The sequence below is a fragment of the Chelmon rostratus genome, chromosome 12, assembly GCF_017976325.1.
Source record: "Chelmon rostratus isolate fCheRos1 chromosome 12, fCheRos1.pri, whole genome shotgun sequence".
Lineage (NCBI taxonomy): Eukaryota > Metazoa > Chordata > Actinopteri > Chaetodontiformes > Chaetodontidae > Chelmon > Chelmon rostratus.
The window spans coordinates 6548480-6812819 of NC_055669.1; the positions used below are offsets into that span (position 1 = coordinate 6548480).

Genomic DNA, 264340 nt, shown 5'->3' on the forward strand with positions numbered 1-264340 from the left:
ACCTCACAAATGACAAAACGACACATTTTCTCGCATCATTAGTGGTGTACGTATGCACATAGTTTTGGCTTTATCTGCAGAGGTATTTTGAGATGTCTGTCTCTGAGGTTTTCGGCCTCCACTACAGTGCAACAGAGATCGAAGTTCCCATTTAAAACACTTCAACTGCAACATCTCATTTTTCAGAATCACTATGAAAACCAGGTCTGTCAACAGTTGCAATAAAGACTAAATGAGACACTGCAAACGCATGTTGCTGTTTGATTTTCCAAATTGACATTTTTAAATGCTGAGATCAACACAAACTAAATATCATTCAGCCCCAGTGCACTGCAGTGGAGGCAGGAATCACAAACCTGAGTAAAAAAAAAAAAAAGTTAGGTAGAAAATCTGTTTTCTGTAGTGATTTGTGTGAAACAACCCTTTAAAACATGTTGTAGTTTTTGTTACGGTAAATTTACATCTTGGACAGCTCGGCTGTTTTGATTGATGCAATTTTCTTCAAAAACCCTACAAGAAACGCGCGCTTTACTGTAAACATCGGAGGAAGCTCACATTTCAAGCCAAGCCAAGCAAACGCTGACTCATGGCATACAAACATTGTGTTTTACGATTGACACAACTCTTTTACTTTTGAATCATTAACTCTGTGTAAATAGATGTGTTTGTCAAGTTCAACTTGTCTCTTGCAGAAGTTATCATCAGACTCGTCACCTAAAATATTAAGTAGAACAAACTTTTCACTAAGATTTAATTGAAATGATACTGAAGTTTTACATTTACAAACGACACTGAGTGTAAGTTCAGCCCTGCCAGTGTGGCTGTACCCGATCTCTAAATGTTGGCCTACTGGCATCGACTTCTCTCTGAGTGTTTCCACAATGTTGAAGTTTATGTTCAGCAAACACAATGTCTGCAACACCGTAACTAATTAACTTGTCCTGCTCTTATTTTTAATGTCTTACACATTTTGTAATCAGCTTCAGTGTATGAAATGTGTACAGCTGGAAAGATGTCCCATGCAAGGTGTTAGCTTTTCGTGAGGGTAGTCATTGCTTGCTCCTCCTCTTTTGGGAAGCCAATGCCGCCCCCAGACATCCATCATTTAGAGGTATAAAAAAGCATTAGGACTGCTGCTAATAGACAGGTGAAGTTTTATGAGACAAAGCAGACAGCGCAATGGCTGGAGGTTCTGATTTCGTCTGGATCCCCCTCCTTCTCTCCTGTGTCTTTCAAGCTTCTGACAACAGACACGGTAAGGAGCAGTAATCCATCCGCACTGCACTCAGGAAGCTGCATATAAAATGTAAATATCTCAAACTCTGACAGTTACATTCGGTTGATTTGAATTTTCTCTGTTTTCTCAGTCCACCAGGATGTGTACACTCTATCTGGCCAAACAGGACATTCAGAGGTGGACCACATTATTTCAAAGATACCAGTGAGCCCCCCAAACTGTGACTTACAGAGTGAGATATACACATTTTTAAAGCCATCTGGGCCATCCTCGTAATGCTCTGTCTTCTGCCCTGTTGACTTCAGATAACCCTCCCCGAAGGAATTGATCCCAAGAATGTAAATGTAACGGTATGTAACAGATGTTTTTTATGCTTACGCATATCTGCTGCGGTTTGTTGTTACCGTGACGTCACCAACGTCACACAGAAATATCCAAGAGTCTTTTTTCTGCCTACGTTTTGTATTTGTTTCAACCAAACTAACATGTTTTGTTCCCACACAGACAATTGTTCTGAAAACCTGTACTGGTGAGTGGTTCTTTATATGTAGGTGCATGTCAGACACATTATAATAGGTGGCAGGCTCACAGGGCAGCTTTTGTATGTTATTGGTTATAACATCAGCGCTGTTGACAGTGTTGGTAATAGTAAAAATTACCACTGCAAATGCACACAATTGTTTAGGCTGAGACTATAAGACTGTAAAAACACATTGTGACATCCTCTGTCTATTATCGTGCTGAGCTAACATTTGACATCCCCAACATGCCCTGTCAGGTATGAAGGAAGAGCTGGCGCTGCTGAACAGGCAGCTCCAGCAGACAACTCTCCTCAACAGCCGGCTGGGTGAGTGCGTAGAGTCTGAGGTGCGTCGCTCGTTAGGACTGCTGGCCGCACTGTTGCTCTGACATGACCCGTACTCTCTCTGGCAGATAACGAAGCCTTTGGCTTGAGGAGGGACGTCAGACTGCTGAAACTGGAGCTCGCCACATGCAGTTCGACAGCCTCAGCTATTACCACCTGTAAGCTTTTGATTGTAAATCATACTCTAATTTATATGGCACATGCCCAGAGGATGCACATGGAACATATAAACCAGTGCTTAACTGCATCTTTAATTCCCTGACAGCTTATCGAACCCAGTTGCACAACAAAGTGACACAGCTTCTCCAGACATTTGATAGTGACGCGTTCCTGAGTAAGTTCACCTGACATGAAGTTAAAATTCTCATATTTGTTTAATGTTTCGTAACACAGTTTCTGTAGATTTATTATCATCAAAGTGTCAGTTTGATCTAATACAAATGTTTTCTTCTAGTTCTGAAAATCATTGCTCTCACCAGGGAGGTGAGGGCATTGCAGAAGAAGGTCAAACATGCTGCTAATTCTACAGAAACCACCGCTGAAAGCAGAGGTGAGTGTTGCTTTATGCTGCACATCTGCTGGCAAAGTCTTTACAGATCAGCACTTAACTCTTGTGTTACTGTCGATACATGCCTTTGAATGAAAGTGTTTCACATCTGAACGTGTGTCTCACAGTGCTGCAGAGGGAGCTGGAAGAGAAAAACGCTGAATTGAATAAAAAGATGCAGCAGATTGAGAGAAGCCACTCAAACTCATCGCTGAGTAAGAGCTCTTTTTTTTTTTTTTTTTAATTTACAAGACATTTGTAGAACAGACATAAGCAGCGGTGACATCTCAAGGATTTAACGTCTTTGGTGTGTGTCCAGTATTTCAGATCATCTCACTGCAAAATCAGATCTGGGATTTGGAACAGGCGAGACGAGGAGAAACTAGTCTTCAACCCGACAATAGAATTCTGGGTAAATTGCTGCCACTTCACTGATATACTTGCATGTTAAGCTATGAAAACTGCCTGTCCATAATTCAGACAGCACATTTGAAGCAAGATTATATAACTTTTGATGCAAGAAATAAAACATTCTTCCTTTTACAAGTAGAATATTTAATTCATAAATAAAGTGCATTATTGCTCATTTCAGTAAGGTTTGAGGTCTGGTGTGTGCACTAGCTTATGTGGCTAATGTTAGCAAACTTTAGCATGACCTCATAATTGTCACTTGTTTCTTGTGGCCGCTGTTCACAAGCGCCACATATTCTCGCATTTGCATCATCTCACTTTATATCCTCTGTCTGTTCAGCAGTTTTGTTTGGCAGGAATCCATCTTTTAGCATTTTGTGTTTGCATTTATGGTTTGTTCTCTGCATAATCACTTTCACCTCATCAGCTCTGCAACAGCAACTGGACAGGAAGATCAGTCAGCTGCGACACAAAGGAGATGCAGAATCAGCAAGTCAGTGCATCTCTCTACATCTGTCAGTCTTTTCATCATGATTAACAATCCTAAATGTTCGGGATTTAACACAGTCTCTGCTGGTCCTGCAGTGCTGGAGCTGATTTCTGTGCACAGTAAGATCGCAGTGATGCAGAGGCTCATCAGTGTCCACATTGAAAAATCCAGAACTAATTTTGCTGGTGAGGCCCTTTACTTTGTGTCTTGAGATCTCAAAGTATCATAGTTCCTGTCTTACCTTGTATGTGACTTTCTATATGCTACCAAACATTTTGGTTTCTTTTTCAGATTACCAGAGGCAATGGAGGCAAAAAATTGAGCTCCTGAAAAAGAAAATTTTACAGTTAAATCGTGAGGAGAGAAACTCAGAACTTAGTAAGGGTGAAACTCAACAAAATACACTTTTTTGTTGCTATTGTTGTGTTCACTACAGCATTGATTTGACATCCTTTGTCCTATTTCCTGCAGCTAAGGAGATTTTGAAGCTGCAGACAGAAGTGGACCATTTTAGACAGTTAATGTCAGACGCCAAAACGACAACTGATTTGCAGCTTAAAGGTGAATGATCCTACAGCTCTCTGAAACTTGATTTGCTTAAACGTATTACGTGTAAATTACACTTGTGCTTGTACAGTTGGGATTATGACATGATGAAATTATGAACAAATCCTATAGACACTTATAGAAAGTCATAAGTAGTTGTTGTTTTTTCATCCCAGAGCTGAGAGCTAATTTGGAGGAGGAGAGGAAACATCAAGAAAAGTTACAGAAAGAACTGGAGGAAGCAGAGTATGCCCAGGCACAACTGAGTACGTCTGAGTATCTGCCTTTACCGAGTACATTTATGCATTAAAATTAAGTTTCATTCAAATTAACAAATCTTTAAAAATACAAACGATTCTACCTTAATTCTACTTTTTTTTTCTAAAATCTTGGATAACGCCTCTCTGTTTTAAAAGTTGGGAAAATATCCAGTCAAGTCTTTGCTTTCACTTTGACCAGTCATGAAAATCATCAGCACAATGAAAGAGGTGAGAGAGCTGCAGGTTGATGAGCAGGACCAGGCGACATCGACGAGTCAAGCGACCAGTGAGTTCCTCTACTATTATTGTTAAAGGCGGCCTGAAAAAAAGGCTGCAATCAACGGGTGTATTTGGTGCCTTACACAAATCTCATACATTTTATTGTGTTAAATCAGCCCTTCAGACTCTGCTTCAGGCCAAAGAAAAGGAATATGCCAACGCTCAGGCTGAAATACATGGTGAGTCTGTTTTATCTTTGTAGATAAACTTGAAACCTGAACATTTCAAAGCACAATTTCAGGAGAGTGTTTTCATGACCTCCTTTTCACACAACAGAGCTGCAGAAGAAACTGCAGCTAAAGAGTGAAGAATGCTCAGGATCTGAGGCGAGATATGACCGTAAGTTGTAAATATGACTTCAGCTAGAGGCTCTGATGATTCAGGTTCTTGTGTTAGGTCTGATTTGGATTCTGTGTGTGTTTCTAATAGAAGTAAAGACTGAATTTGAACAGAAGATTGCAGAATTGAAAAGAGCCGGAGACTCGAAAGCAGCACTCAGTGAGTGACACTACAATGCAATACTGCCGATGTTGCCTCAGTGTGGTGCACTGTTCACATTATAGATGAAATCTCTCCCGCTCAGTGTCTCATCTGACAGGGTGTTTCAGAAGTATAAGCTGTGTAGTGATGTTTGTTTTTCTGGGTTAGCGCTGACCGTGATAAACCTGCACAATGAGCTGAGGACTCTGAGGGAGCTGATCTCCACCACAGACGACCCAGAGAGGATCTCAGGTGAGTTACCGTGGTCACAGTGAACATTTCCCAATGCAAATGTGTAAATGTCTTAATAAAGCCTTTAGTCCGGCGCTGAGAAAATTCTGTTCTTTCTTTTTCTGTCTTTCCTCCTCACAGAGCTGCAGAGGCAGCTGGAGGAAAAGCAAGAAGAACTGAACTCCAAGACTGCAGACATAGAGGGACTGCTTGCTAATCCAAGAACAAGTGAGTGCATTGATCTGATACACTGTGTCAGCCTGAGTCACTGCTTACATACCGAACAGCTGAGTTAAACGTTTTTAAGTGAGTTTTTAAAAGTGAGCCGCAGCCGAACGTTTCTTTAGAGGCATTTCAGCGCTTACAGTAAAACAAACTCACAGTGAGTGAGTGCCTCTTAGTTTTCCATATAGGTTGAGGTTATCAACCACTAATCTTAATAAGTTGTGGAATGTAACTAAGTACATTTACTGAAGTACTGTACTTTACATTTATGCTTCTTTCCACTTCTATCTACCAAGTTTTGGGAACAAATATTGTCCTTTTTACTCCACTACATTCATTTGATAGTAGTCAGTAGTTAGTTTCCAGATTGACAGAACCAGTGTGTAGGATTTAGTGGCATCAAGTGGTGAGGTTGCAGATTGCAACCAGCTGAATCTCACCCCTCCTGTTCATACAAAATATAAATCAACCGGTCAATTATGATGCATTGTTATGGATTAAAATACCCAGCAGTATATACAGTAGTTTGAATAAAGCCACCTTTGCTAGCTGTAAAATTAAAGTGAAGAACACAATATTGCCTCAATAATTACAATCCAATCATGCAATATATATCACTCTGAAATTGACTATTTACAAAAGTACTTTTACTTTTGGTACTTAAAATGTATACATTTGTACTTTGACTTAAGTAAGATTTTGACTACAGGGATTTTTTTCTTGCAACACAGTAATTTTACACTGTTGTTGCTACTTTCAAGTAAAGTCTGTGAATACTTCTTCCTCCACTGTTGCTAAGAGTCAGGAAAAAAATACTGACCAGTGAGACGTTGCTGTGAACAGACTCAGTCAGTCTCACTACATGTGTTTGCTTCAGTTTTGAAAATCATTGAGCTGCAGAATGAGATATGGGACCTTCAGAAAAAGGCTGCCAATGAGACCAATGATGACCGTCTAAAAGGTTAGTCCTGAGAAAAATGCCAGTTTAACAATTCAGAGTGACATTATTTGACTGTCAAGTCAAAAAATGTCTGAATGTGATCTACATGTAAGACTTTTGACTTTTCCTAGAGCTGCAAAACAGAGTGGATGGCCTTATCGCTGAAATAGACGACAAAGGCAACGGAGACACAAAACTGAGTGAGTTTGTATAAATTTGAGAAATTGTGTACACTCTTACAACAGCATATTTTCCAGAATACTCTTTTTGACCTCTCTGTTGTGATGTGCTTCAGTGCTGAAAATCATAACCCTGCAGAATCAGCTGGGGCAGCTGCAGAGGCAGCTGTCAGACCTCCAGATGCTCCAAACCAGTCAGGCGGCCCGTGAGTATCTGTAGTGGTTCTTTACAAACCCCCTGACCTCCACAACATGAGCACCATCAAATCAAAGGGTTTACAGTTTGTTCCACTGAACTATAGAATAAAACAGCAGAGAATGAAAGTTAAGACAAGGAAGCAAGCAAGTCTTCACACATTATACAAAGGTTGACAGTGATATTAATGTGTTTTCATTTGTCTCAGAGTTCAGAGATGATCTTAGGACCAAGAAGGACAAGCTGCAGAAATATGTCAACGAGCTGAAAGAGAAGAATCAGACAAATGCCAGGTTGAGTAAGTAAAAAAGGAATGAGTGTCTTCATCCTCTGTTGAGAAATAGTCTGAAATCTATTTCTTTACTTATTTATATGTTTCTCAGTTCTTACAGCCACTGATCTGCAGAACCAGCTCAGAAACCTCGAAAACGAGCGACACAATGATAACGCAACATCGTCTTTAACCATTACCCGTAAGTGTCTCATTTTCTTCTGACATCGCTGAATTTACCAAATATATGATGTTTGATGAAGCAAATCGGACTTTTCCAGAGCTGAGGCAGCAACTGCAGGCAAAAACAGAGGAGCACTCTCGTGATCAAGCTCGAATCGAGGGTAAGCTGTGAACTCCGGCCGTGGCCGTCCTACACTATTTTGGTTACTGCAAACAAAAACTGACTTTACATGGTATCAATTTAAATCAGCTCTTCAGACTGTGCTTCAAGCCAAAGAAAAGGAACTTGCAGCTGCTCAGGCTGAGGCCAAAGGTGAGTTGGGTTTTTCTTAATTGGATTGTCATCAGTAAGGCCTGTCTGAAGGGTGAGCTTTGATGACCCGGCTTCCTTGTTTTCAACAGAGCTGCAGAGGAAACTGCGGGTAAAGACTGAAGAATGCTCCGGATTTGAGGAAAGATATGAGGGTAAGTTGTAAATATGACTTTAGCTAAAGGCTCTGGTGATTCAGGTTCTTGTGTTAGATCTGATTTGGATTCTGTGTGTGTTTCTAATAGAGGTAAAGACTGAATTTGAACAGAAGATTGCAGAATTGAACAGAACCGGAGTCTCGAAAGCAGCACTCAGTGAGTAAATTTACAAAGCAGCATTGCTATTATAGCCTCAGTACAGTGTCATTTCCACTTAAAGGTGGGATCCCTCCTTGCTGCTCAGTTTATTTCACAAGTACAGACCTTGTTGTGATGCCTGCTCTGTTTTCTGGACTCAGCTCTGAACGTGATGAACCTGCACAATGAGCTGAGGACTCTGAGGGAGCTGATCTCCGCCACAGACGACCCAGAGAGGATCTCAGGTGAGTGACAGTGCTCACAGTGGGTGTTTCTTTCTGCCTCTCCCAGCTATCATTGATCAGTTTGTCTCCTTGCAGAGCTGCAGAGGCAACTAGAGAAGAAGCAAGAAGATCTGAACTCCAAGACTGCAGACTTAGAGAGACTAATTGCAAACCCCAAAATAGGTGAGTTTGCATTGGTTTGATACACTGTGATCGTCTGGGTCACTGTTAACAACGCAGCCTCATCGAAAATATGAACTCAATTTTTTTTTCAAGCGTAATCAAAATAAATTATTATTGTTTGTGGTGTCGATATTTGAGTGTTTAATAAACTGGTAGAGGTAATACTTGACAGAAAGTGTTCTTTAATGTAAAAGTCACATGTATCTAATTTTTGTGGAGGTGGTTTGGAAAACCAGATATTGACATGATATTAAATTATGTTGATTTATCCTGAAAATGGAGGCAGGGGTGCTTTTGTACTATGACATACAGAATATAAAATCACAACTGCTTAAGAAAAAATGTCCTGAGCAAGGATTATCTTCTTTTTTTATAAAATGCTCTTCAATGAAAACCGAACCGAACTCTGCAGAATCACCATCATGTTGCAGAAAGAAAGAAAGTGTTTCAGTGATTTATGTGATTTGGCTTGAGATTGTTTCTTGCAACGATTTAGATCTCTCATCTATTTGTGACGTTTAGTGTTAGATGTTTCGAGTATCAGCCAGGGGCTTATAGCCAAGCAGACACTCCAGTTTTAAACTGCACCAATACTTGTTGATTCCCAGTGACCAGAGCTCAGAGATAATAGATAAAGTAAATGGACATTTAGTCTGTCGAGGACTGGTGAGACAGATTTCTGAGACAACAAAGCCAGTCAAACTCACCGTATGTGTGTTTCGTTTCAGTTTTGACAATCATTGAGCTGCAGAATGAGATATGGGACCTTCAGAAAAAGGCTGGCAATGAGACCGATGGTGACAGTCTAAAAGGTTAGTCTGTTTTAGATGCCAATGTACCAATTCAGACTGAAAGTATTTGAACAATTAAATAGCAATGACTAAATGTAATCTGCATTGAAGACGATTTACTTTTTCCCAGAGTTGCAAAGCAGACTGAACGGCCTTATCACTGAAATAGACGACAAAGCCGACGGACACACAAAACTGAGTGAGTCTGAAAAAACTGTGAGCAGACAGATTCACAGACAAATTAGGTTTCCTGTCTTTCATCCCCCTGCACACTTTGTTTGGCATCCTGTTACAGTATCTCTTGAATTAAACTGCATGCTTGTCCTTTCTGTTGTGATGTGCTTCAGTGCTGAAAATCATAAGCCTGCAGAGTCAGGTGGAGCAGCTGCAGAGACAGCTGTCAGACCTCCAGGTGTCACAAACTGCTCAGGCGACCCGTAAGTATCTCCAGCAAACCTTTACAAATCCCCAAACAAGCTGATCACTCCCTGCTGCTAAGGTTTTCTGTTATACTGCTTTTATTGTATCCTGATTTGCTGCATATAACTAAGAAATGTGTTGAAATTTGTCCCAGAGCTCACAAATGATCTTGCAACGAAGAAGAAAGAGCTGCAGAAATATGTCAGTGAGCTGACTGAGAAGAATCAGACGAATGCCAGGTTGAGTAAGTGAAAAGCAAACGTGTCTGCGTTAATGTTTTCAATATGATCTGTAATGTGTTTCTGTAGTATAGATTATTTCTGTGTGTCTCAGTTCTGACAGTCACAGATCTGCACAACCAACTCAGAAACCTAGAAAGAGAGAAGCACAAGGAGGGCCAAACAGCTTCTGCTACAATTACCAGTGAGCGCCTCATTTTCCCTTTCGCACTATGGAGTTCATGTGTTAGCAGCACTGTCGCTCCTTCTTAAACTGAAGCATACCTTACTCTTTCCAGAGCTGAGGGAACAGCTGAAGGAAAAAGTGGAGGAGCACACTCGTGATCGGGCTGAGATCGAGGGTAAGTTCAGTAGTAGAATGTGCATGCGTCTGCGAGAGGAAAGGAAAAAGAAAATGAAGTTACAAATGAATGTGATTTCTCTTCTAGCTCTGCAGAATCAACTGAGCCAGACGGAGGCACAGTGTTCCAGGTTTGAGCAGAAACTTCAGGGTGAGTGTAACCTCTGCTGACTAGCCAACAGTGTCACACCCATGGGACTCCATTGTGGGAAATGAATGAGTTTGTTTTCTATTTCAAAGGAATTGTGAAATATGCCAGTCATCGCATCTTTTTATGTTTAGCAGATGACTGGATTTTGCACCATGCAGAGAGGGTCTGATGTATTACTGCTATTGGTGTTTTCCCTCAATTCAAAACTGAATGCACTTAAAGCACATATGTCAAAGTCAAGGCCCGCGGGCCAGATGCGGCCCACAAATGATTTATATGTGGCCCCCCGGATGATATTTGATTAGTATTAGAACTGGCCGCAGCCGCCCGCTGGTGTTTTGCACGCACCAATACTACATTCCCCACAATGCAACGGTAGCCTGCGAACTCACTGCAGCGCGGCAAACGGGTATCGGCCTAATTATTCATCAGCAGCCAGAACAGATGTTAACTATCAGTTACCCACTCCCCAAAAAGGAAAGTATTGTTTTGTCTGTGTCCTATAGATTTTTGTATTTTAATTTATTTAGATTTATTTTTCAGTTGAACTCAACTTGCCTGTTGAAAATGTTTTCCCTTAATTACTGACAGAGCCATATGAAAATATTGCTTTATTCATTTAATGCACAGGACTTTTTTTCTTTGAAGGAAGTTTGTGTTAGATCTTAGTTTAATAGGCTATGTGCAATCATTAAAATAAAATAATTCATGAAAGAAATGTTTCATGTTAAACAATTAACATGTTCAATCATGGGCAATAGTGCTTCTTTGACCTGTCAGATAGTTGACAAACAGGTTATCAGTTTGGAGCGTGTTCTTACACGTATGACAGTATCATCTGCATAAATTCATATGAAAAGGGGCATGTTATGGACAGTGATTGGCTCATGATCTTGTGATTGCCAGATTGCAAGTAGCTAGAGCGATGAAGCGAATGACAAGCAGGAGAGAGGGCGACCCTGGCGAGACCCTAAGATAGAAAATCTTGCTGAGCAGACGATGCCTGTCAAAAGCATGACTCACAATAGCATAAAGAATTGAATAAGAGAAAAACTGTTCACACTCCTCAAATCGCCCTATTTTTAAGCAGTTTAAATGCGAGATCTCGTTCTGTCTGTGGGATCAAGAGTTTTTACAGATGTGCCTTTGCAGATCTGCAGAATGACCTGGACGCTAAAATGAAGGAACTGCAGTCCAAATCTGACACCGTTACTTCACTTGGTGAGTGATGGACCTGAGTTACCAAACACTGCATCGATTCATTGATAATATGAATGATTCATCGATAATGGATGGTGGAAATCTATCAGAATGTAGGCAGTTCATTTTTTCTTGAACTACGATGACAGTTGTGTCAAGAGAAAGTTTTATGGATAAGGCAGAACGCAGTTACTGACTTAACTGCTTTTAATTGTGCTTCTTTCAGCCCTTCAAGTTTCTACCTTAACTCTGCAGCTGGAGGAGCTAAAGAGACAACTACAGAACACTGAATCTGAAACCAAGATAAAAGGTCAGTGTGTGTGTGTGTGTGTGTATGTGTGTGTTTCATTATCACTATACCTTTTAATATTGGCCATATGTTGATAAATTCCATCCTTGTACTTTATGAAGCATGCACCATTTCTTTACAGTTACAATATTGTCTTTGGCTCTGCAGAACTTCAGAAAATTATAGATGAGAAAACGGCTGAGCTGGCTAAAAGAACAGAGGAGCTAAAAGCAAGAAGTGCTCAACCACAAAGATGTGAGTAGAACGAGATGAACAACCCGCTGACAGAATCACAATCACTGAATTATCTGTGTAGTCAAGATGGGAAGTGCTACATGCTCAAATGTGATTGTGATCAATGTTAAATCTTTCTTCCAGTTCTACAGATTATTGCCATTCAAACAGAGATTGAGAAACTGGTGAATGTGGCAGCAAATGACACAGATTTCAATAAGCTTAGCGGTGAGTGACAGAAATGTTTTTTGACTACATATACAAAGAACACTAGAGCAATAAGAAATTATGGTATAATATTGAGTAAACCATAAAGAACAATACATGTGATCACATGAAATAAAGGTGTTCTGTGTCTCTTGTCTGCAGGACTCCAAGACCACTTGAATAATCTGATTGATGGAATTCAAGATGAAAACGATGAAAATACTAAACTGAGTGAGTCGTCATCATCAGAATGACAGTGAAACGTAATTGCTCCCTCGCTGAACTGATCTAATCACACCTTTCTCCTGTTAGTGTTTACAATCTTGGCTCAGCGAGATGAAATAGCAAGACTGAAGAAGCAAGAGAACATTCAGATACAAGCAGAACTGGACAAAATTAAAGGTGGGAAGCAGCAAATGCACGTCACATGTGTCCTGATGCTCTTTTTCCATACGTTTCGAGGAAATAACACACTTGTTTTGTTCCTCTGGAAGAACTGGAGAATGAACTGGAGGATGTCAGAAATCAGATAAAAGAAAAGACACTGGTCCTGGACTCAAGTGACACGAGGATCGCTAATCTATGTGAGTGTTCTCCTCAGTTTTGATCAGGAAAGACAAAGACAAAAGTATCAGCCCGCGTCAGAATACTAACAGTAGCTTGTTTTGTCTTTTTTTAGCCGCTCAGATTATGAAGCTTCACATGAAAATCAAACCCCTGGAAGAAGAGATAGCATTCCTCAAAGAAACTAACACTGAGAACCAAGAAGGTAAAGAGGAAAATGGGACAGTTACATTGTGCCGTGAGATGACACATACACACATTTTGTATTTCATTGATCTCTAAATTGTTTTCAGAGCTTCAAAAGAAACTGGATTTGTCCAAGAGGCAACTGCAAGACAGTGAACTTCGACTCAAGGAAGCAGATACAAAGAATTTCAACTTGAGTATGAAAACGTTTTATTTGCTTTTTTTTTTTTTTTTTTGCGTCTCATGTTGTTTGTTTCGTATAAGCACAAAGTAACACTGCTGCTGTGTACTGTGTCTCTGCCAGTCATGGAGATTGCTGATCTGAGGACAAAACTGAAAAAGGCTCAGAGGCAGGCATCCAGGGCTGCTAAGCAAGATATCAACGGTGTGTCAGTCGTGTCTGTGCTGTCATCCAACACAATATTTCCTACTATGAGTGCTAGAATAGATCTTATTAACATTCCTAAGACTAACGTGTAATGACTAAATCATCTGTCTGTGTGGTTAAAGATTGTATTCATCTGGAAGGTTGTTGAAAGAAACCAATTTGTTTGTTCATGCAGTTGTGGTTGTGTCTCGTCTTCTCTCTCAGAATTGGAACAACAAGCACAAACACTGCAAAAAGAGAACAAAAAACTTGAAAATACAAATAGAGGTATGTACTGTACATTGTACTGGTTTAAAGAGATAGTTTGACATTTTGGGAAATATGCTTATTCGCTTTCCTCTGAGAATTAGATGAGAAGATTGATACCACTTCCTGTCTACATACAGAAGACGATTAGCGTATCTTAGCGCAAAGGCTTAGCTGGCTCTCTCCAGAGTTAACAAAGTGCATTGTGTTTTTATGGGGTGGTATGTGCCAGACTATTTCTTGGCCAGGATCAGAAACTTCCTGAAGTCTCCACTGGTTGCCTGGCAACTTGACATGACTCCAGGAAGTGAGTGTGCCTGGTCAGGAAATAATCCGGCACATAACCCCCCTGCAAAAGCAGAACTTGTCATTTTTACACATCTGTTTTTGTATGTGTTAATTAGTGATTTTCAGGTGCTGGAAGGGGATTTTGTTACCTTTGGGCAGAGCCAGGCTACCCGTTTCACCCTTTTTCTATTTGTGCTAAGTTAAGATTTCCCAAAATACTGACGTATTTGTTTAAAACTTGTTCTTCACACTTTGTGTTTGATACATGTCAATGTTTTACAATCCTTCCTCTGTCAGACTTAAAGCAAGAGGTCAAGGAACTGACAATGTGCTGCGAAGATGCCAATACCCAGTGTGACGGTGAGTTCCTCATTATGACCTTATTATCACTCTCGACACATAGCTGTCCTTGAAACAGTATCCAGCGAGTCATCCGATGTAGTTCTTGAACTTTGTATTTCATCGAACAGATTTGCAAAGGCAGCTGCAACAGAGCCAGGAGGATGCAGATCGCCTGCAGCAGCAGCTACACGACAGGGATGCCAACCTGAAACAGCTGCAGCAGGAGCTAGAAGAACAGACGAGGAAGAATACCAGGCTGCTGGATGAATACAACAGTAAGTTCACCCCTCTGTCCATAGACAAAATAAGTCCATTCAGTCAGTAAATAAGAGAGGAGAGCTAATAGGTAATGCAATGCATGCAATGCAATGGTGGGATTTGGTATCCTTGAAGTCCAGCGTGTTATTTGATGTTGTTTTTGAACTATATATTTCATCAAACAGACTTAGAGAGACAAAGGAATCAGACCCAGGACAACACTGATCACCTGCTGCAGCAGCTGCATGAGAAGGACGCTGCGCTCAACCAGCTGCAGCACAAGTTAAAAGAACAGACCAGGAAGAATAACAGACTGCAGGACGACTACAACAGTATGTTCAGCCCTCTGAAAGTGCTGCTCATACACACAATAAGTAGATTCATTCAGCATAATAGAGGGGAGGCTGCTCTCGTCATTCTTCTTGATGAAATGGATAAATGTTGCTGTCTTTTCTGTTCCGATTCCAGGCCTGCAAAATGAGAAGAACAAACTTGAGGATGATATACAAGGTAATTCTTCTATTCAGCAAGGTGCAGAATTGAATGCGCCACCACCCCCCTAACACACGCAAACACGTAAAATTATACTGTGCTGTTCTGTCTCTCCTCAGATCTCCAAAACAAAGTGACTGAAGTGGAAGATAAAACCATCTATCCCAGTGAGTCACACACACACAAGAGTTTGGTATTTCTATTTCATGTTGACATTCAAATCCTACATGGTGAATGTTCAAACTGCATTAATGTCATGATACAAATATACAGCCCTACACATACACACACACACACTGTACACACACTGGTGAAATACTGTATTAATCCAACTGTATGGATGACTTTGAAAGGGCAGGTTTTACCCGTCATACCGACTGCTACTCAGCCTGTCAACAAAATAGTTGTATCATGTCTTCTGTGGCTCTTAAAAAGCTTTGTCAAGTCTGTTTATGGGACATGGAGGGTTTATTGAAATATGCTAACCAGTTGCATTATGGGAAACATAGGATGCAGTGTTTTGTAGCTTGACCTGTGCCAAGACCCAGAAGTCATGATATCTCAGCCTCTGCGGGTTTCATTTTGACCATTCTTTTTTCATCTGTCTCTTGTGAGTTTTCCAGCTTTATAGAAGCAACATGCTAAATCACTAGAGAACTGCTTTGAACATCTTAATGTCAGTTTCCTCTAAAATTATATGTAAATAAATGCATCTGCTACATTTCTCGATTTACAGGCAAGATAACCATGGATCCAAACACGGCAAACCCAAGAATAATGCTGTCTGCAGATAACACTGAGATATCCACTACTACGGAAATGCAAAATGTCCCAGACAATCCAGGCCGCTTTGATGTGTCTCTCGCTGTCCTGGGTCAGAATGGCTTCTCATCTGGCAGACATTACTGGGAGGTGTCTGTAGCTGGAAAGCTTTGTTTCCATCTCGGGATGGCCAGTGAATCTGCTTCAAGAAGGGGAACGATAATATTCACGCCAGCAAATGGTTTCTGGACTGTAGTCCTGAACAAACAGGGTCAGTACAGAGCTATTGATAGAAGACCTGTTATTATTCCACTTCAGACGCAACCTCTGACACTGGGCATTCTGCTGGACATCAAGCAGGGACGGATCTCTTTTTACGACGCTGGTGCAAGAACTCATATGTACTCATTTGTAGGTCAAAGGTTTACAGACAATATTTATCCATTTATTAATTTTTGTGTTGAGGATGTTGAAAATCAGACTCCAATTGTGTTACTTCCTCAAGGATCAGTTGACTGGATAAAATAGAGAACACTGAAAGTTATGTTTTGTCCTGTGTCAAATCTTCACCATTTATGGACATCTCAGTAGGTAATAAAACAATCCCTGTGACTGCAGAGTAATTCTCACACACCCTTATTATCACTGCTGCTGAATGTTTAAGACAATAAAACAACAACAAACATACGAGAATGCATTTTGTTTATTCTTTGAAAAAGGCTTTGTCGTCTTGTCCATGTCATTCCAGGTGTTTTTAGATGAAGTCCTGTAAGTTGAATTGTCCTACAGCCAGATGTCAAACCTGTTTATTTAAATTTCATGCCATTGGGTCCCTAAATGGCAGAGTTTAGCCCATGATGAAAGCATTGTGCACAAAGTTCTGACCTTTATATAAAATTGGTATAATGTGTGATGCAGCCCTGGAGAAACCGGTGTAGGAAGCGGGATAGAAACAGCTTATACTGAATTAACATTTCTGTTCTTAGAATGAGATGGTTTACCTTCCACAATAAGTCCCATCACTGTTGCACAAACATTTCTCTCAAGAGAACTATCTCAGATCTAACACACATTTCCCACTACACATCACCTCTCAACACATTTTATTATAATCACTTGCTTTTCCATCACACTGGGGACATTGCTCAGTCTCTTCCTGCTGTACCGGCTACGCTCCTGTAAAAGTGGGCGACAAACACTGGGTCACACTCTTCCAGCATATGCAGGAAATGATTCCTCTCCTCTTCTCCCCAAGACTCAAACCACTGGGTCCACAGGCGCAGCTGGCATTCAAAGATGTTGGGCAGTCTGTCTTTAACCTGGTCAGGGCACAAATAAAGAAAGCAGCTGTTAATGTTTGAAATGACATGACATCACTCTCTGGGTTATCTGTCGAGAAGTGACAGTGCAGAAAGTACCTGAAGAGTACTCAGTGAGTCGAGGAGGGTGCACACTTTTCCAGGCACAGCTTTACCCAGAAGGTCCTGCAAGAACCGTTCCCTCTGTGTGGCGGTCCAGCCCTGGAACCAGCTCAGGACGCACCGCTGCTCCTGGAGGCTTACATAGGAGATGGGCTCCGGGTCTCTCATCTGACCTGCACTCGGGGAAGAGCAGGACAGCTTCTCGAGGCTGGGAGGGCTGGCTACACCCTGTGGAGCTGATGGAAAGTCCTCCGGGCTGGGAGAGGAGTAGCCGGTCCAGTGTGGTGTTGCCATGGTCGTTGATCCATCTGTCGGACCTCTGAGCTTGGAGTTGAGAGTGCTACACAGGGTGTCTGTGGCTGTGGGTCTGTGGCTGTCAGGGGGCTGTTGTTGCTGCTGATTTGAGCCTTGACTGACATGATTGAACCACGACATCTTTGGAAATACAGGTTTGTTTCAGCCCGAGAAAAGCCAGCTATTCCTCTGCTGTTAATTAATCCGCAAAGCCAGCTGCCGGGAGAGACGCTGGTCTGGGTAACGTTAACATGTAGCTTAGCTTATAAACAACACTATCGGAGTCTGAATTTAAAACTGGCGTAAAGTGCTTTTAACACAAATATTTCTGAGTACCCATGTTTCCTTACATAAATTACCTTCTTGTCGGCATATCTGAAGTGCGGCGACGTTGGAACGAGAGTGGCGCTAAGCTTTCTAACAATATTAGACAGGAAGTGAGTGCAGCCTAGTTGTGTAGGAAATCAAGCTTGCGCAGATTTTGCGCAAAGTTTGATACTGACCAAATAAAAGCGCTACAACGGTAAATTGTTTATAATATGTAAAATACATACATTTAATTGGGTTCAACGTTAATTTCGTGTGTTTTGGATTTTAAATATCACGAAACGTTTTATTTATTTGATATTTGATTAGGGGGAAGTCGTTGACGATGACGCTGGGTGGAGGAAGGCGTTGCTCGTCGCTCTCGATGGGAACTAGAGGAACGGAAAATGGCGGATCTCGAAGACGTTACCCTAGACGGGAGACCGCTCCAGTCCCTTCGAGTAGCGGATTTAAAAGCTGCCCTTGAGGAGAGAGGACTCTCGAAAAGCGGGCAGAAGAATGCTCTCATTAAAAGACTCAAAGGGGTGAGTTCTGCTGCGAAATACCGGAGCACGGTTGCTGCGAGCTAGCGTTAACGAAGAGACGGGCTGATGCTCTCTCGAGGGCCGACAACTGAGTATCGTTACTGCCTAGCAGCGTAGTAGAGTTGTCGAGGTTAACGACCACTACTCAACTGAAAAATGCATATATGTGCACTATAATGTAATTCAACAGTGTCTTCGGCGTGCAGGAATACACCAACCGGGAGCAAGACAGGGAGTTCAATAAACTTAGTGGCTAATCTCAAAGTGTGTATCGGGTGATGTTGTCCTGTTAGCGCGTTAGCTCCCCTGGCTAACGCTGAGACTTGAGCGGTGGCCTGGCTTGTTGCTGTGTTCCTTAAACGATGTTTGTCCCAAGCGCTGTTGCTGTGCGTGAGTTGAGACGGGAGGTTAACGTTAAACCGGTTATTTAGTAATCCGACAACTTTTACCATATAATTTTAAATGCCATTGAAGCTAACGTTAACGCAACGTATGTGAATGGACACATTTCGTGGTATCTCGCTAAATATAGGAGTACTTTGGCTCTCAAATGTACTCTAGGCCCACGAGCTGCCATATGTCCTGCATGAGCCAGTTTGTTTACATTGCGACAGCTATTTGACCGTATCTACTTTGCCATGAAAGTTGGGGTATTCTTTTCTCGTTTTTAAACTGGGTAACTATGTCCGCTAGATTATCATTTGTCCGCTGAAATGCGCCATGAAAGCAGCAAGCGGTGTTTACATTTGCATTTCCATGTTAAACGTTAATTGTCCCAAAGTGGCAATATCATCCTGATTCCACATGTGAAATGTGAACACTATGTTATTTAGTTATAACGTACGATATAACAAAACATGTTGGTACACCGTCTGTTACCATCATAGGCACATGAAAAATCCCCTTGAAATATAGAAGTTACAACACAATTGTATACAGTGTGGACCCTCTGGCACCAAAAGCAAGCCACTGATCTGAAATGGTCACTTTTGCAGTATTAGGTATCACGTGTTATTTGCTTTACTGCTCATCACTGTCCAAGGAGACTATCATTCTTACACCTAAAGAAGTGTTTTTGTTTCTATCTTTTTGTGTGCATGCTGGGTGAAAGAAAAGAAGCAGTGGAGTAGGAGGGATCCTGCATGGCTGACATTGAGTGTCAGAAAAGAGATAAATTAAAACAAAAAAAGTGTTTGTTCAAAAAATGTAAACCAAATTTGATCTGGCAGCTCTTGCTTGCGACTCTGCCCACGTTATTGTCTGTGTGGTCTGCTTTCCACCACAGCCTGTGAGTTGTCTTGTCATTAGGATTTGATTGACCCTTAGGACTTGTTGCTTCTGACCAGATAACTCTGTTGTATTCCATTGTCCTCTCTTACTTCATAAGCTTGTGGTTGCTCTCTACTTTAAAATGTATCAAAGGCAGAACCCTCCATACCGAAAATTAACAAGAAAGAGAGGGTGTAATGCTAACTGTCCCATCTATGCTGACGTGTACAGGGATTCATATTTTTGCAAAGGATGGAAATATTGGCAGTCATAATGAAAATTGTTTCTGAGAACAGTGCACAAGGTTCTTAAAATTGGGCAAGATGTTTACCCCCAGTACCAAGTCTAACAACTCTGAAAAAATACCTGACCGTTATTTACGTCAAATGAATAAAGTATTTTCTTAATACCAGGCTCTCATGCTGGAGAATCTGCAGAGAACCTCCACCGCTCACATTGGACTGCAGCCGAACTCACAGGCAAGTGTCTCACAGATGCATGAATTTCAATGACTTAAGCCTCTTCACATGTGATGACAAAGTATGCATGATAAAATTTACATTAGCACCATTCTAATAAATGTCTGCAAAAAGTATGCACAACTGGCCTTGAAGGCTCAAAACTTATTTTTAATGGTGTCTCTGTATTTAGATTGGTGAGGAAATGAGCCAGAACAGCTTTATCAAGCAGTATCTGGCTAAACAACAGGAGCTCCTTAGGCAGCGTCTGGAGAGAGAGGCTCGTGAAGCATATGAAACAAATGGTAAGTGTTATTAGAATCCTGCACTGCAGCTAAGTAAGTTACCGTACACACCTCAGGTCATTATGTAATACATCTGTGTGATTTTATTTATTTGTCTTTTGTCAACAGAGCAAGAGGACCACACAGAAGTTAATAACAGTACCTCATGCCCTCCTCAAGCCCAGGTCAGACATCACTTCTTTTTCTTACCTGTTGCAATTGGTCCTGTTTTCTAATCTTTTTGTCTCGAGTTTCTCCAAAAGAACTCGCTGGTAAGAATGGTGCCACATTGTTTACACGGAAGAAAATTGGCATATTGCTTGGAAAAATAAGTCTCACCTCCCTTTCTGTCCTCATCAGGATGTCACACCAGCACTGGCTGAGCAGCACAAGCCACCTGGCCCCTCTGGTGGAGAGGGATTGTTTGGTGCAGTGAATGAGGGAGAAACTAACAGGAACCTGGAGGCTGACATGCCTGGTCCTCCTGCCTCTGGCTCAGTGGCCATGCGCGTTCCTGGTGGTGAGCAGCGACCAGAAAGGGGTTCTGCATCCAACGAAGTTGCCGCTGACAGTGACGATGAGGACAGTGAGGATGGCGAGGAAGATGGTGACGATGATGACTGGGACAGCGTTGCTCGAAGGAGAAGCCTCCGAGAACCAGCCAGAGTGCCCACGACAAGAGAGAGGTCTGGAGCATCCTGTCAACCACAGCAGCAACACATGCCTTCCCTTTTGTCCCCTCAACTCCGCCAACCAACGCCTCCTCCCTCCCCACCTCCAGAGTTATCCTTCCCCTTGCCTGACACCCCTAAACAGAGCCCCCCTAGTCCAGATGTAGCCCCAGCTAGGCGCTCACCTAGTACCTCCAGCTCTGGTTCCTCCAGCAGCGGCAGCCGCAGTAGCAGCCCAGAGCCACAGAGGAGTGGACATGCTGAGCGCAAGCCCGGCCCGCTGACCCTTCTGGCACGCAAGATGGCATCAGAAGGCGCTTTCTCTGGAGCAGGTTGGCACAGTGGTGATGGTGAAGGCGATAGGCAGGACAACAGCACTCCTTCGACTACATCATTACCCGGCAGAGGACCACCAGAGGGTCTGGTATCTGCTATCACTCACACAGCCAACATGGCAGGCCATGCACCATTTCCCATGATTCCAGGCACTAACCAGGGTGTCACAGGAACACATTCGGCCCATATTCAAGTACCTGTGAGTGTGCTCAAGGCCACTGCAACAGAAGAAAGGGACAGACAGAGGGACATTGGGGTAGAAAGAGAAAAGGCCCTAGAGCTGGAAAGGCAAGAGAAGCAGAGAAAACTTGAGCAAGAACGAGCAATGGAGGAAGAGCAGGAAAGAGCTCTTGCACTGGAGAGAGAAGAAAGAGAGAGAGCTCTGGAGAAAGAGAGAATCGAACGACAGCAGGCCTTAGAAAGAGAAGAACGAGAAAAGGCTTTGCAGCAGGAGAGGGAACTTGCTCTAGAAAGAGAGAGGCAGGAAAGGGAACTAGCTTTGGCTAAAGAGAGGGAAGAGCGAGAGCAAGCCTTAGCACGAGAGAGGGCCCTGGAGCTTGAGAGGCAGAAGGAACTAGAGAGGCAGAGGGCCCTGGAGCAAGAACGTCTGCAGAGAGAAAAAGAGGAGAGGGAGAAGCGAGAGAGAGAAGAAATGGAGAGGGCAATGGAGCTAGAAAGGAAGAGAGAAAGGCTTCTTGAGCAAGAGAGGTTAGAGAGAGAAAGAGCTCTGGAGGCTGAGAGACAGGAGAAGGAGAGGATTGAGAGGGAAAGGGCATTGGAGCAGGAAAGGTTGGAACGAGAGAAAGCCTTAGAGAAAGAAAGAATAGAGAGAGAAAAAGCCTTGGAGCAAGAGAGGCTAGAAAGGGAGAGAATCTTGGAGCAAGAGAGACTGGAAAGAGAGAGAGCCCTGGAGCAAGAGAGACTAGAAAGGGAGAGAGCCCTAGAGCAAGAACGATTAGAGAGAGAGAAAGCCATAGAGCAAGAGAGAATCGAGAGAGAGAAAGCTCTGGAGCAAGAAAGGTTGGAGAGGGAGAGAGCCATGGAACAACAGAGGTTGGAGCTTGAGAGGAAGGAGAAGGAAAGAATCGAGAGAGAGAAAGCATTGGAGCAAGAGAGGATAGAGAGGGAAAAGGCCTTGGAACGAGAGAGGGAGGAAAAAGAGAGGATGGAGAGAGAGGCAGCTCTTGAACAGGAGAGGGTGGAGAAGGAAAGAGCAGAGAAGGAGAGGAAAGAAAGGCTGGAGAGGGAGAAAGCTCTAGAACAGGAGAAACTTGAAAGGGAGCGAGCGGAAGAAAGGAAGGAGAAAGAGAGGGCTCTCGAACAGGAAAGGGTAGAGAAGGAGAAAGCCATGCAAAAAGAGAAGGAGGAGCAGGAGAGGGCCCTGGAGCAGGAGAAAGAGAGGGCTAGGATGGCTGAAAAGGAGAGGGAGAGTCACCTCCCTCCATCCAAACGTGGCCGTGAGATTGGTCTCACCCCCCTGCCCACTCCTCCCCCCCTCTCTACAGGACCAGGTAGAAAGTCATCAACTGATGCAGGAGAGCAGGAAGATGTCCATGTTCCAATGTCCCGGATTGGAGCAGCAGAATCCAGTGCACCCATGTCACCAACGCCCCTGTCGCCTCAGTCTTCATTCAAGAAGTTCCGGTTCTTAAGGGACTCCCAAATTCAGCCTCAATATTCCTCCACATCCATGGTTATCAAGCAGCCCCGTAGCTTCTCAGATACGCCCCAGCCTCGGGTCTCACCTGTCTTCTCCCCCACCAGTGTCGGGGAGCGACAGCAAGAAGGACACCAGCCCTCCACTGAACAGGAAGGTCCACAGATGCAGACAAAACCAGAGGTAGTTGCTGGGCCACCAGGAGCTGTTGGGACCCAGCATGAGAAGGAAACTGTTGGCACCACACTGATCCAGAGTCCCAAAAAAGCCACAGGCCTCGTGTTGGAGGACAGTGAAAAAGCGGATTCAGTGAAGATGGAACAGGCTGCCAAGGAATCCTCCAAAAGAGCAAAAGACGTGCATGAAAGCAAGGGTCTCTCAAGTCCAAATGCTGCACAACGGAGGGGAAGAGATGGAAAGAAGGAAGAAAAACAAGCAAGAAAAAGATCATCCTCTAACGATTCCTCTTCCTCAGAATCAGACTCTGGGTCCTCATCATCTCGCACTTCTGGCTCATCCACATCGTCTCAAGAGAAAACCTGCTCTGCTTCAAGAGGTAGAAGGGTAAGTGGTCTAAAGGAACCTGTCTCTCTGTCCCAGACATACAGTGTGTGTGATCTCGTGTTTTAACAGCCTCTTTGAAGGTATTGCAGCCTTACAACAACATTGATTCACTCATGATGGGCCCGTCTCTGAAGTTTTAAACACCATGGCATTCAGCTATATATAATAGTGCCTTACTTATCAATATTTGTTTAAAATCACTCTGTCAATCAGATGGCATCATCACAGCAGGTGCCTCACTGTAGTCTGCTACTTTCATTTGCTGCAACAAACTAATTGACACAAGAACCAGTGCCTGCCATATAAGTTGTTGTAAAACGTAGTGTGCTGCTCTGTTGTCTGTCTCTTTTAGGAAGGGAAACCTGAAAAAGATTCCTCACCACAGTACCGGGTTCCATTAGAGGCTCAGGCTGAGGGTTTAAAGGAAACTCCAAAAGGATCCCCTTGCAAAAGAGAGCTATCTGTTCAGAACAGCGACACAACTGTTGATGGAGACATTCACCCCAAGGTCAGCTGCACACAAGTTAACACGACACCGGATTTTTATAACATCTGTGACAACCACATATATCCATTTCTTAACTAGAAATTGCAATTCTGAAGGAAGTAGATATAGCTAAAATCAAGATACCCATCTCAAGATAGCTTTATATCTGGCATTTATTTTGTCTTTGGTGGTGTTACCATAACTACTTCAACAACTTTGACACACATTATATTCTTTCATTTTGTTCAATTTCCTCCCCTTTTAAATCCCCAGAAACTGTTTATTGAAGCACCAACCAGAGACGAGACACAGAGGAAGAGAAAGGGCAGCGGGGGACAGGAGGAAAAGGACAAACAAAGGTCTGCTTTTAAGTCTTGGTCTAATGAAACATGTCCTGTGTGTGTGTCACATTTACTGACACAGGTGAATGAATCTGTGCCCTTACAACACTTAAGTCTGCATGCTGTGAACAGGGTGTCTACTGATTGTCAAGCTTAATTGGGTGTCTACTATATAGTCAGCAGGACATTCTTTAAACCTGCAATGCGGAACATTTGTCGCCCCCCTTCTGGCAGTGGGAGTCATTACATGAACACTGTCAAAGTGCTTATGATGCCATTGGCGCCGCAATACTCCTAGTTTCTGTAGCCTACTCCGTTACTATTGATGCTCCCCATGTCAACTCTCACTGCTGATTTAAAATCTCTGGTATGCTGGAAAATACAGAGAGATATATCTGGCATTAAAGGGCTTAATCAGCATTGTGAACTCGTTTGGCAAGGGCTTGAAAGTAACAGACCTCCATTCATATATAAAAGTCCCAAACTGCAGGTTTCATTCAGGAGTTCAACAGCTAGTCATGACACATTACCTGCTTTCAAAAGTTGATTTCACCTGCTTTCAAGAGTTGAAAGCAGGTGAAATGTCAAAACTCGCACTGGAAATGTCAACAAAAGGCAAGATTAAAAAGGGCTGAAAAGGAACCCTCAAAAAATGTTGCTGATCAACAGTGACATTGCAGGACTTACTTCTGCTTCTACTTTTCAAGATGAAGCATAAGGGTACTTGTGCCCCTCACTGTTACATATTTCCACTCCACCAGAAATACCGGAAAATGAAAAGTCATACTGTGTAAGTGTGCAGAGGAAACAAATGAATTCAATGAAATAACCTAAATGTTATATACAGTGAAGAGCTGCAATGAAATTGATGAGTTGAAGAACAGTTAAGGGTACTCTAAACATGAAATGTTGTGGCACTCTCTTCACAATATTCCTTGAAATTTGCTTAAATTGTGCAGAATTTTAGTAAATACATAATCATGTGTGTATGAGAGGTTAGTGCAGCCTTACATAAATACATACAATACAATTACATATATGTTTTTTACAGTAACTTAGAGTGGACATACCAGTTTGTATTATTAGCAGCCACCTTAGGAGAGAAATTCCTACACAGTGGACCTTTAATACATCATTGTGAGTACATGTTGATTGCATAATGTAGTGGCTATAGACTAATTGCACTATTGGCATTTAGATTTGTTCCCTATAAGCCTCGCCTTCACCATGAAATTTTGTCCTCTCCTGGGAAAATTAAGGCTGGCTGGATTTCATGTCTCCCATTATAGATTAAGTGAGTGAATGAACTCGTGCTTTTCCTCTTAATGTTTCCCCCCTTCCATCTTGACACCAACACTGTGCTGTAGTCACTTGTTTACTAAATATAACATTATGGCGATTGCACCTATTCTTCAACGAATATGCTTCTTTCTTCTGTCTTATTTCCAAAGTTGTGTTGATCGTTTCTTCATGGTATTTGGAAATGAATGCATTATATCCTGTGTTTTTGTTAGTTGCTGGGGTCTGTGGAAAACGCAAAGTGATCTCCTTGTGGTGGTGCCAATAATAGTACCACTTGGAAATGCTAGGGAGGATTGAAAGTTGTCTGTTTCCACTTTAAGAAATGTTATGGTCCACTTTAAGGGTGTCTGAAATCATATCACCACATTCTTCCAGGCATGAATGAGGGATTTGTATTGTAATATTTACAATTACCGGTAAGAAGGATATATAAATCTTTTGACCCTTCCGATCTATCATTTCTGCCTCTTTTGGGGGTGGTCCAAGTCTTAACTGGGGGTTAGACAACATTGGCTTTAACGTTGATGGGAGGCATAAACATCTATTTGATGTGTTTGCTACATTCGCCTCCAGCACAGCAGGTGACAGTATGTAGAACATTAGCTGTCACATCCATTAATGAAAAGTCATTCACTGAAACGACATGTGCCATTAAAACAAAAAGACGAACAAGAAGGAGGGATGGAGTACCTGCCAAAAAGGTGAAAAGATTGAACAAGCATCTCATCAAATGGGAGGAGGCTCATCCTTGATCAAGAGCAACTTCGGTCAAAGTTATGTTTTTGTAAAATATGCCACAGGGAGAAAAGTGACAAAGCATAAGCGCCCAACAGGTGCAGAAACACGCTCTGCCTTTTCTACTCTGTCTCCCATCCATTTTCATTTTCACCCTCTCCCATCAATGTCTCACTTGCCAGTAGCCTCTCTCAAAATCACAAGTGAAAAATAATGTGTAAGTGATGTTTACATTTCCTTCAAGTAATACATAAAGTGCTGAATTGAAATGCCCTTTAGTGTTCTCATTTACATAATGGAGGGACTTTCAATCAGGTATCTGAATCTGACCAACTAATTGCAGTCACTTAGTGTAGAAAGTAGTAAACACAATCTTTGTTGCTCTGGTACTTTAATAGCAAGTGCTTGTGTTGTGGTGATTTTAGGATTCACTGTGTGTGTCCTTGTCTACATGTAAGGATGTTGACAGTGGTGGGGGTAGTTGGACGGCCCAGGGCGGGGCGTCGGAAATTTTCTCCTATTTTCAAATGCAAATGTTGACAGGTATGTGTATTGAATTTCCCATCAGGCGATTGATGAGACTACCTTCAGGCCGGTGTGGCTGAGAAGATGCGGGTCCTTTTTATACACGATCTTTTTTCCTTTTTTTCCGTTCGTAGCAACATGGCTGTATTCCGTCGGTTGCTTTAGCTGCCGATGCCGGCCTATGGTTTTCCTTACAGCGGCTCAGCTAAACAGCAGGCGAGGGTTTTTCCGTCGCTGGTTTTGTTTGATAGCCGGTACGGACATGAACGCGGTCAGACAGGAGTAGTCCCTGGTGAGGGGAAGGCGGGGGGAGGGGAGAGAGTGGTCTCGTTGCGACGCAGTCATTTTCGCAGCAGTCGCAACCTGTATGCTGCGTTTTCACCGAGCACAGTTTGTCTCTGGGCTGTGAAGTTCCCCCAAGTTAATGTAAGTCACAATGAGTAGACGTGTTCACGTGTGCGCGCGTGAGGATGCCATGAGAACGTGAGGCGCGCGCTCATTTGTCAGGTATTGTGTAGCCGTAGTTGAGCGTCTGCTTCGGTCTGGACGGACTCGGCACGTCTGAAGGAGGACTGCGGTGGCTCTGCGTTCTTTCACTCCTCCTCGGCTCAGCTCGCTGACCCCCCGTTGAAAAATTAAGAGCCGCGTATTTATGGAATGACTAAGTGACTGGTCAGCAGCGTGAGATGCGTTTAAGGCGCAGTTGTTTTAGCATCACCTGGCTGCTGTTTGTCTCAACGGAATAGTTTCAACAGCTGAGATTTGTTATGCTGCTTTCTGGTTCTTAAAAAGGAAATTTATATCAGTATTAAAGAATCCATGACAGATTAAGTAACTATTAAATGTAGTTAGGAAGTTAGAATAGTGCTTTTGCATGTTCATGTTCAGTTACGTGTGCATTAGAAATAATATAGGGTTAATAGCTTACTAATGATTTTTGTTACATACCCATATTTTTTAGAGGGCTTATGCATTGCCATTCTCAATCAATCATTTAATTGTTCATAAATCTGACTTTGGTATACACATATTAAACTATGAATGTATGATGTTGCATTTGTTAAGGTTTGATTTTTTTATAACCTAATTTCACTTAAAAACTTTTTTTTTTGCTCATCTGTTCCCTCTTTTCCTGCTCATGTGTTTTTCACACTACACAGGCAGGTGAAGGAGACTGTCATGGAAGAGCCAGAGAAGCTTCCAGAGACCAGCGAGGAGGTAAGGCACCTGAAGAACCATGAATCATCTTGGTCCTCAAACCTGTTGGTATCTGAGGACTTAGATGGACAGATCCATTTGAGCCCGTATAGTTGAATCACTATGATTTACACATAGTTTTTTATTAACCTAGATACATGTAACTATTTGTCTTTTTTCTTTGTTGGAAGTCTTTTATTTACATTTTAAAGATTCGTCCATTCAATGACCTAATGTGTCCTTTATACAAGTGGTATAATGTGTGTAGGAAATTACATTTTTTAAATTTGGCTGTTTGTAAAATCTTTGTTGGCACTGTCATAGCCAAAACAGCAAGGGTAATTTCTCACTGTGGCTGATGTTTAAACCCCAAATGATTGCTTTGTTATGAAGGTGCTCATGCCTCTTCCATTGCCCCTTTTGGTACCTGCATACTACCTCTGCCACTACTACTACTACTTCTACTGCTGCACCTGTTCCACTCTCCCCAAGAATCCAGAGTTGACCACAGATAAGCCCCCAAGGCTGCACTGCAGAGGGACACCCCTGGCAACAAAGGCTGCCTCATTGTCATGGATATGGCTTGCAGGAGCTATTGATGGGACCAGAAGACTCAAAGAAGGGGTTGGCTAGTCAATGTGACCCACTACTCTTGGCCTTTTAGCTACCAATCTGGCCATGGCCCTTAAAATCAACATGGAGAAGAGACAAGCTAGGGTGTGTGCTCACATCAAAACAAGGCTGCTGTGAAGCCCTCTCAACAACTGAGTAGCTTTAAGATTGTTTCCCTCTGAGACATTTGTAACCCACTTGCAAAGAAATGTTGGATATTATGGACACGTCATTTGATGCGGTTCGTGAACTGTAACATGCTTGACGAAGGACAATTTGGAGTTTGTTCATCTCTTGGAATGGGATTCAGACTTCTTCAGCAGGTACCCTCATTGGATACTAAATGAGTTTTCAAAAGAGACCAAAGCTTTTATCTGGACACAATGGGCTTAACAGTTTTTATTTGAACTGAAGAAGGACTTACCATTGTCCCTGTCGACTCCAGCCATCGCCAGATTTTTGCTGCTTTGTGACTGAGTTTGAATTTCCTGTGCCCTAAAGACAACTGAACATTAGAATCAAACTTCTGGCTTTGTGTGCACAGTGACTGTTGACAACACTCAGCATCTGATCTCCAACTCTTTGGACTCATTGTTCCTTTCTGTTGTTATAAGAGCCTGCCACATGTTTGTAAGGACTAATGCCAGCACACCTGAGGATGAAGGATTTGGCTAAAAACATTTCAAAGCCCCTACCCCAATGAACTATTGAACCCATCCTGCCAGCCAACCAACTTTCAGATTTCCATCCAAACATCTCAGCCACCTTTGATTGGACCCTTGTTGCCTAGATACAGTACATGCAGTCGTGATTGGGCCATATCCAAACCAGTAAGGATCAGGTGTCAGTGGTACCAGGGAATAAGTAGACATTCACTCAATGTAATATTTTATACAGTTTTTTGAACATGCTTAGTTTCAATCATACTCTCTGTAGTGTTTGCTGGGAGAAGCAGCATTTTTAAGGTTTACTGTATTTGTGGCTACTGTTTAAACAAATGGTTCTAAACATTTGTTTATAACCTTTATTCTTTCTTTGTTGACTTCCACTTCTGTGAAGCTGATTGGAGATAATGTGTCTATTCAGACACAGAGTTTTGAAATAACAATTTAAACTGCAGTATTTCCACCAGATCCTTCTTTGCATGATAGAGACTGCAATTACAGTGTAGTCTGCAAAACCAAGTAATATTAAACAATCTATAGGTGTCGATATCAAATAATTGTTTATGGTATGCAGTTAATTACGAGTGCAGTACAAAAACACAGCTTGGTGCCATTCAGTAGACTTGACATTGAAAAACACTTTGAACAGCAGTTTCTTTCATTCACTCTCTCAGTCCCTACTTGTCTCCCTTCCTGTTATTGTTCCACCTTTCCTTCAACCTATCCTTAACAATCTGTCTGCACCCATGGTGTCTGCCTCTCACCTCTCCCATGTCTATTGGGTTGTTTTTATCTTGTGTTTCAGACACCGAAGGCCTTCTCAGCTCGAAAGATCTCTCTTAGCAGTGAGTACACCCTCCTGACTTTGGCTCTCTGCTTTACCAGCATTTATAGCTGATGATTAGTGTTGATTTTGTACCTTTTCACTATTTATAATGTATGGATTAATTGCATTATTAATTTACAGTTTGGGAACTCAGCATAAGTGAGTCTTAAATAATGTTAATTGCATGATCACACACACACATTGGTTCAAACCTTTTGAATAGCTGTTTTTGTCCATTATGTCCATAAGGGACAAAACCAATACCAGACACAAGACTTGTTTGTTATCTAAACACGTCTTTTAGATCAACATACATACACATTACAAAATAATGAAATAAAATGTCTTATGCGCACATTTCCGCGTGACCTATGTTTCATTTTCAATCAGTGAAAGTGTTGTGTGCAGAGTTTCCAATCAGTGCTGGTCCACATGTCTTGCAAGATTTGAATGTTCCGGATGAAAGGGAGGAATTTCGGTCACTTACCTTATTATGGACCCTATTTTCCCAGGGTTTTTGTAACCAAGTGACTAATGGAGACAACAATTGTTAATTTTTTTTTTTTTGAAGTTATAATCATCCGTGTGAAACACTGCGTATGGGTGTATGGATTAAACGAACGAAGATTTCATTTTACTAACCAAGTTACTTGAATGTCTTGAGTCATTTCAACCCTAACCAGAACATAGTGTTGGGTGAATTTGTAATGTCATGTATGATTGTACTGTATATGCTACGTGCCTAAGGACTCAACAAAGTTTTTTGTTTCTTGTCTTACCAGGCACTAAATCATCCCCAGGCACTGGCAGTGCAGAGGGCGAGCAGGATTCTGGGGCCGCTGCAGGTCGCAAGAGGAGGTGGGGCTCCAGCACAGCTGTCACTGCCAAGAAACCTTCCATTAGCATCACCACAGATTCACTCAAGGTATTTGCAGCATAGTAAAACTGATTACAATATGTTGTGGTTGCTAGTAATCCTCATGTGGATGCATAGATGCACTAGACTGCCTCTGTCATGTATGCTGAATATGGCAGACCTGTTCACCCTGCATGGTCTTGTTCTTTGCCCTCAGTCTCTGATTCCAGACATTAGGCAGTGTCTGGGCCAGGAGGCCGTAGTAGACCTGCACCCAGAGGAAGCTGTCCTTTCTGGGGCTGAGGATGAAGAGAGGGAGCGCTCTGACCAGGACCTTCAGATCCGACGCACTGTCACACAGGTTGGTCTACAGCTCTTGACTGTTTTACCTGAATGACAGGTTAGAGACTTTCTTTACTGTGAAAAATAAAGTGCTTCTCATAAAAGTGAGAAGTCCATAAATCTCATAATCAAGACTTGCTTGCCTTCTATCGCAGGTGGTGCACTCAGAGAGTCAGGAGAATGGACAGAAAGAGGCAAAGAGGAGCAGACATGAGGAGTTGGAGGAGGATGACGCGCATGCAGACCGAGAGAGAACAAGGGAGCATGAAGACAAGATAGACGCCTCATTTCCTGAAGCCATGGAAACCCAGTCTCCATCAGATGCCAGCCATGATGTAGAAATCAACACTGGTAATAGATCCGTCACACTCTACTCAGAAATGTCCATGCAGATTGTTATCATCATTTTTATAGTAGGACTAACCTGTTTCATTTCTGTCAGTCTTAACATGTTGCTGACTAAAGAATCTTTCCAAATGTCTGACCAATTTGACTGATTATACATAATCATACATAACCAAATGTGCCAGCTGCCTACCTATCACACACTATGCAGCAGATTGTTCAATGGAACGAAAAACGTTTCTCATTAATGCTGTAATGCCAGATGTTAAGTCAAGTAACCAACTTTAACCTGAAGAAATTTAACTCTAGGGCTTAAACATCAACATGCATCAATTTAAGACAGAACTATGTGTGGTAACCTACATTTGTTACAGGTTTAGTCATGAATGTCAAACCCTCAACCAAACCTGAATCGAAGAAGTGCTAATTTTTAAGTAGGAGACAGCAAAAGATGTAGCCTCTTACCTTTGCACTGTTACAATAACGCTACAGAAGTTCAGTGCCAATTAACATTTTGCTGCCACTGTTAAACAAAACATAAAAAAGACTAGGGCCTACTAGCATGAGCTAGCTAACACTCTACCAACTTCAACACAATTGCTGAAAAAGTTAGGGACAAGCTTTCAGTATAGTATAAAAACGATACGAGAGACGATGTGCTGATACAACTTTTAGCTGTTTCGAATACAACAAGGCAAAAATTGTAACATTATTCACCAAGTAACTAAGCCTTGAATTATATTCCATGTGCACTCTGCTTCTCCCCCTTTCAGCTTCTTAAAATAAGTTATCATTGAACTAAAACACAAAAACATGTCGCAAGCTTATTTTTTTGTGAATAAAAAGTTAATAAAAAAAATATAGAAGTTAAGAGTTCAGATGTGTTCAGGTTATAGGATTGATAAAGAAGGTGTGATGCCATGTAACTGTTGTTTTTAATCCTAGTGACCCCCAGCGACACCCTCATTCGTCGCTCCATCAGCCAGCAGAAAACAGGAGTTTCCATCACAATCGACGACCCTGTTCGCACATCCCGGCAGCCCTCGCCACCTCGCGGCAAAGTCTCCAGCATTGTTCACATCAGCAACCTTGTAAGGGAACACTCTACTTCTACTTTATTTTTTAACGTTAATTGATAACCGTATGTAGTGACTCTGTAGTGCTGTAGTGCTTACTGTATAATTCAGAACAGATGGAAAAAGAAACCAAACAACTGGTGTAACTGATGAAAATACTGGATATTTGTGAACTTCTTGCCTCTGATTGCAGGCAACTTACCCAGCCTCTTGTGCCTCAATACACTGGTTTTATCTTGTCCAAAATACATGCTCCTTGTACTGAAGAAACTAACTGGCTTCCTTACAAGAAGAAACAAGCACATTTTATTCATTTTTAAGGCTTAGATTGGTATTTTGTGTTTTATCATAACAAGCAAATCCCATGGAAAGATGAAAATCAACCATGAATCCCCACATGCAGAAAATAGTTATACAGGTTTAATTAGTGGACACACTCTGTCAGTATGATTAATATGACGAGTGTGGCTTATTGCTCCCAGTGGTATAAACGCACAGCCTCTTACCCCAGCATACGTAGTGATTTCTGCCCAACACAGAGCTGCTCTCAGAAATTGAGAATGCAGTTCTGCATTTAATCAGAATAACAACACAGCCTGTGTTCATTTTAATGAAGGTGCAACAGTGTGGCCCTTATCTGTCTTCTTAATAGTTCTTGCGTGACAGTGGAGTTTTCTGGCACAGAGGCATATGCTTTGTATATCAGCCTTTGGCTATACAGACAGGGGTTTTCTAGACATTTGTTCTCAACAAAAATCTAAAATGTTGCCTGGATTATCTTTCAAGTGCAATACATGCATGTAGGACTTTATTATTTTTTTGTATTTTAGTTACACATATACTGTATTTGAATACATATTGTGTTTCTTAATGTATGCTTGCTTGCTATTTTTTCTCTTACTAGTATTAATTGTGTAAAGCAGTCCTTTGATAAGTCCTCTGTAAAATTTTGTGTAGGTGAGGCCGTTTACTCTGGGGCAGCTTAAGGAACTGCTCAGCAGAACCGGCACCCTGGTGGAGGAGGGCTTCTGGATCGACAAAATCAAATCTCACTGCTATGTCACTGTGAGTTACCACAAGCATGTGTTTTATCTGAAAGAGGACTCTAGCTCTGAATCAAATTGCTTTTAGCCTGTGGAAGGTTCATCTGTGTCTTATCGTCCTCTCTCTGTTTAGTACTGTAGCTCAGATGAGGCAGTCGCTACACGTGCAGCTCTTCACGGAGTGAAATGGCCTCAGAGCAACCCAAAAGTTCTTAGCGTAGACTTCTGCCAACAGGATGAGGTAAGATCATATTGTTATCAGTCAATTTTTCCTCTGGCACCCACAGTGTTGAGTGGTCTGCAGTCTATTTGTCTGCTTTATAGCTGGACTTCCACAAAGGCCTGGGTGCAGCCGACAGACAGGGTGGAGAGGAACAGGGCCCTGGCTTCGGCCGTGGTCGAACATCGGGCCTGCCCTCTCTCCTCCCAGAGCGAGACCAGTGGGCCGAGCGTGAGCGTGAAATGGAGCGTCGAGAGAGGGCCCGAGCAGAGCGCGAGTGGGATCGTGACAAGGTCAGAGAGTTTGGGAAACCTGGAGAAGAAAAGGACGGAGGTCCCCGGAGGTCGCGCTCCAGAGAGAGACGACGCAAAGAGAGGGGAAAGAGCAAGGAGAAGAAGACTGAGAAGAAAGGTAAGAGATTCAGGCGTGGTATTTATACCGTATGCATTTATCCATCCATCTTCCACTTATCCGGGGCCGGGTCGCGGGGGCATCAGTCTAAGCAGGGATGCCCAGACTTCCCTCTCCCCAGACACTTCCTCCAGCTCTTCCGGGGGGACCCTGAGGCAGTCCCAGGCCAGGCGTGTGACATAGTCCCTCCAGCGTGTCCTGGGTCTTCCCCGGGGCCTCTTCCCGGTGGGGCATGCCAGGAACACCCTCCCAGGAAGGCGTCCAGGAGGCATCCGGTATAGATGCCCGAGCAACCACAGCTGGCTCCTGTTGACGTGGAGGAGCAGCAGCTCTACTCTGAGCTCCTCCTGAGTGACAGAGCTCCTCACCCTAAGGGAGGAAACTCATTTCAGCCGCTTGTATCCGAGATCTCGTTCTTTCGGTCATGACCCAAAGTTCATGACCATAGGTGAGGGTAGGAACGTAGATTGACTGGTAAATCGAGAGCTTTGCCTTTCGGCTCAGCTCCTTCTTTACCCATTACTGCTGCCGCCGCACCGATCCGCCTGTCAATCTCACGCTCCATCGTTCCCTCACTCGTAAACAAGACCCCAAGATACTTGAACTCCTCCACTTGAGGCAGGAGCTCTCCTCCAACCCAGAGGGGGCAAGCCTTTTCCTCTGCAACAAGGAGAGAGGCTTTGTTTGAGAAAAGGCTGAAGGTAGCAAGACAAAAGACTGCTGGAAAAACAGGAGAGCACATACAACAAGACGAATGGTTGCTCCAATTCTTGATTCAATTCAGTGGTCTGCAGTGTTAGAGCTCCACCTTTTAGTATCGGCTCAGCTCGCTTGGAACCTTAACAGAGGACTAATTCTCTTGGTACAATTGTAATTAGATTACAAGATAAACGTAATTTGTAACGAACTGAACTGGACTGCTTGGTGGAAATGCGGCTTTTGTCTACCGACGGAACAGTTAATTTGAAAATATATTTTTTATTTTATCAATTATTCATTAGATAATTGATTCATTCAACTCATTCATGTTTTTTTCAAGCACAAATACTAAAGCATTCATTTGTTCCACCTTTTTAATTGTAAGGCTTTTTTTGCTTTTTTTTTGTCTTATGTGATTGTTGGTCAGACATGACAAGACAGTTCAATATGTCACTGTGGGCTTTTGGAAAGTGTGATAGGCCTTTTCTTGACTTTGGCTGATTGATACTAACTAGAATTGTTAATTGTTGCAGCCCTAATAGTTTGTATTTTTTGGCAGAGAAAACGGCTGAGGACCCCCCTGCAAAACTGCTTGATGATCTGTTTCGCAAAACTAAAGCACCTCCTTGCATATACTGGCTTCCACTTACAGAAGAACAGGTGAGACACAAACTAGTTTATACTCTTCGCTTGATGATTTTAATGCATAACTTTGAAGTACATGGCCTAGATATCCTATTTAAGTCTTGGTCTGTGCATTTTCTCCATTTTAGTGTGCTCAGCGGGAAGCTGCCAAAGCAGAACGCATGAAGGAGCGTGAGAAAAAGAGGAAGGAGCAAGAAGAGGAGGAGAAAAAAAAGGAAGAGGAGCGCAGGGAGAGGATGAAAGCTGGAGGCGGCGCGGCAGGAGAGCGGAGTGAGGGTGAGAAGGACAAGGACAGAGACAGAGAGAGGGAAAGAGACAGAGACCGAGGTAGAGACAGAGACAGGGACAGAGACAGAGACAGAGAGAGGGAGAGGGAGAGGGAGAGGGAGAACGACAAACGCAGGGATGGCTACCGTAGGCCAGGGGGCAGCGGGGCAGGTGGGGGGCGACGCTCACGCAGCCGCAGCGATCCACGAGAAAGGCGGCGTTAATGGCCAATCAACTGATTGAACTGTCCTAGAGACCACCCTCTTCCATTTGCCTTTCACTACATGTACTTTGTTACAACTAAGACCCAACAGAGGACCAACTGATGTCGTCACCATCTCTCAAATTGTCACCTTTTTTAAAGCACATCTACACCTACACACAGTCATGCTTAAAGGGGACCATGATTTTTTGCAGTGTTGTTTCCCAGAGTGCTGTATGTCTTGCTCCTGTCAAGGTTTGATATATTTTCTTTACATGTTTGCCTCTCCTTTATTCTTTGTTTTTTGTCTTGACGGCATAGCGGTATGGCACGCTGGGTAATTTTAATAATTTCCCCCAATGTTCCCATTTGCCCCAAAGTGTAGGTGCCAATCATGATTTGCTATCAATTGTCGTCACCTCAGTGTTTTAACAGCTCTGCAATTTGGATGAGGAATCCTTTTGTTGCTGCATGTAGTCCAAGGCTCTCCTTGCCGGTCCTGCCTAAAGACAAAACTTAGCCCTCTGTGCAGAAGCTTGCATAAATCAAAGAAATATTGGAGTAGCTGTATTTGGCATTTTGTACAGACATAGAAGATTACTCAAAATCAAGTCTTTAAATGAGGCAGCTCTTGGGGTATTTTGGACAGGTGTGGAATAACTACCAAGGCAATGCAGTGTTCCTCTCTCCCTCGATTTAGTTAAGAGATGAGATGATTCTGTGGGGGGAGAATCTATGTCTGTCACACCTGACACAAGTTATGATTTTGTCCTTATCATTGATTCTCTTCCTCCTCCCTCCTCTCCCTCAAGTTCTCTTATCCTGTAGTGTCAATACAGGCCTAAGAGGGGAGGTTGCATTATGAGTTTTCTCACCAATGGTTTTAATATTGTTTTTTAATCATTATTTTATCATTTTAGTACCAAGCTTTGTTTTTGTTTTTTAATTTCTTCTTTGAGTACGCCTATCAGTGGTGAATGTACAAATAATAAAAGTTGAAATTTGAAATTATTGTGACATTTCTTTTCCATTCTCCCTGCTGATTGGTTTGAAGTGTACCATCGTCAGTCCTCCTGGGGACAACAAATCAAAACGTCTCACTAGTTAGTGGGAATACCTCGAGTCAAACTAACTACACTTTCTACGAAGTAAATCTGCGGTTACACTTGGAGTCCACAAGGTGTCAGTCACACCACATTGTGCCCTGGCCCTTTGGTCAGTCATGGCATATAAGCGAATGAGATATGGCAGTCAAGTTAAAACTAAGAATACAAAACAAAATGTCATAAGAATACGCTGATCTGACAGTATTTTTTACTATCTGTATATCGGAATATTCCCCTTTCCCTCGGTGCCCTCAAGGTGACAGTGGCATTTTCATTTATTTAAAATGATTTTAATCTTGGTTTCCTCCAAGTTGGGAATGTTTACCCTCTGTATCATCTACCTACGTTACCCACCCTTCTCTCAATCTGCTGTAAATCACGTATTTGCCCTCTTCTTTTCCCTTGTACCATCTCTCCAGTCTTGACGTTCATCCTGCAGAGCTCAGCAGTGCTCCTATGTAATTACAGCCCTATGGTCGCTGAGCATAACATTTTTCTGCCCTGATGCAACTCAGTGTGTCTGGACTCTGTGAGGACCAGTGAATCCTTCACCCTGGCATCTCTGGCAGCCCGAGAGCAGATTTCTAACTGAGGGAGCCTAGTTGGAATGAGAGTGCTGGAGAAAGACCCTGTCTGTCATCACGCAGAAGATAATTTTTTTGAGGAGAAAACTGTCTGTGAGATCGTCTGTGTTGGTTTGGTTTTGAAGATAAGCTGAACATTGGGGTTAAGAGATGATGTGTTGGGCAAATGGAAAGTTAGAAGAGATAGTTTCAGTCCAGAGTGTTAAAATATGAAGCAGGCCTGGGGTAAAGGAGCAAAGGCGCATTAATGACACTGTCAATAAGCCTACAATATTGAGGCAATGAGTTTTCTCACAGAAAATGTCATTCGAGACTAAAGGCAGAAAGACATCACGGCACCCGACCCCACCTGAAGTATGGATGTAATGCAATGTATCTGTTAGATTATGTGGTCCCTTATAAAGAGTTGACCTAAAGCCTAAGGGTGGCATTAAAGGAGAAACTCATGGAATGAACTGGAAAGACATCCTCTGGACAGCTGAATGTATCTGGAAAATTGTAGCAATATTCCAATTAGATTTTGATGCGTGTAAAAGTGGAGGGTTTGACCGAAACCTGCATTGATTGGGTTTTTGTCTCTTTGACCTCTTGCCTGTAGTGAAACAAGTAGAAAACGACACATGAACCTTGTTTCTGCCAATGCAGGTTCTTTTGTCTCTGACAGTCAGGAAGAAGCATAAACCTCCAATCTGATCAAATACACCAGACAACACAATGAATGACTGGTCGGTAACGGCTGGAGTTCTGGAGGTAGACGACCCTGCAGATCCCGTGAGAAGGCCGACTGTCACTTGTTCTTGGAAGGCAAACAGCACCTCGCACTGTTCATATGCTGTGACATTTGTGCTGAAAAAGCCAAAAAGCACAGTTTCAGGTTGTCCTCTCATACTAGAAACCTTTTGCTCGCCATCCTTCATTTGTTATTTACCAGTACATCTCCCTCAGGAACACTCAAGTAATACCATCAGCTGTCGAAGTCTATTGCAAGCATCAAATCTCTTCTGAAATCGACTGGCAGTGACAGGATTTGAAGTCTCAAGACGAGACTCTTTACATACCGCACACTATGGCTTTATCTGCCGCAACAACAGTCATAATGTGTGTGTCCGCCTTTACAGGAAGTGACAAAATCAAATAAAGTCTCCTCAAATCAGCATCACCCGAGCAGTCTCTCCATGGAGAACTGACCCCATCAAAGAGATCCCCTTCACCTCGTCCAACTCCAGGCACTAGAAGAATTTTAGATTTTTTTTTTTTTTTTGTCTGTGGAAGGCCACAGATCCTTCCCTGCGAAGCTAAAGTGGAACAGATGGACAGCACTGTGTTCACAGATGAAAAGATGACTCAAAACAATGTTTCTGCAGTTGTGGGTCTTTTCCAGAACCTGTCGTGGCAGCTGGAGGAGCACAGCAGACTACCTGTGTCTGGTGTAGAGCTCAGGTCAATAGTAAGGGCCTCCGTGACCAGCCAGTCGGCTCAGCAAGGCCACTCTTATGTTGATGAGTGGGCAGGAAAAACAATATGTTTTCGCTCTGTAAGCAGTCCCACCCACCTCCTCCTCTCCTCCACTCCCCTCCCCCCAGCCCTCCCCTCCTAAGTGTAACCACATAGGTCTTTGTGTCCAGCACTGTTAGGAACTCAGCATAGAGGCCCACTAAGCTCCACTTTCAAAGACAACCTCTGATGTGGCCTTTCTGATCTCTGCATGTCTCACTGACTTTCCTCTTACACTCCTCTGACTTGGAGTTTTTCCTTCTCTGTCTGCATCCTATTTACTCATGGTCTCCCTCACTACTGCATGCTTGCTCTTATAGATTTCCCTTTAATCTCAGACTGAAAGGAAGCTGGCCCATGTCAAGAAAACATGTGAGAGGAGTTTGGAGAGCTGATGAAGGACAGCGATATCTTGACAGTCTTACCACTCCTCGAAGTTCAAACCTCCCTTGATATACACACACCCTTCCCCCTCCTCCTTCAGTCCTCCCTTCGTTTCTCCCCCCTCCCCGTCTTTGTGATGACATGTATGTGCTTATGGAAACCAGATGTGTGCTGTTGCGATGGAAGAGGCGGTGAGAGAAAGAGAAAAACCAAGCATGAGGTTGTATGATACTTCATTAAGAGACTGCAGGGCATGTGGGGAGGGGGAGGAGGAGGAATAATTGGGGGTCTCAGGAGTTCAGACAGGGACTCTATATATATTTTGTTGTCAGATGAAATGTGCCCACTATCCTGACCAGGCCCTTAGCAAAGCAGGGGGGTTTCCTTGCGGATATGGTTGGGTCAGGGCAAGGGTAGCTGGGCCTGGAGAGCCTGAATCAGCATCTCATGTGATGGAGGCGTTTTTCTGCAGGGCTTGGGAAACCACGCCATGTGAGACAGGTTTGAAAAAACAGCAACCTAAAGAAGTTGAAATGTTGATTGTTCAACTTCCTTGCACCTGTATTTTTTTTCACCCACACAATGCCTCCCTCCGACATTTAAAAGAGACTGCTCCCACTGCACCACACCCAATTCAAAGTGCAGACATTGTGTTAAGCGTAACAAAAGCAGGCATGTAGCTTTAAACTTATAGCTTTAAGCAGATTCAGCACTGAGGGGGGAGATACCGACAAAGCCATGTGGCTAACAAAGATCACAAAGCAAACAGTTGGTAAAATACACGACGGAGCAGAGAAAATTGAGATCGGGACATCTGGGGCACACAAAAAAGTTATGTTTAACTAATGTGGAAAGTTATTTTCCATGCATACCTCCATGCGTAGCTAAATGGAATAACAAGATGCAGACAGAACGGAAAAAAGTATTAGGTATTGATCCCTCTCGTTCACTGCCGCTGTACACCACAAGTAAACCCTGTGTGTGTGTGTAGGTGTGTTTTTATATCTCAGGGGGGACTCTGACTGCACACTGACCCATGGGGACAGAATTGAGGTCCCCACGAGTCCAGACTGCTTTTTAAGGATTTAGACTTGGTTTTAGGCTTAGGGTTAGGCATTCAGTTGTGGTGGCTGTGGTTGGGGTATGGGGCTAAGGAATGCATTATGTCAATGGATTGCCCACAGGGGATCGTGATAAAAAGCGTCTGTGTGTGTGTGTGTGTGTTTGTGTGTGTGATTACAGCAGCTAAGAACCCTTGCACCCTCCGAGAGAGCACAGCACCTTGTAAAACTATTTTTCCATTTTAAAAAAGAGCAAACCTCCGCTGAGGCACGACCTTTTCACAGCATTTTGACATTTCATAGGGAATGCACAGGTATAATTGCTAACCCTAACAATGGCTGCATTCCATTTACGTTCACCAATTTCACAGCCATGGTATTGTGAAGGCCGGCTCAGTGGCATGCCTTACTGGCGCACTTCAATGCAATGGAGCGACCGTCTGTGTCAAACACAAAGTACAGCTGAGGCTGACGGGAATGTCTTCAGTTTTGAAAGATTTAAAGATGATGATGGCGCTAGATGAGGTTAAGATTGAAGTTGACAGTTGATCCTGAGGGGGGAAATGAACATCGGTTAAAGTCAAAAATGTCAGTGTCATGGTGGAGCTAGAGGGAAAGTCAGGGGATCACCAAAGTCATTAGGTTACATCGTCTGGAAACAATGAATGTCCATACAAAGTTTAATAGCAGTCTGTATGATAGCGGTTGGGGTTTTTCTTTTTGGACCTACAGACCAGTGTAGAATCCTCGGGTGCATCAATTGTAACCATCTTTTTTTAAGTCTGTCTCTCACAAGTTTCCCACCATAACACAGACAGAGCAAAACTCAATCACTGTATTGTCTCCTAATAGACTGGCTTATTTGTAAATTGAAAATATGGCCTGATGGCTGCACTCACAGGATGACCAGAGGGTCGCTAAATGAATGTGATTTTTTTTCTGAAATGAGACACGCCACACACACAAAGCAAATTTCATGTCAGACATTCCCATTTGCTCACGATCAAACAAGATACGACCACCTGACCTCCGCTCTTTGATGGAGGAAGTGAACACTGCAGCGCTGAGGCCCTTTACATCCCATCTGTGCATGTTTGGTTGGTTGTGTGCGAGTGTAAGACACTCCAGAGAGAAACCCTCTGTTCCTGTTTGTCGTACTTGTGCTCGCTGCAGGATGTGGCAGAGCTTTAGCTGATGCAAATGAAAACCATGTGTAATCTATATAGCTGCTCACCAGTTCTCTTAAGAAATGCCCCTTTCCGTCATGCCACATCCTTGTTACCAGGCAGAGTGCAACACTAACCGTACTGTTTATTATTCATTCTCATTTAATGGGAAGGTTACAGTATGATGTTCGCGTTGGCTATTGTGAGACACAATGGCCAAAAGCAGGACTTCCCCTGCTTGAAAGTTTCCATTCATCAGCCTGCAGGCTACACACATGCCAACTGAAACAGGCAGAGGAAGTGTCCAGCGCAGAGGAAGACAGGGACATAAAAGGAGCCCGTTAATGACGTTTGTTGAGTCGAGTGGATGCGGTGTGAGGTACTTGGTATGGAGGAGTTCATGTTTGTAGATCAGCTTTTGTGGAAAGTGGAAAGCAGCACTGGAACGAGGCCTCGAAATTACCTTTTCATTTATCTGGGTGAAATGTGAGAGCCAGAGGAGTGGAGATGGCTGGAAGAGGCTGGGGCATTGTGGTGTGGTCTTTTGTTGGGCTTTGTGAAAAAGAAGTGAGTCATTTCGCAGACAGTGAAGAAAAGCTCTCCAGTTACACAGAGAGAGGAGAAAAGAGAGGACTGCGGGGAAGAATTATGCTGAGGCGATTCTTTTCTCCACTCTGCAGAATCAGCTGGGGAAGACAGAAAACATCGAGTAGTGACCCGCAGCTGAAAGCCGGACTTGTGCGCGGGCCAAGGAGATGGTTTGAGCGAGGAAAACATCATGCACAAATAAAGAGACGCGCTGAAACCTGCAGAGGAGAATGAAAACTCCATAAACACACGCTTTTTTTCTTACATATCCTTTATTGTGATCTCGATGTAGTCAAAAAAAACCCAATTAAACAGATCCAAACCAACTCCCATCCCCCACCCCCTCATTGCTGTGTCCCGCTGTGTGTCTGGCCTACATGATGCAGTTGGAATTCCAGATGTTGCTCATGGAATTCTGCTCCATCTCTGGCCTCCAAATGTGACTTAACCCTCCTCACTCCTCCTCCTCCTCCCTCCTCTTGCCCCCCCAAAAAGCCTCGTGACTTCTCTCCCCGGCCCCAGCTCTTCAAAACACTGCAGCAAAGTGGAGACAAATGGGCGCCCTAAATCTTTTCGGCACAATAGGAAAATACCTCATCATTTTAATTGCATAAAGCTCTGTTGCTGTAATCATAACATATCATAGGGGCGCTGACCCCCACCCACTCTCTTTCTCTCGCAATCAGTCATCTTTACAGTGAGTCTGATGGCTGTATGTCAGTTGTTCATTAGTGGGATCATTAACGAGTGGGGAGACGCCTAAGTTTGCTGTTTGAACTTTTATTGGCTCACGGTGGATGGGAGTGTGCACATACAGAGTGCATAATCCAAAAAAACAAAAAAAAGGCACTTATTGCTGTGCGAAACATGAGAGTGTATTTGTGTTGCTGCACATCTAAGGTCACCCACTGAGCCTATCATAAAAAAAATTACACCTTTCCACCGCTTATCCAAGCCTTAACCCAAACCCGACGAGCATTTCCTCCCACTTGCATGATGTTCCTCATCGTCCTACTCTTGTTAAGGATTTTTGGTCCTTATAGGTCTTTAAGTCTCTCTGTCTCTCTAACTGTATAGCTGAGATATGTTTTCCTGCTGTGCAGCAACGGCTTCACACAGTCGTCTTCATCCCTGTTTCTACTTAAGCTTTGGATCCAGTCCGCGTTTTCCGACCCAGTTTCTGGCCTGCCAGTTTCCGAGCCCCAGTAACGCAGAGTGGTGCAGTCGGGGAGCAAGAAACCTGGAGGTCCAGGAAGACTGGGGAGGACCAGGCGGAGAAGCAATGTGATCGACACGAGAGGTAAAGAGCTCAAGTAGATAAGATGGATAATAGGAAAGCAGTTAGGCCTAAATTGAAATATTACTACATTAAAGGGAGTGAGCGGCTCCAGTTCAGCTAAAGGCAGTTAACAGAAAGATGGCACAAAGGGAGAAAGGCTGGGTAAATGATTTGCTAAGTGAAAGTCAAAGCACAGAACGCCTTTTGAAATTACTTTATTTAGTGAGAAAAGTTTAAAAATATAAGTGATTAAGAACACACACACACAATCTCATTGAGGAAACTAGATCATTATCAATCTTATCATTATCACTAGTATCATTATCATTGTCATTAAACTGCGCATAACCCCTGACTAGTAATGTAGCACCATGATTTGTAAACAAGTACAATGACAAAAAGGAGTCATTTTCAGATCTTCAATTTATTTTCATTTGAGATGGATTCAAGGTAGGTAAAAAAAACAATCAAGTTTCAAGAATACATAACCCCCTTCCCCATTCACTGTCCCCACATATATAAAATTAAGGCCACTTTCAAAACTGTATGTCACTGTCCAGCAGGACTTTTTAATGACAATGTACAAAAACACATTCTTTAAACAGAGGACAACAACAATAATAGTAATAGTCATAATAATAGTGACAACATCATTTATAATAATAATCAGCATTAAAGACATTGATATAAAAAAGGAAAAGACACAGTCGCATTTATTGCTTTACTCTGATATGAGTGTATCTCATGCTTCATAAGGACTTAAGCTAATGTTTTCTTCCCCTTTTATGGTCCTTAACTGGCTCTGACGTGTTACTTTACTGGAAGATTGAGAACACAATGACTGCGCCACTGTGGTTTCCAAATGTGTGTACTAATGTGAGTGTGTGTAAGTTAACAAGGGGGAGAAACGAGCGGTCGAACGCGCTCTTTGCTTACTCAAAGGAACATGCTAGGATGGGCATCGTGAAGATGCAGGTTCAAAGCGGAAATTCACGAGGACACAAACACTGACCACTGACAAAAACTAAAAATAAGACATTGAAAAAGGCTAAAACAAACAGCAATGAGCTGGCGTCAGTAACCACGAGGCAGGCAGAGACAGAGGGAAGAGAAAAAAGAAAAAAAATGGAAGGACGGAGTGGTTGAGAGATAGAGCAGAAGGAATCTGACAGTGGTAAGAATATTTTAAAATGCAAGTCTGGTGCTTTTCCTTCTGCTCTTTCCCCAGTTTTATCTCTTTCTTTCCTGCTCTTATGATCTGTGTTCAACATTTTCTTCCACTTTTTTTCTCTTTCTCTCCCTGTTTTTCCCTCCTCTTTCCTTCTTCTCTCCCTCCTCCTCCTCCTCCTCCTGCGTCTACACCTTGTCCAGTAAAGATCGTTGGCAGTAGAGGAGTCGGCGTGGGGTACCGTACCGACGGAAAAACACCAAGGCTGCCAGCGTTGCAATCACACACACTAACAGGAACAGCGGCACCACCACCGCCGCTGCTCCGCTGCCTCCACCAACCCCTTCCTCCTCATCCACTTCAATAATGATCACCTCCGTATCCTTCTCCGTTTCCTTTTCCTCCCTATCCCTCTCTCTATCTGTGGTTTTGTCTTTATCCTCGCGTTCCTTCTCCTTCTCCCTCTCCTTGTCCTTGTCGTGTCCACCGCCACCTCTTCCTCCGTCCGTCTTGGGGTCTTCGTTGGGGCAACCCATCCAGTCACGAAGGGCTGATTTGGGGTATCCCGGCTCCACACGCATCACCTGGTTGTTGAACTTCCAGTACTTGTTGGCTTTGTAGAAGTAGGTGTATGCTGAGGGGTGAGAGAAGGAAATGTGAGAAATAGTCCTGAACTGCAATCAGAAGCAGCGTATTTAAGTTTAAGTTAAGGTAATATTGGACACACAACCCTTACCTTGGTCTTTGCTCATGAAGGCTGCCTTGATGTTGTCAGGTACTCCCTGCCACACACTAACTGACTTTGGATAACCATCATCAACACTTCGTGAGTCTTCGCTGAAACGGTAATACCTGGACAAAGCATAAGACAGGAAGACAGGAAAGGTAAAGAGAGACAGACAGACTGAGTTAATGGACACACTTTGATTATGAAGACCTTGTGACCTGACTTGCCGTAAAGGACTTCAGACTTGTTCCAACAGACTTGACTTGGATTAGTCTCTAATGCCTTGAGATTTGCCTTGGATTTGCCCTAAAAGACCTAAACTGAGATTTGACTTGGACCTTTCATGAATTAATTGACATTTGATACAGACTTGTCCTGAAGGACTCGAGGCTTGTGCTGACAGACTGAAGACCTGACTTGGTTTTGCAGACTTGAGACTTGACATGAACTTGCCTTGAATGCCTTGAGACTAGACTTGAACTTGTCTTGAATGCCTTGAGACTAGACTTTGACTAGCCCTACAATATTAAATGGGACTTGAGACTTGGTCTGACAGACTTGACATGCACATGTCACAAATGACTTGAGACTTGACTTTTCCTTGGCTTAAAGGATTTGGTACTTGACTTTAGACTTGTTTTGACTGAAGTGAGACTTGACTTGATCCTGGCCCACAGGACTTGTGACATGTGACAGACTTGAGACTTGGAGTTGTCTTGAATGAATTGAGGCTTGACTCAGACTTCCCTAGAGGAGACTTAAGACTTGATTTAACTCACAAAGACTCAACTCGAAACTTGTTTTGACAGACTTGAGACTTGACTTTTCTTGTCCTGACAGAGGTGAGACTTGACTTGGACCTGGCCTACATGAGCTAAGGCCTGACTTAGACTTGCTCTAAAGCAGCAGTTCTCAAACCTTTTCTTGCCCCCCCCCCTTCAGAAGCAGTTAATAAAAACATCCACGTCATGGACTTCTGTCGGAGGCTGTTTGCACTGTAATTACTGACTGCCACACTTCACCCAGCTTGTTTATAACAATGACAGGTTGAAATATGGCGAGGCTCAGTCGGCTTTAAAGTTCCTCGAAATCTGTTTTAACGTTGAAATGACAAGCAGCTTTGTAATTCAGGACAAGCGACCGACTTCAAGCATTTGGACCTTATATGGTCAACATTCAAACACATGTTTTGGTGGTGGTGACGCAAATAAGAGTAAGATGACTAACTTGTTTGCTCGGAAGAAAAATGTCTGTCCAGTTGGGGTGTAGTAGAGAGCAGCGTCTATCCGATCTTTGGGAAGCCCGCTGCCCATTTCCTTTATACTCTTAGGGTAACCATGATCCAGAATGGATTCAGTGAACACCCAATACCTGTCCCCTGGAGAGAGAGAGGCAGAGTCAGGACAGACAGGGACACAGAAGCAGAGGAAGAACACTTGTGAGATAAGTGCACAATGTTTCCTGTTTGATGATGCTTTTAAAAGGAACTCTCGTAAATGTTTTGTCACGATGCTAAAGACTTACCTTTAAAGAAAACAAATTTCCCATCCTCCCTTTCAAAAGCAGCATTGATGTGAGTGGGCAACCCCCTCCAAAAGTGACCAATTGGCATGGGATATCCGTCCAGAACATGGTTGTTGCGTACCCTCCAGAACCATTTATCCTGAGAGGGAACAGAGATTAATTAACAGCCTGCCTGACGAACTGTCGCATCAGAAGTCCAACGAGTTTGTGTGGGCTCACCTTGAACACAAACATTTCTCCTCTGAGGATAGCGATGCTGTCAAAGTGTCCGTCACAGATGTTGGGGCCAAAGCGAGGCTTGTCCGGTGAATATGTGGGCTGGGGGCTGTGGTAGGGTGTGCGGGGTGTAACAGGAGGGGGCTGAGGACCTGATCCAGACCCTGTGTGACATATGAAAATGATTTTCAGGGACCCAACCTGAACCTGTACACATCATCTAATTCTGGTGCTGTGAGATCAAACAAAACTTAACGGCACCCCTTGTAGATTACAGGCTAAGACACAGAGGACAACAGAGAGAAAACAGATAACCAACAATTGCTCAAACAATAACAAAAATCAACAAATCCTACTTATCACATCTGGCCACCACATATATATGTGCTGGGGCTGTTGCTCCATAACTAAATACATCATCAGTAGGTGGCATGGCTCTCTGATATTGAGACATTCTTCTCTGGAACCTTCTCCCTATCCAAATTTGAGAGGCTGGTTCATTCAACTCATTTAAAAGCAAACTCCAAACACATCTAGTCTGTCCAATATACTAAACTACTACTACTACTACTACTTTGTAGTACATATAACACATATATGTGTTTTTAAAATTTGTACCCAGGTATGAATGAAAAACATGAGAAAAAAATGAGGTATGAATACTTCAATATTCTGTTTATAGTGTTTTTTATGTAATTTATCTCACTTTTACATTCATATTTATTTTGACTCACTTAACTCATCACTTGTTTTACTGTTTGCACAGCCCTTTGAGACATACTTTGTGATATCAACCTACAATAAACTTTGACTTGACTACATCTGCCTTTCAGCTCCTTTCTCTCAGTGTATCATTTCAGTTCTTTATGCTTTATACACTTGGTTGTTAGCGCTCTTTTCTGACTGTGATTCAGAGGGGGAGCTGTCCATTACGCACCATAAAGTTGCTGTATGCCTCTGCGATCATCGTCAGGAAGCTGGAAGTTCTCTGTGTCCATCCACTGGTAGAAAGGAGCCATGATCGCTGAAGGGTCGTTGGAGTGCTCCAGACCCAGAGCGTGGCCCAGTTCATGCACCGCAACCAGGAACACATCATTACCTGAAACAGCGTCAACACCAAAACATCATTTAAGATGACCCTTTTTTTTTTCAAATGAGTGAAAGTTAAGTGCGATACATGAAATAGCAGGAGTTTGATTTTATGCTAATGAGACAGTGAGTATTAAAGAGAAGAAGCAAATGTTTCCTCGTGTTTGAGTGACTCAAACACAAGCAAATACTTCTCACATCAGTGAATCAAAAATAAAATGACCTGCAGGTCATGTGAAGATGTGTCAGACTCAAACAGCTGACGTTGCAGGTCTGTGTGTCTCCTGTACTTGAAATAAACACTTCTGCATTTCTGTGGTATTAACGTAGCCCAGAGCACTCACTCCCTCCAGTGTACTGACACAAGACTGGACCTGCTCGTGTTTTTTGCTCACAACCGCAAAATGAAGAACTCCCAGCATTTGTCATCAGGTTTCAACTGGAGAAAAAAACTCCCCCCGTTTATCAAAATGTCAGGCTAAAGTTCGATTCAGCAGAGCCTCACCTAACAGATCCTTGTTTCCAGTAGTCCACGGCTCGGCAGCGTCAAAGTGGGTGTCCCCGCCGATGCCATTGCCGGGGAAATAGGCATGTGCCAGGAAGCCCCCCTCGCCATCGAACGGGCTGCTGTCACCATGGAAACCCTCGGCGAAGAAGATCATAATGTCTGCAAACTCCTCCACCTTGTCTCGTATGTAGCTGTATGGGATTTCCCGGAAACGGAGCGGCGTGACGCTCTCCCACACCTTGAAGGCGTTCCTGATGGCTTCGTGGGTCTCGTACTCGCCCACCTTGGGGCTGTAGTTCTGTATGCTGAGGAGGGTGTAATTGTGTGGGTGTGTGAGGGGGGAGGGTGCAAAAGGTAAGCCAAAGTTAGGTGTTGTGCTTGGGTTTTGGGTGTAAAAATAAATAAATCATTGAGTAAAATAGCTATAGGGACTGTTCCATCACATTCACTTTGAGCTTTGCTGACTTACGAGAACGTGATGTCGTTCTTGTTCCACTTCAGGCCCTGGATGGCGTATCGCTTTTTCCTCAGGTTGCTCTTCAACTCGGCACCAAACTTATCCGGCACGCCACATCGTGGTCGGCCCATGGCCCTGCCGAAGACAAGACAAAATCCACTCAATTAAGGTGAGGAATGCTGCTTTTGATTTGAGAATGACCGCGCTTCTACTCTGTGAGGAATACAGCTGCTCAAGAAGATGCTCACTCAATGGTTTTGGCGTCAAAGGTGCCCGTGATGGTGAGGCCGTAGAACCGCTGCATGGCTGCAATGGCCGAGGAGACGGAGTGAGGGGAGCGGAGGGAATGGGTCCTCATGTCCCCCGGGGGCAGGTAGCCGTACTGCTGCAGCCATGACTTTAAAGCAAAGCAACAAGCAGACAACAGTGTGACTCATGAGAACTATTGCAACATGAAACCAAGGAAACTCCAGTCTCTGCACAGAGAAAGAAAACCAAAACGGTTAAATTAGAAACACAGACGCAAACATGTGATATCTCACCTGATTCTTGTTGTTTACTGAAACCAGAACCAGACTTAAGGAGCAATGATGTGGATTATGACTTACAGGCACTACAAGTTCAGGATGTTTTTATGCGACTGCAGCAAAAACACATTCCTGACTGACATTGAAAATAATCTCTCCAATAACATCTCTGTGTTTTGGTATCTAGATATTTGGACAGTCAGAGTAGCATAATTTAGCGCCTGGCGCATCTCCATTTAATGACTGAACACAAAAGCTATCCAACCATCAACACTGAGCTCTCTGGTGAGGGCCAAAGTGGATTGAATCTAAGGTCAACATGCAGGATTAATGCCAACGTTAAGCCCAAAAAAAACGGTTTGAACAAAGACGGTTCAGGTTTCAACAAAAGCACAGCGAGACAGAAACTGGAAAAGGAAATCCCCCTCAAGGAGTTAAAGATTAACTTCAGTCTCTGCATTAAAGTTATTCTGTAGCTACTTGTTAGTGTTTCAGTGCAGATTGCGACAGTTCTAACTGAACTCATCTGGGTTTGTATATGAAGAAAGCATTATTTTGGAGCCCTTTGAGGACATATTAAGATGGTCACTGAGTTCTTCATGCCTCCAGATCCCTCGGTCTTAGCTTGACCTTACTTTCCCCTGGAAAACCATTTGACTGCGGTGCTGGTTTGACATCTGGACCCGTGCCAGCGGCTTCGCTCCGCACCTCTCCCACACAGCTTCTCCTCTCGAACTAGAGCCGAAAAATAACACTGAGGCTATTGTGAGTGCAGTAAAAACCGAGACCACTTTGATAGTCTGCTGTGCACGGCCACTTTGTGAGCTTGTAATGCACTTTTTAGGATGTGCTTTACTGTTTGGATGTCGATTGGGCTGATAACCGTAACCTGTCAGAAACAACCAGCTGGTTTGGAAGAGGGGGAGGCGTGTGACGTAACTTCATGTGATCTGTTATTTGTTTTGGATGGTTCTGATTAAAAACCATAAGCGGAGTGGGTGTTTGTGCAGAGAGAGAGAGAGAGAGATCGAGAGAGAGGGAAGAGAGAAAGATAGGGAGTGTCCCAGGGTGAGACTCAGGCCTTGGGCAACCTCAGCCGATGTCTCCAGTCGAGCAGCAGCGTCAGTCAGTAATTTAACTGGGAATTTCTTCCTACTCGCATCCAAAACCTCAAAGTCAAACTCTTCCCCCCACGTCCATGTCTCTGTCCTCGCCTCATCACTCCACCCCTTCTCCTCTCTTCTCCCTCATCCCTCTCTTATGGAAAACCCTGAGGCTCGAGTGTAAATACTTATGAACAACCACACCCAGAGCCACTCAATTATTGCTGTAAAGCCTATCTGCCGCTGAAGGTTGCTAAACACGATGAAGGCAGAACGTGGTTAACGGCCTTGTTTCTGCATTTTTCCACAGAAAATTAGTGCAGAGCTAATGTGTGCAAGCAGTGCTGACATAGACTGTGAATACTGTATGCGCTCAGGTCTGTGGGTTTAAATATGCATGACTATGCTTCTGTGAGTTTGGGCAGGAGTGAATGGCAGAATGGCATTTTGGAGGCCCTTGAAGGTCTAATCTCTCCGTCTCTGTCTGTCCTAGAGAGACATGGAGGTCTCAGTGTTTAGACTTCACCCCTGAATGAGCCCTTTCTGGTCCTGACTCACCCGTGGAGCTCCAGTGGACACATAAAGACTCACTGTTCGCCACTGTTACAGCACATCCACATGAGCGGGAAAGTCAAACACAAACCAACATCTCAGAATTGGATGGATTTCACTGTGAACATAAGAAAAATTGGCATTTAAGGGGTGATTTGACTGTGCTTGAAACCTTATTCTTCTCTTTTACACATTTGCTGTTTGCTTTTCGGCAAAATCCTAACTTTGCCCTAAGCTCAGTCAAAAGGCCGCTGTTGAGTGACACTGAGCATTTGTTTTAACTTTAAGGCTCCCACACCTCTTTCATGGGTCCCTCCGGTGACTTGACAAAGTCTTATTCACTGTCGCACTCTACTATTTTTGACCACACTAATGGGCTGAGTAACTGAAGCAGTAGCAGGAAGAGGAAATGGTCACTATTTACGGTGGCAAAGGAGACGACAGCCCAGGCTAATAAAGCATTTTGATGTAGAGCAGTGGTTACCAAACGCTTTGGTCAGTTCTACCCGCACAACCCTGTCCAATGGACTCAAATATCCCTTTATTGACAACCCCCCAATTTCTTTAGCTAACTATTTCAATTGTATGCATTGCTTTATGCTAATTATTTAGCTGATTATCCATCACTTTTAGCTAACTATTTCAACTGTTTATCCTTTACTTTATTATTTTAGCTGTTATCCATTATGTTATGCTAATTATGTTTGTGGTTTATCTATTACTGTATGCTAGCAATTTTAACTGTTTATCCATTACTTTATCCTAATCATTTTAACTGTTTATCCATTACTTTATGCTAATCATTTTAACTGTTTATCCATTACGTTTTGCTAATTATCTTAAATGTTTATCCGTTAAGTTATGCTAATTATGTTTGCTCTTTATCTATTACTTTATGCTAACAATTTTAACTATTTATCCATCACTTTTGGCTAACTTTCAACTGTTTATTCATTACTTCATGCTAATCATTTTCGCTATTTAGCCATTGCTTTATAACTGACCGTCTCTTTTTGCTAATTCTTTAAAATTCTCTGCTTGCTTGCAAACTAGTTTTCCAGCACTCTAACCTGGTGTTAATGTACTACAGTTGACTCAGTATTATAATATGTTTTTTCATTCAAATCATATTTCTTTTCTTTTAAATTAGTTAGCTACTTTCTTTCCACTCCTTGCAGCTGCTGAAGCACCCCTGGTTGTAGAATACTTAAAACTGCTGCATGGTAGTATTTTAGTGTTAAAGTCATGCTTGATCTCTTGGTTTTTAACAATGCATAGACAGAGAGAAAAGAGAAGCACAGTGTAAAGGTGCTTTTAGGAAGCCAAATCCAGGCTTTTGAGGTCAAGGGCGCAGCTCGCTTATATGCAGTGATGTGAGTTTATTGTTTAATGGAAGAGCTACAAAAATCAAACAGCGGTTGCTATGGATGTCAGGAGGAAGAGTGTTCGTTTTGCATAGGATGAGCGAGGGAGAGGGAGGGATTGCATTTCAGAGAAGAAAGAGAGTCAGTTGTTCCGTTTGGTGAGGGCCAATGGAAAGAAACTCTGGTCAACAGCGATGGGAGTCCAACTGAAGCATGCTGGGTATACAGCACACACACACAGCTCCTCATTACACATCCACTCACTCTGCCCAGAGAGCTGCAGTATTATGTCAGATGTCATAAACGTATGAAATTATTGCTCCCACTTCACTTGCAGCAGCTCGTTACTGGCCGTTAGCGTGTGACTGTGTGTGTGAGGGAGTTTCTGTGTGGGTATTTTCAGCACAACATGTCGAAATGAAACGGTTTAAATTCTTTCTTGCTGCATTTGCCCGAGGCAATGCTGTTCCTGTAGGAAGACATTTACGACCTTGCCAGCTGGCCAGGACCTCTTCCACACACATGCAAAAAGGTCTATAAATGTGTGTGTGTGTGTGTGTGTGTGTGTGTGTGTGTGTGTGTGTAATCCCCCAGCTGCTGTCTGTTAAAACAGCCATTCTCCAGCCAACAACAATAAGACCCGGTGACAAAAGAGTGGAAAAACACAAATCTCTGCCAGTGTCGTTTCACCAATAGGTCAATACCGAGCAAATCTCGGTGGCAGGATTTTGTGTCAGAAAAACAAAAAAAAACCTTCCTCGAAATTTGGCTCATTGCTTGCTTCCTCTATGAAGTCCTTAATGAACAGGAAATGAGGTAATGACTTCGCGCATTACCTTATTTCCTGTAACACCTCCTATCTTTCCTCAGGGGGGCTGCCCTCGGGCCACCCACTGGTGATCTTTAGGATGTGACTTGGCTCTCTTCCTTCCTCTCTTCCTCTAAATGACTAGTGAGACATCAAGACAGGAGTGGTGAAGTAACCAGCTTAACCATTCTCGTGCATCAATGCTTATTCTTGTTAGGAGCACAAGGAGCGAGACATATACTCATACAGGATGTGTGCATGACAGCTATGGTTTACATCCTGTCCTATTCAATTGGATAATTGCTTTATTTTCCAACTGTCCTTTTCCCACATTGCATCACTCCCATCACCACAATGCCTTTCTTTCTAGTCTGCAACAGCCTCCTCACTGTCTTCCCTGTTTTGCTTTCATCATCTCATCTCGTGTCCATCTATCTTCCTCTGCAGTGAATGACTTCAGCCCCTAGCCATTTCTATGAGTATAAGAGAAGATGCTTGCACGTTTGAGAGAGGATGTGTGTGTGTGTGTTTGTATGTGTGTGTCACAGTCAGGTGGTTTCTGACTCATCAAGGTGTTTTTGCGTGGCTAAACACAAACCCACTGCCCTCTTCCTGTCTCTGCCACAGACCACAGGACATGACTCCTGCATCTGCATCCTTACAACCCTTACTGCTCACCTCACCAGCACACCCCCGCTGACCATCAGACTCACTAAATTAGACTTAATGTTAATTAAAACACAAAAATCCTCCCCCATAGCGGAACTGTGCGCTGATACTGGTGACTTGTGGGTTTGTGGAGGCATTATATGAGATCAAACATCCCCAATTTGAATATAGTTAAATAGAAGACACAGGAAGTGGTGTTTTTTATAAACATCGTAAAACAGAGGAGGTGAATCAGTGAATGAAAATAAATTTACTGGACCAACACACTTTCCAGGCCAGGCCAGGCTTGTCCCTGCACTTTGGTGCAAATTTCCACAGAAACTTAATGGTGTGTTTACTTAAAGGTCAACCAGTACTTTCTTGACCATTAAAGCTGTTTATGTTGAAGCCTTAGGTTCCACTTCCTTTTCTGTCAGTATGAGACATGTTCAACACACTCTGTTTGTTGGGTTGCTCGTTGGTGAATGCTGATGATACATAAAGATCAGCTCAAAACGAAAGGACTCTTCATGTGACTCAACCTATTTCCATAGTAACAAGTGTCTTAAAACTCATCTCCATGTCTCAGTTTCCACATTTAATTCATGACTGATAACTATTCCAGTCTTGCTGTCATCCACCCAGATCAATTACCGGCCTAACTTGTGTGACTGCCTTCTTTCTTCAAGATATGATGAGATATGATCTTCAAGCAAGCTTTTTTTTGCTGATACAAGAAAAAAGTGGCTTAGATGATGTTTTGAGTGTTAGCTCTACCCAGCACGCTCAGGCACGTCTTAGCTCTGGTCTTCATGGAGGCCTCGAAGTTGTTTAGCAAACTTGCTCCAATTAAAACTTTGGACCATTAGTGGAATAGCGTCAAAAGGAGTCAGAGCACTGTCAATTTAAGCGGAAACATTATTTTGTTGATAGAATCTTATTGTTTATTAAATTTATTGCTCAAATACCCCATTTAATTGGATTTTGCCATGATAGCTTTAGAAACACTGATGATGGAATTTAAAACTGGCAGCAGGTTCCGGTCCTGGGTTTTGAATTGTGGTTGTGAGCAAGCTCTCCGGTTTACATTTGAATCACCGAATGTGTGTTTACATTGACAATCTTATGTAGGTCAGTGGAGGTAATGCCATTTTCTTCCACTAGCACAGCTGGAATTATCATTCCATAGGCCACAGTCAGGATCCAGAGATTAGAGAGATGTTTGGCGCCACTGTATGACTTATATATACATATCAAAGTCATTTAGGCCTCTCCGCTATTATGAGTGCTCTCAAGCTCTCTCTCTGTCTCTCACAAATACACAAATACACACACACACACACAAACCCACACACAGTGTTTACTAATGATATTGAAGGAAGCAGGTGTGTAGGAGTATCATAACAATGTCACTTCCTGCAGCATTCACAGAGAGGCTGGCTGATGCTGCAGACTGAACAGAGCAGACCAGAGTCTTCCCTGGTCAACAACGCTGCACAGACCCGGTACCTCAGCTCAGCGGGTTATTGGAAATCTTAAATGGGGAGAATCGGAGATTGTAAACCCCACCTCTCCACGGCCCGCTGAGGCGTAGCTCAGGACAGATGTCAACAATTACATCCCCGTCCCTCTGAATATAACTGTACCCACAACTATCAAGCTCCCTCCCCCTCCATCCCCACAAAAATTGCCTCTGTCTCTGCCCCGACCACAATACAAGCTCATGCATTTCTCCTCATTTGCTTTTTCTCTTGCTCTCCTGTTTTTGCCCCCTCAGCATTTCTCAGTGTTTTCACGAGCGCTATCCTCATTATGGGCTGCTTCCTCTAACCCAGGGTCAAAGCCCTTCCCATATTCCTGAAGAACTGTTGAAATTATCATCCATCATGATGCATGAGTTTCATGAGTTTTACAATCTGGGGTTTGTTTGTTTGTTTGTTTGTTTTCTTTGGTCAAGTCAGAACATTAGTGACGAGTAGCAGGAAAGATCCTTCTAATTTAAATCTTTTTTTAATTCCTTCACTCTAAATGTATTTCCTAATCCTCGAATTTCCCCCAAATGGAAATGAGTCTCTTCTCACTTGTTTGGCTTAATTCTTCAACTCCAGATTTATTTATCAGGTTTTAATGATCAATATATTTATCTGGCTTATCCTCTATTCTAAATTTGAATTAACTTATCTGTCTTTATTTCTCAATCCTAGGTTTATTTGTTGAACCTTATTCCTCATCGCTGGTTTCATTTATTTGCCTTTCTTCCTTCATTCTATTGTGGCTACCCTCCTCGCCTCGCCTTTGTGTTTATTTCTCACCTCTGGGTTGATTTGGCGCACCGTCTCCCCCTGTGCGCTCAGCTCCCACACCACAGCCAGCAGCAGCAGACGGACGAGCGATTTGAGCTCCGGTGCCATCACTCGACTCTCCAAAGAAAAAAAAAACAGTACAAAAATGGACAGATCTTGTAACGGCTCGCGCAAACTTCACTTTGCTCTTTGTCAGAACATCATCTGTGAAAAACGTATCCCATGAACGACTTTCCAGGCGCAACCGAGATCGATCTGGCGCAAAAGAGTTCCCAGAAGATAGCAGCGGTGCGCTTCTGCAACTTGTTGATCGATTACTTAAACCACGTGAGGGATTTGTCCAGTCTGTGCATTCTTCTCGCGTTTTGGTGAATTTGAACAAAACTATGGGACGTTAGTGGAAGCAGGAAGTCTGAAGGGGGCTCTGCAGCTGCGGGCTGTGCGTGTTTTATGTCCAAATTCAGCTTGCGCTTCGCTCCAGATGTTGCAGCCGAATTTGTTTCCTTGAAGCAGTCTTAACTCATCGCTGTCCTCTCTTCACTATCTTACAGTCGGCTTATTTTGATACCCTCTCCTCTTCCCTTCTCTCCCAGCTGCAGACGTGGTAGTTTGATACTCCCAGGAGACCTTGGGCTGGAAAGAAGAGGGTTGTAAACCTTCCCCTCCTGAATCAGCCCGCCCCTCCGAAGGCTGGAATCAACTTGGTGACCTTCGCATTAGACTTGGCACGGTTTGCTCTCACCCTCAGGCGGTGATTAAATGCCTTAATACTGTGTGAAATGCTTGAATCTGGCATTATTCACAGAGAAGACAGAAAACAATGAACTCACATTTGGAAATGTAGGATATTGGCAATAAGAATATTTTTAGGATGGGCCATTTATCAATCTGCTTCCATGAAGAGAGATATGATTTGACCTTATTATACAATTCAGCCATTTATTAAGACATTTCCGGCAGATTAAAAAAACAAATGTTCTATAATAAGATCTTATTGCCACATTGTTAAACTGTTTACGGCTTAAACATGAACTCATGATCTGTTTGTTATTAGCTGTCCTTACTGTAATGCACCCAACACTTAACAGATTAGTCCTCTTGTCTCACAATGATTCTTAATGAGTGCTGCGCAAATATGGCCAAACGTACTGTACACAACATTCAGCATCAAACTGCTTTAAAGGGGGGATTGCGCCCTCTAATGCACATATGGCACATACATTTAAACAGTAACGTGTCAGATGAGGCGGATAAACTCCCTCTGTACACCCACGCTTTGCGCTCTCCTTGCATTATTCTGTCTTGCATGATGCTTTCTGTTTTCTTAAGAGACAAATCTTTGTCTTCATTTGTAAAGACAGTCGGTTTGCAGATTCTAAGGACAGGTTGCTACATGCCAGTGGTGGAGGTAGTATTCAGACCTTCCAGTAAATATACTAGCACCACACTGCAAAAATACTCCATTATTTAAGTTATTTGGTGTTAGATTATTATTACTCATGCATTAATGGAAAGCAGGATTTTTGTAGTTGATTGAGGTGGAGCTGACTTTTAATGTAAGCCCATAGGACTGCAACTAATGATTATTTTCATTATGGATTAATCTGCTGATTATTTTCACCATTAATCAACTGGTTTGTAGAAATGTTCCCCTTTGTCCTCCTGGTTGATGTGGCACAAGAGATGGGAGCTTTGATTGCCTTGGCAGAGCAGAGATCAGTGACATGTGACTGTGAGGGACATTTTAACTGGACACATGAATTCATTCATACATTCATACTTGTATTCATACATGCTGTGTTGATGAAAAATAAAAACAGCATAGCAGTTACAACATATTTTGTTTTGTATAAATCTCCTAAACATGACCATCTGGGCAGCTTTTTGTTTTTCCAAACGCAGTTTTTAATATGGAGATACTGAAAGTACAGCTTACAACAAACAGACATAGACTTCTGATATATATATAGTAGAGTTTTAGTAACTGAAAAAGTTTTACAGATATTACTTTTGGACCAAACAACAATCATAATCACAAAGCTGAAGTTCAAAGGTCACACACAAGATAACGTCCTCACTGGGTTTACAAACACTGCAGCTGTGCTTCTGGTTGGACAGGACAATAGAGTGAAAAGTAAACCACAATGACATGAGTGAGAAGTTTATCTGAACCACAAGATAGGGGACGAAAGACTTAATATTCCCCACAGAAACACATTCAGTTGCTTGGCCTTGTTTGCTCTTGCAAAACAAAGTTTTGCTTTGCAAAACAAAGTAAGGTAAGTTAGGTAAGCAAAACAAGTATTTTTCTCGTTTATGTCATTTTCCTCTGTAACTGAAGGAAAGAATCTTTACATATGAAACAGACCTAGGTCAGGCAGCATTTGCAAAGCCATTTTATTTTGGTTAGCATGGTCCTCCTTTGGTGCCAGTTGGATCAGATTTGGTAAATGGCACAACACGATGAGTCCCAAAATGTTTACACACTGACAAAATTATTTGAAACTATTAATTTGGTGTAATTCTCTGTGACTTATTATCTAATATCAAATTTGTCTGATTATCTGGTAATATCAAAAAAATCTGCAAATACTGGAAAAAAGTGAGAACTATTTGACCCAGGTCTGATACGAAACATTGATACAACAGAGATACTCTTTTTTTTATTAGAATGTGCATCAAACTATTAACAACTTCAGCCAGACAAAGGTAGTGTCACTTTTTATCAAATCCAGTAAAAACTGGACTCAATTTGTTACTTCTTGATTATTTTTAGCTTTATTTGTACATTAGCTTTCTTTTTTTTCAGACAAGACCAAGCTGGTTGACTCACAACTTTCACATACAAACATATTACTCTGACTATCAAACTGACTTGAAATGTGTTAAGGAAGCAGAACTACGGAAATGCCCATACAGTTTCACCAAAAGGTAAACATTGATTGAAAACACAAGAACATTATCCAACCAGTCATGTTCACTCGAGTTATGAACCTTCACTAGACTCTTCCCCTGCTTCATCAGGGGCTCTTGGATCCATCTGAGACCGAACAGGTGATTTTGCAGACCGTGCTGACTCATTCTCTCCTGGGCTGCCAGCGGTTGGATCATCATTTGGCTCGTTACTGGTGCTGAGGAAGGCTTGGTACTGATTCCAGAAGCCTACTGAGCTCCTGGTGGCAGGAATGTTCAAGGAAGTCATAGATGTAGAAGAGGAAAGTTGGTCAGTGGAGGAACGACTACTCCGGGCTGGTGGACGTGTTGTTTTAGTTACCACACCATGGTGCTTCATGTGCCCCTGGGAACACAAAGGCTTAGGGTTAGGCTAGGTTTGACTATCAAACATACTCAATATAATTCAGTGTAGACTAAAATTTATGGGTAATTTAGTCCAATCTATGACAGGTGCATGCAGATTTTCATTTTATGATGCATGTGGACAAATAATTCAACATAGTGTGGGTCTTGTTCAGATCCCAGGATGAAGGCGCTCATTATATGGAAATATTAGTCTGTTGCAGGATATAGTTCTACACTAAAGCTATAAAAGATTGTTTAAAAGCTTTGTACTGCAGCAATTACTTTCCCAACATATCCAACACAGAAGCTATTTTTATATCAAATATTTTTTTTCCTCACCTTCAGTCCACTGCGACTAGCATACTCTTTTCCACACTCAGCACAGCAATAAGTCTTTTTCTCAGGACGAGACATTGGAGATGGGAGGGTTGGGGCGAGGCTGAGGGGGACAGAAGCATCCAGTTCTTCACTTGGAGCCAATCCACTAATTTTAACACCTTCCACCCGGTCTTCCCTCCCATATGAACCAAAATGAAAGCTCTGACGCGTCTCCCTTACAAAAGTGGCAGCTCTCTGGGATGCACCCTTTACTTCAGCACCAGTAGTATCAACAGTCTCCAAAGTAGACGTCATTTTGGGGTCCTCATCAGGCACAGTTGCTTGGTCTTGCTTTGGTGTTGCTGGTGGAGGAGACTGGTCTTTGTCTTCTTCCATGGGTTCTGGTGATGGGAGCCTTGGGGAGACTGAATCTGATTCCAAGGTTGCAACTGCATTAACATTCAGAACATCTTGACTCAGGATGGGGTTAGAGGAGGTACTGGGACCAGTCAAAGCAAAGGGGGTACCTAGGGCAGGTGTGCTTTGTAAGTCCTCCAGGTTTGATCTGGATCCAAGGAAGGCATCAGAGGAGGTGGATGCTTCATCTTCTCCACAGTCCACTGCCATAGCATTAGATGACACTGTCGTTTTGGTAACAGTGGAGGAAATTGGTGGGGGGGTGGCTTTAGGAACAGGAACATCAACAGTGGCCTGCTGTTCAACTTGGTTGTTTTTTTCAACTGGGGATGCTTGGTCTGTCTGCTGAGAAGCTGTCAAGGGGGCACTGACACAAAGGACAGGGGGGTCTACACTGCCTGGTGGTGGAGTTTGTGTGGTAGGATTCATGAAGGGGTCAGGACTAAGGTCAGAGGGGGGGATGAGGTCTGGGCTGGAGGACCCAGACTTGCTGGGATTTTTGTCGAGCTCAACTGATTTCATACTGCCAGAAACAGGGACTGAGCCAACTGCTGAAGTTTGAAATTTTGAACTTGGTGCTGGGCTCTTAGAGTGGCCTGCAAGAGGAGGTGTTTTACTAGGGGCAGCGTTTGGCTCAGTGGACTGGGATTGAGTTTGTGACAAGGATTTGGCATTAGATTCTGCTGGCATCTCTTGTGGAGAATCCTCTGTGCCATCTGTGGGCAACTGTCCACCAAGGTGCATACGGATGTGGTGCTGGAGCACAAGGGCATTAGTGAACTTACGCTGGCACAGTGGGCAAGAGTTCTGGACACGTGCATTCGGTGGTCGGGCATGATGGGTGGCCAGATGTGACCGCAGGCTGCCTTTGGTAGAGAAGGATCTGCCACATATCTTACACGGGAAAGGCCGTTCTCCAAGATGTGTAGCCTGGTGTAGACGCAGTGCTCTGGGACAACTCAGCACCCGTAGACACACACCACACTGATTGTTTGTCAGGTTGCCAGCTGGACCTGTGATGCTTAGTGATGGTAGCAAGCCCCCCGCCATGGCCCTTGCTCCATTGGCATTCATGCCTAGGGCAGCAACCATGTCATGGGTGAAGTTTGAAACAGAAGTGGAGACAAGAGTCGAAGATGGTGGGGACGCCATGACATAGGTGGTAGAAGTGCTGGCATTTGTGAAACGGCTGTTGGCTGGACTTGCTGAAGAGGTAGTGGTCCTGCTAGATAACATCTCCAGCATGGAGGAGGAAGTAGAGGAAGAAGTCCAGGGAGAAGAGGAGCGGGGAGGAGCTTTCTCTAGCTTCTCCACCAGCCTCTGCAGCTTGGAGGTTTCAGATGTAGGAGTGGAGGTAGCAATTGAGGAAGGCAGGGAGGATGGAGTGGTGGTGGGTGGACCTTTAGGAAAGGAAGAGAAAGGGAAAGAAAGCTGAGAATGGCTGGAAGAAGCAAGTTGGTGGGAGCCTGGAGTAGAGAGTAGTGGGGTATGTAGCAAGCCCAAGGCTGGATGATTGTAGATGGATGAGTGTGCAACAGTGGTAGAGGAAGAAGTGGAGACAGATGGAAAAAGGAGCTTCGGCAGGTGGGCTAGCTGGGAGTAGGCTGCAGGAGAAAGCATTGGGGCATGAGGTGGTGTGTTCTCATCAAAGTGCTGCTGCTTGGCACCTTTGAATAACTCTGTGATGGTGGAAGACGAAGACAAGGATGGGTTGGAGAGGAAGGAGGTAGCCAGAGAAGAGGTGGAGGCTGAAGAGGCGGATGAGTGGGACGAGCCGGAGGTGATAGAGGCCGCAGCGGCAACAGCTGCAGCCCTATTGAGCTGCAGGAGAGAGTGGGAAATCAAAGCCAGATCCACACTAGGGGCCAGGGGTAGGGTAGAAGGTGTAGATCCTCCAGAGCCCCCCAAAGAAAAGCCTGCACTTGTACCACTAACATCCAGATGATCTCCACATGTTTCATCCTCAGACCTGCTTTTTGGCTTCTTCTGTATCATATTCATGCCACTAGTACTGCTACCACTGGTCATGGTCTGTCCCATATCTGACCCCGCTGTGGACCCTAATGCTACCCCAAACAAAGAAGGTGGCAGAAGTGAAAGTGAGAGCTCTGGGTTTTGCTCACGGTGGCGTAGGAAGTGCACCTTGAGGTTGCCCCGTGTGGTGAAGCGGCTGAGGCACACTGGACACTGGTAGGGCCGTTCCCCTGTGTGTGAGCGTAGATGTATCTGTAGGGAAGAGTCACTACTGAACATTTTTCCACAAAAGCGACAGGCATGTTGGAGGCGGCCAGTAGTAGTGGAACTGGATGCAGAGGAAGAGTCTGCTCCTCCAGAGACAGACTGCAAAGCATGTTGGGAGTTTGGGACCATAGATACTGGTGTGGAGAGGGATGAGTTTAGGAAGGACAGGCCACTGTGCCCACTCACTGAAGTGGTGTTTGGAGATTTCTCATGAAGATAGCGGTTGGGCAAAGCTAAAGACAGGGCAAGCGGATAGGTGGAGGAAGCCATGGAGATGGCAGTGGAGGAAGAGGTGGAGGGAGCTGAGGATCTAGAACTCACTCTCAGATAACCATGGGCCCCTGCAGTTCCTCCTGTTCCTTCAATCTGGGACTTGTGGGGCTGCAGTATTTGAGACAAGGAACTACTTGGCTTTGTGGGTTTGTTGGCTGCCTGAGAAGGGAGCAGGGAGGAGAAACATGCCAGGAGAGGAGCCACAGAGGTGGAAGGCTGAGGTGCAGTTGGCTTAGTAGTTGGGCTGGCTGCCCTTTTCCTGCCCTCCAGGCAGAGCTGAGGCAGAGGAGGGAGGAGATGCTGGGAAGGTGTCTCTATGGCATAGGAGGCTCCACCGAGGCGTAGCACCTGTCTACAGATCTCTTCTGTTATCTGCATCTGGTGGATCTGCCTTTGCTGCAGCACCCGGAGCTCCTCCAGGATCAGGGCAATACTCAGTTGGGCCCTAGAGGGCGCAGCTGAGGCAGATGTCACTCCTGGACTAGGAGTGGGAGTAACAGGACTTGGGGGACCCTCAGGCACACGACTGGGGCTTCCAGGGTGTGGTGGAGGACATAGTGAGGCAGAAGATGAGGAGGAGGAAGAAGAGGTGGTGGTTGTGGCTGACAGCCCCAACTTGGGAGAGGCCATGTGTGCGCTTCGGGAAGGGTGGGTTGTAGAAGATGTAGGATTGCAACCCGACAGTTGGCGGGCAGGTGGATTTTGAGTTTGGGAGGAGAGAGAAGAGTAAGGAGAGTCAGGACAGGGAGAGGGCTGTGGGTCTTTGAGGGGCTGGTGGGAGGGCTGGCTCGGTGAGGATAGCTGTGGACTCTCAGTGGGCAGCAAGGTGGTCTGAGAGCCCTTGGGAGATGAACGGAGTGCGAGGGGCAGCTGGAAGCTTTGACGAGAGGAGGATGGAGAGTACAAGGGAGAATCCAGGATAGATGGAAAGGATTGTGACTTCACTGCCGAGTTGTCATCTAGGGAAATTGAAAGAAAATCAAAATGTAAATTTTTCATCGTTAAAGTAATCACAGTTTACATGTTGGTCTACAATCTTTTATAAGGTAGTCCTTTAAAAAACAAAATAAAAATGTAAGAATTCCATATCTCAGAGCACTTTGAAACAACTTACAAAAGGCAGGTGACTAAGAGGTGACTTTTAACCTCTGGCTTCAACTTCCACCACCTTATTATCCACGACATTCGTTTCCTCTTTGTCCTGTCTATCCTCATCAACTGCAGCCTCCCTACCACTGTCACCACACACACACACACCCCATGCATGCTAACACACACACGTACACACACACGAACACAGATTCCACTGATCTGCAAGAATACACTGCTCACCCGTAGAGGAGCCTACCTTGTTTCCAGGGCAACACGCACAAGACAATGGACTTTAACACCCCCCTACCCGCCACCCCCCATAAAAAGAAGCCACATCCACACACTAAGACACTCTTCCATCCCTGCCCCTTTCTCTTTCTTTCTTCCTCCATTCAATCTGTCTTTCTTTCATCTCCTTGAGAGCCCTTCCCCCAGTAGCCCAATGGGGTGCTGAGGGTTAGGTCCTGGTTGGGTACTGGACACTGTAAAAGGTGTCTGATTGGCTGGTAGGCTTGACCTTAAACACTCTGAGGTCGAATTTCTGATACGATTTTGGACCAGGCAGAAGAAGAGAGGTGGCGTGTAAAGAAAACAAACAGCCCTGCAGACAGACAGGATGACTCACAGACCATCAACAAGCTAACTTAACCCCCGAAAAGCATGGAGGGACAGAGGTGAAAGCACAAAGACACAGCATACCTGTCAACGCACAACACAAAGACACAAAAGAGTGAACACTTTGCATGCGCAGGGTTGCTCATGCACTTGCAAACACATACAGAACTTACTGCTGTTTGCTCAAAAGCTACAGTTTTATGACACAATGTGGGCCCTATTCCTGTAACTGGAGTGGACAGACAGACAAATACACACACTTGCATGCACAAGCACACACACATACACACTTCTTCATGGGTATGTTCATGCTTCAGTGCCCAGCAACAAAGCTGAAAGGGGACAATGGGGTCTAATGCTATTTCAGTTAGAACACCTTATACAGTGCCTCACAAAGTTTCCTTTTGCTTGACCTTCTCATGCTCATCTCTTTACGTCTACCAAACCTGTTTCTTGCTTTTCATTCACATTTTCTAATTCACTATACCTTCTTTTTCGCCAATATTTATCTGGGGATTTACTCTATATCCCCCTATTCTGGGTGGTCTCTGTCTTTGAACCTGGCAGTGATGAGGAGTGAAGACATTTGGGTTTAACAAGGCAAAGAAAGCAGTTAATGGCTGCAACCACAGAGAATGGATTAAAGACTCTGCAGGCCAATAATTCCAACAAGCCTTCTTTTTCTCAGTGAGCAAGTATAACATGCACCTAAATATAGCCGATTTTTCATTGTAAATTAGCCAGATTGAACAGTTCTGGTAGGAAAGCATTTAGAAATGATGGTTGACATTAAATGATTACCTCTTAATCAACAAAATATTAAGTCTTAACAGCCCCTGACGTATATAATAACATTTCTGCTCAAATTTAAAAACTCAGAGTCATCTTATGTCAAAAGTTACAATACAGTGTGAAAGGTTTAAGCATTAACTTAAGTCTTGCTAGAATGATACAATAAATATACCAGAAAACACTATGAACCATTAACTGGCCCAATCTCTGCATAGTGAGGAAAAGTGGCTTCTTTGAGGTCTAACCTTCCCATTCAGTGTGACTCCAATCCTACTGAACAAGCAGTATTCTTTTGACATATACACTCTATTTCTCACCATGCTCAAGTATCCGACAGGCACCGAGGGTCAGGCTCATAAGCTGCTGGGGTCGTTTCTGTTTCCGACGGGACATGCTTCTGCAGGATGGGACCGACGCAGGGGCGCATTGGCCAACACACAACTTTTATTCTGTCTCCCTGCGCACTGAAAAAGGTAGGTGTCTAAATTACTCAAACAAAAAAAAAAATGAAGGAAAACTAAAATCATCTCCAAAAATGTGACAGTGGATGCTCCGGGTTAATTAGTCTCTACAAAGCTTGTCCACGTTGGTGGCATTGTGGTGCAGAGACAGAAAAACAGGACTAAAGTGCCATGTGACAGTTTCTCTCCACAAGTCTTCCTTTTCTCAAAACTCACCGTTGGCCCTCCTTCTCTCTCTCTCTTTCACTCCACACACACACACACACACACACACAGCTCACTTGTTCATCCACTACTTTGCATTCAAATGGCGAGTGAACACCCCTTCTTTTGAGCCAAGAGTCCACTGCCTCTCTTTAGTAAACCCTCATACATCGACGCTCAAGTTCATCACATAATAACCCTTGCCTGGGCTTCCGATGACTGATATGAGCCTGCAAAGTCTGAAGCTCACCATGTGCGTCTCTGTGCGTAACAGAAGGAAACTGTGCGCACAGGTGGGCGCAAACGTCTACGCCAGCTCGGTTCAAATTATTATTATTATTATTATTGTTATTAAAATTAAACAAGAGGTACAGTGTCACAGGCCACCTCGTTGCACACGCGCTCACGCCTATTCAAGTCTATTCGGAGTGTGTGTGGGAGAGATTTCACGACGCTCCCCGCTGCCCCTGAAACAGGCTCCTGTGTGAGCTCAGTCAACAGAGTGGCTGAAATGAGGTGGAATTTGCAACAATGGCGTTGAGGGAGCACAGCTGAGTGAACATCACCCTCTCAGAGCCTCTCCAGCACATAAGGCCACTGACTGGAGGCACAATGCTCCCTTTTCACCCTCATCCCGACTGCTTACCACGTGGAAAGAGGTAATGAAAGAAAGACACAGCCAGAGCGAGGAGGAAAATCATTTTTCACCCGGGCCCTGTGACACCCCAGCACCCTCCACCCCACCCCACACCACACCCGCCCCTCCTCTGTCTCTCCGAGGCTTGAATGGAATAATAAAACGCATCCGAGGTTTGATAGAAAGTCTGAATGTTATAGGTCGTCTCAAGGTGGTTGGAAATCAGGTGATGATTTGTGTCTGAATTATTCAGAATAGGCTTTCCTTTGCTGGACAGTGAAAGTCCGATTCTTTCACTATGATAGACAGTTTAACATCCGGCTTATGTAATTTCTGAAGTGTGCCAACGGACACTTTTCTATGCAAACCAAGCAGTGATTTCCGAACAACAGAAAATGATTAAAAATAAAACCGTTCGGAACGTACGCGTCATTGCGCAATCGATCATATTTCGTCAAAGAGAAGTGATCACAAAACAGTTATCAAACAGTCAAAACAGCGAATATTATTGCTTGTTTCCCCAGAACTCCATTGTGTTGACAATCCATTCGCATTTTTTCGTGCCATCTTGCCAATATGTTCGCGTGTCCGACGGCCGGTTTTCTCACCGATGTTTGGAAACAAGCGCAAAAACCGGCGCTGAGATGCGCGTCCCCGCTACTGTACGGCGACCTGTTGCACGCCACGCGCGCTCCCACATCATAACAAGTTATGATTCATAATATATTATGACTTCTACCAAAAAAAAAAAAAATACAGTCCCGGATGTGCATTTCCCCCACAGGCCGCTCGTCGCCAACCCACCCCCTTTAAAGATAACACAAAAACAACTTACCATGTTGGAAACGATGATTTTTGGCAGCGATATTGTGTAATGACAATGGGGTAAAAGGCTCAGGAGCTTATGTTGTGTAAGGTCGGCTCCGTCTCTCAGCCGGGACACTGGCGCAGCATTTCCCTATTCACTCCCAGGGATGCGCAGTCGGACAGCCGCATTTTTTTCAATTATTTATCTCCGTCGCAAATCGCGTTTCTTTCCCTTATGACAAAGGGTTATTATGCCTGAATGTATTTACTCATAGTCCGGCGGCAGGAGGAGAAGCGGGGCGCTGCAGATAGCTGTGCTCGGCACAGGGGGAGGATTATTTTTCTTGGCCGTGCGTGCTGCTCTTCCTCCTCTCTTTGTATTTGTCGGGGCCTGCCCCTGACAGGCCTGTCTGCGCTCTCTGCGGTACTGTCTGTCTGTCTGTCTGCTTAGCTGGCTAGCTGTCTGTCTCCCTGTCTCTTATAATTAATGGCCCTCGCCGCCAGACGGTCCTCTGGGAAACGGTGACCACGGTTACCTCCACATTGGCTCTCAGTGTGCATCTCGCACAGGAGCGCAGGCCCGGGCGCACACACACACACACAACTCTGATGCAGGGCTGAATCAATCAGACGGTGATTTAAGTTTTGCACAGGTGTGTAATCCCCCCGCCCCCCATCATCAAAATCATAATTCATATATGTTTCATATTTCAGTTTAAAAATGAATATTTAGTCTCAGTGATAACAGTTTGTTTTCAATTTTGGATATTAGCACTGATCTTTCTAACCTTACACATACAAAGTGTCCTCATTGTAGTCTTTAATGGGCTATTTTGGGTTTTGGGTGACAATATACCGAAAATACATAGAAATGACTACAGCTAATGATAATTGTGTTTCCATTCCCATAATATCTAATTTGTCTGCTTGGTGTGATGCTAAATAAGTAAATTCTTCCATAATATCTAAATGCTTATAGATATTAAATCAAGTCTGACTCTTTCAGACTTGAGAGTATGCACTGGATTATCCACTTTGCAAGCTGTCTGATTTACTTCAAATGTCACCTGTCTTGTCTCAAGATAGCAGTTTTATCTTATGTTCAACTAGTATCCAGCTAAGGGATATATCCGTTATGAGATCTGCAGGGTGCTCTGACACTTAGTTTAAGCTCTGAAGTTTCAAGCAACATTTCATTTCAAATGTCAGTTTTATGGCTTGCTGATTGTATATTTTAAAGTTTAGCCTTTTGTTCACATGAGTTCATTTGTTGGATTGCGTTGATAACAATCGTGCTTCAGATGATTTGGCATGGTTTATGTTAATTAATAAAATATTTTTGCAGGTATAAATCAAGGTCATAAACCAAAGTATTGGACAAACTATTTTTGACACAATGATGGCTTTAAATAAAAAGTAAGTCTTTCTGTAAGACGTATGAAAATCACTCACTGCACTGTGCAAAATCGCTTCTTTCAAGTAAAATAAAACTCATATCAAGATCACTTTCTCTTAAATTTGACAGGGCGTCTTTTTTTTTTTCATTCACTCATTCACTTGATGTACTGTATCTGTTGCTGGAAGGACACTGCTGATGACTATTTAACCATGATAACTCACCTACCCTCCACTCTGCTGTACATGTGTATACTGTGTACACACCATATGCATATGCTGTGTTCAGGCATCACAGTATCCTGTGCAGGGCAGGAGTCAGTAGCTTGCAGCATAGCAGGAGCAGCACATTGAATTTGTCAGCTAATGATGGTGCTGTGGCAGGACAGGCAGTCTAGTTGTGGAACATATGGTTGCTTAGGCCATTTTCCAACCTGACAGTGTTTTTTATTACCACTATTTGACTGGATGTGTCATCTTACCGGCTCACAGTTATGTCTCCTGGCACACTGTGGCTGGCAGATGTCGTGGTTCAGGTCTTACATCAGTAAAGCCACTAGGTGTCTCTCAAAGACAAACATTAGAGACATGAAGCAACAAGCTCCACCTGGCTATTTTAATAACAGCGATCACAATAAAGCACATGTTTTTTTTTAAAATAATCAATGTACTTCAGAAAAAATACAGTAAAAACAGGTTAGAAACAAAGTTATTGTGATTTAGAAATAAAGCCACCCTCCAAAAGACATTTTCCAGCTGACGTCATTTGCCCTACTTTATGAGATGGGTAAGATAATATAAGATAAGAAAAAACTATACTGATCCCAGGCCAGGGAAATAAAGTTGTTACAGACAGCAAGAATAAAAAGGAGACATAGAAAAAGAACAAAAAAAAAAACATTAAGATCTCTGAATCTGATTTTTGAGGTTATTCAGAGCATTGAAATCATTCAAAGCAGTTCAGCATAACATGCAAGAAACAAATGATCCAGTCTAAACCACAATACTACAAGGGGTGTGATGAAAAACTCCTTCATGGATACAGTTCCCCTTTTAAACCACTTATCTAATGAATTATAACCTCTACCTGGAAGTGTCTGTTAGCCTCTCTTGAAACACTTTCAGCTTCGTCAGACGCATTTTGCAGCAGGTAAATGCTTCCCCTGTGTCCCTTCTAATGAAAATGTAGATTAAGGAGTCAATCAAAGGGCTAAGATAGACCAGGGCAGTGGTCAAAACATTGCATAAATCCCTGACTGAGGTTTCTGCTTCTGATGCGTTGTCGCCTTTGATAGAATAGTAGAGGGTCCTGAAACTGAAGGGCAAAAACAAAACTGTGTATGTCCCAAACACCAGACTCAGAACCCCCAAAACTCTCCTCCTGTTCCTTATTTCATGTCTCATGGCCATGCTCTTGCTGATGGCTCTCCACGTGGCTATGAGGAGACCCAGGAGAAATGGGCCAGGGAGGAGGCAGATGATGGAGAACATCAACGAGGAGAATCTGGTGTGGATCATGAAGACATAATCCAAAGTGGAGTAGACCACTGAAAGGATCCACATGCAAATTGAAATCAGGATGGCTAATTTTGTCCTGTTCTTTGTGTGGTACCACACTGGACGGCCCACCATTACATACCTCTCGGCAGAAATCAGCAGCATGAAGCCCAAACTGGAGATCATACCCAAGTGGACAAACAGTCGTGCGACGCAGCGGGCCCTGACGAAGGGGTAGAAGGTGGCGTCAAAAAACCTGCTCACGATAAAGACAACCGTGATCAGGATTTGAATGAGGTCTGACAAGAGCAGGTTTATGGTGAAGATCGGAGCTACTCTGTCCTTCTTGAGGAGACACAGGAGAGCGTAGCAGGCCAGGCTGACTTCAGGTAGTCCTACAAGGAATATCACCCAGTCCACCACAATACCGATGGTGTTTGTGTAATAGGCTGGGTCTTTCCCGCAGAGAAGTGAAGTATTGTCACGGATCCCTGCCACCGAGCTGTTGTTCGCCATCTGCAGTGACCTTGCTTTCAGCTCTGCGTTTTTTCCACAGTGAAGCTGTATTTTTGCTGTTTCCCATTTATCGGCGTCCACTCGCAGTGGAAGAGCTCGACCGGCGTCAGCAGAGAGCCTGTTGAAGTTGAGCTCATCAGATATTATACTGCGTGTCACTTCCTGCTAACATCCCAGCACAAAAACAAACACATAAACTAATGACCCATAGAGTCGAAATCCACACGTCATGCACACAAAAGGGCTAAATGAAAACATTTAGAGTCATTATAAATTGAATTCCTTACCTTTGCATCAGTGTTTTATTGCATTATTCCCACCTGTGTTTCCTCTTAAAGCAGTGAAGCTACTCGCTGTCCGTCGAGTAGCCAGAGGTTCTTAGTTACCTCTGTTGCAGCCATTTCATGGCACACTTATTATGCAAACCAGGAGTATCTCTCTTGGGTTTACAATATGAATACAGTTGGGAAGGCAAATCTATTTTGTTGTTACACAAGCAGTGGAGATATGGTACCTATCACACTCTGACGATATACAAAACAAGGCAAAACAGGCGAGCAGGTGCTGCAGGAAGACAGAGCAGCAGTTTGAGTAGCAAGCACATGTATTCACAGTTTCGCCAGTTACACAAAAGAAAACATGCTTTTTTAAATTTCATTTTGCTTAAATAGTCATTTGAATATAAACATATGATATATATAGTAGAAGCACAAACATTAATGTAACCACACACACACACACATACACACACACACACTACGGGTCATGTCAGACCCAGTAAGGCTATAGCAACACAACCCCTGAGAGCACTGAATTAAACAAGGTTTATATATATATATATACTTTAACTTTTAATTTGGGAGAGGAATACTGTTCTTATTTCAAAAGTTGCATCGTCATGCTTGTAAATGTATGATGTGGCACATCATTACACTGTAATGATGAGCACTGTTATAATACTGTGCAGTATAATGACATTCAACTTGACCTTATGTGTGAAACTCCACTTGTCATCTACCGCTTCACCATCTCTGGAGTGGGAGCGTCTACCAGCCGGACATACCTGTGACTGACGGCTTATCAGAGGCTAAAACAAGCACACAGCTGCGTCGGCCGGATGGCCTCATTGAAATGAATGAGGGGAGTGTCTTTTTCGTAACACCAGACAAAGTGTTTTCCTGTCAACAGCTCACTCTGCTGTCTACAACCGTTGATCACTTTCAGGTCATAATTTGTTTAAGACTTGTACTGAAGGATCTATCTTGTCTTTGAATCTAAGAGCCTTTAATTTTTTTAATTAGTGTTGTTTACAACTCTTATGCCCCTTATTTAAATTGAAAATGTATAAAAAGTGACCAGTATAAGTTATATGATTAAGCTGGATTCAAGAAGTCCTTTATTTCACACAGTGTTGCTGTAGAACCACATTATTAATGAATGAATGAATTAATGTGAGTTTTCCAACTGATTTTTAAAAAAATCCTAGCCAAACTATGATTAATCATGGATCGAACAGGCTGAAATGTGTCCCAAACTGTCGTGTTAAACAGTTTAAACACCCAGTTGCCAGTTTATTAGACACACCTTGCCACAGCTATTGCAGCCTAATAGAGGTATAATGAATCTTACCTTCAAGGGTTATAATGTGCAGTGTTTTAATTTTTTTTAGAGAGGTGTTGATACAATTTTACAGCTATTTTGGTCCATCCTCACTGGTATAAATGGACAACACACAGCATGACACAGTACAACAGCACCACCAATTACAGCCAACAAAAAGATCATGCTGTTGAATCAACACCTCAACAAAAGCACAACATCTTAATCCTCATAAAGGTAGGATTTATTGCAGGACTGTTGTAGCAGACTGCACTGCGTGTACATAAAAACTGGGATCTGACTGTTTGTCTGTTCGTCAACAGCTAAAAACAAGCAGTTTATCACATCCCTGAAATGATCAAACGCTGTGCATTTAAGATAAATCACGACTTTCTCCCTCGGTGCTCTCACTTTTCTGTTGGGAGTTGCCCAGAAACAACGGCAGAAATGTTGCCTTGACAAAACTTAGAGTACGTGATTCAACCTTGCTTGTTTGGAGAAGAGAAATGCCAGCTCTGGCATAACTGTGAGGCTGATTAACGTGGCTGCTTCATGCAGCACTGAAGATCTTCAGCACTGAAGATTCTTGAGCTTGTGTTTTTCAATTGTGAAAAAAAAAAGTGTGAGGAACAAGAGTCAAAGGAAAAATACAAGCTCCTCCCTCTCAGGTCGGCACATGGCAAATTGAAATAAGCAGTTTTAAAATAGGCACTTATGAAACTGTACACCTATGTGTAAGTGCAAACTGTTTTCTTTTCAGTCTCTCTACATGCACATATTCTGAGCATCCTTGTTTACTGTGTACCTTGTTGCTTTCTACACCTGCAGCATTTGGAATCATCCTGAGGTCAGCTTTGAGAGAATATTGATCCCTCAGGTATGTGAAGGACACCTGTTTTGAGCTTGGAAGTTCAATGGCTTAAAAATGTACAATCAGTTAAATCATCCAACAAGTGAAATGCCAAAAAACATGTGCATGTCCAGCTGCATCTGCACACATGGAAATCATGTGTGGAACAGACAGGGAAAACATTTTTGTTCATATATCACAATGTCATGTCAAGTAGGACCACTGATATTCAGTTCCACAAGTTGAAATTAAAAGAGGAGGAGGTTACACATGACAATAACAAATCAAATGAGCTTAAAGGGTTTAAAGGGCGTACAAACAGTATTCACTAGAAATAAGTCAGGCAAGTCTTCTGAGAGCAAAGGCTAAATATTCCACTGTGACCTTACTGGAAAACAGTTTACTTCAAAGTTACCTAATACTTTTCCCCACGCCCCCATCTCAGGGTCATGTGACCTCTCTGAATGCAGTGCCATGGTTGAAGCAGGCTGTCAGTGGGGGGGCGGTGAATCTGTTGGGATTAGCCTCCACAGTCAACTCAGCTGACAGCACTCACGCTCACCGATGGCCAGAGCCTGCAAACGCCAGGACACAAACAGGTATGAAATCCAGCTTTTGTTCAAGATATTCATTAGAAATTCTCATTAGTTTCAGTTGAGGTTAACATACACGAGCTGGTGGTCAACATTGAAAAGCAGAGCACATGAAGAGTAAATCGGGCCAGCAAGCTGTCAAGGATGATCTCCTGATCCCCTGTGCTTGGGTCTGAGTCGAGTTAGCGCTCAGATAGGGTCAGTGTTACAGCCCTTTATTCTTACTGTGACAACCAGCAAGTCACATTCTTCTCTATAAATTGATCTACTGTAAACAATGTTTACTCAGTAAATTAAATGTTTAAATTCCATCAAGCTGTCTCACCAAACAAGTCAAGGTCAGTTTATGTGTTAAAGAGGCCTTCATTCAGCTTTATGGTAACTGTTTTGGCCATTTTTGTTAGTGATGGTGTATTACTTTACGCTGGTTTGTGAGGTGCTTCTGTTATTTTTGTCAGCCCAGTGTACTTTTTCCCAGTAATAGTGGTTAAGTATTCTATTCATAGGGCACAGTAGGCAAAAGCCCAGTAGACAGGATTACTGATCTGAGTGCATAGTTGGAGTGAAACAAGGACTTCCCACTTGCCATCAGCTCTATACTAGCTGTGTCTACATACTCGTCAGCGTTAGTACTTCTTACACCTGACAGCAGCGTGTAAGTTGTGCAAATATTGTCTTTCATTTGGTGGCACATGGGCCCACAACATGATATCTGATCATATTTTCTCTGCATGTACAATCGCTGGATGCGTTCTCCATGAAATCTGTAGGTTTTGTTATAGGGTTTTGTATGTGTAAGTAATTTAGTGTTTTTTTTAATTTCTCTTTAGTGTGTGAGTCCACTGTTTGCTTAGTAGCCTTGTGTGACGCACACACACATCAGGGATCGTCCACTCACGATGGCCTCCCTGGAGGAAGAGCTAACCTGCTCTATATGCCGAGACACCTTCAGCCAAGCCCAACCCCTGCCCTGTGGTCACAGCTTCTGCCCTGCCTGCATCCGCGAGGCCTGGAGGGACCAGGGCGACGGCAGAACTCGCTTTACCTGCACCCAGTGTCAGGAGGAGCATGGTGAAGTGCTGTGTGACAGCTGCCCTCCACAGCCAGCGGATGAACAGCCATCGCTGGCAGTCAAGACCTGCCTGAGGTGCGAAGTGTCGCTGTGTGCTGAGCACCTCCAGCCTCACCTGGAGAGGCCGGCGTTTAGCACCCACCTGTTGGTGGATCCTCTGGGGGACCTCTCCCAGCGAAGGTGCCCAACACACACAGAGATGTTGCGCTACTACTGTGCCGATGAGAGGGTGTACGTGTGCGGTGACTGTCTGCTGGAGGGAGGCCATGTTCAGCACAAAGTGAAGGCACTGAGGCAGGTGGAGGAGGATCTGAAGGTCAGCTGAAAGACTACACAATATGTGTGTGTTTTTATGTTTGTTTGTACATCGCTCATATATGTGTGATTCCACAGATCATTCTCCAGACCCTGCTCAGTAAAGCAGAGGAGAAGCTGAAAGATGGAGAGCGACTCCTCAAAGAGCACGGCAATATTGATGCCACCATGGCTGTGAGTAAAACTGTTTGAACTGCAGGGGAAATGTTGCATAATGAAGCTCTGGGTAGATGATCTGTGCACCCTGTACTGCTCAATTTACAACCCAAAAGGGACCCCTAATTTAAATCCTTCCCATGTATGATAACCCTCACACTGGCCTTGTTCTCCTTATATTTCAAATGGACCAGATGGTTTGTCTCAATCACTGGTCTGGCACCAACCACCACTTTCATGACCGGTTGCAGGACTCTCTGAAGCAGGATGACACCCAGGTGGAGCGGCTGGGCTCAGACCTGCAGGTGCAGGTGAAGAACCTGGTGGTGGCTCTGAGGGAGATCACCAAGAGGGAGAGACAGCAGGTCATAGAGCGTGTGCATGAAGACTGCTCCAAGGTGAGAGAGGACATGAGCCAGACACTGAGCATCCAGCACTATCTGGCCTCGCTGCTGGCAGAGACGGACCCCTTCCTGCTCATCTGGGTGAGACATACAATTCTGATTGTGACTGCAATTGTGTTATTGTATAAGTGGGGTAGCCACTGCCACTGAGACATAATGATACAGTGCTCTCAGTTGTGGAACGAGCTGTTGGTCCCATTTAGCTTCTGAAGTGCTAAACAGAATATCTCAATCCAGTTGAATCAGTCCTCTTTCTGCTGACTCAAAGGATGGCAACTTTGGTCCTGAATATGTCAAAACCCATTCAAAGGACTGCCATGAAATCTTATACAGACATTCATGGTCTTCAGAGCATGAATTCTGCCAACTTTGGTGATTCCCTGACTTTTCCCCTTCTGTCACCATGAGATTGGGTTTGAGTGAAATGTGTCAACAACAATTGAATGGACTGCCATGAAAATTGGTACAGATATTCATGTTTCCTTCAGCATGCATCATAGTTACTTGCCAACTTTTTCTGTAGCACCATTGTCAGAAAACTTTGGTTTATGAGCAAATACCTGCAAAAGTGGCATTCCCATCAGCCTCAGGTTGTACTTCATGTTCAGAGATTATTAAAGGGATAGTTCAGGAGAAGCAGACAGTGGTATCAGCATAGAAGCTAAGCAATGCACTCTGCAAGACCAACCTAAAATAATCAATATTAGTTTAAGTGTTTGCTATATGTTATATATCTTCTGTGCTTTACCTTGCTGTTAGACAGCCTTTTCCTTTGGCAATATATTTTCTCAGATGAAAACAACAACTGATCCACACCACTGCTAAATAAGACAGATAAGTTCTTACTGAAGTGCACTGCTGCACTGAAACATCAGGTAATATAGGTCTAAATACCTAGAGTTATTCACTTTTCCTCATTCCTCACATAAGTCATGATTAGTGCACTATGTGATGTCACCAGTTTCTTAGTCTAAACCAGTGAGAACAGACAAAACAACATACAACAACAGAAATGACCAAAATCGCGAGTGGTGAAACACCGACAGAGGAAAAAGGGTCTTTAAACTGTTAAACATTGTAATAACAAAAATCAATTTATTTTCTCAAAAAGAGGCAGATAGTTTCAGAAGAGGGTGCAGCCTATGTTCAGCACTTGTATTATTATTGATGGTAAATATCTACCTAAGTGTGCAGGTCCACAGATGGTTAGTCATATGTCTGAATGGCGGTTTAACCTTGCGTTTCTTTATATTCATATCCAGCTGGGCAGATTCACAAGGACATTTGTAACTCTTTCTTTAAATCAATCTTTCTTTTACATGTTTTTATTCAGCTGTCCTTCACTCTTCTTTCTTCAGGCATTTCAATCAGATGACACAAAGTAAGTCCAGAATAGGTCAATGTCACTTTTTTAGTACTATAGGCTATGTCCTTAGGGGTGTGTGTGTGTGTGTGTGTGTGTCTGTGTGTGTGTGTAGGAAGGCAGTCTTTGTATGAACGTAGGGGATAGCAAAGACAATGAGACACGAGGAGACGATATAATAAACAGATAAATGTAGTTATTTCATTACAGAAGCCTTTAATCGATATGTGTTCATGACTTCAAATGAGATTCCTCCTACAATATATGTTGTGCTCTTGTATTGTAGGTTACTAGCCGACCTGAACAGATCAATTTTCATCCCCGATAACGTCAGTCTAGACAGGAAACACATCCTGGAGGACGTTGAGAACAAGTATCGGGAGTTCATCACTGCCACCCTTCGCTGCCTCAGTGAACTCAAGAGGGAGCTCTGTGAGTGGCAGATGGGTGACACATGCTCGCCCCTTTAACTTTCTTAAAGGAATGGTTTCACTTTTTTGGAAAAAGCTCTTATTCGCTTTCTTGGCCAATCTCATATTTGTCTGTTACATATGAAGCTACAGCCAGCAGCCGGTTAGCTTAGGAAATGGGAGAACTGCTAGCGTGACTCTGTCACACATAATCCTCCATTAAACCACAACTTGTCACCCTAACACTTTGGTTTTTGTATCAACTATAAAAACAACATATATTGTCTTAAATTGTGAGCTTTATAGTTGCCTTTATGCTAAGATAAGCTAACTGTCTACGAATATTCAAATCTCATTATGGCAAAGGAATGATCTGCCATACTCTGCCTCTGATTGCCTCATCCTGATTTTCTTACCCTAACCCTAACCAATCATCACTCCTCGTGGCAAAGCAACAAGTAGCCAATCAGAGGCAGAGTAGGTAAATTAGCTACTAGTAGCTAAATTATGAATTCCATAGTTGGATTCATAATTTAGCCTCCTCGTTTAGCTTTATATTTATATTATTGACATAAGAGTGGTATTGATCTGCTCATCAACCTCTTGGCAAGAAAGCCTTTTCTGAAAAAGTCAAATGTCAAAGATGAAGTCATCTTTTGATTTTTGATTTAGAATTTCATGTATTATTTAAGATTAATTTAACAGATATAGAGGTCCTTTAAGTCATTGATCCCCAACCCGTAGGCCGCGGCCTAGTGGGCCGTGGGTCATTTGGTACTGGGCCGCACAGAAAGAAAAAATAATTTCCATTATTTTGTTTTTTCACATAATTTGAAAACCAGGTGGTGCCTGACAGTGCCAGTCTGCAGCCAGGTCCTCTTGACATGATTAAAAAGTGGATTTACGTTCATTATTATTGTTATTATTATTATTAAAGAGAAAATACCACAGTTTTTAATGCCGATCTTATCATTTTATTTTGTTTTTATCTGCTACACCTTTAGACTGGGCCGTGAAAATATTGTCAGACATTAAACTGGGCCATGGTACAGAAAAGGTTGGCTTTAAGTGGTCTCCTTTGTGTGGTAATAAGACTGTACACGGATGGTTGCAGTTCAATAATATGTGGGTGTCTGGAACTGGAAATTTTTCTCAGTTCATAAAAAGGAAAAAAAACTTTGTTTCCACGAGCAGCAACAAACTGTAGATCCTGTTTTATATATATTATATTGATTTTATTGTTTTATTTCCCTCTAATACAGTAACCAGCCCTTTAACTCTGGACACGAACACGGCTCATCCTCTGTTGAGCATCTCTGATGACCTCCGCTCAGCGACACGGGTTAAAAACCGCCTTCCCTGCGCCGCTCACCCCGAACGTTTTGACCACTGGCCGCAGGTCCTCACCGTCCAGACCCTCTCCTCTGGGACTCACTACTGGGAGCTGGAGGCTGAGGGATTCTGGGATATCGGCGTCTGCTATAGAAGTATTGGACGGAAGGGGAAAGACGGCAATGCCTTCGGGAACAACAAGGTATATAAGACACCTACTGTAGTAGATTTAGTTGGTAGCACTCAACCATTTATGTCACATTTTGTTGTTCATGTAGACAAATAAAATGAGTGGGAGCTTCTGCTTGATGCCAGTGGTATTTGTTGTGCTGTTTCTGAGCACCTTTCCCATAAACCCTTCCCTGGCAATACTCTGAGTTTGTTTTGTCTGTGTTTGTGTTCAGAGAAAATGAAAAGAGCCATTCCCATACCCATTCAGTTATCTGTCATAGAAGAAACTATTCATTTGTGCTCAACAGCAGAACCCTCTTCCTGTGTTACGCTGTACAAAATCTGTGCTCCAAAGCAATGCAACCTTTTTACAGCACTATCAAGGTTTCCATCCAAATGTAGCACAAATTTTAACCAAGTTTTGAGGAAATATTAGGAGTTGGTTCATTCAGATAAACAGCTGGTGGTGCTAATTCTCTTTACCACTGTAGAAGAAGAGATGCAATGAGATGATGCAATTAAGAGAGCGCCGGTCAAACCTCAAACAGTGAAATGTTATGTTTGTTTCATGTATTAAAGGTGGATTGAGTCATTCTGAGAACTTCAACTTCAGTGAATATCTCCTCACAGTCTGCTGGATTTCTGTTCCGTGTGCACTGAAATAAAAATCCAGCCTTTGTGTATAGCCCTGGCTCTGTGAATAGGACACAAAGTGGCCTGGGCCGAGCCACACAGCACTATTCCAGCCAAGTTCCAGTTGACTAATCAGTTAATTGTTTCAACTCTAGTTGCAACCAAAAAGAAAACACGGTCCTTGATTAAAATGCGTTTGTTAAATTCCCAGGTATCATGGAGCCTGACACAGCAGCACGACAGGAAGCTGGCTGCCTGGCACAACCGCAGGAAGACCCGCCTCGTGTACCAAATGACTGGCGACCGAGTCGCCATCGCTGTGGACTACGGCGCAGGCACCATCACCTTCTCCGAGGTGGGACCGTCTAGCAGCCTGACCCACATCCACACTTTCTCGACCACGTTCACTCAGCCCGTGTGCTTGGGCTTTGGACTCTACAAAGCTGAGCTCAACAGCCGCATCTCTCTGGTCAAAGTCTGAGGCGGACAAAAGGGAAAGGTGGAGAAAGTAACACTGACGGACCCTCGGCTGGTTTAACTATGGCAAAGCCGTGCTGAGACAAAGTGGTGTTGATTTATTTCCTCACTTCTGGAAAGACAGATCTCAGGCTGAAGGCTGAGCTCTTCTACTACTCAATATAGCGACAAAACCACATCTGCAAAAACTCTGATCAGGTGATATTGTGATAATGTGAGTGGATCCTTAGCAAATGAAGACGCTCCTTTGAAAAATACCACAAATAGGTTCCCTAACAAAACTGCTAAATTGTTACTTGCTTTTCATTCCTCTTTGATTACATATGCAGATGACTGGTGATTTAAAATATGTTACAATTGTGTAAAAGAAAGCTTCAAATTTTGGTAACTCTGGATGCCAGAAATAATTTTGTCAGGTGTATCAGAAAGAGGACGCTAACTCTGACTGTCTACCTCAGTTTGACTGGAAGCTAAATTTTGTGAATTCCAAATTATGTCCATGTCTGTAGGCATTAAATGCGTCTTCCTGAGCCTGGTTCATGTGTTTGCGTACTCAAAAAACAAGAAGAAAACAAAAAAGAAAAACAACACTTAAGCATGGTCCTTTGAAATTGATGCACATGTCCTGTTAATCCAGTCTGATATCTGCTATAGTGTCTGATAGGAGAAGCTACCTAACTACATCAAGCACTGGAGGAGGAAATTGAAGGTGCGCCAGCATTTGATCCTTTTTAACTCAACTTGAAGACACACAAGAGGGAATCACTGATTTGATTGGATATTAAAGAAATAAGGAAAACAGCTGCCACTCGCTCGCTAGCTTTGCTCTTTGAAGCAGCTCAGATGCCCAATTATCCTCCCATTTTCTTTATTTCTCTGTAAAGGTGAGTGGGCGGATGTAACATAGAGGGTGAGAAAGAAGCAGACGGAAAAGGGGGTGGCTGAGAGAGGGAGAGAGGGAGAGAGGGAGAGAGAAAGAGAGATCAGAGCATACTCCGGCTTGGTTACGATCGCACTGGCTGCCGTGCTGGGAAATAATGTGATAGGAGAGCAAGAGGACGGGGATTTTTGATCGTCTCACGGTGCTCCAGCTGCGAGGAAACAACTGTGCTCACCTGGTATGGAAGTCAAGACTGTTCAGACGGAAACAGGTGATCATCTGTTTTTATTTGTCCACTTCCAATACTGGTATGTTGCTGCACAGCATAAATAGCCGGGTCATTTTAGAACACTTGTTGTGAGGTGAATAACAGATCATTTTGCAGTAATGTGGCTCCTTCTCCAACCAAAAAGCAGCTGTTTTTGTGTGTAAGGAAGTAAGTTTAATCAGTGCTAAGAAAAAGGTGTTTTCACAAGAGAATGGCATTTAAAAATGTACTGTTTGAAACTTAATGGCATCACCTGAGGTCAACTCTGATTTAATGTTTCATGTGTCTGAGTTAAACAACAGAATGGCTGTTGAACTTTGAGAGAAAATAAAAGCAGGATGCAAAAAGTGGCATTTTTTCGTATTTATAGCTACTCTATCTGCGTCCATAGGTGTGAAACAAAAGCACAAGTGAGAGCGAGTGCGTGTGCGTGTCGTGTGAGGGAATGCGTGTTGAGCAGCGTTGGGAGGGAGGGGGTATGTGTAAAAGACAGATGGTCACTCAGTGGAGTTGTTCCCCCACTCCCTCTCTCTTTGTCACTCCCTTCTGGGTCCTACATCTTTTCCCTGTCACCTCTCCAGAATCTTACCTCATCTGTTTTTATTTCCTCACCTCTCCTCGGCGTCATTTATCGTCCCGTCCTTCTCCCCGTCAGTTAAGAGTCTCAGCTCGGATCTTCACTCGCTGCGCTGCACTCAGTCTTTTTCTAACCCTTTCTTCCCTTTCGCAGCTACGTCTCGTCTCCCTTCTCGTCAGGTTTTTTGCTGAAGAAACCAACTTGAAAGCATCGAGAGATTTTCAGTGATTGTCATTCTGGCCCCTGCTGACTCAGCACGTACGACGCTTTGGGATTTGTGGGGGCAAAGAGGAAAAACAATAAAGAAAGACAGAAAAGGAGTGAGTGACAGCTATGGCCATTGAACAATTCTGAGTATTTTCTGAATATCATTTGGCTCTCAGACCCATCTGCTGCTTCTATTGCTGCCTGGGTGCATATCAGTGTACTTTAGTTGGTCCCAGCCAAAACTAGAAAGACAGTTTGTTTCACCGTAGCATGTTTGTTTTCATGTCAACTTGTCCAAAGTGACACTTCTCTACAGTAGCATCGATCAGGCATATTTGGCTTAACCACCCAGGTTCAGTCATGCACCCCACGTTAGTCGCCTTCGACCTCCCCCTACTGCTGGCTGTGCTCCTGCTGTGGGGCCCTATGGAGTCGAGGGCCCAGAATGACACAGAGCCCATCATCCTTGAGGGGAAATGCTTGGTCGTATGTGATTCCACTCCCTCATCCGAGCCCGCCGGTAACGCCCTGGGCATGTCGGTCCGCTCCGGCTCCGGCCGGGTGGCCTTCTCCGCCAGCCGCCAAACCAACCACGAGCCCACAGACATGAGCAACCGCACCATGATCATCTACTTTGATAATGTGAGTATATCACCGCTTCTGGCTTTAAGTTACAGGATGTCATTTTGCAGTTCAAATAAAGCTCATTGTTGACATGAGAGGGCAGATTACTTCAAACCTTTCAGGTAGTTTGAACAAAGTTCTCCACTGTAGCCTCCTCTTAGACAGCTCCTTATTTCATAGGACACGATCTTTTCACAGAGCCATGGTAAAAATTGATCAGTTTACCCATACAGCTTATGTGAGCTGTATTCCAAGTGTTTCGTAGTCGGAGTTCTTCTGCCAATAAGATGCACATATTAGAGTTCAGACGGTGAGGAAAAATGCTAATGAAGTAAGCAGTGAACTTTCAGACTCACGGTGCAGCCGTGCTGCATGGGCTGCATTTTCATGGGCATTTGGGGCTTTTTTTGGGGGGAAATGTGGAAAAAATAGGACTCAGTATTTTGGGAGTCTGAAATCTGACTGCATGGATAGAAAGAATGACCCAAAAGACCCTGCAGTGATGCACTCAGGGGGAAATCTTGCGACAACAGCCCCACTGTTTATCACTGGGCTTCCAGAGCTTTTTTCTCTGCCATACTTCTATATTTCCATGTGTAACTTATATATATCACTTTGCCTTCCTCCCTTTTCTCCCTTCCATGCTGTTGTATCAGATTTTGGTGAACGTGGGCACTCATTTTGACCAAGAGAGCAGTGTCTTCCTGGCACCAAGAAGAGGCGTGTACAGCTTCAACTTCCATGTTGTAAAGGCCTACAATCGACAAACTATTCAGGTATGACACCTAAACTATAACTCTTATAGTCTGACCTGCAGAGGATCAACACGCGCTCTCTAATCCCTTTATTTGCTCTCTCTTAGGTCAGCCTGATGCTGAATGGCTGGCCGATGATTTCAGCTTTCGCCGGGGACCAGGACGTGACCAGAGAAGCTGCCACTAACGCCGGCCTGGTGATTATGGAGAAGGGGGACAAGGCCTACCTCAGACTGGAGAGAGGCAACCTGATGGGAGGCTGGAAGTACTCGACCTTCTCTGGGTTCCTGGTCTTCCCCTTGTGAGGAATGTGGAGGGAGAGCAGGTTCAAATGTTGGAAGGGTGAGAATCAGATAAAGAATGAGGATAAAATGCAGGCTTCAGTCTGTAACTCTTAATACAGTGCATGACAGGATGTGTTTTATGCAAAAAATGAGATGAAGATTGTTCAAAATTAAGATAATCCTCACCGGAGACCAAAAGACACAAACATTCAGTAAACGAGATTTATCTGTGGATTTACTTTGCTCTGTTTCTGTGTATAAATATCTGTTGGCTTTGTATAAGAGATATTTCAATTGTGACAAAATTATAAAGTAGCCATGTGCAATGTGGGCTTTTGTGCTATGTTTTGGGTTTTTTTCATTCAAAATGTTTGCAACACTGCTGTGCTCCACATGGCATCCTGAATAGCTAACAAACTTGCCAAACTTGCCCTGTACTCTGCTGTGTCGTATGACTGATGCTCCTCTATATGCCCGTGAGTCTCCTGCAACAAATGTTCGTTTACACAGAAATTTCTATTGAGGGGAAAATATTAAAATAAAATCATATAATGTTGGTTCAGCATATCGCTTTTGCATGCGTGGTCAAATATTCCTTTCCACAAGCATTTGAAGACAGACAATATTTTATGAAACATTGCCAGATCAACTGTTCGGTGTTGGGGGTGTGACAGTTGAATCTGCATATGCAAAGCAGTATTTCTCCCTCCTCTCATGGTACCCTACCCATTGCCGCGGCAGCTGTTTGTAAATATAGCTCTCACCAGCAGAGCTGGTGTTGGCGTGGACCAAGCAGACCAGCATGGGGCAGAGTGCAAGTGTGGTGAATAGCGGATACTCCTCGCAGGGCCGCAGACAGATGGAGGCTTTGGCGAGCAGGCAGGCTCTTCTCTACAGGGCTGCCGTGGATAAAGTGTGGTGTGTTGTCACATGCAGTCACTTACGCTTCCCTGGTTCATGACCACAATCTCTCTCTCTTTCTCTGTCTCTCCGACCGTCTGTCTGATATCATAATCACACTTTCGTGATTTTAGGCCAGGTCAGTAAGTATTTCTGGAAAAGGAGAACCAAGACATTAATTCATGATGTCACATTAATGCACTGACTGACAACGCTTTAATGGTAATGGATGGGAAACTCTGTGGACATGTTAAATGTTTTTTTTCTGATTATAGTGACCTCAGTTCCACTGCAGAGACTCTCCTCATCTTTTTAACTATGATGTGATATCATAGCTAATAAATCTTTGTGACATTTAACTTAAGGAGAATAGAAATGTTAAATATGATATGAAAGGCTCAATATCAACTATGCAAAATTAGCAACTTGTTCTAGAGCCCCAGAACCTGAGGGACTTGCAAAAGAGGGAGCAATCTGTTTGTGGCAATATCATTAATTGCAGCTTTGTTTGCTGTTGTTTGTTGTTACTAAAATACAACATCATCTGACATGATAGGGGCCTTCACAAGGGCTTTATTACCTGATCTTGAGGCCTTATCCTTAAGAGAGGCCCTATATTATAATTTAGTTGTAAGACTTTCATTATTTCATCTTGTTTTGTGCTTACATGGGGCATAATCCTAAATTAATTTGATTATTCTGATTACCACGCAACAAACCTGCTGAAACCATACACAAATGCACAGAAAGGAGATGAAATAGGTAAATAGGGACCCTTTTCTGTCCAGGGCCCCCACAGGGGGATAATCTCGCCACACTTATAATAAAAACTGAAATTTATGCTGTAATAAAGTCAGCCAATAATCGTATTTCTGTCGTAGGGCACTAGAGGGCGCCAAAACCCACATCACATAGAACTGAATCACCCATGGAAGCGCACAGGTCATCACGTTGGCGCATGAAAAAAAACTATTTTTGTTTTCTCAAAAATGTAATAATAGACAAAATGACGGGCAAAAATCCCACATTGTACCCACGGGGTCTGGGTATATATTTTTAGAAAATGATCGAGCAATATCACAAGATGAAGATGGTTCCTCAGCTGTAGCCAATGTAATAAAACCCTGAAAAAACAGACAGTGTCTTCCATTCACAGGCCTGCTGGGTTGTGCTCTCCACTACCGCTTTCAGAAGATTAGAACGCCGCCTATTTTTCTCCAGTCAGCTCTAAAGGGCCTGCGCTTTCCAATGTGAGCATCTATGGCAGTAAAACGGCAATGTTGAGGATCACCCAGTCAAATGGTCCCAGCTAGGCCGCATTTATTGTTTTCTCAACCCAACTATGATTCTCATCCCGCCCAGAAGCAGCCGTATATATGATGGATGGCTCATATAGCCAATGAAATGGCCGTATGCTGCCGGCTTGGGGGAAAACGGACCAATCACCGTTTGATAGCATACGAGGGGCACGCGTTCTACGCTTTCTCTGGCAAGAAAGTTAGTTCCTGCTCTTCCCTGGCCGTTTCCTGTAATCGTACAGTGTTGTGAGACGGAGAAAGCCATGTGTGTCGATGCAAAGGTAAATTTAGCACCCCGAAATTATTACTGTGAGAGTTAGGGCAGTGGATATGATGGTTATTTTCAGGTATTTTTGCCGAAAATTAGACGCAGATCAACCGAAACAGTATTGCGGCCTAACCCGTGTCTGAACGTTGACGGGCAATGGTTATTGTGGCACGTTGCTTTGGTTTGGTCCGGTTTGTTGATGAGATTGAAGGAGTCCGGTAGACTGAATGGTTGGTAGTAAATGACAGAGAAGCGAGGTAACGATTCCAAACATACAATACACCGTGTTTTTAAGCGTTTTCGGTCCCTCACACGCTTTTGTAATAGGCACATCTTGGTCGCGGTACAAGCTAATGCTAGCCGACGGGTTTGTGAGAAAGACTGCAATACGAGCAGAGAGGAAAGCATCCTGCCTCTCCAGCATCAGTACCCTCCTCGTCTGACTTCACTACCAACTATTTTCATTCACTGAATCTCTCCTTGGTAGTCTAGCTTTTTATATTACCATCGAAACTGCCTCATATTTGTAATTTCCCTCCCTAAATCTTTAATGTCACATTGAGACCGTTTGCTGGATAAGGCGGCCAAGAGTTCGATGTTATATCCCAACCAAGTATTTTTCTATAACCCAGTGGTCGTCTATCATGTCATTCAAACTTTATTACTTTTACTTCATGGTCATTAAATGTGTGCGTGGTATGATGCACTTCATTAACAATACAGTTAACCTGAAAATTTCAGTGACAGCTCACTGAAGATAAATGTGTGTTCATGTGAAAGTTGTCCGTGCTCTTCCTTTCCGTGCTACAGGAACCAAACTTTAATGAATGTTGTGATATTGATATGCTTCAAATGAACATATGGACAACAATAAATTGAGCTGAGAAGGAAACAACGACCTGAAGTTACACGATTGCCTTTTGCCACATAGGGCCACATTTGCCAGGCTTCTGTCTGCTCCTTGTTATTGTTATACGTTTAAACACATTTACTAACCATCAAATGAGGCACACCGAATTGCGGTTAATGTATTCAGGTTTAAAGCAGGTGTGATGAGAGTACATTAGCATACAGTAGCGTGTTTAAATAATGTCCAAGTCATTAATTGGTGCTTCATTGACGTCAGTGTTTCTCCTCTTTTCACAGCTGTCTACTTAAAAGTTGAGAAGAACTGGACTGCGACTATTTAGCTTCCATCTCTGAGTCTTTTTAACGTTGTGCCCGTCTCCCTGAGTGGAGTGGGCAAGATGGCAGACCCCATCATGGACCTCTTTGAGGACACACCCCTGTTTAACCTGGATGCCCTACCGGATGATTCCTTGTCTCAGGGATCCTCAGACCCGGTGGAGGAGGCTCTTAAGCTGGCACTGGGCCAAGTGGACCCACCAGCTGAGCCAGAGCTCACGGTCAGCGCAGACCTTAATGTTCCTGTAGCAGCTCCCGTCATCCCAGACCCTGCCCCCGTTCAAGCCTCCTCACAGCAGCCAGTGCCAGTGGTGACTGCTCAGACTGTCTCCATAGCTGCAGCTCCCACTGTAGCCCCGGCCTCTGTTGATACTGTACCTCAGATCCAGGCCCAGACAACCATACCTATTGTCAGCAACACCAGCGTGGCCACCAGTAGCACTGTCCTGCTAAGCCCACCTCTGACTGTTTCCAGCTCCCCGGCCACCACCACTGCCACCACACAGCTCACACACATAACTCACCAGCTTACTCCACAGCAGTTAGCTGCTATCACACAGCAGGCTGGTGGTAAAATTGTAATTCTCAAAGGTCCCCAGGGGCAAGCCCAGGTGCTGCAGACTGTATCAGGAGCTACAGGCCAGACCAGTGGAAAAGTCATCCGTGTGTTGTCTGGTACTCCTCTTAAACCTGGTATGTCCATACTGCAGGGGGGGACCGTTTTGAATCAGGCAAGCCCTGGTCAAGCTCAAGTCAAGGTGGGTGCTGCAGGGGTACAGAGGCTGCTGCAGTCTCCCAACGGGCCAGTGAAACAGATGCTGCTGACCTCCATGCCCCAGCAGACGCAAGGCCAGACGGTTCAGGTGCAGATCCCAGCCCAAGCACAGATGGCTCAAGGCCAGACCCAAGTCCAAGTCCAGTCCCAGGCTGCCCAGATCCAGGTACAGCCCCAAGGCCAGGCAGCTCAGATCCAGGTCCAGGCTCAGGGCCAGGTGCAGCTCCAGCCAGCCATGCAGGCCCAAACGCAGGTAAGCACCGTCTCCTCTGCCACAACAGGCTGACTGTTAGGTGTCACTTTGACAGCTGCTCCACAGCAGGTCACGCTTGGGGTAGTTTAATGGTCTGTATTCTTAGGTCAGTCTCTTTCCTGAGTGCCATAATAAGTCTCATTCTATGTTTCTGATGCTAGGGTGGTGAAGCAAAGCGGATCACCCTAGTTCTCCAGCAGCCCTCGCAGGCTGGCTCTGCTGCACCAGCGGGTCAGGCTGTTACAGCCCAGCAGCAGGTCACACAAATCCAGCAGGTTCAGACAGCCCAAGGGGGTCAACAGCAGCAGCCCCAGGCTCCAGCTAGACTAGTGCTGGGCCAGCTTCCTGGAGGCAAACTGGTGCTCCAGGGAAGCCAGCTAGCTGCCCTGACCCAGGCTCGTGCTGCAGGACAGGCTGGAGGGCAGCCCAAAGTCCTCACAATTCAGCTGCAGGTGCAGCAACAGCCCAACCAACAAGGAGGTGTTAAGGTGAGAGAGAAGTCTTTTAGAGTTTGGAAGCACCTGTTAAATCATATAGCTTTTGTCCTTCAGAATGCGTTTTCTTTTCAGTCTTGTTTTTCCTCCTCTCTTGTTTTTGACAAATTACTCATCTCTGATGTTCTTTTTTGTGATAAAGTGCTGTGTTCTCTTAAGAAATCATGCAAACTGCCAATTATTCTCTATTGTTGCGAGAATTACCAATATTGATATATGCAAAAGTTTCACTCAATATTGACATTGTCTTCTTACACTCACGTTTTCCAACCTTTCCAACGTTACCTGTTACATTAACACTAGCTCCCTTTTATTGGCCATGACTGACATTAGTTTTGAATCACATTTTGCTCACTGTAGCTGGTGGATAACTGATGCACTGGAGTGGGCAAGTTCTAGAAACACTTTGAGATAAAGAAAACAGAAGGTATTTTATATCAGACTTCCCTGTGTCCTCCTTACATAAGGCTGAATGGTTTCAGTTTAAAAATCAGCAAAGTTGCTCTTTCCATATATAGCAGTTGAGTCAAATTGATTGTTGGCTCTTAAAAGTTACATATCCCCAAAATAATGTTTCACATAACTCTGCATGACCCTGAATCATACACCACCATGAAAGATAAACATGTACATCTTGGGCATGTTTCTCTTTAGTTTATTGTCGTTTTGTACAGTCATGGCTGAGATGAAAAGATTAGAGATGAAACTGATATCTCTGCATTCAGAACAGAGTTTGGTCCAGGCTAGCCTAGCTTAGCACAATGTTGGGAAGCAGAGGGAAACATAGCCCTTGCAAAGGTGTCTTTTACAACTCAAAAGCTGTCTAAACCACCCTGGAGAGATGTATGTATTAGAGTACGAAGATTAAATTGATAACTGCTCTGCTCTTGACTGTCGAAGAGACACCAAACAAACGCATTTCACAAAATTTCTATGTGGAGTGTTCTTTAAAATCCTGTCAAATTCTCAGATGATATGCTTTAACTGCTCTACTGTGTTCCATCTAACTTGTTTTTGTAATCTCCCTCTTTGGTTCTTGTGGACTGTGACTTGACATGTTTCTTCTTCCACCCTCACAGTACCAGTTAGTCTCAGGAGCTGGCAATACTGGCAGCCCACAGGTGTTGCAGATCTCTCAGGGCCAAGGAGGACAGAGAGTTGCAGTACCACTTAAAATGCTTCTGCAGCCACAGGTAGGCCTCCAGATGTGCACAGATATTTTCTTGTTTCATAAACTGTTCAATAGAGGGGGTTTATTGGTTTCCTATAAAATGTAGCAGAAAATGCAAAGAGTTTCTTCACTCTGAAACATTCTCCTTCACACAGACAAGCTCAGCATCCTCGGCTGGCAGCACAGTCTCCGTGGTGAAAGTCATCAACACGTCGGCTGCAGGACCCTCCACTACGACCACCACTCCGTCCCAGGCCATCCGCATCACCAAGGCCCCTGACGACCCTGCCTCTGTGCGACGAATGGAGATCCTGTACAAGCAGGAGAAAGCAAACCGTATTGTGGCTGAAGCCATAGCCCGGGCCAAAGCACGTGGTGAGAAGAACCTGCCCAGAGTCCTGAACCAGGATGAGCTTCCAACCACACAGACCTCCCCAGAAACGGGAGGCACTCTGACCGTGGTGTCTGCTGCTAAGAAAAAGACCAGCGGAGGAGGAAGCAAGAAGAAGAGTCCCGTAGCTGGGGGAACGGCGCCCAAAACCACAGGAGGGGCTGACAAAAAGAGCAAAGCGAAGATGCCAGGGGGAACACCTGGGGTGGCTGGATGCACAGTAATACCTGGGGTTGGGAACAAGAGCAAAAGCAAGACCAAGACAAAGTAAGTGATATATATGAATATGTATATGTTTGTGAGGAGGGAATCATGTCAATGCACCTTATATCTGTATGCTTGGAAATGTTGTCTTCTTGATGGCTCTTTAATGGTGTTCTGCCCCTGCTTCATTCAGTCTTTGTTGTTACTCACTTTTGCCTCCTTTCACACAGCACCATTACTCTCGTGGGAGCAAAGAAAAGAAAGAGAAACGTGTCCTCAGACCACTCTGACGGGGAGCTGAGTCCTGCCTCACCTGCTGCGCTGGAGGATGACTTGATTACGGTACAAACACATACGTGGTCATATTAATAAGATCGGCACACAAATCTTATAAATAGTCAACACAACCAAAAACAGAGCATACAGGTCTGTTACTGCTTCAGTGTGTCATTTAAGCTCATCCTTTGCTAAAGATTGGATGAGCTTCAATCTTTTTGAATCGGCGTACTTTATTTCTGGTTGTACCAAACTGGACGTATAATCTGACATTTTGGGATATTAAAACATTTTTAGGTCAACAGAAACAGTGTTTTTGCAGTGGCAGGGTCAATTTGGAGCCTTGTTGCCTCCAGCCTTTGAGAGGGCTGGTACATGCCTATTTCATTTTTGGCACAGGCTAATTGTTAGAAATCATATTTGATAATGCACTGATTTTTTTCCCCTTTTCTTTCAATTTCTTTTTTTTTGTTGTCTGAATTGAAGTGGAAAGAATTGCTACAGACAGAGGTGGACATTTGATAGTGTCTGTTCTCATTACACATACATTTTACATAGTGCATGTGCATTTCTGTTTTCATCTGCTTGACCTTTTTAAAGACACACTCAATTTACACCTTTCTCTTCTGGCCAGAAGAGGCGCTCCAATCGGGTGGTGAAGAGGAAGAAGTACACTGAAGACCTGGATATCAAAATAACGGATGATGAAGATGAGCAGGAAGATGTAGACGTTACTACAGCCGCGGAAGCTCTGGCCTCCATTAGTTGCGGGGCAGCAGCACAGCTTAAACAGGAAATGGAGATGGATGGTGACGGACACGCTAGCATGCAGTTCTTTGTGGTGAGTGTAGAACTATAGTTTGTGTAAGTTATTTTGTCTCTGTGCGATTGAAAGGATCGACGGACTCAGTCTGAAGCGGGATGGCTTTGTTAATCTTTACACAATTTGTATTTTCACTGTTGTTTTTGAATATTAAGAGAATTGAAGGTCAGCAGTTTAGTGTTTTACTTTATTTTTTTTTTTTACAGGAAAACCCAAGTGAGGAAGATGCTGCCATTGTAGACAAAGTTCTTTCTATGAGGTTAACCAAGAAGGAGGTATGTTTAATCCATATTTTAGTTATTCCAGTATAATTCTCTAATTTGATCTAATCTAATTTTGAGAATTTTGGAAACCCAAAAACCTGTTCTCCTCTTCCAGGTGTCCCAGGGCCAGTATGCCAATGTTGAGGAATTCTTTGTGAAATACAAGAACTAGTAAGTTTTAATATCTCAGTGTTTGGCCTTATCACATGACAGTTATTTTATTTTTATTTTTTGAAGAGACATCCAGATGAATAAAACTTGACCCTCTTGTTCTTAGTTCATACTTACACTGTGAGTGGGCCAGTTTGGAGCAGCTGGAGAAAGATAAGAGGATCCATCAAAAAATCAAGAGGTTCAAGACCAAACATGCACAGATGAGGCATCTCTTCCAGGAGGTGAGGAGGGGGGCACATGCTGAAACCTCTTATTTTAGGATGTGGTTAAGCTCCATGAACAACAGCTTTCTACATATTTCAACTCTCTCTGACTACCATCTCTTGTGGTTCTCTGCAGGATGAGGAGCCTTTTAACCCAGACTATGTAGAGGTGGACAGAATCTTGGATGTTTCCCACAGTGTGGACAAGGACAACGGCGAGGTGAGAGACCAGGCCTGGTCAAGAAATCACTTTCACAGCTGGATAAAAGAGAAAAGCTGCTCCTCTCCTGACTATGTGGCTGAAATATGACCCTTTCTCTTTTTTTTTTTATCAAGTAACATGCAGTAGTTTGCAGTAGTTAAATGCTCGATTTAACTCTCTTCCCTCTAGCCTGTAATCTACTACTTGGTGAAGTGGTGCTCTCTGCCTTATGAAGACGCCACTTGGGAACTGAAGGAGGACGTGGACGAGGGCAAGGTTGAAGAGTTCAGTAAAATCCAAAACCGACAACCTCGCCTGAAGAGAACGGTGAGCAGTCAAGTGGAAGACAGCCAGGAGCAGTGTTTAACTGAAGTTTATTTCTAATTGCCTGATTTTTATGAACATTCAGAATTTGCTCATAAAAAACTTGTGTCAGAAAAAGGCAAAGATTTTTCCACCCTGTTCAAGTGGAAAACATGATGCATCAGCAAAGAGAAGATGCAATGGAAATAATGTTGCTGTACCTGCGTGTGTTTCTGTTGAAGCTAGGGCATTAGTATCCCAGACCAAAAAGTAAAGGGTTCAGGTGATCTCTTCTTTTCATCCATGTTCCCTTGTCTCTCCTCAGACACGGCCGTCTGCCAGTTCATGGAAGAAGTTGGAGGAGTCCAGAGAGTACAAGAACGGCAACACGCTCAGAGAGTACCAGCTAGAAGGAGTCAACTGGCTGCTCTTCAACTGGTACAACAGGTATTTATCACACACACACACACACACACACCCACACTACACTCCATGATCACCTGTAGCCAAGTGCACACAGTCAAACTGGATTCATTTTCCAGAGTAAGTTGCTGTAATAAGGGTTTCTGTGGGTCCATAAAAAGCCTTTAAAAGTCTAAAATCATCTGAATTGTAGGCCTTTAAAATAACTTATATACTATTTTGAATGAATGAATGACCTGTGGTACCCTTATTCTTGCCAGTATAGATGTGAAATAGGTGTTCATGTGCAGTCATAATGGTCTGGAAATGTCTTGGATATAACTTGTTAAATTGTGCAGAAACCCTGTGTAGCAATAGCATAAGCAACTGTAGAATTGGGTTTGGATGGGATTGTAGTAGAGCACAACATGAGGGAACAAAATGAAGTAAGCACTGTGTCAGCTATGTTTTAGAAAAAGTTAGTTGTTTTGGAGTGATGATTAATAATTGCTTCTCCCAAGGCTTCACTAATTACTCTCCGTTTCTTGTTTCTCAGGCAGAACTGTATCCTGGCAGATGAGATGGGTCTGGGGAAGACCATCCAGTCAATCACGCTGCTGTCTGAGGTCTACGCTGCTGGCATCCAAGGCCCCTTCCTGGTCATTGCCCCCCTCTCAACCATCACCAACTGGGAAAGAGAGTTCTCCACATGGACCAACATGAACGCCATCGTCTACCACGGCAGCCTGGCCAGCCGACAGATGATCCAGCAGTATGAGATGTACTGCAAGGATGATAAGGTGAAGTTATTGATTATGATTGTTGTTGATTGACCTTGCTGATGTTAAAACGTGTCTAATGAAAATTGCCTTTCTGTCTGCAGGAGCACTTGATCCCAGGTGCGTACAAGTTTGACGCCCTCATCACAACCTTTGAGATGGTGTTATCAGACTGCCCAGAGCTGAGGGAGATCTCCTGGCGTTGTGTGATCATTGATGAGGCTCACCGCCTTAAGAATCGTAACTGCAAGCTGTTGGACAGCTTGAAGATGCTGGATCTGGTGAGTGGACTGCAAACGGATTTCAGGGCAAAATGAGTGGTCAAGCATGCAGAGAATAACAGGATGTCCCAAAGTTTTATTGTTAAATGTTGCACTTAAGAAATGCATGCAGTTTAAAATTAAATTACGAATGTTGCTTTTCCTTTCGGCACTCACTTTGTATTGAGAAACCATAATCAGTTTGATGTTGCCATTCACTTTGAATGGCTTTTAAAGGGTGTTAAGACTTTTCCGTATCTGTTCTGTTCTTTCCTTTCCCGTCTTCCTGCCTGTTAAATGTCTTCCTCCACTTCCTCTCCTTATATTCTATTTGTGTTCTGTGGTCTCTCCCAGGAACACAAAGTGTTGTTGACCGGCACTCCTCTCCAGAACACTGTGGAGGAACTCTTCAGTCTGCTTCATTTCCTTGAGCCTGCTCAGTTCCCCTCTGAGACCGAATTCCTCAGAGACTTTGGAGACCTCAAAACAGAAGAGCAGGTATGAAACATACACACACACATTCGCAGACACCTATCTGTGTACTTTGTGTAGCGCATGTGCACATCTTACTGGTGTCATACAGTTGTCACTGAGCACATCTTTCTTTTTCGGGTCCACAGGTTCAGAAGCTGCAGGCCATCTTGAAACCCATGATGTTGCGAAGACTCAAAGAGGATGTTGAGAAGAACTTGGCACCCAAACAAGAGACCATCATTGAGGTTAGTGTAAATAGTGCACATTCAATATAAAGTCTGTGTTGTGTTAGTTAGATTAGATTTAGTGACACAAATAGGCCAACCATTTGATTCTTGGACTGTGCTACCTCTCAGGTTGAGCTGACGGATGTCCAGAAGAAGTACTACCGGGCCATCCTGGAGAGGAACTTCAGCTTCCTCAGTTTGGGGGCAAATAGTAACAGCAATGTACCTAACCTGCTCAACACTATGATGGAGCTACGCAAGTGCTGCAACCACCCCTACCTCATCAATGGTATTGTATCACAATATATACAGTTCTCTGCACTTCACTGTTGATAACTTTTAATGTGTTCTCATTACGGATGTTGGATTTGATTAACAACAGCATGCCATGGTTGTTAAGCTCTTTGTTCTGGCTGGCTGGCTGGCTGGCTTTGTGTGTGTGCGTGTGCGTGTGATATCCAGGCTTGAAAATGTACAGCTGTACATACATTTTCTGTCCTGCATTGTGTATTTTCCATATAATGATTTGAAGGGCCATTCCAAGTATTAACGTTTCACTTGGCTGTGTTTCGGGAGGTACTACTAGTCATTGTAGCTAGTTTTTATTCGGCGCCATTTTGCAGAGTGAGCTTATGTTAAATCAGAGGTGGCAAGTTACTCGAAAGCTGCCTGCACATGATAAGCAGCCTGAGCTGTGCTTGCTGCAAGTTTGGACAGTGCAGAGAGATCAGCTTCACAGGTTATTGCATAATATGTGCTGTGTGAACAAGAGCTGCAAATTTAAACTGATGAGAAATACAGTTAGCACAGTTTTTTTTTTTAAACTCATTTATTTATCTTTAGAAACTTAAAAGGCCTTCTTTGTTATTAGCAGTCACTCACTATCAGCTGTAATATGATTACACTTTGACAGGGCAGTATAACTTTGTGGAGCGACTATCAGTCATTCCTCAGGAAAACAAAAGCTAAAGTTGTTGCAAGGTGGCTCCTCCTGTGATCTAATTCAGATGTCATGCGTGTATGAGGGTTGACTGGTAGCTAGATTTGAAGGACTAAAGGCACAATATATTTTTAAAGACATCTTGTAGCTGTTTGTCATTTAGAAGCATTAAGGTGAACGGTTGATGTTACTCTTTGATATTTTGGCCGAGTTGATGACGATGAATTTGATAAACAAATATGCATCACAATAACTTCATTACTGCGCAGTAGATCAATGTCATTCCACAAGCTAGCACCACTGGATAGCATCATAAATCTGATCTCTTGTCTCTCTCTTTTCCAGGCGCGGAGGAGAAGATCGTAGCGGAGTTGCGGGAGGTGTATGACCCCCTGGCTCCCGACTTCCATTTGCAGGCCCTGATTCGGTCGGCCGGCAAGCTGGTGCTACTGGACAAGCTGCTGCCTCGCCTCAAGGCCGGTGGCCACAAAGTGCTCATCTTCTCCCAGATGGTGCGCTGCTTGGACATTCTGGAGGACTACCTCATTAACAAGAGGTGAGAGGGCAAAGGTGTATTTTGATGCAGTTCAGAATGTATGTAGGAGTTGTGACGTGTTAACATGAGGTATGTTAACTTATTGTTTTTACAGATACCTTTATGAGCGAATTGATGGCAGAGTGCGTGGGAACTTACGTCAGGCTGCCATCGATCGCTTCAGCAAGCCTGACTCAGACCGTTTTGTCTTCCTGCTGTGTACCCGTGCTGGCGGCCTGGGTATTAACCTCACTGCTGCTGACACCTGTGTTATATTTGACTCTGACTGGAACCCTCAAAATGACCTGCAGGTACAAGATTGTACTGTACTGTCTGGTATAAAGTTTGTTCAATGAGACTGCAAGAACAACAACATTCTTTACATTTGTTTCTTTGTTTACAGACTTCTGTCCAAAGCTTGAAACCATTCTCATCATTTTATCTCAGTAGCTTTATGTGATGCTCTTTTGACCCTTTGGTGAATTCTTCTATCAGGCTCAAGCACGGTGTCATCGTATTGGCCAGTCTAAGGCTGTCAAGGTCTACCGTCTGATCACTCGGAACTCCTACGAAAGGGAGATGCTGGATAAAGCAAGTTTGAAGCTTGGCCTGGATCGTGCCGTCCTGCAGAGCATGAGTGGCAACAAAGACAGCAATGTCAACGGGGTAAGAAACCTGACAATCATTCACTCAGACTGCTGACCTCATTTATTTAGAAAAATTCGTTTGCTTGATCCAGTTTGGGCCGCTTGTGTAAACAGCTTTCTGCTTGGCCTTTCACAGATCCAGCAGTTCTCCAAGAAAGAGATTGAGGACCTGCTGAGGAAAGGAGCCTACGCTGCCATCATGGATGAGAATGATGAAGGCAGTCGCTTCTGCGAGGAGGACATTGACCAGATCCTTCAGCGGAGAGCCACCACCATCACCATCGAGAGTGAGGGCAAGGGCTCCACGTTCTCCAAGGCCAGCTTTGTGGCCTCTGAGAACCGCAATGACATCGCCCTTGATGACCCTGAATTCTGGCAGAAGTGGGCCAAGAAAGCTGACATAGACATGGACTCCATCAATAGAAAGGTAAGTGCGCAGTGGTTATCCACACCTTACAGTGCTGATTGCCACAGCATGTAAAACACCGCAGATTTTACTAGTGTATTATCTAGTGGTACTCTTGTATATAGGCTTGTAAATTAAATACGTATTGCTTGGGAGTAATATGTAATTGACTAAAAGTTAACTTCCCCCCACAGAACACCCTCGTGATTGACACTCCCAGAGTCCGTAAGCAGACCCGCCAGTACTCCAGTTTAAGAGGTGAAGGTGGAGACCTGTCTGATCTGGACAGCGATGACGAGTATCCACCTGCCAATTCCAGACAGTCCCGTGCCTCCAGACGCTCTGACCGCCACAGTGGAGGGGGTTACGGCCGCACTGACTGTTTCCGGGTGGAGAAGCACCTGCTTGTCTATGGGTATGTTTGTTTTGCTGATAGTTTTATGTGCTAGAAATAGTTTTTAAGGTATCAATTTGTCAGTTTTTTGCTCTTCACTCCCTTCCCTTGTTCTTCCCGCTATAATCTGTTTCCTTCTTCGCCAGTTGGGGTCGCTGGAGGGACATCTTGTCCCATGCAAGATGTAAGCGCCGTCTGAGTGAACGCGACGTGGAGACCATTTGCCGTGTCATCCTGGTCTTCTGTTTGCTCCATTACCGTGGAGATGAGAACATCAAGAGTTTCATCTGGGAGCTCATCACGCCACCAGAAAATGGACGTGAACCTCAAACACTACTCAACCACTCTGGTAGGAGCTGCACACAAATAACATGTTTTAAATGGGAGAGATTCATTTGTGTGAAGGAGAAAAAGCACATTCCTCCTTGATTCATAACCTTTCTCAGATAGTCAGTGCTTGAAGTTTTTCCCTTGATTTGTGTTGTCTGTTGAAATATTTAGCAATAAAATGTTCATTAACTGTATATTTTTTTCTCTGCCTAGGCCTGTCTATCCCTGTTCCAAGAGGCAGGAAGGGTAAGAGGGTAAAGGCCCAGAGCACATTTGATGTTCAGAAGGTGGAGTGGATCCACAAGTATAATCCTGACACCCTGCTCCTGGACGACAGCTACCGCAAACACCTCAAGCACCAGTGCAACAAGTCAGTATAGCCCAGTCAGTTGTGTGTGAGTGTGAGAATGTGTGTGAAAGAAAGTGTCGCCGTCCCCGTTCAAACACTAAAACCTCTCCTCTCCCACCTCAGGGTGTTGCTGAGGGTGCGTATGCTCTACTACCTGAAGCAGGAGGTGATTGGTGAGCATGCGGACTCTGTCCTGAAAGGGGCTGACATCAGGTACCTTACTGCCCTGCATTCAATAAGCCAAATGCAGACACACACTGACTCAATTACTGAAGTTGACTGTTGTGCACTTCAACAAAGTATGTCATAGATTAATTAATCTTCTCCAGGGATGTTGATATCTGGATGCCTGAGATGGAGCAGCAGGAGGTACCTGCAGGATGGTGGGATGGTGACGCAGACCGCTCACTGCTTGCTGGCGTATTCAAACATGGTAGGTTTCTTCTATATACAAGCTTGTGACATTTATGAGAAAAGGATTGGGATTTGTTTTGGCTTCAATACAAAATTGTTTCTAGCTCTGTAACAGCCATGTTGACCATTATTGTATTGTGTAAAGTTGCCTCAGATCTGGAACTTGTCAGCGTATTTTTCTGTCATTTAACAGCCTTGACTCTATCTCTGTTACCAGGTTATGAGATGTACACCACCATGCGTGCTGATCCCTGCCTCTGTTTCTTGGAGAGAGCTGGGCGGCCTGATGACAAGGCCATTGACGCTGAGCAGCACACTGGTGACACCGAGCTGGGAGACGAGTGAGTAATCCTGGCTAACGGGGCCAATTAAAACTTATTCTTTTATAGATTTATAGCAGACTCACACTTTCATGTATTTCAGTTTCCCTCTGTTATTACAACTTGAATTGAAATGGTCAAAGTAACTTACCTCATGAAACATACTGGAAAGGTGAGCCCCTTCAGTGGACACATTCCTCGCCCTTCTCCTGCTTGATGGTGCTTTATTGTTATGTCGTACAGTGCTGATTATGATAAGTACTCAGAGGACCCGGAGTTCAAGCCCGCATCAAGACACACCAAAGATCTCTTCGAGGAGGTACGAATCTGAGCATTGAAGTGGTTCTGTCTGCACTGGTCAATCTGGAAAGACATGGGTGAATATTTTGGAACCAAGCAATAATAAACAATTTAACGAGTCTCTCTTCTGTCCTCCAGCCTGACTCCATGAACGTGGATGATGAGATTTCTGTGGAGGACAAGGCGGGTCCACCGATCACAGAAAGCTTATCCAGCCAGAGTGGTGCGTGCGACTGGCCCTCCAGCTCGTCACTTACAGCACGGTTGCGGCGGCTGATCACAGCTTACCAGCGCAGCTACAGGCAGGAGCAGCTGAAGATTGAAGCGGAGGCAAAGGGCGACCGCAGGCGCAGGCGGTGCGAACAGGCCAGCAAGCTGAAAGAGATTGCAAGGCAGGAGCGCCAGCAGAGGTACACTGGTGCTACGTTATTTTCTGTCTGCAGTGGCTCAGTCAAGTTATGGTTATACTTCAGCATTAAGTTTTCCACAGCCTTATTATTGTCTCAATTCAAGGCTGTTACTTGTTGCACAAGTGTCCGGTGCTCATAGTTAATGGTGACTTTAATTTGTTAATCCAGGCTCTCAATTCCAGCTGTTTCCACTTTCTATTCTTTTCTATCTACAAATGTGAGGAATGCATTTCTTGCCTCATAAAACTTTTGCAGTGCCACCTATAGGTCAGTGAAATAGTGTGGAACTATTGGCTTGAATGTGTGTAGCTTCTTCTTGTGTGCAAGACAAACAACAGGCGAACAAAACAGGGACCCACTCATACAACAGCTGCTCCTTAGCACCACGTAAGGTCAATAACGCCATAGATTTCCTTCAAGATGTTGGAGCATGCATTTCAAGACTTGGTTATGTGCATTTCTGTACGTGGAAGGTTGGACAATTAGTGGAGTGAAAGTAAAGCAGCTAAGCATACCACTGTCGTTTCAATGTAGTCATGACCCATCCGTAAAAATGATGTTTGAAGTGGACACAAATATTCAGTATTTTCCTTCTCATCCTTCACTTTCTCCCAGGTGGACACGTAGGGAAGAATGCGACTTCTACCGCGTGGTGTCCACTTTTGGTGTGGAAAAGATAAAAAAGGAGCCAGGTCTTCCTGAGGGCGGAGACCCTGACTTTGACTGGAACCGCTTCCGTACCTTTGCTCGTCTGGATAAAAAGACTGACGAGAGCCTCAGTCGATACTTTCGTTCCTTCGTTGCCATGTGCCGGAGAGTTTGCCACCTGCGCCCAGGCCGTGGTGAAGGTAACTGCTCCTAGACATGCTGTCAAATTAGACTGGACTTAGCTACCTGAGCAGCAGTTAAAGTGTTGGATGCTTACTGTTTGTGGGGGCTCAGTTTTCAATCCAATATTGACATGTTATTTTTGATAAATCCAGGTTTCTGTATTCTTATGTGATTTTACAGTTTCCTTATTGTGACTTGTCAACATGCAGAAAATGTTGAGTTTACAGTTACATGACAGTAAAGCTCTCTTCTCTCATCCTGCTCAGATCCATCAGAGCTTTCCCAGACTGTGGCCCCCATCACTGAGGAACGTGCTTCCCGTACCCTTTACCGCATCAGCCTCCTACGTCGCCTCCGTGAGCGAGTCCTGCCCCATCCCTCCCTGGAGGAGCGTCTGCCACTGGCTCCTCTCAGCTCCGAGCTGCCCGCTTGGTGGAATATCCCGGACCACGATCGTCAGCTAATGCTAGGCGCCGCACTGCACGGCGTCAGCCGCACGGAGCTCTCCATCTTCTCAGACCCACAGTTCACCTTCAGTCAGGCTCGGGAAGAGTTCATCCAGAACCAGCAGGCCCCACCCCCTCCACCTCCACTTCCACCACCGCCCATCGTGCCCCTCAGCCAGCCAAAGACTGAGCAGGCTGTGCCTGGTGTGAAGGAGGAGGGAGCTGAAGAGGACTCCCGTTTGCTCGGAGGTCAAGTCAGCGCTGACCTGCAGAGTACACCTTTGAGTCACCATGACGGCAAGGCAGGAGGGCAGGGCTGGAGCTTGAAGAAGAGCAGAGCGAGGGTCGGGAAAACAGAAGGAGGAAGGAAAGGAGAGGGAGGGTCGGATTCTGATTCAGATTCTGATTCAGGCTCATCATCATCCGAGCGATCAGGCAGCAGCGATGAAAGTGGAGAGAGTGAGGAAGAGGCGGAAGGAGGTATGTTGGTAGTTAAACAGAGAAATGTTGATTCCTGCAGGAATAAACCCAACATATTTAACTGTTTTCCTTTGTTTTTCTTAGCAGGCATGAAGCTGTGTGATGTGGATGAAGATAATAGTTTACTATCTATGACTCCATCTCAGGATGGCATTCCTCCTCCTGATCCCCTCAGAGTGGATTGGCCCAAGGTAATTATTTTTCTACAGTTTTTCTCTTTGAGGAATAAACCACATGTTTATTTTCCTGTTGTGAATGACTGATACATGTGGCTTCCTCTTTGTCTCAGGACCGCGTGTTGATCAACCGTCTGGACAGTTTGTGTACACTGGTGCTGACCAGTCAGTGGCCCTCAGGGCGGCGCTACGTATCTGATGCTCAGCTCAACCCAAGCTCAGAGCTGGCGGGAGAAGAGATGGCCTACACAAGGATGATCCGTAAACCCGGCGGCACTCCCGGTGGCCCAGGGGCAGAAGGAGACGATGGAGAGTTCACTGTCAAGCTCCTCAAGGTGAAGATACAGTTGAAAATGAATTATTTGAGGTGTTGGCGCCAGCCCAATCTGTATGAATCTCAAGAGGTTTTCATACCAAGTCTGTCAAAATAATTTTAGTGTTTAAAATCAAAAACACACTCCAAGGTGCAGCTGTGATGTGTAGCTCACGGCTCAATAACTTCTCTTGTCTCTCACCCTTTCAGGAGGAGGGGCTGAAGCTGACCTTCTCGAAGCAGGCTCTGATGCCCAACGGGTCTGCGGGAGAGAGCAGCGGCCGCAAGAGACGCAAGGACCAAGAGGTACATATATCAGGTTTACATGTTAATCTAAACTTCAGGAGGAGTTGCGTGTTAAAACAAAACTGTTTGGATTTTGTTTGATAACTCGATTTTTGTCTGTCTCTCTTTTAGTCATCTGACCCAGATGGACTTCATGATCCACTGGAGCTTACTCCTCGGCGCAGGGACCCTCCCACATGGCTGAAGGAGAACCCTGATTATGAGGTGGAGGGAGACATGCTGGAGGTACATTCATGACACATATCAGTTATGGAATAGGATCAGCTGTTCATCAAATGTCAGTTGTTTTTTCCCTGCAGTCTCACAAAAATGTCCAAAGTATGTTTGCTTCATCACATAACTTGTCTTGTTTCCTCAGCTTCTTGTGAACAGGAGCAAGAGGAAGAGGAGGAGGAGGGCAGATAAAGCACTGACAGGCAGTGAGAAGGTCAAAGTCATCAACATGAGGACAGGAAAGAAGGTGAGACCTACTGTAAAATGATATCATTCCCCTGGTTTGTTGGCCGTGTGTTATCTCTCGCTAACAGGCTAACACCCAAATGTTTCTCCTCTGTAGGTCGGAGCTGCTTTCTGTCCAATGCTGCAAGACCTGAGGGAATATCTGGAGGAGAATCCTGATAATGCTGTAGCACCCGATTGGTCGGAAACTGTTCGGAACTCTGTAAGTACTCAAGATTTTATATCATTAAGTCTTTGCTGTGCAGTGTTGTTTAGAAATGTGACTTTCCGTATTCATTGCCTTCTCTCTGGTCTTCTACTTAGTAGAAAAACTGCTGCCTCTATGAGATCGCGCATGTAGCTGTCACTATCTGCAAAAAGTGTTTAGGTCTGATTTTCAAGAAATTGTGTTGAAATTAGCTGTATGGTGGTTTGCTGGAAGAGAATTGATCACAGAAATATGTTCTTTTCCTTGACTTGATTTTGGGTCTTAAAGATGAGATAAACCCGCGGTTACTGCCCCCTTTAGACTTTCCAATGTTTCTAATAATATTTATTCTTCTCACAGGGCTTCCTGCCTGAGACCCTCTTCCACCGACTACTGAGCGAACACTCAGAGATCCCGAAGAAAAGCCGCCGCCGCCATCATCACCACCACCACCACCACCATCACCATACTCCAGATCCCATCCCTGAAGACCCCAACCTGGATGGAGTTGAAGAGGAGACTCTGGTCTCAGACGGAGCCTACATGATGGATGAGGAGGACCTGGAGACCTCCCATCACTTCGTCACCAGTCCGGACTTTGACGTTAAAATGGAAGGCGGCGACAGTCTTTCCCAAGGTGACTATGACAGCTCGGATCAAGAGGCGCTAATGGACGATGTCATCATAGAACAGAAGGACTCTGACTCCTCATCAAGCTCAGAGGATTGACTGGGCCCTTTCTCCGAACACAGCTGACTTAGTCCCCTTCTCAACAATGAATCATGTTATTCCTTATCATTTATTTTTCCATATTATGTATCAAATTCTGAATGAATGTGTTTTCTTTTTGTTGCTACTTTTATTCATTTATTTTATATAGGGATTTTTTCCATGAAAGGAGCAGGTTTGCACCCATCTGTTTTCTTTTTCCATCATCACAATTGTGTTCCATCTTTGTCTTCGCGATCCTCCTCTCTAACCTCTGACAAAATGGCAAAAAGCTGAGCTTTCTTACTTCATGACTCGTCATTCTCCTCCTCTTCCTCCAGACCTATTCTTTCCCATCACATTCCCAACCATGACCAAAAGGGGACCCCTGCTGTACAGATAACCCTTTTCTTATCTAAGAACCTCAATGCTGGTCCTCTAGCACTACATGAAACTGGACATGTGTACTGAGCAGAGCCTGGATCCAGATCCCACAGTCCCCACCCCCTGCCCCGATCTTGTTTGGTCATATCTTGTGTGTCCAGACGAGTGTGTGAACTAAAAGGGGATCCAGTGTGTGGATGTACTGTTATTGTTTTCACTCTGTGGGAGGGGTGGGGGTTGAGAGGGAGGGAGAGGGAAAGTGGCGTATTAGTTACTGAAGCAGTGCTAGGAGGATGGGTGTATTGTACAATGTAGAGCTCGTCAATTGTGTACCATGGTGCAAAGATGACGGCAATGAGTTACTATTCTTGTTTTATGATCTGAGTGTATCTGTGAAATGAATAACAGCAATCTACAGTGAGAGCAAGTTTGTGTGTGTTATTGTCACTTTGATCATTAGAAGCAATAAGGAGGTTTGTTTGTGAACAAGATGATGACCATTTCTGTTTAATAAGTGTGCTCCAATTACAGCACATGGTAATGCATAGGATCTTAGATTATTATTAATGGCTGTGTCTACATATACAACATTGTCAAGACATATGAAGTACTAAATAGGATCAGTACTACATCACCTTTAAAAGAAAGTTCAACAACTCATCTATTCTTTAGTTGATTTTTCTGACTCACCCTGCATGGGAAAATAAGTAGATTACTGAAATGAAGTCAGTAGTTATAGACTGTACACATTCTTGTCTAAATTTTTATTTCTAGTATGTATTTAGGTACACCATGGAATTACAGTTTATGTGACTCGTCTTTCAAGAATCAGCAAGTCTGGATAAATCCAATCTGTGATCATTATCAGCTGTAGCTGAAATTAAGTGTTAATTCATGAGTGTGTCCTGATAACAAGAATGCAAAACAATACCAAGCACAGGATACAGGAGAGTGTTTGAAATATTTTGTCAGTCCTGCATACATGACTGCAGATGCAACGCACATACCTGCTGCTGTTAAATCAAAGGAAAATAAAGGTCTTAATCGTTCTACAATCAGTTGGAAGTGATAGCTGGTAAGAATCAGCCATTAATCTAACCCACTACGTGTCTGTCAGGTAGGTTGATCACTCTCTTATATTCATAGAAAGCAAGAAAGAACATACAGACAGAAGTATGTGTTATGCACTACAATAAATGTAAATCTTGTTTAATTTGATTTAAAGTTTTTATGTCGTTTAGAAAAGGGATATACAAATAGAAAATTAATACCTAATAATAATATTACAGCATAGTAATATTAAATGAATGCCAGGAAGCATGGATTTGGTGACTTAAAGGTCAGAAGACATCAAAACCATCTTACATTTGGCAGTTAAGTGAAAGTGTGTTGGTTACATAAAACCGTTGTTTCAAAAGCATTTAAAACACTGGCTTTTGCTTTCAGTCTTATTAAATGCACGAGTTTCTTTGTCACGCATTAAAGTCAGATAACTTTAGGGACAGCGAGGGCAATCCAATTGATTTAGCTCCTTTGCAGTGGGAAGAACTGCTGCCTTCAGGGCTCCTTGTTTGCTCGTCCATCGAAAAGTACGAACTTCAATTTTGCAAACAAAACGTTGAGCAAATAAAAATGGTTGTAAACACCACTTTTATTTTACGTTCGCTAAGAAACCTAACATACTATACGTTACTCAAGCGTCTGGGAGAGTGAATTGGCAGAAAGTTAACTAATAATAATAATGGCAACATTTCCGACAGCTCGTGAATCGGACACCAACTATTGCGTCCGGTTCAGACAAAGTGGTAGCATGACAACAGCATATGAATGGGTCTGTGGTGGGCCTCTAGTAAGCTTTGCGCCTCGGGGAGCTTACACGTAATATTTTGGCAACATTGTGAATTTTTTTTGCCTCAAATTTCCCCGTTGTCCCAATTCTTCCTAGGGCTTGAAGAGCTAAGGTAGCTTAGCATCATCTCCTCGATCTTAACATTATGCTAACCGGCAGTGATTAGCTAACGTTAGCTAGCTAGCTAACCGTTAGCAGTTTTCAATAATGTTGAAATAGTTGACCTTAATGGGTAGGCAAATAAGAAATTTACACTTTCGACAAAGTATACAACGTGTGTGATAGTCTGCTTTGGAGTAAATAATTTCAAAATGGACCTCAATTTTTACTCCGAACTGTCGGATAGTTGCGCACAAAATGTTGATTCAGAGTTTTTGGACACCCAAGCATATGGTGGTTACTCTGAGGAAAATAAGGTAAGTCACCCTAAACTATCTATAATTTGAAAGTTGAGCTTTGACTAATGGAGATGCCAGAGTTTCACATCAGTTAAATGTTAACGGTCTTTCTCAGTTTCCAGAGGGCAGCGACAGTTACCTCACCATCAGTGGAGCGGGCCACCCTTTCTTGTCCGCCGAGGTGAGTGAATTTAAACAACGTGGTGGTGGTGCAGTTTAATACGTCTTCATTGTGTTGTTCTTTAAACATTTCTTTCAGTTTATTTTTGGCCTGACCCATTACACTGTTTTCTGCACATACAGCAGACATTCCATACCCCCAGTCTCGGGGATGAGGTTTTTGAGATCCCCCCCATCTCCCTCGATCCAGACCCGACTCTGAGCATTAGCGATACAGTGTCTCACTTTGAGTTGACCGATGGGTCAGACGGTACCGGGGGACCTTCAGGATCCCGTAGCCTTGTTAGCAACCTGGTGGTGGAGGCCAATGACCCTTCCTTCGCTTCCACTTTCGTGAACTCTGGGTCTCAAGGTCTGGAGCAGCTGAACCTCGGGGCAATGGGCCAGGCTGGTGGTGGAGCCCTGCTCAGCTCTTCTGCTTTGGTGAGTGCTCTACTACCTGTGGACCCCCACACAGGATCCTGGTCCTTGTGTTTAAATGTTAGCTGTTCATGAATGCAGTTAAGAGTTGTTTGCATATTTTGCGTTCAATCCCTCTGCAGGAACTGGGGAATTCCAGCGGTTCACATTTCAGCAGCTCGTCCCCCATGACCATTGATGTCCAACTTGGTGACATCGGTCATGGTCTTTTAGGGAGCAGTCACCTGTCTACAATTAACCAGTCTGAGCTGGCAATGGGTCTCGGGGGAGAAAACATCAGGCATCATTCAGAGACACCTGAGCAGCCGCTGTCTGCAACACCGTCACCAGCTGGCTCCCTGCAGGATGAGGACATGGATGACTTCAAGGTGAGGGGTTACACCTGCAGAGGCCTGCATCACTGTTTCCTGGAATGGATTATTGCAGTCATGTATGAATGTGTTTTGGATTCCATTCTACGTTTTAGATCCTGAAGCTAATATGTCTCCCCTATTTTCCCTATTTCTCCCTGCTCAGAGGAGTGTGCTGGTAGACTCCCCCATGTCTTTCTCCTCCTCCTCTACCCTCTCCCACATGTCCTCCCACTCAGCTCCTACATCTTCTGTGTCCCCGGCTGCGGCCAGGAGGGGTGGGGGCAAGCCGGCCACACTGGCCTCAGTGTCTGGGGCGGTGGGCGCTAAGAAAGGAAGGAAGAAGAAAGACCCTAATGAACCACAGAAGCCTGTTTCAGCGTATGCGCTGTTCTTCAGAGACACTCAGGCAGCTATTAAGGGCCAAAACCCCAACGCCTCTTTTGGGGAGGTGTCAAAGATTGTGGCTTCAATGTGGGACAGCTTGGCCGAGGAACAGAAACAGGTATAACACATGCTTGTATAAAGTATGTTAATATCCCGTGTCAGCTTTGGAGGAGAAAAAAACCTTTTTATGGTAATGTACAGACAGTTGACTTCTTTTTATAACAGTGGGACACAATTTGTCTCCACTAGGTGTATAAGAGGAAGACAGAAGCAGCCAAAAAGGAGTATTTGAAAGCACTGGCAGCTTATAAAGCCAACCAGCTCTCACAGGTAAGATCATGTTGTTCTGTATAGGCAAACCAGTTGATTCCTGAATGGGGTTTCCTTTCCTAAGGCTTTTCTCATTTTTTAATCTGTCATCACCACAGCCTGTCACTGATGAGATGGAGACCGCCCCTTCACCACCTCCGCCAGTGGTCAACCTGACACCTGCAGCCCTTCCCTCTGCTGGACCCATCCGCCCTGCTAACAACAACCTGGAAGAGAACACCATCACCAACATTTGTGCCTCCAACATCATCCTGGATGTCCCAGAAATGACCACACGTTCCCGCACGGGGGCAACCAAAGCCACTGCTCCAGCAGCTGCAGTACCCCCGGCTCAGACCATCACCAAGATCATAATCCCAAAGCACATGTTGCAGGCTGGGGGCCAGGTGGTCACTGTGTTGCCAGGAGGGGTCCGCACCTTGCAGCCTACGCTTGTAGTGTCGGGGGCCTCTCGTCAGCCACCTCCGCTGCAACAGATGCAGAACGCGCCACCTCCGCCCAGGCTTCAGCAAATGGCACCAGCACCTCCACCTTTACAGGCCAAGCCCCGCGAGGGAAGCAGCACGCCAGGTCTCCCTGTGTCCGTCACAGCTACACCTCCGCCTCCACTCCAGATAAAAATAGTCCCTGCTTCCTTGCAGGGCAAAGATGCCCTGCCAATTATTGTACCTAATACAGTGGCTGTGTCGTCTACTGCAACGATATCTGTCCAGTCTGCACCCGTTGTGTCAGTGCAGGTGGTGAACTCTGCTGACACGTCAGGCAATACAGAGGAGGATGAAGTTACAGAAGTGTTGCCTTCAGAAGAGGTAAATGTCTTCATTCATTGTCATTGTTCATTTTGTGTTAGGCCTGTTTATCTACAAATAACTGTTTGATTTGATTGTTGATGGTTTGGTCTAATTTTGGATCATTTTCAGTTCTCCGAAGGTGGCTAATAATTTATTCTCAGACAGCACCAAGCTGTTGTTGTAGCAACAGATTCTTCACTTTCAGAAGTGCAGACTATGGTTCAGATTTAAGTGGGTCAAAATCTAAGGAACTGCCAAATCTTTGCCATTATCTGCTCGACAAGTCAGAAAATGTTAAATTTTATCCCTCCCTATTTACTGCTACAATAGTGCCTATAAATCTTTGTTTGTTTGTTTTTTTGTTGTTGTTTTACGGCACTGAATCAGAGTGGATGTTATCAGTTTTCTGCCACTTATTTAGAAAATGTTTAATAGCAAAGTGAAAACAAATCCACAAAAACAAAACAAAGCCCAAATTAAATCATTATAGAAGTATTCACCGATGAGTACTTATTATAACATGCCTAAATCAGACTGGGCACAGCCAAATGTCTCAAGACATTTCATAAGCTGAATGGAATTTACTTGTGATTTTAGGTTCAGAAACAGCAAAGGGCCAGTTGTTCAAAGTTGGCACTGAACATCTCTGAGTGGAGTCAGGTTATTCATAAGAACATGGGACGAATACAGCACAGCTGTAAATCAGTGTGTCTGTGAGAAGAGGCAGTTCTGAATTAGCTACATGTTTCCACTGCTGAGGTGGGAAATGTACACAAACACTGTTGCCTGGGTGTTTCATCAGTTTTATAGCAGAGCAGTAAAGAAGACGCTCACATGACATCAGGGGTAGTTATACATGTTGGTTCACTCAACAACTCATGCAAGCTGATGCAGCTTCAGCAGTTTCACAAAGGGGACTGAGAAAAATTGCACTTTCCAGATGTATGTAGATGATACATATATAGAGTCAAAGTTGCCTCTGCTCAACACTGACCTGAAGTGTTGTTATTTTGTGTTTTTATATATGTTGACTTTGATGAAAATACCAGCTATCAGTCTTAACGACACTCTTCCAAATCTTTGCTCCTTTTTCAGGATGAGATGGAGATGAATGAGTCCAGTGATGCTGCAGCTATGAGGAGTGTGTGTGTGAGGGCAGGTTGCAACAACCCGGCCGTTGAGAGCGATGACTGGGACAAAGAATACTGCAGCAATGAGTGTGTGGCCACTCACTGCAGGTGTGTAGAAGTTTTCTTTACATTTTGTTTCCAGCAGACATTCACAAACTTTTTTGAACATAATATTTTTTGTTTTTCAGAGATATATTCAGAGCATGGTGTTCGATCAGGAATCAGACCATGGGAACAGTCAAATAAAGAGCAGCTGCCACCAATCACATCAGCAGAACACCAGTCAGCTACTGTTCACGGACGGATGCAGAACCGGTGCAGTACAGAAAAGTCAAGTGTATTTCACTGCAGTGTCAGTTCTCTCATTGTTTTGTACATGTACTGTAGGTTGCTGTTCAGGACAATAAACAAGTAGTATTGCTAAATGGCGCTTAATTAGGACAGCGATTCCATGTTAGCAATTTTGGCCCAAACAAAGTGTTTGATGTGTTATGTTTGATTATGTATACAGCTTTTATTCAGGCATCAAGGGACTTCAAGGCAGCTAGAGAAGATCAGCACAATGAAGTATTTAAGTTGGTCAAGATAATGGTATTCTTACTTTTTTTTTTTATTATAGCCCACACAGGTCAATTTATACTTGTTAACTGTAAATTGTTGGAAAAGTGTTTCTTAAAACTCTCTGACAAAGAGGATGAACATTTTGAGACATGACTATACAGAGCTCAGTGTCGATTTGAAATTGATGCTCTGAAATGTTCTGGTGTCTTTTGCAACAAGCAAGCGAAACAATTCAACTTGTTTCTTTACATAGCTGAAATATGCATTAGTCTGAGCAGGAAAATAGTTTCTACCACTGTACCTGTTTTTGTACTGTGGCACTACAGCGGCCTTCTAGGTTTAATGTTGCCTTCATTTTTTTTTTGTAAAATACAGCTCAGATCATCAGCACTTGTTAAAAGACTCGACTTTTATGTTTTCTTAATAAATCAGCAAAATTGCTCAATCCAGTGCTTTTTCTCTTTTTACTCTCTTAAAGCACGCCTGTTGTAACTTAAACCTGCCTGATCTGATCTGACCAGTTGCTTATAGAAGGTCATTTGACAAACTCAGAGTTCTGGCTCTGATATGTAGAATTTGTATGATTTACAATCTGAGTTGTTCTGATTATAGAGGTTTTTGTTTGCAGAAAAAGTGGTGAAGTCTGTTGCTTTCAGCTCATTCATCTCATTTCCCCTGCTGTAGTTAGCTACAACATTTGCATCTTTGTTTTTTTTAATGATATTACAAGGATATAGTTTTACCCATCTTTGAAATACTAAGCTAAAGGGTAGAGAGTTTAATTCTTGCTTTTCAGTTTGCAAGTGGTAAGACTGATTTTCATCTGTTAAAATGCCTGCAACATTGAGAAATATGTAATAAAGCCCTTTTTAGTCTTTCAATTTATCATATCCCTGTGTCATATCCAACTTAAACACACACACACACACACACCTTAAAACACTTTTCAATATAAAAATATATTACTAGGTAAATCTTCAGTTTTTTGGCTTTGATCTAGGTCTTTACTCTCAGACCCTTCCGCTTTCAGTGCAAGTCAACCTTCATTGTCTCCGATTACAGCTGGATTTAAGGCAGTCTGGATTCAGTGTGGACTGAATATATTACGAGTTTGTTAGATTGTTCATGAAGCTTTCACAATAGAGGCTCTGCTGGGTGGATCCACACGGTAAAGCCCCAAACCCAGGCACACTGGCTGAGTCAGTTCAGCCTTGAACTCGTGCAGCTGTGTGATCGCAGACTCCACAGAACTGAATCTGATGTTGCCTTTTTCAAAATCAACCATCACTGCAATTCGACTGCTCTGCAAGGTTTCAGAGAGAACTGTTTTTCCACTGTTATGGTAGGCAAACAGCTTGCCGTTGCTGTTGTGCATAAGGCTCCAGGACAGTGCGTTGTTTCCAAAGGCGCTGCTGTGCTTGCTCTTTCGTTGGATGCTCTTGTAGGACACGGCGATGTCCCAGTATCCCTCAGCCTCCACCTCCCAGACATGGGTACCAGTGGAGAAGCACATGGCAGAGAGGACCTGCGGGGCCTCTTCGAAGCGGCTTTTACTGCTGGGATAGCTTACCTTGGTTTTCAATCGCTCAACTGTTTGGAGGTCAGCAGAGATTCCAAGAAAAGGACTGGCTGTGTCCAGATCCAACATGAGAATTCCTATGAGACAGACAGAAAGACTATATTTTGATGCTCCCCCAATTTATAATACAGCCCTAGGAAATTACAGTGGTAATCAGCAAGACTATTACTTCTAGACTCAGGGGTTTTGCTGCTGCAGCCTGACGTTAGCTTCTGGTAGCTAATTGTTAGCTGACTTTACAAAGCTATTAATCTATAGTTAATATTCTTTCTGCTGACTTTATGACACGGGTTAGCATTCATCATCAATCCTGTAACTATCTCTTGTGTTGCTGTTCAACAAAAGTAACATAGCCTCACTTTAAAATCATAACGCTCAGCATTTGTGTAGTGTAGTAGAGTGCTGTCCTTCATATCACATATTTTCTGTGATTTGAGACTCTAGGCAGCATAACAATAAGTGTGTTTAAATGCACACTTGTATCCCTATTAAGATCAGGTCTTCGGAGTGTCTAGACTATGTGCTTGTGCATGCAAACATCATATTCTGGTTTCAGAAACCTGGACAAGCCCTTATCCCAGTTTTTTTTAAACCTGGATATGATTTAGTGCTGTGGCAATGTAAACACTTCATCCAGGTTTCTGATCAGTCTTTTCCATGCTTGCTGGTGCAACCTCAAATCAAGTCATGTAATAGTCAGAAAATAAAGCAAACACATGATTACAAATGTAATGATGTTGTACATGCTGAAATAAAAGTGTCCAACAGTTATGCAAATGATAATTTTATTGTTGCGCTCATCTTCCATTACTGAAGATTAAATGAAGCTAAATCCAGTCAGGTCCAAGCAGCCAGAAACCAAACTGAGTTCATCCTCAACTATTAATGCAACTTAGTTTGTACGGAACGATGCAGATGATCAGAAACCTGGATAACATCAGAATCATGATAACTGATATGAGCAACGGTCTATGTTCCATGTTAACATCATATCCTGAGTGTGATCATATCAACATGTTCATTGTCTGCTGAATTGTCAGCATCACACTGACAGTAACTGGGGCACAAGTTCTCTGCAGCAAAATTAAGTTAAAGCATCTCCATCAGGCTACTCAGTGTACTTCAACACAAAGACACAGTCTTTCCTTAACATTTTAATTCTAACCCTGTGTGGAACAAATCATTTTGTACCTTTATCTTCTGTCGCTGGATGTTTGTGGCTCTTCATTGGATGATCACCCAAGTGTTCTGTGTAGAGATTTAAAATCAGATCAGAAGCTAGAAATATATTTTTTTTAAAAATCACACGGTTTGGCTGAGGTTGGCCTGTAAGTGGAGCATCAATGGACAATTGTGCTGTTGACTCCTTATATATATATATATATATATATATATATATATCAACCTTACTGGTGAAACCATGGAATGATTATATGGACAAATCAACAAAGCAGGGCTCACAACTCCTGCTTCATGCTATGCATACTACTAAAAAATACAACTCAAAAACACTGACCTATTCCTTTCACACTCTATTCACATAGTCACTAGCAAAAGTCACACTGCATGTTTTAACATGAAAGGTGAGATGTGCTGAACACAAAAGACAGTGAGCCAAAATGTGCTGTCATTGGTTATCCTTAAATCAGTACAGGTTGCTGTATTCCCTGTGTTTGTTGTAGTTGTGTCAGCAGGCAGCACTGGGGATCTCAAACCTGCCTTCTTACCTGCAATGGTGGAATAAATGTGATGCACGCGGTTCTGCTGCTTGTCCAGCGCCTCTGTCAGCGTCTGGTTTTCCACCGAATAGATGTAGGCTGGTCGGAAAAAAGATAAGTGATCAATGAGTGCATGTTCGCACATACAAGACCAACACAACACTGGGCATTGGTATTTTCGTACCATAATACAGAACAATGAACCACAGACAGAGCAGGACCACTGTGACACTGTTGAGGGGTGAGTTGGCAGCATTCGCTTTCTGTTTCTGTCAGGAGGGAAACACATTATTAGATCTGAAAAGTATTGAGAAGAAATTGTAAACCTTTTAAAATCACAGATATAGAGAATTCAGTAAACAGAGCGTACTTCACGTTGGATGTCTTCTTGCAGTTTTTTTACAGACTTGTTATATTCCATCATTTGCTCCTTGAGCATTTCAAAGCGTCGGTCCATGTAATCCTGTTGAATGCACACACACACACACACACACACACACACACACACACACACACACACACAGTTATACATTAACCTCATTAACATTCAGTTTTGTCCTTTTGCTTGTCCTTAAATAGCTTTAAGTTTAAAAGAAAATCTCACAGTATTCTGCTAATTGACAGTATCATATAATTCTGGGGTTTAAGCGGTTAAGGAGTGAATGAATGGGGGAGGGAGGTGAAAGTCAGACTTTCTGATTCTCAGGGACCAGAAATTCCTGTTTCTTCACAGTCAACAACAGGAATTTCCCACGCTGTTTACAAGAAACTGCTGCTCCCAAATTCTTACTTTTTATTCCAACCTCTTTTCTTATTGACATTATTAATGCTGTCCTGTGTCATATAGTGTAAAGAGTAATTCAGAACTCACGGTCAGCTTTCTCCGCAGGACAGTGGAGGCCTCAGTGGCCAGGCTGTGCTGCTTGTTCTCCAGGGCGCACATGTTGCAAATGTAGCGCCTGGACGCGTTGCAGTAGTACCTCAGTACCTCATCCTCGTGCTCGGGGCATTTCCTCTCCAGTAGGTCACCCAGAGGCTTAACCAAGGCGTGTCCCGTGAACACCGGCAGCTCCTGGTGATTCTTGACGTGCTCTTGGCACATTGACACCTCACACTTCAGACATGTTTTAATGGCCAGAGTTTTTTCCGCCAGGCAGCAGTCGCAGTACACACTTTTTGTCTGCTTGTCCTGCTTACAAACATCATATATGGAGAGGTGGGAAAAGGTGTGACATGAATCCACTTTTGAGGATTAATTCCAAAATTCTTCATTTATTTTCTACATCTTTTAAGTGGCAAAATTTGAGAGACTGTAGGTGAGAAAAGTGCTTATAGATACCCTCCTCTTCTTGTTCTCTCTGAAGTCCTCCGCAATGTAGGTCAATGCGTAGCTCTTCTGCACCTCAATGACTTGTCCAAAATATTGCCTACAGTCTGGGCAACGGAAGGGCATGTCTGAGGAGTGATCCATCATGTTCTCGAGGCAGCCCATACACATGCTGTGTCCACAGGGCAGCTGCCGAGGATCCTTAAAGATGTCCCGGCACACTGGGCACGTCAGCATCTCCTCAAGCTTTGTTTTCTCTGTATCTTCCATTCTTGATCCCTCTTTCTCAAAGAGTGCCAGTGAGCCTGAAAAGAGCAGACAGGACAGAGTTAACTGCAGCGTTCCTACAGCACTCAGCTGCTGCCTTTCTAAACACTTCCTGTTTCATTAATTTCTGTTAGCTTTAGCCCAAGATCATAGGAGCATAGGAGGCTCAGTAAAATGATTCCTACCTTCAAATCTAAAGCTGAGTAAAGCCCTCAATATTGCTTGTCTTCTCTTTTCTTTTTAATGCTGAAAATGAAAGCACTGCTGACTTTATATTTTTCTTCCTGGTGGGGCGGGGCCTAAGAGGAGGAGGACTTAAAGTAACTCTCTCTACATTTGAGATATCATTTTCTAAGTTACATCATACATCATATCATATATCAATAAAATATATTACTAATAATAATAATTGCCTAAATTGTTGTTTTTATTCATTCAAAGAGAGTAAAAATAAATACACACGTTTTGTGAGCGGGTTAGTCCTCTTCTGAGGCTGCAGCTAGTCTGGGAATTTGAACCGTCGTTTACATACAGAGGACATCTGGACCAAGCACGGGTAAATCATTAACATTAAAATAAATTAATAATGTCTCTGTTCAGTAAGAGTGTCCCAAGTCCAGGCCTCCTATCTGTGCATGTCGACATGGTTCAACTACATGGCACAGAGCCGACAGTAATGTTAGTGGTTCCACTTGTGGCTGTCTTGCGATTCCTTCCAATCAGCCAAACGAAGTGAAAACCCTCATGTGGCTGCGCCATGACTGTGTGGAGCTAGACAACAGTTTAAGAAGCTGAATTATACCATGTGATGCATCCAGTAGGCTACATCTCTGGAGAATCGTTGTAACCAGGTGTGAAACACTGCATGTGTTTTTCTTGTCCGCCTCACTGAAGACCCCGTGAAGGTGAAACTGGTCGACATTTTTAAACAATTATCTTATCCTTTGCTGAGTGTCAAGATTTGCGTTCTTGCACCCCAACACTGAAAACGTATTTACTTACCCGTGACGAGCCACATTAAACGATGATAAACCTGCTAAGAAACACATAAAACATCTTCCCTCATCATAACGATCAAATTTAGCATGAAGTAGTTAATCCTGAGACTGTTGGCTACATCGATGGTTAAAGTGAAAACAGGAGCTACGAACAGTTAGTTTGGCATGACTTTCCATGGCGTAGGTTCACCAAAATGTAAATATTTAATAAAAAACGCGATACAAGTAAAACCGTTAATGTAAAGTATTATTATATTACTAACTTATATCAATTAATATATCTCTACCCAAATCTAACTGTCTCCATGGCAACATGACACTTCCTGTTAACATCACCCAAAGCATGATGGGAATCATGGTGGCAAAAATGTAATACTGTAATTCCCAAATTCACGGACCTTTTAACACTTTACAAAAGTTTTGATGGTAACAAAGCTCAGAGTGTAACTGGAAGATTGAGATTCTATACATCCAGATACAGATATTTGCTGCGAGCGCTCTATGAACTTCTAGGGTAAAACAAGAACATGTATCATATTTCTCATTTTTCATTTTACAGCTTATGGTATTTACAGTAGTCTGTAAATAGGAGCAGAGTATTGTCAAGTAAGACACATAATGACTTTACCAAAAGTATGCAAATTAAAATAATCTTTACCAAAAGAAATTGTTAACTATTAATTAAGCCATTAGCTTTTATATTGGTTGCTTTGTGAGAAAGTCATAGCTGTGCTTCACACTGAATGTGGTGTGTTGAGGGTTCACACAAAAAAAGTGTGCCACAGAAATGACTTTTTATTAATATAAAAGACAAATGTAATCAAGCATCTGAAGTTTAAAAAGACAAATACAGACATTTGTCGATGTAGGGTAGCTGTATTAAGGAATGTAAAAAACAAACAACAGTATCTGAAACGCTAACCCATGTCATAAAGTCAACAGTATCTGAAACGCTCATCATCATCATCATAGAACAGTTATTATTCCAAAGTGTTTTAACATGAAAAGCAATTATAAAGTCAGCATGGACAGCCTTAGACATCTAGGTCATGAAAAGAAAGAGGCCTACAATCATTAGTAATCATAAACAAACGCTTTTTAACAAGAGAGGAATGTAAAAAATATAACTCATAACATAAAAAGAATATCCATATCAAAACAAACATCACTGGCAGTACTTTACATATAACTTGGACACAAGAAAGGTTGGCAAGGGCATGAGGACTAAAACCGCCAAAATAAAAAATAAAGACCTTAGTAAATTAATTTGCCATGATATGCACCAAACATACTATTAAAATGAATGTAGCTATTAATTATTTTATAAAATGTGACATCAAATCATAATTCAGTTTTAACTCATGTCTGTATGTATTTACCTTTGGATCACCTCACCAATTTACTTTCCCCATTTAATTTATTCATTTTTCATTTATTCTGGATTTTGTCTGACTGAGGTAACAAAGAGCAGATTAGACCCAAACTCTAATCTGGATCACATTTATATGGAGAAACATTTTCTGGTTTTCCTTCTGATGTCCTCCAGCTGCTCTGCCTCAACATTCATCGATTTATGGTGGATAGCTTTAACTATTGCTAAAGTAACTGCCACCTGCAGCTGCCAGCAGCTCATTAGCTCAGTTAGCCATACAGCTAACTCTCAGCCTTACTAGCTGACTCTCACTGAGCCTTGGGCCTGAAAACCTCATCCTCATCCTCAACAGCAACACTCCCCCTGTGCAGCTCCCAGAGCAGGGGTCAGCTCACAGGACAGCCAGCTACAGTTAGCAGCAATTAGCATTTACTTTAACAAAGAGCAAAGCTATCTGTCCATTGCAACGCTCCATATATCAGTTATTTTCTACATGGAATATGATCCAGTTTCACCAAAATCAGTGAATAGAGTTTTCATCATCATTTAATATTATTTTTGGTGTATTCAGTTGCATTAATCTATTCATCAAGTCATTTATTTCTTTTTGTTTATGGCAGTTTTGGTCCTTTACACTGGAGAGGAACAGCAGTTTGCCCCACCAAGCCATCACCAGATATCCTCTCTCTGTAGATTAAAGCATAAAATGATACTGATATCTCCAAGCAGCAGTAAAGTATTTCTGCATGTATGTAGTATACCTGGTTAACTGTGCTGGGTGGAGGGATTCCATGCAGGCAGATCATGTGTTTCTCAAAAGGTCTAATGCTAAAGTGTCAAGTAGTCGTACAACTCTCGCACACGGTCACAGTTCCACAATTGCTCCACAAAATATGGCAAGAAATTAGAAACAGGGGAAAATAAGACAAAACCATCAGTAGTAAAAGTTTCTAATCTGATCTGTTTCTCTCATAGCTTTAACTTTACTTATAACAACTTGCATGACAGTCTTCTACAAAAACAATACAGTGTCTTCAGTTTGAGGTAGAAAACGGCACAACCAGCCACTTTTTCCACAGCTACAAGCCAGCTATCGTCCTGAAGGAAGGAACAAAGAATCCACACTGGTGTTTCTCCAGGTTCCTCATAATCCTGAACATCTTGCCACAAGTGGCGCAGGTGAAAGGCTTTTCTCCAGTATGAAACCTCAGGTGCGCTTTCAGATTGTCTCGCAGACGGAAGCTTTTGTTGCACTGCAAGCAGGTGTGCGGCCTCTCCCCCGTGTGGAACCTCATGTGGCGGCGGAGGCTCTTCCTCAAAGCAAATGTCTTCGAACACACCGAACACGAGTACGGTTTTTCTCCGGTGTGAAAGCGCTCGTGCCGCCGGAGAATCTTCCTCCGCTTGAATGTTTTCTCACAGACACTGCAAACGTATCCATCGCGGGAATGCATGACCACCTTCTGCAGCCGCCAAACGCCGTTTCCACTGGGGGTGAAGCAGCAGAGGCGATGGCCTGTGTGAGGACCTTGGTGGTGGCGGAGGTCTTTGGGCAGAGGTCTGCCAGTTTTGTGCTTAGGGGTATGGCCTTTAGCAGCAGCATCCTGAAGCGGACCCTCCGACTTGGGCACTGTGAGCACGTCCACCAGTTGTACTGTGCAGGGACACATCAGCTTTAGGTCTGGAGAAGTCAGTTTCAGTTTCATGTGGAGATCGTCCTTCGTCTCCTTTGGCATCTGGATCCTTTCCCAAACCCCAACCTGAATGGGAGTCACCGCTCCATCGGATGGGGACGGACTGTAGGCGGTACCCTTGGCGGTGCTGACACAGGCTTGCTGAGGCTCGACTTGAACGGGTTTCTCTGAACTGTCGGGTTTGGGAGCTGGAATTTCTGGCTTGAGGATCAACGGGCAAACAAACTTAACTGTCTGCCCAGAGATGATATTACGTGTATCTGGTTGGATCACAAGAGGCTTCTGTTTAATTGGAGAGCTTTGCGTAGATCCATGTTTTAATGTGTCGGTCCATGTCTCTGCGGAGAATGAAAAAGAGCCAAGATGCATTTTTAATTATACTGTACATCCCCGGCACTCTCTCTCTCTAAAATAAATCAGCGGAGACTAAACTTTTAATGCATCTGCAGACTTAACTATTAGCTCATGCAGTGTGGATTCATCTCGCCTGAATCACTCTACAGTAGAAATGTGGACACTTGCCAGTGTGAATGTAGAAAGGCTCAGTCGATGAACTGGTCTGATCTATGAAGTACTGTATCAGTTGGCTACAAGGTGCCAAGACCATGTTGTAGTTTTCTACAGCTGCCACTAGGTGTTAATAAAAGGCCATATTTTACTGATAGAACCTTGAAGGGACAAAAATCAGCCGCACCACGAACATGTTGGGACAAAGCTAACAAAAAACTTCAGATCATTTGTATAACTCCTCTCAATTATTGCTAATATGACAAATACAGCATCCTCAGCTCAGCACTGGTCCCATCAATGTCTCGCATCCCCTTTGCAACTTCCTCCTGTAAATAGTGAATAGTGAATTTCTCCATTGTGAGATCAATAAAGTCTAATCTAATCTAAAATTTGAAAAGTGTAGTCTAGATTGTCTACAGCTGCAGTACTACAACCCCTGATTCTTAAAAAGCTGGAACACGAACATCACTTTTTCTTTAACAACGCTCAGTATGCCTTTGGGAACTGAGGACTCCGGCTGTTCAAGCGTTGGAAGTGAAATTCTCTCATTCATGCTTGATATACAACTGTAACTACTCAGCCGTCCCAGATCTCAGTTGTCGCATTTTGCGCTTGACGGTAACAATCTGGATGATCAGTTTCCTCTTTGGACCGGAGGATCCAACGTCCACAATTCCAAAAACAGGATGTCTACACGTCAAACACAGCACAGGTTTCCACTTTATGGCAGTAACATCTGAGGCAAGCTCAGGCCCAAAGAAGTTTCTGGATTTTGTCTCTATGGCTTTCACTTTGCATGCAAGAATCTTATATTTGTAGATGCAACGATGAACCGTGTTTACTGACAATGGTTTTCTGAATTGTTCCCAAACCCATCCTTTATACCAGGCATCTCAAACCGGTTCCATAAAGGGCCGCGTGGCTGCAAGTTTTCATTCCAACCAAGGAGGAGCACTCCAGGCTGGAATCAATTAATCAGCTGATCTCAGTCTTCAGCTGATAACTAAGTGATCCCTTGATGTTGATTGGTTGGCCTGATGTGCTCCTCCTGGGTTGGAATGAAAACCTGCAGCCACGCGGCCCTTTATGGAACCGGTTTGAGATGCCTGCTTTATACGATCATATTGGGGTCGAAGGTGACAGGCATTCAAGGGTGTCAAATGTTGCTCCTGTCCCAACTTATTAGAAACATGCTGCTAGCATCACATTCACAATAAGTATATATTTACAACAATCAATGAAGTCGATGAGGTGAAACATTGAATATATTGTCTTTGTGCTGTTTTCAAGTGAGTATTTGTTAAAAAGGGATTAGGAACGAATCTTTTACAGTGTATCAACTTTTTTGAAATCGAGGTTGCACTCATTTCATATGTACTCAGCTATTCAAATCTTCCACAGATAAAAACCCATTTTAGCCTGATTTGTATAACTTGTTTCATGCTCCTGCTTCCAGACTTTGCGTCTTTTAGCCTTTGATCTCAACTCACTGTCGCCGTCCTTTTGCTTACCTTGCGAAACAACTTCTGTTTGAGGGTCGCCATCAGATAGAGACCCTTCGTCAAACATGCTCTGCTCCACCATGACTGCAGTCTCTGCCACACCCTGATTAAAGAAGAAACATAACAAATGTGCATGTCTGCAGTGTGGTGTATGCCATGACAACAACCTAAAATCACGGCATTAAAACAATAAATACTACAAAAATACATAACGGCTGTGATGACATGCTATGAGTTTCACTCGGCCTGTTCCTGAAATTTACATCCATGATTTACATCCTTTTAAATTCTCACTGACCTGTTCCTTCAGAGGCCACCACTTGGGGTCAACTAGGTCATTATCTTCAGCCTGGAGGATTCCTGTTGGAATGAGACACCCCACCATCTCCTCCTCCTCCTCCTCCTCCTCCCTGCATTCCCTCAAACAATCACCATAAAGTGGACCTGTGGAGAGGAGGGGGGAGGGGTTAAGACAGACTTGGATTTTTTTACAGGGTTTGCAATGGAGTACTTCTTGCAAGAGTTCAGTGCAACAACTACAAATGAACACAGAGGAAGAGCACGATGTAAAGGCACATGTGCATCAAGCTTAATGTGCGTTGATTGCATATAAGATCGGATAGACCGTGTTTCTGATTTCATCATGCAGTTAAAGGCTTCAGGAGCAACTAGTCTGCACTAATGCATCAGTCCATGTAGCCGAGTCGAGGACGTTAACAGGAAGTCACATCACATACCACAAGACTCCGACGGCGAACAAATGTGCTCGTCCACCTGCACACCGATGCTGCGTTTTGTGTCTCCAATCGATAAACCGTCCAGCGTCTCAAAGGTGTCATGTTTGCTTTTGTTGTCAGTGCGGCCCACTTCCACATCCAGCGCCGACGCTCCGTAGCTGCTCTCGAACAGTTTCGTCAACTCCACCGTGGCCGCTTTGACCAGCGCTCCCAGCACCGACTCCACCTGCGCCTGGAGGTTCACGACGCCCGCCGACATTTTGGCTGCTCCAACCGTGCAGAAGTCAGCGCGGGGTTTTGCAAAAAAATCAAGATAAAGCGGAAGTGAAAATTAGCAGAGATCTTTATTTACCAACGACAGCCACATGGCTTGCAGAAAAAAGGGGCGTGATTCTTTTTGGCGCACGCGCTCCAAACTGCGAGGGGGGAGGGGCGGTCAGTTACATCACAACATGAGGGGAAAGGGACCGTGAGATTAAATGAACCAACACTGAAGAGGGGGGTCCGCTCCATTTTTACTGCGCAGGTACACCTGTGAACACGTGACTGCGAGGGGCGGGAAACCTGTTTAATCCGTCAGCCAGCGACAACAAGCACATGATTGTCCGCTGACAAAACAAACAGCAATGTCGGACAACAGGGTGAAAGCCACGGTCGCTTTCCTCCTGTACAAATACTGTCAGCATGGACGGTAATGCCCACTGTGTGATTTTATGTAGACATTCATGCAGCCTTTTGTCTTATCAGTCCCCCCCCGATTTGTGTGTTTGTAGGCTCCGGCGTGTCTGCCGTAGACTGTGGTCTCTGTCGGCTAACTAGCAAATGTTGTACAGTCTCCGCCCACTCGGCGCACCACAGGCGTACGCCGGTATTGAAACGGCGCAGACCCACTTCTTTGTGTTGTGTCCTGCATGTTTCACGGCCTCATTTTTTAGCTTTGATTTCATTCATTATTGTGCATTTGTCTTTTTTATTCAAACCATTTAAGTATATCTGCGTATGAAGTGAAAAAGGTCAATGCAAACGTCTGTCCATTATGGAGAGTGAGATATATGATCAGATGAATCAAATACCAAGCATATGTTAGATTAAACATGACAAGAGGTAAACCGATGTTTAAAATGTAGGCCACTCTTGGTTGTGGTGCGTGAGGTCACGTAGGGCAGAGCACCAAGAGGGGAACCAGACATGGTAACATGAACATAGGAGCTTATTCGGCCGTATATGTCAACAATTAATAACAGCTGAGGACAACATTCATTAGTAAGACAATTCACAGAACATGATCATGTTTTTGAGTTATGAAAGATATGGGTGCAGTAAGACCAAACACCATCCTATATATTGTGTTGTCTGTATGTTAAGGGCAGAGTTTTCTGATCTGACCCTGAAGCTCCCTCAGATGGCCTTCATCCGATCTGATGCTGCTTGTTAATAAAGTTTCCTTTAACTCAAGCTTGTATCAGCAGAGTTCTTCCTGCACCATCATCACACCACTGCTCAGCAGGACCCGGCTGATAAACATCAATCTGGCGTCACAAACTTAGGTTATAGTGCTCCGGCCGTCGGCGGTTGTCGGCTGCTGTCTGGAATCTGCCTCAATGCTCAGCCGGACGCGTCGTTGAAATAAGGTGAGTGTATTCTCCAGGACACATTCCTGCAGGGAATTGCTGTTTTTTTCTGATGATTGTGAGCGTTATAAGAGATTAATTTGTGCGGGGATGTTGGTCACGGTTGATGGTGGTGTAGCGGCTCTGCCTAAGTTTGGTTCTTGTTTGGGAAAAAAAAACAGGGGGGAGGTATATACCCTCAGTGTGTTTAGATAGCAGAAAGCAAGAAGCAAATGTGTTGAAATAGATGAGAAGAGAAAAAGAGAATAAAGATTTAAGTTACAGGAAAACAGAGAAGCAAAGAAGTTGTGTAAACACATAACCAATTGGTAACGTGAGTGAGTTCAACAACCACGAGAGATTAATTAAATCTTTTTATTAGTAAATCATGTGTAAGTTAGCCTCTGCGTAAAATTTGAATTGGAAAAAATGTTTTCAATTGGTAGGAAAATTACAGAAATAAAGTGTGATGTTAAGGAAAATATGGTAGGATATAATTGAATTTGGAAGATTATTCAAATTGGAAGGCAGAGTGTAGGTAAACAGAAGGAGAAATGAGTTTGAAGTGGTAGGAAAAGAGTAAAATAATAAGAGAAAAGAAATTTAATGCAGAGAAGAAAAAGAACAAATGAGAATTTGAACATGCATGCATTTTGAAGTTAGTTTGTTCTGAGAAGCTTGGCCCAGAGACCAATGGGGATAAAGAAAGATGAAGTTAAGATTGGGTCGACATAGTCTTTAGATGAAGTGTTGCTTTGTGTTGTCTAAAGTGGTGGTGTTTGTTTTGCGGTGTGTGTGTGTGGATGTGTGTGGATGTGGATGCGGCCAGCTCTCAGATGAGGAGAGAGAGGGTCATTTGAGGATAAAAAGTTATTTGGGGTGAATGTTTGCTGGTGGGAGTGTATCAGTGCGAATGTGCAGATCACCATAGTTTGTGTGATTGTCTGGTTGACAAAGTGTTTGAGCAGGATGCTGACTGTAAACCCTGAAGCAATGGTGTCTGGGTTTTAGCATGTTATGTTGCATTTTGGTTGAGTGAAAAGTGTTGTATGAAGGAAAACTGGTTTGATTTGAGTTTATGAATGAGTCAGAGTGATGATATCTTAAGGCATTTATATGCATATGTTGTATAAATACCATAATAATTAGGCGTAAAGATTACAATTGACCATAGGAGGTATCAGAAAGTCATAAGGAGAGAGCATTTTGCCTTTTCAGGGATAATAATCCATGAGCCTTCGGAAGAAGGACTTTAAAGGACTTTCGTGAATTTGCTAATGATATATAAGATTTCAAAGGAAGGACATTATTATAGTATGCATATATTAGATATATATATGTTTCTAATACAACTCATGTATTTATGTATGAGTCTTCGAGAGAAGAACATTTCGTTATTCTGTTAAATAAATATGTGCCTCTGCTGAGTCTGAAAATCATAAAGATCAGTGAGGATGTTTGTTTGCACAAGCACTGTTAAAATTCAAAATTTTTGCTGGATGTTGGGAATGATTATTCCACTAAATAATTATTTGCTTATTCGTTAATGCAATTTGTGAAACAAGATATACAAGACACTGAGCCTCTGTTCTTATCTTCTTTTTCTTTCTTTATTCGGCTGTTGGGTATGAGACTCTGAAAAGAAAAAGAGGACTGGATCTGAATCTGGATCTTCCAAGGGACAGATGAGGGGACAGCTGAGCATCAATTGAGGCTTGTTGGTGATGGCGCGTACGTGTACCCACATCCACGTGGATCAAGATATGGCAGGGGGACCAGTGGACCCCAGAGAGATTTTGAAGGGGGTGGAGGCTCTGTTGGGAAAAGATGGAGAGCTCCGCCTGGAAGGAGTCCCAAAGGTGTTTAGTCTGATGAAAGCTTCTACAAAGCTTTTCACGCAGCGGCTTCTCTCTCCGAAGGAGATTGTTGTGGACTTCAGGAGAAGACGCCCCCAGTATGCCCCCCTTACCATCAATGGTGCTACGGTGGAGAGGGTAAGCAGCACCAAATTCCTGGGTGTGCACGTCACTGAGGACTTCTCCTGGACCACCAACACCACATCGCTGGCCAAGAAAGCGAACCAGCGCCTCTACTTCCTCCGCAAACTGAGGAAAGCTAGAGCCCCGGCCCCCATCATGCACACCTTCTACAGAGGCACCATCGAGAGCGTCCTGACCAGCAGCATCACCGTGTGGTATGGCGCCTGCTCCACGTCCTGCAGGAAGAACCTCCAGCGCATCGTGAGAGCAGCTGAGAAGATCATCGGTGCTTCTCTCCCCTCCCTCCATGACCTCTACACCTCCCGCCTCACTCGCAAAGCCCTCTGCATTGCGAGAGACCCCACCCACCCATCACACAGCCTCTTCAGCCTGCTGCCATCAGGGAGGAGACTGCAGAGTCTGCGGGCCAAGACCAGCAGACTGCGGGACAGCTTCGTCCACCAGGCTGTCAGGATGCTGAACTCTCTCCCTGCCCTCCCCCTCCTCCACACAAACACTCAACCTGGACTATAACTCCCCCCCCCCCAACACACACACACACACACACATACACCCTGGACTCTACAAACTCTCACTGATGTGAACCCCTCCCCTCAGGAAAACAACACACTGTCACTTTATTCACCACCAGTTGTTAAGCTAATTCTTTTCGCACTACCGTTTACATTTGCACTATTACATTCTCAATGTTTCATTGTTTAGTTTGTACAATTTTTTACTTAGTTTGTACAGTTTTTATTTAGATTGTACAGTTTTTACTTACTTAGTTTGTACAGTTTTTATTTAGATTGTACAGTTTTTTATTTATCTCTTTTCTAATATATGTCCTGTCACAAAGGGTTGAAGAGTAACGCAATTTCGATTCTCTGTTTGTCCTGTACATACTGCAGAATTGACAATAAAGCTGACTTTGACTTTGACTTTGACAAAGATGGTCAGTAGATGTATGTACCTGAACATCCTGCTGCAGATGAAATCCCATGATGTTGTTAACAGGTTTATCAGAGTTGGGGGGTACAGGCTGCTCAACTCCTGGCTCACCTACTCCAAAACCACCAACAACACCCCCCTGCTGCAGCTAATCCTTCTCACACTCCAGAAGTTGCCTCTCAAAGTGGACCACCTCAAACAGAACAACACAGCCAAGCTGGTGAAGCAGCTGAGTAAGAGCGCAGAAACTGAAGATCTGAGGAAGCTGGCATCCGTGCTTGTAGATTGTTGGATGGCTACAGTACGCTTCCAGTGTGTCTCGAGCGGTGCGAACTCTCCTGCTGATAAAAAAACGAAGAAAGAGAAGAAACAAGCTGTTGTCATGCAGAGGCAGACACAACCAAATCAACCATCACCACAACCACAGCCAAACCACATCCAGTTTGAACAGCCCCAGTCGCTATCTGTAGTCCCAGTCGCCGCCCTGTCACAACCAGTCATCAGCCAACCACAAACATGGAGAGGAAGAGGTCGAGGAACCTTGGGAAGAGGAAATTTTAATCCAGTTTTCCAACAGCCCCTAGAAGTATGTTATAATTGCGGACGGCTTGGTCCTTACGCTTGTGATTGTAACAGGCCAGGAGAGGGTCTTTTTAGAGGAGGCTTCAGAGGAGGCTCCAGAGGGTGCTTCATAGGAGGATTCAGGGGGCAATCACACCCACCGCGGGGACTGGTGAACCCTTATAGGGGCCCAGAGCCTGGATTCTAGGGGTGCCCAGAGAAGTCAAAGGGGGCGTGTCAGCTGGCAGTGTTAGGGCCGGAACAAGATCCAGCTATTGTGGTGAAAGTAAATGATCGACCATTGGAAGTGATGGCTGATAGTGGAGCTGCTTTCACCTGCGGCCTGAAGTTATACATCTCCCCATTTCTGGAAAATTGGTGCGGACAATTGGGTTTGAGGGTGTGAAACAGCTGATTCCTTCTACGAAGCCAATTGACCTCTGCTACAAGAATCAAAAGATCACAATACCTATTGTGGTGGCAGAACACACCCCCATAGCACTCTTGGGAAGAGATGCTCTTTGCAGACTGAATTGTACGATACAGTGTACACCGGACGGCTGTCTTGTGGAAGTGCCATATGACGTTTGTCATCAATTGTTTATGACAACGGAGATCAACTCTTCTTCAGTGTTTTGGATTGGAAATCTTATTCCAGAACTACTGGAGCCAGTCAGAATGTGGAAAAAGTTCATCATTGCAAATTTGCCGGGTGCTAGACTCTCTAAGTATCCACCTCACTGTACGCTCAAGTATTTCAAGAATGCTGCTGAGTCAAATCCAGAGGAGTGGCTTGACTATCAACCAAAACAAGTTCAGCTCAGCTCAGGCTGCATAATCTTGGGACCACAAGGAGCAGCCGTGAAGATAAATATGAATGAGAATGATCTTGACAAAGAGACGTGGCATGTGGACTCAATTAAGTGGTTGCAGATTTAGGCACAACAGGGACATAAGGTCTCCCAGAAGAAGCTTCAGTATAATCAGGAACACGTAGTTTATCTGAGGCAAACAATAACTCAGGGCCATAGGAGTATCTCTGACAGTCATTCAGAGACCATTCGAAAGCCTCCAAAGCCCAGAACAGTCAGAGAGATCATGACGTTTCTTGGCATTGCTGGCTATTCATCAGCATGGGTGGAGGATTATGCCAGTCTAACGGGGCCTTTGAGAGCTATGATCATGGAAACAGGGAATGACCAGCTACATGGTAATCTCACCTGGGATTACAGGATGGTCTCTTGGCATTTGAAACGATTAAACAAAGGCTACAGGAAGCCCCTGCTCTAGCGTTGCCAGACTATTCTAAGAACTTTTTGTAACATATGTCTGCTATCACTGGAGGTAAGTATGCATGTTTGGTTCTTTGTAAGCCAAGAGGGACGGGGACAAGTCCTAAACTTGTTGACTATTAGTCTACAGCCTATTCAGAAGTAGAATTGGGATTGCAACTGAGGTATATGATCACATGAATCCAATATCAGATATAGGTTAGAGTAAGCATGATCAGAGGTAAATTGTGGTCTAAAGTGTTGATCCCTCTGGGTTGTGGTATGTGAGGTCACGCAGGGCCAGATCAGTAAGAGGGAGACCAGATGTGGAGGTGTCAACATAGAGATCCATTTTCCCTGAATATGGACAGGTCAACATGTATAATTCGCATTAGAGGAAAACACCTCCCAGTGCGACAATCTTAAAAATATAATCTTGTTTTTGAGTTAGGAAAGATATGGGTGGAGTAAGACATAACGGCATCCTATATATTGTGTTGTCTGTATGTTAAAGGCAGAGTTTTCTGATCTGACCCTGAAGCTCTCTCGGATGGCCTTCATCTGATCTGATACTGCTTGTTAATAAAGGTCTCTTTAACTCAAGCTTGTATTAGCCGAGTTCTTCCTACATCATCATCACACCACTGCTCAGCAGGACCTGGCTGATAAACATCACCACATTGCTATAGAGCAATGGTGCGAGTACTACTTGCGGTATGACAAGGCATCATCTGTGACTGTGGGTTACCTGGTGGTAATCCTGTCTCATCACAGTCTCAGAAATCTTTTGAATCATGGAAAATACACTTTGACCATGTCTAGACTTAGAGACTATTACCGGCTCTTAGAGCTGGAAGATATAACATTGGCAAGGTGTACCACTGTGAACGCAGCAGAGAGCTTGCCAACTTCTGAGGATGGGGAACCACATGGTTGCGTTCGGGAAACAGAGAAATATCCGAGGCTCACATCAGACTTGCAAGCCCTCCCATTGCAGGGGGTTTCTTGAATATAGGAGACAAATTGAACACTGGCTTGTCGAGGACATGTCTCAAAAAATCTCTCTGGTCCTCTGGGTTCTTTTAATGAAGCAATAGGAGAAGATGTTGAGTCCAAAAAATCAGTTTTATTCTAACATCAATAGAATGTGCAAGGCTACAGAGCTCTGGGTCTCGACTTAACCTTTCCCTGATCCACAACAGAGTTGGGTCAGTTCACGAAGTCTGACACACTACCTCTCCCTGACCCAGTATTTTATAGACAGAACATGAGGAAATGCTGAAACAGTCGTTGGCTCCTCCTTGCCGTCGGGCACTCTCTTTCTCCTCTGCTTGGTCATTTTCGAGAATCCAACGTCACTGGCCCAGCAACCTGTTTGCAAGGACCCAACTATCAATAATGTAAGCATATGCATGTAATCTAACTATTAGCAAAATATATGTGTGTAATAAAACCTATCAAAGTATAGGAATATGACCCAAAGATCCATCAGGCTACACAGTAGTAAAGGCCCAGGAAAATGACATTATGGTTGAGAAGGCCAAAGTGATACGACAGCTTGCTGAACTTGTGGGCTTGACTGAAGCGTGCCTACAAGCAGAAGGTAAGCGGGTGACAATTTACACAGATTCTGCATATGCACACAATGTGTGTCATTTGTTTGGATCTGTGTGGAAAAACCGAGGGTTTAAGAAAACTGATGGTTCTCCTGTAGAGCATCGTGCTCCGATAATGATACTGTTACATGCTATGATGAAACCTAAAGAGATGTCGCGAGTTACACGAGGCAACAAAGCGGCTGATGAGGCTGCAAAAGCAGTCACAGGAACGAATCAATCGGGCAAGGTGCTTCTGGTCACCCATGAGGTGGAACTGGAAGACAAAATTACGCTCAGAGATGTGATTACAATGCAGGAAGCAGTTCATGCGATTGATAAACAGCTCAACAGCGAGGTGCTACCCAAGATTCTACAGGCCTGTGGAGAAACTATGAGGGTCTGATGGTGGCACCCCCAGACCTCCTGAGTCTGTTGTTGTTCAAGAAGCACGTGGCTTGGCCCATGTTGCAAGGGGGGAGGTGAAGAGAAAGATCACAAAAGAGTATGGGTTTTGGGCATATACTTACTTGAACAAATTGATTACATCATAGGCAGATGCATCTTTCTCAAAAACAACTTCTCATCTGATCTATAATCACAGAATAACAGAAGATGCAGTGAATTATACTGCATCTAATGTTTCTACAAGATACTGTTTGGTGTTCTCTATCTTCCTAGGACAACATTGGGGAGACCAAGTTGAGAGTGATCAGCTGTTCAGGGACTAAATGGATTCAGAGACTCACACGGGGACGGTGAAAATGGACGGTGGGCTCTGAACAAAGGACATTGCAGTGGTTGTATATCCTGTTACGGACAGTAAACTACACTGGGAGTGGGAGTTTTCATTTATGTAGATATTTTGTAATCCTTTGTTATACAATGGTAATGGTTGAAAGAAATTTCAATATGGGAAAGATAATACTTCAGTGTTGGTCTTTATTGTTATTAGTCTTTAGTCCTGCAATAGCAATATGTAAGCTTATGCTACTCTAATAGTGGACAGAAGTTGAATGACCAATTGGCATGGGGTCATCAAATTAGTAAGTAATGTAAGTTTGGTTATTGTAATTGTTAATTTTAATGGAGTTTTTTCTCCCGATTGGCTTGAGTCTGGGCTTTCTCTGTTTTGGACTTAGTAAGGCTACCTGGTCTATTTCCCACCTTTTAGGAGGGGTGGGTTTTCTGACTGGGAGGTAACAGCTGATCAGTGGGTTTCCTTGCTGCCCCACCTGCAGAGTCACAAGTTGGTGATTTAGGTTATTGCATCCATAGGATGAAGTGTATTTCCCAGTGTTTGCTGGAAAAGAGTGTGACTGCAAGGAGATCTGCTGGTGAGAGTAGCTGAATCATAGGATTAGTTTATCTAGTCTAAAATAGTCTAAAGAAACGTGCATATAGGACTTAAAATAGGAACTAGGTTATTAACTGATCCCACAAATGAAGATTTTGAAATGGGATTTCAAAATTAGATATAGGACTTTGTCAAGCAAGCAAGTGTGACCAAGATTAATAACACAAACCATGAATTTGTCACTACTCTTTTTGTCGGGACCCTGAGACGTCCCGAAGGGGCGAACCGAGGTATTTGATCAGATGAATCAAATATCAAACATATGACAGATTAAGCATGACAAGTAAGACATAATGGCATCCTATATATTGTGTTGTTTGTATGTTAACAGCAGAGTTTTCTGATCTGACCCTGAAGCTCTCTCAGATTGCAGCCATCTGATCTGATACTGCTTGATAATAAATTTCTCTTTAACTCAAGCTTGTATCAGCGAAGTTCTTCTACATCATCATCACATCACTGCTGATAAACATCACGAGCACTAAAGTTTTAGCTAAATGATTGCGATGCGTCTATGTATGAAAAATATTCAAACTGTGTAACGTCTGTTAGTCATAGTGGAATATTAATATGGTCTTGTGATTTATATGGTTTTCTCGTGCATGTTGGTGGTAAGGATAGATTACGCAAACGCTTCATTAAAAAAAAGCCTCTACAGCAGTTCATGCTCAGGCTGGTAGAAGAGCTGGAGCTAGAGTGGGAGCTGTCATCTGCCCACGATGATGATGAGGCTTGACAGATGTGTTCAGGATTTTCCACAGAAAAGTTGGGATTTGTATATACAATTTAGTGGGAAAATGTGTCCACATCTGCAATTTGATGCTGCATTGCAACCTGAACCCATTTAACTGCCATTTCAAGCCACTTTTTCTTTCATTATTTGCATTTGTGCACACATTGAGCAGATTCAATTTGTTTGTTTTTGGTATTGAACTGTTGCCCTTCTTGTTGCTTTGTGTTGCTGTTCTGTAAACCTGTTTTTGTGTGAATTCTTGAAAGACACAAACACCACCTTCCCCAGAATCCCCAGAAATTGGGATTTTTATAAACATTTTGGTGGGTAATGTGCCCTCATTTGTGGAGTCTCTGGTTTCACACTCTTGCAAAATGTATGACACTGCCATTGTTTCAGCATTGTACTCTCTGTCCAGTCTTTACTTTGATGAATGAAAGAAGAGACCCGATGAGGCCCATTTGTTCTTGAATATAAGTTTATTTCAAAACAGATCTGATATCAGACAAGATTTTGGTGTAACATGTATGCATGGGCACAGTCAGATACCAGAAACTTAAAGTAACATTAAATTTGATCAGCTTTATACAGTATGACCTACATCATACAGAATCACATATAATCACGCCACCAGGGAGGAGGCAAGACAATATGTGTGTGTGTGTTGCTCAAGACCCAGACTCTTCCATTGTCAGGTGAGTCTGGAACACTGACATGGTCGACATCTTGTCATTCCCCCCAGACACCCAGGAGCCTCCCAGCATAAGTCAAGCATGAGGGGCTCTGAGACCTCTCAGGTCAACAATAACATCAAAGTATGAACTAGACATTCCTTCATGTCCATACATTTCTACCACAGGTTTACAAGTCCAACCCTGCATCACTGGAGATGTATGTAGAAAAATAGATCACATGACGGAGACACTGTGTGACTAAAAGGTTAGTGGGCAGGTGCTGACCCAGAAAAAACACCTCAGTCCATTTGTGATTCACCTTGCAGCCTTCAGGCTTTATTTGAAAGCTGCTGCTGTGTATGGATTTGTATTTTTATCAGATTGTTTTAAATGATTCTAATAGCATAAGGCTTTGTATGTTGAAAAATAGAGTCAAACCAGTGAAAATTGGTGGAATATTGGCATGCACCGCTGTCTGCACTGTCTGTGCTGCTGTCAAATCTTAAAACCTGACAGATAGTAGCTTTTTGCTTTTTGGACAGTCCTGTGTCCAACCCTGACAACAACTAGGTATACTACAACACTATGCACACACACACACACACACACACACACGCATGCACGCACACACGCATGCACGCACACACACACTCACACACACACAAACACACACACACTTTTAAAAAACTATGCAGTAAGGGGGTTTCTGTCCAAGCTGTCATTTATTTAAGACTTTACAGTAAGTTAAATTTCTCTTGTTACAAAAATAGAATATGGCTGTTGTCATATTTCATCATCGTAGAAAACATCCATATGATGTACAGCACTTTCAGTGTACAGCGTTACATTGATTTCACAGAGTAGGCTGGTGATACTTAAGACCCGTCAGAAAAGCCTGCTAGCACCCTTGAATCTGACTAAGGTTGTTTCGATGCTGGGGCGAACAAGAAAATAAGTGAATAAATAAAACACATTCAAACTGCAACAGACTCCACAGATGGACTCAGACATAATGCGTACAACATTGAAACCCCTCCATTACTTAAATAAAAACCTTAATAATCTGAAAATCAATAGCACTAGATGGTAAAGTTTTGAGGGAATTTCTTTTTTATTGTACCAGACAGTGTTACATGTGGGAATAAAGGCACTGTGGGATCTGAGAAAGTACTTTGGTACATGAAGGATTAGTGAATATGTAGGGGAGAGGGATAAACGAGTCATGGAATATTGTTATGGTGAGATGCAGAGAGAGGATGATGAGAAGATGTGATATCAAAATGAACTGATGAAGTTCAAAACAAGAACTTGATAAAAAAGAGGATGATCTGACAGAGTTAATGATGTTGACTCTTGAAACTGCATTGGTCAGACTTAAAGAGTAAATTATGACTTAATGATTTAATAATCATCATCGTCATCATCATCGTCGTCGTCATCGTCATCATCATCATCGTCGTCGTCATCATCGTCATCATCATCGTCATCATCGTCATCATCATCGTCATCATCGTCATCATCATCGTCGTCATCGTCGTCATCATCATCGTCATCATCGTCATCATCATCGTCATCATCGTCGTCGTCATCATCATCATCATCGTCATCATCATCGTCGTCATCATCATCATCATCATCATCATCATCATCAGGATCGATTTCACCTGACAGAGCATCCTCAATCCAGTCCTCCAGCTCGTCTACAGATGGCAAATCTTCGCCATCATCCATGTCCATCCACACGCTGTCAGCCTGCAGAGTGAAGGAGAGCAAATGAACCAACTGTGGACCTTTAAGGCACCCTGTAGAGTTTTTGACCGCTAGTAGCTCCGTGGAGAAAAGTTTTCATATGCAAACCCCCGGTTGTTTTTATCGTACACAGGACGCACATGTGTGTTGCACAAACGCGCAGGGTTGTACCTTTTGACGTAGCTTCTGTATACTCAAAACAGTATAGATACTGTGTGAATCTATATGGAGTCAGATTAAGCTGTAAGAGGGCCCCCATGCAACACTTACCTGTGGGCCCCTACCAAACCCCAGGTTTGCTGCATGTCAGGTTTGCTGCAAGTTGCCCACTCTGCCCAGTTGGTAATCCAGTCTCGTGTATATGTGTATTACAGAGTTCAGCCAGACGATAAAATATTACTCACATCATCAGCATCAACAACACCAATCTGTGGAGAGGACAGGTCAATTCCAAAAGTCTTCTCCCAGTGTGGCAGAAGCTGTAGGGAAGATTTATCATGATTATCGTATCGTGTCAGTCAAAGAAATGTGACATTCATAAAGATTACTTTCAGTGTGCTTCGTTGTTAAATCTCAGTTAACTGAGTCAAGCAGTACCCAGAGGAGTTCCTCTGGTTTCTGGCGTTATCTTCTTACCAGGGGGAAATCGTCAGGGTCAATCCAGACAATGCTGAGGTCTGGGTTGTCTGTGTTATCCTCGGCAACTTGCTTCAGGATCTCAAGGAACTCAAAACCATCTAAAGAGAGGCGAGGACGACGATGAAACCAAGACAAAGTTATTATTGGAAGAATCATACTGAGTATCCTTTTATGACTCTTCATTTACCTGCAGAAATACTGACAGTCTGATTAAATTTGTCTTATCATCACGTCAACACCCGGCAAAAACCTCCTCCAACCCTGTTATTGCCCCATGTAGATTTGTCTAGATTTGCTATTGGTGACGGGTTATAATTATAATCATATTGTGGTGGTGGTTTACAGTCAGCTCAGGGTTGCTTTACCTGGGTCAGCCTCCTCTGCAAAAGCAATGATATGTTCACCATCAACATCGTCATCCTGTGGAAAGAACGAAGACAAACTTGGTGAACTTGTTGAATTTACAGTTTCAGGAGTTGTAATCTGATCTGAAAGTGTTCACGTTCTTACCCAGATCTCGTACATGTTGTGTGGTTGCAGCTTCCTCAGGGTTGGTCTTGAAAAGCACAGAACAAAAAGAGTTCACATGTTTTGTTTTCTCAAGGTTAAGCTTGTACCTCATGAGATGGCATTAATGCTACCCACCTGTCATTATCTTCAATGAATTTCACCAGCTCATCCTCAGAGTAAGGTTTTCCTGGGATGACCACTGGATCATCCATGAAGGGTTCATAGAAGTCCACCTCATTAAGCTTCAGCTCCAGAGCCTTGGCGATCTGTGACACACCACCAAAAGGTTAGAAGCAATAACTCAACACGAAAGACTTGGGAACCATTAGGATGTTAAGTTTCATTCAGAAAATATTACACCAGTTATGTATGTTTTAGAGTAAATGTGAAATATTGAGTTTAAGTCATTTTGACTGTTTGAGGGTAAAATCTATGTTTTGGAATGTGAGCTTAGAAAGATCTACAGTCTAGCACTTTTGAATGAAAGCCGTCGTGAAGATGCAAAATAGTCATTTGACATTAGGCTACAGTGAGGATCAACTGAGTTCTGAATGTGATAGTTAATGAAGGTCCTGAAGTTCCTGCACACAAAGATGAGTGAACAGTTCTGATTAGGTTGAATGATTCTGCTTCAGATTAAATGTAATTTGATGAAGAACTTTAAAAAGTCACGTATTTACATGCAACTTCACACCTTTCCCCTTTTCTGGTGTTGAAGTGGGGTGACTGTGATAGATGCTAATTGTTGTCCACTTTGTACACCTCCCTGCTTGAGGTAAACTGGTTTATTTATAGGTAGGGAGGTTTCAGAAGAACTATTCTACACAAACAGGAAATATGCAGCTTGGTCAAAGTATCTCCTCTGCACTGGATTACAAAACAGACATTTGATTCAGTGGGCTATTACAATATAGGATATGTATTTTTCTTTATACATTTTAAACACATGGAATGAAGCCTGTTCTAAAATGGTTTGTTAGATGTATCATCCACAGAGCATTTTGCGTTCATCAAAAGAGCTCTAAGCTTCCTGCGGTGCCTGAAGGCTTGATTTTTGGTCCATGTTTTACTACGTTTAATAATTTAACAGCTGCTCTCATGTTAAAGCACCACTGTTTGTAGTGACAAATCCACAGAGAACAATCACCCAACTACCACCTCTCTCACCTCTATGGAGCCTTTTAGCATCTGTTAGCTATTGGTTTGGGTTTAGCAGTTGTCAGCGTTTCATATTTTTATGTTAGTTCTATGTGTCTGATTTAAAGAGAAAATCAATTTTCAAGCACTCATTTTTTGTTCTACCCAGTCTAATTATAGTGTTTAAAGTGTGCCTGATCAAACTTGGGTTAATGATCATCATTACTCACCTTGGCACTGAATGTGGCAAAGAACTTGATGTGAGGATGGAACTCTTCAGCGGCATCAGCAAAAGCCTCAAAATCTGAAATATTATAGGCATCCATCAGGCTGTTTCAGTAGATCAGCCCCTGTTTGAAGTATCTAAGAACAGAGACTTGTTGCTCTCATCATTAATGTAGCTTCTAGCGTGCATGTTGAAAATCTCCTTAAAAATCAAATTAGCCCGCAGCTCAAAGTCAGCTCAAGCAGTGTGAGCCTGGTCTCTGTTGCACTTGCCTGCTATGCAATTATGAGCAATTTTGAAAAGCAAGCAACAGGTTATCATGCCACCGCTGTACAGATTCTTACGTTCTGACTTGTGACTCTTAAAGTAGCCCACCAATTTGATGTCCTCTTCGACGTTTTCGAAGCCTTTCAGTTCCCTACTATTGTCAATAATTTCCACTGGGTCCTCAAGAACCTATGAGAAAGGAGGGTGGAGGAGAGAGGGGGGAGACAATTGGAGTCGGAGGTGACAGAGAAAAAAGAAGCCGGAGTCAGATTGTGTGGGTCATCTTTGGAGAATGCAGACTGGGATTCTGGGACTTTTTTAAAAGCTAAAATAAGGCAGGCTATTAACTGGGAGATTATATCCTCACGAACATCATAGATGAACTCCACAAGAGTGTCTGCTGCAAACTCGCCATCGTATTCTATGACCTCATCATCTGTGAAGATGAAGACGCTGTCGGACTCTTCAAGGCCTGGGGAGAGAGAGTAGAGGTATTATCGTACATGTTTCGTCTCCGACCAGAGCAAAGGTTACATGTGCTAAACGGACAATTTGACCTCATCCTTCCCTCATTTTAACTTCTGTCAGAACAGAAACCATTAAAGTAAAGGAGGCCATGTTGCCAAATGGCTGAGATACTGATACTGGCTGGCACCACTTTGCACAGTGACCTAAGTAGCAAGTGTAAGCAGCAGTGTTTAGTCTCTTGAGTGTTTACCTAATTTCTTTGCAACGGCCTTGTCAAGCTTTGCATCAATGAGGCCGACTCCAATGTCCTCATCATCAAACTCATCCAGGACCTGGGCTGCAAGCTGTAAAACAAACACACTGTCATATAACTGACGGCACGAGTTGTCAGTGTGAGTATATAAAACAAGAGAACATGCGGATATATGAGTGTGCAGTAAAATTAGTGTTTTTGTCCATATCTCACGCACGTTTGTGCCTTTTTGACAAAGTTGTTTCACTCAGTAGTTTCATTACCATAAAAGCCTGCTTTTCAGAGCGCTGCTTATGCACTTTCTAAATCTGTATGAAACTTGAACCTCATGACTGACAGTTGGTTGCACCAATGGCATTGCCACATTCACAGCCTGACTGCATTGAGGAAGTGGTTTGAGGGCTGTCTCAGTGTGTTTGGATGGGAAAAAGCACCCACACACACACACACACACACACACACGCGCGAGTGCACACGGGTGTCAGAGATCTTGAGCAGCTGCTTTTACTGGCATAAATAGTTTGACTAAACAGGCTGTCTTGCAGGTTGCAGTGCAGATAATTCTTAGGATTTCTTTTAATTTGACAGGAGCTGCAGATTGGTGGAGCACAATAAAGCAAATTAGAGTTTGTAACTTAGCTGCATATATAAAAAACATATATATTTTAAGCTATATATATTTATAATGCAAAAGTGAATATAAGTGTAAGTGTACATAATGAATTATATGCATATATATTATAAAAGGAAATCAACTATTTAAGTACCATTTTTTGCATTCCACTATATTTTGTTGCAGGCCCCAACCGTTTGGCATTTCAGTGGGCTAAAATAAACTTTTAAAGGGCAAGTGATTGAGGTGAGTGAGGCTTGAGCCCATCTAAATAACTGAGGAAGGATACATTTGATAAATAAATTGTAAGAAACAGGTCTGAAAAACATTCAAACAATCAAAACAAATACATTTCAAATCTGCAAGTGAGAGGCGAATTACAGATGAGAGGTCGTGTATCTTGAGTTGAAGCTTAGTTCAACTGATTTCTCTCTAATTATCTAGTGATATTTTTTTTGCTGCTGTTTTTCGATCGATACTGTATGAAATCATCTCATAGCTTTATGTCTGCTTGTCCTCCAAGTATAGGACATGCAAAGCGGTCTTCGGACCTTGTTGTTCAGAATGCGGATCTGCAGTAATGTGGCTGCTGTCATTTCTTCAGAGAACTGGACCCTCCCCAGCTACGTGTAAAGTCAAACCAAAAGCCTCAGTATCTGGGATGGGATTTCACAGCATGATACACAACTTGCAGAATGCACTGCAAATGTGCACTTTATACGTGAGACATATATGATAAAATGTAATTCCCTGCTGTGTTAATGAGATAGTTTACTTGTGGATCTTTATCTGTTTCAGTGGACACTGACCGAGGGAGAAAACACTTAATTATGACTTCCGCACTCTCACCGTGTCAAATTTCATTCAACTTTCTCTAGCCCCTGGACAGCCTTGACCTCTGAGATGTTGAGCCTTTTGCTTAAGTCTGTTACTAATAATAAAACCACATAAAATGTAAACCATAATACATTCATAAGGAGAGGTACAAGTCTTCAGGGAACTCGACCCACCACAAAAGCAGCTCAGGGTAAATATAGCGCCAGAAGCCACGCCAGCCCAGGGACTATTTTGGTGAGGTGGCAGTGATGCTCAGCGCTCTGGGATCCGCTGACAAGTACAGTACTGCAAGTGCCAATCACAGCGCAGAGCTGAGCTGGCACTACTGGAGCCAGAACCTCCGGCGCTGGCCTCCAGCCCCCGAAGCAGAGACCTGACGCTCCCATACAGAGACGCCAGAGATGATGTGATATGTTAAGGAAAGCAGCGCCTCTCTCTCTTTCTGTTTTGGTTATTATTGTTTTTTCTTTCCATAATGACCTTTTACTGTTTTGTTGACATTACATGACACGATAGATCCATCATTTGTTGATTGATGGATTTAGTTGCTGTGTTAAATGTCCATTTAGAAGGATTTTTCACAGCTGTCAATAATGAGTCAGAGAGAGTGAGAGAGAGCGTGAATACACTGGAGAGAGAGCTGAGTGCTGATCACTCTTCTGTTTCTTTTCATCCTACTGGCTACAGGCCCACATCTGTTTTGCTAAGACCACCAACAATGCTTGCAGCCCCCCTGGAAATATAATCATGCATCAAGTGTATAAGGTAGCAGCCTTTACTGTACACTGTGTAGTGGCAATGCCAAATGCTATAAAATTTGGTTGCCACATGATCCATATTCCATGAATCAGTCATCACTCCTTTCACTTTTTTATAGAACCGCAACTGTCACAGCAGATATGAGTCCAGTGTTTCTTCAACCAGTCAGGCCTATGTTGTGTGTGATGCAAACTCTCTTCGCTGTCTGCTTCTGGTCCAGTTTAAATTGGCTGCTGTATTCCTGGCAGACTACGAACATGGAATAAACTTCAAACTGACAAGCACAAGAAATTCAAATATAGCTTTTCCTGGGAAATGTAGCGGTGGGAGTATGTGACATTGTGATATTGTGTGTTTTTGTTAGTAAATCAATCAATCAATCAACCAACCAATCAATCAGCCGCGGCCCTGAGACCTGGAAGCTTTGTACTGAATGATGACGTCATGTGTCTGAGGAATGTGATGAAACTGCAGAGTATCCAAGCTGACAGGAGGCCTGAGGTGTGCCTGCTACTGATAGAGGTGTGTTAAGTGCATCAATTCCCACACACACACACACACACACACACACACACACACACACACACACACACACACACACACACACACACACAAATGTACACAAGCTCAGCCTTTGCCAGAATAAATGATATCTTGGGTCTTCACAGCTCAGCTCTTTGGCTCCGCTGGACGGCGGTGACGACACACTGCCAGCTTGTGACACATTTTTGGGACTGCGCTTATCAGCATTTCTGAATCCAGCAAAGCTATTTTCCACCTTGTAGCATCACTTACCAATGATAACTCCCTCTGTGTTCAATTTCACATTTAACTCATTTCAAATCTTGAAACAAATATGTGTCTCTGTCACCAAATATTCTCTTTCCTTTCCATGTAACCAGAAATTCAATTTTTTTCACTATAAATAAAAATCTCTTTTTGGTTTTTACACTTATATCTTTCTTCTAGTGTCACACACTTCACATCTGTACCATTTAAAATCTGTGCAACCAGATTAAACCAGATCAAAACACAATCTCCACTCGAACCTGCAGCCAAACTCTTTAGAGCAACACTGAGTTGAAGACTGTGTGCTTTGTGTTATGAATCCAGCACCAGTTATTCTGCTTCCTCATCAGTAAATTATCCTCTTTAATCTACCCACAGTTCCCATCTCAACCAACCTCAAGGGCCAACTCCTCAATCTCAAACTGTCTCTGGGCGACGCGGCTGGATCCGGGATGGTCATGGTAGTACACCACCATAACATCGTACTTCTTCATCACGGACTTATAGTTCTTGGCGTTGAGGTCGTGGACACGGTCCTTTCCATCGTACTCTGGGAAGTCCAAGCTCTCCTTGCCCAATGATAGCGCCCCAAAGGACAGCAAGACTGCCACAAGCACCCAGGTCCACTTCATGGCTCCTCTCTATGATAATGTAGATGTATTTGCAGTTTCAGAAAGTAAACGAAGGGGGAGGGGGGGGACGAAAAAAAGCAAAATAGTTTGGTAAAAGTATGGAGAACCCCTTCCAATCCGCGTCACCCAGAAGAGAGCAAGACCAACTCCTGCATCCACCTTATTAAAAACCTCACATGGGCAACTGGCAGTGAGGCACAGGGTGCAAGAGGGGTTGGGCCTGTCTGACATAGGTGTGAGTGTGTGTCTATGTGGGGTGTTACTGAGCACGGGGAAGATGAGGCGGGGGCAGCTGTGGTTGCTGGGGTGACAGCTTTGTGCGTGTGTGTGTGTATGTGTGTGTGTGTACGTGTGTTTGCTTGAGTGTATGTTGCAGACCTGTCGAAGTGGGCGGAGTGAGGAGATGATGATCAACCTGCACTCATTTGTGAAAGGGGGAAGACAGAGAATGAAGCGGAGGGAGATGGTGCAAAAGCAGGGAATAATAAGACATAGAAGGATGGGGTGTGCGTGTTTGTGTGTGCTTGTGTGTGTGTGTTGAGCCTGTCTGCTTTGCGCCAAATGAAGAAAGGGTGATATGATGGATTTAGAGGTGGCTGTGAATATGAGGCAGTCTTTTCCCATATTAAGTGTAGATGGAGGCTTGGATCTCAGCTAAAAATAATGGATGTAGGACAGAGAAGCACATATCAGGAGGGGGTGCTGGTGTCTAATTTGCTGCCGCTGGCACCGGTGCAGCGCTAGAATGTGGCACTGGGTCACCCAGGGACATGGAGAGAGTGAGGAGAGGAGAGGGTGGTGCACCTGCTGAGGATTCAGTGCATAGGTGTCACTTAGCCCTGACTCAAGAAGAAAGTGAAACATAGAGTTTAATGGGGGGGCATGAGGCAATTTTTTGGATCTTTCTGAGTCTGATCCATCTGTGTATACAGTACATGTACAAGTATACGTCCTGTGCAATGTGTGCATGTCTGCTTGAGATGATCCCATGTGATATTACTTTACAAATTGAAAGGGAAGAGGCAAGCTATAAATAAATACAGTCTACATGGTATCGTAATTCTCCTTTTGCCCCCCCTCCTCCTCCACAAGTCCGTGACACACCCCTCTAGCTGCAGCAGGACATGCACCCTACAGTATCACGGCGGAAAGATCTGATTTGAAGGGAGTGGTTGAAAGATGCATTAGACTGTATGTGTTTTACACCTCATCTAGTTGCATTACGTCTTCTATAACAGCTTGCATAACTATTTTTTTTTTACTATTTTTGCAGCATCAGACAGTGAAGAGAATTTATTAATAAATGAGAAAAAAATCTTTCAGCCAGTTCACACACAGGTGTCTTGAACGAATGAAGGGAGTGATAAAATGTGTTGTATCTGGACACTATAGTTTATTATTGCTTGCTTTTGAATGTACTCAAACCATTTGGAGCATGTAATAATTTGCATTTATCTCAAGTAGCCACCTCCCAGTTATTGTAAGTCTGCTCTGCTCGGCTGAAACTCTCAAGCACGTCTCACTTTTGGCCACGTCCCAGTCAGTGATGTCTCAGCAGCTGTTTTAACTTTCATCATGATTGAACTTGAACAGAGCAGAGCTATTGTTAATGTTATTAGTAACACCTGCGCTTTCCTACAACGACAAGTCAAACTGTCTGCTGTGAAAAAGGCCTCTGGTGTGGAGTTTGAACTCTTTGGGATTACAGATGAGCATAGTTTCAAAAATTCCCTCTACAACCTAATTATTCTTGCTCTTCCTTGAGCGTTCTCAGGCTATCTGAACCATCTCCAGTCCAATATAGTGTAACAAATTTGCTCCTCAAAAAAAAGTAAAATGACTCCATTTTCTTCAGAGGTCTTTGTTTTTCCTGCAATAAATAACATGAACGCTTCTACCATCATGCAGACACATCATGCAGACACACACATTTGGGTTTCACATTAAGGTTTGAGGCTCTCTATGGTGGTTTGGCCTTAAGAGGGATCTCTCAGTTCAGTCTGCAGCAGTTACCCCTGCTGGTCAGTAGATGGCGCTCTCTACCTGCGTCTAAACTGTGACTAAAATCCTGAACCAGTTGCCCTGTGTCCTCGAGCTGTGTGTGATGTCCGATCAGCTGACATGCTGCAAAGTTTTTCAAACTTTCAATGGGTATTGCAGATTGAATGCTACGGTTTGCTGCTTGACACACTTAAATTTAATTGTCCGTATGTCGGTGTTTTAGGCATTTTATATGTGTAACCTATGACACCACATCAGTATAACTTTTTTGTATTTAGCGTTTTCTTAATACATTCATGCCATAATACTACACTGAATAGACATCTTTCGTTGTCCTTAAAATCTCTACTTCCATCAACGAGGTTTGGTGTGCTAGCGGCCGGCGGGGGGCGGGCCTGTGTCGGGTCGCTGCTTCCCTGTGGGCGGTGCAGAAGAGCTAAAACCTGTCAACACAGGTTGTACCTGCACGGTGTGCGGAGGGTTGAACCACACTGGAGTAGGACCTGGGCTTCAGTAGTAGTTTCTACATATCCGTAAAACCGTGGTTAAGGTAAGACTTCTCAATTTCAGCCTGTGTTTATGCCTAATATCTATCTTATGTTAAGCTAACGTTAGCTTGCATTGGCCAGCAGTTTAGCTACATTTGTTTAAAAGTACTGCTGTCTCCGTGACTGCTACTTAGGCTAGGTTATTGTTGTAGATAATAATAATTACTAATAACAATAATACAGAGATGAGTAATGCAGCGTTCAAGTCATCTGCTAACTTACTGACGGTAGATACTGGTGAAAGATACCCCACACCGAGCTAAAAGCTAACGCTATTAACCTATTAGCTAAGCAATTAGTATTTAAGGTGTACACAGCCTGTCAAATTATATGAGGCAAAGTTCAGATAAAACTCCCAGTTACATAAAGATCGTACAATGAGGAAGTGTTTCACGTGATGATACACGTGTGTGTTTGGTCTATAAACTGTCATTTAAAAATGCCTTACGCAGTTTCCAAGAGCTCAGGGTGACTTCTGTAGATGTTTTGCATGTCTGCACTCCAGCAGCACTTTGACTGTTTTACAGATGGCTGCAGCTCTGGCCAACAGAGCGATGGGAGCCATCGTTGGTTCAGCCGTTGCAGATGCAGCAGGTAGTAATACTAAAAGTCCTACCCACTGTTTTAATAAACACATTACAATTTAATTTTCAGAAGGGCCTATTTTTTCCACAAAATCTTGTCTGCAATCATTTTTCTGCTGAGGTTCTAGTTTTTTCCTATCATCTGTGTCTTTACTTTTGCCTGTTGCAGCGCCTTTACTGTACTCAGCTAGCCATTTAATTTAGATCATGGCTCCATTCAGAAATGAACTTGATCCGATGACTCGTCCCTCACAGCGCAGCCCCTCCACTGGGTGTACGACCTCCAGAAGCTGCAGGGGATTCTGGCTCAGGATCCAAACCCTGAGTTCCGCTCTGAGTCGGCGAACCCTTTCTACAGGAGGCAGACGGGCCAGCAGAGCTGCTACGGGGACCAGGCGTTTGTCCTGCTGGAGTCCCTGTCTGAATGTGGAGGTAGGCTTGCTTCTTCGTGTTATCAACCCATTTAGACTTTTACATCTGTTGAAACTGTGTTATTATAAAATAAAGCTTCACTTTCTGTGTTATTGGACAAAAAATTGGTTGTTGACAAGTTGTCAACAACCAATTTGTTATCAAGTGAGCACTTCCTGTCATTGTTGATGCTATAATTAGACCTGTGACACTTCCAGATGGCTTATTAGCAGGGTGATGAGCTCTGTTCTGGACATGTAACAGACTCATCCTCACCACACCTGAAAAAAGAACTCACTAATGAACAATTAAATTAACAAATTAAGTTAGGCTTTTTAGACCAGTCCTTGTTGTCTCTGTTTGGGATACAACATGATGATTTATGTCTCATTAACAACTTCTCATACATGTAAAGGCACTGTGTGTGGCTTTACAGCATAAGTTTATATTTGCCTGTTAACCTTTTTGGCCAGGTCTAAATGTTGACGATCTGAAGCAGCGCACACTGAAATTCTTTGGGCCTGGCTCAGAGTATGACACGCCTGTCAACGATCCCTACAGAGAGAAAGGAGGTAGGAAAGCTGTCTGTTCTTTGTGTTGCTGCTGAAGAATGAATTCAATTCTTTTCACTTAGTAAGGTGTGGATATTGATGATGTTGTGCATTTGTACACCAGGGCCAAGACCTCAGCTGCCCATCGAGGGACCTTGGAGACATGGGAGTTTGAAGAGCTTCCTGAAGAATGTGGATGCAGGAAAAGAGGAGACAGGTAAACCTGGGGTATGTTCATTACAATATGAATGACATAACTGAGCTCTAACTAATGTGTGTACATTTGCCCCAGGCTGTGAGAACGACTGTCAAATTGACGGAATAGCCAAACTGGCCCCTATAGTGGCTTTTTATGCAGGAAAGCCTGAAATGCTGGAAAAGGTTGAGCAGGCAGTCCGTGTCACACAAAACAATGATGCATGTGTGGCTGAGACTCTGGCAGCTGCAAGGTCAGTATGCACTCTATATTTACCAGTTTGTTGTTGCTGATGTCATTACAGTACTGAATCTGAAATCTAAAAATAACTAATAAATGACAATTAAACCAATGACACACACACGGTAGAGAGTAGTTGCAGTAGACAAGGACACACATGTTCTTTATTACACCTGACCAAATACAGCCACACAAGACAATGTCATGACTTCTCCCATTTCCTGTTACCTCTCTAATGTCTGCTATCAAGATAAAGGCAAAAATAGCCCAATAACCCAGATGCTTAAAAAATCCGTACAATGTGAATATAATGTCGGCATATGTGACAAAGGTTGCATTCCAGATCTGTTAAAAAGTTGGACATTTCAGCATCAACATAGAAAAACTGCAGTGGAGTAGCATTTAGATTTCAAAACTGTTTCATCTTCCGAACCTCTCATCTGAGCCATCATCACTGTTTGGCAAATTTAATGTGGAAGGTGTCTGTTTATTCATTGGCGATTTAAGTGGCCAAGTAAAAATGTCCAATGTCAAAGTAACTATGAATGGAAGGCAGCACAAATCCTCAAAGCATCTCAGTTTCAGGTGTGCAGAAACAAAAAATGTTTCAATTAATTCACAGAAAACCAAGTTGGGAGCTGAGCTAAAATTCAGATATATAATGGTTTGCACATTGACTCATTCCCCAGGTTCCTGGAGCATTTCATCCTGAATGGTCCTGATCCAAAAGCCTTGGACTCGGTGCTCGATCAGCTCAGTGACCCGAACAGAAAGCAGCCCCAGGATCTGGATAAAGCAGTCGTTGGTATGTGAGGCCTGCAGCATTGTTGCTTCACTACACCAAAGTCATGGGACAGAGTCATGGGATTAAAGGGTTTACCTTTCCTTATTTTGTGCAAGTTTAGCATACTGAGTAGTTACTGTGTTTGTTTCTACTCCTCAAGCTAAAGACAAAGTAACACGCAACAATGTATGCTTTATGTAACTTAACATTTAACATGTTAATTATATTTGAGTGAGTCTGTGTTTACCCTTTTTTCTGATTCCAGGACACATTCATCAGGTGAAGGAGAATTTATCAAAGACTCCTCAAGAGCTGATCCCCACTGTGTTCCCAAACACATGAGGTATAATCACAAAGCTCGTGTTAACCTCTTTCATCAGTAGATTATACTTTAATGAGCAAAGATCAGTAATCAAGTGCCACTTGTAACTCAGCTGTCCTTTCCTCGACAAATATTGGGCCAACCAGTTCAAATGCCTGCATGTCATTCACATGTGGTGCTGCTGTTCTTTCAGGTTTGCCAGGTGCGTTCCAAGCAGCGCTGCATGGAGTCCTGACAGCCAAGCACTACGAGCAGGCTGTTAGAGATACCATGAGCTGTGGGGGATGCACCTGTAGCAGAGGGTCCTTCATTGGAGCCTGTCTTGGGGCTCAGGTATGATGGGTCGCTAATCTTACATTCATTATATTTAATATTAGGACTCTACTGTATGTCTAATGGTTTATAAAATGTGCTATTTTGATCCTCTCAGGTTGGACTTGAGGGAATTCCAGCTGCCTGGACATCAAAAACACTCCGTTATGATTCAGTATTGGAGCATGCCAAGAAGATAACCAAGCACCACCAATAGTTATTCTTTCTGTGTTGTACAATCTGAGGTTCCTGTGAACAAAATGGAAAACTGTTGAGCTTTTACAGAACAGTGAATGAAGGTTCTTGTCTAAACTGTTGGACGGCAGGAGCTGGATGTTTTTGTCTCTGTTAAAGTTAAACATGTTTGCCACAGATGTTCAGTAACTGAGTCTTTTTGCAATAAAGTAATATCTGAAGAAACTGTGTCATGGAGAATTGTTTGTACAGTGTTTAGCTGGGCTGAACTGTGATGCACCATGTGTCGAACAGAGAAGGTGAAGCTCATCATTTTGACAACAATGTCAAAAGAACAACAATGTTCCATTTAAATGTTACAACAATACTTCATGTAACCCACAATGAATATGGTTTAAAAAAAATGTAATGCAATGTAAATATTTACCTCTGTCTGCGGATTACTCCCTTTCCATGCTCCAGGCTAACTCTTTGTCACCATCACGTCATTGCGAGGCCAGCTTTCACACGTTATTTTGATCCTCATGTTAAAAAACGAAGTTTATAGGCAAAATATTTATTATAATTCAAAATCTATAATATGAAGTCATTTTCGAGACCTTTTGATGTGTTAGAGAGACTGGCACTTGATGCTGGTTACGGTTCTGCTTGTCGATTCCTTAAACATTTTTCAATAATTAAAATGGCAAATAAAAGACAAACATTGTGTACATCCACTACTCTGCATTATCAACACGTAGTCAACGTACATAATGCCCTGTCGACCCTTCTGCAGCTGCACTATAACCACGCCATGAGGAATGTCCCACCGCAGCCACCGTACACATTTCTGACGCCAGAGTTGGTTAACTTGAGAGTCAAACATGGCTGCTAAAGGAGGAAAACAGAGTCGTTCGGGCTCTGGTCTTCCCGGTAGAAAAGCTGCGGGTGAGCAGGAGGAAGGGGAGCAGCCGCTGCAAGCTGTTTTAGTCGCCGACAGCTTCAACCGCAGGTTTTTCCCGGTGACCAAAGACCAGCCGAGGGTAGGTAGCGAGCTAAGCTAACTGGACCGCTAATGAACGCTAAATGCTGTCCACGCTGTAAACAGTGACAGGGCTCCACTGGCACTGATGAAACCGTTTTACCAAAGCTAAACATGTAACTTGAAAGCACTCAATTGAGCTGCTGCTTTGGTTTTGTTTAATAAAGCTTTAGGACTTGTTTTGAAATTCTAGCATTAGTCTATAAGGTTACATTGACTTCGCTCATGTCATGTGTCATATCTTCAATGATGACAGGCTTTGCTGCCGCTGGGTAACGCTGCCATGATCGACTACACCCTGGAGTTCCTCACTTCCACTGGGGTGCAGGAAACATTTGTCTTCTGCTGCTGGATGGCCAGCAAAATCAAGGAGCACTTACTGTAAGTTTCACTGTGTGATTATTATCCGCGTCTGTGCAGACCGGTCTCAGTGACAGATGTTGACATGTTGACCTGTCATTGTGTCTGACAGGAAATCGAAGTGGTGTCGACCCACCTCTCCGAACACAGTCCACATCATCACCTCAGAAATGTACCGCTCCTTAGGCGACGTGCTCAGGGATGTAGATGCAAAGTCCCTTGTTCGCTCGGACTTTGTGTTAGTTTATGGAGATGTGGTATCAAACATCGACATCAGCCAGGCGCTGCATGAGCACAGGTAAGAGATGTCTTTTTTTATGCAGTCAGGAGAAAGGACAATATCAGTGATATCCACGACTGCGCGGCTCCATGTGTAATTTTGTATGTGCACAGGCATCGTAGAAAGATCGACAAGAACATCTCAGTGATGACGATGGTCTTCAAGGAATCTTCGCCAGGTCACAGGTCCCGCTGTGAGGAAGATGATGTAATTGTAGCTGTGGACAGCAAGAGTCAGCGGATTTTACACTACCAGAAGACACAAGAGCTGAAGAGGCTACAGTTCCCCGTCGTAAGAGTCTCACTTTGTATCACATCTGTAACTTCATCTGGCTTTGGATTCATGAATTTCAGTCGCCTCTGTTTATTTCACAGAACATTTTCCACAGTGGAAGTGATGAGTTTGAAATCAGACACGACCTCCTGGACTGTCATATCAGTATCTGCTCCCCGCAGGTTAGTTTTCAAACAGAGACAAAAGCTGTTGAACTCATCATTACTGACTGAAGAAACAAGGTTTTTTTCCCCCCTCATTTTTAGGTTGCTGAGCTCTTCACTGACAATTTTGACTACCAAACTAGGAATGACTTTGTCAGAGGGATGTTGGTCAATGAAGAGGTACTACACAGCCACAGTCTTTTTTGTTGAAATCATGTTACGGTGAAAGTATCATATAGTGCAGCCTAAGCCAATGTTTCTTTGATTTCTCTTCAGATTCTGGGCAACCAGATACACATGCATGTCACCAAGGATGGCTACGGTGTCCGAGTGTCCAACCTTCTCATGTACGATTCGGTGTCGTCGGACCTCGTGCGGCGGTGGGTCTATCCGCTCACCCCCGAGGCAAACTTTGTTGATCAGAAGGGACGGAGCTGCACGTATTCTCGCCACAACGTCTATAGAGGGTCCGGAGTGAGCCTGGGTCATGGCAGCCAGATGGAAGAGAATGTTCTCATTGGCTGCGACACAAGCATCGGCGCTAACTGCAACATTTCCAACAGTGTCATCGGTAACAATTGCACCATAGGTGAGCGTCCAGCACTAAAAGGGCTCAATTGTGTGTTTGAAAGTAGGAGATTATTTGTAAGTCTCTGATGACAGATGTATTAACAGCCCCTTTTATTATTGCAACAGGGGACAATGTAAAGCTGGACCACGCCTACATCTGGAATAACGTTCACATTGCCAGCAACGTGGTGATCAGTCAGTCTGTGGTCTGCGACAAGGCTGAGGTCAAAGCAGGCGTGACGCTGAATAAACAGTGTGTCCTGGCGTATAATGTAAGCAGTGCATGTAGTATCATTTATTCTTGATTGTGAAGAGTTAAAAGCTGATTTGTGAGTTTGCATGCACACACCAACACTTCCACTTCAACTGACATTTCAAACTTTTCTCCCCCCAAATCTTTAAAGGAGGTTCAACAGCTTTCATGAACTCCCTTAAATTCACAATTCAGCTGTTTTTAGCACTTTCACTTCAGCTAAAAGCAGCTGTGCTTGCAATGATGAACCTTTAATTGGCATATCAACTGCTTTCATTGCTCACACTTGAACTGATACCTCAAACTCCTTCAACTCCTTAAGTGTTTTAACTTCAGCTGTAATACTGAGACATTTACAAGCAAAGAAGTTGCCAAAAATTAACATTTGAAAACTTCTTAACTTTTCTGCATTTTTATGTTGTTTCAAAGAATTTGAAATTGAAACTTTATCAAATGTTTCAACTGGAAATTTGTACATAGCATGCAAACCCTTAAAAAATGTTTAGTTCGAAGCTGATCCATCAAATGTTACATTTGTGCCTTTGCAGAACTTCTTTCCATGTCGGAGCTTGACTGGAGAACTTTGTAACAGTGATTCAGCCATCACTGACGAGTCCTGCTTACTTTGGACAATGCGCTTTACTTTTGTTTAAAAGAAAAAAAAAATCATCCACCACTTTGTGTGTGTGTGCGTGTGTGCACTAAGATGATTCGCTGTTTATTCCTTTGTGAACAACGACTGTGAAATGCTTTCAAGGTGGTGATTGGACCAGACATCTTTCTTCCCGAGGGTACTGTAGTGTCCATGCACCATCCGGAGGAGGAGGAGGAGGAGGATGATGATGAATTCCTGAGTGACGATGCTGAGGTTGGTCACAGTAAAGACAAAACCAAACTGAAAGGTGTGTATTGACTGTGTACGGACACAAATATACGTCAGTAAACAAAATGCTTGAATGTTTCTGGTAACGAGCTTTCTTCTGTCCTCCAGTATTCAACCCAGCAGAGGTTGGAGCAGAGGGAAAAGGCTACATCTGGAAGGCCAGCAGTCTGGATGACACAGAGGATGAAGAGTTGTCACATTGTCTCTGGGGTAGGACAGCAGCTCTGTAAAGCCGGCATTTCCCATGATGCTGTAGTCCATGTCCCAGCAGCCTGGCTTTTGTTTCTCGTGCAACAGGTTTGGTGTTGATCCCTTACCCTGAGAGTGAAAGTGAGGACAGTGAGCCTGATGGTCCTGATGATCCAGTGATCCCCTCCCCGGAGATGGACGATGTCAAAGGTGAGAGTTGTTCATTTCACTTGTCTGTGGAACCGTATGACTGCCTCCTACTGGCCACAGAGACACAATGCCAACCAGCGATGATGGCCATTCTCTGATTAAATTGATTACTCTCAGAATTTTGATGGAAGATTTATGGGTGAATTTCAGACAGCGCATCAGGAAATTGCGTTTTTCCGAATACATTACACACCTAACAATAATCTGTGTCACAGATGAATCCGTTGACTATTTTCTTTATTAATGCACATATTGTTTATAAAATGTCAACATATGGAGCCAATTAATCAACAAATTTTTTTGCAGTGTTTCACACACTCATTACATTAGGTGGTGGCTCTGGCTCTCAGTCACTGTTTAAACCTTTAGACCAGGCATGTCAAACTGATTCCATAAAGGGCCGTGTGCCTGCAGGTTTTCGTTTCAACCAAGGAGGAACACACCTGGCCAACCAATCAACATCAAGGGATTACTTAGTTATCAGCTGAAGACTGAGATGAGCTAATTAATTGATTTCAGCCTGGTGTGCTCCTCCTTGGTTGGAACAAAAACCTGCAGCCACACGGCCCTTAATAGAATCAGTTTGACATGCCTGCTTTAGACTAAGCAGCAACCTCCAGGGCTAAAAAATGAGGCCAATGCATGAGTGCCCAAAGCTGCAGTTCTTCAAATGGCCACTAGAGGCGTGCTCTACAAGCGATTCAATTTTGATTTAGGTAATTTAGAAATTTAATGTCATCCAGTTTTCTGTCTATTAACACATACTGTAATTTTAAGGTGCTGTAAATTCCTTATTCCTAATTTCCTGCAAAGAACTATGTAATTTAGTGCTGATTATAGGCAGAACAGCATGTTAATGTTGTTACATAAAGTCTCTCATCATAAATTAATGAAGAATGACTATTTACTTGTGTTTCAATTATATTGATACATGTATAAATATATTTCATATTTCCTCTGAAAGCCAACATTAGCTTTTAAACACAAGACAGCTGACTAAACTGTGTCTCTGTTTTACCTGGAATTACTACCGAATGATGCACTTCTTTCTAGTAACATCATTGTGACATAACAAACCCACAAAATTGGGTTGTAGACTACGTGCTCCTTTTTGACTTGTGTTCATGTGTAGTCTTCCAGATGGAGGTGCTGGGGACTCTGCAGAGAGGTTTGGAGGAAAACATCAGCTGTGACAATCTTGTCCTTGAGATCAACTCTCTCAAGTAAGAAAGAAGTTAAAATGGCCTTTTCCTTTTCAAAGTGATTGTTTTTGCACATTCAGTTTGACACACTCTTTCTCCTCAGGTATGCCTACAATATCAGTCTGAAGGAGGTGATGCAGATTTTAACCAGAGTGGTGCTTGAGTACCCGTTCCAGCAGCAGGGCCCACAGCTGACAGCATCACAATACGTTGCTCTGCTCCTACCTGTAAATCTGTTTTGTTTTTTTTACAGCACATTCATCTAAATGTAGACATGATAGAGATAAATATCGTCACTGAAGTTTTTGTTTTTCGTCCCCTCAGTTACTGAAGAAATGGGCACCGGTGTTTAAGAACTATGTGAAGAGAGCACAGGACCACCTAGACTGTCTGTCTGCCTTCGAAGAACACTTCCTGGAGCAGGAGAATCACTGGGCTGCTATGTTCAAGGTCGGGGTCACTACCGTGCACGCTCAGTTATCTGCCGACTCTCACGACGGTTGAACTCTGACACAAGAAAAAAATGTTTTTACATCCAGGTCCTGATGAACATGTATCAGCTGGAGATCCTGGAGGAGGAGATGATACTGCGCTGGTTCTCGCAAGGAGCCACCACCGACAAGAGCAGACAGCTGCGCAAGAACCAGGGGGTACGTACAGCACATAAGTGCTGTTGAACACTTCCCAAAATTGATTGTAGCTGCAGTTGTTCATCATTTCTCACCTGTCCACCAGCAACTGTCACACTGGATTTCAAACAACCCTGTTCTGATGCTTGATTTTTTCCAACAGCTTCAGAAGTTCATCCAGTGGTTGGAGGAGGCCGAGGAGTCTTCTGAGGAGGAAGGGGAATAATGAGGAGCACTTAATAAAGGACAAAGATACCCTCTACAACAGCTTTCAGCCTGGAACATCCACCTGGATCCTCTCTATACAGATCAAGCTGACATGCATTACATAGCACCGCTCCATGTAACCGCACTATGAATGTCAATATCCAAATAAAGAAAAAGACCCTCGGACCACCTGGAAATATGTTGAAGTATTGTGTCTCACTTTATTGTCAATGACACAAAATGTCTCTCTCAAGATACAACTTGCTACAAGGTTATAAAGAGAGGTTTTACTAAGACTAAACCCGTCACCTTTTAAAAAAGATTGTGAACAACAGTGTTAATTACGCTTTTCCCTACAGACTCGACACTGACTGCAGGTCAGAAAACAATACAGTGAAATCAATGATTTAAGAGGTAGAAGATTATCTGCTGATTGATACAGTTGAAATCATTTTAAAATTAGGTTTTACTTCCATCCTGTCTGGATATGACCGGAAATGGGAACATACAGGTTCAGAGTTAAAACCTTGCAATTAAAAGTAAAACTGATTTTTTTGACACCATAAACTCCTTAAACTTAGTGATTTCATCTTGAATTATAAAAAAATACGATTTCATTACAAAAATAAGTGCCCTTGATAAAGCACAAGATAAATATCCTGCAATACATCCATGCCCCTCTGAGTTGTTTCATCACTTGTCACAGAATAACAACAATGGCCCAATAACTGACAGGCTTTGACGTGCTACTGTGCACTGTTGAGAAATTTATCTTGCACCAAGGCTCCATTCATCCCCTTTCAGGGCTAAAGACGTTCTGATTATTGCCTTCATCAGACTCAGCTGCCACACTCGCCCTGTGCTCACACCATCAGCTGTTGGATTTGGATGTATGAAGAACTTCTACAAGATAATACAGATTTTGACAGTGGTTACAAATCTTTTAAGGGGTCCATTAGGTACGGTGGCCCAGAGGGGCGAAACAACACTGGATAAAACACATCAACATAATATTAAACTAAAAAAATTAAAATGCGCACCCTATTTTTCTAATATGTTTCATCCAACGCTGTGTTGTGTTTGCCCCTCATGCCACCTTGCAACATGACATGAAAATATCTGTCAGTAATGAAACAAATATAAACATGTGACGGAGATCTTAGGATCTGGATGGTGCTGTGGTCTCTGAGATAAAACGCCTGAGACAGTATTGGGAAAAAAAGCAGTTCCACCTGCAGTATACACGTTAAAGCCTATTTTGATCTGTCATCCTGTTTCCCCACCAAGCCGTAAATGATCTTGGCTAGAACAGAAGCCCCTGTGATGCCAGTAACGGCAGTCAGCGTCTTCCACATGCTTGCTGATCTCTCGTGCCTGTCCAAGAAGCTCCTGTAGTCAGTCGGTACCAGGATATACTTGCGGCCATCCTGCGGGGCCTGCAGTCTCATCACCTGGCCCCCCTCCAGCACCACCTCACCAAAACCAGTCAGGGTGCTCCCCACCCGCAGCATCTCCTCGCTCTCCTCCATCGCCACAGGCTTCTCCCCGCTGAGGCCCTGCACCACCATGTTCACCAAGCCGTCCTCAGCACGTCTTACTTTGAAATAAACCCTCTCCAGGCAGCACCCAGAGGCCTCCAGCGGGTTTTGAACCTTCACATACAAGTCAGTGATGTAGGCTCCAGGGCTGACCAGACTGAAAGGCACCGCGTTGTTGGTTTCTTTTCTGTTCATTGTCCGAGAATTCCTGGAAAAGAAATCAGACTCTTACTAACAGGCTACTAGATTGATAAAGACACATTTTTGATTTTATTCTGCAGCATACTGTACCATGTCCGGCTGAGGGAGTTCCAGTATTTCCAGTGCTCCTCCACTGCTATCTTCTGAATCACACCAAAGCATCGTGGGACAAACTGGCTGGGCAGAGGCTCCCCATCTGCCTGGACCAGACCTTCAAACAGATATGACGCAAACTGTAATCCCCCTTAAAATGAGCTCTGTGACTGATCCCATTCAAAACTGCATTTGCAAACTTGTTAATTTTAGACATGTTTGTACCTTCTACAGCAACATACTGAAGTCGCTTGTGGGGAGATGCTTTCAGTACTTTGACCAAATGTTGATCAGGCTTGAAATTGGGGATTTCCTTAAATGAAAAGCATTGGTTTCATTTTTTCTTTTTCTTTTTTCCTTTTTTTACAAAAAAAGAGCTGTATTAATACTTTCACAAGTAGTCAGACAGTGATGTACTTACCTTTAGCTTTTTCAGCTCTTCTTTCTTTTCCTTGTATAAATGATAGAAAAGGCCAGAGAAGGCAAAGCTGGACCCGACACCAATCAAAAGCAGCGGGTTGACAGGAAGGTCGCCCATATCCGTATCTGTGACAGGAATGCAGAGACAACACAGTCAGCACAACTCAAAGAAAATTACTGTACACAAAGTAACTATCAGTGTACAAGTGCGCCGTGTGTTTTTGACTAATAACTGCAATAAAGCATCAACACTTACCTGGTAAATCACTGACTCCTGTGCAGTTTGGTCACATGAATCGAAAACAAAAGCTCCAAGATATCACTTCCGTGTTTGCCCACGCTGCGTCATGTTTCATCAGCCAATAGGAAATTAAGAGAAGTTTTCTTCTAAGCTTCTTGTCCACCAGGCGGCAGCAGCGTCTTGTTGAAACGTGTTTATTTCCTGCACACTTCAGTTGACGCTGTTCAGTCATCCCGGTATGTGTTAAACCTGACAGAAAAGCATTCAGTGCTTTGGGTTTCAGCAGGCTGCTCTCTGCTGTTTGCCATTCAGGCCATGTTCATTAAAAAGTTGGAAGTAGTAAAGAGTGGGAACACGATTTCAAATCATTTACTAATACCAACCTACACAGAGACTCTAATACAAGTGAAAGTCTATAATTCAAAATTTTACTTAGATAAGTAAGATTATGTTTAATTGGCATTTTTAATAGTGTAAACTTTTAAATCAATTAATATGTAATTGTTTTTTTTTTGGTTGGACAAAGTGACAGCACTTTTTACAACTTCATACACTTTTGAGTTATTTAATTTGTAACCATGCATCATATTCTATAAACTGATCAAGTTTTGGGGCAAAAAATCTGAAAAGTTGTGAGTCGCTATTAAACAAATGTAGCACAGTTAAATGTGTAAAGTAGCATAAAATGCAGGCAAATTGTATTTAGGTATGGTAGATGAATACAAATAAGTAATATCTTTCCACCACTGTTTAAGACATATTAAGCATCATGGTGCTCAGTAGTAAGAAAATATATAAGATTAAAGAAAGAAGACCCTGAAACATACCACATAGGATTCAACGGGCCGAAAACATGTACAGAAGTAGAACAAGAACTCCCATCAGTGTTGGTGAGATGATTACTAAGGGAAAAACAAGAAAAAATGAAATCGTCGCCTTGGAAACATTCTTTTTTTGTGGGATACTGTGTAGTTTTACCTCTTCAGGCCTCTGAAAATGATTCAAATCAAATAATTTGAAAGGGGAAAATCACTCTTCAACTGAATGCTTCATAACTGACTGGCTCTGTATGAAGGCGTCAGAAGCACAGTGGTGGAATGCAACGAAGTGCATGACTCAAGTACTGAACTAAAGTACAGCTTCAAGGTACTTGTACTTCACCTCAGTGTTTCCATGTTATGCTACTTTTCTATGTCTATTTCACAACATTTCAGAGCAAAATATTGTACATTTAAATCTATTACATTCATCTGACGGATACAGTAACTAGTTACTTTGCTCATTAAAGGCTCTGGAGCTGGAGTTGGGTGGAGCCATGCTGTAAACGACATGATGTCACTGAACTCCATGCACTAATAAAACTGCTAGCAGGGTGAGTTGCCCGGCCCTGACAGGTACAATCAAATCAACAGAGGGGTGAGGGAGCTGTCAATCAAGCATAGATCATACACATCCACACAGCTGAATTAGGTAGCACAGGGGCTCCAGATTTGTATAGAATAAGGAGCTAGAATATTAAGATGCAGCTTATTGCAACAAAGCCGTGAAATATAACATAATATACGTTCTTTAGACTCTGTTCCACATGGGTTGCAGACTAGTTATGAACTAGATCAAATGCACAGTGTTGTTTCCACTAATGAATGCAGGTGTAGTTTTTGTTTTGTTTGGATTCGTGTGCTCAGGGGCTACCTGTTGCATGTTCGTTGAGGATTGTCTCCTGGAGTGTTATTTGTGGGAGGTTTATGTTTCTGCTTGGACGATGTTGATGTATTGTGCTGTTGGATGACGGACAGACTGTTTTGCCGTTTGTTAATGTGTCCGAATGATTCCAGACATGAAAATAAACGCCTCATTCATTCAACAGTAACGATATTCCTCCTAGATAAAGCAGGACTTTCACTTGTATCAGAGTATTTTTACACCATGGCATCAGCTTTACTGAACCATCTGAAAAATTTACATCCATCACAGTAAAAGCACTAAAGGTTCCCGCCTCTATAAAAAGACAACTCTGACTGTAGCGTCTTTAATGCTTCACAACAGTTTACTACTTGTTATCATGTTAACGTTGCCTGTCTGAATGATTGCAGGCTGAGTCATGCTGCGTTTGTGGACACTGTAACGTTCTACCCCTCTTTATCTGTGAGATGCGAGCGGGAGGGATTTCACGTAAAACCTTCCAGTCTTTCAAAATGTAGGAGAAAAGTCACATAAAAGGTTGAATAATTTCATATAGCAGAGCGATGCTTTTCTTCTTTCCTTCATATATTCCTTTATTTTTCCCCTGGAGAGGTCCAGATCACCTCGGCACACTCACTACTGAGGCAGCTAATCCTCTGATTATGTTTTCCTGAAAGTCACCAGCGTTGACCGACGTATAACACCCAAAGTAAAGCCTCGCAGACTTTGACAGCTTCCTTTTTGTCTCCCACTCTCTCTGTGTACTGAATAGCTGACCATTTTCTCTTAGCAAACAGTGTTTGACTGTGACTACACACCTGTTTTAAATGTGTGGTCATATTTTTTTGTCATTTGGATGCTATCTACACCCGTTGTTTCATCCCCCCCTGCTTTTTTTCCTTCAGGTTGTGAAGCTGTGAAAAGAGATGCTGAAAAGGGTTTGGGTATTTTTCTGTTGGTCCATTCAGTTCTACAAATGGCAGCAAACCTTCAGGGACATCTCTGACAACACATGCTGTTTAATTCAACACCTGATGTCTGGAGAAGAGAAGAGAAGAGAAGAGAAGAGAAGAGAAGAGAAGAGAAGAGAAGAGAAGAGAAGAAAGGAGACATACTACTCCTTGATTTCTGAGCTGCTTTTGTCTCTTCTGTACTGCATATAATGCTCATCCTGACTAAGGTTTCGTCATTCCTCTTCAATGTGTCTGTCCTTGACTTCTCGCTGAATGCAAAATGGCATTTAGTTGAAGATAATGACGTCAGTCGCCTTATTGTGGAAACACCTCTGACTCGAACATGTGCAACCTTGGCGCTGCATCTCCAAACCTGCATGGAGCAAACCCCTCGGATGACACTGACAACACAGAGAGCCCCACAGCCTGCGGAGATGTGCGGTGGCTTCGCGAGAGGGCTGATCTGAAACAGAACAGTGCACCAGGACGTAAAGAAAAGGGTCTGAAAAATGAAAAGTATTCGGTTAATGAATAGTTGCTATTCTCATTCCAACAGCAAGAAATGTCCCTGAATCATCCTGTCTGACTTTCACAGCTCTCTCAGTTCTTTCATATTTATTTTGAAACCTTTAGCCCTTCCTCTCGCTGATGAGTTGGATCAGACAAAAGACACACTGCTTCAGACTCTGCCTGGATGTTATGCCGAACTATTGCTCTCTATTATTTCCCTTTTGTATAAGAACAATTAAAGGCAGTGGAGAATGGGTATCACAGGAGCTATAGATGTAGCTATCCAATAATAATGGATGGTTAACAAATTCTGCATTTATGTGTTGCACAACAGGAGCTTGTGGCATAAGGAGACTTTCTGACATTGAAAATATAAGGTACTGCCTGAGGGGAACATGAATATGTTGCAAACCTTATGGTAATTCATCCAGTAGTTGTTGAGACACTCGAACCCATAAATGTGAACCTTATGGTGGCACTAGAGGAAAAGTGGAAAGCAGTAATGATCCTCTGGGGACAATGAATGTCTGTACAACATTTCATCTGATGTATTTCCCTCTGAACCAGACCGGTGGACAGACCAGCCGACAGACAGACATTACCACTATTATCCACTCTGTGTGTCCCTGACGGGAGTTGCTCCCGGACGTATCTGCTTACCTGCCGTTTGGGCGACTTTCATGTTTCCATTGTAAATGCTGGATGACCTCAAAAGCACTTCTGACACACCAACACAGAGCTGTTATTTTGAGTTCCTGAAAAGATGACATTTTTGTGACTGCAAGCTTGGCAAAATGAAATATTGTCCCTCATCTGATTGCCATATATGTAGGATTTATGAATATACTCAACAGGCATAACACGCAAGCAAACACTCACACACACACTGCTTCTGATTTCCCTGCTGGGAAGATAATTTCACTCTCTGATCTCCATTTCAGTTTGATGAGTTAAACGCACCTTTATAACTGCCATTATTGCCTCTATTAAAATACCTAGGGTGTTGACTGACAGCTCTGAGATCAATTCGGACTCTTACATCAGCGGCTCAATGAAGCCCACAGTTCAGAACATGTGAGTTATATTTTGGCTTGCGTGTTGAAGGCAGTAATTTATGCAACAAGTCATTCCCACGACCATTTTGAGCGATTATTGCATTAATTACAGTAAATGAGACCCTGACAAGTCTGATCGGCACCATATTTCACAGTGTTTGTCAGACGGTGTTGTACGATTGCTTTATGGCACGAAACAGGAAGATGTTGCTAATATGAGCTGAAAGCTTGCTCAGCATGGAGCAGAGGACGATGACAAATAGTAGAAATGTAAACACGTTTATCCTCTTTAGACGCAAAGAGCAGCTTTATGACTGCAGGTTTATGAGAAATGTGTTCTCAATTTTGAGACAGCAACAATAAAACCCCACCGCCGACTAGTTGAGAGCGCGGTAAACACTGGCGGTGTCAAATGTTTGCTGTGATGACACCTAACTACCACAACTGAGATCCTACTATTTTCTTAAACTGCTGACATATAAACTCATTCTACCTCATTAAAATGCTTCATATAACAAACACGGTTAAGTTTGAGCACAAGAAACAAAGGTTGGAGAGGAGCTTTTCTGTCCTGTAACTCCACATGATCAATCCAGCAGAACTCAAAAGCCCAAACATTTGACTTTTATCCCAGAGGAAGGCTGTTCTGACATCCATCAAGGCGTTCATAATCCCCCGTGAGTCACCCACTGATAGTAAAAACCAGACCAGCAGAACATAAGGCGAGGCACATGGTGCCACCGGAGGAGTCAGAGCATGAGAAACAAGGATGGGGTCTGTGCATTGTTATCGGTAACTTGTGTTCCTCATGGTTGGAAGTAAACAACATGGCCCTCATCTCTCCACGCTATGCACACTGATGCACGAGTGCGTGATGACAGAGCGACCATCTGACCAGAGACGAGCAGGCACACACTGCTTGTTTTTCTCCTGCATCGTCCGGCATGCACCTTTGATTAAATATGAGCTTCACGCCCTCCAGAGTTTGTTGCAATCACTTCACATAGCCTGTGCATCGTTCTCCGAGCGTTCACAGGAGCATTATCTTATCTGAGAGCAGTGTGTCAGCTGTGCCCAGCTCCATATCTGAGAAGCAACTGAGAGAGACTGATTTTTACTGCGTTTAACACACACACACCTGAATGTCTCCTGTATATGGTCTGAATGTTGAATGATTGGGCCTCAAACAGCTTAAACGTTTAGAGGGGAAGTGTCTCTTTGGTGGAGTGGCCAGCGACTCATCTGTCCGCACTAAACAGCTGGAAACTACTGGTTTAATCTTTAACTATGACTATCATATATTTTATATAAATCATTAATCTTTAACTAAAGCTGTCAGATAAATGCACTGCAGGAAAAAGTACAATATTTGGCCCTGAACTGTAGAGTAAGTAGTATTAGATGAGAATGCACAGGTTACTACAAGTACTTGAGTAAATGTACTCAGTTACTTTCCACCTCTGGCCTTTTTTCCGCAGGAGAGCAGCCTGTTTTCTGCAGCCTCCTCTGCAAACAAAGAGTAAATGCAGGTTGTAGCTGTGATGAAACACTGCAGCCACAGTTACAAAATAAATAGACGGTGTTACAATACAGTTTTATGACATGATAACATTTTTGGCTTATCACAAATGGCCCATGCGAAATGACACAAAGGGCCGGTCGTGTTTTTACTTGACTTCGCGGACACAGTTTCCTTCTTGGTTCGCGGCTACGTGTGAACGCCCTCGTCTACTGACGTGCTCGGATGATCTGTCATTGGTTAGTTGTTGGTTGTTCAAGGTAAAGCCCGAGAGAGGAGGAGGAGGAGGAGGAGGGAGGAGGATTTCTGACGAGCATTTCTCTCCACTCAGAGCGCAAGAACGCACAGAGGCACGGTGGCCCCGGACAGACCTGCGCGTTATCACTACACGTTCAGCTCGTTTACCTCATTTCTACCTACAATCTATTCATTCCTCTGGACCGATCAGCTGCTCTGAAGGATATGTTGCTGGAAGTCTCAAAGAGCATTTTCATCCTCCTCTCCTGCGTGTTGCTGGAACCCGTGAGTATATTTCAACACTTTTCTCATGACTCGAACTTGGGCTCGTTTTGAGGTGTGCGTCCCCTAATCGCCTACTTTGGCCATGCGGGGATGACCACGCAGGTCTTTGAAGCAGAGCGTTGGCTGCAGAGATCAGATGGTGCGCACTGGTGCTCACATGAGGCAGTTTTGGATGCAGGGCGCACCAAAGCTTGATCCATCGACTGGTCAACAAGTGTGGAGGGGTGTGAGGATTAGGGTTAGGGTTAGGACGAATAATATTTAAACTTACAACTTAAAAAAAATAATAATAATCAAGAATGACTTCCTCTCCCATCATCACCACACCAGTCTCCTCCAGATTCAACCTTTGCTTTGGGTGTCAGTAACACACAATTCACCATCAATTCCACTGGCAAAACCTGCATCTTTTTAAATGACATTTAGCAGCCAAAGAAAACAGTGGGCCAGGCTGTGATTGCCTGTCTGGGGCATTAATGCGTCTTTATGTCCGAGCTGACCTCTTTCCATGACTGAGGTAAAGGTGAAGTACGAGGAGAAGTCATACCATGGCGCTCTCAAAAGGACACCATGGCACTGGCCTCCTTTGTCTGTCTCTGTACTCTCTGGTCTCCAGCGTCCTCATCCGTAACTGTCTCCTGCAGAGAGGCATGTATGATTCATGCTGGAATTCAGCTGGAGGTCAGAGCCCTCAGAATAGCATGCTGGCTTTTATATCTGCATTTGTACACTCTCACAGACTGTTTCAGCGCCCCTGCGTTGGAAATCAAGCAGAAGAAAAGACGGGGAGCGTCGTTACTGCTGGTAAAAGTTCAAAACGGTTAAAGAGATGCTCATGATCACAATCATGATCGTGATGATGGGGTGTGGGAAGTTTTCTCCAACTTACATTTTAGCTCAAGGCAGCGCTGAGCCATCACTGACAACATCTTCTTCAATCATAGTCCAGAGGTGCACCGTGGGTGAAGTAACAGAGGGCGTGCTGCATAGCCTGAGGAGTGAGATAAATCAGAGCCTAAATGAGGGAGTCACCTTGTGTGTGGGGAGAAGCTGGAGTCATATGGGCTCATTTTGTGGCTAACAATAGCCACATACTACCAGTCTGATTAATGCCCACAGAGCGGAGACTCATCCACCTAAGTAACAGCAATAAATCTTGCTGTCCTGCAGAGGCTCTGTAGGCCTATATTCTATGGTGGTAAACACTCAAGGGCCCAGCTTCATGTCCAACCAATTCATGGCTGAAGATTCAAAACACGCACATGCAAATCTAAGGAATATGACGATGGAATCACAGTCTGCCACATGTGTCGGGCAGAGAGATTAATGGGAGCCCAGGTCAGCTCATTTCAGACAATAGATGTGTTTGCCTTGAGACGTGAGGCGTTGTTGAGAGAGCACAGGCAGACGAGCTCACGCAGTCCTCTACGCTTCACCAACAGACAGATGATCTGACCCACTGTGCCCTGAAGAGATGCGTAGAAACCGTGTGTGAAATGTTCTCTTCACAGGTGTTTTCAGTGCAGAATCAGATGTGTGACATGGTGAGGGAATTAGACAAGGAGAGGAACACGTGTGAGGCTCAGATGGAAAACAAAACTACAGGTACGTAGTTTTTATTTTTATTTTTGAGTGTGTGTGTCTAACTTTATTTTACCCTGCAAGGTCCTTTTGTTGTATCCTAATTTGCTTAATCCAGACGTAGGTGATGAAAGTGACACAACAGGCTCTTGAGACAACAAAAGCTGTTCAAACCTCCCCTCTGGCTTTACATCACGCCCTGCGTGGTTGAGCACAGTTTTCCACCTAATGCCAGTCCCCTGTCACATGTGCCTCGGCTAATTTCTAAGTAAACTTTCTCTCTGATCAAGTTTTACCCTCCCCCTTTCATGAAACACTGTTAAGAAAAATGCAACAGTGTGTGTGCAATAATGAAACTCAGTTAGCTGATTTGTTGTTTCAGTTTATTGTTGATGAAGCTGGAATTACATGCTGCATAATTGCATTCTATAGAGAGATCACTTTGCTTCATTGAGCCTCTGTTACCTCTGTGTGTAACCAAAACCTCAATGATCCTGACTGCAGGCATCACAAGACTCTGCTTACTTTCACAAAACGAGGAAGTCATTAAACACTCATTATCTTTTTAATCTAGATACGATTCGGCTTCCTATAGATTCCATCAAACTCATTTGCGGCCAAATCCTCAGGGCGATGATGCAAATAGCACCTGCTAAGCTGATGTTTCATAGTGATGAAGAGGCGAGCAGGTGTGAATTTAAAAGTGCTGTGACCAGATTCAAACTGTCTCAGTCATCTGTTGCATTGAAATCACAGTGTGTAATGAAGGACGGGGAGCTGTTTTATTAGTCATGGTGGCGGCGTGTTACCTCAGGTCATCTGCCGTTATGGACCCGGGGCTGTAACAACAGCTGACTTGAGCTGCCATGTTTTGGCTGCCATGGGAACCCCAGTGCTCAGCCTTCACTTGGAGCAGGTTGCTGTTTGTCACTGGAGTCACCTCAGTACACATACTGTAAAAAAAAAAAGTTGTTTTCTTGGTTGTTATCTTGGTGCATGTGGTGTTTTCATGTTTGACGTGCCTTTCTTTGGCCTGTCTCTGCCGCTCTGCTCCGGTCAGGCTGCAGCGGGACGTGGGACAAGATCACCTGCTGGCCCAGTGCCAATGTCGGAGAGGTGGTCACCATCCCTTGCCCCAAATATCTTTTCTACTTCTCAGGGGATGTTCCTACACGTAAGAATCAAGTTTTGCTCAAAATGTTCTGTATGTGTCTGCGCTGCTCTGTTCTGCTTCACCGCTCTCATCAGGTCACCACAAAAACTCGCAAAAATTTGACAGATGGCACACAAAGTTAGAACCACTGTAGCCGGTGAACACAGCGCAGGATTTAGCTGCTGAAGAGCCAGATACTTCCCTCAGTGAATGATGGAGCGTTGCTCTGTGTCTGGACTGGCTGTTGAATGGTTTGCTGAAAAGTTTGTAACTTTGTAAGCTGATAGTATGCCAGTGTTGTGTTTGTGGCTTGTTTGTGTTGCCACCAGAAAATCAATTCAATTCAATTCAGAATGCTTCACTGGCACACAGATGCGGTGGTGGATCCACCTAGGTTGGTAAAACTCATACTATGTTCAGTGATATGATTATTTTTTGGTAAACTGGAGTTATTTTCCTGACATCGGGCGTTTTTGAAGAATCGTGATATAAGTTTTCGTCATGTTGCCTGCCAGGGCCCAGTGATGCCAGTAGTTCCAGCTGTTGCTTTAGTCCCTGTTCAGTAGGAGACAGCAGAACAAGGTCATCAGCATAAAACAGAGACTTTACCTCTCTGTCTAGGAGGGAGAGGCGCCATGTGAGCAGCAATATAAAATACTACAGAGTGATTTTCCTAGACAGCTGCTGACACAGATGCCAGGGTAGGTACTGGGGTCTGATTTGTCCCCGCTCTCCTGAATTGGAGGAATGGAATCATTTATTGCAGATCACTTGGTGTATCTTTAATGAACCTGTTTCTCCCTTATTCAGGGACAAGCAGATAATGATAATAATGATGCATATCTACCTGATCCCCTGTCAAACCTAAAGCACACAGCCTTGAGACATAACAATGTAAATATTTCTTGTTTAAAGCTGATGAGTGTGACAGATTTGCTCTGTACACAGGATTAAACATGTAAAGATACTTTTCAGTCTTCTTTGTCTTCTCATTGTTCTTACCGCTGTTCCAAACATCCCCTGCTGTTGAGTCATCGTCACGATCATCACGCTTGTTATTTGACACCAGAAACAGGAATCATGAAGTACACCGAGCATCCTAGCGGCTGACTAATGAAGTCACTCCGGCCCTTGATCACCTGCTTTTCCTGTCTTTCCTGACATGTGACGTCTTTCTCAAAGAACGCAGTAAAACTCAGAACACATGGCACAGCCGGGTCACAAAAACCATCATCCACCCATCAAAGACACGTTCGGTTTATTTTTCCTCCTTTGATCTATGAGAAGCCTCGCAGGTTAGTAATTATGGTGAGAAAAGGAAAGCAGTCTCGGGAGAATTTATTGGCTGAATTGCTGTGTGTTTGTACAGTAGTTCCCCGGTGACTTTCCCGTATATCTCCATTTGCCATTAATTACTGTACCACACCGGGTTGATGAAGTTGTTTATTTGTATTCGGCTGGCAGAGAGACCTCAATTTCAACTTGGAGCCTTAAGAAAATTATCTTCATTGGAGTGGATGCTGCTTGAAATTAGCATGTAGGAACTCTGGTTGATGAGCTGTACTTACTTACTCCACAAACTCTCACCTCATGAGCCCTGTTTCAAAACGCAGCTGGCAGCTTTCTCCAGCAGAAAAGCTCTGATAAACCAAGTCTGCGCTACCTGCCCAGCACCAAATGGCAATCACAGTTATTTAGCATAAGCATATAGCTATTTTGCTGCTTTGCTTCCAAGTGGCTAAAGTCAGTTGATCTTGGTTTTGTGCATAAAGATGTTTACCCACCTCTTCTACATTGCATCTCACATGATCTGCTATTGAAAACTCTCTGTCAGATTGGGCCTGTTTTGGATCATGTGTATGACACCTGATATGTTGGGGACATGTTCACTGCATATAAACAAACTCAGCCCACAGATGTTGCATGACCTTTGCTATAATTTTAAAAAGTGTCAAGTTACAGATTCTTACATGTCAGTGGTTTTACAAACCGGAGTGACATCTTGGTGGGGTTTCTGCCCCTGTAATCGAACCAGTATTTTCCCCATCATATTCAGGACACGAGAGTGGCTCCAACCAATGATTAATCATTAGCATGTGAAGGCTCCGCGTAGAGGAGAAGGGTTTTCTGGGAAGCTGTGATGTGACCCAGATGGGAGATGTGTGACCTGAGAGGGGTAGAGCACTCCAGGGAAAAGAGAGGGGGCAGATGAGGAATCACCAGTTTGCAGGATTGGAGGCAAAAGAGCTATATTTCACTGGATTGTCAAAGGCTTACAAGATCAACAGGCCACCACCGTGCAGGGACCAGTCTGAAAACGAAGGGCCCTTAAAAGAAAGAGACAGAATTATAAGTGACCTGTGCTGCACTGATGTGCATGATATCAATTATGCAGTAAATCAACAGGTCAGTGCAGGTCTCTGCTGGTTAAACTGCTCTGGATCATGCAAAATGGGTTAATCAAAGGTATGATGTTGAACATTTCTGCTTTTAAATGACTAAAAATGACTTGCTCTGTATGATACATGACCTCGTCTGTGGACAGAGATTTTCATGAGCAATGGCGGTTGTTTAATGGTGAAGACAACAACTCCCATGATCCCACACCCGATGTTTTGACTGAGAGACCCCTAGAGGCTGAAATCACATACTGTGTGTTTAAGGGATGATGAATGGTCTGTGATAACATGCAGTCAGTTGAGAACATTTATTTACAAATATGAGCATTATAGGAACTAAGAAAAACCACAGTGTTGGCGCAGCTTGGCCGCTGTACGTTTATCAGTATATTCAGTTCATTTTGAAAAGGTTTCAGAACCTTATGACGTCACAGAAATATGCATATTTTTCAAGAACTTGTCCTTTTTGTGAATGTGCTACGGCACCAAAAATGCAAATTTATCTTCCCGTCAAAGGTATTCACTGTCAGTGAACTGCGAAGGACCCAAATTATTGACACATCCCGAGCCATTCTTTTAGAAGCATTACGAAACACGGCGCCAAAGAGATTCAGGGCCATGTCATAAATTTGGTTGAGACAGAGTTTGCCATTCTCATGAACTCTTTACTTAGTAGATCTAACACAAACACAGTCATTCATCTCTTTCAATAACACGGCAACTCACCCGCTCTGCAAGTTCCGAGTGACATAGTGCCTGTCTGTCAGCGGTTTCACCTGCAAGCCATCGTATTCAGCCGAGCTGACGCTAAACGTTTCGTGCTAATGCGAATCTTCCTCCACGGTATAATTAGGAAGGATAAAAGCGTTTGACTGTACAACATCTACAGAAAAGCCAAGATAAAAAAGAAGCCTCAACATTAAAACACTGATGGGATGATTAACTCGTTTGAGCTCTCTTCGTTGTTTTGCATGACACTGAAAATCCTTGCAGTCATGTTTTGGGGGATGATGAAAGCATTCTTCTGGCAATCCCTCAAACAAGCCAAATCCAGTGGTGGCATGGGCTGAAACAGCAGGGGCTTATCATCCCCTTTGTGTCTTGTCATGTTGTTTGAGGAAGCTAAGCCTCCGTCTTCTCTGCAATACGCCACTCAGGTATTTGTGAGCCGACCGTATATTAATGCCAAATACATTCTAAGACTTCGGATTGTTGGTCATTTCCCAACTCGGTCTTGATTTGATAGTGGAGCGATACGGTTGGGAAATGTGAGGAATGTCCTACATTTAGATTTCTACAGCAGCATTCAGTGCAAGCATTAATTTGTCGCCAACACACGCAGCTTTCTTTCTTTGTTGAAAGGACAGGAGATTAGGAAAAGCGACAAATAAATATTACACAATAACAGCAAAATGACAGAGATGTCAGTCTGTGCTTCTCACTGCTGGTTACAGGATTAGATATGGCTCATGAATGTTGTAAGAGGGGTTTTAAACCTAATGAATGACGAGCGTCCAAATCTGAACACTGATGCCTTTCATTTCTGTTGTGCTAAAAACTTCTATTCTATTCTAGCTCTACATTTTGCCCATCATCAGTACATGTAGCACTTTTAAAGAAAGTTATATGATCTGAAGTTAAAGTGCTTTTTCTTGACATCCTTTCTTGACATCTTGATATGCACAGTGTGTATTACCGTAAATAACTCCAGTCCATTTCATCTTCAGACCTTTATTGGGCCTTTGCTACAGATTTGAGACATACAGGAAAAATTGGGAGAGAAAACCTATAACCATAATATCAAGTATATTTCAATTGGCTAAGTGATGCACATTAACTTAAATAGCGCTCTGAAAATCTACTCTATCCAGTTCTTTAAACATATTGCACATCATAAATAGTGCTTCCATAGATGATGTTTTGTTTTGTTTTTTGTAAAATGTACTTATTGTGCAGCTATCCTTTACTGAGATGGAGCTGTATATTTAATGCAAAGGAGGGCGCCAGACAACACATGAATATATAATTCCATTCACTTTTTTTTTTTCATTCATTCAATCTGTACCATTTTTCCTCTACTCCGCTGATCTTGAGCCTGTATGGCACAGAGCTCTGCTGTACTGAACTGAGGTCTCAGAGCTCTACTCTACTGCGCTCTAGACTGTTGAACTTAACTCAGCTAATACTCTCCTGACCTCTAGTCTAATGTCTTTACAGGGAGTCTGCTCTACTGTGCTCTACTCTTCAGAGCTCTACTCCACTGAGCTGTAGTCTACTTTCCTCTACAGAGCTCTACTCTGCTGATCTCTCGTTTACCTGCTCTAGAGTCTCTACTCTACTGAGCTCTACTCTATTGATCTGCACCATATTGTGCTGTACTCTGCAGAACTCTACTCTTTTGAGCTGTAATACTAATGATGATAAACTTATTTGTGTAATACAAGAAATTCACATAAAAAGACATAGAATGAACATAAAAACCCGTAGAGAAAATGAATGTACAATAAAATGGAGGATAAAACCCACTTGATAATAATAGTAAAAATAAGAGAGAAAAGGATGAAAATAAAGATAATGCATAACATAAAATGTAAAATAAAACTACTACAACTGAATAATAGTAATAAAATCAAGTTAAAAATGTAGTACATAGAATGCATAAAATCAAGTAAAATACAGGTTTGAATCTACGATTATACCAAGAGTTTTGACCCTGAGATTTAATCCAGGGAGCTAATATCCCCAGATTATTAAACAGTGTTTCTCTCTTTGTTCTGTACCCTGCTCTGTACTGTACTGTACTGCACTGCACTGCACTGTACTGCAGTGTACTATACTGCTCTGTACTGTTCTGTACTGTACTGCACTGCACTGCACTGTACTGTACTGTACTGTACTGCACTGTACTGTACTGTACTGCACTGTACTGTACTGCACTGTACTGTACTGCACTGTACTGCACTGTACTGTATTTCCCAGATGCATTGCCCTCTCCTCTCTTTATGGTCAGTCTAATGCATTTGGACCTTTCACTTCTACCCCCATGGGCAGGCCACAGTAAATATATCTCTCTGCTTGACTGTTGGCCTCCTGGTGTCTTGGTTCAGCCTGAGAGTAATTAAGAAGCAGATGGAGGCAAATACACATGGGAACTGTCCCGGCATCTCTGAGCCAGTGGGACGACTGATCCCCTTCAGTCATTCTTCTATTTCCTTTTAGTATTTGAGAGTATTCCAGAGAGACATATACACACATCTCAGTGTGACATAATTAAGTGTGACTAAATGTAGTTTGCCTAGTTTGCCTTGTGGCTCATACACCCTGCTACCTCCCCCCAACACACACAATATTAAAACACATTACTTATAATTGAAACACATTGAATCTGTCACAGTAATTTGTTTTGTTCTTGCAAGAGTAATGAATATTCCCTGTGTCCCCATGCTCATTAGGTAACTTGTCAAAGACCTGCACTGAGGATGGCTGGACTACAATCAGCATAGACTCCTACATAATGGACTGTGGATACAATCCCAACAACACCATGGATGATACGGTATGGCAACCAGGCTATGAAACCCCTCCAGCCCAGGTTGCTGCTGCTGGGGGTTTATGGTCAGTGCCAGCTGAACTGTTTTAAGCAAGTGTAACTGAATGTGTTTTTGCAGGGAGAATTCTTCGACGCCATCAAAGTGGGTTACACCATCGGTCACAGCGTGTCGCTCATTTCTCTGACGATTGCCATCATCATACTGTGTCTCTTTCGGTAAGGAGATCCATCAAAATGCTACTTAACGTCTCTGCATAAAGAGAATCAAAGACCTTTTTCCATCATTTAGAGCGATAAAACCCTGTCCATTTTCCAATTTCCCATCGCACTTCCTGCATTTTCTAGAGGTTTTACTGTGTTTTTCACACAGTAATGTGACGCTGCCAGAATTTGCGGGACAGGACGTCCAAATTCGACACGAAATGTCCCAACATTTCTCAAACAAAGGGGTCAGCTGCATGCAGCCATAAAGTCACCACTTACGGGCTGCTGTTCACAGCTGTTCCCAGTTGACCTTCATCCCTGGGGTTGCAGAGAAAAAGTGTGTGTGTGTGCGTGTGTGTATGTGTGTGTGTGTGTGTGTGTGTGTGTTTGTATGTGTGTGTGTGCATGTTGACACAACACTGCACCAATCATTAGAATAAGTTTAAGTGGCTAGCGTGTGTGGCTTCTAATAAACAAAGCAGTCTGTTCAGTTGGGCGTGTTTGCAGTTGGAGTGTGTTTGTGTGTTACGGGCTAAACAACAAGAGACGTGTTTACTCCTCCGGCTTATGAAATGCCAATGGTTTGGACTCTCGAGCAGAGACACAGGATGTGAAAAGCATTTCGTGTTTATGTTCGGCTGCAGACGCCATGTTCAGGCAGCTGGTCGATGCTGTGTGTCATCGCACCCGTCCTGCTGGGATGACTCGCCTGATTGGTTACACAATTCACCCCCAATCATAACCTCACCGGGAAGGCATTTGTTTGAGAACACCCAGAAGAGAGAATTTACATTGGCGACATTTTCTCTGCAAACCCCTGATTTGTTCCTGTTTACCTCTGTGCTGAAAGTCAGGGTTTTTTCACATTTTTTTTCTGCCTGATCAAAATATAGTATGTTTCACTGGAAAACTACATTTGTATAAGGTATTAAACATACACATAGTTTTTCTTGACAGTTGAAGGGTCTGTGTATAGCTTGGCATTTAGATAGCAGCACAGTACAGCTCAGTAGGAGTGCATAACGAGGCAATGGCCATGGCCATGTAAGTGCTTACCATGATACCGCTCCTTCGCTAAAACACATTCCTTCTGTGAATGTTTGCCCCCGTAAATTGAGTCGGTGAAGTTTCTGGTGAATTTTTTCCTCATATTTATTCTGATTGCATGCTTTGGTGCCAAAAACACACACTTTATCAGATAACTCTCAGGATGGGTCAAGTTAACTCTTCGTTTAAAGCACTAAATCAGATTAATTCGTTGAGAGAATCATGCTTAATTATTGCTTTTCCTTCTTGATTTAAACAGTTTATTTGTCTGCTGTTACAGGAAGCTGCACTGCACGAGAAACTACATCCACATGCATCTGTTTTTGTCTTTCATACTGAAAGCTGTGGCGGTTTTCATCAAGGATGTGGTTCTGTATGATGTCGGGGAGACAGACAATTGCCAGTCATCTGTGAGTACGCTGCACACTCGGCGCTCCCAGCGGCTCCCCGCTCGCCCGACTTTTTATCATAATTTTCTTCCCTGCATGATCAAAAGTCTGGTCTGATGCACCAGCAGCAGCTTCTTCCTTAACTGAAGCAAACAGCATCCATTTAATTGCTCACTCAGACTTTTACTGACTTCAACGCTTTGTCTCGGAGTTTACTTAACGTGCGAGCGCTCAAGTGCCTTTGGGTGTAGCAGTGTTTGCCAAGTCCCTTCCACTCCTGAAACGATGTTTCCTCATTCATCTGTCCAGCAGGATGTTGTGAGAGTTCCTGTTTGCTGAACATTAAGCCTGAAATACGGAGACCTTTGTCAATAAATCATGTACAGAGTTTTGATATCTAGTTTTAATGGCTTTGTCTTGACAGCATGACCATAGAAACATGAAAAACTGTTAAGATAAGGAGTTAAATAAGCTACGGTATTGGTTAAGGTGTCATATACTGAGGCTATTTTAAAATTATTTGACTGATCAAGTCACCAACTTCAGTGTCTCAGATCTCGCTCCAGCTGAATCCACTGCTTCATCACCAGAGAGGATTAGATGAGCAGTGTGTAAATCACCTGCTTCACTATCCCTAAGTGCTGATTGTTAATGGCTGAGGCTGGTATTTCCTCCTCCAAACACAGCTGCTAACCCTCTCAACTGTTTCTAAACGCAGCATTTAAAAAAAAGTGTAGAAAACATCATATTAAAGAGGATTTCATTTAACACATCGTGATCAGTTTACTCTTCATGAAGAGCTCTACTCAGCTGGTGGAAATGTGGAAATTCTTGTATGGAGAGCCAAGTCAAACCGGAGAAAAACACATTCAAAATCACAGAGTAGATGAATAAAATCTAGTCCTGGAACAAAACTTCAATTTGCGTAGTCCATTCATGTTGTGTAGACATGGATGGTAATTTTTTTAATTTTTTTTCATTTATTTATTCACTATTTTGTTTTTAGTAGCTGACAAAGTCATGTCAGGATTTTGGCTCTTTATAACGTCTTTGTAGATTTGGTGGAAGGTTTTTCTGAGTCAGCAAAAAAAAACTAAAAACAAAAACTAACATAGAGTTATCCAGGCTTGGGGTCTGTGTCTACAAATTTGTAGGGGAAAGTGTGCATTACAACTGTGGACACTTTCCAGGGCCTGATGAAGGATGCTATAAATTTGTAGTAAAGGAAGTGGAAGACCCAGTGTTTTTGGGGCTTGACCAGTCAGCCAGCTTCTTGAGTTTTGAGCATCCGTTTTACATAACTGCTTCTAAATTCCCAGAACAACACAAGATGCAGTGGAAGACACAATTTTCCTCTTACAGCTGAAAAGCAGTATAAGCAATACAAGCAGTTCACTCAGAGGTTTTATCTCTACATCCTTATTGGCCTGATATGACCAGTAGCTAATGGTAGCAGAATGAAGCTAGATATTGTTTTCTGTCTTTATTCTCTTCTTGTCTCACTGTTATAATACATTTTATAGTTTAGCCTCCCGCCATGATTGTCACCTGTGGCCTCAGTCCCAGTGTCCACTGTTACACACCAGTGACCAACAGTTACATTGTCTTGCTTTAAGCTATTCAATAACAGTTGCAGAGCACCATAAAAAACGACATAGGATTACTACTAAGCCACCAAAAATCATATCTTCCCATGGTACTGTGATGGGCTATATAATACGATATAAAATTAGCATGAATCTCAGACACACTTTGATTGCAGATGTAATTAGTCTACCAGTATAATTAGTATAATCAGCACAACCATAAGATAACCCTGCAGGCTTTTGTCTAATTATATCATATTAATGTGAAAAGTCCAAGTCTAACAGATCAACAGTACTAATTTTAGTTAGAGTTATTTACTAAAATCATTCTCTGTATAGCTGCATCCACTGGTGACAAAATGTCTTCATCATTTGAAACAGCATTTATCTACATTCACTGGCAATGCACTAAGCCACTAACATCCTGGTTCTGCTGCAGGTGGGCTGCAAGGCTGTGGTGGTCTTCTTCCAGTATGGCATCATGGCCAGTCACTTCTGGCTGCTGGTGGAGGGCCTGTACCTCCACACTCTGCTAGCTGTTTCCTTCTTCTCTGAGAGGAAGTACTTCTGGTGGTACATCCTGATTGGCTGGGGTATGTGCTAGCCTCTTTACCATGTGTTGATGAATACATATAGCTCATGCACGCTCATTTGCGAGGGCATTTGAGCCGCCCATTTGTCTGAAGTGGCACCCAGAAATCATCAAATGCCCATCAAAACACAATCAACAGGCAACCTGAACATCTGTTTTGTCTTTATTCCAACAGCCACAACATACACGATCATATGTAAATGAATGTATAAGCATGGTTTATACGTGCACAGTTGAATGATGCCTTTCCCTCTGCATATGAATGAGCCTTGTTGGCAGTTGGAGATTAGCCACAGCAGGCAGCTGCCACTCTGCTTTTGTCGTTATAATTGAGTTGAAGAGTTCTGCTTTTGATGCTCTTTATAGAAAAAAAGCTCATTAAACAGATTCATGCATCCGGGGCAGATGTAATATGTGAATAAAATCAAGTTCCCCCCAAACTAAGAGATCGGACACTTTAGACTTGCACTTTTAATATTTTTAATGGATAGATGCATTTGGCAACAGTAATTTTGGCAGATGTTATGAATATATATATATATATGTATACATTTATATATATAGCCTAATATTCATCCAGAAGTTTTGGCTGAGCTCTCAAGAGCTTTTATCTCAAAAGTATTTTGGGTCTATATTTTCGTCTTTCAGACACTTATTTTGGTCCTAAAATTCTAATGTTACTTCTCTTTGAAACATATATTCGCCGACCAGTTTTTTCAAGTTTCTGATGTTCTTTTTTCCATCAGCCGAGTAAAGTAAGTCTATAAATAGGCCTGAAATGTTGTGTCTGCCAGCTGGGAAATGGAAACAAGCCTGTGACTTTCCTGCAGATACCCAGGATGAGCCAATATTGGCACAAAGCACATATGAGTCCAGTTAAAAATGATAAGCAAACCAAAAACGCAATATTGCTTTAGCAATAAAATCATCCAAAAGATTAACAGTGTACACACACGCTGAAGGCTCACTGTCATATTTGGTGGTGTTGCGTCTGTGTGGTGTTTGTTTGAACAGTGGACATAATTAATAGTTTCTCTCTGTGACAAAGAGATTATCTTATAATGTTGAAATCACTTAGGACAAATTCTGTTTATGTTCTCCTTTGCAGGGGCTCCAACCATCTTTATCTCAGCGTGGGTGATTACAAAGGTTTACTCAAATGATCCTGGGTGAGTTAGCCATTTGTCTTTAATCCTGTGAAAGTAACCCAACAGTTCAGATGATTTAAAATGGGTAGATTTGTAAATAAATGCACACATTTACTCAATCAATGAAATAGCATCTATGTTTGTGTGATGATTAATAGCTGGTCTCAGTGGAGGTGGAGGTGGAGGAACTGTTAAACTGCAGCAGAGAGATTAAGAGCTGAGCATTTCATGGCTGCTCTGCTCTGCAAAGCTAACATATTAGCAACATATGCATCCAAAATGTGTTAAAACCCACATTTTTTAAATGTGTTTTAATATATACAAAAAATTACAGTTTGTGTTAGTAATTATTAATGTCTTATAAATGAAAGAAAATGCTCTCTGGCCTGATAATCTCTGTGTTCTGCAACCTACAGGACAGCTAACCTAAGAGAGCTATGTTAAGGTTAAGCTAGTTAGCGAGCTACACACAGTTAGCCCTAGCAAAATTTACCTACTGTTTACTGTTTCCTGTAATTGAAAAAAAAATGTTTACCTTACATTTTAGTAATTCCATATGGTTTTTCACATAACTGACGCAGTGGCTAAACACCATCACGATGGAGGGAAAAAAATACCAGCTACCAGCATTGCTAAAAGATAGCTAGCTTAGCTTTGCAGAGTAGGTTACTACCACAGCCTTTTGACTCTGAATGAATGTGATTCAGTCTGGTTAAGCTACTTTGAAGTCACATATCTAAATATATTAAATTGTAAATGAATTTATTATACTTGTTCATGAGTTCAAATGGAGAAGAGAATTTTAAGGCAATTATTTAAGGTATTACTACTTGGCTAACTAGCCACAAAACAGAAAATCTTTTCCCCAGTTTTCACTGTTTCTGTCGTTACTGCTCTCTGCCTCTTAAGCACAGTTCAAGGGTTTGTTTTTATTTAAATTCTTTATTTTATTTTGTGAGAATTTGTCGGTATTTACTCTTTTATGTCTTCTGACAGATGCTGGGACATAATCGATGACAGTCTGTGGTGGATCATCAAAACACCTATTTTAGTCACCATACTTGTGAGTCACGTTGCCTCTCTATGAGCAGCGTTTCATAAACAGTTCAGCATAATGCAGTCATGCTTACTTGTATTTTATCTGCCGGCAGGTGAACTTCTTCCTCTTCATTTGTATAATCCGCATTTTGCTGCAGAAGATGAATTGCCCCAACATCGGAAGAAAGGAATCCAATCAGTACTCGTAGGTTTTCATTGTAGAATGTCAACAACTCTATCATAGCAAAGGGTTAAAGTCATTTCTTATCAGGTGATGTTAAATAAATCATTTTTCTGCTGTTAGTGGTGAGCAATCATAGCTTCACTTTTGTGAGGTTTAACAAAGGCGAAAACAAGCCATCGCCTCACTTTTTCGCTTTCCTCTTTTTGTAGGAGACTGGCTAAATCCACTCTGCTGTTGATACCTCTCTTTGGAATAAATTACATCATTTTTGCCTTCATCCCCGAGCACATCCACCCACAAGTGAGGATGGTGTTTGATCTTATTCTGGGATCATTTCAGGTAATGTCCCACAACTTCATGCAAGGTGTTAGGCAGTCTGCCGGCAACATTACAGCTTTTTAAATGTCAGACAGAAGCAGCGCTACTTATTGATGAATGAAGGGATATGATGTGCCTAAGTTACCTAAGAGTTACATGAAAACTGCTTGGTGACGTGAAGACAGTTTGTCTGATTAAACAAATTCATGGTTTGTTTAGCTGACATGTTTAATTGTGTATGAGTAATGAGGTTGCTGATTTACTGAGTATTAAACTGAATGTGAACGCTGAGAGCCAAATGCAATGATGGAAACCTAGCAATGGAAAGTTTTTTTTAATTTATAACCGTTTTAGCTCGGAATGATATCTCCTGGGAATGTTTCCCAGAGATCGACATGATGAACCTCCTGCCTGAGCCTAAAGTTGGTCGTAATCTTACCATCATCATTCATTCCCCAGCTGAGCTGTCATTCCTCGTCAACAACAGCTCCTGTTGGCCGGTTCATTTAATCCGCTTCTCTCTCTTCCTCAGGGTTTTGTTGTTGCAGTTTTGTACTGTTTCCTGAATGGAGAGGTGAGTAAATTCAAGCAAAAACAACCCTTAAGGATGTTTACTGTCCTTTTATGTCTCTAAATCTCATTTACTCTCCCCCTCGTGTGTGTCATACCCTTTTCACGCCCCCTCTTCATCCTGTTTGTCTACCTCGTCGCCTCTCCTTCAGGTACAGGCGGAGGTTAAGCGTAAGTGGCGCAGATGGATGCTGCAGAGGTTCCTGGGCGCTGACACTAAGTACCAGCAGCCCTCCATAGGCAGCAACGGCAACAACTTCAGCACCCAGATCACCATGTTGACCAAATGCAGCCCTTCAACACACCGGGCATCTGAGTGCCAAGAGCACCTCTCTGCCATATGAAAACCACCTAAAGTAAACTCCCCTCTTTCTTTTTACCAGGATGTGCTGATTTCCTGGCTCACATACACTATTGCAATGCCGTTGATATTGGTTCTTGAAGGTCAATTTGACATTTTTGTACTGAAACTAATATTTGTTCGTTGTAACTTTATCCATTGCCTGTCAGAAATGACAAGTGATTCGTGTTTTTCTTGCCAGGGTGGAAAAGCAACTGAAACCACTTTTAGGAAATGGGTTTAGTCATTAGCTTAGCACGAACAATTCATTTCCAAACAACACATCAAAGAACATTTTCACAGACTGTTCTAATGTATTAGGAGGGACTGTCATGGTATTGGAGGTTGACCACACTGACTGATCTGATATTTACACACATAAAGGACAGTAGTGTAAAGCTTTGTTGAGATCACACTGGCTACTAACAACATTACCATGAAGTCTGTTATAAGTGACAAACTACAGAATACTGCAGGGAGGAGAAAGATCTTCGTGACCACTCTGTGAATTAAAGGGAAACTGAACTCTTGGCCAGGCTTTTCCATCTGATGTTAGGCAATAGATGGATCGAGCCAGGGACGGGCTGTGTCCTATAAGAAGCGAGATGTTTATTAAAAGGGTGTGTTACACAAGAGGAATCCAAGCACTTAACCTAATGGCCCATGTTGCTCAGGGGACCACTGGTAACAACCTTAATGACATTGTCAGGCTCTCATGAACAGTAGTCACTGAGGAGGAATCTATAGCAGGCCCAACATACTGGACGTCCCTATTCTGTCTATGACAGTTTTATATGGGGCATACACTCTGCTGAATCACTGCCAGATAACATTCCAGAGGAGACACTAACGCTCCCGCTTGTGAAATTTATCTGAGATTACAGAGGCTTTTAGTTTTGTCCGAGTGCACAGTCGCACAGCAGACGTTCATTTTTACCATTTCTGCAACTAATGGACCAGATGTATTCCATTATTAGTCCACTGTACACAACCATTGTGAGTAAATACTGTGTGTGGCAACAGTGATTCACTTCCATTAACTGGATTGCATGGACAGTTCATTTATTGCATTGGTTATTAGTTTTATGTTCTATAGTATTGTATTCTATTATATTCTATTCTGTATGTCAATATTAAATAAATGTTAGTGTATCATACTGTTTTTAGCTATGCTAGAGACATGGCTCTGGACCACTTTGGACAGATTAGTGCCATCATCAGGTAGAAAATGTAATTTGTCCAGGTGATTTCTGACTAAAACTAAAGACATTCCCACGAGCCTCAGCTGTACTGTGTGTTTCGTGCTAACTGGCAAATGCTAGCGTGCCAACATGCTAAGCTAAGATGAACACACTCTAAACATCAACGTTAGCATTATCATTGTGACTGTCTCACACAGATGCTATCTTGGCTACAGAGTCTTAATCTTTGTTATAATAGAATTTATCAAGCTAAATGGCACCAATATGATGGTTGTGACTCTCTGTCACTCTGTTTATTAAACATTCATTTAAAACCACCTCCTGTTCAAAAATGGCTTTTTCAGACATGAATATGTACAGACAGCGACAGTATCACATTTCATGTGGGAGTCATGTCAGAGTTGATGTTTACTTTAATACCCCTTCTTGTGGTACCAGTGTGTATAAACCTGAAACTGAACTGTAACTAATGGAAAGTACCTCAGACTAATTGTCACACACAGCTGTTGTATATGATGTGAAACTGTAAATACGGCGAGAGATTTGGTTTATGATGTGGTTTGTGGTGAGGACTGACAGTGCTCAGGTGTCAACTGGAAATCAATGTTTACACTCATGCTATTTGCATAATGTCAATAAAGTGTCTCGTATTTGTTGCCTGTAAAGTTTGTGTAAATATGGTGTGCTGTACAGTATGTGGAATCAGCTGTAAAGATGTTATTGAACAAAATGTCAGATGAAGATGAATAAAACCATTTGCACTGTGGACAGGCCTTCTCTCATCAGTTAGAGCAACACAATCAACCCTTATCTTTATTTCTGCTTTAAATAAAGCAAACAGGTAATAAAGAAAACTCATGAAATAATGTAACAAAACAGAAAATAGATGTACAAATCAACATTTTAGCTTTTTATAAAATACATTTGACTCATGTTGCTCACCTCTACCCTCATGTAGATTTAGCATGTATCTGTCTCCCCCTGCTGTAGAACATTAGATAAAACGATGTGATTCCATAACGCTTTCTCATCTTCAGAGGCCAAATTAAATTTTCTGTACTCCAAGCCAATTTCGGGCTGATGTCCGTGATGAGTACACTCATTTACTTCAATGCTAATGTTACATCATTAACCTCATGGCACCGACAGGTCAGTTATAACTTGGTGAGACGCAGAGTGTTGAGACGCACTTGAAGAATAGTGGATCCCTCCGCGTAGCTAATCTCTCGCAAAATCCCATTCCAGCACTTCTCTGGCTCATCGTACCTGTGTGGAACAGAAACGTGTTAGTGTTTGGTGCTCTTATAGCATCGTAAAAGAGAATCCATAATAATGACAAATGCAATCTCAATGCCGTTTAATTTAGAGAGAATGATTGCACATGAAAGGGACTTTTTGGTGTTGCTCCACAATAATTGTAGAGGGGAAAGACCGGGAAAGTACAGGAAATTCATTTTTGGAGTCAATGTTTTTTTCCCTCCACTTTAGTCTCAATTTTAGAACTTAATATAGAAGCAGAGCCTTCTCATGGCATACAATTTGACTTATCATAGCAGGAAAGGCACATTAATAAAGATGGTTCAGTTCCACTTGGTTATCAGAGTATGATGTGACAGTGAGCCAACATGCACAATACCAGGAACTGGAATGCAGCCATTATTACGTATTTTAAGTCTGGTGTTGTTGTATATTTTTGTCATTGGCGACAAATGTCATGAAAATGCAAAGACAAAGCATTAGTCCGTCTTCCCATACTTCTCAATAATTCAAATAATCTGCGGCTCTCGGTCCAGTCCCATTTGTTCCCACTCAAGATGTAAATCTTAAAGAACAGGTCAGGAAAAAAATGTTTTATTTTCTACAACAGCTCAGTGATTTCCTGAGACAGATTGGCACTGTAGTTACAGTAACAGTGCATTAAGTGGGTCTATTTTCAGCTGTGGATTGACACACATTTGGTGCTTGAGTGAGTGTGAGAGGAACGTCCTCTGCGGCGCTCCCCGGCACAGAGCAATAAGTTATATCAACCTTTGGTCAGCAGGCAATACTTGATGGTACGAATTAATTGTTGGTTTTGGTCTTTCTTTGTTGACAATTATCAAAGCAGAGATTATCCCCAGACTTGTCCTTCATGGCTTTTAATCAAACCTGTGCTTTTCCTACTGTGAGGTTAAAAAAAGGTCAGTGTATTTGGTCTATGAAAGTCTATGAAATGAATATTTCATCTTCATCTGATTGCGGCATCAGAGCTTTCTTTGCTGCGCTTTCAAGTTTTCAGACTTGTTCATTTCAAATATTGCAACTGCCCAAATCAGGGAGGTACGTGTGGGTAGGTGTGGTAGGTGTGTAATTCTGATTGTAGGCTGTACTTGCGATAAAACTCAGAAACACATTGTCATGACTCATCCCGCGTATTGATCGAATGAAGGGGGCTCTCACCTCCAGATGTCAGTCATCTCTGTTGGGACAGGCTCCTCACTGGTTTCACTGGGCATCATGGCAAAGCCGCCCACAGCATACAGGAAACCTCCCATCGAGAGCAGACTGAGAGAGCTGCGCTCCTGTGGGAACTCTGTGAACTCAGACCACCTGGAGCACAACAGGACAATAACCCACACACACACACACACACACACAAACACACACACACACACACACACACAGTGAAGTGATGACGGTGTTAAATAAGATGCTATGTGACTGTATAATACCCGCAGCAGTACGATGAGTGCTATTTTATGACCTAATGATCTGCTGTTCACGCTCAATGAGTCATTTGACTACTGTGGACATATGCTTCACCTCATAACAACGAGATAAAGTGGCACATATAAAAAAAAAACAGTTGTCTCACTTGTTGGTGGCAATGTCATAGACCTCCACGGAGCTGGTGAGGCCTTCGTCTGTGACCCCCGTCACCACGAAGATCTGGTCTTTGTGGACGGTGATACCAAACAGTGAACGGGCCGTCTTCAGAGGAGCCAGGTCCTTCCACTCAAACTTAGTGGGGTTGTAGACGCAGACTCTTCTCATGCATTTCCTGCATAAAACACACGTTCAGTTTACTCATCGCGAGGATTCATCATGTTGTACACAGTTTGAGGTTGTATAATGAGTAAGAGAGCAAAATAAGGATAAATCATGATAATTTCAGGTTTTGGTTGACAATGTGATTGAGACTGTTGATATAACTGTTGATTGAGACCCACACTGTGGAAACAGAATCCTGAGGTGTGATCGAATGGTAAAATATCATACAGGTTATAGACCATTTGGAGTACTACGTACTTGCTTTGAGACTTTCCTCCGATGACGTACACGAGGCCTTTGTGTGATATGGTTCCATGGCCATAAACTTCATAAGGCAGAGGGTCAGACTCTCCCCATTTGAATGACCTGTGTACAAAAAACAAGAGGACGTATTATCATGAACTGACCCCATAGATAGTAAAGGTAAATCTACAGACTCGTGCAGCAATAATTCTCATGGAACAAACAATGGTAATGCTCAGGAATTCAATAAAAAAAAAATGCATATTTCCCATGTGATGATTTTGAATTTTTCAGATAAGCTGGATAATGAAAAATGCACTGTCCAACATGGCTGTGTTTCATAAAGATACATGGTTATCACAGGACAGAGATGAAGGATTTTTGTCCTGTGGTGTTTGATGTCACTTGCTGTGTCTATGGAAATAAATGTAATGTCTTTAATGTGACTGTGAGAGGGATGATTTACTTCATTGTATTGAGTGGGAATAACTGACCATTTGAATTTACTTAAAGGAGGTTTGATTAATAAACAAAAGGATATATTTCCAGAAATGTCATCCCTTGCAATAACTGAGTGTTTTCACTTAGACAGATTATCAACGGATAGAAAATTGACATTGTCACTTATAAAGTTCCATATCAAACTTAGCATCCACACTCACTGTCTGTCATAGATCATGACTGAGTCCAGCGCGTGCTCCCCTTCCTTCAGCTCCTTTCCCCCAACAACAAAGATGGAGTTTTCAGCTTCAGTCAAGCCAAACAGACAGCGAGGGTTGGGTTGTGAGGGCATCCCTAACCATTCTGAACTCACTGGGTCAAGCTGAGGATGAAAACAACAGCAGAGGCACAAGGATTCAGCATAGTGTGGGTGCAGGTTTAAAGCGGTCTCTGGGCTTCGCCGGAAGAGATAATCAAATGAGATGTGGAACTTTTTCACACCCTTCAAACGCTACCTGTAGGAAGTATGAGCTGAATGGTTCGTCTTTATCCTCCTCGTTGTAAAGAATTCCTCCGACAACAAACACCTGGTTCTGACTGGTCACCAGGCTGCAGTGGTTCTTGGGGATTTCTGTCGACTCTGAGACCACAAAGCATTCATTTCCGATCGGGTCATAGGCCACAGTCCCTGTGTCACTGATCATAAGTATCAGGTCCATCTCAAACATCCCAAAGCGTGGGTTATTGTTGAGTATACCCGGCAGGTACCCTTCCTCCTCATCGTCCTCCTCCTCCTCATCTCCCTCTCCCCCTTTTGCCTCACCACTGCTGGGCTTGCTGGGCTTTGGGAGGCGCCCTCTGTGAGCATCCTTGACGAGTTCCAGGTCCTTCTTGATCTCCTGGCTGAACCGGAGGTAATTGTGACGCTCTACTTTCTCTTTGAAGTAATCCAAAGGTATGAGCCTGAAACGGACGCAGTGCAACAGCTCTGGAAGGTCCTTAACGCGGGTTTTCTCGTCATGTTTCACCCAGTCCATCAGGGATTCAAACACCAGCTCCTCCCGCTCAACGTTGAGGGCATCTGAGGTGATGATGATGGCCAGCTCGCTCGGGCCCAGCTGCAGGAAGTCCGGGTCCCTGATGACAACCTGGTAGCGTTCGCAGATGAACTCCCTAGCAGTGAGAGCAAGCCTGGGACAATCCAACAGCAGTCCTAGCCTGAAGATTGCCAAGCAGTTTCCCAGCACCATCTTCTCTCCGAGGTAGGACACACATACAGAGAAGATGGAGGGGATCTGGTACATGTTAGCAACCATGAAGATATCCTGGACGTTCTGCTCCGACAGGTTAATGTCAGAGGTGTATAAGTAGCGCAGGATCATCCCCATAACACCTGGCTCCACGTCTTTGAGGACGATCTCACGCTTCTTGCTTTCCTCCAGGTCAGACAGGAACATGGCCTTGAAGAAGGGGCTGCTGGCTGCCAAGACCAAGCGGTGGCAGGGGAACTCCTTGTCCTGAATTTTGAGGACGCAATCCACAAACCTGTCATTCTCCAAGAGGTCACACAGGCCGTCCTGAAGCAGAGTCTGTTGGTACATCCGAGGCTGCTCCACCGGGTCTATAGTCAGGGCAGCCATTTTGTTCGGTCTCCTTGTCCTGGTTAGGTTGCGTGGGCACCCTACTCACTCCCCACAACAGAGCAGGACTGTCAGCGCTCACGGGGCTGCTCAGATTGCTGTGGATGGTCTCTGCTGGTTGGTTGGCTGGTGGCTGCAGCTGTCTGTGGCTGTCAGCCTCTCTGTACGTTAGAGGTATTTATAGTCAGGACCCTCACAAAGCTGAGGAATCCATTTTGGTGGACAGGGAAGAGGACCTATCCCCTCCTGTACCACACAGACCCCCACAAACAGCTGAATGACTAAGCTCGGGGGTGACAGCATGTTAAATCCAGCCGAACAACTCACCAGGCAGCCCGATGGGCTCTGATTACTTTGATCTTTAAACACACTTTTTCCAAGGTGTTTTTGTCTCTCTAATCCAATAATGACTTAATTAGTGAGGGTGAATACACTGGCCACACTGTCACTGAGCCATTGCTGTGCATCAGTGGAGGTGCAGGGCATACTGTATATACCGTGTATAGGTAACACTAGTTCCTGGAACACTTTCTTGTTACATAATAAACCTCCCCTTACACCAAAAATGAGGACCAAGTCATGTTTTAAACAGGCGATATATTCTAAATCCCCTTCTTGTTCCTTCCAGTGTCTGTCTTACATTTATACAAAATATAAAAAATGATGAAAATGCCAGTTCAAACACATGCAATGAAACACTCAATAAGACATTAATTGTATAATTATTCAAATATGATTAAATGACAAAATGGTCCATAATGAAATTGATTATCTTTTAGATAACAAGTCAAATTGTTCTCATCATTCATAACATAAGTAATTAATGAGGATTATGATTAATGCTCACATAAATCGCACATACACATACATGTGTGTAATATGTGTAACCACTTTATATCAGTCAGAGACACATCCATTGTGTTAAACAGCACTGGCACCTGTTGGATGATGATTTTGGAAGATCAAGTGTACCACTTCTTTTTAATTACTTGTCATTCTGACCATGTAATTGTTTTAATGGAATGTTTGCTTCTTTGTTTACTGAAAGGATATGAAGTGTGGAGAGAGGGAGTGGTATCACCTGTGGCCAGACTCAGTGTAAAGGCTATTTTGAGGTTCATGGTTATAACGTACAAAATGAGTGAAGATCACTAAATGATCTCATGATCATTTCAAATGAGTTGTAGGAATTAGGAACTACGTGTTACATACACAGAATAGATCTTCTGACCTTTCACGACAGGAATTTTGACTTGTCATAGTAGGAAAAGCACAGGTGTTACAAATAACAACAATGACTCTGCTCTATTCAAGTGTCCCAGTGAGTCATGCAGTGTGACAGGGAGCCAGTATGCACTGTAACAGGACCCTGAAACTGAAGCAGCTAAATGGAAATCAACCATTTTATTGTTTACAACCGGGGCTTTTCCTGCTGTGAGTGTGTCTCGTTTGAAAGAGTTGAAGTTGTCCCTCACACACACACAACTGCTACACCTGTGCAGATGAACCATGATTTTGTTTTCATCGTTCAAAATGTAACCATGCATGTGTTAATTACACTGATCAGCTTTGGTCAAACTGGGCCATCTTGTGGTGATAAATGACAATGTCTCACTATGGTGCAAATAAAATCCAACAGGGTCTTATTTCTTAGGTCATTTCCATTGATTTAAACTAAATGATTTGATGTTTTAATGCAGATCTTGCTTTTCCATCCAATCGAACAACAACTTGAATTCCTCTCTGTGCTGCAACAAAACAAACTCACAGCTGTTACTTGTGTCCCTTTTCGATGAAACAAAACTTTATTCGAGTCAAACGTTTTAAATGAACACCTCTGAATAAAAACCCTACATTGAGAAAGGGCATGACAATCTGCAAAAAAACTCTCAGCGCCTGCTGCACGGAAGACACGCAGCAGGTTCTGGTGACAGGCAGGATAAGACTAACCGATATTCCCTCCTGGGCCTGTTGCCCGTCATAGTGGACTGTGGGCCTGGATCATGTGAAAGAAGGTGTTGGGAAGATATGCCCAAACATCACACCTACAGTAATCTCTTATAGACGATACGGTGGTGGAGTAAAGCTGTCCTTCTCTGAATCTACATTCAGTCTCAGAGATGAAATACATTCTCAGTAAACATTCAATTAGACTATGCTATACATTAGGATTTGTATACCTGTTTAGAGACAGCAGAGCAAATATACATTACAATCAGCTGCAAGCTTTGTGGAGGACTCACACAGCACCCTTTGTTTATTTTCTACATTGCACTCCATACATTGCACCCTGATTCCAAGTTTTTAACCCTTTCATTAACATTGTGATGACAAGGTGTCTAAGGCATAATTGAGAGCCCATCTGACTAAAAATAATCATAATGATGATGATTAAAAAAAGGAAGAATGTCCAAATCTGAGAAAAATCAAAAGTGAAGACAGGAGACAACCCCACAGAGCAAAGTAGTTGTTCCTTTACAATACTTCATGTCCTTATATATACTATTAGGTATAGCTTCATAAAATATTTGGCAGGCCTATCATTTGCTAAACAATCTTTTATACAAATAGAAAAATGCACCATCGGTGGGTTTGTGCCAAAGGACGTGGCGATTATCTACAGCAAGTGCACTTGAGGATATTTCACAGTTCAAAACATTGCCTCGCTTCTGACAAACACAAGCAAAAGGACGGGCTTGTGAGCAATATACAGTAGGTGCTGACTGGCTGTTACAGTCTGGTTCGGTGCAGTTCACAAGGCCGAGGATGGAACAATGTGAGGGTGCTGTTGACCACGAAGTCTGTGAAAGTCACTTTTTCTGCCCGTTTATTCTGCTTTTTCTTTGCCACCATCCACGGGCTTCACTGGCTCCGGATCGTCCAGCAGGGCTTGTTGTCTCTCCCTTTCTTTCACCAGCTGCACGCCACAGTAGGTCACAAGTAACACTGAGAGGGAGGACAGAGGAAACCCTGGAAGGAAAAACACAGAGAGAGAAAGAAGGAGGAAATGAAGGGGGGAAGCAGAAGAAATAAAACAAACAGTAATGACTTTAAAGGAATATAGCTGTCATTGTGTTGTGCCCTGCGTACATGTTTGACTGGAGATGATTTTATGAACAACCCCCAGTCTTCTCTGTTGTGAAGATTCTTTTATTTGATGTGAAAGAAAGCAACAAAGGCAATGTTAAGTAATGTGATATCTGGAGGACGGCATCTCTTGAGATTTTGTTACTTTGATGTCTGTCTGTGTTGTTTTCGCTTTGACTAGAACTGGCAGAAAAGCCTTAAAGTTTACTTTTATATAATATACCCTTGTGACTCCTTACCTTTGAAAATCAGTCGTCTTCCCACCAGTTTGGCAAACTCCAAATTGTTCAGGGCGAGAATGTTGTAGAGGACAATAGCCCAGAAGTTGGCAGCATTAAACACACCCCGGATCCTGCGTGACATGGCTTCGCCCATTGCACCCTAGATACAGTAGACACGGGTACATGAAGAGAAATGGCACAGAGAATAACACATAGCATACTTGCATGTATTGATTGTGTGCTGAAAGAGAATGATTTTTATCTTGTTTCTCACCTCGATGGTAGAAAATGGTGGAATGGAGAAGAACTTGGCCACCCACAGCTCAAAGTTGAGGCCAAAGCAGTTGAAAAAGGACCAGATATAAACCAGCTCACATGGGCCCAGCCACAGGGTGGTGATAGCAAAGGTGCAGATGGTTGCCAGGAGCTCCTTGAAGATTTTATCGTGATCCCCGCCGATAAAGTCGTAAACATACCTGCAAAAATTACAACTCAGTTTCATCCTGATGAAGAAGGAAAATAATCTCCATACTGTAGGTTCTGTCATGTCGACCCATGATCTTAAACCCAAACACTCACTTGCACAGCCAGTCATTGATGCCTCTGTCAAAGTGCCTAAAAAAGACAAATTTTCCATAATTTCAAGGTTTGGCAATGATCAACAAAGACACTACACAACGATTTCTTGAGATTGCACATGACAGGTGCAAGTCAAACGTACGTCTCAGCGAAGACGTAGAGCATGGTGATACACTTGGGAGGCTGAGGAGGGTCCAGGTGGTCCAGTGTAGCCACAGTGTTGATGACACCAAACATCATGGCTGATTTGACCCAGTCATACACAAGGTTGGAATATGCCAGACCAGCTGCAAAAGTAAACATGGAAACAGAGCAGGTTTCCTAAAGGCACATTGATGGCAATTGTTGAGAAACATTAATTTATGAACTTCTACTCAGGTGGTAGATTTTCCCGTTTGATGGAGCACACAGTACTTGGCGTAAAATGGATGCACAGAGCCAATAATAGACACTATCCCTTTAGTAAATACTGGATGTGAGTCACATGAAAACAGAGTGGAAACATATATCTGACTCACCCAGACACCAGTCAGAAAGCCTGGTGACCAGCTTCATGTCACTGGGGATTGTCAGGATGTAGAGGTAGTGGAAGAAGACGTCCACCACCAGAATGACTCCCAGATGCAACAAGGCCTTGGTGGTGATGTTCCACATCTCCCTATCCTTACGAATCAGCTGGGTGTTGTTCACCTGTGGAATTAAAAACAGTTTGGTGAACAAGCCATCATTGTTTTGTGAAATTATAAAACCATCCCAGCATATCGTATATCAGTTGAGAGAGATATGTCTAGTAATAGATGCATTCAAAAGTTATTTCTAACAGTAGTAATGGTACTTAGATCTTTAACCAGGTTGATCCCAAAAATTGTTCCATTAAAAATGATTTATAATGGGCACATACAGTAGAGTAAAGTACATCATTAGTATCTGAGTATATAACTCAATTCCAGCTATATAGAGAAAGCCATTTCCATTGTATTCATGTGGTATTCATCACCCTAAAATCTCTTTTTTCTGTCTCTATCTTTAAATGGAGTTATATAAACACATGAAATATGTGTGGGTATTACATGAGCCTTCAGGAGTCCTCGAGTACAATGTGCATGAGTGATGGCTTAAGAACTGCTGTCAAATTTCCGTCAAAGTTGGCTGCTCACTTTTCACTTTCACTCACTTTTCCTCCATGGTCTAGCCACCACTTTCAGCTGAATGTTAAATCCTCACCTGGACATGATACCTGTCGAAAGTCATGATGGGTCCAAAGAAGAAGAAGGGGAGGTAGAAGTTGTATTTCAGCAGGTCAGAGAATGTGTAGTTGCCATCCTTCTTCTCACAGTTCTCCAGTGCAAAGCTCATACAGCGCATGATGCTGAAGCCGCAGCCTCCATAGAACAGGATGTCTTGCAGGTCAAAAGAGCCAGTCACCAAGGACTCCTGAAGGAGGAGTCAGAGTTATTCTGAGCCTCGAACATCATCATTTTGCATTTGGATGGCTAACTATTTGGTTTCATTATTGCACATTGAAACAGGCATTTTAGAGCAATATCCCTGAATATATTACTATTGTTATTATTATTATTACGAGTTGTAGAAGTAGGAATATATCTAATACTATATCACATTCAATTATGTTATTTAAATGCAGATACAATACTATATAATTACTTTGATTATCATTACTGTCATTTTATATAACATACTATAGTATATTATGATATCATTTTCAACATCTCTTAACTATATATTGGTATTGGTATGGTATTATTATTGTGCAGTGTGTATATTATACATGCTGCACACATATATAACATTTTGTGTGTGTATGTATATTGTATGTATATTATTTTGGATATATTAGCTTCATATCATTAGTATAAGGTACTGTCTATATTTATATACTGTATATATACATATATACATACATAGACACACACACACACACACACACCTCTTCATGTCACTGTTTTCTTTAATTTCTTATTTATTATTTATTTAATTCAAATAATTATGTGTTCTGAGTCTGTCTCTTGTGTGGCTGTAATGTGAGAATTTACCGTCATGACAGGCAACAAAGTCTTATTGTAACACCCTCACACTCCTTTAATGCATTTGTTTATCGTTATTTAAGGACTTCCATGTTTTTACAATTTAGATTTTATCTGAAAGTACAGACGGTTGTGCTGTTTAACCTTACTGCACCGCCCTTGTCGCATTGTCCTGTTCACTGGTCCTCCTGTAGCCTTCAGCTCATTGACAATACAGAAAATTTAATTATGTCACTTCAGCTCTCAAATATTTCCACTGGCTACCTCTTCATTACAAATTTATTTCAGCTCCTTCTCCTGGTCTGTAACAACCATAATACAGACATCCCCTTCAACGTCCGCTATAGAGCGTTCAGTGTTTATGCACCATAGAACCACCCACTAACCTGCCAAGAGTTATAGGGCTCCAGCTTGATGGAGGACAGTGTGGCCAGGCCGGCTGCAAAGCACATCCACTTGCTCTTGACCAGGGCCACGCTGTAGAGTATGATGCAGTGAGACAGAACTAGAGCCATGAAGGTCCAGCCCATCGTGATCAGGACTGCCAAACCACCGTACACACCAAAGATCAAGGATCTGTGCTGTGGGTAAAGAGGAGCCAGCGTCAGGGTGATGCAATGAGGATTTTTTATACTATATATATACTTTTATACTATTATAATTCAATGCAACACACAGGTGATGTTAGTATAATAACACAGTTGTATCTACAATGATGGATATACTTTAGGATGGAAAGATGAAATGTTGAGGGGGGTGGGGGGTTCAATGTAAACACATGGCAAACGTTCTAAAATTCACAAGTTTATTAATGTTACCTTACATCCATCTATACCAATCTTCATTGCAAGCATGAAACAAGACAGAAAACATGTTTAAAACATATTAAACTGTTTTAAATATGTCAATTTATTCACAGGAATGAATCACTGGTACACTCAACAGACAGCGTCACAGTCCAACAGAACGCAGCTCATGCATCCAGTCAATAATGTTTTAGACCTCGGGGTGCAAACACACAGTATGACAAATTACTTTCACTCAGTCAAATAGGAAAGAATACCATGACACTGACTGGAACTGAAGTGAATTACTTGTACAGCCCAAAGCCTTACTGTTCACATCAGCACAATGTGGCTTAGCATTTAATGTGTTTATACCACATACCAAAGACAAACTCGTGTATGTATGGCCGTGACTGGGGCAAAGCTTTGTGTTCACACACAAGTGCAAACACATACACACAGACACACACATATGTGTGTGTGTGCATATACAATACATAGATACATAAGCACACAATAAGAGACATCCCATTGTACCCGTAAGCATTTAGATTACAGCTCATGGACATTCACACACTTGCACGCACCTTTGGAACTAGCAGAGTAAATATCTTGGCAAAGATAACGTGACCGGTGAGAGCAAAAAGGATATGATTGCGGAATGTAGAGAACCACATCATCCATTCGAAGTCCGCAACATCCTGTGGCAAAGAAAGACGCATTAATAACGCATGACAACCGCTCTCTTTTGACATCTTGCATCACCAAATACAGTTATGGAGCGCAATGGGATATATAAAAGGATTATACATATTTGCATACATATATATTCGTGGGCAACTTACCATTTTCCTGCCAAAGTAATGCCATCCTGGCTTCACACTTTCTTTGAAGGTCTTTCTGTTTACATTCTCTGAATAAAGAAGAAAACATACAGGTGTATTCACCAAACAAAATGTTGGAAATTGTGCATTAGCGGTAGTGTTTAATCAATAGCATTAAAATTTCAAGTCATGGTAATATATGGTAATGCTTCTAGGTTGAGGAGTGTGTGGGCAGCTTTATTTCTTGGGTCTTTGTGAGCTAAAATAATGATTCTGAAAAGAAGGCCCTGTAGGAGTAAACGCTTGAGCAGATTTGGTGTAATTGCTGGATTATACACAGTGAATTTAAGGTGTGAGAGCACATTCAGTACATTTGATAAACATCAGATATTACATAATGTACTCATTGCAAAGCTTGTCTATTTTTAAGGCTGACATCTACACTCATACAGTCCCAATCTGGTTGCAGGACATTAGTTCGCTGCATAACCTGAACGAAACTATAAGACAGGAATGATGAATATAACAATAAGTGTGATAATAGTCAGACTCCTGGCCTTGATGTTGAAACATTCAGTACACAGCAGCAAAAGAGATTGGCAGGCATCCCCACAGTAGGTCTTACAGCTTTGCCTGATTACACTAATGGCCATGAAAAAGGATATCAAAATGTGAGGGTCAGTCAGGGAAAGCCTCTTACTTCTGGGAACACAGCCAGGCTTCTATTACAGTGCTACTGTAGCATGCAGACCTGAGCAGTGTAAATGCCCACGAATAGAGCAGCCAAAAATGACCATTTTAAGAGTCAGAGAGTAAGTGCTAAAGAAAGAGAATCAGGACAAAATGATGACTGACAGCACTGTGACAGACGGTACCACTCGCCAGATTACACTGAGTCCATTCAGATTAGTGAGAGAAGAGGACAGTTTCAGCATTTCACTGTCTGAATACATGCTAACGTTTGGCAGTATATGAGGATCAAATGTTTGGGATTGGTTGGCTCAGTGCACTGAGTCTTAGTCTGAAATATCTCCGTCAGGAAAATAATTGCACAGCTAATTGGAGCGTCTTTAAATTGTCTTCATATTAATAGGACCATGCAGGAATTCCTTAGGGGACGGGGGTCTCTTCCAATCTGCTAAATTAACTCTGGTCTATGCAGTTTTAATAGAGCAGTATTAAAGGTAGATGTGTTGTTTTTTGAAGTAGATTTTGATAAATTTGATAAATTCTCGTGGTTACATGGTGATTTTTCAGTGAGGTTTGTTTTGATTGATAGTGCTGACTGAAGTGTTTTTGTTTGCTTGTTTAAACTATAAAGTTGGTGCAGCTCTGAAGCAGAAAAAGCAGTCATTTGCTCTGACTTCAACAAATAAGAATGGATTTCAGTGGACTTCAATAAACTCGAGCATTGTGTTATTGATTTAAAGCTCTCCCTGAGTTACACTGACTGTGTGTACTTTGGACATATCTTGACATGTTGTGCACTCACCACTTGAAGCTTCATATACCCAACTGCCTGCCCATATCAAGGCCCCGCTGAGTACGGCTGTGTAGAGATACAGCTCATATCTGGGGAGGGCAGCCTTGATCCCCATGGTGAATCAGCACACTGGAAGCCTAACAGGTTGAGGAGCGAACAGCCACATGTTATTAGACCTGTCTGAAGGCAAACAGCATGAGTGTGAAGAAAACAGATACACCTGAAACGAGCAATGGATGATAGGGAAAAATCAGCCAGCTGGTTTGAGGATTACAGTCTATTGAACCAGCGTGTTGCAGGTGATGTACAGATGTCACTGATAATTGTGAGGACGAGACTTTCACTTGACAGCATCCTTTAACAGCTTTATCTTAGAAATGGTGTGAATAATAAGACAAACCCTGAGTTAACTATTGCTAACAGCACCACATGAAAGGTTCCCCCTTACATACAACACTGTAGATTGTTCAATTTAGCAGTTTTGAATTAAAACATCTAACACGGTCAAGTGCAATAACAACTTAATCCCTCTGCAAAGAAAAACATATGCATACATATAGAAACCCATTATGGTGATTAAAGCAATGTACCCTGTGCCAACACCACTCAGCACATGTCCTTCATGCCAGATACAGAACAAGGTGTTTTAAAGAGGTGGCATTTTACTAATAAGCCTTTAGGATCGACAGGGCAGTGACTTAAATAGGACTGCAGAGCTCTGGCTCCTCGGAATCAGCATCGTCAGCTGCGCAACCCTACCTCTCCTTCCTATTATAGCCCTCGCAGTTGGTCTGCTGCACAGCAAGGCAGCTGCAGTGCTATGTGATCTGAGAGGCGCTGGGGACTCACTTCACGGAATATTTAGCACTGACTGGAATGACCAAGAATGGTGCATCGTATAAAGAAAACAGATAGACGGTCACTTTTCAGTGGAGGAAAACTCACTTGCACCTGCTTAAGTGTGTGTGTGTGTGTGTGTGTGTGAGGGCGCGCACTTTGAGCTGAAGTTAAAGGAGTTGCATTAAAAGTCCCTTCCATGCCAAAGTGTAACCATGGCTATGCAGGACCCCAGCAAAGCGTCCTGCATGCAAATAGAGGTTTTCTGTTTCACTGCTTCAGGCGTACAGAGCCGGTAACACACAGGCCTTTTGCATTGATTTTTCTCTTAGTCTTCTATTTAGCCATATATATATAAATAAAAGAGATGTGTTTTTACTAACCTTGTATCCGCTTCACACTCAAGATGAGGGCGGCAGTGTTTACAGCCCGACTCTTCACTATATAAAACAAATAAAAGAAAAGAGGGGGTGGCGGTGGCTACAGCAGGTTTTCTAATTCATCCGTCTTGTGGGGGGCTTGCCGCTGCCGCTGCCTGCGATCACCAGCCCCGGCCAGTCAGGATGTTGCGGACTCAACGAAAGGAGGAGGAGGTGGAGGGGGATATATTTATCTTTCACTACTGCACCGCAGTGAGGGGTGGTCCACGTCGAGCCCATCAGACCTTACTGGAGCGCAAAAACACTCCGGGACAATGGTTACAAACGGGGAGGAAAGCAGTCGCATCAATCAATGGCAGCATCTCCAGCATACATGATTAAATGTGATACGCCACCAAACATCTGATGAGTCTCCAGTCAAAGAGTGAAGAATGTAATGGATTAGGCTTGAGAAAAAGGCATATGCAAACATCACAATGTACTAAATGAAATCTGAGCAATCACAAACACTGCAACAAATTTCTCATGTTCACCAATTGGCAGCAACTGAGGCAATTACTTCTAAGTTGCTTTTTTATAAATTGTTTTGTGTTTTATATTGTTTTTTTTGTACAGCCTCTCCTCTTTGTGGTATCACAATGTGCTACCCCATTGTAAGGTCACGAAAATATGGGAGGAATATGGTGATTTCTCATAGTTTTCAGTCAAATGTTTCCTATTATAAAGTAACATGTTTTTTAGCCCTCAATCAAAAAGCAGCTCTGTGAGAAAACAGCATCTTACCAGCCTATACGGTACATGCCAAGTGGCGTCACTCTCTATCTTCAGACACACATACACAAAATAAACCAAGACGGTTGGATAAAAACCATCCAGGCTGTTCCAAGTGCGATACTGCGGCTGATGTAATTGAATACAAATGAAGGCGGTGTACTGGGGGTTGTCATCATGAATGCAGGGTATCCTCGAAGCATTTCCCCATGTTCGACACTAGGTGGTGCTCTCGGTCTGTTAACCGCACACGGGGACTGAACACACACCAAAGGTTTTTTTTTTTAGATTACCGTCAACTATTTGCCTGGACTGTTAAACGGGCTGTTGTTTGCTCGGGAGCATGTCAAAGCCATAGCAAGCTTTAGCACATCCAGTTGAACAAGGTGTCTTGTGTTTGAATTTGTTCTTTTACATGCTAATAATAAAGAGCTATAATTTGTTGCGTGAGGGAAACAGTAATTACAGAGGAAAGGAAGCTTGAGAAAGCCGCGTCCCGTCAGCTGCATGGGTTGAGCAATGTAGTGCGGCTGAGTTTGCGCTGCCTGCCTGCGAGAATCCATCATAGACACAAACCGCCCCCTCCCACTCTGAGTGCCCCCGCTTCAGATGCAACTCAAAATACATAAAGCCTCCATGTTGCACAGGGAATCTAGGGCCAGTAGATATGAACCGTTTGCCTGAAAGTGTTAGCTAACTTTAATGTTGAAAAACTTTGAGCGTTTGATACGTGCTTTTGGACAATCGTCTGACGGGCTTCCTAGTATTTTCAACGTTGTTCCAGACACGGCCTCACATTTTGGATGATCGGAGCTTCACAGCTAACTCGCTAACCTAAGCTACTTGCTAACTTCAGCTAGTTAGCAATTCAACGTCGTTTTTTTTTTAAACCACACACGCTGCCGGTGTTGCACACAAAATATTTGTTTGCAGCGATGGTATATTGCGGAGAACCATAAATGACAGCCATTCACTGGCTCCCTTTCACCACCTTGCTAGCTGGCTGGCTACCACCGCTGCCACAACACTTCGCCTCGGACGATTGCCTGGCTTTGTGGGCTGGCTGGTCATTCCCATCTTAAACAGCTAGCTAACAGTAGCTAGCAAACGAAGCAAGCGCGCTTGTACGAATAACATTGTGGGAAACAAAAAAGGAATAAACGCCCGCCTAAATGGACCACATGTCCATAATAACCCAGGTTTCCAACCCGAAGGAGGAGGAAGTAATATCCTTTAACCAGGAAAAAGGTAAGGAAAAGTCACGTAAATGTGGTGAACTAATGCTAGCTGGCTAACTACTTTTCAGCTTTTTAGCTCGCGCTTGCTAGCTGCTCCAGCAGTTGGAGACACTGTTGCCTGTACATGGTAGTGCTATATAAACTTTGGAACTACCTAGCGTTAGTCAACAAACTCTTATTAACTGCCAATAAGCAACAAGTTTATGAGAGGGGTCTTCTCCTGAATAAGTTATCGAACTAGTTTTAACGTGTTTGCTGCGCGTTCAGGATGAGAAGCGCTCCCGTGTCAAGACGTTATACCATTAAGGTTGTTATCTGAATTAACGTTAACAAATTTGCTGTGGAAGAGTAGTCCACAACTTGTAAAGCGTGATGATGCCCAGTCTTCGCTTCTAAATACCTGTACTTTACACTTTTCTCTTTGTGTTCTGGCTAAAAAACAAGACTAAATTATCTGATTTAGGTGACTCACTATATGAATCACGACCACAAGAAGTTAACGTTAAGAAGTTCATGGTGGTTTGGTCTGAGGGATTGCAAAAAGGTTTTTCTGACGAAGCAAGCATGCGGGCAGAGAAATATCCGCTGCCAGCAAGGCTTGATGTAAAATGTCAGGGGAATTAACACAGCATTTTCCTTAAGAACTTTGATAGGGCAAAGCCATCACGACTGCGGTCACCTTAGAGGATGCACAGATTCACATTGCAATCTGTTTAACTGCTTTTGCCTTCTGTGTTGTGCATAACCCTGTGAAATTCACTACAAGGTCAAGGTAGTGTTTTCTTATTCTCCTTTTTAAAAAATCACCAGGGAAATTGATTCCCACCCCCAATCATTATTTTCATTTTCACTTGATAATCACCCATGTTTGTGGTTGTCTCAGAAACAAAATGGTTCCATGTGCCTTATTTTCACTTAACAATTAACATAATCTGTCATTGCTCTTTCTTTATTTCTCCACTCACTCTTTAGCATGATCTGCAGGGGAGGTCACATCTCTTCTTTAAGACCATAGCTGCTAATGTCCATTCATTCCCATTCCTGGGGCTACTCAGACGCATTCCGGGTCACCCAACCCATGGGACGTGTATCAGTATCACATCTCAAACCTCGCATGTCAGACCATTAGTAATGTGAGAAGTTAAGTCTTTCAAGCACAACAATGCATTCTGCTCAAGGGTACAAAGGTGTCCCTCAGTAACTGCTATGGATTCTATGTGATTTGAACATAATGTGTGCATCATGTGAGATTATCAGTGCAGAAATGTGGGAGTTATGGGTGAATATCATTGCCAGTTGGGAATTGGCCCACGCAAAATGGATGTATGGCAGTAAAAGTATGCAGATTCCACTGTAGTGGTACACGCTTTCCAAAGAGTTTTATGTTACGTCTCAGTAATAATATAGTCGAGATATTTATTTTGCTTGAAAGATATCAGAAGGTATTTTAAGGGTGTGTTTGCATTTCATTGTCATGATTTGGTTTTTGGATCATTCAGGGTCACTGGGTATGATGAGCAGTGCTGAAGTGATTAGTCAATTAAGTGGTTAGTTGATAGAAAAAATCATCTGCTAATTGCTAAGATGGAACTGAATGAATGGTTTAAGCCACTGTTCCAGTACAAATGTCAGACAGCTGTGGTTTCATAAAAGCAGATATTCTTTTGCTTTCCTTTGTTTCTTTAGAAATTTATTTTTTCCCTTGGTCTTTTGGCTGTCCGTCAAAGAATGTAAACAAATGCAAGGTGTCATTTTGGGCTTGTGATGTGGATTTGTCTTTATAGACTGCATGGATAATTGAACGATTGACAGTTTAATTGTTATTTTTATGTAACAATTAAGTATGTAGTGAAATATGTATTTTCTCTTGAGCTCAGGATTTGTCGTGTGGTTGTAGTTAAGGTTGTGCCATAGGTCTTTGAATTTATATCTAGGCCAGTTATCAATGATGAGTTAATGATGTTAAAATGTTTTATTCTGTAGTAACAATCTAGCACATCTAAATCAGAGACAATAGACCCACTTGTCATGTAACACGTGTTTTGATAGCGTTTAATATTATTGTTTATAAGAAGAGGAGTTTGAGTAGCACTCCACACACTCACACAGTTGGAATTCACAGTTATTCATAAAGCTGCTGCATTAAAATCACACCTAATGTTGGCCAGAGTTAGAGTTGTCTGTTACACAGAATATAGTTGAGTTAGAGGATTAACTAGAACAGTGATGTTACTGTTTGTTTCCTATTCTTCCTTTTTTTTCTTAAGAATGAGTCACACATAATTCTTCCCTTGGGGCTAAGTCAAATATTACCATCATTATAGACATAGTATGGCCATGTCCTCTCTTCCTGTGAAGTGAGGGGCACAGTCATCAGCTGTGTAAGGAATAGGAATTTGATCATTTATTTGTGTTTAGCAGGTGAAACTCTTTGCTAGTATTTAGTAGGATTCTTTTTTTTTTTTTTTTTAATACAGTCAGCCAATGATTTGACTGTCCCTTCTATTGCAAATCACCTAACATTAGCCCATCCCAGCAGCTGACCTAGAGGAATTTGACAGGTAGTCATCCATTGGTTGAACAGGCTCCAAACTGTCTGGACAAAAATTGACTACCTTTGCTCTCAGTGTTCCTCTGCTGGCTGTCTTACGACATGTGCCTGCCGTTCACACTGGTTCGTCTGCCAAGCTGCAGCCTAAATATAGAATCGCTGCCCTGTTGGCCAGAGCACCACTGACCTCGAGGCCAAGTATAACTACTTGCAAAGATGACAATGATCTTTTTTTTTTTCTTTTTGCAATCATGCTAGGTTTTAGTTTGGAAAAAACAACTTGATTCTCAAAAGTAGAAGACCTGAATGTATTTGTGAGATGAATGGGTGACTCTTACATGATCAAATCTGGAGTCAAACATGTGTCTGAAGACTGATTTATGTATTGTGGTATGTGTTGAGCAGAGCAGTCATTTTAATTTAAATCAGACAGGTTTTGTCAAACTTCAGCCATATTATTATTGTCAGCCTGTTTATTTCCTGGGTTCCCCATTGGGGTGGTATGGTCACTTAGAGGCAGCTAAACAAGTATAGAAAATGAATGGATGCAGATAAGTTGCCTTCAATCTGTAGTCTACTTAAAAACACATTTATTTTTGCATATTGTTTTCAGTAAAACTTCCAATTTGGAATTGATAACTTCTATTAACAGGGCTGCAAGTTTTAGTTGTTGTTAGGGTTAGGGTGTCAGTATCAGTTAATTTTGCTTTCCGACAGCCATTAAGCAGTAACTAACTATTTCATTTTGTGCGGAGGAATGCTAGGGGTGGGTGTTATACCCATTTCAGTGTCACATTCTGCCATGACATAGATTTTGCAACACTATCATTACCTTGACAAATGTTTTAACATATTAAGAATAATGTGCTTTAATGTGGCTGCCATAAAATGCAGGTAAAGTGCACACAGAAAGTATTCACAGCGCTTCACTTTTTCCACATTTGGTTTTGTTACAGCCTTATCCCAAAATGGATTGAATTCATTTTTTCCTCAAAATTTTACACACAATACCCCATAATGACAACTTGAAAACATTCTTTTTTTTTAGATTTCTGAAAATTTATTAAAAATAAAAAATCAGAAGAAATCAGATGTACAGAATTCACAGCCTTTGCCATGAAGCTTAGAATTGAGCTCAGGTGCATCCTGTTTCCACTGATCATCCTTGAGATGTTCCTACAGCTTAATTGGAGTCCACCTGTGGTAAATTCCATTGATTGGACATGATCTAGAAAGACACACACCTGTCTATATCAGGTCCCACACTTGACAGTGCATGTCAGAGCACAAACCAAGCATGAAGTGAGGATTGTCTTGAGGCACAAATCTGGGGAAAGCTACACAAAAATGTCTGCTGCTGTGAAGGTCCCAATGAGCTCAGTGGCCTCTATCATCCGTAAATGAAAGAAGTACGGATTCACCAGGTTTCTTCCAACAGCTGGACAGCCGTCTAAACTGAGCTATCGGGGGAGAAGGGCCCTTGTCAGGGAGGTGACCAAGAACCCAATGGTCACTCTTTCAGAGCTACAGAGTTCCTTCCAGAAGGACAACCATCTCTGTAGCCATCAACCAATCAGGTCTGTATGGTAGAGTGGCCAGACAGAAGCCACTCCTTAGTAAAAAGCACATGGCAGCCTGCCTGGAGTTTGCCTAAGTGCACCTGAAGGACTCTCAGACCACGGGAAACAAAATTCTCCTGTTTGATGAGACAAAATTGAACTCTTTAGCATGAATGCCAGGCGCCATGTTTGAAAGAAACTGGGCACCGCTCCTCACCAGCCCAATACCATCCCTACAGTGAAGCATGGTGGTGGCAGCCTCATGCTCTGGGGATGTTTTTCAGGGACAGGAACTGGGAGACTAGTCAGGATAGAGGGAACGATGAATGAAGTAATGTACAGACACATCCTAGATGAAAACCTGCTACACAGCTCCCTTGACCTCAGACTGGGGCGACAGTTCATCTTTCAGCAGGACAACAACCCTAAGCAGTGGATTCAGGACAACTCTGTCCTTGAGTGGCCCAGCCAGAGCCCAGACTTGAATCTGATTGAACATCTCTGGGGAGATTTGAAAATGGCTGTGCACCGACACTTCCCATCACCTGATCGAGCTTTAGAGGTGCCGCAAAGAGGAATAGGCGAAACTGCCCAAAGATAGACTGTGCCAATCATATTTGAAAGGACTTGAGGCTGTAACTGCTGCCAAAGGTGCAACAACAAAGTATTGAACAAAGGATGTGAATATGTGATTTATGTACATGGGATTTCTTAGTTTTTTTTTTTTATTTTATTAAATTTGCAAACATTTCAAAAACACTTTAGTTCACGTTGTCATAATGGGATGTTATGTGTAGAATTTTGAGGGAAAAAATGAATTTATTCTATTTTGGGATAAGGCTGTAACATTACAAAATGTGGAACAAGTGAAGCGCTGTGAATGCTTTCGACATGCACTGTAGAGGTCTATGGTCATACTCCTAGAACTAGTTACAGCTGGTATCTACTATTTTCCTAGCTATAACGCGAGCTCCTGTAACACGTGGAAGGTAGTATTACGAGCAACACGCACCAATTTCTCTGTTGTTGGCTGCAAGAACCAACACAAAATCTACTCACACAATCAATGGAAGTGAAGACCGAGTGGAATGACTTGATGGAAATGTCCCTACAACGACAATAACTGGGAAACTCTTGGGCTATATGTGTGCGCTGATTACTGAGGGAAAATACAACGTAGGATTCACTTCAGAACTGAAGCTGTAAGATCAATACCAACTTCAAACTGTAACATGTAAGGTTTGCCATTTTTATGTTGCTTTACTTTTTATTTTGCTGGTTAGCCTGTTGAATATGGTGCTAGCATATTCAACAGGCTTTTCCATGGCTAATGTGAGTTGACCCACATGCTGGAGCAATGTTGGAGTATTTCATTGTGAGGCACGGTCAAGCGAAACTGACAATGTTAGGCCTCATTTAAGGCCAGTTAAATAACTGCAGTTGCAGGCTGGATGTTGGAAACTGTTCTTTCATATTTGTGTTGTCTCACATAGCCAGACATCTTTTCTCTCTTTAAGACACCTTTACCTCACATTGCTAATAGAGTGAAAAGAGGTGCAACCATATTTTGAGTGACATAGCCCTTTGTGTAATACTGTCACTGTAAAAAACAAAATGAATACTGAAATTACATTTTTGGACATATCGCCCACTGGACTGCATCTCCCAATCACTCATGTCCTGTAAGATTGGACCTGGAAGGTCCATTTTGTTTAACCAGAAACAGCCGCTATATCGCTGCTGCCAAAGCCACCAGACTCCATTTACAGGAACAGTAGTTTTATCACGTAATTCAAACTTGACATAAACAAAATAAAACTCACCCAAACCTTCTTGGATCTTCTTTCACTGTTCCATCAATCACTACCAACTGTGGTTTGACCAAAATGAACTCCTTGATATACCTAATCATGAGAGGAGTGAGAGAGAGGGTGGCGGTGGGGCAACTGGCAATGTGTGTATTTTCACATCCAACTCAGGATTTACTTTCGCCAGATACTATGACTGGAGAGACTTAAATATGTTGGACTTCAACAGATTTCATAGTATAAAATGCTAATTACCAGATAAAGGACACCCTGCTCCCAGTCAGCGTTGATGAAGTGACAGGTAGTTGTGATGTAGCTTTTTGTTGGAGATGTCTGGCAGTCGGTGGTCAGAGCTAGTTCGTCTGCCCTGGCTAGCTTGACTTTAAGATCACCCTTCTCAAAGTGTTTTTCAATGCGTTTAGTCACAGTAGCTCTTGATGGCCGATAATATACTTGGGCTCGAGGTACTGAACTAGCTCTTTGAATCCCTCGCCGTCTGCCTCACTGATTGGCAGCATGTCAGTCTCAGTCATTTGGCACAACAGCTGGGTGATGGCCCTGGACTGGAGGGCATCACACTGTGTGTATGCAAATAAACCTATAGACTGACCGGTCAAAAATGCCCTGCGCACAGCAATGCATCTGCCTATGTGCTCGTACTTTTCTCTGCTTCTCCGAACTGGGGGCGTGCTGACTGCCATCTACTAGTCATGCCAGCCAATACACTGACTATTGATAAGAACCTCATACAGCCCCACTTCAAAAAACATGAACTGTCCCTTTAACGTCATGGGAGGCTTCACGCCATCATTATCAGATTGAGTTAATAGGCACTAACCTGTTAGATTTGTGTGTTTTGTAATGATTAACATGTATACATGTGGGAATGTAGTCCACTGTGAGGTTTATAGTATTATTTAGACTAATGCATCACAGTGCACCATTAACAGTGTACCAAATACAAACTTTAAAATTACAGTACACTGCTTACAGCAAGTAGTGTGTTTGTATGTGGACAGCCTGGTGCTGGATATACTGTAACTGAAAGGCATGACCAAGGGAAATGGTACATGGAATATGTTGCTGTGTCCAGTAAATGGTTAATGGGTTTTTTATTTTGTAAGGATGAAACCATGGAATGCATTGTGGGAAAGATGTGAATCAAGGACATACACTCTGACGTGTTACTTTATTAATTAAACAGAGTTTACCCTCTCATTAGTGAACTACTACCCACCACCCACCCCAGGTGAACAATGTGTGTTTGATGCCCAGTTCTGCTCTATGCATGACTAAGTAGTCCCAGCTGTTTTTTGATGGTCTTTGTGCAGGAAATAGGCCGGTTATAGTGATAACTCACAAGAAGCTGACAACTGCCTCCCTGTCCCAGTTTTACAGTAACACAGAACTGAAACGACAAGACAAAGTCCAGTTTAATAAAGGAAGTGGTGTGGTCCTGATTCGTTTATTTTTAGATTTAAACAAAGCATACTATGGCAGTATGATCATCTTGCAGCATTGCTCTCTAACAAATCATGTGCAGCTTTTTTGTTTTTTTCTTTGTGGTTATTTCAGAATTCCTAAAATAAAGCATTCTTTAATTATATGCTGTGGTGATATCGCCAAACTAATCTCTAAATTAGTTTATTAGTTTGGTATTTGGTGGTTGTTGCAGGGTTGTGTAAAACTTTTCCAGTGGATTAGGTCAGATGGTGGTCTTCATACTCGAGAAACATTAGCACTAAGAGTAATTTTTTATGCATCCGGTTTCATTCCTCTTCTCTGTTAGCACTTACAGTATGCCACTTCTTGTCTAGGGCACTAAGAAGATGGAATATTGTTTTTGGTTTTTGCTACTATATATTATTTACTATATTCGTAGTTAAATTAACAAAGAATTGTGTCAACGGATAAAAATACCTTAACAAATCTTAAGTAATTATATATTGTAATAAAATAAACTATTACATAAAAAAAACCCACTAGTATTGTCAATAATGGCCATATACAGTTTCCTTCATACTACCCTATCTTCACTGCTTGTCTGTGCAATTCCATGTGTTAAGGTTTTAAGTCACTTGAAATAGTGACTGAATGTTTCCTTGTTAAAGATTGAATATTGTACTTAACTTGTCTCGGAATGAACAAGCATGTGTCACTGATAAGACATAGTCTAAATACCCAGTACGATATGCCCTAGCTTGAAAGGTAGTAGTTATGTGACTGGAAGCCAGTGATAGAGGGAAAAGACAGCGAGATTGTGGAAGGCAGAAAGTGTTTCATGTAGCTGTGACATGCTGTTACTCTGTCAGTGTCTGATACCTTTCCCTGCACCCATGAGTATTTTTAGCTGTGGAATATAGAATTGAAGTCATCCTCTGAAAACAATAGTGTGGTAACTCCACATTATGCCCTTTCATGACATGATATGAGGCTTTGCTTGCTTTTGTGGTCTCTGGATACCATGATACGTAGGAATGTTTTGTTGGAAAAACACTCAACAAAGCTGGATTGATGTAAAAATAGTACAGGTATTTGTAAGAAGTAAGCATGTTGTCCTAAGTAATACATTGTGTACTAGCTTGTTTTTATGGCAAATCATTTGATGTATTTTCTTCGTGCACAGTGTTTCCTATGACTAATGTCTGGTGGGTATTTGTTTAAGGTCAGGAGCACAAAGTGGCACAATATCAAGATGCCAAAAGACATGACATAATGCTATTTGCTCTTCGCTGGTCTTCAGTTGCAAAAGCGTTCTGGTTGTGTGAGCATGGGGGACTAATGGGTGGAGAGGAATGCAGCCTTGTATAGGCTCTGCGGGGTCTGAGGGCCTCCCACCTCTTCCTCCTCCTCCCCTCGCCTCTTGTGCATGTTCAGGCTGTTTCAGTCACTCACCTGCCAGCTGAAACATGGGAGGGGAAACATAAGCAAGCTTTCAAAATGGAGACTCCTAGGCCAATCAGGTGACGGGATCCACGACAGGGCAAAAAGGAGGAGGGAGGAGGGTGCAGCTCCCAACTTGTCACTATTAATAAAAGCTCAGTGTCTGATTTAGGCCCTGCTCCGTAGTCCTGGAATGAGAGGCGATTTGCAATCAGAGCAGAGCACACTCTGAACTGTCGCTATGTGTGACTGATGAAGTCACCCAGCCATTCATGTTATTTTCTGATCAGTGGGTCTGCCAGGCCGGGTCAACAAAACCAGCACTAATGCCATTTAATCGCACTGTCAAGGTCTCACCTATTGTTGTGATTTAGTGTAGCTCACACCACTGTGGCCACTTAGGAAAACTATAACCTCAATATCCAAACAAGTTGGGCCGCTGTGTAAAACATAAAGAAAATATGCCATTTACAAACGAACTGTGTGTACCGAGAACGGTTTTATGAAGTGTTTCTGAGCCCATGTAGTAACATCCTTAATATATTCGTGTTTCACATGGTGGTCAACCTCGCTCCATCCTTGCTTGTGAACAACTGAGCCTTTTCAAGATGCTCATTTCATGGTACCCTGTTACCAATCAACCTGTTTACCTGTGGAATGATCCAAACAGGTGTTTTGCAGCATTCCACAATTTTCCTTGTCTGTTGTTGCTTCTGATTTGATTTGATTTGATAATAGAAATGCAATTAATTGTAAAATGCAGTGTACTGCAGAAATTGCAAAAGTGGGGGTGCAGTTTTTAAAAAAACAGGGGTTTCCCTACCACTGTAAGAGTTTTTGACAGTGCCTTAGATGAATGAAAAGAAAAACAACTATGCTGCTTGGTTTGGTCTCACACATGCACACGCACAGTCATGTAGAAGACGTCCTCTGAGAGAGAGGCAGCAGGCTAGCATCATCACTTCAGCGAATTCTCAGAAGCACAACCACATCGGCAAAGGCAAGACTGGAGTTCGCTGAAGACATAGAGGTTGTATGCTCAGCTATATATTCTGTTATAAAGTTACTTCTGTTTCCAGTATTAGTAGTAGTTAGAAGAATTGTAAACAAGGAGGAGCTCTGCACAGACATGAGAGTAGCCTTGTTGTTCCCAGTTATTCTAGCAGCCTCCACAGCTCAGCATGCAAATAACCAAACGTTAAATGCTTCCCAGCTTCAGCCTGCTCCATTTTTCTGACAGAACACAGATTTGCATATCCACTTGTTCACCCTCCACTCTCCCACCCCTTCCTTTTGTTTTGACAGCATCCCAGTCGAACAGCAGCCTAAAGAAGCAGAGGAGCCGGAGCATCTTCAGCACATTTTTCTGCTGCTTTCGCAACTACAATGTGGAACCACCAGCCACCAACACCAACACCAGCTCCCTGCCTCCACCTGTTGAGGAGAATGGATCGCCTCCAAAGGTGGGCTGCTACTCCACTAAACACATGCCATTTGATTGTTATTTTCTTTATTTTCATGGACCCTTTTTAGTCTATCTTTTTTATGTTTTCCTTCCTACCCCTCACCCTGTTTTTGTATGTATATGTGTGTCTATCTCTCTTGTATTGTAGTGTGACCAGGTCGAGGTCATCCCTGTCCCTAGTGTATGTATTGCCTTTTTTTTCTTTTCCTTTGCATGCAGGCTGAGTGGGCTGGTGCTGGCACATCCTGTCTGTGTGGGCTCCAGTGCTCCTCAGAGAGCATTTGCTCTGCTACTGTACTGCAGTTCATTTTCAACCGATCATAGCACTGGCTGTGTGGAAGGTGTATATGCACCGATGGGTTTAAATAGTGCTGCATGAGTGACACTTGGTGGTTTGTATGCTTTCCAAAATACTGTGACACTAATTGTCTAACAAATTCAGTGGAAAACAGTTTGTATTAATCGCCTCAGGCGCTTCTATGCAAGAAGTAAATCCACTTATTGTGCTACTTACCTCTGCAATTGAATAATATTAGTGAGAGTCAAGCTCCACATTAGCTCCTAGTCTTTGCTTCCCCAACTAAGTGGCGAAACTAATTCATCAAGAAAGAAATTACAGTACATGTGATTTGACCAACATACCCGTCACACCAACCATCAGTGACTGCATGAAGGTCAACTCTTGAGATCCATCAGAAGTGAATGGATTTTTAATACAGCACTGTTCCTGCACTGAGGCATGAGACCCACATGACTCCATCTTTTCATGTTCATAAATGAATTTGAAGTTTATTTGCATTTTCATACTGATACAGTTTGAGTGACTCCAGTGAAACTAACTACAGCTACTACAGCAGCAGCAGTAGCTAACCTTTGCATGGCCTTTGTCCCTGAGAAGTTAGGGTTGGGTGATTGGGTGAAGATATTGGCTATTGAACATTGGCTGAGTCAATCAGCTGTTTTTTTTCTTCGATTTTTCATTTTATTTTGCTAATTTAATGGTCTGCCTTCGGAAGAGCAAGTGAGAGCCGCTGCTCGGTGACAGTCTCGGTCAGCGACTAACCCAGTTGTACAATGGTGTGTAGAAACGGAAAATTTTCACATCTAACTCGATAAATTACGGGTTTATTTCGACGAAACCAGAGTTGGTGATGGAACAGTGGAAAGACAAGCCACAGCGATGGCTGTTGAGTTTGAGTGAAGAGTGTTTCACGATGAGTCAACAAAGATGGTCTTCGTACAGTGAAAGAGAGGAACTTAAATACAGAAGGCGTACAGTTGTATTTTCTGTTAATAAGGAAAATAGGTGTTTTGGCATTTTGGCCAACAAAGGGCAGTATAGCTGCTTGTGGGGCTGGTGGTGACCAGTCGGAAAATTTTAACACATTGCCCAACTCAAGTGAGGCTATGTGAAAAAATGTATTTAGACTCCACAGGTCTGAAGGAAATCTCAGGGGATTGAAGACAGCGATATTTTCTCTGAGTAGGTGGCTGTAGCAGGGGAAATATCCTGTGGTGAAGAATCCCATAGGGTGCAATTTTGAAGCGATGGGTCCATTAAACACATCATTTCAGACATGGCTTTATCGCAGCTGCATTGTCACCCATGGAGATGCTCTGCCTAACATGGTGTTGGCTTTTCTGCTCAGCCTTACGCAGTAATTTATGCAAAGTATGTCTTCTATCACTCGCTCTCCCTGTCTGTCTTTCTCAAATACTCACAGTTTCTCCCCATATACTATATCTGACATCATCTTCCTTGTCCCCCACCACCCAGCCACCAGCCAAATACCTCCTACCAGAGATGATAATATCGGACTATGGAAAAAAGTGTGTGGTGATTGACTTGGATGAAACACTTGTCCACAGCTCATTCAAGGTAAGAGGCTAAAGCTCAATTTGAGTTTTACTATAGATGTTGTTTAGTTCTATGCAAACGTCAGCTGTCAGTGTATGAGTGTGAACTGTCTGAGGCCTTCTATGTTAGAAAGGTAGTCACCAATTGTCTTGACCGTGCAAATATGTGCACTTAGAATAAAAGTAGGGTAATAATGAAGAAAAGAAGACAGGGTGGCTAATGTTGGCAACCAGCTGCAGTTAATACATTATCTTCCAAAGCTTGAACAAGCATTATAACATATAGACAGTGGGAGGATGACCTCCTTGAGAGGTTCCTAAAGGAAGGAGGACAACGTGGACAAGAGACTTTCTTCTTCCTGCCAGAGATTTGACAAATCTGGGAGTTGCAAAGTTTTAGTGTTCTTTGCAGGACCTCTGCTGCTCACTTGTGGTACTACACCAACAGTGTGAATGACAGTGATATGCTTTTGTGTTTCTTCTCACAGCCCATCAGCAATGCTGATTTTATTGTTCCAGTGGAGATCGATGGTACCGTTCATCAGGTATTGTACCCACACAATAAAATGACATTTTTAGTGAAGTATGCCTTTTTTATTAGGGTCAAGAGTTTATTACAATTTATGTGAAGACCTGAAGAGAATGGCTGTGATCCAGTTCAAGTAATCCAGGATAGGCTGTGTGTATCCTGGTTGGCCTATTCATGATTACTTGCACTGAATGGCAGCTGCTGGGCGACGAGTTGAGGACATCTAAACCGTGAGTTCAAATGATGCCTTTCAGTCAGGGCAGGCCAAGCTCAAGACTTTGATATTGCAAGAAATTAGTAGCACGAATGTCTTCTGTTGCAGTCCTCCATTGTGTGTTGGTACGCAACATAATACTGATTTAACACTACTACAAATCACACTGTGTTGGTTATAGCATATTGGCTCTTCTCACATACTTTGAATTGCACTCATGTATGTTGTTTTTCTCTAACCTGTCCTAAAATCTGTGCTGTGGCTTGCAGGTGTATGTGCTGAAACGACCCCATGTGGACGAGTTTCTTCAAAAGATGGGAGAGCTGTTTGAATGCGTGCTCTTCACAGCCAGCCTTGCCAAGGTGTGTATAGACCCGGCCTTGTTTTCTGTCCTGTCATGTTCTGATTACAAGCTACTGACGGCCACGGAACAACATTTTTAACTTCCTTGTTCTACTCGGCATTTTTAATCTGCTCATGCTATCTGAATTTTCACACTTCCTCTGCTTTGCTCTCCATCTGTGTCTTTTGCATCTTAGCCAATAATGCATTGGTAAGTTAAATGAATGAGACAGAGAAATAACTGTACTAAGAGCCTGATGTTTCTATAGTGTCAAATATTCCTCATGCTGAATTCTGCGCTAGGTGTCAGTGGTGCTTTTTGTGTCATAGAGTAGTATCTCCTGAGGCATCTCCCCTGTCAGGTAAACACAACTGCGAGGGATGACCTGCTTTGCTTCCTTTTGGAATAATAGTGTAGCATTTGTGAGTTGTTGTGTTAGTGCTCTAGCGGAGGCATATGACCACAAAGATTTGCATCACAAAGGGTCCTCACAACTAGGAGTTTGATTTATTATGTGCATTTCCGTTGTTGTGCAGCAGTGAAATTTGGGATATGTCACATGTTTGTTTTTATAGCAGCATGACATGTTTCTGTGCTCGTTTGGCTCGAACAGTATGCAGACCCTGTGGCAGACCTGCTGGATCAGTGGGGCGTGTTTCGAGCACGGCTCTTTAGAGAATCCTGCGTTTTTCACAGAGGGAACTATGTCAAAGACCTCAGCCGGCTGGGACGAGAGCTCAACAATGTCATCATTGTTGACAATTCCCCCGCCTCTTACATTTTCCACCCAGAAAATGCTGTGAGTTCCTAAACCAATGATATACATAATATATAAAGTCTTAAGTTGGTGTTAAACAGAAGCTAACTGTAGGTGGTTTTCCCATCTCCCAAGGTCCCAGTCCAATCCTGGTTTGACGATATGAATGACACAGAGCTCCTGGACCTGCTGCCTTTCTTTGAGGGACTCAGCAAAGAAGAAGAGGTTTACGGAGTCCTGCAGAATCTGAGAGCCAGGTAGCAGGACACACAACAGCGCCATCTGTGCTCTCCACCTGCCTCTCTATCAGTCTCTGCCCCTTTCTACAACCACATCTCTCAGACTCAGGCAGATCCTCCCACACGCGCCCCTCTTGTCTCTGCCCCAAGGGGACGCCTTGGAGTCTCACTGTGGAAACCTTCATGTAACCCCATCTCTGCTTTCATCTCCTGGTGACTGGCTGCCTTCTGAGTGCCATCAGAAAAAACAACAACAAAAAAAACATGAAATATCCCAGGAGCACTGTGTTTGACAAAAACCACACCAGAAGTGTACAGAGCATCCTAAGTTGATAATATTGGGGACAAAATGCTAAGAGGAATGAACTCTGGTCTTCATTTTCAAACAAAGTTTTACTATTCGGTGAAGTGCTTGTTTTTAAACCAAAAAAACAACAGCATTTTTTCTGGAACTTCTTTTGTGGTACCACACAAAAGTCTGAAAAGATTTAGTCCTTGTATTGTTGCTATGCAGGCAGTTTCTGGTAGTAGAAAGGACTGTGATTCTCTTTTCTTACTGAATGAAGTGCCTTGTGTGAATGTTGTTTATATGGGGAGATATTTTGTACATGGCATATTTCCAGAGTACTTCAGTCTTTTCACACACAGTATGCTTTAAAGTGGGCACAGAAGTATCTTGGTATAAAAGTTTTACTTTAGTTTTATTTTTGATCATCAATCGCTGGGTAAATGTCTCCATAGTATTCTTTATTTTTTCCAGTATGCTTGTGCCACTCTATAGATGTGACTTTGTTTCTTTCTGCTTTCATTATATGTAGAAATAGTTCATTTGTTTTAGGCGAAGGAGTACGTTTGCAATTGTGAACCTTGCGCCCCACCTGCAAGTACAGTAGTTCTTTGCGTTTGATAGTTAGTTCAGATAGCTCAGATAAAGTTGTGCCATTTATCTTATGTCTCTCTCTCATTACCCCCCCCCCCAATCTCATTTTATTTGCCAAATAAGGACATTTATCTTTTAACAGGCTTCATATCTTTAACAGGGGTTCAGCTGTAACTGTTAAATCATTAGTAGTAAGTATAGCATTATAGGTTTTATTCTGTTGACAAATAGTTATCAAATACATTTGTATGTTTTTAATGTTATGAGGTCCTTGTATGTCATGTCGTGTTTATCATATGGCTAGCTTTTTAGCCCACTTTATGTTTTTTGGGTAGGGGGGCACACATAAGTGGTGCAGCTTCGCCCTTCGGGGATGATCTTTCTCCAGAATTGTACACAGTTGCAAAGGTATCCCTTTTGTTATTTCAAGTGGTCTGGGATCTTACAGTTAATGGGTCGAGTGCCATGTTTTTAATTTTTCATGAGTTTAGTGTCTTTAGGGAGTATATTTTAGTGTCAGATTGAGTCTGGACAGCGTTAAAATCACACCATTCTCTCCTGATTGATGATGATGATGGCCCGCTCTCGTCCAGTAATGGTGTAGAACCAGCGGAGGCGATGTGTGGTGTTTACCTTCCCAGACTCTTTTTAACTGCTCTTCACCTCAGTGCCTATGTTTTGAGAGGAGCCACACAAACCGAATGCTGCAACATTAGCTACCATGGCAATAACCTTATCTGGGTGAGTTTCCATCCCACGTGTTTGGTTTGGGTATCTTGAGCACTTGGCGCGGCTAGCCAGTCAAGGTTTGGTTGACAGTAAAGGCTGGTCTTGTGATAGAACCTTCGAACCAGGAGTTTCGGAGTTGATCTGAAAACTGGACATACACACGTGATTTAGTCCTTTAGTCATTTCAGAATAAAATTTAAATTATAAGAATGTCCAAATGACCCCCCCCCCCCCCAAGATTTGAAATGCTGAAACAACTTGAATGTTGCTTGGTCTATTTCAGCAACAGCAGCCAAACAACCTTGTATGGTGAACTACATTGTCATCAGCTTATCAGCTTTTGTTGTGGAGGAAAGTTAAAGAAAATAGGACGCCTTCCGAACCTACAGATGGGGGCTCAGTCCTGGTCCATCCAGACAGCCTCCAGATGTTAGGGGCCAGCTCTAAATGGAACACTACTGGGGCACTGTAAACGGACTGTGAAGAACCTCATCATGGCATTAATGCCTTACTGCCTGTGGAGGCACAAAGCAATGTTTCTTCATTAATTCCAAGGTTACATCTACACATTTTTAGCATTGTCTCATTAGCATTTTCTTATGGAGTGTGAAAACGGCTCGGCCATAGTATATTTAGACCATATATGGTCAGGTGAATCAACATTGTGAAACAGTAAAATGAAGCAACGAAGCATGAAGAAGCTCTGTGGTCCCATCAAGGGATTGTACGCTCCAACAGACCTCATTTGCTTTATTGCTTGGTTTATGGGTCATGGTGTTATATTGGAAAGACCTACACTACTTCATAATTTCCAACACTTTTTTGTTTTTCAAGTTGAAAGGCTGCTGCTCCTTCAGGCGTATTGAAATATTTTCTTTTGCATAAGCATTTGTGTTGGTGGTTTCAGTGCAATGTCCTTTTATAAGAAGCGTTTGGTCGACTCTTCTCAACCTCTCAATGATTACCTTTGTCTGAAGATGTTGTTTGTATCATTGTGATATTTTTCTACCTACCTTTTGTCAGTATTTGGTTTGAAAAGTTGCATATTACCCATTGTATCCAGCTTTTTGTTTCCTCTTCCTTTCAGAGCTGTAATGTTCCTCTCTCTTGCATTTGGTAAGAGTTCTCAGTCAGGTCTCGTCTTTCCTATCAGGGGACGTGTGTGTGTGTGTGTGTGTGCGTGTGTGCGTGCGTGCGTGCGTGCGTGTGTGCGTGTGTGTGTTTTCTTAAAGTGTTTTCTGTGTCACCTCACTCATAATCACACATTCATCATTTTGTATTGATTTAACACCAAAGTTCTGCAACACTTGAGTTCAAGTCACTGTGTTATTTTGTTTGGGGAGGGGGGGGGGGGTCAGGTTATTCACCTTATTTTTTAACACATCTCAGCTCTTGTTGGCTTACTTTGAGTGTTGGCAGCGTGTTGTCATCCTGAGCATCAGTTTTTTTTTCTTTTCCATAATAAAAAGCTTCATTGAAATAATTTTGTCATGTCTATATTTTTTATTCAAATGTCTCATATTGTAAATGAATTAAGGCCAAAGATCATCACTTGAACTTGATATGACTGAGGTTTCCACTGTCTTTCTGTACCTGATATGGTCTATTAACTCCAAAAGTCATGAGAGAGAATGTTACTGTGTTCTGTTGGCTTATTTTACAGTGATCATGTATTTTGCCATCAATATCCTTCCATGACATGTCACAATAAAGCACATTTTTATGGAGGACTGTTGCTTGTCTTCTGTCGGCAGATTAATGGCAACCAACTCCTTTTTTATTCAGCGTAAATGAACTGGCAGTAGCGAGGTCATGTTATCTTAGAAACAAGATTTTCTGACCTCTTACAAAATGGCGGCACGACAAATTAAGTATCCAAAGCCAACTGATGTACCTTTTATTTTGATATGATGAGCCTGTTAGCATACATTTGCCTATTTATACATTCAGCAGGTGTGGAGCAACATTAGCATTAATTTGGAGTCGAGTTTCTGACCTCCTGGCAAATGCTGGATCAAATATTCACTCCACTCGGCTAGTTATTGCCTCCACTCGAAAATTATCTGACTCTTTAGCCTCTACAGGCTCCACCTTATTCAACAGCTGTCTCCCAAAACAGCAGGCTGAGTTGAAAGAGGCTAAAAAGCTAAAAACCCTTTTCACACCCAAGATGTCATGTGAGCCATTGAGTATATAAAAATGCTGATGAACTCAGGGCTGCTTTAAGTGCACAAGACCATTAAATAACTACACACTGGTGGAAGAATTTCATGTCACTCAACAGTAAGCTAACCTATGAGCTGTGCATTTATGTGCACCAACTTCTCTGACCTCCTTTTGATTGTTTGATTAACAGTGTACCCAAGGGTGTGTCTATTCCAAAGTTCAATAGGTAATCATGTGTGGAAAGGAAAAAGGAACTGGTCTATCCTACAGTTCACTGTATGTTACTAATGTTGTATAATTAATCACCAGATGGGTCATTAAGTATATATACAATATAGTTGTATTAGTCCACTAGGTACCACTGGATGAATAGCCTGAGGATTATCAATGAGGTTCATCTTTAAAGTCTTGCATGACTACAGATGTGAAGTTTATCCAGTGCGGCCAGATCTTCCAAAGCGAGAATCACTGTTTAGTTTAAATAAGAAACGAAAGGATCGAGACGGGTGTTTAAAACGTTTATCTTCATCATGATTTATGAAAAGATCAAGAAGTAGTCGTGATGATGTCACATGAAAAATGATCATACTCGATGACTAAAATTACTGATGAAGACAAAGCACATTGTTTGTATGTTGGCTTCCGTATCTCCAGAATTCATGAAATTGTCATTTGAGTAAAAAGATTTAACTAGACAATACAATAACTGACCAGAAATGAGGGACACATGCTTAAGTCTTAAAGAATCCAATGCCATCGCAAACTGAACATGGTAAAACGCTAGTGCAACTCATACAAACCAATTAAAACAGCTTGTATAATAGTCCCTGTAATGCAACTCATATGGGGCACAATAAAGTCTTGCAAACCCAGTGTTTGTACAGTGTTTGCCACCTCCCAATACAAGTCATTTCCAGTTGCAGATGGAGATCTTTAGTTTAACTCACTATTGTCCCCTCAGAATGTTTTACAGCAGTTCACCATGGGGTTTAAGCCAATAAGTTCATCATGAACTAAAACTACAGAGCCGAAAAAAGAGAATAAAAAATCCAAGTAAAACCAGCTAAAACATGGCTGTGCAATGGAAGTCCTTGTGTCCTGCAGAGGCACATGCCAGGCAGCGACGTCTCACTCAGCATCAAGGACCATGATGTGTACAAAGAGACCAGCTGAGGGGAGAACGTCTCCGTTCTTACTGAGCAGAGGCACATGTCTGTATCCTGTGTGGGAGCACAAAGTGAATTATCAGAAAAGGGAGAATATGAGGGGCTCTTTGTGCAGAGAGTGAACCGAGTTCTCAATGCTCCACCAGAGAAGGGATAGTTCCTCTCTCTGTTCATTTATGAAGTGTGTAAACAGAGAACTATCCGAGGGTTACAGTCAAGAAAAAACAGAACTTGATAATTTCTGCAAATATCTGCTGACAGTTGCTCAACGTACCCATTTTTAAGCTGTTGAATGGAAGTGCGTATTGTCCAACAAACTCATTGTCGGACGTGGAGTCATGGTCTTCGACGGTGAAGCGTACCAATGCTAGCTCTGGCACGTACACATCAAACTGAAAGTTTTCATTCCACATTGGGTTGAAGCCTTAAAGAAGAAATATGCCGTCAGTAACTTGATGTCTCGCAGACCGTATGCATCATTAATTTCTGACGTTCAGCGCATGCCAGGAGTTACTCAGTGATCTTTTAACCTGCCTCGTGTGCTTGTGCTTCAAAGGCTTCCCACATTTCCCAGAGTGCACCTTGACAACCCCAGAGGGCATGAATGCATTAGTTGTATGCAGCTGTGGGTTTTTTACGTGTGAAACACAGATACACAGGGTAGAGTTTTTCCCCAGTAAACAAGCTTCCTGCTCACAACAGACTCAAAATGCAGAGTGTGTTGTGTTGTCGCTTTCTTTTCTATTGAGGCGTCTGGTAGAGACATGTTCTAACAAGGTCCTACATGATGCTGAGGTCAGGCCAAATACTGATGTTTTCCTCTGAACTGAAAAATGCCAACATTTTTATTTGTGCTAAAAATGAAAATGTTGCAGTGGTTATGCTCAGCTAATCATGATCTGCTAGAATAAAAAAAATATACCTCCAAAAGTATCAAATAAATGTATAACCATATATTTGAAGTATATGACTAATATCTGCTTTTTGTAAACATCATTGTAAAATAAAAGCACAGCACAGGAAAGGAAAGGTACCATTGTTGTCAACATGATTGGTCTCTTTCTCAGCAACATCAGCTGGCACTCCGTGTACCTCCACTTTAACCAGCGGGTCCACAATGGAGGATTTCTTCTTGTTCACTTTGGGGAGCTGCTGGGCTGATATAACCTGATGACAGGTGGGGGACACAACATGTCAGATAATAACAGAGCCTTCATGATCTGGAGGGCAACGGGTGAACGGGAAACTACAGCAAGTAGCATAACGTCAGCGTGTGTCTTCAAACACTCAACCATGACATGGAGCGTCTTGTGCTTCAGCCAGTCTCCTCGGGTCAGGATGATGGGGTCAAACTCTGTGCCTCTGTCCCTCATGTAAGCCGGTTTCAGGATGTAGCCGCTCTTTCCGTTAACCAGGAATCTGCCCTGGTTTAAGTCCATGTCTGGGCAGGTGGTCTGGAAGTTTAAGGCCACTGAAAAGGAATAAATAAGATGATGCAGGGACAATGATTAGACAAAAATAAGTGAGTGAGTCTGTAAATCCCTCCTTGCGTCAATAACATGTACCCATTTGGCAGCCGGCGTTCCATAGAGGCACTGGGTTGTAGTTGGACGAGTCGGCCCTGGAGCCTGCTGGGTAGATACGGCTCAGCTTGTCCACGTTATGACGCACGTAGGCATTAGCTGCAGAGGACACGTCGAGACCGAGGAACAGAGTTATCTGCTGAGCTCAAAGTTAGATTCTAAAATATTCTATCATCATACAGGAGCATGCATCATTCTGTGCATTGTGTGCACTTCAATCTTGTTTCCACAACTACTCAGTGGATATTAAATAACACTCAAGACAATTGTTTTCACTCTGTAAATACTGTTGTAGGCATGGAAGAAATGTGTTCATGTTGAACTGGTTTAGTTTCCAGGTTGGCCCTATTTGAGGACTTAATAAGTAATCTAATGAGGTTTTCCAGACACTAGTGTATTTTTAGGAAGATCCAGTAAGCAATTTAGAAAATGCCCTAACTGGTAACTTGAGGTAAATCTCGACACTGCCACACTTGAGTGAATCCAGCATGACGTCTTCCTCACCAGACCCCTCTGCCAGCTTCATGGCACTTCCCTCCTTGAAGGACGACATCTCATAGAAGCTCAGGTTGTTTCTCGCGTCCTCGAAGCCGTTAAAGTGGACGCTCTTGCAGTAGATCACCATGTCGGACAGCTCTTTGGCCAGTTTCAGCTTCTTCTTTTTCTACACATTAGATGGAAATGAGGTCTAAGTGTACAAGAAATTAACGCTAATGCTAAAAATGTATTAACTGAGATGATTGAGCGACTCTTCCTTGCAGTGACGCCCCCACCTTGCTTTTCTCTTCCTCCTTCTGCTCATCCTCATCTTCATCATTTGACTCTTCCTCCTCTGTCACGTCCATGTCATCAGCAGCTGCCTCAGGAGAAAAGCTGGCCTCTAGTTTGTTTAGCCTCTTCCCTTTGATCAGGAACCTCCCCTTTAGATCCTGGAGGTACATGAACATACACACAGACACAGACACAGACAGACAGACAGAGAGACAGACACACAGACACACACACACACACACGTTACTAGCATCTTGACAACCATCTGTCATACAAATATTATCCTCTTATTGATAAGAGTGGGTGCAAACCTCTGGAGATGGGAAGTTTGTGGGCATTCTGTCTCCCAGGGGGGTGGTGATGAGTGCACTGCCCAGGATGGAGCTCATGTGGTGGGCCATAACTTTCTGCTGCTCCACACTGCAGTGGTTCTCCAAGGAGAGGATAACTGGGTAATCTGATGTCTGGGGATGACCAGCCAGCAAACACGGAGAACAAGACTTAGGCAGAGAGCTGATGGATGTGTTATGATACTGGATGTTACTGGACTCTAAACACACCTTGAAGGCATACTCCTTGATGGCTTGGATCGCGTCCTTGAAGAGGATCTTAGAGGTGAGTGTGTAGCCGTGGTAGATCACTGGCTCATCATCTGATCCGTCCCAGCAGTCCAGCTCCACACAGCGGCAACCTTTCAGTAGAGCCCTGAGAGAGGCACAACCAGCATTAGCGACTGAACGGTGGGACTAAAGCTCTGTAAAGCAGCCCATTGGTTGTTGTTAATAAACCCTAAGATGGTTAAAATAACCAATAGCATGTTTACATTAACATGCAGTTTGTGATGAATTTGTCATGCATCAAGAATTGACAAAATATAGAGCATTACCATATAATTAGTCCATAGGCAGGCCAGGTTAAATCAGGGCACTGACACTGCTATCCCCTCCAGGCGTAACACCCTTTTGGTCGGTGTGTGTGTACATGTGTGTCTCTGTCTGCAGGAAGCTTGCATAATGCTAATATTTTTTGTACACATTCAAGACTACATGCTCAAGGTGATTCACTATTTTAGTGACTGCTCTGTTTGATTCCTCCACTGACTGCTGACTCCTCACTCCTCCTCAGATTGGAGGCTTTAGATGGTTTCTACCAGGCCGAATGAAGGCTGTTACCTGACATACGCCTCCGTGCTGCTGGGCCCCTTGAGCTGATCTTCCATGAGATAGGTGTTGTGCGAGGAGGAGATAAAGTAGTGGCTGAGAGGATGGCTCATGTCCTGGTACACATCTTTGTGATCTGAATTGAGGATCAAGGCCTCTGGATGGTGCATGTACATGATGAAGCCATCTTTGGACAGCAGCTTTTTCTGCTTGGCTGAAAGACAAAGTAGAACAAATGTGACGAGAGAGCCAGGAGTCATTTATCCAGGACAAAGTGTGTGAGTGTAATACATGCACGGTCTCTCCTAAGAATCTGAATTCCACTCTTCTAATTAGGGTTCAAACCCTGAAGGGATAGACCCCTATTGAGTTTGTGTTGAATGTATTATTTGTCGTCTTATGCTGTCACTCAATTACCGAGAGATGGATCAGGCTACAGACATGAAACTTTGTCACATAACTGGTAATGATGTGAAAATGCTTCACACCCAACTTAAAATTAGACACATATCCGACTCACCCAGCCTCCTGGGCCATAAAAGTTGACTGGATTTTGACACTATTAACACCAAATTTGGTACAAAGCCTTGCTGGATTGAGATACACCAATATTCGGGGGCTTTGCGTTGACCATTTGTCCAATCATCATAAATCTTGGTAGATATTTTCATTCATTGTTTGAAAATAGGCACCACAAAGCATTTTGGCTAAGTCAGGTAGTTTTGACTGAGTGTGTTGACTTTTCTTTAGAGAGACTTTGGTGTTAAGTCTAACAAAAAAGAGCTTTGCGATTGGATAAATCAGCTAATTACTTCTTCTGACCATGAAAGATCTGAACCAGGAATCATCACTTGCGGCTACATATTTTCATATTGAAAATTGAGATAAAAGAACCTTGTAGACAAGACCATGTGTGAATCAGCGAGTTATGTTCTGCACCTTCTCAGCATTAAACAGGCTTAGCAGAACTGACATAAAATGTAAAAGTTATATGTAATACATTTCTTATCCTTTAGAGCACCAACAACAATAATTGGACATATCATTGTTTATTGCATGTATTTTATCTTGTACATTTTGTTATTGATAGGCTTTAGCTGGCATCAAAAGGCCTGTCTAAGTGATTGGCTAGTGCCACAACATGAGATCTAACTTGAAAAAAGACTCATGTTGCACAACTGTCATCAGGACTTCACATAATAGCATCAGTCATTGAAACTCAGAACAATAACCATTAGACAAGAACTCAGGCTTTAGAGGTATTGTTAGGCATATCTTTTAACTTTGGACAGAGCTAGACTAGTTTCCTCCCTGCTTCCAGTCAATATGCTAAGCCAAGCAAAGCTAATTGCCTCTTGCATGAGAACGGTGTCGATCATCTCATCTCTTTCAAGAAAGCGAATAAGCATGTTTCTCTACATACCAAACTATTCCTTCAATCCAGGTCCAACACACAGAGCAGCGTTTATTTATTTACTAGTTTATTCAACAGGGACAGTGCACATTAAGAAACACTGCTCTAAATGCACCACAGTTAGCCAGATGGACATTTTTCATCGGTATCTGTACCCTGGAATACAAAATCTCACTGGGCAAATGTTTCCCTTTTACTCAACGCAGCATTCCTGCTCATTTTTTAGTGTTTGGACATGAGAGCTCATGTGATGTTCATATTTTGGATATATCGAGAAAGGCCCTGTCGCTCAAAAAATGAAAACGATGTATGGATAATGTTACTGCACTGTGGCTTCAATCTAAAAACTCCCAGTACTGAGTACTGAGTATCACAGCTCTGGTGGTTTTTAACTGATTCTGCTGTGATGCTGAAAGAGCAGGATTGAGAACCACTGCCGCTACGGGGTAACAAACTGAAACAAGACAACCTTACAGATAAGGTACTGACCGTTCTCATCTGGCTCGTACTTCTCGATTATCTTGTTCGCGTCAGCCAGCGTGGCTTTCTCTCTCTGTTCTTTCATCAGGAAGTCCACCAGGTTCTCAGGACTCATAAAGCCCGCAGATTTGGCGTACTCTCCGTAGATCACGTCGATTTCCTCCCGATGGGTCAACAAGTCATAGAAATGTTCAATCTCTTCTCCGGCCAGGTATCCAGACTGTGATTTGTCACATTTCTGCATGATGGAAATATAACATGAAAGTTGATCCACGCTTTACATTCCACCTTAATATTAAAAAGTGATCTTTTTAGTATTAAGATGGTAGATGATCTTGAAAATATTTTTTTTTCATCTAGATATCTTTTTGTCTACATTTTTCCTAGGAGCCACTGAAGAGAAATTACAACCTGGTTAAAGTCAGGCTCATGCACACACATAAACATAACAGGACAAAGCTTCAGGCCAAATGGATTGCTTCAGTTTCAGTGAGAAGGCTTACAGCATCATTTGTGCTGTAAATAATTCAATCAGCTACATCAAACAGCTGACCCAGCAGCAACGGTCAATCTGTTTTTCCAGCTCTTTGGTTTATCTACCATTGATTTTCATTACTAGGCTCCATTAAAAAGCTCCGAGGGCATCACCTGAAAGAGCATCTCTGCGTAAACGTCGTCCACTTCAATGTTGATCAGGCGCAGGAAGTCCTTCACCTCCGACTGACTCAGCTTATCATCTTTGTTCTTGTCTGCCTTGTTCAGGCAGCTGAAGATCCAACTGTAAAGACGTCAATGTAAGGAATGGATATGCGCACGTTCAAGCGGTTGTCATTCATATGATACTGGCCAATGAGGTATTCGTATCTCATAAACCAAGATGAGCAGCAGGGGCAGGGCTTCCTAAACCACTATCATGATAAGGATACTGCTCTGTCTTCTGCTGGACGCTGAGGTTGTTCATGTTGGAGACCAATTTCTGCAGGCCGTCGACCCACTGCTTGGCCTCCCCGTCTGAGCTGGCAATGAGGTCCAGGTTCTTGCGGCGGCCCTTGAAAATGATGGAGAAGCAGCGGGACTCCACCTGCTCCTCTGTGTTCTTCCTCAAGCCCTCAGACTGGCGGCCCATTCGCACCGCTGAGATGTCATCAAGAGAAACTGAGGGACGACCAGAGTTGCAAATGTTATTCTAAACTTTCAGGATATCATTTAATAAATGAACTCCCTGCCACAGGTCTGATGACACATGTCTAGTTCTGCTATAATCAAGTCAGTTCTTTTATACTTTCTTCGGGCATCACAGACCAGCCTGCTTGGTAAACACAGACCTGCTGTTTACAGTTAACTGACGTCACATGACAAGTTTCTGGTGATGCTTGATTTTCAGCTTTTTCAAACAGCTGCCCTGTACTGAAGTTTGAAGTCACGAATGTGCAGCGTTGTTGAATGCACCTTTAAGGCTTCCATGCTATAAACTTGATAACAGAAAGACCTCACTACAGTTTATGGAACAGTCACCTCACATAAGTTTATGGATGTAATACAAACAGAAAATATAACCATACCACTCCTTCACACACAATATAAAAATGACTATCTTGATGAACACACCCACAAAACATATCACTGTAACCATGAACAACCCTGCTTCAGATGATTCAAAGGTCTTTCAAACAGAACAAATTCTCTATAGCTCCATAATCAGTATTTCAAAAATCCATCTGACCTGAGAAAAGTTACTGAAGAAGGTTTTAGTTGCATCATCTCTGGATGTGTTGAGTAGGGCTAAACAAAAAATTATATTGTGACTGCTTTGACGGATGCTGCAATTGCGATATGAGTCATGATTTTTAGTGGGAATGGAAAGGTAATTTTTGCATTTAATCTTTACTGAAAAATGATGAGGATGTAGCTTTTGTTGGTGTCTGTACCAAACAAGCATGTTATCTTACGTCTGGAGACTATGATTTGTAGGATGGGGCGTCTCTATAACACCATATGCTATGTTTTTATGGTTATAATGGACACATCTTAACACATCATCAAAACATTGCAGCTCCTGTGATTTGCCATATTTTAATTAATCATTCAGCCCTAGATGTTTTTTGGTAATAAAGTCACAAATTAATAGGGGGTGGGAGACGTGTCTACCACAACACCAGACAGATGCTTGCAAGCATTTTGCCAGCAGGTCTCACACACATTTGTGGGATGCTGGGACGGCACTCACAGGTCTGGGTGGACTTGAAGATTTTGTTCGATTCGTGCCACATGGTCTTGCAGTCCTCCTGGAGTTTGAAGTAGCGGGTTTTCTTCCAGGACGAGGAGCGGACCTTGAGTAGGTCTCCACCTCTCAGGAGAAACTGGAGGTCCACATCGCCGTCCATACCTGTGAACACCGAGGAGGAGAGGGCACAGTTCCAACAGATTACACGCTAAATTTCTGCAAACCGACTGAGCTGAAGTCCATTTCACACATGTCAGCAGAGTCAAACCTTTGACCCTGTTCTCTTTCCTCCTTTTCGCATGCATTCATCTCATCAGAAAACACAAGCATGAATGCCAAGCAGGCAACCAAGGGCCCCATACCACACATTTTTCGAGTTTCACGCATTACAAACGAGTTTTGGTCACGTCTGCCACAAGATATCGTTCAGATAACTGCAGAGCAGCCTACCTAGGATCTTTAGGTTCGTTTGTATCACCTTCTGGCTTTTTGCATGGCGGAGTAATTCCTCAGACCCGCTGAGTGGGGTTTGCCTTCGCAGACATGTCATGGTGCCCCGAGGTGCTGAGACGCTACCAGACTGTGCTCACAAGGCATCGGACCGACAGGCGTGTAGGAGGGCGTGTACCAGCCCCAGTCAAAGGTCACTTTTCCTGGCTGCCAGGACTCCCTCAGCTGACAGCCGGCCAGACACCTTACTACAGCTCGTAACACCAACAATGTGTACTTCTCGCCACGGGAGGAAGTGGCTCAACACCAATGTCTGGTTATGTCAAAAGTTGGTTTACCGAAGTCTTTTTTTTTAGAATACTTCTGGAAAACGAGTTGACCAACTTTGAAGGCAGTTGAGCCATTTTTAAGGACACGCAAGACACCGTGGTTTAAATTAACAAACAGTGAAGATATTTAATGATAGTTAGCTTGTTTTAGCTGCAAGCTAATAGCATTAACCTAGTGTTAATTAGCTAACAGCAGAATCACTATTTAGCTACATGACACTAAAGTTGGCGTATAGCCAGAAGGCAATACAACAAGCGTTTAAAATGTGGCTAGGTGGAAATATTTAAATAGTTTAACGTATGATAAGAAAAATAAATCTAACGGTGCATTTAATTTGTTACTATAAAACATTACAGCCTGCATTTTGTGTCGAGTCCTGTAATTGTTGTCTCGCGGGCTCCATCTAGCGGTGACTTTGCGATACTGTCAAGTGCTGTGATTTAAACGAACCCGGCAGGGCCGTTAGAGTTTTAAAAAAGGGCAAACAGGTGACAGGAAACAGTCAAGTAACACCGTGAATGCTGTGTGGAGTACGGGCCCATATAGATAAGAGTCATCAGGGGCTTGTTTGACTTGACTCGAGGCTGAACGCTGTTGTGGTTTTGGCAGCAGTGTTGCTGTTTGCAGGAAGGTGAAACCAGACTGGATGAAAGGGGCCACACCTTTTAGCAGAGTGGAAACGAGTCTTAAAAATATATACAGGTGATCATATTGGAACACATTTCGCACAATACAGTAAATAAGCGCACTTAGAGAAGACAAAAGTTTGATTGCAAGAATTCAAAAGTAAGTTAAATGAGTAAAATGCACTCCCATTTGCGCACACGCCACTTTGGCCTTCGGGTTATTCAATGCTGGGACAACGACTGAAAACGCACTTTAATTTGCAGAAATAAAGAGGGATCCAAACCGCGTCCTACCGTTTCTCTTTTCGATCCCATTCGTTTCCATCGTGCCCGAGCTGTGTCTCCTCTTCACGCGGCCAGTTCTCGTCTTCCCTCGTTTCACTTGATGCAGCGTTTCATCTAAAGCTGCCCCTTCTTTCCATGTGCGCACTTTGAGAAGCAAACTTGGGTTGGGACTGGTGAAACGAGTGCGAGGCCAACACACCTAAAGGCGGCGACACAGGTGGGTTTCTCCTGGCAGTGTGAATGGTGTCAGCTGCGCTCCTGCAGGCTCCAACACCGGTTTGACAAGCCTGCCATGCAAGCTGCGCTGCTGATGTCACAGCAGGGTAGGTTACACCTTAACACCAGCTTATGCCGTCAGGCCTGGGACTAGTTAACATACTGTTTCACTTAAAAGCCAGCATTTAAAGCATGCCATTTTACTAGTTGGTCCTTGCACCTGCTGCCAAAATAAAATAAAAAAAAGGTTTTTTAACCCTCACCAGCAGGAAACCCTAGACGTGAATGATCAGGGAGGGGATGTTCACCTGAGAAAGCACCCATGAGCCTGAACGTATGGTGATCAGGCTTTGTAAGTCAAATTTATACAGTGGAAATGTCCTGTGATTTCATGTCTATAGTCAGCTTCTGCTAAAGCCTTTGTACTTTCATATAGACACCTGCTCCTCATTTGAACGCAAGGTAAACACGATGAAGATGGCAGAAGAGCAGAGCTGGCTCGCTGCCCATCCACATAGTTGACAGTGAGCTTGAGCATATTTGGTTACACTGAATGGGACAGCTGAAGTTTTTTGCTTTCCTTTTCATGTGCAGCTTAGCCTTGGCAGGATAATAGCTCTGCAATCACTGGTGCGCTGGGGCTCTTGTGGCCCTCAGCACTTCCCTTTCAGGCCTGGCTTACCCTCAGCGCACTGTCAGCATCAGGATGAGTGAGCTTTAATGCAGCATCGGTGGGAGTGGGGGGTGAGGGGGCTTCCGGGCAAGGGGCGTCAACTTCCAAAATCCACGAGGTGCATGGAAACACGCAGGAAAACAGAGTGCAGCGTTGTCTTTAGATTTGTATCTTGGCCCTGGGAGCGTGTCTGAGAGCTGAGAAGTTGTTTTCTTAAGTGCATGAGAAACTAACACCGCACATTTGGTTTATATTAACTTAAAGAAAATCATGCAAGACAACAGTTATGCATTTTATCTTGGCTCAAATGCCTTGCTCAAGGGCATCTCAATAGTGTCACATTTCTCTGGTCAGCTTCTATGACCATTCCTTGTTCAGTCCTTTTAGCCACTTCATTGGCTTAAAGCGCTTGCTTATTAATCTAAAAACATTTTCAACTTTAGAAGTAGGGTAGTTACTGTGTGCTTGTTTCCTCACAAAGGCCTGGTGTGGATGCTTGTAAAAGAAATCACAGACCAAAGTGGTGATGATTTTTACATTCCCAGAGTCACGTCAAATTAGTGTTTTATTAACATATCATAAATTTCTATTAATATAACTCCTACTATTTACAGTGGGAAAAAAGCATTAAGCATTAGCCATCCCATGGCCAGCTGCACAGCCAAACTGCTCATGTTTATTGTGTGTTTTCCTCCTTTTGCAGTTTAGGTTTGTGTGTGTGTAAACCATGACACCAACCTGTGAGCTGTAAGTCTACTTACATGAGGGAATTTAGTGACAGTGGACAGCAATGGAATGTGTCACATAAAACCCCTCTTTAATTCAAAACACTGTCAGTGGTAAGCAACTTCTCTCGCCTAAGAGGTTGTGTCTCTGCTCGGTATCTGTGCTTGTTGAACAAGCAAGAACAGGCCCCGCTGTTTCCTCACATACCACTGATACCATCCATACTCTCGCTGCGTTTCCCAAAAACATCCTCGTGTCTCAGAGCGCTGTTTCCATGACATAGATTATGCAATTCCTGGGTTACCAAAGGATGCAGCCAAAAGAAATCACACAGAGTTATGAATACTGCAGTCTGCTGAGCACATACAGCCCATCTGCTTTTCATGAAACTTCTTGGCAAGTTGTAAAATCCAACATGGAGACCGAAAGGTTAAAAGTAGTCTACAAATAAACCTGAAACGCAGTGCAGTTTGTGTGCACTTACTAAAGTAGTACACCAAATTACAAGTATAAACATTTCATGCTACTGTATTTTGATACTCCTCTAAATTCACTGTATTTAACAGCTATAGTTGCTATACATTTAAAGATTTTACATGCAACATTCAATGAGTTTCTACAAACTAATGATTTAAGATTAAGATTAATCCACACAGCATTAAATTAGTTAGCATCACCTCCACTACCCACAATGCTGAAGTACTGCTTACAGGCTTATATCAATGTACTGATATGATCCAAAATACAATGCTGACAGCCATTCTGCCTAATGAGTGCTACTCTCACTTTAGTAACATTTTGAATGCAGGACTATTTCTCTTGGTACATCCTATCATCTACAGACCTGTACACATGTCACTGTATACTACCGAGCAAAAAATAGTGTGAAAAAAGTACAACGGGCTTACATTACATTGCATTAGCGCCCTCTGTTGGGCTTACAGTGCCCAGTTTTACAGGCGCGGATTGTAAACATATAGCGTATCCGTTGTCTAAAGGCTAAAATATTTCAACTAACTGGCATGTCATGGTCCAGTATCTATAAGTTATTACTGTGGTTCAGCTTCTTAAGTTTTATTTGTCCGCGTTTTTCGGATTTTGCAGACATTTGGCAGACTTTGCCACACTCAAGATGGCGACATCGCTGTGCCTCCTCCTGAGTTCGTACGTAACACGATGCGTCAGTCGCGCGTAAAGTTGTGTTGACAGGAGCGGTAGGAGTTGTCAGCGGAACAGCAGCAGCCAGCATCATCGAAGCCGAATGGAGTAATCACAAAGATATTATTATAGACAGCGTTTCTGTTATTACTTAGCAGCATTGTTTACACAGTTCAAACACCGACACCATGGCAGACGACCAGTCCTCACAATCCTGGTCAATCGACAAGGATGACTACGAACTCAATGAGGTGATAGGTGAGTAGCTTAGCTTGCTAAAGTTAGCATCATAGCCTCCCCTGCCTCTACGGCGGTGTCGGCTGCCAACTGCCACTAGCCAAGTAGCACTGCATGTCTGTAGCTAACAGAAGGCCGGTTACAACCCGTAGCTACATGGCAGGAAGGTTAAACAGCTCTGCAGAGTTTGCCTCAGGCCAGGCCAAATTAATTAATGGCTTCTACTATTTGGCGTGCTGAAGTGAAATGGCTCCTTAGCATTTCAGCATAAAGCTAAACGGCTAGCTAGCGCAACTTAGCCTATAGTGCGTGAAGATTCGTCAGTTGTTGGAGAGGGTGGTGCTCTTTTGCTGAAGGTATGATACGGATTAGAGTGAGACATTCTTCAGACAAGGTAACGATAACGTGACTGATAACTTTAAACAAATTGGTATCTAGTAGGTATCTGAAATGGTATCTAATGTTAAATTTGCATTGATGCATCATATTTAAGTATTTTGTAATGCTGTAAATGACCTAACTCGCCACTCTTAGAAATTAGTTCCTATTCAAATTTAGCATCATCTCACATGCACTCAAGATTGAGTTGAGCTGTCATATTTTGACGGTTGTCTCCAAAAGTCAAAAGCTCCTTTGCTCCTCCAGGGTAATGGTTTCAAACGTAATGTTTTTCTCCTCAGGGAGTGGAGCCACTGCAGTTGTACAGGCAGCATACTGCAAACCCAGAAAGGAGAAGGTGGCCATCAAACGCATCAACCTGGAAAAATGTCAAACTAGCATGGATGAGCTCCTGGTAAGTAACTGTAGCAATGTGCAGTCCAGATGTTCTTCATATGTGTGTGTGCGTATGCTTGGTGGGAGTGGTGTGGGTTGGTGGGGTCAGATCAGTCAAGGACAGATCAAAAGCTTGATACCTCAACAACCACTGAGTACTAGAGTACTAGTGGAAATCAGTAAGACAACATCATAAAGACAAAAGACAAATAATAAAGACAAATTAAATATCAATTAATAATGTGTTCCTGTGCATCAGTTTGTCCTGATGAGCAGTGAAATAGTATTTTCTTCACTTTAGTTCACTCTTGAATGTTGATGTCCACATGTGATACAACTGTAGGCACTCGGAGAGTAAAGGCAGTTTCTGACTCATTACCACCTAGTGATCAGCTGGATCTCCTGTCACAATACCAGTAAACAATGGCTTCTTCTCGAAACAGTGCATAATATATGCTTATGATATGTAGTATTTAACATGTTATTATTTACACAAAGTCATTTTATCAGTTTCAGAAAGCCTGTGAATAGGATGCAGATGCATGTGTGACAGAAAGTTAAAGGTTCTATACATTTTCTAAGATTAAAATGTATTTCTAAGATTAAAATAGCAGCAATCAGTTATTTGCAGTGTAAAAATACAATGAAGCAATGGCATCTTGATCAGAGAATGAAGCCACACTCCCTCTGAGTGTGAACTAAACCCCAGCTTCTCTGGTCTTTGTTTTGGTAGCTCGTCCAGCTGCGTGTGCATGTTAGTCCCTTCCTGTGAAACTGTTGGCCTTCCCTGTGTTTATAAAGAAACTAAGAGAGTGGCCTCCTGCATAGCAATATCCTGAAGTGATCACCTTTTGTTGATGGTGTCCCATACACTTAAAACCATCAACCTTTAGCTACCCAAATCACCAAACAAAATATACTAGAAGTAGCTTAAGTTTGATTAGCATTAGCAGGATAGCTAGCGAGCTAATAATTTACATTACATGGATTTAGGTCACTTGGCAGATCAGAGAAATAGCTTCCTTACCAATTTGAAATGCTGGTGCCCTAGTGCGTCATCTGGTCACTTAAAAATGTCATATATAGAACCTTTAAACCATGAAATTTTATACAAATTAGTATCACTATTGTGTGATTCATCCATGCAATCGGTTGACAAGCCAAACTTTGGTCAACACAGTAGGGGTGTGCCATAGTCATAAAATCCAGCCAGGGTATATGTGAATTTATATTACAGTAGCAGTGTGTGTTTCCACTAACATTAGAAGAAATGGTTCCATTTTTCTAAAATTTTATTATTAGGCTTATTAAGCTTTGGGCAACAAACTACACAAAGGCTGCATATTTAATGAGTGAAGGAATTGCCTAAACTGTTATCTAGATACTACATTGAAAATTAGATGAGGTTTTCACCTCAGCAGGTGATTGATTAATTGATCACATTGTGTGTTTGCTTTGCAGTAATTAATCTGAACAGCATGTTGCAACATCTGGAAAAATAAATATCTCTCCCATCTCTGTTTCCCAGCTTGGGCCCAATCAGTCCCAATCATGTTCAATAGTAGAAAAAAAACCCACCAACAGTAGATCAGACACAAGGCTGAAGTTAGTTTTCATAATCATCTGTTGGACAGATGTTTTATCCAGTGGAGTCTGTAATTAGTTGTAGTTTGTTCAAAAATAATATTGACCAATTGGAGAAATGTTTTTATTTTCCCTCTGCTTTGATTGAGGAAACTTTGTGGATAAAATAACCAGAGCGAAATGTCTCTTTTGTCCAATCCAGTAAATCAAATACCTGACAAATCAAGCCAATTAATCACATTGATGCAAACATCCTCTAAACCTAACACTGCTATAAAGCTTGATCATTTTTTCCCACGCTGCTCTATTATAACCACAAATTTTAAAGAGATGACTTATTTTGTAGAATAGGTACAGCAAAATCTCTACTGGTTGTCATACCTCTATCATCTCGTGGTATATATGTTGCCTTATTGGCTAACCCTACCATATAGTTACAAACGTGACTTTTTTTTAATGTTGTTTTTGTGCAGATTTTTGTGAATCTGGCCACGGCTGTCACTGGTGTGAGTGTGAGAGTGTGGTTGTCAATCTGGCCATACTCTGCAGCAGTCATTTGTTCCTCTTCCTGGCACTATTATTGCTTTTAAGTGTCAAATATCATCAAATCTGAGTATTTCATTGTGCTGCTTTCTCTCCTAGGACTTCCACCTACCTATTCCTTAAAAAGATGCAGTGTGGCAGAGCTTCAGTTTGTCACTGAAAGTGTATTATGAATGTTTAGTGAGTGCTTTATTTTTCCTGCACTATATCTGCTTATTGTGTAACTTTGTATCCCATATTTCCTTCTCTTTGTAGAAAGAGATCCAGGCTATGAGCCAGTGCCACCACCCAAACATTGTGTCTTATTATACCTCTTTTGTGGTGAAGGATGAACTGTGGCTGGTGATGAAGCTGCTAAGTGGTGGTAAGTGCTGTAAAAAAGAAACTTTGCTTTTGAATTGACTTTGCTAACTCGTATCTTCACCTTGACTTTGACTTGACTGCCTTGATTGTTTAAATCTCAAATAAGCCTTGCTTTGAACTTTGCCTGAATGTTTGGATTAAGTTGCCAAGGAGCCAGCTGACATTCTGTCCCAGTTGTAGGTCGTGTTGTCGCTGCTGTCATTGACTTTACACCTGGCCATTCTGGGAGTTTTTGTTTGATGATCTGTTTTTTTTGTACTTCCAGAGATAACAGGCCACATGTAAACAACTTGATGTAACACAGAGATATTTTCATGTTTATTATTTAATACTACAGCCCTCGTTGGGCAGCTACTTTGTCACAACACAGGACCAACTGGTTTATGTGTTTACAGTGCAGCCAAACAAACAGTGAACAGTTGACACTCAATAGGATAAATTTAGAAATAGTAATGCTACATGAGTGCATAATTTCCTGTGAATCCCTTGTGCATAAGTAGGCAATGTGACCACCAGTGGCATGGTGGGAATGGTGGCCAAAAATAATGAAAACTACTGTACAAAGTGGCTATTACTGAATGTAAATACATTGGATGATTGTTGCTGAAAAATGTAGATCATAAATTCTTGTGAAATTTGTGTTTCTGGGTAAAAAGTGAGTGAAGTCAAGTTTCTTATAGTACCTACTGAGTATAGCTTAAGTGAAGCCATTCATCAATTGGTCACATGATGTTGTGTTCAGTTTGTAGTCATGTGAAAACTTTTTCACCACAAGAAGCCTATTTCTTACTGCTGTTATTATTATAAGATATTATTTCTGAATTTTTGAGACATTTCTGAGCATCTGTTTTTTTGACATATTTTTGCAAATTGTGAGGGCGGGATTCTTTTTAAGTCGCTTTGAATTTGCTAACAACTCGCAATCCATTCATAGACAAACAGCAGACATCAACATGAAAGCATTACTTTAGTATATACAAGGTAACGTCTGGTGCACTCTTCCTGTTGGTATGTTACGCTGGGTTATGCAAGGCTTTGTTTTGCTGAGTTTGGAAGGGGGACATAATGTAGCTGTGAGTATGGTTTATAGTACAAACCACTACAGGATGTTTGCCACTCAGTGTGCCTTTCATTACTTGCCGTATCCTCCATTTACTGTAAGCATGTCTTGTGACAAGCCTCTGCCTCTCTTGCAGGCTCAGTGTTGGACATCATCAAGCATATCATCTCTCGTGGGGAGCACAGGACTGGAGTGTTGGATGAGGCCAGCATCGCCACCATCCTCAAAGAAGTCCTTGAGGGTCTGGAGTACCTTCACAAAAATGGGCAGATTCATCGGTGAGTTCTAGTGATGTGTCACCAGGCTGCAGGGCAACGCCTTGTCATCGCTGTACACTGCGTTAGTGCAGTTGTATGTCCCATTGTACACGCCTGCCTCAGCTCACTCTGGCACTGAGCCTTTCATCTCTGCATATGAGCGTGTGGTGTGTACCAGACCTCACTCCTTCAATATTTAATACAGTGAAAATGCATAATTGAGGAGGTTTGTTTTACATAAAAGTTCCTTGCAGGAACACTGAACCACCAATGAGAAGAGAGGCCTCTTTATATCCTCTGTGCCTTCTTGTATGTCGAGTGTAATTGTTTTAAATAAGCAGGCTCATGTCCCTAACGAAGAGTATTCTTTAGTTACATGGTTATGATTTTATGTTTATGTGGCTTATTTTGTGATGTTCTACAACACTCTTATGATTTTTGTCATTGGAAAGGTCCAGCAGAATAGTGATTTGCTGATTTTTAAAAAGTACCTGATGTTCCAGTTAGAGCATGAGTGGACAGTATTTTCACCGACTGAGAGAGCAGCTGCTGATTGAGCTTGGACGTTGTGGCTAACTCACTTACACCTAATAAGGAAAAGGAGGGGGAGGGAGGCAATTGAGGCCAGGTTAATCCTGTTCTTTGAGCATAGTTTGCTCTCAGACTATGCAAACAGAAAAAAATAGATTAAAATTAGGCACATCAAAGGTGCAACTTTAACTTGTTTGTGCAGTGTTTGTTCATTTGCAGTCAGTATGTGCAGCCTAACCACTCCTCTGTTGGTGCAGTCACTGACTTGAGACATCTTAATAGTTTATCATGTTTTAATCCTCATCCTCTTCATGCACAGGGATCTGAAAGCTGGCAACATTCTTCTTGGGGAAGATGGATCCGTGCAAATTGCTGGTACAGTATTTCTGTTTTCTCTGCATCTGCTGTGGGTTCACAGATTTTTTCAGCAACTTTTTGCATTTAGTTTTTCGTCCCTCTGTAGACAATTTCAAGATGTTTACTTTGTTTAAATGAAATTTGTCTAAAAAAGTATTTAAGTGATTTAGTAAGATGCTTACTTGTAGCTTTTTCTCTAATTTTTGTCAAACATTCCAAATCACACACACTCTCCAGACTTTGGTGTGAGTGCCTTTCTAGCAGCAGGAGGAGACATGACCAGGAACAAAGTTCGGAAGACATTTGTGGGGACACCGTGCTGGATGGCCCCTGAGGTCATGGAGCAGGTGGGAGGCTTGTTTTGTAGTTGCTTTCTCTCAATAAAGCCTCATAACTCAGCGATGAAAGGTAGATGTGAGCACTTTGTTCAGTCGGTTCTGTTTTTAATCTGCAGGTCCGTGGCTATGACTTCAAAGCTGACATCTGGAGCTTTGGCATAACAGCCATTGAGCTGGCCACTGGAGCTGCACCATATCACAAATACCCACCGATGAAGGTAAATGTGTGTGTGCTCACTGGTACTTTGCTCCATATTGGTAAGGCATCTACTGTGTCTTTTGGTCCATGGCACATTCAGTTTTGGAAGCTACAGCTGTCTGTTTGATTAACTCAGATGTTGTTTTCTTTATTTCTGGATGAAGACAACTTTAAACAGCTCTGACAAAACAAGTGAAGACAATTTTAAGGAGTTCTGTAGCTTGTTGCATATTATGGAAATGCTGATGAGTATGAAAAAGGAGTCAATTTGTTTCAGTCCGGCCAGTCTGCACAGAGTAGCTTTGAGAAAGATTCCCTCAGATTTAAATTTGCTGGTTGGTTTGAAGTTGGTTTTATCTCAGTTGTTTGACTTAATTTGATCGTTGCATATCTGCAGGTGCTGATGCTGACTTTGCAGAATGACCCTCCCTGTCTGGAGACGGGCATCACAGACAAGGAAATGGTGAAGAAGTATGGCAAGTCCTTCAGGAAGATGCTCTCCCTGTGTTTACAGAAAGATCCAGAAAAAAGGTCAGTTAATCCCCCAGCCCGCTTTTTCTTAAAGCCAGATTAAAGCGGTGCTTGTTTTACTTTCCATTAGATTCCCCACTTGTGTAGTGAATATAATGAAGAGTCATTCGTCTCTTTTCCTATTTAGGCCAACTGCAGCTGAGTTGCTGAAGCATAAATTCTTCACGAAAGCCAAAGTGAGCCTTACATCACTATTATAAAAGCAAACTGAAAATATTTTGTCTTTCTAAGATCTTGGAAGAAATGTTTGTCTTTCTGTTACAGAACAACGAGTATTTGCAGGAGAAGCTGCTGTATAAAGGTCCAACAATAACGGAGCGATCCAAAAAGGTTTGATCACTAATGTGCTTTGTTGCTTAACACTGTTGCCTACTGCATGCTGGGGTACGCCTCGTGCAACTCTGAAAAGGATTTACCAGAAAGAAGTTATGAAATTTAAAATAAAAAAAAAAATGCATTGTGTAGGTGCGTCGCGTGCCCGGGTCGAGTGGCCGTCTCCACAAGACGGAGGACGGCGGCTGGGAGTGGAGCGACGACGAGCTGGACGAGGAGAGTGAGGAGGGCAAAGCTGCTGTGGCAGCTCTGCGGGTGAGGCTCTGCATGCCTGCGCCTTCAAACCGTCAATCCAGTTTACTTTATAAGGCCGCTACACTGTGTTTCTCACTGCACACTGCACCCTTGTAGCCAGCAGATGGCGATGTTAGACTGTTAGTCTGAACATTTCAAAGTGAAGGCTTTCTGCTTCAGTGTAAATGTAGTTCAAGTTTAGGTTACTCAGACAAATCAACTAAGATCCACCAGACTCCAAAAGTGTATCTTGATCTTGAGAATGATCTGCTCAGAAAAAGCTTGTTCTTGTTCTATTATAAGCTCTGAGTTGCTGCTGTTGGACTCATGCAAATATTAACAAATATTTCAACTGTAAAAAAAAAAAGAAAAAAAAGAAAATACCGTAGTGTCAAATAAGAATTGAGAGAATTTGAGTGTAGACATAGTGGGACCAATTATTATAGAAAATAGTTGTTTCACCATGCAAGTTGATTGCATATTTACAGTAACTCCACCTGCGTAGGAATGTGGTGTGGCCTCAGTTTGAGAAAGATTTGTTCCCAGCAGGCACCTGCTCAGATCTCCTTTTATAATTATTCTCTCCAATGTGTGTTCACACTAAATTCATGTCTTGGTGTGGGATTTTACTGTCTGTTACCTTTGTTTAAAGTCACCTTGTGTCAATTTCCTTCAATCCTACAATGCTCCATCAGTCCATACATTGGGGGGATAAAAGAAAAATTGCATGTTTTTAATCCTGACAATCTGTCATGTCCATTCTGCAGTCACCCAGAGTGAAGGACGGGTCCCAGAATATGGAGGTGAGTGTGTTTGTAGTGGACATGACCTGAGCATCTTGATTTATTGTAATGCCTCGACAGAGCGATCTGCATGACTATCTTATGTGTGTCCTCTTTTTTTTTTTCCATGCATGTAAAACTCAAAACACTTGCTGATTTATTTCCACATTCGTGTCTGCTAGCTTTTCCCAGCAGCAGATGGCACCACGGGACACCTGCGGCCACCTGGAGCAGCACCTGATGTGGGCCAGACAGCAGAGGATGCTCCACCACAGGCTCCCACTCAGACAGTGAGCCCTACACACGCACCCACTGCTCAGGTAAGAACAGGAAAAGAAGTAAGGGGGTGCTTTTTAGATTAACCAAGTGTGTTTTTAATATTCATAGTTTAACAACAGGGCCTTTGATAACCATAATGAACCAATACCTCTGGCCTCCTTTTGAAAAAGCCTGAAACCTGAAACCTCTATATACCTTCCTTTGTTCGTTCACTGCTCACTGTTGTGTGGTTTCAGGATCCAGCTGCAGTCAATGTCAGTGTTCCCATCAGCCTTGTCCTGAGACTGAGAAATCCCAAGAAGGAACTGAATGACATTCGATTTGAGTTCATGTCCGGCAGAGGTTAGGACGCATCAGCTAGTTTTTTCTCTTTATCATGTTCTAAGAGACTCTGGATTCGGCGCTAACTCTTTGGGTTTTTCCTCTCCATGTCTGTGCTCAGATTCTGCTGATGGAGTTTCTCAGGAGTTGGTCTCAGCAGGTCTGGTTGATGGGAGGGACTTAGTCATTGGTAAGTTAAAGATATAGCACAGTATCATGGGATATGATCAGCGTTGCACCGATAACCTGATTACATCAGTTTGCTTGAGACAGTGAATCAATCATAGTGGAAAATAAGGCTTTACATTATTGTTTTTGCCACCTGATTGAGTTTAGTTTTCTGCAAACAGACTGTACTGACAGCGGTTTTACAGAGTGTTTCAGAGCCCATGTAGTAGTATTCTTTAGACAGTCGTGTTTGATGACTGACATTTATCTCTCCAAGTTAATTATTAATGCTATACTGAAATTATTAAAAACAAGGCAAAAAAATCTAAAACATGTTGGAAAAAGATGTTAAGTGCATGTGACATGTAGTAAACGTGCTAAAGCACGGGTATGTTGTGATCTGAACGCAGCTGATTTATGAGTCGATTGTGTTATTTCCTGTTTCGCCACTGATCATGTTGAAAAAGTCTTGTCATCTGTTCTCAAATTAGCTGGTCGTCTGACTTGGTCCTCTCACTTCCTTTTGTCTTCTGTTTAGTTGCTGCCAATTTACAGAAGATTGTTGATGATCCTCAAAGTAACAAAAATGTGACATTTAAATTGGTGAGTACACAGAATGGATTTCTTCAACTGGTGTATAATATATAAATAAATGTTAACAGGTTTTCATAACATCTGTTATTTTTATCATAGGAATAAAAATAGTACAGTTTCTGATGTTTTTCTCTCTCTTCCAGGCATCTGGTGTGGAGGAGTCTGAAATTCCTGATGATGTTAAACTCATTGGATTTGCGCAGCTCAGCATCAGTGAAGTCAAGTAGAGCCAGCAACAAAGGACAGAAACGAATGGTATTGCACAGCTGCATTTGTAGTCAATTCCAAGAAACCACTACTGCCAAAGAAAGGAGGAGGGGGAGGAGCAGGAGGAGGAAGAGGTGGAGCAGGAGACATGAAGCTGGCAGGAGTGTGACACTACTGCAGGATGCATGAGGACCACGTTGAGAAGCGGCTCAGTTCATCACAGGAATCACACTTGAAACGTTTACAGTGCGCTTATACAGTAAATGGGAGAAGAGATGCAATCAAATATATCAACTCCTAATTCCTTTTTTTTTTTTTTTTTCTTCCTTTTCATACATAAGCACAATCTAAACCATCTCCTGCCAGTACTGGAAGTGATTGCCTTTTTTTTTTGTTTGTTTGTTTTTCTTCTTTTAATCAACTGTGCCACAAAACTCAAGAGTGTCGTGCCACCGTTATATGGCACTTTATCCTACACTGAAATTGAAAAGTGTAAATTCAGCCTTAGTTAGTCAAAGAATAGATTTTACCAGTGTATTTGGTGAAAAATTGAGGTTATCCATGATTATTAGGTGTATTCTGTGTACGCCTGTCCAAGAAATTTAAGAAAATCTTGATAACACTGATACAGATAAGTTCCAAAAACGCTGACTGTAGCATAGTTTTAGTTTTGTAATTCTGTAAATTCAGATGGATTTTTACTCAAATTCCAACAACATGACCAGATTCCTGTATGAGGCAAGGCAACGGGTGTGGTGTGGTGGTTTTGTCAAAACAGAACCTAAGAGTTCAGGCTCTGACTACACTGCTGAAATAATTCAGTTATCCACAGATCAACTGTAACTGCTCTCCTCTCTCCCTGAACTGCAGTTACAACACTTTGTCAGATGGCGTTCTCCCGAGGTATTCGAAGACAGGATTATTTTCACAGATTGAGACCTGCCTAATGTTCTTGTACTATGCAATAGGTATTTTCTTTTCACCATATGTGACCACTGGTTGCTGAGAGTATTTCTCTTGGGTTGAATTGAACCACTTTTCATGCTTGTACCTCTCTAGGAGTTCATGAAGTCAACCAGCCAGACAGGCAGCTTTAGGAACCTGCAGCGAGAATTTACTTTCATTTACACAAGCAGTCAGCGGCGTGAAAACTTGACACGCCCACAGGCAGACATGGGTAATAATTGCTGTTTTCACTGTAGCCTTGTAAGAGGTAATTTAGCCTGTTTACCATTATTGATCTAACAGCTGGGAAGAATCCTGAATGCTGGCAATGAGTGTCGAGCCTGGCTGCTCATGTTGCAGGCTGACTGCTGATGAGCTTCTATGGAGAGGTACGCACCCTCAAAAACTGAAAATATTCTACCTAATTGAAATAAAGTTTAAAGGGCAACTTCATCTAAAGGGCAAGAAATAGGAAAAAAAAACAAAAGAAAAACCAGATTGTGTCAGTTACCTCTGGTGGGATTTAGCCATGCAGATAGTTTTGGTCTTATTTGCTGAGGTTTAAGATGTTTGTCTCCGAGATTTCTGCCTCCACTCTTGTACACTGAAGGTGAAAGGTCAGTCCACCACGTTGATCCAGACTGAAATGACTCAAAAGCCATTGCATGGATTGCCATGAAAGTTGTGACACATTTTCATGGTTCCTAAAGGATGATCCCTCCTCCTCCTTTTCATTGAGTGCTACCACGAGGTCAGAATTTCAATTATTGGAATACATTGCTTGTAGAAAGTGTGAGCATGCTAAGGATGGTAAACATCAGCATGTTGCCATTGTCTGAACACCTTAAGATACTGACATTCAGTAATGCTCAGAGAGCTGCAAGCTAGACTCACAAAAAAATTCCATTTACCTCCATTGTATTGAGAGGCAGCAGGAAGCTTAAGACTGATCTCTCAAATCCGCAGCAAATAAAACCGAAACTGTCTGTATACCACGGGAGGTGGTGGTGTCGAGTGAAGTAACCCTTTAAACTTTTCCAGAGGCCAGTCATTAGTATAGTTTTTTTTTTTTTTTTTTTGTCACCAGGCAAGTTGTTTTGACAGTACTGTAGTCTGTTTGCTTTTTAAACACTCACCAACGAATCACTGTCATCACTCCCAGTGTAGCTGTATGGTTGTTTTGTACCGCGTGCAAAGGGCTGTGAACTAGCTCCTAGCTCAGGTACTGATGTAAAAGGTGTATGTAAAGATGTTGTAAATGTATGTATGATGGCAACTCCATGCACTGTCACACAAACATGATGAGGTTTGTATGTAATGATGTAGATGCATCGACTGTTTCAGTGTACATGTCAGATAAAAGGAACATTCACTTGTAAATATTGATTAAGGCAAACAGATTGAGACTCATCATGTTCAGTAGACAGTCTAATTTGTTATGTAGTGTTTCCCACTGTTGGCCTTTGTCAGAGCATCACTAATCATGCACAAATATTTGTTCAATTGGCACCTTATTGATCTGTTAACATGCGTATTTTTGGAATTACATGGGGCTTGTAATCACACACTCTGTGCTTTGATGTCATGATATGCATTTTTTCCTCACTGACACCTGTCCAAGGTTAATGGATGAAATGTCATTTTAATAAGACGGATGACACAGGTTACACTTCTCTCTCCCTGTGGGTGTGTGGGCGTGCATGTGTGCAAGTGAGAGTGAGTGTGATTTTGGTGATAAATGATTGCTCATCAAAGACTTTGAGCTTAATGTCATTTAGATTTCTAAATTTCTTTCCCTTTTATTGTTTACTCATCAGGAAGCCATTGATTCTGCCTCTTTATGGGGTCACTGAATGATTAGTATTAATTTGATCATTTGATTGGCAAGTACAGTTTTTTTTTAACTTTGTTTTTTACAAATCATTACATATATTTTTGAAATATGATTAATTATAACATGCACATCAACAAATGCATAATTTGAAGTGGAATATTTGTCTTTGTTGATAACATACAAAGATTCCTTGACATATATAGAATATTAGATAAACACATGCAGGTGATTTTTCGTAGCTGATTAAAGTCACATGATGGAATTCAATGAGTGTGAACAATGTTTAATGGAAATGTGATGTTGTAAAGTCCTGTTTTGGTTGTGTTCTGCTCAACCATTTTGGTCAACCATTAGAAGGTTTGCATTTAGCCCTGAACGGTGCTCACCACTTAGTCATTTACTGACTGAAGTCAGATGGTTAAACATTTATTTTGACCATCACTTGAGCCTTCATAAGGCAGTCTATCTCTGTTAGTATTACACGTTATTTGCTGTGTGAAGATGGTGGAGTTTGGAGAGATTCTGAGAACTATCGGAGACTTTGGTCTCTTCCAGAAGCTTATAATTTTTGGGTTAGCCTTCCCAAATTTCGTACTGCCCATTTTCTTCAGTAGTGTTCTTTTTATCGAGTCAGATCCAGAGCGACACTGTAACACAGACTGGATCCTCAGAGCTGATCCTAACCTGACCGCAGGTGAGCAGCTGAACCTGACTCTGCCCCGGGAGGAGGACGGGACCTTCAGCAGGTGTCAGATGTTTGTCCCTGTGGACTGGGACATTGGTGCCATCAGGGAGCATGGACTCAATGAGACCACAGGGTGCCAGCATGGATGGGTGTACTACAACATGCTGTATGAAGCCACCATCGTCACTGATGTAAGCCAAGTATGATGTGTGATGTGCGTTTCTTCTTTGGGGTCACCTGCGCTGACTGCTCTCTAATTGTGACAGTGCTGTTTTTCAGTTTGATCTTGTCTGTGACAAATCGAACATTGTGGAACTTGTGCAAACAGTCTTCCTGACTGGTTCATTAGCTGGTTCACTCATCTTTGGACCCATGGCTGAAACGTAAGTGACTTGAAAAAGATATATTAGGTCATGTGCTTGAGACAATTCAGTTGATGGTCACCCACTCTTTAAACTTCAGGTTTGGCCGAAGGAGACCCACCCAGCTACCAGTTGTCCTCTTGCTAGTATTTGTCATAGCTGCTGGTGCGTCTCCAAACATCTATATTTACATGGTGACGCAGATCATAATTGGAGCTGCCTTCGGAGGATACAGAATTAACTCCATTGTTTTAGGTATGACTTCTATGTATCTAACCAATATTTCTTTGATTGTTTTATGCTCAATATCACAAGCTTAGGATTGTCCTGTGTGTTCTCACTCTGCAGTGATTTTGCTGTTTAAATTCTGTTTGTAGCGACCGAGTGGATTGGGGTCACCAAAAGGTCCTTAACCTCCTGTTTGAGCCAAGTGTTTGCAGCTCTTGGACAGTGTGCCATGGCTGGTCTGGTCTATGCTATCCGTGACTGGAGAATAGCACAGTATGCCATAGCAGGAACACAGGCCTTTATATTCTTGTACATATGGTATGTGCTGTCTATTCATTCTTCCATTCACAGTGCTGTATTTGGACGCTAACACACTTCCTGGTGCTAACCTACCTGGCCAAATCCAGTTTAAACGTGTGTATCTTTGTTTCATAGTGTTACATCACACATTGAGGTAATACAAAATCAGACTCTGACAAATTAATAACAGTTTTTGAGTGACACTTGGGTTGTGATTAACCTTGTCAGGTGGATCCCTGAATCTGCACGGTGGTTGCTTGGACAGGGAAGAACCAAAGAAGCGATTAAATTAATACATCAAGTTGCTGCCATCAATAAAAAGAATATCCCAGAGAATCTGCTAGAGGAGGTAAGTCAGATTCAATTTTGATCACATTAGATGAAATGAGACTTCAATGATCCCTTGGAAAACAAGACAGTGTACGGCCGTGGTAGTGGCTATGTGAGGCAGGTCTGAGGCACAGCTGAGGCTGATGGGAAATTAGTTTTGAAGGTTTTTTTTTTTTTTTTTTTGGACCGATAAAAAATTTGACTGGCAGGATTAGATTAAAGGTCACTGGATCAAACTTATTCCTGTTTATCCTCTGGGGACCATAAATGTCTTCACAGCACAAACGTCCAGCTTCTGCTACACACAGTGACAGTAGTAAGGATGCATACCTCACCTTAACTGACCTTAACATTCACCGTTCAATTGTATGAAAAAGTCATTGATTAATATCCTTGATAGTGGTAAATAACATCCTGTTTAATGTCAACTGAAATGAGCACATTTGGAACATGATGATGATGATGATGATGATGATGGTTCCAGTCAAGGCTTACATGAGGCTCTTACATAAGGCCAAACCATTAAATATCAATTTAAAGAGTTATTAGCTGATAACAGTTGCCTGTTTTGTGGATCGTAACCCTTCAGATTAAATGTATTTGCTGCTCATAGAACCACCAGCAGCCATATTCTTTGTCCTCTGTATTATGATAATACATTTGCCCTCCAGGTAACTGGGGATCAGGAAGTCCAAAGTGGAGGAATCAAAGCAATTTTTACCTCAAGAGTCCTGATGAAACGTTTCGTCCTTGTATCTTTTGCCTGGTAAATTAAGCACATTGACAATGTATTTTTTAATTTGATTGAATTGCATTTTTGTCTCACGTATGTGTCTTTGTGGTTTCAAGGTTTTCAATAAATCTAGGCTACTTCTGCCTTATTCTGAACGTGGGTAAGTATGGTCTGAACATCTTCCTGGTTCAGTTCCTGTTTGGGGTCAGTGAGATACCAGCACATCTGCTCTGCATCTGGTTTCTGGAGTTGGTTGGCAGAAAAAAATCCTTGATATCGACCCTACTGACAGGGGGTGTTGTTTGCCTCTTAACCCTGGCTTTCCCTCAAGGTAAATTTCCTGTTCTTCACATTCAGCACACAACGATAAATCCACATGACCACCGGTCTTTTGACACTTAAAGAAATTGTAATTTTATTTGCAGACAGCGCTGTTGCTATCACAGCCCTTGTAACCACTGGAAAATTCTTCTTGAACTGGGCTGGGTCAGTATGTATGGTCTACATTCAGGAGCTGTTTCCTACCTCTGTTAGGTACACAAAATAAAAGTATACACAATATAGAATTCCAGATATTCTACATATATACTGCGTATATTTGAAACTGAACTTTACTCTTTCAGGCAAACAGCTGTTGGCTTGGGCTCCATAGCCTTTAGAGTTGCAGGCTTGCTGTCTCCATTACTAAATATGTTGGCCATACACCACTGGTCCATACCCATCATAGTCTTCAGCATCTTAGTATTGATCAGCGGAGCTCTTGTCTTCCTCCTTCCTGAGACCAGCAGAAAGGAGCTCCCAGATTCAACAGCCGAGGCCGAGGCCAACAGGTAAGCAAGCTCAATGATTTACTGAGGAATTGTGAAAATATTGGCTTTTATCAGAGGTCACTTACAGGCCAACCAGGGGCATCTATCTATCCTATGTCTTTCATTATCTCTGTATTTGATGAGTGTCACACTGGTCGTCTGTGGACTGACTTAAGCCCCAGGTGGTTCAAATGTGAAAACCTGATTGGATGAAAGTTGATGATTTCTAACTCTCAAGCTTACACAATTCAAAAAACTCAAAAGGTTCACCAACTTGGAAATAGTCACTTTCTTGCTGAGAATTAGATATGAAGATTGACCGTCTGTCAGTCTGTTAAATACTGTTTTACACCGGGAGATGTTTAGCTTAGCATACAGCCTGGAAACAGAGAAAGAGCTAGCCTGCGCTTTTCAAAGCTAACAAAATTAACTAGCATGCTCCTTTAAGGCTCACTAATTAAAATGTCAGTTTTTTGCCCTGAGCAAGCTAGTAGCCCCTATAGCGAGTTCACAGATTCTTAGCATCTTGCTCATCATCTCCCTTATTGTCCTTGCTAAAAAGTAGCTGTGAACACAACTGCAGTTGTATCTCAGAATGCAGCGTTTGCATTGAATTCTGGGTATTGTTGACGACAAGCAAAACAAGAGATAAGAAAACTGTGTTGTCCATCACAGCACCTCTTTATTCAGACATTGTGATTGTCTTCTTTTTGTCAGCGTGTCTTTTCACAGAGATGTAGCGATGAAAGAATGTGTTTTTTTTGTCGTTAATATGTGTTGAAATATTCGGATCTCTTTTGTTGAAATGCTGCCATAGCTCTGTCAGCGAAGGCTGCTTTTATTATCTCGAAATGGCAACAGAACTAGGAAAAATCCGGAAGCAATGGTAGTTGACATTATTGCTTTTGTAATCAAAAGTGCCATATTGACCTAATACGTTTTCATGGATACATCCTCAGATAATTTCAGTTCAATCCTTACAACTTTATTTATCCCTGCATGGAACTGTATGCAGCAGCCTGTCACCTCAGTTAACAAATACACACACCATTAAACTGGGAAGAAATAAAAACACGGTTAAGGTCATTAATTTAAAAATATTGTAAATGTGGAAAAGATAATAAATATAATGAGAAGATACATTCACAAAAATGAATAAAATTGTAAAGTAACCGGACCTTTCTAATCAAATCTTTTAAAACCGGAAATGAGCAAAGTTAGCCATTGGGTCTGCCAGGAAATAAACAGTAACATAATAACCAGTGTACTGTTACTGCTTAAATATTTATTTATGTTCAGAGTCCAACCACTAAATATTCCTGATGCACTAATCACAGCACTTATTGCTTATCCTTGTGGTTGTTCTAGATTTAGTAGTGTGTATTAGTAGTTAGTAGTTTTATTAAAACTCCCCATACGTGAACTAGCAATGATTAAGATGAAGATATGTTCTTTTACTAAAAGTCAAACAAGTAAATGTCAGAATTAAGTAATCTAAATGTTGTTTCTTTTCATTACAGTAATATGAACACCACGAAGACAGGAAGTGATTCTGACATGGCTGAACACAACAGCAGCAAATCCACCAAACTCTAGTCAGAAAACTGTGTTTTTACACGCCTTTACAACCCAGATTCCACAAAAGTTGGGACGCTGTGGAAAGCTTAAAACAGAATGAATCATTTACAAACTAACTACATTTTCAAGACAACAGTTTTACAAAATGTTCCAGAGATCATGTAGTGATATTTTATACCAGGGCTTCTCAAAGTCAGGACCTCAGCCCACATCTGGACAGAACGGCAACCCGTGGCTCGCGGGTCACATCAGGCTCGCCAAAGCTTTCCATACAGCCAGCAGAATGTTAATGGCTTCAGAAATAGCTTAACTCCTGGCAACAAGGCAAAAAGTCCATAATTCATAGTTCACCTGTTCTACAGAAACAGATGGAGAAGCACTAAGCTTCTCTATTAGACACAAAAGGCATCACTTGGGTTTATTTTTTGTTGTAAACTGTTTTATTGAGTCAGTATTTTTTGTCTGCTTCCTGGGATCCTGAAGAGGAGATTTTGTCGAGATCAGGACTCATTCACTGACTGCCTCCTTGGCAAAGCACTGAAAACATTATTCAGCAGCTGGTTATCATGGATTTTCCAGGATTTTTAGGAGTCTGTTCACACTGATACAGGCTCATAAAAATAACATTCATTTTGTAAGAAAGTGAAACGGTTTATCAATATTAGGGGACCCCTGCCATACCTTACAATATGAATAGGCTACAATACATTATGAAGTCTAATGTTTTCTGTTTTGAGGATCAGAGATTTGTCAATGATGTTGAATGTACAGCATAGCTGGAGATCATTCGCAAAGATCCCGTCCCTGGATAAATGTGGCGGCTCATTTCCCTAGGGTTGACATCATTGTCATGGCGATGTTAACTGCGGGAGAGTGTGTGTGTGTGTGTGTGTGTGTGTGTGTGTGTGTGTGTGTGCTGTTGCTGCCGAGTTCACACCAGAGAAATAGCTCTCAGCTCCTAAATCACAGGAACAGAATGTTTCTCTACGATACAATTTCTACAACTAGTGTGGATGTAGCTGTAAGAATCTGTCTGAGTCAGAAATAAATGTGGACCAACTGTCTAAACCTCGTCTGCCTCGATTTTGTGCTCATCCAGTCACAAGATAAAGATCAGATGCAGACATTTGACTGAGAAGTTTGACAATCCTGCTTTATCCAATCATGTGTTCACAAAGTGTTGCACCTCGCTCCATTCTCGCTTGTGAACGACTGAGCCTTTCCAGGAGGCTCCTTTCATACCCAACTTGTTTCAAACTATACTGCTGACATCAAATTTAGAAGAAGCAAATAATTAAAAAAATCAATGAAGCTGAAACAAAGGTCAGACATTAAATATATTGTCTTTGTGCTGTTTTCATTTGAGTAAATGTTAGAAAGGACAATCTCTTTTATTTATGTTTCACACAACATTTCCTCCGTTTTGGAATCAGGGTTGTACCTTGTTGTTGTGGTGTTGCTTAGTCCCGCGGTGTGTTTGCTTATGTATTGTGTCTGACTCAGGTGTATGTGTTTCCTGCTGTCATTGATCTGTGGGAAAAATAAAACATTTATAGAGAAATACACTTTTGACTTTATTGGGAGAATGTCTCACACATTTTTGCTCCCTTGATTGGATAGTGAGAGGTGAAGAGGCAGACAGGAAAATGGGAGAGAGAGAGGTTTATGACATGAAACACGTTGCTGGCTGGAGTCAAACTGGTGACAGTAATGTTCGCCGTCATGCAGAACGTGCTGTAACCAGCTTTGTTTAGGGCCAAGGTGGAGACGATCAGAACATGCAGGAAGTATTTGGTTGTAAAATCTGGTTTAACTAGTGACTAAATTCAAGAGTTCAATTCCTTCTTCCAGTCATATCAACAAGCTTGGACATAATGTGTGCAAGTCGTCAGTATGATCTGTGACCTCCTGCTGCCCTCTAACAACATCTTATCAGTCTGAAAACAAGCCAGAATTGCTTTGTGATTGGCTAACTGTAGACAATCCAGCCTAGACTTTCCACTTATTGTGGAAGTTACAGATTCACACGTGGGTTTACATGCTGTGGAGTTTCAAACTGAGCACACATCTGTCCGATTATACCAGAATTTGTACCAGAATGCAATATACTGTGTGTTTTTCCAGTTGAAGAGCGGAGAAGTGATTTACCCCTCACTGCTTCATCTGAATATTTTGAAAGACCTAGAGGCAACTGTGTTGCATTTCACATGAAAACAAAGGTTGGAGAAATGTCCAAACAAGTGAACAGGTCTTTGTGTAGCTGGCTTTCATGACTTTCTCATGACTTAATTGTTGATCTTATGAGCAATTCTGATCATGATCCATTAAATGCTCAGAAAGCTGCAGGGGTCATTAGTGTAGTTATTTTGATATTTAGGTTTCTTTTGAGCAATAATTAAGTGAACTCAGCGTAACCCTAACCATCTTCTCCAGACTCCATTCATTATATAAAAATGTGCCAAAACGCCTTTAATGTTTGCTCTTAATGAACGTCATATCGGTTCTGCTTCAGGGCTGCATAAGCTTTTACTGATAGAAAATGATAAAAATGGCCTACTGTAGGCTTGGTTGAACACAAGGCATTCCACAAATACAGCATTTGAGTTCATTTGAGATCAGAGTTTGTTCAATAGTTTAGTTCATTTGTGGTTATGTTCTATGTAATGTGTTGTATGATTACCCCGATGAAGGCCAAAAGCCAAAATACAATAAAGTTGTTCTTACACGACAGTTGTGGCTGGAGTTTTGACCTTTTCAGCTTTTAACTCTGTGTAAGAGAAAAGGCACAATTTATGGGCACGTCATGTCAGAAAACAAGTAGCATTTTTCCTTTAAAGTTTCCTTTTAAGTCCTCCGCAGACCTAAGCGTATATCCTTTACAGCACACAATAATTCTCCATAACCACGTCACTACAGTTACGATACACGCTGTATTATATAGTAGGCTTACCTGTCACTGTGCACTGGAAGAAAAGGTTTGATGAGTCAGCATATTATAAAAGTTAGTGAAAGATCAACAGAACTCTCTGTGAGCAATAAGCAAAGTTATTGCACAATGTCTGTATTTGTAGCTGTGCTGGAAATAGCACAGAGTTAAAACACACTAACATTCATAAACTGTTGTGTCAAAAAGGTCTGTATTATGACCATTAGAAAGAAAAGTTGGTGAAAGTTCAATCAGATCGATAAATGCTGAGGTAATTTTAACTCTGGGTTTCTGGTCAAAGAAGGTGTTCTGAAGATACCACAGAGCCACAGAGGAAAGTACAAGAGAGACAGCTGGTTAAATTATCACAAGACTTCCATACAGATGCTGTCTCATCCACCCTGAAATATACTGTCCAGGGTTTAAACATTAATGGCCATTGTTTAAAGGTCATCCTCTGGCAGCACCTCAAAACTAGAAGTCCGCTCCTGAACATGGCTGACTTTGGAGAGATCCTCCGGAATATCGGAGAGTTTGGGTTATTTCAGAAGATCACCCTTTTTGCTCTTTGCTTCCCAAATGTCATTCTACCTTTTCACTTTGCCAGTTTATTTTTTGTCCAGTCAGATCCAGAGCGACACTGTAACACAGACTGGATCCTCAGAGCTGATCCTAACCTGACCGCGGGTGAGCAGCTGAACCTGACTCTGCCCCGGGAGGAGGACGGGACCTTCAGCAGGTGTCGGATGTTTGTCCCTGTGGACTGGGACATTAGTGCCATCAGGGAGCACGGACTCAATGAGACCACAGGGTGCCAGCATGGATGGGTGTACTACAACACGCTGTATGAAGCCACCATCGTCACTGATGTGAGTGATAGCTCTGTTTAATGCAATCCAAATATGAATTATATTTATACGTTTTCTTCCTTAACCATTTAATTTTTCCTGCAGTTTGATCTTGTTTGTGAGCACACTAATTTGTTGGAAGTGGCACAAGCTGTGTTGATGGCTGGCATTCTCGTTGGTTGTCTCTTATTTGGACCTTTTGCTGAATCGTAAGTGCTTGAAATTGTGCAGAATATGTGTTCTCGGTGCTGCATCTTATCACCTTTGCTAACCACACGAGTTTTATCTGTTCCAGGTTTGGTCGTAAACGAGCAGCTCAGATTCCAGTTGTTGTGATGCTCATATTTACTGTAACAACTGGACTATGTCCCAACTTCTATTTATATTTGGCATCCCAGTTCCTTGTGGGAATTGGCTATGGAGGTTATCGACTGAATGGTGTTATATTGGGTACAGTATATTCTATCTTTGTACATTTGAACACGTTAACTTTATTTATTTATTCATTTTGGTCAGTTATTTTAAGCCATGTGTTTAACTGTTTATACTGCAAACTCACAAGTTGTTGTCTTCATCTGAATTTGAATAAACTCATAGATAATTTATTGAGAACTTTTTTAGACATTGCAACTGAGGGATTTTTTTATGGAAGCCCGAAACTGACAAAATGTAGTACAAATTCGACAATTCAAAAATGTAACTGAATACATCAATAAATTACTTTGTTAGTTAAATAATTAAAATTGAATGCAAAATTAGTCGATTTACCTTTAATTAATTACCTTTAATTCATCTTCTATTTGTATTTTACAGAAGCCGAGAACGGCCAGGTCCGTATAAATTTTTTTTTTACCGTTTTCTCGTGAATAGAATTAATTATTTCGTTATCTCGAGATAACAAAGACTGTTTTCCCGTGATAACAAATTAAATCATTTGGTTCTCGGCTTCCGTATAGCCTACACGCAGAGCCTCCAACAGGACGACAGTTAATTTGATGACAAGGGAACACAGAGCCGAGGTGGATTTCTAGCCGAGTTTGGCTCCGGACAACTCAGAGTTGAGTCAGGAGAGAGGAGTGCTCACAGAGCTAACATTAGCGCAGCAGCGTCTGGAAGCTGCTGCAGTCAGTCCACCAGGAATCGCCTCGGCATTGTAATGGTCTCTGTCATCGTTGCTGAAGGCTGTGTGTTGCTCCGGTCCGGAGTTATTCATTGTAAACGTGCTGTTTGTTAGGATGTCTTACTGTTAGCTGCTAATTTAGCAAGATGTTTGCACAAGCATACTCAAAATACTATTAAAATTGTCTAAAAAACAGCTGTCTCAAAACAAAACTTGGTCGACATGAGTGAACACAGCATAGAGCAGTGGGAACGTGAGTGGGAACAGTGCTCGTTAGGTCTGCTGACAGCAAGGTTTGCTTTGCTAGTTACTGTGATTTTAAACACAAGTTGTTGTTCACAATGTATCGTTCATCATAAACAATTGATGCTTAGCCTGGCGGGGGGGCAAGAAAAGCCTGACGGCCCGCCAGGCCTATAAAGCACTGGGGGAAACCCTGAACTTTAAATACAAAGGGGCATACTTCCTCTGATTATAAACACATTTTACTTTCATCACTGTAATGCACTGTGCCGCACTAACCATAATGTAAACACACTCATCACATCGCTGCTAATAAACACTTTATCAAGCTACATCGTGCTAAATTAGCACTAGCCTTCGTTAGGGATTTGTCTGTGTAGAAACCCCCGAAATCGAGAACCAGTCTATGCTGAGAACCAAACAATTTAATTCTTTATCACGGGAAAACGGTCTTTGTTATCTCGAGATAATGAAATAATTAATTTGTTTTCACGAGAAAAGGGTAAAAAAAAAATTATACGGACCTGGCCGTTCTCAGGTTCCGTAGTATTTCACAAGCTTGTTTATTTATTTTTTCAGTGTATATTCATATCCAGCATTTTGTCCCATTTATGCTCATGCTGAACAGAGCTGGGCCTCATTTGGCTATTGTTGGCACAGTCTAATTTTGACATTAATGCCTTTTGTGGATTTACGTTCCAAATATTCTTTTCAGTTTGGGCTTCTGAAATACTGGTGATGTTTATCAGTTGGGTCCTGCTGAGCAGTGGTGTTGAGTTGAAGAGACCTTTATTAACAAGCAGTATCAGATCAGAGAGAGATTCAGTGTCAGATCAGAAGACTCTGCCCTGAACACACAGACAACAAAATATATAGCATGGCGTTTTGTCTAAATCCACCCATATCTTTCTTATCTCAAAGACCAGGTCATGCTCTGGGCATTGTCCCACGAATGTTCTTCTTTACAACAATCTGTATCTCCCTCTATAGGAGATTTACATCCTAATAGCCCCTCAAACATTACCACCTCTGGTTTATCTTTTCCTGATCAGACCCTACGAGGCCCTGCATGGCCTCACATACCACAACTAAGAGTGGTCTACATTCCAAACATCAGTTTATCAGTGTTTGCTTTTACCTTTTTAAACCCTTTATCTGCAAAAATGAAAAAAGTGTTCCCCAGGAAGCTAAATATTTTAGAAAAGTGTATTCATCAAATGTGTTTTCATCACAGATCCATCCACTAGTTCTTTAATTCCCTTTTCTTCCCAATTGCCTCTAATACCATCAGTTACATCGTCTGGGACTGGAGGATTATTCCACCAGGGACTGTGTTTAAATAGAATATTACCAGCTTGTGGCTTTTCTGCCAGCGTTCAAATGTGTGGAACACAATCTGATTCTTTATAAGCTAATTCAAATTCTTTAATAAGCCCACAGCTGTAATGCCAGATAGCATGTTTTATAATTCGGTCAATTTTGGAAAGACATTTTTTTAGGATTGATTGAAATAAATACAGGAATTTTGGCAAGACGTTAATTTTTATGATGTTTATCCTTCCAGTCAATGACATGAGTAAAGCTGTCCACTTCTGTTGGTCGTTTTTTAACCTTTTTCAGCAGTGGTAGATACGGTAGTTTGCTTGATAAGCTTTGTTCAAATCAATTATAGTTAGTCATAAGAATCGTTAAATTTTTCAAGACCTTTGAAATTAGTGTGGCAGGGTGAGGTGAGAGAGGCCACCAAGTAGTATGAGGGGGAGAACCGACAACGCCACCTGGGGAATTGCACCCCAGGAAATACCTCAAGAATATTAACGGTTGGAAGATTAGTAAAGCACACAGATTCGTTCTGAAACAGGACAGGAACGTATTGTTTTAAATAAATCAATTATTTATTGAAAATCAGTATAAACAGGCAGGGCTGGAACTGCAAAGGAAGAGGGAAAAATTAACTAGTCAAAATAAAACTAAATCAACAAACACTGGAAGGGGTTATAAACATTTTTATTGCAATATTGTCTAAAAAACGCCTTAACAAATACAATCAAAAAAACAGAGATGTGATAAAATACCTAAAAAACTCAGCCCAACATAACCTAAAGAAAAGAGTGAGCAGAGACCATCAGTGGGGAGGCAGACTACTATGTAGGGGTGCCTAAAGGTGCCACCACTATTCACCTCAGTGAAACACAGCAAACCTCACAGCAATCCTAAGAACAATCATGTCCCGGTGCCTTTACTTACATGCAATGTGTAGGAACCTTACCCGGGGTACCTAGCCTCCCCAACAAAATGGTGCTCCACTTCACTAAAAGAAAAATACTAATAACAAAATTAACAAATACAGCAACCCAGATGTTTTAATATATTCAAAGAAATAACTCAATAGGATGTAAAAGCAAATCAGAGTGAGAACAAAACTAAGCACAAAATACAAAAAGCAAAACAGGAAACCAAACAACAAAACAAAAGCAAAACAAGGGCAAAACAGCATTAAGTAACATGAACCATCTATATTACCAGACCACTACAGCAGGAGAGGGCTCAGACACCACTGCTACCTTCAGCCTTACAGTGCAGCAAACAGCAGCCACCACACACAGGAACTGTATGGTGGTAATTCGAAACTTATGGATGCTAATCACCATAAAGCTCAACAGAAGAAGAGGGCAACAACTGCCATTGGTCATCAGTACAGTGTGGCAGGCATTTTCCTCTCAGGCTGGAACGCTTAAATGCTGTTATCAAAAGGATAATCTTGCGCTGTTGTGTTACAGGTTGAAAGTTGATTCACCCCATAATGTGTTACCAGTTTTTTGGGGTTAAAAATATTATTGAGGATTATTATTTATATGTTTATTTTTACACTCAGTTTGAATTATTTAACTAAGAGTACTTTTTATTGGTAGATTCAGTTTTATTGTATTTGTTTGACTACTCTGATAGGCCTAACCTTTTACTACATTCTGGCACTTTTGGGGCTCCATAAATTCTGGCAGAAGTAGAGACATTAGGGTAAACTGTCACTGATTTCCTGTTTTTAGCTACTGAATGGATCGGGGTGTCTAAAAGATCATGGGGAGCATGTATCACTCAGCTATTTGGTGCAGTTGGACAGTGCGTCCTTGCTGGCATGATCTACTTTATCAGAGACTGGAGACTGGCTCAACTCATCACAGCAGCTCCCTTTGCAGTGATTGCTATTTACATATGGTGAGCATTACCCCTTTTTATTACCAGGTAATGCTTTAAATGTAAATTACAGGTTACTGATACGTGCCACTGTCCTTGTTTCTCATAGGTTCATTCCAGAGTCAGCCAGGTGGTTGTTGGGCAGAGGAAGGACAGCAGAGGCTAAACAGCTGATTACCAAAGTGGCAGCTATCAACAAACGCACTCTTCCAGAATCTCTGCTGGAAAAGGTACGTATCCTTTACAAAGAAAGCTTCATTGTATCAAGACGGAAATGGAATATGACATATACTGATAATAGCAAAGACGTGATGTGTTTTATTTATTTATGGTGAAAAAACTCTTACATAAGAACATGTCTAAAATATATTGAACACATGTGCAGCGTAATGCAATCTAATACAATAGCCCTGCAGGAACCTCAGCTACCTACAGTGGACTGTTTTACACAGATGGCTTGGAAACACTAGAATGAATACTGGATTGCATTTTTTTTAGTTATTTAGGATAAAATAATAAAATGGCTTACTGTATATGAAGACTGAATAATACAACAGAGCCCCCTCACTGACACGGTGTGAACAAAAAACGAATACTTTTTCCAAGGCTGTTGGATTATATGATCTGTTAACATGCGTAAGCAAGTGTTACCATGATATTGTGTTCACCCCCTGTGCATTCCAGATTGTTGAGAAAGAAACTGAGAAAAGGGGAGGCATAATAATTCTAATCCAATCATCTGTGCTTAGGAAGTATTTCTTAACCATAATATTGGCATGGTAAGTTACATTTTATGCTGCACAAACTCTACTGAGCCTATAAATGATACATTGAGATGCTGAAGTAATAGTTTGCGCGTCTAATACTTGTTTTTTTTTTGAAATCCTCAGGTTCTCATTGAATGTTACCTACTACTGCCTTTCATTCAATGTGGGAAATTTTGGCTTGGACATCTTCCTGACACAGCTCATGTTTGGGCTGACTGAATTACCAGCTCATATACTTTGCATCTGGCTGTTAGAAGCACTGGGGAGAAAGATCTCACTGATGTCGACACTTCTGATTGGGGGATTCTTGTGCACATTAATCCTAGCTGTTCCTCAAGGTAAAGCACTTTCGGTGTGCTCATTCAGATAGTGTTTATCTGACTTTTTTCTGCTTTTAGATGCACTAGCAGCTAGTGGCTAACAGCTGGGAGTGGATGTGTTGTTGAGTTAGTCAGTGCTAAATCTTGGTCTGCTGTGAAATATCTCTGGATGGATTGCCATGAAGTTTGATCCAGCCATTCCTCTTTCGTGTAGACCAGTCGTTTACATATTTGGTCGTTACATTACATTGAACATTTTGGGTCTCCATAGCAGAAACAGTTCAGAAAAGAGGCGGCACACTTCAGAGTCATTTCCTGCATCTGTGGGTGTCGCCACTGCCCCTTCAGGAGACGAGGCGCAGGTCCTGAGGTGATTCACTTCAATGGGAGAAGCGAACATGAGCACAGATTATGACCAATTTTTTTGCCCCACAGTCATTGAAGTAAATATCGGGCCCATTTTTCACGAGCCACATATCTTCTGAACATTCTGACACTAAAATGGTGTTTTTCAGACAGACAAATCAGGATAAAATGAACTCTGTTCGAGACATGTCTCTGCCTCAGCAACACATTCTTACGAGCTCTGGAGGTCTGGAGTGAGCATATTAAGCTAGCAGATAAAAATGAGTGCAAACATGAACTTTGTACTGTATCTAGTGTTGTATTGTTTTGACATGGACAAGCAGTAGTCCATCAGCATTACTGATGGACAACTCCATCAGCACTGCTGGACTGCTGCTATGGAATGTGTTAAAAATGCCCAGTGGGATTTGGGGGGTCACCGTGCCAATTTAGGAGACGGGACGTTTGCACCAGTTCATACCATTGGTGGAGCTTATAATGGGTAATCTTTAGTTAAAGTGTGTCTTTGTCAATAGTTAACATTGTCATTGTGACCATCCTACCATGCGGACAATAGTATTGCCTTGAACTGTACCTAAGTACACACCATAGGTATTTTAAGGATTTTTTAGCTGCACTTGTGGTCGCAGGGCTCTAGCGATGGCACTTTTGGTCAGTCGGTCAGTCCACCACTTTGGTCCTAAGCAAAATATCTCAGGAAATATTGGACCGTTTGCCTCAGCCTAAGAACAACCTCACAGGGTGTTTGTGTGGCCATAGACTCTGTGTCTTGCTCTACAGTAGTTTTTTCATTTATCTGACTCTGTATTGTTCTGTTGAAGGTGACGCTGTTGCTGTGACCGTGTTAGTAACCGCAGGACGTTTTTTCACAAACTGGGCAGGATCCGTATGCAATGTGTACGTTCAGGAGCTGTTCCCAACATCTGTTCGGTAAGATGAGTCACTCCAACTCACGGCAGTGAATCATACAGTTCACCATTGCAGTCTTCTTCAGATTACACCTGCCTGAATGTTGGTCAACTAGTTGTTGGTGTAAGTGTGACTGGTCAAACAGTACAATTACAAGTCAAAACATAATAATATAGTACTCAACTCTGATCGGTTGTGACTCCACTGAGGACACCGGCATGGTTACTGCTGGCTTGCCTGATATTTGTTTCATTATTTAAAAAAAAATGTACAGCATGCAATTTCTGCCACTAGGGGCCTCTCAGTCAAAACAATAACAAAAGGCTAGTTTGATGACTTTGTGAAGTAGCATGGGATCATGGGAGTTGTTGTCTTGATTGTAATAAAACAACCGTTGCTGATGAAAAGAAGGTAACGTAGTGAAGCTTTATTCAAGTTACATTTAGTTAATTTCGCCAACTTCCTTCCTCATTGTCTGACATACAGTATCATCTGGTGTTTCCTGTGTTTCCCCAGAAGTCACAGCAACTAGAGGACATGAGGCCATTGAGAGGCAAACAAATGCACCATTACCTTAAATAGAATTACAAATTTATTTGGGTTTAAACATTGTGGGAAACTTTTGGGATAATGTTATGATAAAGAAAATGTAGGTCTGAATGAATATGTAGGTCTAGTCGTTGCATATTATACCTTTAAATAGTAGACTTGGTCAATTAGTTTAGGAAAGTGACAAATATGATCAATACATGGGTCAGCTTAGTTTTTTCTTTACACCTTTGCTTAAGTGTTAATCATTTGTTGCAGTCAAACTGGTGGAATAAACACATGAAAAATAGTATTTCAGGCACTTCATGACCACGTGGAAATACTTTAACAAGCTGTGCATGGCTGAGCTCTATATGTTTCTGTTTCAGACAAACTGCCTCTGGTTTGGGCTCAATCGCAAGCAGAGCTGGTGGCCTGCTGTCTCCGTTGCTCAACATGTTGGCCGTGTATCACTGGTCCATACCCACCATAGTTTTCAGCAGCCTTACTCTGGTCAGTGGAGCTCTCTGCTTCCTGCTTCCTGAGACCAGGAGAATAGAGCTTCCTGATTCGACAGATGAGGCCGAAAGCAACAGGTAAGCAAGCTGCAAGCTGATGGTATTTTCTGAAAGCACCTCCATCATGCCGTGATGGTGCACAGTCGATGCATCTGTCAGTGTTAGTGAAGTGTGCAGTTCGACAACTCCTCAAGATGTATTATTGCATGTGTGAATTAGATAAGGCTGTCTGTAAATCTGTCTGTTCTGTATGCTTCAGGGGTTAAGCAGGAAAAGCCTGCTGACCCATTTATGTGAAAGCATGCCTTCTGAAGGAAACTCAATCAATGCAGTCATGATTTTAAAGACACAAAATGTATTGTTTGTTTGACAACCCTGATTCCAAAAACAGTTGGGACACTGTATAAATCAAAAATAATATAATTCATGAATTATCATCCTCAGATATGAAAACATGGACCAGGATCAAGAAGGACTACCAAATAGCTTTAATTTTGTAGTTTTGTTGAGAAAAGGATTAGAGTGAAACGTATTATAGAAAGGGTAAGCTGTAACACATTGAAACACCATCCAGCTGAACTAACATATATTTCTGTGTATTCCTTTTTTCCCACAGAAATAAGTCCACCCTGAAGAACCAAAGTGAAGCAAAAAAGCCTGCACACTGCAAATCTACCAAACTGTAGTCTGTTGTTGCTGATACTCAGCATGGTAATGTTGATTGGTCGGCTGGTTTGTCTGTCCACTTTGGTCCAATAACTCTGAATATTTGGTGACTCCCCTGAGCATTCCCCTAAAGCCGCCAAATTTCTGCTTGTACGAAGAAACTCTCCATTAGTTTTCTTGTTCTGCCATCCTCAAGCGAAATGTCACCTTTACACACAAGATATCCCAAAAACTCAAGAGCTGATGTCTTGGGAAGTGAGTGCCGACACTCATGCTCACAAAGTGGTGAACCCTTTTAATTTCAGTGACACCATGGCTTTAACTTTATTCTGTATTCAGATCCCCATTAGCTTCTACAAAGTGGTCACTAGCATACCTGGGGTCCGTACAAAACAAGAACAATAATAAAAAAAAACAATCAGAGTCACATAGTGTCAACACAAAAGACACACCAAATACAAAGATCAGAAAACAAACGACCCGACTTCACACATGAGACTGCAAACAGTAGCAGCCTACAATGGAAACAAGAGTAAACTGTCACACACCCACGGCATCAAAAAACCTCTTCACAGAACAGTTCTCATGATGCAGTTCGTTCATGGGTGACCGGATGACCAGTGCTCACATATACCCATGACAAACACCAGTACATGCCAGCTTATCATTGAGGAAGTGTGGTGCATGAATAACAGAAGACTTTATTTCAATTTAGGCTTGTCAAATGGCCAAGATAGTCTTCTGTGCATATCACACACATTAGTAGCAGTAGAAAGAACAAAGAAGAGCTAGACTGGCAGCCCTCTTCTGTACAGTTTTTTCAAATAGATTTTTCAGCAACATTCAACCAGATGACTGGGCAACACCATTCCTACCAGAAAGTGAAACATATGCAGAACCTTTCCCGGAAATATCTATGCTCTTTTCCATCTTAGAGATGATGTAATCAGTCTTTTCAAAACAGTAAGTTATTTAACGCACTTCTTGTGCCATCCTCAGCACAAACGTTCTATTTTCAGTCCGTTGGTCCTTCAGTTTTCACAGTGTTTACCTTGAAGTAGCATTGGAAATACATTTGTAACTATTATCTTTTTTCTGAGATCTGATTTCCATATCCATATCTGAAATATGATTTCCAACGTTCTCAATAAAACCTGTTCACAGTGGTGTTTGTGGATTTTTCTGAATGGCAGGAACATTGTGGAAAAATATGTCACAGTATTTTGAAATCTGCACACCCCATCACCCCAAAAAATCTGAAAACAACAAAGAACAAATAGACAATAAAATTCGAAACAGAATAAAATCAACTATATGTATGTACATTTAATACAAAAGAGTTTAAAAATAGTATTGCATTGAGAAGGACGGCTCAGGCTATTAAGATAGCACCACCTCCTGGCCTGTTGACATAACCATATAAGTAAAATCAAATTGAAGAGCACTCAGTAACCCCTGATCCTGCCTGTGACAGGAAACACATCTAGATGTTTGCTTTTTCATACCCCCTAATTAAAACCAAGTTTTTATCTAGAGGGTATGAAAAATAAAGGTTAATGGAAAATGATGGAAGATGGAAAAAAAAAGAGTCAGAGTCATATAAAAACTGATTCTGTGTAGGTCCAGAGGAGGGCGCTGGTGCATTGCTGGTTAGATTATGACATACTAGCTGGGTTTCCATCCAAATGTACCACAAATTTTGACTGAATTTCAAGAAAATTGGCAAAAGAAAATGCAAATAAATGTTGGTTTACATCCACTAACATTATGTGATTATTAGGATTATTTTGAAAAAGGCAAAAACACCTCGTGAGAGTGTAAAAACTCAATTACTAATGAGAATTAATTTCTAAAGCTCCTTGTCATCTTTGGGTTGTGTGATTATATCGCTTACATTCCACTTTGTTTTTGTAAGGGCTTTTAAAAAGGCAGCTGGACTTGCTTGAGGTTCTAGAGGAAGGTTTACCTCTCATTTAAGAGGCCTCCTCTGTTCTGACTGGTGGGGAATGCCAGGCATTTATCCTCTTGCAGGATCGTTCACACCTTTGGAGTTGCTAAGGTCATATGTGAGTCGCTGACCCACACAGCCATCATGTCAGTCATATTGGTCACGTGATTCATGGTGTGAATGTTTTTATTGTTTAAAAATGTTTTGTTTTGGTATAGTTTTCATCATTTAAAAATGTTCGATGTCGTCAAAGGCAGTGGTCAATTCTAAAAGGACAAGAATGGAGTATTAACCTTTGTCTGCATGCACATGAATATCATTGGTTACTCTCAGTAAACCAGACTGATATTTGTCAAAGACTTTATGACCTTAAACAAACTTCACAAGTTGGAGAGTGACATTTTTTTTAAGGATTTTGGATAAAAAAGGAATTTTGGAGGTCTATCATTCTCCAAATGGACTGCGTCTAGAGACGTTTTTTTTGAGAAACGGCTCCACACTGGCAATTTTAGAAAAGTCAGGGACGGACCCAGATGTGAAGAGAGTGGGTGAAAATATATATATATATATATATATATATATATATATATATATATATATATATATATATATATATATATATAGATAGATAGATAGATAGACTTTATTATTTATTTATATGGGAAACTGCAGTGCAGCAGCAGCATTACACACAGTGAAATAAGTGAAAAATTGTGAAATAAGACTATAAAGAACAAGCTATACATGATAAAATAGCAAAATAGTGAGCAGTAAAAAAAATATATACATAATAATAAAATAGCAAAATAGCAAACAGTAGTAATGAAAAGTATTGCACAAAAAAGAATATCTACAGCAAATGCAGTGTGTAAAAAATAAAGTGTACCGTGACTGTAAGCATAACACACAGTGAAAAAAGTGAACAAAAAAACCACCAGCAAGCTGGGACCGGAGAGACAGGAAAGATGGATTTTAGGAATTTTGTAGGAATTCATTAGACTTACTAGGGGAGGGATGCATATGACTTACAGTGTTTATGTGGATCTGCACAAAGATAGGAGCAAATTCAGACAAAAGTAGTAGACTAAAGCAATAAGGCTGAATGGTGTGGTTTGTAAAATAGACAGTGGAAAAGTGAACGTCAGACCACTGATCTTGCTTATAGATGGGAATGACAGGAGGAGGGGGATTTACAAGCTGGTTAATAGTGCTAAACAGGAACTCTGTGTTTATTATTATTAATGAAGCCAGAAAAATTAAAAAGCTGGGACCTGTTTTAAAAGGCAGAATTGTCAACAAATGGGAAATCTCTATTCCTGCAGCAACCCTTTAGGTCACCAAAATGGGGGTGTGGTGTGGAGGACCATAAGTAATAAGCTGCAGTGGGTGTAATGTCCTTCACGCAGGAACCTGTTTACCATCGGCCACTATGTACCACTACACACTGGGACCATACAGGTACTGATATCCAGCACTGCAGACAGGCTCTGAGCCAAGGTGACATCAGAAGGCAGGTGATCAGGTGGACCAGCAGCTGTGAGTCCCCCCCAGACCCCCCGAGGACTGAGCATACGTTGAAAAGAGTAGCAGCAGGCGGCACTGTGGTCGTAGGGGCCACGTTGACCCCTGGTGGCATGGAGCAGAGGGCAGCTGGTTCAAGGTGAGGTCAGTGGCGGTGAGGGGCATCACCAACTACCTTGAGAGAGGAAACCTGGGCAGAAGATGGACGGTCGGCTATCAGGTGACTGACTTGAGAGGGCAGTCCATCCCTATTGTCCTGCACTTGGAATTTATTGTTCAGCTAAAGAAGTTCAGATGAGAATGGGGGGAGGGAGCATTTAGGACCTCTGGTACTCTTGACCAGGACCCATTGCTCCAAGTTGCACAGAGAGGAGCAGGCTTCTGACTTGGTTTAGCCTTGAGGAGGGTCCACCTGTCGTCCCCTGAAGACAGGACCTTGGCTGAGAGGACTGACTTCCCTCCACTGGTGGGAGAACTAGACCAGAGAAGAGTTACATTGTTGGTTGCAGCAGAGACTGAGCACTTGTTGAACAGGCCGGCACCTCTTTTGCTGCTGCAGGAGGAGGCCGAAGCAGAGAGGTATTTGGCCTGGGCAGTAGCAATGGTTGAAAATCCCAGGGTTAGCTCATCCCCGTCTTTGAAATCCCACTTCAGCCGTCTGATGTGTCCAGTCTGAAAACAAACTGGGTGCTATCCAAACTAATTTGGGTGTTAGAGGCTGTAGGCAATAGTAGTAGAAATAGCAAAAGAATAGAAAATACAAAATAAAAATTGACTCTATATATGTACA

The 264340-nt window shown here is 42.5% G+C and overlaps 24 protein-coding genes across 30 annotated transcripts; 13 read left to right on the top strand and 11 right to left on the bottom strand.

Moving 5' to 3' along the window:
- Positions 1–1179: 1179 nt before the first annotated feature.
- On the top strand, positions 1180–16408 carry si:ch211-14a17.10 (protein MLP1). Its single transcript, XM_041948914.1, has 53 exons — positions 1180–1255; positions 1368–1441; positions 1543–1587; positions 1742–1766; positions 2016–2084; positions 2171–2260; positions 2368–2436; positions 2557–2652; positions 2778–2864; positions 2969–3061; positions 3488–3553; positions 3646–3735; positions 3842–3928; positions 4022–4111; positions 4273–4362; positions 4556–4642; positions 4945–4974; positions 5065–5133; positions 5284–5367; positions 5488–5574; positions 6449–6532; positions 6643–6711; positions 6807–6896; positions 7095–7184; positions 7270–7359; positions 7439–7501; positions 7743–7805; positions 7896–7964; positions 8108–8191; positions 8267–8353; positions 9082–9165; positions 9275–9343; positions 9492–9581; positions 9719–9808; positions 9898–9987; positions 10082–10144; positions 10232–10294; positions 11447–11515; positions 11721–11804; positions 11952–12038; positions 12162–12245; positions 12387–12455; positions 12537–12626; positions 12719–12808; positions 12904–12993; positions 13082–13171; positions 13279–13359; positions 13567–13629; positions 14194–14256; positions 14367–14513; positions 14682–14828; positions 15108–15155; positions 15725–16408. The coding sequence occupies exons 1-53, from the start codon at positions 1180–1182 to the stop codon at positions 16276–16278; spliced, it is 4698 nt and encodes a 1565-aa protein (XP_041804848.1). The 3' UTR covers positions 16279–16408.
- An 8-nt stretch (positions 16409–16416) lies between these two features.
- Positions 16417–17885, bottom strand: c12h14orf119 (chromosome 12 C14orf119 homolog). The gene is made up of 2 exons (XM_041949517.1): positions 17169–17885; positions 16417–17069 (listed from the first exon to the last, which is right to left on the bottom strand). The coding sequence occupies exons 1-2, from the start codon at positions 17604–17606 to the stop codon at positions 16896–16898; spliced, it is 612 nt and encodes a 203-aa protein (XP_041805451.1). The 5' UTR covers positions 17607–17885; the 3' UTR covers positions 16417–16895.
- A 287-nt stretch (positions 17886–18172) lies between these two features.
- acin1a (apoptotic chromatin condensation inducer 1a) lies at positions 18173–37359 on the top strand. The gene is made up of 18 exons (XM_041948659.1): positions 18173–18316; positions 19999–20064; positions 20237–20348; positions 20457–20512; positions 20688–23555; positions 23908–24063; positions 24316–24401; positions 28106–28163; positions 30225–30264; positions 31028–31170; positions 31319–31462; positions 31599–31794; positions 32734–32879; positions 33822–33929; positions 34041–34148; positions 34232–34538; positions 35797–35897; positions 36011–37359. The coding sequence occupies exons 1-18, from the start codon at positions 18179–18181 to the stop codon at positions 36371–36373; spliced, it is 5196 nt and encodes a 1731-aa protein (XP_041804593.1). The 5' UTR covers positions 18173–18178; the 3' UTR covers positions 36374–37359.
- Positions 37360–44282: 6923 nt separating this feature from the next.
- Positions 44283–57616, bottom strand: mmp14b (matrix metallopeptidase 14b (membrane-inserted)). Its single transcript, XM_041948675.1, has 10 exons — positions 57017–57616; positions 49951–50099; positions 49715–49837; positions 49243–49550; positions 48586–48747; positions 47652–47812; positions 47433–47571; positions 47136–47286; positions 45918–46033; positions 44283–45815 (listed from the first exon to the last, which is right to left on the bottom strand). The coding sequence occupies exons 1-10, from the start codon at positions 57113–57115 to the stop codon at positions 45370–45372; spliced, it is 1854 nt and encodes a 617-aa protein (XP_041804609.1). The 5' UTR covers positions 57116–57616; the 3' UTR covers positions 44283–45369.
- A 1295-nt stretch (positions 57617–58911) lies between these two features.
- On the bottom strand, positions 58912–68204 carry sall2 (spalt-like transcription factor 2). Its single transcript, XM_041949254.1, has 4 exons — positions 68193–68204; positions 66373–66519; positions 60647–64515; positions 58912–60305 (listed from the first exon to the last, which is right to left on the bottom strand). The coding sequence occupies exons 2-4, from the start codon at positions 66446–66448 to the stop codon at positions 59994–59996; spliced, it is 4257 nt and encodes a 1418-aa protein (XP_041805188.1). The 5' UTR covers positions 66449–66519; positions 68193–68204; the 3' UTR covers positions 58912–59993.
- A 2438-nt stretch (positions 68205–70642) lies between these two features.
- On the bottom strand, positions 70643–71572 carry LOC121614829 (C3a anaphylatoxin chemotactic receptor-like). The gene has a single exon (XM_041948915.1). The coding sequence runs from the start codon at positions 71570–71572 to the stop codon at positions 70643–70645; it is 930 nt and encodes a 309-aa protein (XP_041804849.1).
- Positions 71573–75513: 3941 nt separating this feature from the next.
- trim110 (tripartite motif containing 110) lies at positions 75514–80951 on the top strand. The gene is made up of 7 exons (XM_041948916.1): positions 75514–76002; positions 76080–76169; positions 76400–76642; positions 77920–77942; positions 78211–78356; positions 79597–79868; positions 80682–80951. Exons 1-7 carry the CDS (start codon positions 75514–75516, stop codon positions 80949–80951), a joined length of 1533 nt encoding a protein of 510 aa, XP_041804850.1.
- Positions 80952–83239: 2288 nt separating this feature from the next.
- On the top strand, positions 83240–84563 carry cbln12 (cerebellin 12). Its single transcript, XM_041949771.1, has 3 exons — positions 83240–83521; positions 84160–84279; positions 84366–84563. The coding sequence occupies exons 1-3, from the start codon at positions 83240–83242 to the stop codon at positions 84561–84563; spliced, it is 600 nt and encodes a 199-aa protein (XP_041805705.1).
- Positions 84564–86960: 2397 nt separating this feature from the next.
- Positions 86961–105623, top strand: chd8 (chromodomain helicase DNA binding protein 8). 3 transcript variants are annotated; one of them, XM_041949939.1, is made up of 39 exons: positions 86961–87021; positions 88155–89221; positions 89383–89709; positions 90795–90908; positions 91042–91544; positions 91712–91823; positions 92392–92598; positions 92787–92855; positions 92959–93014; positions 93121–93238; positions 93357–93440; positions 93612–93749; positions 94051–94172; positions 94684–94927; positions 95011–95187; positions 95521–95664; positions 95787–95885; positions 95997–96156; positions 97153–97363; positions 97458–97653; positions 97838–98008; positions 98126–98416; positions 98590–98810; positions 98936–99138; positions 99333–99489; positions 99592–99681; positions 99798–99901; positions 100100–100223; positions 100446–100521; positions 100641–100912; positions 101528–101760; positions 102010–102669; positions 102754–102860; positions 102959–103180; positions 103369–103464; positions 103576–103689; positions 103823–103924; positions 104021–104125; positions 104471–105623. In XM_041949939.1, the coding sequence occupies exons 2-39, from the start codon at positions 88256–88258 to the stop codon at positions 104837–104839; spliced, it is 7764 nt and encodes a 2587-aa protein (XP_041805873.1). In that variant the 5' UTR covers positions 86961–87021; positions 88155–88255; the 3' UTR covers positions 104840–105623. The 3 variants fall into 3 exon arrangements, with proteins under 3 accessions (XP_041805873.1, XP_041805875.1, XP_041805874.1); XM_041949941.1 differs by having other exon boundaries at positions 102757–102860; XM_041949940.1 differs by having other exon boundaries at positions 92395–92598.
- A 1364-nt stretch (positions 105624–106987) lies between these two features.
- tox4a (TOX high mobility group box family member 4 a) lies at positions 106988–112457 on the top strand. Of its 2 annotated transcripts, XM_041949943.1 has the most exons (9): positions 106988–107467; positions 107565–107630; positions 107753–108052; positions 108172–108417; positions 108566–108904; positions 109036–109116; positions 109215–109925; positions 111003–111145; positions 111226–111427. In XM_041949943.1, the coding sequence occupies exons 1-9, from the start codon at positions 107363–107365 to the stop codon at positions 111281–111283; spliced, it is 2049 nt and encodes a 682-aa protein (XP_041805877.1). In that variant the 5' UTR covers positions 106988–107362; the 3' UTR covers positions 111284–111427. The 2 variants fall into 2 exon arrangements, with proteins under 2 accessions (XP_041805877.1, XP_041805876.1); XM_041949942.1 differs by having other exon boundaries at positions 111003–112457.
- On the bottom strand, positions 110694–116770 carry LOC121615560 (E3 ubiquitin-protein ligase TRIM8-like). Its single transcript, XM_041949944.1, has 8 exons — positions 116675–116770; positions 116235–116527; positions 115767–116084; positions 115266–115358; positions 115080–115164; positions 114905–114994; positions 114369–114425; positions 110694–113254 (listed from the first exon to the last, which is right to left on the bottom strand). Exons 2-8 carry the CDS (start codon positions 116490–116492, stop codon positions 112722–112724), a joined length of 1434 nt encoding a protein of 477 aa, XP_041805878.1. The 5' UTR covers positions 116493–116527; positions 116675–116770; the 3' UTR covers positions 110694–112721.
- Positions 116771–118266: 1496 nt separating this feature from the next.
- Positions 118267–123655, bottom strand: si:rp71-1g18.1 (uncharacterized protein LOC559922 homolog). Its single transcript, XM_041949539.1, has 4 exons — positions 123303–123655; positions 122864–123009; positions 122575–122668; positions 118267–120891 (listed from the first exon to the last, which is right to left on the bottom strand). Exons 1-4 carry the CDS (start codon positions 123559–123561, stop codon positions 119939–119941), a joined length of 1452 nt encoding a protein of 483 aa, XP_041805473.1. The 5' UTR covers positions 123562–123655; the 3' UTR covers positions 118267–119938.
- Positions 123656–133899: 10244 nt separating this feature from the next.
- On the bottom strand, positions 133900–143058 carry casq1a (calsequestrin 1a). The gene is made up of 11 exons (XM_041948897.1): positions 142676–143058; positions 139280–139373; positions 138933–139033; positions 138639–138750; positions 138299–138372; positions 137067–137197; positions 136932–136977; positions 136787–136841; positions 136419–136519; positions 136187–136261; positions 133900–135785 (listed from the first exon to the last, which is right to left on the bottom strand). Exons 1-11 carry the CDS (start codon positions 142910–142912, stop codon positions 135435–135437), a joined length of 1377 nt encoding a protein of 458 aa, XP_041804831.1. The 5' UTR covers positions 142913–143058; the 3' UTR covers positions 133900–135434.
- Positions 143059–145314: 2256 nt separating this feature from the next.
- Positions 145315–149277, top strand: LOC121615169 (crystallin J1A-like). 2 transcript variants are annotated; one of them, XM_041949402.1, is made up of 10 exons: positions 145315–145463; positions 145989–146055; positions 146301–146477; positions 146930–147028; positions 147132–147224; positions 147300–147456; positions 148133–148248; positions 148493–148570; positions 148743–148882; positions 148980–149277. In XM_041949402.1, exons 2-10 carry the CDS (start codon positions 145989–145991, stop codon positions 149076–149078), a joined length of 1026 nt encoding a protein of 341 aa, XP_041805336.1. In that variant the 5' UTR covers positions 145315–145463; the 3' UTR covers positions 149079–149277. The 2 variants fall into 2 exon arrangements, with proteins under 2 accessions (XP_041805336.1, XP_041805337.1); XM_041949403.1 differs by having other exon boundaries at positions 145414–145463; positions 145967–146055.
- Positions 149278–149900: 623 nt separating this feature from the next.
- eif2b5 (eukaryotic translation initiation factor 2B, subunit 5 epsilon) lies at positions 149901–155485 on the top strand. Its single transcript, XM_041948822.1, has 16 exons — positions 149901–150078; positions 150334–150458; positions 150550–150735; positions 150831–151008; positions 151092–151172; positions 151257–151334; positions 151431–151743; positions 151851–151996; positions 152735–152879; positions 152969–153070; positions 153158–153259; positions 154392–154482; positions 154565–154688; positions 154786–154911; positions 155001–155111; positions 155254–155485. The coding sequence occupies exons 1-16, from the start codon at positions 149920–149922 to the stop codon at positions 155314–155316; spliced, it is 2130 nt and encodes a 709-aa protein (XP_041804756.1). The 5' UTR covers positions 149901–149919; the 3' UTR covers positions 155317–155485.
- A 9-nt stretch (positions 155486–155494) lies between these two features.
- Positions 155495–157884, bottom strand: LOC121614767 (mitochondrial ubiquitin ligase activator of nfkb 1-A). The gene is made up of 5 exons (XM_041948823.1): positions 157806–157884; positions 157551–157675; positions 157355–157442; positions 157127–157247; positions 155495–157043 (listed from the first exon to the last, which is right to left on the bottom strand). The coding sequence occupies exons 2-5, from the start codon at positions 157665–157667 to the stop codon at positions 156551–156553; spliced, it is 819 nt and encodes a 272-aa protein (XP_041804757.1). The 5' UTR covers positions 157668–157675; positions 157806–157884; the 3' UTR covers positions 155495–156550.
- Positions 157885–163903: 6019 nt separating this feature from the next.
- LOC121614725 (vasoactive intestinal polypeptide receptor-like) lies at positions 163904–182093 on the top strand. Its single transcript, XM_041948752.1, has 13 exons — positions 163904–164032; positions 165544–165637; positions 166674–166787; positions 172618–172721; positions 172834–172931; positions 174247–174376; positions 176381–176534; positions 177642–177702; positions 178678–178744; positions 178833–178924; positions 179113–179242; positions 179754–179795; positions 179944–182093. The coding sequence occupies exons 1-13, from the start codon at positions 163973–163975 to the stop codon at positions 180133–180135; spliced, it is 1338 nt and encodes a 445-aa protein (XP_041804686.1). The 5' UTR covers positions 163904–163972; the 3' UTR covers positions 180136–182093.
- On the bottom strand, positions 181628–186823 carry LOC121614724 (kelch-like protein 40a). Its single transcript, XM_041948751.1, has 6 exons — positions 185563–186823; positions 185269–185429; positions 184622–184729; positions 184188–184373; positions 183773–183922; positions 181628–182599 (listed from the first exon to the last, which is right to left on the bottom strand). Exons 1-6 carry the CDS (start codon positions 186685–186687, stop codon positions 182488–182490), a joined length of 1842 nt encoding a protein of 613 aa, XP_041804685.1. The 5' UTR covers positions 186688–186823; the 3' UTR covers positions 181628–182487.
- A 1658-nt stretch (positions 186824–188481) lies between these two features.
- Positions 188482–197267, bottom strand: hhatla (hedgehog acyltransferase like, a). 2 transcript variants are annotated; one of them, XM_041949316.1, is made up of 13 exons: positions 196932–197267; positions 195721–195848; positions 194250–194317; positions 193992–194105; positions 193438–193458; positions 193006–193200; positions 191799–192008; positions 191093–191264; positions 190717–190861; positions 190575–190610; positions 190270–190471; positions 190014–190155; positions 188482–189657 (listed from the first exon to the last, which is right to left on the bottom strand). In XM_041949316.1, exons 2-13 carry the CDS (start codon positions 195824–195826, stop codon positions 189515–189517), a joined length of 1554 nt encoding a protein of 517 aa, XP_041805250.1. In that variant the 5' UTR covers positions 195827–195848; positions 196932–197267; the 3' UTR covers positions 188482–189514. The 2 variants fall into 2 exon arrangements, with proteins under 2 accessions (XP_041805250.1, XP_041805251.1); XM_041949317.1 differs by lacking the exon at positions 193438–193458.
- Positions 197268–198314: 1047 nt separating this feature from the next.
- LOC121615241 (CTD small phosphatase-like protein) lies at positions 198315–216459 on the top strand. Of its 2 annotated transcripts, XM_041949507.1 has the most exons (8): positions 198315–198947; positions 209044–209201; positions 209352–209384; positions 210981–211082; positions 211549–211605; positions 212073–212165; positions 212760–212945; positions 213039–216459. In XM_041949507.1, exons 1-8 carry the CDS (start codon positions 198872–198874, stop codon positions 213162–213164), a joined length of 831 nt encoding a protein of 276 aa, XP_041805441.1. In that variant the 5' UTR covers positions 198315–198871; the 3' UTR covers positions 213165–216459. The 2 variants fall into 2 exon arrangements, with proteins under 2 accessions (XP_041805441.1, XP_041805442.1); XM_041949508.1 differs by lacking the exon at positions 209352–209384.
- Positions 216460–217409: 950 nt separating this feature from the next.
- LOC121614596 (1-phosphatidylinositol 4,5-bisphosphate phosphodiesterase delta-1-like) lies at positions 217410–227684 on the bottom strand. Its single transcript, XM_041948555.1, has 15 exons — positions 227416–227684; positions 225719–225877; positions 224418–224646; positions 224140–224269; positions 223501–223729; positions 221610–221811; positions 220998–221142; positions 220749–220901; positions 220440–220595; positions 220171–220330; positions 219649–219765; positions 219376–219554; positions 219118–219250; positions 218358–218507; positions 217410–218137 (listed from the first exon to the last, which is right to left on the bottom strand). Exons 1-15 carry the CDS (start codon positions 227444–227446, stop codon positions 218046–218048), a joined length of 2265 nt encoding a protein of 754 aa, XP_041804489.1. The 5' UTR covers positions 227447–227684; the 3' UTR covers positions 217410–218045.
- Positions 227685–230248: 2564 nt separating this feature from the next.
- On the top strand, positions 230249–242906 carry LOC121614856 (serine/threonine-protein kinase OSR1-like). Its single transcript, XM_041948945.1, has 17 exons — positions 230249–230437; positions 231097–231209; positions 233573–233681; positions 234877–235018; positions 235848–235903; positions 236123–236232; positions 236340–236441; positions 236820–236953; positions 237081–237129; positions 237218–237283; positions 237419–237541; positions 238288–238323; positions 238485–238622; positions 238818–238923; positions 239024–239092; positions 239609–239673; positions 239808–242906. The coding sequence occupies exons 1-17, from the start codon at positions 230368–230370 to the stop codon at positions 239889–239891; spliced, it is 1572 nt and encodes a 523-aa protein (XP_041804879.1). The 5' UTR covers positions 230249–230367; the 3' UTR covers positions 239892–242906.
- Positions 242907–243151: 245 nt separating this feature from the next.
- On the top strand, positions 243152–248610 carry LOC121614832 (solute carrier family 22 member 13-like). The gene is made up of 10 exons (XM_041948920.1): positions 243152–243526; positions 243615–243718; positions 243798–243952; positions 244075–244243; positions 244454–244574; positions 245227–245321; positions 245405–245619; positions 245714–245822; positions 245912–246118; positions 247618–248610. Exons 1-10 carry the CDS (start codon positions 243152–243154, stop codon positions 247691–247693), a joined length of 1626 nt encoding a protein of 541 aa, XP_041804854.1. The 3' UTR covers positions 247694–248610.
- A 2485-nt stretch (positions 248611–251095) lies between these two features.
- On the top strand, positions 251096–260101 carry LOC121615563 (solute carrier family 22 member 13-like). The gene is made up of 10 exons (XM_041949946.1): positions 251096–251470; positions 251555–251658; positions 251745–251899; positions 255860–256028; positions 256117–256237; positions 256692–256786; positions 256898–257112; positions 258282–258390; positions 259287–259493; positions 260032–260101. The coding sequence occupies exons 1-10, from the start codon at positions 251096–251098 to the stop codon at positions 260099–260101; spliced, it is 1620 nt and encodes a 539-aa protein (XP_041805880.1).
- Positions 260102–264340: the final 4239 nt, after the last annotated feature.

What these genes read in the sequence shown, in the direction of transcription:
- cbln12 (XM_041949771.1), top strand. Translation starts at nt 83,240, where the DNA reads ATGCACCCCACGTTAGTCGCCTTCGACCTCCCCCTACTGCTGGCTGTG. An exon ending in TGATCATCTACTTTGATAAT is followed by an intron (nt 83,522 to 84,159) that starts GTGAGTATATCA and finishes CTGTTGTATCAG; the next exon opens with ATTTTGGTGAACGTGGGCAC. An exon ending in ACAATCGACAAACTATTCAG is followed by an intron (nt 84,280 to 84,365) that starts GTATGACACCTA and finishes GCTCTCTCTTAG; the next exon opens with GTCAGCCTGATGCTGAATGG.
- acin1a (XM_041948659.1), top strand. Translation starts at nt 18,179, where the DNA reads ATGGCGGATCTCGAAGACGTTACCCTAGACGGGAGACCGCTCCAGTCC. An exon ending in ATGGAGACATTCACCCCAAG is followed by an intron (nt 24,064 to 24,315) that starts GTCAGCTGCACA and finishes TTAAATCCCCAG; the next exon opens with AAACTGTTTATTGAAGCACC. An exon ending in TCGAAAGATCTCTCTTAGCA is followed by an intron (nt 30,265 to 31,027) that starts GTGAGTACACCC and finishes TTGTCTTACCAG; the next exon opens with GCACTAAATCATCCCCAGGC.
- chd8 (XM_041949939.1), top strand. Translation starts at nt 88,256, where the DNA reads ATGGCAGACCCCATCATGGACCTCTTTGAGGACACACCCCTGTTTAAC. An exon ending in ACCAACAAGGAGGTGTTAAG is followed by an intron (nt 89,710 to 90,794) that starts GTGAGAGAGAAG and finishes CCACCCTCACAG; the next exon opens with TACCAGTTAGTCTCAGGAGC. An exon ending in AACAAGAGACCATCATTGAG is followed by an intron (nt 95,886 to 95,996) that starts GTTAGTGTAAAT and finishes GCTACCTCTCAG; the next exon opens with GTTGAGCTGACGGATGTCCA.
- hhatla (XM_041949316.1), bottom strand. Translation starts at nt 195,826, where the DNA reads ATGGGGATCAAGGCTGCCCTCCCCAGATATGAGCTGTATCTCTACACA. An exon ending in AGCCCTATAACTCTTGGCAG is followed by an intron (nt 192,009 to 193,005) that starts GTTAGTGGGTGG and finishes CTCCTCCTTCAG; the next exon opens with GAGTCCTTGGTGACTGGCTC. An exon ending in CTCTACGTCTTCGCTGAGAC is followed by an intron (nt 190,611 to 190,716) that starts GTACGTTTGACT and finishes TGTCTTTTTTAG; the next exon opens with GCACTTTGACAGAGGCATCA.
- LOC121614856 (XM_041948945.1), top strand. Translation starts at nt 230,368, where the DNA reads ATGGCAGACGACCAGTCCTCACAATCCTGGTCAATCGACAAGGATGAC. An exon ending in CGAACTCAATGAGGTGATAG is followed by an intron (nt 230,438 to 231,096) that starts GTGAGTAGCTTA and finishes TTTTCTCCTCAG; the next exon opens with GGAGTGGAGCCACTGCAGTT. An exon ending in ACAAATACCCACCGATGAAG is followed by an intron (nt 236,442 to 236,819) that starts GTAAATGTGTGT and finishes GCATATCTGCAG; the next exon opens with GTGCTGATGCTGACTTTGCA.
- tox4a (XM_041949942.1), top strand. Translation starts at nt 107,363, where the DNA reads ATGGACCTCAATTTTTACTCCGAACTGTCGGATAGTTGCGCACAAAAT. An exon ending in TGGCCGAGGAACAGAAACAG is followed by an intron (nt 108,905 to 109,035) that starts GTATAACACATG and finishes TGTCTCCACTAG; the next exon opens with GTGTATAAGAGGAAGACAGA. An exon ending in AAGCCAACCAGCTCTCACAG is followed by an intron (nt 109,117 to 109,214) that starts GTAAGATCATGT and finishes TCATCACCACAG; the next exon opens with CCTGTCACTGATGAGATGGA.
- eif2b5 (XM_041948822.1), top strand. Translation starts at nt 149,920, where the DNA reads ATGGCTGCTAAAGGAGGAAAACAGAGTCGTTCGGGCTCTGGTCTTCCC. An exon ending in TCAGTATCTGCTCCCCGCAG is followed by an intron (nt 151,173 to 151,256) that starts GTTAGTTTTCAA and finishes CCTCATTTTTAG; the next exon opens with GTTGCTGAGCTCTTCACTGA. An exon ending in GGATGTTGGTCAATGAAGAG is followed by an intron (nt 151,335 to 151,430) that starts GTACTACACAGC and finishes ATTTCTCTTCAG; the next exon opens with ATTCTGGGCAACCAGATACA.
- trim110 (XM_041948916.1), top strand. Translation starts at nt 75,514, where the DNA reads ATGGCCTCCCTGGAGGAAGAGCTAACCTGCTCTATATGCCGAGACACC. An exon ending in TGAACTCAAGAGGGAGCTCT is followed by an intron (nt 78,357 to 79,596) that starts GTGAGTGGCAGA and finishes CCTCTAATACAG; the next exon opens with TAACCAGCCCTTTAACTCTG. An exon ending in ATGCCTTCGGGAACAACAAG is followed by an intron (nt 79,869 to 80,681) that starts GTATATAAGACA and finishes TTAAATTCCCAG; the next exon opens with GTATCATGGAGCCTGACACA.
- LOC121615563 (XM_041949946.1), top strand. Translation starts at nt 251,096, where the DNA reads ATGGCTGACTTTGGAGAGATCCTCCGGAATATCGGAGAGTTTGGGTTA. An exon ending in ACTGAATGGTGTTATATTGG is followed by an intron (nt 251,900 to 255,859) that starts GTACAGTATATT and finishes TCCTGTTTTTAG; the next exon opens with CTACTGAATGGATCGGGGTG. An exon ending in GATGAGGCCGAAAGCAACAG is followed by an intron (nt 259,494 to 260,031) that starts GTAAGCAAGCTG and finishes TTTTTCCCACAG; the next exon opens with AAATAAGTCCACCCTGAAGA.
- LOC121614724 (XM_041948751.1), bottom strand. Translation starts at nt 186,687, where the DNA reads ATGGCTGCCCTGACTATAGACCCGGTGGAGCAGCCTCGGATGTACCAA. An exon ending in TCAGCTCATACTTCCTACAG is followed by an intron (nt 185,430 to 185,562) that starts GTAGCGTTTGAA and finishes TTTCATCCTCAG; the next exon opens with CTTGACCCAGTGAGTTCAGA. An exon ending in TATGACATTGCCACCAACAA is followed by an intron (nt 183,923 to 184,187) that starts GTGAGACAACTG and finishes GTTGTGCTCCAG; the next exon opens with GTGGTCTGAGTTCACAGAGT.
- mmp14b (XM_041948675.1), bottom strand. Translation starts at nt 57,115, where the DNA reads ATGGCACCGGAGCTCAAATCGCTCGTCCGTCTGCTGCTGCTGGCTGTG. An exon ending in TGCGCCAAATCAACCCAGAG is followed by an intron (nt 50,100 to 57,016) that starts GTGAGAAATAAA and finishes TTTGCTTTAAAG; the next exon opens with TCATGGCTGCAGCAGTACGG. An exon ending in TTTTTCTTCCGAGCAAACAA is followed by an intron (nt 46,034 to 47,135) that starts GTTAGTCATCTT and finishes TGCTTTGTCCAG; the next exon opens with GTATTACCGTTTCAGCGAAG.
- LOC121614596 (XM_041948555.1), bottom strand. Translation starts at nt 227,446, where the DNA reads ATGGAAACGAATGGGATCGAAAAGAGAAACG. An exon ending in AGCACGGAGGCGTATGTCAG is followed by an intron (nt 221,143 to 221,609) that starts GTAACAGCCTTC and finishes TGCCTCTCTCAG; the next exon opens with GGCTCTACTGAAAGGTTGCC. An exon ending in TCAAGGAGTATGCCTTCAAG is followed by an intron (nt 220,902 to 220,997) that starts GTGTGTTTAGAG and finishes GGTCATCCCCAG; the next exon opens with ACATCAGATTACCCAGTTAT.
- LOC121614832 (XM_041948920.1), top strand. Translation starts at nt 243,152, where the DNA reads ATGGTGGAGTTTGGAGAGATTCTGAGAACTATCGGAGACTTTGGTCTC. An exon ending in CAGAGAATCTGCTAGAGGAG is followed by an intron (nt 244,575 to 245,226) that starts GTAAGTCAGATT and finishes TTTGCCCTCCAG; the next exon opens with GTAACTGGGGATCAGGAAGT. An exon ending in GTCCTTGTATCTTTTGCCTG is followed by an intron (nt 245,322 to 245,404) that starts GTAAATTAAGCA and finishes TGTGGTTTCAAG; the next exon opens with GTTTTCAATAAATCTAGGCT.
- c12h14orf119 (XM_041949517.1), bottom strand. Translation starts at nt 17,606, where the DNA reads ATGTCGTGGTTCAATCATGTCAGTCAAGGCTCAAATCAGCAGCAACAA. An exon ending in ACTCACTGAGTACTCTTCAG is followed by an intron (nt 17,070 to 17,168) that starts GTACTTTCTGCA and finishes TGCCCTGACCAG; the next exon opens with GTTAAAGACAGACTGCCCAA.
- LOC121614767 (XM_041948823.1), bottom strand. Translation starts at nt 157,667, where the DNA reads ATGGGCGACCTTCCTGTCAACCCGCTGCTTTTGATTGGTGTCGGGTCC. An exon ending in AAGAGCTGAAAAAGCTAAAG is followed by an intron (nt 157,443 to 157,550) that starts GTAAGTACATCA and finishes TTTTCATTTAAG; the next exon opens with GAAATCCCCAATTTCAAGCC. An exon ending in AACTCCCTCAGCCGGACATG is followed by an intron (nt 157,044 to 157,126) that starts GTACAGTATGCT and finishes TTTCTTTTCCAG; the next exon opens with GAATTCTCGGACAATGAACA.
- si:ch211-14a17.10 (XM_041948914.1), top strand. Translation starts at nt 1,180, where the DNA reads ATGGCTGGAGGTTCTGATTTCGTCTGGATCCCCCTCCTTCTCTCCTGT. An exon ending in CCAAGAATGTAAATGTAACG is followed by an intron (nt 1,588 to 1,741) that starts GTATGTAACAGA and finishes GTTCCCACACAG; the next exon opens with ACAATTGTTCTGAAAACCTG. An exon ending in GTTTGAGCAGAAACTTCAGG is followed by an intron (nt 10,295 to 11,446) that starts GTGAGTGTAACC and finishes GTGCCTTTGCAG; the next exon opens with ATCTGCAGAATGACCTGGAC.
- casq1a (XM_041948897.1), bottom strand. Translation starts at nt 142,912, where the DNA reads ATGAAGTGGACCTGGGTGCTTGTGGCAGTCTTGCTGTCCTTTGGGGCG. An exon ending in GGCCGTTGCAAAGAAATTAG is followed by an intron (nt 139,034 to 139,279) that starts GTAAACACTCAA and finishes CTCTCTCCCCAG; the next exon opens with GCCTTGAAGAGTCCGACAGC. An exon ending in ACCCTGACGATTTCCCCCTG is followed by an intron (nt 136,262 to 136,418) that starts GTAAGAAGATAA and finishes TCTTCCCTACAG; the next exon opens with CTTCTGCCACACTGGGAGAA.
- LOC121614725 (XM_041948752.1), top strand. Translation starts at nt 163,973, where the DNA reads ATGTTGCTGGAAGTCTCAAAGAGCATTTTCATCCTCCTCTCCTGCGTG. An exon ending in CTCAGGGGATGTTCCTACAC is followed by an intron (nt 166,788 to 172,617) that starts GTAAGAATCAAG and finishes CATGCTCATTAG; the next exon opens with GTAACTTGTCAAAGACCTGC. An exon ending in GTACATCCTGATTGGCTGGG is followed by an intron (nt 176,535 to 177,641) that starts GTATGTGCTAGC and finishes TCTCCTTTGCAG; the next exon opens with GGGCTCCAACCATCTTTATC.
- LOC121614829 (XM_041948915.1), bottom strand. Translation starts at nt 71,572, where the DNA reads ATGGCGAACAACAGCTCGGTGGCAGGGATCCGTGACAATACTTCACTT.
- LOC121615241 (XM_041949507.1), top strand. Translation starts at nt 198,872, where the DNA reads ATGGACCACATGTCCATAATAACCCAGGTTTCCAACCCGAAGGAGGAG. An exon ending in TCACAGCCAGCCTTGCCAAG is followed by an intron (nt 212,166 to 212,759) that starts GTGTGTATAGAC and finishes TGGCTCGAACAG; the next exon opens with TATGCAGACCCTGTGGCAGA. An exon ending in TTTTCCACCCAGAAAATGCT is followed by an intron (nt 212,946 to 213,038) that starts GTGAGTTCCTAA and finishes CCATCTCCCAAG; the next exon opens with GTCCCAGTCCAATCCTGGTT.
- LOC121615560 (XM_041949944.1), bottom strand. Translation starts at nt 116,492, where the DNA reads ATGGAAGATACAGAGAAAACAAAGCTTGAGGAGATGCTGACGTGCCCA. An exon ending in GAGAGAACAAGAAGAGGAGG is followed by an intron (nt 116,085 to 116,234) that starts GTATCTATAAGC and finishes GTTTGTAAGCAG; the next exon opens with GACAAGCAGACAAAAAGTGT. An exon ending in GTTCATTGTTCTGTATTATG is followed by an intron (nt 114,995 to 115,079) that starts GTACGAAAATAC and finishes TTTTCCGACCAG; the next exon opens with CCTACATCTATTCGGTGGAA.
- sall2 (XM_041949254.1), bottom strand. Translation starts at nt 66,448, where the DNA reads ATGTCCCGTCGGAAACAGAAACGACCCCAGCAGCTTATGAGCCTGACC. An exon ending in CTGTCGGATACTTGAGCATG is followed by an intron (nt 64,516 to 66,372) that starts GTGAGAAATAGA and finishes CAATTTCCCTAG; the next exon opens with ATGACAACTCGGCAGTGAAG. An exon ending in CTAGTCGCAGTGGACTGAAG is followed by an intron (nt 60,306 to 60,646) that starts GTGAGGAAAAAA and finishes TTGTGTTCCCAG; the next exon opens with GGGCACATGAAGCACCATGG.
- si:rp71-1g18.1 (XM_041949539.1), bottom strand. Translation starts at nt 123,561, where the DNA reads ATGTCGGCGGGCGTCGTGAACCTCCAGGCGCAGGTGGAGTCGGTGCTG. An exon ending in TTCGCCGTCGGAGTCTTGTG is followed by an intron (nt 123,010 to 123,302) that starts GTATGTGATGTG and finishes TCCTCTCCACAG; the next exon opens with GTCCACTTTATGGTGATTGT. An exon ending in AACAGAAGTTGTTTCGCAAG is followed by an intron (nt 120,892 to 122,574) that starts GTAAGCAAAAGG and finishes CATTCTCCGCAG; the next exon opens with AGACATGGACCGACACATTA.